The sequence below is a fragment of the Phyllostomus discolor genome, chromosome 2 (genome assembly GCF_004126475.2).
Source record: "Phyllostomus discolor isolate MPI-MPIP mPhyDis1 chromosome 2, mPhyDis1.pri.v3, whole genome shotgun sequence".
Taxonomy (NCBI): domain Eukaryota; kingdom Metazoa; phylum Chordata; class Mammalia; order Chiroptera; family Phyllostomidae; genus Phyllostomus; species Phyllostomus discolor.
In genome coordinates, this window is record NC_040904.2 from 32,943,009 (window position 1) to 33,172,508 (window position 229,500).

Consider the following 229,500-nt stretch of genomic DNA (forward strand, 5'->3'; position numbering starts at 1 on the left):
AACAACTTAGTTTTTTTTCCTACTCACAAAAGAAACGTTTCCACTAAAACCCACTGGAAATATGAAATGTTATTTTTCCATCAAAGAAAAGCTTATTACTAATTTATATAGTATTTTCCCTTTGTGTCGCTGAGTGGCATTAAGCGAACGCCTGCAAAGCATCTTAGAGACTAAAGAAGGATTAAAACTGAAGCTAAACCCCCAGGCAGGTTTATGTGCACTGTTTGCACTTTCCTGGGGCTTAACGTCTTTCCGCCTGTCTGTGGAGGATATCGGAGGGCAGCGTTTCTGTCACGAAACTGGACTAATCAACTTAGTTGAGTTAGTATTTAAGGCAAGGTGAATTAATTAAGAGTGTCTGCACCATTTGTCAGATGTGTTTTCAGCCCATAGTCAGAGGAGCTTCTGCGATGTAAAGACAGACAGTCTTTGGATGGTTTTCCCATGAGCAATGTCAAAACCAAGAGGTCTTCACAGAGGACGTAAGTATACAAATCTGCACTTTGATGAGTCCAGACTGAGGCTAGTCACTTTTACTAAAACATTTGCACATGTAAGATGAAAGGGCGATTTTGTCTTAAAAGGAATATAGTTCTGCAGGAGTCTCAAGTAAAAAATGAAGAACTAAGAAAATAATCTTGTATAAATATCATTAATTGCATTCTTCACATAATCACTGGGTGGGTACAATATAAAAATAAAACACAGTGCACTTTGGAAAAATACATGTATATAAAGATTTATCTGTAAATGTTATTAGCTCTGTTACTAGCAGTAAGTTAGCTAATAAATTCTTATTTGGGTGAAGTTACTAAAGAGTAAAGATAAAATACTGCTTCTACCAAATCAAGAAATAAATACTGCCTTGGTTGTTATTCTTTAAGGAAAAGTAAAAGGAAGTTTTTAAAAGATAAAGTCAGCTTGAAGTTGTAAATAAATGTAAGTATTTTGTCATCTTCAAATATATTAAGTGCCTGCCTCTCTGTCACTGCTATACATTTACTATACATTATTGTTTTAGTGGGCTCCCATTGCTGAAGATAACTGTGGGCCAAAAGTTGTCGTGATGCATGGAACACAAAGTGTCAGGGCAGAAAATTTCAGGAGAAACCATTGAGGAACACATGATCGTAATCATGAATATAAACTCATGTTACTATTTGTTAACTTGTTCTCTAAAACTATCTAAAATACCTAAAGTTCAGTTCAATTACACGAGTACTGCTAGAATTTCACTTTAGTCTATGTACAAATTTATATTCAAGAGGTTTCACCTCACAATGTTTTGAAGAAAGTGAACAGAATTTATGCAAGCTCTAGTAGCACATAAACTATTTTGAATTCAAGTAGGAAAGAAATTGTATCATTCCTACTCGTTTAATGATGTCAAAGATTTATGTCATCGTGTCACAATATCTGCAAATGTGCCTAGAACTTTACATTGCAAGAAAGCGTGGGTGGATCTAATGACAATGAGCTTCCAGAAAGGAAAGAAGTAAGAGGTAAGGGCACCAAACACATGCCATTTGTCTTCAGCATCACTTTCCAAGGTACCCACAGTGATGCGATGTGTTTAAAAAGTACTAAAGCACATGCCTTTAGTAAAAGTGAAATATATTTTATGACCACTGCCAAATGCTTCTGTATTAACTGTTTTTGTTGGCAGTACTACAGTGATAACTCATTTTTGTTTATACTGTTTTAGAATAACAGAAAAAGTGCTTATTGTAATTTAAAACCAAAATTAAGTTTAGCTGCCTTGTAAAAGTAGAATGTTATCGGCATCATTCAAACCAGCAGGAAAGAATTCTCTAAACTTCCTGTACATGGCAAAGATGGGGTAGGGAGGGAGTACACAGTGACCCAGAGTGGAAGGCCTATTGATGAGAGACTCAGAGCAGAGTCTGGGAGAGGGATTAGAGAGATTTCTGCAAAACAAAGTGGGAGGAATTGGTTTGGAGTTGTTGGGGTACCAGCTGAAGGAAGGTCAAGAAAATGAACAAGAAACCAGACCCTGACTTGTCAAAATTACCTGAAGGAATGTTTCATAATGGAAAAGTCACGTTCAATTTTAAGTTGTTTTTGACACACATCCCCCTCCAGTCGGCCAAGACCTCAGTAAAGTCGGCTACACAGTACACACTGTGAATGGCTTTATGTGGATATTGAGAGAAATGCACTACATTCTGAGTCGGTGAGCCATGGAGTAGACTGGGAGCCCCACGAGAGCAAAAACTCATAGACAATGTGCCCACAAGGATGAAATCCCCAAGACTGGGCAGAAGCCTTGTGGAAGAGGTGGGGTGGGGACTGAAGGTGACATTAGTCACTCAGATTTTAAGGAACAATGTCATTTGTCCTGTTATAAATTACTGTGATGCATATTTGGGTTGGAGATATTTTAAAATATTTCTTCCACTTGAAATAAGTACTTGGATAATTTTAGAATTCCCTTGTAATCTTCTCAAGAAATATGGGATTCTACAATTAGAACAGTCAAGTATTTTATGCCAATTTATTCGTCTAGTCTTACCTGGAACTTCATTTCAATTCACAAATGTATTCCGAATACAATAATTTGTATTTTATACAATATTTTATGTAATTATTCTTAAAATGTTTTGTATTAAAGGTAAAAATAATTTTTTCACACTTCTAACTATAGATATGAGAAATTAGCGTGATTTCTCTTTTCACAGCAAATTTTTCTTTTAGAAGTATTCGACAATGAAATGCTTTGAAGCAGCTCTTTCTGCCTTCCTAATTTTAAAAATGATTTCCCATTTATAATTTTTAAAAACTAAAATATACTTCAAGAAGTGTGAACTATGCTTTGGCATTAAAATGCTTTTCAGGACCCACATTAATATAGGACACTTAGAATAGTGAATATTTGAAGATCCTGAGGATGGTTTTATACCTTAACAAAAGACCTCTAAAGATATCTCCTTCTCATTTTAATTTAAGAATTTATATTTATTTTTCTCAGAATTTTAGAAACACTTAATTCTACTGATCTTCCTTTTACCAAATACAGCAGTTATTTAAAAATTAATTTACTGAAAATGAATATACCCTAGAATTCATGCATCATACATGCAATAAATATTCTCTAAATAATTGCTCAAAAGCAGGGTTAGCCAAACTCAAACTGCACCAACTTTATTGAATGGTCATAGTATAGTCAATGAGAAACCGAAATAGATCAAATTTGCTTCTAGCTGCTGTGGACCAGCTTTTGTTCCCGGCTACTGTGGACCAGGCAAGCATTCAGTAAAAATCTGCTGATTTGGCAAGGGCTTTAGTTCATGAAGTTCATGTCTTACTATTACTGCCCTAATCAGTTGAGACAGAATTAGCACTAGCTAAGTCTCCTGTGTGCTGTCTGAAGGGGTTCATTGAGGGTAAGAGTCTGAAGACAAAGATTAAGGAGTCCTCATCCTCCTAAAGTGCTGAGCATCCAGGATTAGAGCTCTGGGTCAGAGAAATCCAGCTGAATGCAAACCTAAGCACCAGCGCTCTCCCGAAGCTCGGGTTACCTCCTGTGTAAGATGGACATTCCAGTCTGCACTTTGACTCAAAAGCATTTCATCTGCCGTAGCAAAGTGACCTTGCTTCACAACGTGTCTACATGTTTTTTTTAATGAAGAGGATACCCAGAAAATGTAAAAGTATTTAGGGACTCATAGGTTGACCCTATGACTCAGTATCTCCAAAATAGTGTGTATACAGGAACAGAGATTTGGAGCCTCAACTATCTACCTGGCTAATGAAGTGAAAGATTGGGTCAATCCCAATATATTTCCTTGGCAGTGTCCTGGTAATATTTGCTTCAAGATATAATTTGGTTCAGGGCAGCCAAACTGGTCTGTATGGATACATATCATTATACATTTGTCAAAACCCACAGAATGTATGACATTTAGCATGAACCCATGGGTGACAGTGATGTGTCAAGGTAGGTTTATCGATTGTAACAAGTGTACCACTCTAGAGAAAACTATAAATTGGTGGGAGAGAGGCATATGGCAATTCTCTGTGCTGTCAACTCAATTTTGCTGTGAACCTGAAAATACAAATATGAAGTTATTCTTTTGAAGATTTGATTTATATATTTTTAGAGAGGGGGGAAGGGAGGGAGAAAGAGAGAGAGAGAAACATGGATGTGAGAGAGAAACATCCATCAGTTGCCTCTTGCACACACTTTGGTCCTACTGGGGACCAAACCCAGGCATGTGCCCCGACAGGGAGTCGAACTGGCAACCCTTTGCTTTGTGGGATGATCCCCAAACAACTGAACCACACTGGTCAGGGAAGTTATTTTATATGTAATTTTGATAAAACAAAAGATTACAGGCATAACATCAAAACAAAAGGCACCTTAGTTTGTTCAGGCTGCTATAACAGAAAACTATAGTCTGAGTGGCTTACAAACACGGGAATTTCCCAGAGGCAGGAAGTCCAAGATGCAGATGCCAGTAGATTCAGCGTCTGTGAGGACTTCTTCCTGGTTCATAGACGGGCATGTTTTTGCTGAGTCCTCATGTGGCAGGAGGGTGAGGGAGATCTCTGTTGTCTCATTTCTAAAGGCATTAACCCCATTCATGAGGGATCCATCGCCTCCAAAATACTCCACCTCCAAACACCGTCACATTGGGGATTAGGTTACGACGTAGGAATTTGGGGGAAAGGGGTACATAGACATTTAGTCTACAACACCAGGCAATGATTTTTTTAAGAAAATTTGGGCAGCAATAGATATGGTAGTGATAAGTAAAGAAGCACTTGCTCACCAAAGACAGTCAAGTGGAGGCCAGAATCATAACACGTAGGTGTGGTAGGTGTCAGTGACTTCTCCCCAGAGACCTCAACGACATCAGGATATTTGCTTAGACATTGGAAATAAGTTACACTTTAAGTAATAACTTGGTGGACTGATTAAAAAATAATAAACTACCATATCAAAAGTATAACAGAATTTTATAGATTACATTGAACTCCCTTGGAATTGCAAAAAGAAAGCCAGACCCAAGAGCCTTAGAATCCAGAACAGATATGGTACCAAGCAGGGTTTTAGATTAGATTTAAAGTAGATGAGACTTGTCTCTGATGACTCATTTCTTCATCTTCATTAGCCTGATAACCTTGTGTTCCCCACTTATTTCACTGAACATGTGACCGACAGTGGAAAAAAACCCGCTGTGTCATTGCAGATAATGGACCCTACAGAGCCTCGTAGAAATACGCCTGTGGCTGGCGAGCCTGGCAGTCCGGAAGAAAGGCATCTGTACCGATTATCCAGTGGAATGACATTAGAAGGTAACTGCTTTGCCTCAACTGCACTAGACACGTTGCTGCCTGATCCCGGATGTTCTCGCCAACTTCTGAGTTCACCTGCAACTGTGGAGGTCATTTTCCACCTCAAGCACCTGCATTGCTCAACCTCGGTTTGTTGGACCAGGCTCAGGCATAACCCAGATGTGAGGGAGAAGTGTGCCAACAAAAATTAATTGGCAAATAGCCAACTCTTTGTCCTTCATTGGGACATTTCTCCCGTGTGTACCACACGGTTTCTTAGAGGATCCCCAGCAGGGCTGAGCACCAGTTGCCCACAGTGGTGACTCACACATACCTCACCCCTTATTGGCTTTTCCTTTCCTGATTTCACTTCCCCACTCTCTCATCATGTGGGCTTCTTAGGGTCACCTCCCCATAAACTCCCTGCACTCAAGCTTTTGTCTCAAGGCCTGCTTAAGGGGAATCCCAAATAAAACAGTCTCATCTACTTTTGATGACTGATTTCCACAGCATTTCCTGAGTGGGTATGTGAGAAGAAGAGGGGTGTCAACGTCTAGGCAATTCTTGCACTGGGGGAATTCTGCACCACTCCCTTTCTTCCTTCTCCTTCCTCCTGGTTCACCTCAGGCACCACATAAAGTGCAAGAGGAGCACTATATTTTATACTTTCAAAGATTCTATCTCATTCATTGATAAATTCAAATTCTGCAAATGATAGTCACTTTGTGACAGAAATCAAAGTTCATAATGTTTCAAAATGAAACACCAGTTTTGTCCCACGTTGTACTGTTGTGGTGGCTGTGCCCCAAATCTCACGTGGTGGACCTGCAATGTGAAGCCACAGAGCAGTGTCCTTGCCAGAATCGCAGGCCCATGGCTGCCGTATCCCCAGCCTGCACTCTGTGTTGGCATTCTCCCCATGACTGGCAGGCACCCAGCAGATATTTTTATTCTAATCCCAATAGAGATTACAGTGAAAATACATCAGCACTTTTACAATGTGACAGATATATATATAGCGAAAGCAAATGTTAAGTGACCCATGGACTTGAATTTCCAATTTGGTCAGTAGGTTTAAGTCTGATAAAGACGCTAAAGAAGTGATGCTTACTTAAATATCACTATATTTTTAGTTATTGAAGCATATGAATGTATTGACCATTTACTATTTAAATCACAAAGAAAGGAAGAAAGAATGAAAGATCATGACTCTGAAAAGCAGAATTTTTCTTCATAATTTCCTTTTTTTTTCAAACATAGTTGCAGGTATATTGTTTTTTGTTTGCTTGTTTGTTTTGATTGACAACTAAGGATGAAGAAGAAGGTAAAATGACCTGTTTGACTAGTACCTATTTAGTATTTAAAATTATTCAAAGGACATTAATAATTAACACAAATATAAGGCAAAATATTATCCCCTTGACAAGTGTCTCTTTTTTCTGATCTGAAGACAAAGCCATGAATCCTTGTGCTTATGCATGTTTGAATTTAACTTGGTCATTTGTTCTCATTAAATACAGTCTCATGCTTTCAGCCTATATCCCTTCTAATTAGACATATTTTTAGCTATTAAGGAGATTGCCCATTCTTTTTTGTTTTAATCTTATCAATTACATAGGAATATTTTTCCAATGACTGAACATAAAGGAGAATACATGCATTTTTACCTCTGGAAACATACAAATCAAAGTACATTGTAAGAAAGGCAGGTGGTATTTCTAGAATCTTGCAAGGCTGGTTTAACTTTATTATTGCTTGTAGTGTGATGATATTACCTGTGGACTCCACAACAAATTTCAAGGGCACATGGATAAAACACTGAGTTCTACGGTTGTATCTGGGTGCTTACATTCGAGGGCTTTTTGTGTAACTTGGGCAGCTAGCCTTCCCAAGTGTTGAGAAAATACAGATGGCGTTCATTGTGTTTAAGAAAAATTCAAATAGTTCTCAAAAAGTAGAGATGTTTATTGATATACTTTTCTGGTTCTTTTTAGAATTCCACCAGTGGCGAGAGGTACTGATGATAAATCCAACGATGGCCATGAACCCTTTACTGACAGCATCAGGGCAGCAAAGGATCCCGCTGGCTCCCTCACCATTTGAACCTCCAACTGTGGACAGGTATTTCTTTCCAACATAATACTGTGGTCAAAGAGAACATGGACACTCAGTCATTAAGGTTTTGAATGATTTTAACCCCAGAGTTGTTTTATGGTCTAATGTAATTTCATTAACATAAGTGAACTGTGGTGCAGTAATTCACATCAAAACACTCTGCTGGCTGTATGTACCTTCAATGCACTTCCCACCATTTCCCTTTTGAAGCCTGCTTGACATACTCTGCAAAGAGCTGATGAGCATTTTCACTACGTGACAGGCATTGTGCAGATGCAAACACCGGTGAAGTCTGTAAGAGCTGCCATAACAAAATGCTACACACTGGGTGGCTTAAACAACAGAAATTTATTTCTCATGGTTCTAGAGGCTCAATGTTCTAGATCAAAGCGCCAGCAGAGTTGGTTTGTGGTGAGACCTCTCTCCTTGGCTTGCAGACAGCTCTTCTTGCTGTGTCCTCACGTGGCCTCTTGCTCTCTACATATGCACACCTGGTACCTCTTTCTCTTCTTATAAGGACACCAGTCCTGTTGGATTAAAACTCCACCCTTTGGTCTTCATTCAACCTTAATTGCCCCTTAAAGGCCTTATCTCTAAGTACAATCACATTGTGGGTTAGGACTTCCACATATAGAATTGAGGGGACACAATTTAGTTCATAATAATTGGGTACCCTGCACTTCCTATAATAGAATAATTCATTCTTTTCAATAAAAGTGACATCATCAGTATCTACATTGCACACGGGCAGTTTTCTACCTTATCTTCTTCAGAATATTTTGGCATTTTGAGGAAAAATTTAAAATCTATTATTTATTCTTGTTCACGGAGTGTGAACAATAAATTTGACTTCTAGAGACCACTGAATTTTGGCAAAATAAATAAACCACCTACCCAGGAGGTCAACCAGATGGCAAAACCAAAGCCAAATATCTCCATTAAATGAGAAAAGAATGTTGTGCTCAGACCAGTATGTTGGGGTGGCTCAAACCTGAGACTTGGCTTCTCCACCAACTACTGGACCCCTGAGCTCTGTGAGGTCACTCAGCCACCAGCCCAGCCAGCCAGCAGCATGGCCAGTGTGTGTGCAGCTGCTGGGACTCGGGTTCCTAGATCTCTGTGTTCCACTCCATGGGTGTGTGAGGTAGCAGGGGGTCTGGGGACCTGGTGGGCATAGGGGGCATCCAGAAAGAGGAGACTATGAATGCCTGAATGACCACCTGGCCTCCTACTGGGAGAAGATAAGGAGCCTGGAAGCTGATAGTTGGAGACCAAAAAGTAAAATCTGGGAACATCTGGAGAAGAAGAAACCCCAGGTCAGAGACTAGAAGCATTACTTCAGGACCATTAAGGACGTGAGAACCCAGATCTTTGCAACTTCTGTGGACAATGTCTGCATTGTTCTGCAGGTTGACAATGCCAGCCTTTCTGCTGAAGACTTCAGAGTCAAGAATGAGATGGAGCTGGCCATGCAACAGTCTGTGGAGAGTGACGTGAATGGGCTCTGAAAGGTCACTGATGACATAAATATCACTCAGCTGCAGCTGGAAACAGAGGTCAAGACTCTGAAGGAGGAGCTGTTCCTTAGGAAGAAGAACCACTAACAGGAAGTAAATGGTCTACAAGGCCAGATTGCCAAGTCTGGGTTGCCCGTAGAGTTGGATGTCTCCACATCTCAGAACCTAATCAAGATAATGGCGGACATGGGGGTCCAATCTGACAAGCTGGCTCAGAAGAACTGAGAGGAACTAGACAAGTACTGGTCTCAGCAGATTGAGGAGAGCACCACAAGGGTCACTTCACAGATCACTGAGCTAGAAACTGCTGAAACGACATTCATGGAGCTAAGACGTGTCGTCCAGCCCTTGGAAATCAACCTGGACTCCATGAGAAATCTGAAGGCCAGCTTAGAGAACAGCCTTGGGGAGGTGGAGACACACTATGCCATGCAGATGGAACAGCTCCACAGGATTCTGCTGCTCCTGGAGTCAGAGCTGGCTCAGCCCCAGGCAGAGGGGCAGCAGCAGCCCCAGGAGTATGAGGCCCTGCTGATCATCAAGGTCAAGCTGGAGGCTAAGATCATTGTCATTGCCACCTACTGAAAGAAGGGGAGGACTTTGATCTTGGTGACACCTCAGACAGTAACAACTCCCTGCAATCCATCCAAAAGATGATCACCCACAGGATTATGGATGGCAAAGTGGTGTTCAAGGTCAATGACACCAAAGTTCTGAGGCATTAAGGCAGCAGAAGTGGAGCACCCTTGCAGGGCAGGGGCAGAAGGCCAATAAAGAGTTCAGAGATCAATGAACTTTTTTTTTAAAGGAACATTATGTTGGTCATGGAAAATCAGATTTTTTTCTTTCAGACATCCCTAAAACTTTCCTTTCCTGATTTCTCTGTTGTTGTCAGTCAGGTCAACCCTTCCTTACTAGAGTTCTTCCTGCCAATCTTTCTCCCCATATTTCTACTTAAACTAATAGAGAGTACAGGAATTTTATATTTACTTTTGGGAAGAGATGATAGGATCCCGTATGGCAATTAAAAAACTCACTGCCTATGCAATGGAAATTTTCTACAATTCCATCCTCATTTTATCTATTTGATATCTTTCTCCCTAGAGATTTATTGCCTTCCACTGTAGCTCCAACTGACCCAAGACAGTTTTGTGTTCCATCCCAATTTGGATCCTCTGTTCTACCAAATGCAAGCATGCCGAACATGATGCCCAATTGTGTTTATTCAGGTATGAGCAGTCGATGGCTGTCCTCTGCGGAGCCACTGTGAACTGGATGGTTGCAGGACGTAGCAGTTGTGCTTGCAGCTTCTGCAGTTAGTACTTAGGTCTAAATTACCACTGTGTGACCAACTGTAAGTTGCTTCACTCCTCCTACCCAATTTACTGATGAATAACATGAAAATCTGCAACATTACTATCTGTCTTATCGTCCATGTAAGGAACTGATGAAGTCATGAGATGAGATCTGAAAGTTAAAGGGGCTTAGGGAAGTTTGTATGTGGCCTGTTAGGTCTTAGTGGGGACTTGCCTTTTATTCTGAGTAAGAATGGAAAGCTTTTGATGAGTTTGAACAAGTAATGACATGGTCGGACTTACTTTTTACCAGGACCACTCTGGCTGCTGTTCTGGGAACAGTCTTGATACAACCAAGTTCTGAGGATAAACTGATGGTAGTAAATAGGCTGTTGGAATAGTCAAAAGATTATGATGGCTTGGCCCTGGGTGGTGACAGTAGGAATAGTAAGAAATGATTGGATTCTGTAACTATTTTGAGGGTAGAAACAACAGGGTTTTCTCATAGTTAAGATATGAGGTGTGAGAAAGAGTGTTAAGAATGACATCAAATCTTTTGGTCTGAGCAATCAAAAAAGTGAAGTGGCTGTTTATGGAGTTGAGGGATACTGTGATAGGAGCAGAGTTCTTGAGGGAAGGAGAGATATTATGAGCTCAGTTTTGCTTGTATTACAATTGAGATACATAACAGACGACCAATGAGAGACATCAGGAAGGCAGCTGAAGTCCAGGCAGGACTTCTGGAGATACTGTCAAGATGATTTTGGAAGTTATCAGCATACATGAGACTAGATGAGATCATCTATATAGTGAGTGTGGATAAAAGTTAAAAGAGTGATCTCTGGGACATATCAACAGCATTGAGAGATGCAGAAGAACAAGGGAGAGAGAAAAGGAGCAACCAGTGAAGCTGGAGAAAATCCAGGAGAGTGTGGAGGCCTAGAAGGCAAGGGAAGAAATTATTTAAGGAGAGATTGGGCAACTGTGTCAAGTATGCCACCCATAGATCAAGTAGATGAGGACTAAAGATACATGATTAGATTTAGCTACGTGGGTGTCATTGGTAATCTTGATAAGAGCCATTTCATTGGAGTGATGACAGTGAAAACATGACTGGTGGGGCCTCCAGAGAGACTAGGAGGCGAGAATTTTCTTACCACATTGAAGATAAAACTGATGCAACTTATCACCCCAAAACTATATTCATGAGTTTCTGTTTGTCCCTGTTTCCCAGCTCCAACAAGTCTTGATAGATAGGAACAGTGTGAGTGAAAAGCCTGCCCCAAAAAGAAATATGGTTGGTACCAGGGCCAGTGAAGACACTGGCCTGCCTGGATTTGAGCTACCCCAGCGCATGGATCCTCTGCATTGAGATTGGGCATTCGAGCAGCTGTGAAACTAAAAACCCACCCTGGAGTGGCCAGAGGAGCAAATAAGACAGCTGCTTCTGGATGGAGGTCCCATTCAGCAGCAAGAACCCAGTAAATCGATTGTCATGGTTACAGATGACAGATGAAGAGACCACTGACTCAGAGTGTCCCTCACAGAGATGGAGAATTCAGAAACTGCCAGTTATTTGGATACAAACAGGCAGGTTGACCATCTGTCCCAGAAACATAGGTCAGGTCTCTCACCTCAAGGCTGATATGCAAGCAAGTAAGCAAAGGCAAGGCAAGGCCTCAGTACTATGGAAACTAAGCTTCTAAGTAAGTTAGCAACATAGAAATTAAGACAACGGCCTATTTCAAAAATTGGGATGTTAGGTAGGGAGTGACTTGTTACGGTTTGACTAATACTAAGTTTGAGGTCAGTTATTTGGGAAAGAGAAAAATACCTGGAACAGGTTTGGTGAGTCTGGATTTCAAAAGGTCCTAAAATCTCGTGATTAGAATTGTGTTCTCCACTCTGGAATTTTCACACGGACTTTCTCTGCATCTGTGGGTAGTACGCCATGAGCTGGCACTTTCATGCATGTCAGCCGGTTAAAGGTGAATCTTGAAGCCACTGAACTATAAAAATATACAGCTTTAGAGTCAGAAGGATTTTTAGAGGTCACCTCACCTAACTCCTGCTTTTTAAAAATGACAACAGATCTCAAAAAAGTATATCGTGGTTTATTTCAAGATAGATTATTATTAATAGTTTAATGAGCTCACAGAGCAAGTACAAGAAAAAGCTCTAGCCTCCATGATACTTACCCTCCTTTTGGGGAGAACAGACATAAACAAGTAAAAATATAGTTGAACAAAACTATGTACAGTTTGTGTGTCTATTACTATTAGAGTGCACTCTGTGGACCTGTACTGGTCTGTGAAGTGTTTGTACAACTGAATGTATAAATGGAGAGAATAAGGGCTTAGGAACTTTTATAGCAATTTGATAGGGTAGTTTTATGTCTATTAATGTCATACTCTAAAAAAATTTTTGCTTGCGTTTGTTCTTGTTTGCATTTCATTTTTCTAAAAAAAATCACTTTATTGTATTTTTTTTTAAGTGTTGGTCCATGATGAGTTGGAAATTTAAAAAGAAAAAAATGTTCTCACCACAGATGGTTTGAGAAACACCAGTAAAGACTTTAAGCACTTTGACAGTGTACATGAAGAAAAAAATCAATATAGCATGAAGTTACTAGGCAAGAGTTGGCCTTAAATTCTGGTTATGCTCCCATTATTTCAAGACATTTTAGAAGGTTGACGCAAGCAAAGAATATGATTGCTACCCAACTCAGTTGAAATTGTTTCAGAAAACATATTTTCCTCAGATACACCAAAATGCTCACACAGAGAACTACATATTTTATCCACTTAAGTCATGCATTTATTTCTAGGGATTTCAGTGCATCAGGAAGTACTTACAATTTTTTTAAAGATCAACTAAATCCTCTTGTACCAAAGAGGAAAAAAGGCTATCAATTTTTACTTCAAAAGCAGGAGATCAAGAGAGCCACAGTTTATTTCATCTTTTTCTTTTTGAGAAATGGCAGGAAATATCACCAGTCATGAGACCCATCCTTAAAGAAAAAAATGATGTGGTGTCATCGTGCCCTCACCAACACGACTCTAAGATGCTGAATAGCAGTGAACTGACACTGCTTCCAACACTGTGCTCAACCGTTATTTGCGAATACTGTTCTAATCTTAAACTTTTTCATTATTTTCAAATGGATATTGTTCATTTGTCTGTGGGGTGGATGGTGATTTTCTTTCTTAAGGTTGGGGCATTTTACCACCTGAATCCTTAAAGGCAATGGCCAGAAGGAATGAAATGATTCAAAGGCAGCATACTGCCAGGTAACGTAACGGTGTTGCTTTATTTGTTTTCTATGCATCCACTTGTTTGTTTATTCATCTGTTTGAGATAGAGAAGTAAATAGATGCAGCTATATATACATTCATTTTTTATTATAGTTGTATATTGTTGCATTTGTGTATGTTGTTAGATTTGTGTGCACATGTACACTGAATGAATGTATATGTATATATCTATGTATACATCCCTTTATATAGATATATACACACATGCACTGATTAGTTGTGATTACTTACAAAAACATTTCAAGAATATTACAAAAAGAAATATATATATGGTAAAAGCAAGACTAGAAAATTACATAGTGAAGCTAAGCTTATAGACCCTAATAGTTTTTCAAAGTCTCATGACTCCAATGCCTAGCTGCAATTCCTCTGAAATTCATACTGGCATTTTTGTCTTCAATGATTTCAATTCTATCCAGAGGTAGAGACCAAGCTTGCCAATCCCACTTCTCATGTCCACCCAGCAGTGGCCTTTAGCTGTAGCTACCAGGAGAAAGAGAAGGGTATGACTAGAGTATGACCTGTGGGGAAAAGAAGGTAACCTAAGAGATCCAGGTGATAACCAATAAGCAAACTAAGCCCTCTTCCCCTCCTCCCAGCCCTTGACCTTTGAAGTAATTTGTAACAGTTGAGACTTGCACTGACTTCCTGCATTTCTTGAGTCCCTCTAAAATTATATGGCAAGGTTGAACAACCTCTTCCAGAGCTTCAGTTTCTTTGAGGATTAATCTCTGGCAAGAAACTGCCCTGTGCGGCATTATTGATTTATATTAAAAATTTATATAAATTTAACAGGCAAATCTGTTGAATTTGTCATATCTAGTAGAGGTAAATCTCTACAGACTGGCCTTGGGCTTCCATTGTGACAGTTAGCCATGCCCCTTACCCTCAGATCTTAGCCTAAAGTTTCCTTCCCAGTGGCTTAATGGGGGATTTGTGTTTTCAACCAACAAACTTCAGATAAGCAGTGTGAAGACTCACAGGAAAAACAGAGATGCTGTATGAGGAAAGGCAGAAGGCTATTAAAATTATATTTCAGTTTTTAAATTTTTATTGAACTTACTGGAGTGACATTTGTTAATAAAATTATACACACTTCAGGTGTGCAGTTCTATAATACATCATATGTATATCGTATTTGTTCACCACCCAAAGTCAAGTCTCCTTCCATCACCAAAAAATTATATGTGTAATGGTTTTCTTAGGTTGTGTAAAATGCATTGTTTTGTTTTTAGGATGGAAATGGAAATGCATGCCATTTACCAGCAAAGAAGAATAGAACAAGTGAATCCCAAGGGATTAGCAAGTCTAGGGATACCATTCCTCTATGGCTCCAGTATCTCAGCCGGCCCAACCACCTGCCACCGAAGGGCCATGCTCCCTGCCAGTGACCTGCATTTACACAGACGCTCCCTGAGAAACCTTCATGGAAACCCCATGCTTGTGGCAACTGGTCCACACTTTCTAGAGGGCTGGGGGCAGAAATGTCCTCATCTCAGGAGAGGTGCAGGGAATCAGAAAGTTCTAGACAGTGATACTGAGAGTTCCAAAAGTCAAGCAGAAGAAAAATCCCTAGGCAAGATTCATGTAATTCCCTATAAAGAGGATGAGTATGCAAAAGGCCCAGAAATCGAAGCTCAAAACGATCAGAAGTCAAAAGAAATCAACAAAAAGTCACCCGCAGTTCTCGCCAATACTTGCGGGGAGTTGGAGCCCACCCACAGAAAACCCTGGGGAACCCATGATGCTCGGATGGAAGCTAAGGCCTGGGATGGTGGGAGACAGAAGGTCTCAGAGCAGTTTTCTGCAGCCTGTGGTGAAAAGAATGGGGTTTACCCTCCACTTCCTCAACAATCTTTGCCAGGCAGGTATCCAGGCACCAACAACCAATGCAGATTCTCATGAACCGCCGGTCGTCAAGTCCTTAAGTATTTACACAATAAACCCAAACCATCTTGCTACTTTTTATCCTTCCTCTGCTTTACTCTATTTAGAATGACCTCTTCTTGAGGTCACTTTATTACTTTAGTTCCAAGAAACCATATCAGTGAAATTCATCTCTGTATACTGCTGCATAGAGAATTTACAGCAAAGGTAAGGAAGGCAAGTATGAGGAAGGATGGGGAAACCTACCAGAATTTTTCATTAAAATTTTAATTTAATTTCTTGTTAATTTTTTCAACACAAAATAGAGGGATTCTTGCCTAAAAGTATGAATTCTATCTGTATTTAAGTGCAGAAAAAAATAGACAAACGTAGCATTAACTTTCAGTGCCCATCACTGTTAATGATACCTTCTGATCTAAAAGTATAAACTCACCACTCTCCCCAAAACACTGAATAGTTTTCTAGAACTTCTTTAGATAAAAATATTTTAAAACACAAGGACTGGGGGAATGGGTCGTGATCTAGCCACCAGACCAACTGCTTCCCTTGTAAAGTGTTAATTTGCCATTTTGATGAAGATATGCAGCTAAACCCTTGGGTCACCCAGAGAGCATGATAAATCAGTACCATCACAGAACATGGTGGTGTTAATCCACAGAATGAAATCCACGGGGCATTTCTATTAAAATCTGGGAGAAGCAGCTCTGGAACTTCTTTGTTTACTTACTGTGGTCATTAAAGATCTTTTAGACAAAGAAAAGAAAGGAGGCAGCTAAGCTTTTTAAAAAACATCTCTCGATAACTCTTAATATTTTTAAGGAGTCTCCATGCAGATCTACATAAAGAGATCACTCTGCAATAATAAAATATGAGGGAATTAATGTAGCTATACATGAAACTCTGCTCTTAGCACCCCCCCTTTCCCATGGAAATTTTATACCACAAAATAATTTTCTTTCCATTTTTAAGGAACACATGTGCTGGTTACAAGTGGGCAAAACCTGTCTTTGGATGAAGATATTCAGAAATGGACCGTGAGTGACGTGCACGACTTCATTAGTGGCCTTCCAGGGTGTTCAGACTATGCTCAGGTGACCTACATTTAAGTATTTTCATAAAAGTATGACACTTTGAAATACACTGCCTTTACAATGAGTTGTATCAAACTTGCATTGTGTCCTCAGACAGGATTCCTAATAATCTCCCCCTTTTTTATCTCAAGGGCTACTCTGGGACAGGACTGTTTGGTGGAGTTGGGCCCCGTGTCTGGCTTAAGTTTTTACTCCATCGAGACTCCTGAGAGGGGGGAATTCTCCCCAGATTAGGAGATGCAGAGACCAAAGATCCAAAAAGGATGGGAAATGTCTACTACCTTCCCTATTCATCCATAAACCAACACTTGGGGGGCACGTACTTCTGCACTAGAAGTTTTTGGCTACTCATAGTAGGTAACGGAAATATATATACTACATTTTAAAAAGGATAAGAAGGCAATAGATCTGAAAAGCTGGAAATCAACTGTTTCAAAATCCTTTATTTATGCTAGGACAATATACAAAACTACATACACACATAATTCAATCTAGTAGATAAATATCATATTCTTTAAAATGACAATAATGTCAGGACAGTTGAAATGAAGACTAATTTCATTCACATGGGCAAACTGGTGACAAAAATCACGGATCAGCAAGTTTTTGATATGTCAATGCTACATTTTCATGCACATAGTTTACTTTTTCAAGTGATTTAATAACACAATTTCAAGCAACAGTGTGCCTGAAACAGTGTGTCTGGTATCATTGTCCTTATTTGTTAAAATATGTGTTTATATATTGAAGGAAAAACACAAGGCAAGGACATTATGATTTAACAACATCATAATTAACTACATTAGAGATGCTGTTTTTCCAGATCTTGGTTAGAGATATTTTTCTTTATGTAATGCTGTTAATTCTTTTATTTTGTCTTCCATTTATGAGACTTATGGAAAAGTTGTGTAGTAATAATTAAGAGTAAGACTTATGAAACTAGAAAGCAGAAGCTCAAATCCTAGCTTTTCCATTTTTTAGACATGTGATCTAAGACAAGTTATCTCCTTCTTCTCTATGGCTCATTTTTTCATCTGTAAAATGGGGATGGCATAATATATTCTCAAAGGATTGTGGTAAGCAACAAAGGATACCTGGCTTTTGTCAGTACTCAGTAATTGCTAATTTCATCATTATATCAGCCATTAACCTCATGCATGATTTACATTTGATTGTAGACTTCTGATGGATCTGCTTGAACTCTCATTATTATTAATCAGTCAGTGATTCAGTCATAAAAGTGCAGTTCATAATAACCACTCTTGTAATAAATAATGTTACATGCATTTCAAACTTTATCACCCCAAATGTCCTCTTGGAGAGACACAGAATCACATAAACATAAACACCCAAGCGTCGCTGACTCATTATCTCTCGCCAGCAGGATGGCAGTGCTCCCTATCTCACCCAAGAGGCAGAAGTAATTAATTCTAGGTGTTTCTCAAATATGTTTAGGATCAAGTCCTGCTCTTATTTCCTCATTAAAGCCTATTCCTTCTCAGAGGCTACTGGAGAGATAAATTGCAAGAACACTACTGCTCTCCTGGGTGCGACCCCACCACAATGAGTGATGGTGATCTGTACAGAAATAGGAAATCCCCCCTGATGTAATGGGGTGCAGACTGGGTGCAGCAAACTCTTAAGCAGCACTGCTTGCGCACAACCCTCACAAGCGCCATTGTCTAAAACATGCCTTTGGCTTTTACTGACAGCCCCGGGGACCAGTTGAGGTTACACCCACTGTCCCCCACCCTCTTCTTCCTTACCTCTGCCTTAGGTGCTTCCTCAGCAATCTCCCTCCACCTGCCTCTGGTAGGTAGAAAAAGAAATTCAGAAAAAAATTAAAAACCACAACTAAAATCCAAGTCCCTATGCAAATGAACCCTTTTACATAGATATAGAGAGAAGGATGTTGGCTCAGCTGTTCAGGGACATCCAGGAGACCTGGCGACACATTTTGTCTAAGTAAACGTCTAGTTCAAAGAATTCAGCAGATAAAATATTCTCTCTAAACATAACTGAAATTACTAAAAGTATGGCCTCATCTGCACTCGTGAGAGGGAGAATGGGACGCCTTCTCAGAGACAGTGGCATGTTCTGTGTCTTTGCCTCAGGCCCAGGGTTCGCCCACCAAGGCTGGACATTCAGCCCTCACGCACTTCCGGCCCTGGCTACCAGGCTCCCTCTGAAAATGGACCCCCGTGGTTTCCCTCCACTGCTCACTGGAGTTCCTGCCACGGAGAGACAAATGAGGCCACATTTCCACCAGTAGTGTACTGAGCTATTTTCATTGGTGCTCCTTTCTCTGAACGGCCCTGGGATTAAGTAGGAAAAACCCTGGACCAGAAGTACAAACTCTGTTATTCATTAGTTCTCTAACTGGCGAGCTGTGCTTCTTGGACAACTCGCCTAACCTTTTCTATGTCGCTCTCGGTATGTACAAAACAATCATAATAACAATGCCTATTCTTGTTGGGTCGACTATATGTGAACCCTAAGCATGTCATTTTTAAATTTTGTCTTTTAAATTTAGTCTATACCATAATTCTGCAAAGAAGACATTAACAATATTTTGCAGCCAAATAAAACTGACATCAAGGAGGGGGCTAAGGAAAGGAGTAGTTGAAAAATGTGTATGTGACCACAAATCTAGCTTTTTCCATTATAATTACTCTACATTAAGGATATTGGGCCATATGGTTTCTAGTCAAGAGCCCCTAGGAGCTCATAAAAGCGGTAAAAGAGATCTTTAAGTAATTCTTTATGTTTCAATGACACCTAAAAGTGATCACACATTTCCCCAAGAGAAGGCTGTAAGACTAACCCACACTGTCCATTTCTTTTGTTTTGGCCCACATTAATTTGTAGTGGGCCAAATAGTTAATTTTATGTTTAAAATTATGTTTAATTTTTCTGTTTAATTAACTTGGAAAAGAAATAATTACTTAATAAATGTATTTTGTAAATAGCTAAAATACATTAGCACGCAAATCCCTGGTACAGAAGCTTCCCGAGGAGATTCTGGTTTTCAGCTGGTCCTGGGGCATGCCTTCCAAGGCCCGGGACACACAGAGGAAACGAGACAAACGTGGCCCCTCTTCTCAGGGAGCTCACAGTCCAGAAGAAGGACACTAGTCAGGGACTCCAAACCCACGGGACCGTGCTGTGAGAGGGCCGCTATGTGCCGGGCAGGAACACACGGGAGGGCCTCATGGCTCCCTACAGGAAGAAGCACCAACAGTGAGACTTGATGGTGAGCGTACCAGCTGAGGAAGGCAGTGAGGCAGGAGTGAGGCAAAGGAGCAATTTCCAGGCAAGGACCAAGAACCAGAGAGAATTCAGAGTAGCAAATAGTTGGGATTTTGGGAGAAGTTTCTAGCAGCCCAGAGAGAGCCAGGGCCAAGTGGAGAGTGGTGAGAATGGCAAGACAGGAGACTGAAGTTGGAGAGGGGTCACGAGAAGCCTCGAAGACCCAACAATGGCCTATGACTTTATCCTAGAGATGGTCGAGGTTTTATGTGGAAGTGGCACAATTAGCTTTATATTTCTGAAGGATCACTCAGGTTACTCTTACGAAAATGGGTTGCAGGTGTCCAGACTAGTGGGAAACCCTCCTCAGATGAGCAACATTGGAATTTGATTGAGGGTGGGAACAACAGGGCTAGCAGATAAATACGCTTCTAAGTTAGACACATGTTAGAGAAGCTGCAGTGTAGAGAGACACTCACTGAAGCCCAGAGGGAGACCGAGGTGGATCAGGAACAACAAAGATGACCTGGGTCAGATGCATAAGGGACTCTAACATGTAAGTATGGACAAAGAAACAGTACCCACAGAGACGACTCTAAAGGAGAGGGCAGAGGGTGCCCAGGAGGGAGAAGCCGCATGAAGGCAAGGGAAGGACATTTTTCATGAAGGAGTCGTCAACAATGTCAAATGCAGCCACGAGCATAAGAAATACGAGAACTGAACAAATCCATGTGTTTGGAAACAACAGACTCATTAGGGACCCAGAAGAGAGCAGGTGTGACAGACAGGTGAGGGTGGAAGTCGGACCCCTTGAGACTGAGGAATAACTAGGAAGTAAGAACATGGAAACAGAGAGCATCACAACTCTTTTGAGAAACTGGGCTCTAAAGGGCATGAGAGACATGGGCAGTATCTGCAGGCAGAGTGAGGAAGCATGCGCATGTTTATTATTCTTATTGCTTGTTTTATGATGGTGGAGACTTGCTCAAATGCTCATGAGAAAGAGCCAAGGAGGAAAGATGGAAGGCCAGAAAAGGGATTATTTACTGAGTGAGACCCCAAGGTGGGAGGGTGGGAACCCACAAGGAGAGACTGGTTGTCTTTCAATGGTGGGGACCCCTCCTCCACATATCAGGGCAGAGGGAGAAAACATAAGGTTTTAGGCTTGTTAGGCAGAATTAGAGGAAGTTCTTATTTACTGGTTTCTTTTTTTTAAATTAGCAAGTTATATGATCTGTTGAAAATAAGGGAGGATTCTGTAACATCTGAAGTTTGAGGATTGTGAAGGAAGCATGAGAGAGAAAGAAGAGAAAGTTCATCAGTAAATATAGAATCAGCAGGCAGATTGAAGTTGAAGATCATGAGATTATGGTACTATCAATCTGCTCAGCTTTTTTCTATCCATCCCTTCATCTGCCTGGAAGCTTGGCCCACCAGCAGCCTTCCTAGTTTCTGGAAGAAAGGAAGGCGTGGTTACACCCATTACACGGTCAGGACAAACAGACCCTGTTGGAAAGGCCCAGTGGGACAGCTCCACCTACAATCTCCTCTCCTCCCGCTACCGCTTAGCTGAGGCAGTGCACGGAAAGCAGGGCACCTGTAAATGTGAGAGATGAGATTTGTCTGTGAAGGTTTTTACTCACATCTCTTTATTCAGACTATTTGTTCACTCATTAATTTGTCCAGCAACATTTATTGCCTGTCGTCTGCTATGTTCCAGTCACTCCATGACAGGTACATTGGTAAATAAGGCATGAGCCTACCCTCAAATATTAGCTATTCTAGGCTGGAATTGAGTTCTATCAACAGAGAATTACCATGTATTCCAGGATTATTAAAGAGCACAAACAATGCACTACTGGGCACAAAAGAGAGGGTAACTGAAATAAGAAATTCCATAATATTTTGTGCCATACCCCAGAAGTCCTAATATTTCCTCCAAAATGAACACATCTGTATATAACATAAGGAGCTTTTTTTAAAAAAAAAAAGACATTGAGATAAAGCTAACATCTTTCATGTTTTCTAAGGTGTTTAAAGATCATGCAATTGATGGAGAAACTTTGCCCTTGCTCACAGAGGAGCATCTTCGAAGCACCATGGGATTAAAGCTAGGGCCGGCACTCAAGATCCAATTGCAGGTATGGGGACTTTTCCTAGCTAAATACGTATTAATGGGATGACACTCAACAGAAACACGTTACTTTTATCCTGTTGTGATGTTCATAGTACCCATTTAATCTCTTTATTAGCTTTTCCTCTCTGTGGGTGGAGACACAATAGAAGTGAGGGAACCTGAAAACATGGGCCGGGGAAGTAGCACACCTTCCTAGGTAAAGCTGGGAAGGCACAAAGCAGTGGTGTGCTGGGAAACGTTTAACACCCAGCTCTCTTCAGAAACAAAGTGAACCCAGAGTTGTAGCACCTGTCAATTTCTGTGGTGTAAGTACTCCCACCATGGCTGACAGACTCTTAATGTAACCTTGCTTGCTGGATACAGAATCGGAAAGAGATGCCATCTGTGGCTAAGCAGAGAACACTGGGTTATTAAAATAATTAGTAGACTTACTAATTGCTTACTAATTAATAATTACTATAATTATTTTGTCTTCAAAGGTGTCTCAACATGTGGAAAGTATGCTCTACAAGAAAAGTTTTTCACTTCCTACCCATACAAAACAAGCATTCGATCAACCAGCAGATACGTCCCCTCCTCTGGATTTTAATCCCTGGGGTGAAACACTGGACAATACCTGTTCCCAGGATATAATAATTCCTAAAGGAAATGAGCGAGACAGTATGAAAAATTAAAGCTCGCAAGAAACAAGAACTGTCTTAGTCAGTTTTCCAAAGAGTCTAGGATATTCTGAAGGGTGCGTGAGGGTTTCCCAGGGCCAGATGGAGGCTGGGAGGGAGAGAAAGCCAGCCTCCTGAAGTTTCTCTGAGGAGGCCTGGCCCCAGAGGCTTCCCCAAGTGGCCTTAGCACAAAGTGGCTGAAGGTGAACCCTTGGAAGCACAAGCTAAATAAAGGAAAGACTGTGCAAATGTTAGAAAAAGTTGCAGGTGGGGGGTTCCATAAGGAAAACTCAGAAGAAGCCAAAACAGCTGATATTGAAAGAAAAAAAAAAGAGCCCTTTAACCTTTCCTCACTCATTTCCCACTCCCGGGAAAGAGACAAAGGCAGCCCAGTGAAGTCAGAAGGAGGCAGAGGAGAAGGTGAAGCACAAAAAAAAAAAAAAAACAGAGAAACAGAGAAGCTCCTCCTCCTCCTCCCTTTCTCAGTGCAGCCTTCCGAGCCTAAAGCATCTGCCTGAAGGTAGGAAGGGGCAGACATTTTAACCTTCAAGTTCAGAGTCTTATTAGTCAGCATTTTCTTTCTGTCTGACATGACAGTCTGTTATGACTAAAAATAACTAGCAGGCTCCTCATTATCTGAGAGGGACATGAAAAGTCATAATACCCACCTCAGATTTCACCCAAGGGGTGGAGTCGAGTTATCTCTACAAAGCAGGTTTGAATTAGCAAGATGAGGGGAGAAGATTAAAGTGGCTTTCCGCGAGAGGAGGTGGTGTTCCCACCCAGCAGCGACCTCCGAAGAGTACACGTGAAACTGATAACAAGTGTGCTGGGGGGCGGGGAGCTGGGGGGTGGCGGGGGCTGGGTGCCACGGGTGTGAGGGAGACTTACTATACACCCTCTTACACGTTTTGAATTTCTAAGCATGGGAATGGGTTATCTATTTTTTTAATTTAAAATTAAAATAAAGAAACTGTAGTAAGCAGCCACTAGGACGGCCCCCAGTGATCTCTGCTTTCTAACATTCCTGCCCTGATGTAAACCCCTCCCCTTTTGACTGGGCTGGACATTTTTTCCTAATGAAGAAAATATGAAAGACATGATGGACGTCACTCTGCGGTTTCTGCCTCGGGGGCTCTCTCCCAGTCTCTTTGGAATCCTTGCCCTTCAAGAAGCCTCTAGGCAGCCCTGTAGAGAGGCCCATGTGATGGACTTGGAAATGGATCTTCTGAGAGCTGCCAGCAGCTGCGTGAGGGAACTTGAAGGGGTCAAGCCTTAAGATGACTGTGTAGCTCCTGCCCACAGCTTGAATGGCAGCCCTGAGCCAGAGGCCTCCAACTAAGATGCTCCTGGATTCCTGGCACATAGAAACTGCGAGACAATATATGTGCTGTTTTCAACCACTCAGTTGTGGGGTATTTGTTTCACAGCAGTAGATAACTAAAACAAACGCATTGCATCGATAAACACACATAGTGTGCTATGCACATTCACTTCTTCATTGGGAAGAAAGTGGACTTCTGTAGAAAGTGGACTTTCTTCTCTAATTTGCAGAGTGGGCTTTTGAAGTCATTGCCTCACAGATTACTTTAATTAGATGAGCTTTTCTTTCTTTTATTTTACATATGAAAACAACAGGGTTGTTGACATTGTACTATCAAATATTCACACGACTTGCTAGTTTACTCTCTTTGGAGACACACATGTGTGCACACACGCAGATAGAATCCCTTCACATTAAAAAATTTTAAGTTTTGTCACATGGCCTTTCAACTGCTATAATTCCCAGCATACAGCAGTTTCACAGGATGCCAAATCTAAGTTAACAGATGCTTTGGGGTGGGTAAAAAGAGAAGCTTAATTAATATTTTTAGAGGCAAGGAAATCACGAGGTTTAATCCATATGATGGTTTTTGAATGTCTTACCTCTGCTAAGTGAGTCAATGGAGCTGGTAACTGATTCACTTGAACAGATGTGTCTCAATGTTGCTCTAAGAAAATATTCTGATATGCCACCCTGGCATGTACTGTGATTAATTTTAGATCCATGCACAAAAAAAGAACCAGAGGACACGTGGAAATGAGGCTCTCCTCAGCTCTCACCACTCTTCTTTAGAAGAAAAGGAGACAAACTGCTTGTTCATACTAAGATTTTCTTTCCAGATAACTCTAGGGTACCTTTTAACAAAAGACCCAATTGTTAACAGAACTGATTTTAGAGGTGAACATTTTACTCCCATAGAAGTAGTTTTTAACTTTTCCGCAAATGCTACTTTAGTGTTGGGCATACTCTGTGCCCTTTGTGAGAATTAAACAGCAGCAACAACAAAAACCTCCCTTATGTTTAAAAACCAATCACAATAAATAAAACTGTGTTTGCTAAATAGGGTCTTCTGACTTAGGATAGATAGAAAAAACATATGTAATGGAATACTGCAACTGTTTCCTCCGTGGAAGTATTAGAGCTGTTAAAAAAGCAATAACAGAATTCAAATATCACCATTTGGCACCTCTAAAAAATAAAGACTTTAGAGACAGATCATAAGTAGTTGCTGACATCACCAAAAGAGAAACAACCAGACATTATCTGCTTCCCGATAGAAGTCCATGAAACAGTTATGAAAATAGCAAAATCCAAACTGTGGGAAACTGTATAGTAGAAATTACCTGATATTTTTCAACAAATAAATCACACGGAATAACAGAGAAAGGGAAAAGGAAAACCAAAGATTAAAAGATGCTAAAGATGCAAACCACCCAATTATAAAAGTTTTGGAAATAGGTAGTAGTGGCAGTTGCACAACATTGTGAATATAATTAATGCCACTGAATTGTACACTTAATAATGGTTAAAATCACAAAATTTATGATATATATGTAAATAGATATTTATTACAATAAAAAATGTTTAAAGATTCAAATCACCCAATATAAAGATTTGAATGCCTATTAAGTATACTGTAATAAAAGGAACAGCTGGAGAAATTTGAACACAATTGGAAATAGTCAATGCTATTAAAGGATTATTGTCTGTTTAAAAATGTGATAATAGTATTTTGGAGGGGGTTTTTTGGTAAGGACTTTAACATGAAATCTTTACGCTTATCAAGTTTTGTTTTGTTTTGTTTTGTTTTTAAGATTTTAATTATTTATTTTTAGAGAGGGAAGGGAAGGAGAAAGAGAGAGAGAGAGAAACATCAATGTGCAGTTGCCGGGGGTCATTGCCTGCAACCCAGGCATGTACTCTGACTGGGAATCAAACCTGCAACACTTTGGTTCGCAGTCTGCGCTCAATCCACTGAGCTACACCAGCCAGGGCACTCTTACCAAGTTTTTAAGTGCACAACAAAGTACCATTAACCATAGGAACAATGTTATACAATAGTAGTTCTTTAGAACTTACTCATCTTATCTCAGTTTTTTTGAAGAGTTCTTATCTCTTAGGGTGTATACTAAAATAGATAAAATAATATATGCTGGATCACAGATTTGATTTTACCTTACCTACAACCAAATAAATTTGCCACTTATTATTTTACGGAGGTTGACAGAATACTCAAGAGTCTTGGGTTAGAGACAAAGGACTTTACTTGTGACACAATACACCATGGACATCAGCATATTTGTGTTGGTTCCCCTTGCCCTCAAGTGTTAAGGGGACAACACAGATGGGCCTAAAGGATGTCTGCACATGCAGTGGGCTACTTCACAGCTTAGGAACAATGAGCTTGGGGAACCCACTTACTTTACAGCAGGCAGTAAACAATCCTGCTCTTTGTCCAGGAGTGGAGGTGGAGTGTGGAAGAGTAAGGAGATATTGCCTCATCTCTGAAGGTTATCAAGTGCATAATTAACAAAACCAGGAAAACTGTTACCCAACACCCTAGGCACCCATCTTTTAAGCTAATTTCTCAACCACCAAAGGGAAAAATGACCCTTAGTTGTGTAGTTCATTCTTGACCAGACCCTCTGCCTTGGCTCATAGGAAAAGAGGGAAGTTTTTTTTTTTTTATTGTGTTCCAGGTAGAGTAGAAGGTATGTCACAAACGGTGCTTTGGACTCACTCTTTCTAGTCACACTGCCAGGGAAGATGAATGCCCCCAGGAGGGCACCTGGTCATCCATCTTTTGTTCATGGCCCTCCTTATTTTCCAACCAGTTCCTCTTGCTGAAATCATCTCACAGACCTCTAAATTAGGGCTCTGAGCTCTTGTCCTGCCTTTCCCAGATATGCAAACCCAAAGAGTTCTACCCACTGTGAGAACCTTTCAATTCCTGGAAGTCTCCCCCATCTCACTCTGTGCAGAGATGCTTCTCCCTGTCTCAGACACCAGCTTAACAGCGGATGTAGCTACACCTTTTGTTCTGACTCTTGACTCTAAATTCCTTAGGCCACCAACCCAGCCATTCTAAATTCATACTACCTCACTTCCTAAGCACTTCCTGTAACAGTAAAATATCCATTCTTTCTTCTAAATTGTTCGATTCTCCTATAGTGGTCATCTCAACCAGTTGCCCACTCACTGCCCCAAGGTCCTGGGAAATTATGCAAATGACCCCTGGGAAATCAGGTGATAACTTCGCCTTTTCTCAAGGGCACAGACCTCCAGATACACACACACACACACACACACACACGGATGCACAGTTGATGAGCTGTATTTACACGTGAAACTGAAATAACATTTCTTCTGTGTCTACAATCCATTCTGCTGCTTCTCTCTAACTTACAATGGAGGACCCCGCAAAAAAACAGAATTACCTTCTGGAGGGCAAACCCTTTGTAGTTGAGGCTTCCTGCACTAGGTGAGTGCTCTAGGAACCCATCTGCATCAGTGTACCAGCTGGTGTTCTTGTGAGAGGCTGCGTTCAGCTTCAGTGAATTTTTTTTGAAGACTCAACGCATTTGCCTATTTCATGATGGGTGATTTACTAGCACACCTACCCACACTGAGCTGCATATTCAGCAGTTTTTCACCCAAATGGCATGACCCTTGTTTCCCACTCTCCTTATTCATGTGATGTCACCCTGAGAGACTTTTTTTGTTTTCCTGGATGAAAAAAGTTCTCAAAGAGAAACGTTTTGCTGATGTGAAAGGAGTGAAACAAAAAATGACAGAAGCACTAAAAGGCATCAAAATTGACGAGTTCAAAACTGAGCAGTGGAAAAAACATCTCGTTAGGTGTATTGCATCAGATGGAGAGTAGTAGGAGAGTACAAATGAAGGTGACATAACTGAAGTTTCAACATGAAAGAATAAATGCATGATTTTTATAAATAAATCCCAGGTGTTTTGGGGTCCGCCCTCATCTCTGGGTCTGTAAATTCTGTTTTAAGCACTTCTACATCTTTATTCCTTCTGTTGTAGAATATTTAATGAATTTAACTAGACACATTATGCAGTATCTGTAAGGCAAAGTTTAGGTGTATGTGATATGTTAGAAACCTGTTGCTTCCTAATGTAGGCTGTGCCCCTAGCAACCTTGAATAAAAGACCAGAAGTGCCATTCAACTGCTCTCTAACACTGCAAACTATTCTTTGGAAACTAGAAATTTCAGTGCTTTCTATATGGACCAGGCAGACAATTTGCTAAACTGTCAACCGGTCATTTTGCACTTGTGTAACTAATCCAACCAGTTATGTGAAGGAAGCACAATATTTGCTACTTATGTCAAATGCAGCCCTGTACTTTGCTTTGACACTAGAACTCTGCTGCAGTTTTCTTTCACTTAAGAAGCAGAAATTTCAAGTATTTACAAAAAACATTGGTAAGATTTGATTATTAATAGTTCAGAACTGTTCTAGAAAAGACTTTCACTATGGGCATGATGTTTGTAATAACACTGTAATGTCAAAGTTAAAGAACAAGACAGTGTGACGTGTGCTTAAAAAGTTTCTCCTTGTGTCAAGTACTTTGTTTTTCCCTGCGAACAATGGACAACTGTCTCCATTTAACTGAAATACTTGTATGAGATTTAAAACAACTGACCTTCTATTTTTAAAAATGTATCTTTTACACTAAGTTAGAAAAAAGATTTATGTTTTTGACTTGCTCATTAATCTCTTCTTTAGGTCACCAGTGAGTGTGTCTCTATTGTTCCAGGCTACACCAATGACTGCAATTTGTCTCTTATTTAGCACAGACAGGTATAACAAGCAAGAGAGCAATGTGACCATAAGAACTGGCACAAAGCACTTGTTGCTCAAGAGGCAGTAGATGGGGAAAGATAGGCCACACAAATACAGGAACAAGCCCCTCCCCCACGCCCTCACGGAGCCAGGGCTTTCTGGAAGCCACAGTGCTGGGGAAAACTAGAGACCACCAAGGACACTTTGGCCTCTGGCTCAAGAACACCTGAGCACAGCCTACTTGGCTCTCTGAAGAGTTTAACATCTGAAGCAACAGAAATCCTAACATCAAAACAGGTTGAGACAGGAAAATGATTAGTAACTCAAGTGTCTGGGTGGAAAGCATTATGAATTGTTACCGCCTACCCATTCTTTCCCATCTAGCTCAGAGCCATTTCAAAACATCATACCAATTCCTTGAGAGCATTGAGGATGTTTCGAGCATGATCTGGGTTATGCTGTGGTCTCCTTCCCACATGTGCCTCTTCATTCTGCCTAAGCAGAGCATAGGTTAAACTTGGTGGAAGGGACCAGTGAGAACCACATTTGGAAAACCTTGGTCCTGGAAGTTGGTCCATTCATGTGCACCGTGGCTTTGGAACTCACCACCTCTAGATTGTCTGCTTTTTCTAAATCATCAATCAGAGCAACTTTGTTCATTCCCAAGATGGGTGAATGCACTCAATGTTTGTACTCATTTCCTCTAGCTTGGGACATTGTGCCCTTATGCTTATAGTGTCATGGCCCCAGGCCTGCCTGGAAGTGTTGCCATTGATTCCCAGGGTCTAGGCCAGGTCTTGCTGACCCAGCTATCATTGCTGTGCTCACCAAATGGGATGTGCTCCTAATAGCCAGGCCCTCCTGCTCCTGCAGTGGTGGGAGCCATGGCTGCTCTCCTTGCTAATAAAGCATTCTTCCTCTGCCTTTAGCCACAGTCGCTCCTACTGCTCCTCCTACTTCTTTTCCTTTTTTAAATCTAAGTTTTACAGTTAAAAAAAATTTAGTACTTATGGTCTTATGGCTCCAGAGGATAAGCAGTGATAAACCTCTATTTCCAACCCTGTCCTCCACCCACTAACTGCCCTCATGTAACAAGTAAAAATGAACACCTGTTCATTTTCTATTCATTTCACATGAACATCACAGCCAGACCACTGCCTCTTAGCAGAAAGTGAACCAGCAGACTAAACAACTTGTCGTCTCCTCCTACCTCCATCTCCTGCTTGTGCTCTTGATGTCACCAGAAACTAGAAGGGGAGAGAAGCCACTGATGTAGTCACTGAGTCACAAAGTAATGGAGAAGGGCAGAGAGGGGAGCTGGACGAGCTAACAGAAGACATCCAACATATGTACAAAATGACAAATCCCAAGTTCCTTTCGAACTCGTTCCCTCAGACTCGTTACTTTGCCTCGTGAATTTTCCAGGCTCCAAGAAGACAAAGGCTAATAGATCTACAGTTTGCAGTAATGACTGTCCATGTTTCCCATTATGTAAGATTTTTCTGGTGGATGGACACTCAGCAGTGCAGTAGCCATATTGCCTCTGGGTTACCTATAAAGCTTTTAAAGCTGATCGTCTGGATCTTTGATTGGCACAGACTCATGAAAGAAAAAGATCTGAATAAAGAAGAGGCAATTATTATTATTCACTTCCAAATGGCAGATGATGTTTTGTGAGGATTTTGTCTTACGGATTGAAAATAGCTAAGTAGGAGACCGAGTAGGCAAAGGAAAATTGCTGTTTTAACTCCAGAATCCTAGTGTCTATTTTCAGACAATGGATACAATTGAAGCTCCATTGATATTAATATCTACACCTCAACAGTCCTCAATTCCACTTGCTCAACTATATTAAGAGGCCTAATTTTTAACAGTGTCCCTATTTCTGGAAATTTGCTAGAATCCTCAGGGATCTTACATGTGCTCATGAGTCAATCATGGTCATTATTTGCTATTCTGGTAAGATGAATTAGGGTTCTACAGCCTCAGGGGCTAACGGTTCCGTAGAAGTACCACACGGAACTGAAACTGTTTATGTATCCATGGTTGTCTCCTGAGTACTAGTGGAGCAGGAACTCAATGATACCTAGAGCTACATCAAGTGTCTCTGAGCTAGCGCCACGCAGCGAGCTGGTCTGGTGGAGCTGGCACTCCAATGTGGCCCAAGAGGTTAGAGGTCAGAACATCGATCTTACGAAGTTAGGAGAATACTCCCTCTGGGCTACATTCAGTTGCAGTAGTACACAGTCCCACAATGTGGCTGCATGGACCCAAAGTGTTAGTAGTTTAGTCTCACAGTTGTTTTCAATAATAATACACTATGCACCTTTGACTAAGGCTCATACCTACTGCCAGAGGTCTGTGTAGAGGTAAATTCCACAGCGGTGATCTAAAATCAACAATCCCTCTGAAGCTTGTGCTCTGTTTCTGGGTCTGACTTGCTGCACCAGACTTCTCTTATAAGGAGCTCCCTTTGCTCTCTTGCCCCACATTGTTCTTTTCAAGATTCTGGCCTTCATGAGGACCACACCAGTTCATCACGCATGTTGTACATGCCTTTAGAGAGTTCAGAGTCTTTTTCTTGGAAAGATGTTGGGCCCTATTATAGATCAGCAGATGCAAACAGATTAGTAGTGAGAGATATGCCCTAGGTTTCTCAAAAAAAAGAAAAACCCACATGAGCTCTTTTCCAGGCACACACCCATCTCAAGAAATTCAGCTGCACAGATATCATAAAAGGAAGCAGTTCTTTTGGGGTGGGATGCAGAGTACAGCACCTGAAGTTTGCTGTGTTAACTCATTCACAAACACTCCTAAGTGATGGCCTCTAGACAGTCAAGCCAATTTGATAATTTAGTATGTAAAAAAATAAATGAATTTTAAAAACCTTCTTCCCTACCATAATATTGCAATTAATAAATGTAGAAGAATGTAGAAGGAATGATGAAAATAGAAGATCATTGTTTGCCAGACACAACAGTAACAATTATTTTAGGCAGAGGTAATTAATGGATACTAATACGAGTGGGCAAAAGTATGATGAAAAGCAGAATATTTACATAGTTTCAAAGGATGCCCTGATTAGGTGCTTACTGACTTTAAAGAGAAGCACAGTCACTTTACAGTGGTGACACCTGGCAGATGCCACTTTAACTAAGGGATCAAAGTAAGCATCACCCGTGATGAGACACATCGACTGCGTTCCTCACTACAGGAGGCACTGAAAAATGCACAATGTCACTTCTATGATATTCTTGCCAAGAATATGTAACCTGAATGTAATCATGAGGAAATAGCAGGCAAACCCAAATTGTGAAACATTCTGCAAAACAACAAAAAAAATCTGTCCAGTACTTCAAAAAGGCAAAGAAAAACTGAGGACTGGTCCCAGGTTAAAGAATAACAAACCATAAACATTAAATACAATGTAGGATCTTGAGTGGATCCTGAGCAGAAAAAGTACAGCAGTAGGACATGATACATTTGAATAAGGTTGCTTAGTATTACTCTGTCAAGTTAATTTCCTGTTTTGAAAAAGGCACTGTGGTTATATAAGATGTTAACATTTGTAGAAGCTGGGCGAAAATATATAGGAACTCTTCATACTGTCTTTTGCTGCAACTTTCTCATAACTGAAAGTGTGTCTAAATAGTTGAAAAATTAAAAATCAGTTTTAAAAATTATGAGCAAAATTTACTTATTATAATATTGGCTTGTGGGCAGAGTAAAAATACATATTAATGAAAAGGAATATCTTCATTCCTGAAATTAGACTAGACAAGCAAACTCTGCCTTTGATTACTCATGTGCAGGATTATTTAAACATTTTTTTAAAAGCACATTCTAAGCTCTCAGCATTTATTTTATTGCCAAAAGCTGAAGATCAGAATACCAATTGTATGTGAAAATATTTAGGTAATTCTGGTCTGTTCCATAATGATATGAATAAACCTCTGCTGGAAACTGTCTTATTATGGCAATCAAACACTAAATACACTGACTGACCTTTCAGATCATCAATGCCTGGGTGGAAGGTGGATGGAAGAGGATAGTTTTTCATTTGGCAAATGAAAAATCAAGACCCCCAAATCGCTTTCCTTAGGAAGTATTGCTTAGGAAATGAATGTAGTACTTTTTGTGTTTGGTCTGAAATATATATCACTTCAAATGCAGTGAGTTCATTTCCAGGGGCAGGGGAGAAATCCTGCATAACTTAGAAGCAACCTGTGAGAAAATAAAACAATAGCTGGAGCCATGGGAAGCAGAATACCTCACCTGTCATACAGGAATATATAATGTTAAATTTTAGTAATTTCTTAAGTAGATAGACAAGAAAAAATAATTGAATAGTAGCTTTAATTCAAGGGTAGAGCCATGATTATCACAGCCTCTACCAAAAGATTTAATTACCTAGAAGTTAAAATATTCACTCCATTAAGATCTACTGGTCTGTTGTTTGTTTCATTTCAGAGAAATAAGCATTATTGAACTAGCACTTACTATTTGAAAATTAGCTTAGATTAATATAAGAAGGAAAAATATAAAGATTTTTCTCCCAATGTCCATGTGAGGTCCGGGTCTAGAAGCCTTGGTTTTGCTTTGGCAAAAGAAACAAAGAGAGACAATACTCCTCTTTCAGGAAAGAAATAAAAGCCAGATGACAGGAGTGAGATTTAAATTCAAAGGGATGAGAGCAAGAAGTGCCTAGGAGAAACTCTCCACTACTATCATCAAAGATAAAAATGTGGTGTTGGAAAGAGTGTTTGAACTATGTTCATATAAATATTAAATGGAAGGAGGATCCAGAAATTTGACATTTGGATGAGAACATTAGCCATTCTTAATGCTGTTGTACACAATTGTACAGTAATGGAGTAATGGTGGGTGGGGGCAGTGATTACACAAGGGAATGGAAGGTAATATAGAGTGCAGAAAGGGTAGAATTGGGGAGAACGATGAGGATGCTCTTGGAACAATAGTTCAGGTAGGTAATGATAGAGACCTGATCAAAGCAATGGCACTAGGAATGACAAGGAAAGGAAGAATGCCAAACATCTTAGTTGTGGAGACAATAGGATTGGTGACTCATTGACCAAGAAGCATGGTTGAGATACCTCCAAGGTTTCTAGTCATGAGTGACTGAGTGAACAATGATGCAGTTACCAAGATTTTAAAATAAAGTAAAAGGGGCAGGTTCTGTGGGGGAAATGGTGATCTCTAGTTGGACATTCAGGAGATATCCAGAATACAGTTGGAAATAAACATTTATGCAGTATTTAGGAGTTAAGTTGTAAACATGAATGAGAATTCCCAGAATGCAGAGAGAAAAGAGAAGGGAAGAAGCTGAGGATGTAAGCACCCTGGCCAGGAACATGTAAGAGCTGTGTAAAGACAGAGGAGCCAAAAAAATCAGAAAACAGAATCTGATGTCATAAATGACGAGAGAAGAAGTCAAGAAGTGAATGGTTAATATTATCAAATGCTTGATAAGATGCTAGCTGCAAAGAAGCTGTTGGATTTGATGGAATTATTAATGGGTGGTGGGGGTAGAAACCAAATTGCTGCAGTCTAAGAAGTGAATGTCAATGAGAGCATGGGGATAGTAAATTAAACCTCTTCCAAAGAAAAAGCGGTAGAGAAATAGCTTGAGAGGGAGTCATTATCCACAAACGATTTTTGTTGCCCATAATAGGCCTAGCCTAGCATTTTTCATCTAGTAGGCTTTCGATATCCATTGAATGCAACATTTTTATTTACAAACCAGCTCTCCTATGAAAAGAATCCAGTGTTCAAAAAACAAAACAGTACAAAACAGATCCATCATTTTGAATGGGAAGAGGGACTGAAGGTAGTTTTGGGTGAAGGGGTGAGAATCATCACTTTTTCTCCTGCTCCATGACCACACACACACACACACACCCTTATCGTAGATGATAGAGGGGAAGGGAACTAAAAGGCCAGCAGATCCAGACCCCAGTGCAGCATTGCACAGTCAAAAAAAGAACTTCAACTACTTTTCCTTATAAAAAGATGCCACTATTTGTCTTAGCCACTCATTTAATTTGTATTAGGTTGCATATTCAGTATGGGAAACTTGAATTTTTTAATGATAATAAATGTTTGCAACATAACATTAAGTGAAAAAAAGCTACTGTATTGCACATACAGTATGATCTCAATTTAGGGAGAAAATGAAAATATATAAATACAAATACACAAAGTAGGAATAAATACTAAAATAAACTAAAATAATATCTCTGAGCAGTAGATGAGGTATTTTTATTTTCTTCATCTCCTGCATTTTCCCAATTTTCTACAATTAAAAATGCCTTAAAATCTTCACAGAATCATGGGAATTTCTAAACACTAGCAATTAAAGGCCATTCTCTTTGGTCTAAGTGTCTCTAAAATAATATTTATAATGGCAATTCACCAGACGTGAAGTTCCCTCTGTCTTCTTCATTCCCAACGTCTTAAAATCTTTTTTCCCTACTCATCCTACTAGTTGCTTGTACTTCCCTAGGTTCTGATTCTTGGATTCTCGAGGTGAGTTTTAAGAAGCAACGTGGAAAATAGAATGGAGAATCCAAAGTCTGCTTTAGATGAGCCCAACAACCCCGTTTACTGTATGGACAAAGATAACTAACTGGCTAGGGTCTGCGCTCCACCATCTACGGAGCATTCGCTACATCGGTTAATATCGCTGCCCCTCAGTTGTCTCTGTTTTCCCATCTTTACAACAGAGGTAGGAGAATTTACGCGTGGGGCACGCGTGGGGCAGGGCTCGCTGGGAAGACGGGGCCGCGCCACAGCTGGAGACGCGTAGTATCCCGTAGGTCTCAGGAGGTCGCTCCGTGCAAGGCTCCACTCCGCACTTCGCGACTCCCAGGGGGCGGGGCCCGGGAATCTGCCAGTCAGGAGCTTCCCAGGTGATTCAGATGCTCAGTCAGGTTTGACAACCAAGGACTCCTTCCAGCCCTCCTGTTGTCTGGTCCACTTCTCAACTTGCTCCAGATCCCGGCGACTTCCAGCTCCCGCAACTAAAGGAGCCGCCGAAGCCCACGGGGCCGCCGGGCTCCCGGCCTTCCCCGCCGAGCCCCTCGCCCGGCGCCAGCCCCCGGGTTACATAACGGGCCCAGCGGAGCGCTCTCGCGAGGCTTCCACCGTCCCCTCCTCGCTCCACGTCAGAGAGATTCGGGCGGAGCGGCCAACATGGCGGAACGCAGGAGACACAAGAAGCGGATTCAGGTAGCAAAGCCGAGTTTTGGGGTAGGGGGCTTCAGGGAGCTCGGAAGTAGAAGAAGCGGGGGAAGCCCCCTGGAAGGGCGAGCGAAACCGACCGCAGGGTGGGGCGGGGTTCTGTCCCTGGGCCGCGGGCGGCGGGCTGCCTGGTGAGGGGCCTGAGTGAAGGCGCTGTTGGCGACGGCGGAGACCGAGGCTGAGGGGCTGGGGCAGCGGCGGAAGGCCGGAGGCGCCGCGCTGGAACGGGCCGCTCGGGGTTCCGGTGACCGCGCTGGCTGGGGCCTGCGCCGGGAAGTCGGCCTCCCACCCGGGCTCCAGCCTTGCCCTCTCGGCCCCATCCTCTCCCTTATCTCGAAATTAAGGCCAAGATAATTAGGGTAGAAGTAGGCGGGGGACTGTCCCAAAGCCGCCCGTTCTTTGTGCGCAAGCTGGAGGACTGTGGAAGGGGGAGTAATGTGGGTTTGGTCAGCCGCCCCGGGGCCCGGGCGGCGAGCTGCCTGCCTATCCAGATGTTCAGTGGCGTCTATCCTCCTTTCTCCTCGGCGGTATTAACGTAGTGGTCCAGTTGTAGTTCCCCGGCTTTCTTTCGGCCGACACAGTGTAAATAAACACAGCCCTGTTGGTACTGCAGCGAGTTGGTCGCGCCCAGAAACCTTTCAGTGTGTCATCCTCGTAACCTACATAACATCCCTCCCTCATCCCACTTGCGAGTCAGCTGGGCATTTCATCCCAGCGATTCCCTCCCCCCACCGTAGTTCTTGCTCTTTACCATATGGAATAAATATATGGACCCTTTAGATTCAGGGTGTCCGTTGTCTCATCAGGCTGTGTGCCCAGAAACCTTCATATATCACCATAAACTGGTAGCATGTTGTAAATTGTTAATATGCCAGCCACAAATTGTTAACATATTCTTTCTGTTCCTTACTGTTTCATTGCTTAGAATGACTTTTTCTGTCCAATGTTTTTATTTCTCCACTAAAAAAAAAAAAACAACTTTTATCACTTCATTGGCCTACACCACAGGTGATTTGAGCTATGCAAGTTAAAATGCTCCTGAAAACTTTGGAATTTTGGAGTTGGGCGGAAATAAGAAAGTAGTTCTTAACAGGGTGCAGAAGGAGATCATAAAGAAACAAATTTCCCCAAGTTCAGACAGGTCATAAAAACCAAGGCTTAAGTTTATTATGGAAGAAATGTCTAATTATACTACTTGTAGTCTTTCAGAATTTAGTGTTATTGGTCAGGTATGAATATATGATTTTTATCAGAAGTTGTATTGAATTGGTCAAGTATATACTTACTAGACTCCTTATATTTACACATATGGTACATTTTATGCCCTTTAATAAACACTTTTTACTATTTCGACTATGATTTAATTTTGTTGTAAATACTAATTCACTTTTTGAATAGCTGCTGTATTTCAATTGTGATTTCTATATTAAATAGAAGGGTAAATTAAGAAGTTGTGGTAGTGCTAGGAGCTAAAACTTGAGCCAGACTGTGCCTGTTTGTACCCCAGTTTCACTCACTGTTAGCTGTGTAACTTTGGGCAAGTTACTTAACTTTTTACCTCAATTTCCAAACCTGTGAAAAGGAGTATTTACCTTATATAAAAAAAAGAAGGAACCTCATAGGGTTGTGAAAAAGTACATTTAAAAAGTGCTTAACACATAACTCCTTCCTTTTCCCCCAGCTCAAAGGATGAAGGATTTATGATGGTTTGTTTTGGGTTTTGTTAAGCAATTAGATATGCTAAAGAAAGATTAACCCCTACCTATTCAGTAAATAAACCATTAGGTTGTGAGTATAAAGTATAGCTATTTACTTAGTATTGTTATTTGAAGATCAGATAAGTATGTGAGGATCTGATTGTTAAGAATCAGCTTGGGGAGCCCTGGCTGGCGTAGCTCAGTGGATTGAGCGCGGGCTGCGAACCAAAGTGTCGCAGGTTTGATTCCCAGTCAGGGCACATACCTGGGTTGCAGGCCACGGCCCCCAGCAACCCACATTGATGTTTCTCTTTCTCCCTCCCTTCCCTCTCTAAAAATAAATAAATAAAATCTTTTTTAAAAAAGTAACAAAAAAAAAGAATCAGTTTCGCATACTGCTAAATCAAACCAAATACTATATATTTTTTCATTTTCAAAGTTTTCTACATAGCTGTGCTAGAATGTGAAAGTCTTGGGAGTACGTCTTGGAGTACTACTATATAGTCTTCACAAACTAATTTAAATATACAATATCTTATAAAATTCCTTGTTTATTTCTCCCACAGACTCAGAAACTATAAAACTGGCATCACTTTAGACAAAAAGATCAAATGTAATGGCCAAGTTTAGAGTTTACATTACAGGAAAGATTCTTTTGTAAGACTTGGGCAAAAAGTTCTGTCATGTCCACCAACTTCCCTGTTTGTTACTTGATGTTTTCTATTTACAAAAGATTTTTATGTTTAGTAGATTTGGTGACCCTGAATTGAAATTTGTACATTCGGAAAACCATATGATACAGACAAGTTCAGGTTTTAAAAAAGTAGGTAATTCATTTGCTTTTTCTAGTGTAACATAATTTAGATTCTGATATCCCATCAAAGTTGGAAGAAATAGGACTATTTTGTCACATTTCCTTCTTGGGCTTACTTTTACTAGTCAGTGAAAACCAGAAGTGAGCTACAAATTCACTGACATGATATTGGAAAATTTTAATGATTGAGATTCTCAAATGAAAGTGATCTCCCTCTAAATTAATGAAACATTTTAAAATCACTTTATTTAAAAATGCAGTTTTGTAAGTTTTTAAGAGCATACAGTAAGTGCATATAGGTTAACAAAGTGTTGCTTACTAGAAAGATTGATTTAAAATTTTAGTATCATGAAGTTTTAGAGTTCAGAAGGATTTTCAGATAGTAAGGTTTGTTTGGAATCTTTTTGCACAGTGTGGTTCTTATGTAAAGGCAAAGTGGTAAGACCCAAAGCTCTTTCACCTCAGTACTCCACTGCCATTACCCTTACACCCCATTGTCCTGTTGGCCACTTTTTGGACCCTGATGGAAAAGTATTTGTGTAAAACTTACTGTTCTAAACCATCACCCTCATTTTACAGTTAAACTGAGGTTCACTGAGGTTATATGACTTGACCCGGGGTCATTCATCAAGATAGTAAAACCAGATTTAGATTAAGTCTTTTAATTCTCAGTTGATTATTCTTTCCACTTCAGTACTGATAAAATAAGAATAAATTGTTCTAAAATACTTTAATCCTGAATTATTTATATTAAGTTGTATAACATATTTAGCATGACTTGTCCTTGCTAAAGAGAGAATCATCCCAATTAGGGCTTTGCTTATGGAAAGCATCTACCAAATTTGGCCATCTATAATGAACACTGTTGCCCAAATTTTTAAGGAAAAAATAAGGATGCACATTATATATAGGTAGTACCTGAAATACCTTGTATCTCTTCTTGTATTTTGTAATTACTTGTTACATAAAATTTCTAGTACCATAATATGTTTAAAAAATGCTAAAATTTCTTTATAATACAAAAAGTATCTAAATATAAATAAATAAAAAGTTGAATTAAAAAATTAAAACGAAAGATTTTTTTCCTGAAAGTTTTGGGCCAAAAATGTGGTACGCATTATACACAACAAAATACAGGTAGTTGAGTTTGGGGACATTAAATGGCTTACTAAGTCTTAGAACTTTTATAACCTGCATCTGTTAATTTTGTTGCACCCACCTGACCCCCTGACAATAAAATTCTGATAGATCATGGGCCAAGATGCTTAATTTAAGAAAAGGGAAGAAAAGAGAAAGTTGAGAACTATACAGTCTGACTCTCTGGGACCTTCTGAAGAAAGAAGACAGGAAGCAGGTCCTAAGTGAAAACTGCCCCCAGCAGTTTAATGCAGGGCTTACAATAGGAGTGAAACAAGGGGATGTTACAGAAGGGCACTGTCAGAGTTAAGATGCAGAGACTTGTAAAACTATATTAGTAATGCTCTATGTGACTTTAAGCACATGATTTATCTAAGGTCCCCTCCAGCTTTCAGATTTTATTCTGTTAACTCTTACTTGCACTTTCACCAATATTTTTATAATGCTTGTATGAGATACAAATTGTGAACTTTTTTCCTCTTTTGCTGTGTTCACTCAACAAATCAATGAAGTTTATTTCTATAGACTATAGCAGTTTTTAAAATTCTTCTAAATCAAAAATTTTGTGAGACTGAATGAAACCTGTGGCTTGCTGACTCGATCTATTTTTTTCCTCAAAAAGATTGTCTTAAGTACTAGCTAAATATATATATATATATATATATATATATATATATATAGTTAGAAACAGTAATTCCTACTTTATTATAGTATTTGAGTGTTGATGTATTCTAAAGTAAAAATATTATTCATTAAATAACTTGAGTGTTCTGACCAAACTTTCAATTTATATAATTTTGTATTGTGAGTTGTGGCAGCTAGCATCTTGGTATTTGGGTGTAAAGATGGGAACCCAGCCTCAGAAGTTTGGTTCTTTACTTCTTCATTCTAAGACTTTTTAAAAAATACTTTATTTATTTATTTGTAGAGAGGGGGGAAGGGAGGGAGAAAGAGGGGAGAGAAACATCAGTGTGTGTTTGCCTCTCGTGTGCCCCCAACCAGGTACCTGGTCTGCAACCCAGGAATGAGCCCTGACCAGGAGTTGAACCAGCGACCCTTTAGTTTGCAGGCCTGCACTCATTCCACTGAGCCACACCAGCCAGGGCTATTCTAAGACATTTGAGCTCATTCATTAAGCTATATAAAGTTCTTTTCATTCCAGGGTTGATGAGCTGGCTTCTCTTCATTAGTGGGTCATGCTATTCCCAAAAGGCCTTCACATTTTGTTAGAAGTTTTCTAGAAAATATTCTGGAAATTTGTTCACATCAAAAGGGAATGAAAGAGAGATCTGTAGCCAATTATATAAACAGGAAGAGGGTAAGACTGTTTATACTCCTCAGGGGAGCAGTGAGAATGAAGATTCCATGGCAGGATCTTCTGTATGACCAGCTTCCCATGGTCAAGTTCTCTTAGTACTTTTCTGTAGCAGCCTTTCTGGCTTCAAAGCCCCAGCAGATGGCACAGACTCAATACTTTTCATTAAAGATGGCCTGTAGTATATATAACTTTGATGTGGTTTAATGAACATTTATTTCATAATATTCCACAAAGGAAAATAGAAACTTTTTTAGGATTTGAACTTCAGGAAGCAAGGAAGGTGTTAGTTCTGTTAAACCAGTATCTTGATAGAATTCACTACTTTTTTAGTTACAATTTCAGAAGAAGATATTGATACTTTTAAAAAGTATCAATGGATAAGTAGCTGTGTCTAGTTGGGGGAGATTATCCAAGCCCATGTTTTCTAGGTATGTTTTGTCCATTGTCACTTAGTAGTGTTTTTAGCAAGGAGGTGAAAGGAATGAAAATAAATTACAGTTGACCCTTGAACAACATGGGTTTGAACTGTGTGGGTGCATTTATATGTGAATTTTTTTCAATAAATATGTTGCTCTTGGTGTCCCTGGGTTTCACATCTGTGGATCGAGCCAGTGAATCTGAAGTTTTAACTGTATGCATTTATTGGTCTATGCCATTTTATAAACAGAACTTGAGTATTCAAGGATTTTGGCATGTGTTGGGTGTTCTGGAACCAGTCCCTCATAGATCCCACAGGACAATTGTAAAGTTTTGGGGTAATCAAAAGTTATATATGGATTTTCAACTGAGCAAGGTCAGCTCTCCTAACTCCAGCATTGTTCAAGGGTCAACTCAAGTCTATTTTGCAGTGTGGAAATGAGTTTGGTGAACTTGAAGTAATTGTTAAAATGAAGTTTAAAAATGTTGTGAATTCATGTACTATCAGGTTCCCTATTGTATAATAATAGAATGGACTTTTCAGGTTCTTGTGTATCTTAATATCAGATTTTACATGTGATGCCTCTGTCAACAATCAGTAGATTAATGCATTATGCTTGTGTTCAGTAAATTGTTTAATTGTTTGCAGGAATGTAGGCTTGTCATGCCTAAAGTTGATGTGATTGTTTTTCCCCCCAGAGTCACCTTCCTTGCAAATATCTGTTATTGAGAAACTATCCTTTCAGTTGATCAAATTAGAGGTTTGACATCTTTTACTCAGCCATTTTATTCATCCTTTATCATGGAGTCCTATCTGTTCTACATTTAAAATGTTTCAAATATCAGCAGTCCTTCCCTTCCTGCTCTAGTATCACATCACATTTTACTTGAATGCTAACTAGTTGGCCTGCTTTGTGCATTTCCTTCCCAATTCATTGTACACAGTGATACCAAAATAATGTGTCTAAGTCATTTTTTCTAATTATGTTCTTCTGTTCAAAAGGTATTAGTGATATTTCTGCTACTTACAGGATAAAGTTGAAATTTCTCAGACTGCCTTGAAGACTGTTTAGCCCTTTCTACTCATACTTACTTGGCCTCACACTATTTCCTAACTTGTCTCTGGTGGAGCCAAATTTTGCACTCACTCTCAGCCACAATGTTTATGCTGTCCATTTACTTTACCACAAACGTACTTTTCTTTCAAAATCCAGCTCTCTCTTCCAAGAGGTCTTTCTTAGCTGTTCTCATTCACATTGATAATAAGCCTATTCCTAAAATGTTTTTTTTCTGCCACTCATTTTGGAAAATATCTGTTGCTATTTTGGATAGTTTTAACAAATATAGGTATCATGCCTTGTAGATTTTTGGTATTAACTGCAGCACCCAAGGATATTATAGGGTAAACACTCAGTAAGTATGTATTTGAATGATTTACATTTATTGAGGCTTCTTACAACAATCAGATTTAATCAAGCATATCCTAGTAACAAGTTATCAGTTAATGAGATGGACCTTTAAATTGACAGCAGATACATCAAATTAGGGAGAAATTAACATACATGGATATGACTATAAAATAGAATTTGTTTCTATAAGCCAATTATAGTACCTCATTATTTTCAACTATTTATAGTATTACCTTTTCAGCTGTATAACAGATATTGATATATAGGATATTATTTACTAATAGATGAGGCCGGGAAATTCAGCATTTTACACAAGCACAATTAAGTACTATTATTTAACATATGAAGCTAACACATTAATATATTTTAGTGCAGTTTCAAAAATTAAAATACAGAATCTTCACCTTTTAGCACATCAGAAGTATTTTATAACTAGGCTCCAAATTAAATCATTATACACCTTATAGATGTTAGTGAGCTTGGAATGTTAGATTTTGAATTTGAAATATTTTAAGATTTTATTTTTCTGTGATATGCATTTTAATATATAAAGCTAAAGACTTTGTATTCGTATAAATATTTGGTTTTTACTGTAGTCTTTATTTGTATTGAATGGTTCAGGCTTTTAGTTTTTATTGACACAAATAATAGCCCACAAATGGGGTAGTACCACAGTATAAGAATCGTATGTTGTCAGTTGAGCTACAACAAGTAGAGGAGTTGAGAAATACAAAGGAAGAAATATGAGAAGTAGCTGCCAGGTGACCCAACAACCAAAGCATAGGCTTTTACTTCATTTAACAAATTACCCCCTTTCGGGATAAAATTAAAGCTGAAACCTTGGTTGTTAATTGTTCCTTAGTTTCATCAAATGTAGCTGAGTTCAGTCATATGTGAAATTTGTGGGAAAACTGACTTAAAAACAGATGGCCTAGATAGTTTGTTTTTTTTCTATTTCATGTTAGTAGAATGTCTTGCCTGAAACATAGCTGTCTTTAGCATTAATTGTTTTCAACATCCTAGATTCTTGGCAAATAATTCCTTATTATTATTTGGCTCTTTCTTCATTTAGAAACAGACTTTCCTGAAATTCATCACTTTTAGATTATATATTATTATAAATATAGTTTGTATAGTCTATGTATCATACTTAAACATGTAATTAAAGACAGTACTTTTGCATCCACAGCTTACAGCAATAAAACAACTTCTAATGTAGATATATATATAAGCTACAAAAGTAGACTGCCTTCATTTTCTTCAGTATATGGATGGGGAGAGTAAGTACAAATGAGGATTATCAAATTAAAGTAGTTCAGAATGTAAGGAAATAAAAGGAAGATAGAGAATGATGGACAATGAAGAAAGTAATAGAAAATTTAGAGAAGAAATAGAAGAAAAAAGGGAAAAATTAAAGCAGTCTTTCTAAAACTCTGTTCACTTTCATAAACAAATCTTTAAAAAGAGTGTAATGTAGCTGTCTATCGCATTTTTATTTTTGCTGTGCCCTTACAAGGGAAGAAAAAGAGAAAGACAAGGTGATAAAGCAGTCCCAAACAGTATCTAGGGTTTGCAACCACAGGGGAAAGGGAAGGAAATACAAATCTTAAGCATCTCAGAACTGAGATAGTTCTTATGGCTACCACACTGGGACAGCTAACTTTGGTTAATCTGCTTCTACTTACTTTGACATTTGGACACTCACTATTAGCAGCTGCTTAATCTTTTGAATTATTGTGTTGTGGCTTGTAAAAAGAGACAGGCAAGAGTGAAGGTAAACCAGTACAATGTAGTTACCATACTGGAAAAACAACTGAAAATAAATGCCTCATAGCTGAGGCCAAGAGACAGACAGGTTTAGGTTCTGTCAACTTGCATTGTATTTGAAAGACATGTAATTTTAAAAATTCTTCATGCTGTCTTTTGCATAGATTACCAGGTCTACTCCAGTGAAAGCATGAAAGAAAGGCCTGTGCTCCACTTAAAAAGATTTTTGAAACAAGTCTGTAAATTATTCTTTAGTATGTGAATTTCTCAACTAAATGATTACTTTTTTTTTTAACTTTCCAGGAAGTTGGTGAACCATCTAAAGAAGAGAAGGCTGTAGCCAAGTACCTTCGATTCAATTGTCCAACAAAGTCCACCAACATGATGGGTCACCGAGTTGATTATTTTATTGGTAGGATGACATCAGTAAAATTATATTAGTGTATATATCTTATGAAGATACCTAAATTTGGGATATGTAGATGTTTTAAAAGTGTTTTCCAGGTATGATTAGTGAAGCTGGGTGATAAGCATATGACAGCTGATCATCCTGTTCTTTTCTTTTATGATTAAAATTGAAAATAAATTCTATTTTAAAAGTTCCTTGATTGAATCTATCAATAATGAAAAGATAAAAGGAATTTAAAATAGATTTATTTCCTGTATTAATACTACCTTTTGTTCAGATAGTATGTATAAAGATAATCCTTTTGTAAAACTCCAGAGTATAATTCAGTGTGAAGCAAGTCTGTTAGAACTAATTTAGAAGACTTGGCTCTTCAGATAATCCAAACACCCTCATTATAAGCTGATATCTATAACATAGCCCCAGAGCTTATAAATAGTGGTTGAATTCACCTCTTTGATCCATTAAGACTGAATTGCCATTATGATTAATGATTTTGATATTCATTAAGAGTTTAGAAAAATAGACATGCTATTCCCTTCAGAATTAATATATTTAGCTTCTTCTAGTGGCAGCGGTGGGCTGTTCAGAGCTTATTCCTTAGTGGATTACAGTAAAGCACAATGGCAATTTATGTTACTGTGGGAGAGGAAGATTTTTGGTTTACTTACCCTATATTTACCATATTTGGCCATGTATAATGCCCACCCACATTTTTGTGTGCAATATGTAATCATTACACCCATGTAAAATGCGCATCCTTATTTTTCCCTCAAAAATTTGGGCAAAAAGTAAACATTATGCATGGCAAAATATGGGTAATTGTGATTATTTGATAAATAATATTTACATTTATTTTGAATTTTTGGTTTAGAACATTTCCCTATTAATTTGTCTTGCCTTAGTTAATATTTTTGAATGTCATTTATTTCCCAGCATTACTTTAAAAAGATGCTTATTGATATGCTTCACAAATTGAATTTTAAAGAACCATGTATTGTGATCATGTCAGACTTAAATTTTCTATAGAACTTGGTTTTATTTTCTGATGCCAGAGTACTGAAATTTGCCTTATAAAATATTTAGATAGAAAAAAATTTCTGTGTATACTAAATTTAAAATAATAAATTTCTTCTTTAGCTTCAAAAGCAGTGGATTGCCTTTTGGATTCAAAGTGGGCAAAGGCCAAGAAAGGAGAGGAAGCTTTATTTACAACAAGGGAGTCTGTGGTTGACTACTGTAACAGGTAGTGTTTATTTCTTGTTATTTTTTTTTAAGATTTTATTTATTTATTTTTAGAGAGGGAAGGGAGGGAGAAAGAGAGAGAGAGAAAAACATCAATGTGCAGTTGCTGGGGGCCGTGGCCTGCAACCCAGGCATGTGCCATGACTGGGAATCGAACCTGCGATGCTTTGGTTCGCAGCTCACACTGAATCCACTGAGCTACGCCAGCCAGGAGGTAGTGTTTATTTCTTAGTGAATAATAACTAAATAGTAATTTAGTAATATTCTCCATGGTTCTGAAGCTTCTTACCCATTTTCACCATTAAACATAGTGATATTACAACATACCTCAAACAGCTCTTACACACAAACTGGCTTTCTTCACTACCTCAGGAAATATGTTTATTTGGTGTTAAGACTATCGTATTTTTGTAATTTTTATTTGTGTTCTACTAACATTTGTACATTAACCAGGCTAAGTACACTAAAGGATCAGCAATAAAAATCATGTACCAGTGGCTACAATGAACAAAAAAGTCTTTGTGTTCTAGAGCAAATGTTTGGGGAGTCTTTTCTAAAACATTGTCAGGAATTCCTAATAGACCTGTTGTTCCTGGGGTTTTGTTTGTTTGTTCTATTAGTGCCTACACACTAAGCTATTAGCCAGCATCTTTCCCTGTTTTGTTTAGTGATTGCTAATGTATTTCTTGTGAAATCAAGGCAGCTGCACCATCTACATTTTCTTGACTCCAAAATGAAGAGTAAACAGTTCAGTAATATATTCATGTTTTTTATAAGTACTTCTCCTTTGGGAAAAAGCTTTTGATGGTGAGCAGTGTGCAAAAATCACTTTCCTCTTGGAAATAAGTATGCTGGTTTTTCTTTACATTTTTTTTCCCTTGGTTTAAATAGGCATATTATGCTCTTGGCTGGGTAGATTAGTTGGTTGGAGCATCGATCCCAAACACCAAGGTTGTAGGTTCAATCCCTGGTCAGCACATGCAAGGATCAGCCAATGAATGCATAGATAGGAGGAACAACAAATTGATATTTCTCTCTCTCTAAAATCAATAAACCAGAAGAAAATTAAGCATATTTATTAAGATGTAGATAAACCAAATTTTGTGTTTGTGACACTATAACAAATTTGACATTTTAGATTATGTTTGGTAGGGAGGAACACAGCAGTTTGCTAATATATTGTTTAATGGCATTTAAAGTATCAGCTGCATGAGACCTCTTAAAAATCACTACTTCACACAGCCTTGTTTCTAGAGCTGTAAAGTTAAAGAATTATGTAAAATTTCTTAAAATTTGTAGTTGTCAAAAAGTGGAGTCAAGGAACATTTATAAAGGACCCATCAACATGGACACCAGGGTGTGGGGATTGACTGATGGAGGGGGTTGGGCAGGGCAGGAGAGAACAAAGAGGGGATGGGACAGGAACAACTAATTGAACAACAATTAAAAAAAAATAGAGTCACTAATGGATCTTTTAGAAACAATGAAAATTTCATTGTTGGAACAGAGATAAGCAAACAGATCTGTGTAGTTGGTATTTTTTCTTTACAGCCATTTGTGTGTTTAGAACCCCAAAGTGCAAATTTCCCCACCTTGCCTCAAAATAGATTTATTTTTTATATATGATATAAAAATTAAATGGAATAAACACAAAAACAGAGAATGTGAAGTAAATTACCCGAAGTCACAGCTAGTTCTAAGTGTCAGAGCCAGAATTCTAAATCTAATAGTCTGCTTCCATAGTGCTCCAGCATGCTCTTAACCACTGTGCGCTGTGCTAACTCTTCCAACAAAATGATGAAGGATTTAATGAAGCAAAAAATTAACATGAAGGATTCACCTGTCAATACTCCACTTTCTAAAAAAGATCATGAAAGATCTCCATTAGTAGATCTGCATTAGCTGTCTACAATAGCTTTATTTGTAAAAGTGAAAATCCTCTTCAGATTTCTTTAGGTTAGCAAAAACAGCACTAATGTAGGTCTTTCGTGGAAGTAAAGCAATGTAATGCAAATTTTTGAAGAGTGGGGGATAGTACTCTTCATTATGCACCCTTTCAGCTTACAAAAGTTTTTATAGGAAAACTATATTTTCAGATAGCAGGGAGACAGTACTGTTTGAATATTAAATCTGTAAGCCCAAATATCTGAGGAGAGCAGCCAGCATTAATCCACATTTCTTGGCTTTTTAGGAGCCTTGACACCTTGTTATATGAAAAGCTCAAAGGACCTGAGTACAAAGAATGTCCTAGAGATACACTCAAGTGTCATCATATGTGTCATTTCCATTCATGTCAGGTTGTGTCCTTTCTGTACTAAAGTAGGGAAGCATAATACCTAGATTCTTGAATGCCCCTTCTAATACAACCATGGAGACCCTCATGGCTTCCTGTTTGGCTATAGCCAAAACTATAAAAGAACACTTCCAAGTCTCATTTTCTGAAGCCACTGAGTGGCTTAAGGGAACCCGAGGAAAAACAAAACAAAGTATAGGATAATACATAAAATAAATGTATCTAATATGCTTTAATGCCTCTTTATGGCCTGTTTGAAGTACAGACTCTTCAGCCTTTAATCTAGCACCATCCTAACTCTCCCAGTGACTTTCCATCACCAGCCCCCTCCCCTGCAGGCCAATAATGTCCTTCTAACGTCTTTTCATATACCATACTCATTCTCTCTTCTGGTCTTTACTTGATCATAATCTGCCACTTTTGCCTCATGGTTCTCCCTCTGTCTTGACTGCTTTTCAATATACGTATCTCTCAAGCTGCATCTGTACCATGTGGTCGTCTCCAGGTCCTCCAGTTCACATTAATCTTTATACCTAAAGTTGTACAGAATTTATAAAGCTGGCTTCATGTAGTTTAGCCCTTAAGTGTTTTAGAATTGTTGCACATGTTTAGATTTCTTAGCAGCTGAATATGAAGGCAGTTGTAGGACTAATTTATACTTTATTGTACTCCATAGCACAATGTGGATATTTAATGAAACCTCACCATTGTCACATAGGTGAACAGTCCTAAACACATATCTGGCATCAGTAAATGTTTATTAAACCTGAAAAAAAAATTAAGAGGTGAGGAAAGCAATTTTAATAACTTGCTGCTTTTAATCCATTTGTTTATTCAACAAATATATATTATATGCCAATCCCCAGAAATACAAAGATGACTGACTTGGTTCTTGCCTCTGAAGCCCCTATTCTAGTCTACTAAAGGAAATTCAAGACTACTACACTGAAGTGTGTTCTGTAAGGAAGAGATAGGGAAACTTAAAGAATCACTTCATAGAAAAAATGTCTTTTCATTTGATTCTGGCAAAGGGCACAGAACATACTAAGATAGGGAAGTATGAACAGTGCTGTGAAAATGTCAGAGAGCTTTGTATGATTTGTACTATATGATGTATTTAAAGCTTAATGGAGGCACTGATAAATATTACAATAGTAAGTGTCATCTCACTTTTGAAGCATAAGTGAGTTGAAGTAGACATCCTCTGAAGACCTGTCAAGAATGTCAATGATTCTACTTATTACTGCTACATCTACTTATTAGACAATGGAATGATGCCATAATTAATGATTTATGAAACCAAATGTGTTTGTGTATGTGTTCCATAGTTGTTAAATGAAATTTAAGGTTTTATTATACCAGTAATGGCTAACATTGAGTGCATATATGTCAGGCACTGTGCTAAACAGTCCGTATGCTTCTCATTTAGTCCTAGATATCCCTATGAGATAGATACTACATTTTATAAGTAAACTAAAGTTAAGTAGCATACCCAACACTACAACAGCTAGGTGAGCGGTAGAGGTGGTATTTTAAACCATCTCCCTGAATGTGAACTTTTCAACACCAATTTGCCTGGTTTATAGTCTGCTTTTCTTTCATGGGAATGGAGCAGCTGTGCAGGAGGGGTGGTAGAAGCTGATTTTCCTACTGGTTCTGTGCCCTTTTCTATCTACTCAACGAGAGAAAGGTGGTTTTTTTCTCTCTTAAAGTTCCATATTTTATTTTTATTTTTATATTTTTTAATTCTCCTATGAGGATAAGTTCACTGATTCTTTTTTTTTTAAAGAGAGGCAAGAAGAGAGAGAGAAACATCATCCTTAGAAACATTGATTGGTTACCTCCTGCATGTGCTCCAACTGAGTATAAAACCCACAACCTTTATATATATATATATTTGTGCTATTACAGTTGTCCCACTTTCTCTCTCTCTCTGTCTCCATCCCTCTCCCTATCCCCACCTCTCTCCACCCTGCCCCCACATTTCTCTAAAATCAATCAATATAGGTGAGGATTTTTTTAAAAACCTTAAAAATAATAAAACTAAATAAAATTCCCCTTCATATACCCACTACTACTCTTAAATCCCGCTTTCTACTCATAAGTTGTTCATTATTAAGGGACTTATTTCAGTTTTTTGTTTGTTTACACACAAATGTACATGTGTGGCAGATATTAATGGGGCCTTTCAGACAATCGGACAATTATTTGCTATATAGATCTTCTGAACAAGTAGAGGACCAGGTGAAGAAACCTAGAAGTTAGCTTTGTGGAGATATTCATGGAGGTACTAATTGAGTGGCAGAAAGAAGCCCAGCCAGGCAGGTAAAAATATAGGTGCTCCAGAGGGCACAACAGGATGACCAGAAATAAGTGGTCATTGGGCAGGAGGGAGGCATCCAGTTAACAAGTGGTATGATGTGCTTGAGCAGGCACCTGCGGGGGTAGAAAGGTGCATAATCACCATTAACGGACAGTTGGCAGTGAGTTCTTCTTTGGTGGTTGTGCTCAGGCAGAAATGAAGGCACAAATCAGGAACTCTGAAACTGGAACAGAAGATTTTTAAACATGGCACTTAGGTGACAAGTATAAGGGCAACTCAGTTTTCTAGTAGGATTCATAAGGTTAGCAACTACCACCAAGATTGACTTAATTTTGGGTCAGCTGAGCTTCTTGCTAAATTCAGTAGATAAAGAAATGAATAAAGCAGGGATCTCGTAAGTAGTTTACAGTCTAGAAAAAGGGGAAAATAGGCATAACAAAATTATACAACAAATTAGAAGATAAATGTTATAGATGGGATAACAGAAAATGAGGAAGGATGCAGGGTAGGTTTACTGTTTTTAATAGGGTAGGCTTAGATGAGAAGGTAACCTTTGAGGGAAGTCTTGAAAAAGTGAGACATGCTTATTTGGGGGAAGAACATTCCAGGTAGGAGGGACAGCCAGTGTAAAAACTCTGAGGTTGAAATGTAAAAAAATAACTGTGAAAATAAGAAAAGAACAATGAATTAGTAAAATAAGGAGTACATAGTGTTGTTTTGCCAAATATATTGTATAGTTTTCAGTTTGATACTGTGAGAGTTGTTTTCATATTCCAGAAATCTTACCTTAACATATTTAATTATTCATTACTTAGTTGAAGATATTTCATTATAGTAGCATGATAAATGGTGAAGTACATGGAGGAAAAAAAACAACAGAGAAAGACGGCAGAAAACATGATCTGAATCGGTCAAATCATGGGCATATTTTTAATCTGTTAACATTTCTTAACCTTGTATTCATTGAACCCTTATGTGTGCTCTTGAATTTGAGACTTAACATTAAAGAAAGCAGAGTCTTGATTACTGTTAATGAACATAAAGAAAACTTTCATAAGGATAATTTCAAACCTACAATCTCATATCTAAATTATATAGTTAAAAATGAAAGTTAGGTTGACACCTTTTATATCAGATTGGGTGTACAGTTCTTTTGATTACAGGTGGGGTTGACTCCCCCCTGCCCACCCATGAGCTTACTAATTGTAATTGCTCTTATGAGTTGCCAGTGTATGTCTTTGCTCATTTTATTCAGATCTTGCTTGGTATTTTTGCTTTCTAGTCTGTATCTTATAATTGTCACACCTTTTTGTTAAAGGCTTTTAAAGAAACAATTTTTTCACCGGGCACTAAAAGTAATGAAAATGAAGTATGATAAAGACATTAAAAAAGAAAAAGAAAAAGGAAAAGCTGAAAGTGTAAAAGAAGAAGATAAAAAGGGCAAGAAAGAAAGTCTAAAGGATGAAAAGACCAAAAAGGAAAAAGAAAAAAAAAAGGATGGTGAAAAAGAAGAATCCAAAAAGGTGATTTCAACTAAGATTAAGTAAAAATTAAAAGTCACTTAAGATAACTACATTAGGGTTTTTATAAATACCACAGTTGAGAATTTTGATTTTTGTGTCTCAAAGAGTAAAACCTTTGACTGTATGAATGTTAAAGTGCTTTTTGCTTGTTTGTATTTTTTCTTCTATTTAACTTGTGTTTTAATAGGAGGAAACTCCAGGAACTCCCAAAAAGAAGGAAACTAAGAAAAAATTTAAACTTGAACCACATGATGATCAAGTTTTTCTGGATGGAAATGAGGTAAGAGTAACTGAAAGGTAGAAATCCAGTTTTTGATAGGAGTTTTCAGAATTATCTTAGATGCCTTCACAAAGAAAATAATTTAGATAAATCTAACCATGTAGATATAACATCTACCCTTTATTTAGATTTTTAAAATTTACGAAAGATTAGTCAGAATTAGGTTCAGCTGTATTTGAGTGATAGGAAACCTGAAATAAAGGTGGCTTAAAACAAAATAGGTGCTTATTTCTCTCTCAGCAATGAAATTTAAAGAGTAAGTACTGCAGATAATGGCAGCTCCATGGTGCATCTGTGCGCTCCCACCTGTGTGAGGGAATTCGTAAAGATTACCTTTATTACTAATGGTCCAGCGTGACAGCCAAGCCGGTTATCTGCATCTAAAGGAAGGGAGGAAAATGAGGGACAAGACTCCTCTTTAAGGACACTTTCCAGGAAGCTGGCAGTTTCACTTCTGCTTAGATTCCATTCTCTAGAACCTAATCACATGGTCGTGCCTATTTGCAGTAAAATCTTAGAAATGTGCTTTTTATACTGGGCAGTTATTTGCCCAGCCAAAATACATTTCTATCAAAGGAAAATGAAAATGAATGGTTAATGGGGACACCTACTGGTTTTTGCCTCTTATAATTAGAGACACTACTTTAAGGGCTAAGATTTTCAACATTAGTTGATGCTTTACTCAAGGAAATAGTCTTGTTTTGTTTTTTTTGTAATGGGAAATATGTGTGGCAATAACCTTCCATAAAGACTGTTTAATTCAGTCATTAAACCAGTACAAAAACATTAATTATATACTGGCCATTGAATTGTTGTGAATTGCAAGATTATTTTTTCTATATCTAATACAACAGTAGTATATGAGTATTTAAAGTAGCGATTCTGGGAGTTATGAGTTTGAAATTCTAGGGAAGCTTTTCAGAAAACATATGCCCTAGGCTCATTCCAGACACACTTGCATGAGACTGTCTGCTGTGTGTGTGTGTGTGTGTGTGTGTGTGTTGTATAACATGTCCCAGGGTTATCCTAATGTGAGCCCATGCTTAAGAACCACATAATTGAAAACTGCACATCTTCTGAACACGAAAGCTCAAATACCTTCAGTTTTAGACATAAAGCATCAGCTATATGCCAAGACATTTTTATAGATTGTAGGAATAACATGATAGATAAAATTCTCTTCTTAGAAGCTCTATAGTCTAGCAAGCATACCAACTTTTAAACATGGTACAGTGTTACAGTGTGAGAACAGCAATTAAGGATAGTTAATTTAATCAAGAAAGGGTGAGGAGGTTCTGGAGACCCTGAACACTTGAGCTGAGCCTCGAAGGATGACTGGCACATTGCCGAGCACTGGGAAGGAATTATAGATCTGTTAGGCAAAGGAAGTAGTCTGAGCAACACCATGGGTACTTGCATTCCTGAAAAGGCTAGATTTTATTCTGTAGAAAGAAGCTTGCTTTCAAACTTGCAAAGGTGAGGAATGTCTTTAATAACTTATTTTTTTAGAATGCTGACTTGCAGAAGTGATCTCTGTGGATCTGATTTCCACGGAAAATATGCAGAGTTTAAAAAAAAGAAGACTGTAACCCCCAGTGTTGGAAGTGGAACCAAGTCAAAAGACAACAAAGAGTTCTGTCCAAAATGGAACCATGAAATTGAAGAATACTGTTTTTTATAGAAATTAAGAGATAAATCTAGAAGTTTTATGGATGATGATTAAGCAGAGTTCTGATTTTCCTGAATGAAGTCAATTTCTGTTTTATAAAATAAATTTAGCTTTAAAGCAGTGGTTCTCAACTTATGTGCTACAGACCCTCCATGGAGAAGTAGGCAATGAAGTTATTGCAAGGAGTCACAGAATCTTTATGTTCACTAAGCATGATCTTTAATAATGGTTTTTTGTATCTCATCAGTGACAGAGAACAGGGTGGAGTTGAGAGCTGCTGGATCTGTAATAGGCCTGGCTGGAATCTATTTAACTGTGCTCTTAGCCCAGACTGGTTCTGCTCATGCCAGTGTACATAAAAGGACAAAAAGGTTATACAACTCTTGGTCCTCGGGTTGAATGAGTAATGGTTTATACACATGAACAAATTGTTAAAAGCATGTAAGTATGTAGAAATTTAAGTGCCAATTTATAGTTGTTTTAAACAATTTTCTAACCGAATGGACACCAAAAGAAACATGACTACTGAAGGAAAGGTCTTTGGAATTTATTTGCCTCAAAAAGAAGTTCTCATGTTAAGAGGTTGGAAGTTATTCCTGTAGAAGATCTAAAATACAGAATTAAGCTTAATTGTCTAATGTGACCTTAAAACCAAAAGCACTGTGGTTTCTTGATTCTTCTAGGTATTTGTGTGGATCTATGACCCAGTTCACTTTAAAACCTTTGTCATGGGATTAATTCTTGGTAAGTATGGCCTCTAAAATTTAGAAAGGAAATTAAAATGCAGAAGCCATAAAGAAAAATATTTAAGTATGCTTTAAAGTCAGAAGATAAATGATAAAATGAGGAAAATATTTGCAACACATTAAAGCAAAGATAATTAAGAAATTAACAACCTGATAGGAAAATAGTAATGATAGCTCACAGATAAAGAACTACACTGACCAGTAATTATGAATGCTACTTAATCACACTCATAAATACAAATTAAAGCAACAGTGATTAAAAGAATTACAGTTTGATAGTACCTCGTCTTAGTGAAGGCCCAACACTTGGGAAAAGCCAACCCTGTCCAATAATCGATGGTATGTCCATTGTTTTCGTTTTCTTGGAGGACGGTTTGGCAATACCTTTTCAGATTTTAAATGTATATACACTGACCCAGCTGTTCTGCTTCTAGGAATTTATCCCTTGGCTGTTCATAATAGAGTTGCACAAAGAATCTATTCAGAAGTGTGCATTGACAGTAATCTATTCTAATCCAAATCCCTCAGATTATATTTAGGAGGGTAATAAGCAAGTATCTTTCCATTTTAAATGCCTGTCTTTTTTGACCTAATAATTATACCTCAAAGAATTTATCTTCTGCTGTATATGCTCAGTTGCACTGATGTACATGTACTTTGGTATTTGGTACACTGTTGTCTCTTAATAGGATGAAAATGGAAATAATTCAAGTCCTCCAATAGGAAAATGATGAAACTCCCCACTAGAATACAATCCAGTTCTTAAAGATTTAGATAGGATGTACTGATAGAAAGATATCTAGAATCAATTAAATGGAAAAAAATTGCAAAAGGATAAGAATATTATAAGTTTATTAATGTAGAAAAAAATCTATGTAACTAGTTTTAATTTTATATATGCAGTCTCTGGGAGTACAAATAAACATAACACTAATTAACCTCTAGAGAATAGACCAAGAATTGGATAAAGACTTAACTTTATAGCTTTTACTTTATTTTTATTTGGTTTGGGTGTTTTTTTTTTAACAATGAGTATGTGTTATTTTTGGGGGGTGGGGGGGAATGGTTTAATGAGTAAAAAAAAAAGACAGCAGTTAAATAAGCTTGATCAATAAGGTATCATAGGATGTTATTCAAAATAATTCTTAAGATTGAAACTCAACAGTTCCAACCCAAATGTCCAATAACTGTTGATCATTTACTATGTACTAATAACTTCACTAAATATTTTATATGCATTGTCCCATTTCATCCTTACAACAGCCTTTAAAAAAATGGGAACAGACACATATTAAATATAAAGTAACCTAGCCTTGAAGGGATTAGATAGCTTGCCCAGGGTTACTTAGCTTATAAAAGATATACTGTATTTTGCCGTGTATAATATGTGCCCACATTTTGACCCAAACTTTCAGGGGAAAAAAACCTTTCATTTTAATTTTTAATTCAGTTATTTATTTATTTATTTATTTATATTTAGATTCTTGTTTTAGAAACTGCTTTCATTTCAAGTTTGCAGTAAGTTCAACAAAACCAATTATCATATTCCAGGGTATTAGTTTGCATACAGATATCGTTATTGCTTTCTAGAGTTACACTTTTAATGCATAAGCATAAATAAAAGAATTACAAACATTTATACATATACGGAATTAGTACTACCCATGTATAATGCACATCCTTATTTTTCCCTCAAAAATTTGGGCAAAAAAGTACTCATTATACACAGCAAAATACATTATCTAGAATTGGAATTCTGATCTCTTTTGCTCTAAAAACCTAATAACCAGAATTCTCATTTCTTATGATTGTTCAATGTTGTTCCACTGTACTTAAAAAAAAAATAACCTGGAGATGCTTGTATACCCTTTCCTGAACTACCAAAAATCATCTGTATCACCACTTAAATGCACCTAAATATAAATTGTGGTGGTTATGAAGGATTTAAATGTTATTTTTTATACTTATCTGTATTTTTTATAATGAACATGTTACTTACCATGAAAAAATCCAACAAATGTTATTTTACTTGAAACCCTAGTCATTGAAGATTTTCCTGTATAGTTGTGGACCGGATCTAATTCAATTTTTTACTTTGGGGAAGAAATAGGAATTTTTCTGAGCCTATCCCAAAAAGGTCACAACCTGGTGACTGACCTTTTTCAGTCAGTAACTGTCCGAGATCCACTCCAGAATCAGAATCTCCAAGGAGGATCTGTGGAGTCTTTTTTTTTTTTTGGTTAAGTTTTATCGTTAGGTTGTTGTTTCTTTAAGTTCCCCTATTCAGTAGACAGATACCTTATAGTCAAAAAATAAAGTAGACATTGCTGGAGACCAGTAGCAGTTCATCTTTTAAGGAGCTAACTATTTCACATTTTTTGACTGCACTTTCCTCTTAACTATATGTAATTCTTACTAGAAAAATCCTAACCTGATTTAAGAACAGTAGTTAAAATGTTAAATTGAATTGTGGGAAATAGCTGATAATTGACCATCTTTTTACCTATAAAAATGACGATTTTTAATATATTTCAATATGTTTATGTTTCAGTGCCCCCCAAGGAATATATTCACTGTTATTTCAACCAAACCATTTAAAATTTTAACCTAAAAGTTATCTGTGTAACTTTGTCATTTCTTGTTGCAGTGATTGCGGTGATAGCAGCCACCCTCTTCCCCCTTTGGCCTGCAGAAATGAGAGTAGGTGTTTATTACCTCAGTGTGGGCGCCGGCTGTTTTGTAGCCAGCATTCTTCTCCTTGCTGTTGGTAAGTATTAGTAGTAGTAAAGACTTCAGTAAGGTAGATACTGAGCATTTAAAACTGTAGTCTGGAGCTTCAGTAAAACTTTATAGCAAAATTAATGTAGGCAAATCAAGCAGTGTGTAGACCTACTTTTTGGGTTTTATCCCAAATCTGACTCAGGCTTTCAGTAGCAGTATATCTGCTTGATTAGATTTGGTCTATTCTGAAGAAAAATGATTTAATAGGACTTAATCTGCACATTGATATGCTTTAAAATTTAGCTACCACAAGGATGTTAATATTTTTACAGTGGTTTATTTATTAGAGATAATATTTTTTATATTTTGGCTTTAGGCAAATGAAACTTGTATTAACTATTTAAATTCTATGTATATGTTTAATAAATGACTTTAAACAATCAATTTGCCATTAGGAAAAATCAATTTGTATCCATGTACCAAAATAAATTCTAGATTCTTTAAGGAGTTCTAAAATGTTTTTTAAAAATCAAACAAGAAAGCATAAGTAATGGATGTCTTTCATAATGAACAATAAGATGTTATAAAAACCCAATTCAAAAGAGATTATAAATACGTGATTAAAAATAGCATGAAAAATGCTCATCACTAGTAATCAAACAATAAAATTAAGATAATGAAATGGATTTTGCCTATTAGGAAGATTTTTTTTAATGGAATAATTCCAAGGAGGGTTTAACTGGAAGGAAATGCACCTAAATATAAATAGTGATAGTAGTTATGAATAATTTTAATGTTATTTTTTACACTTGTTTGTATTTTTTACAGTGAGCATGTTACTTACCATGAAATACTCCAATAAATATAATTTTACTTGAAATCCTAGTCTGTATAAAAATTAAAAACAACACCCACATTAGAGGACATAATTTCACCAAGAGTATCTGAAGTGAGTGCATGTTATTCTGAGGTTCTGTAATAATAAACTCTTACGTTTAGCCCTGGCTGGTGTAGCTCAGTGGATTGAGCACGGGCTACAAACCAAAGGGTTGCTAGCTCAGTCCCATTCAGGGCACATGCCTGGGTTGTGGGCCAGGTCCCCAGTGGGGGCCACATGAGAGGCAACCACACACTGATGTTTCTCTCTCTCTCTTTCTCCCTCCCTTCCCATCTCTAAAAATAAGTAAAATCCTTATAAATAAATAAATAAACTGTTACGTTTATAAAGTATTACTCTTACAGCCCTAAGTGATTTCCCTCTGTACATCCCTTCATCCTGGACATCATGGTTTGTCCTGAGTTGGTGCCACCATCCATGGGCGCAGGAGCTCATCCTCATCTAGTGTTTTTATTCAAGTCATCATGTTTATGGGCCTCTTTTTTTCTCAAATTTCTGACTCTCATCTACCTATCTTCCATTTTTTCCCTTCCTCTAGCTTAGTAATCTTGAGAAAAATCCCCTGAGGCTTCTGTATGTAACAGAGCACAGTTTGTAGGCCAAGAAATAGTATCTGAGACTGTGAAGCTGGTAACTTGTGGTAGAGTATCAAGAGTGAGAAGCCATAAACTTCAGTCTGATATTAGATATAAGTTGGTGTCTTCTGGCACCAATTCCCAAACCCTTGAAAATTTCAGCAAAGGTTTAATTCCACGGAATAAAATTAATCTACATGCTAATCTTTTATTTAAACCACTGTTCACAATAGTTTATGGTTATTTATTATCTTGTTTTGCTCTTTAAAATACTGTTTCTTCAGTTGTGTTTTCTGTAATTTCTTAATTTTAAATATACTGTGGGTTTAAATAGTATTGTGCATTAAATAATCTTAAGAATTAAGCCAGAAGAATAAACCCCACATTTTGTTGTTTTTGTTAGAAAATGCAATTCCAAACATACTTTCCAATAATTTTGATCTATAGCCCAATTGTAAACTGAATATTTCTTTTATATTCTCCTATGAAGTATTACATATATTGGTCAAAATTGTATTTGGTAGTACTTTGAATATGTATTACTAATATTGCCATTTAAAGTAAGTCCTTAGGCAGTTTTCTAAATTTGTCACTTTTAGTATAGAAACTGTATGACAATCAATATATGTCACAGTGGTTTCCCATGATTCTTCCCCTTTTGCCCCTGGTAATTGACATCACATAGGTAATCTAATGTCACATAGAGGAAAACTGTAAAACATGTTAGAATTCTGCTATACCAGTTTAGATATGGTGAGAATTTAGATTTTATTTGTGCCATTTCTATATTATGAGGCACAAATTTGAGGCAGTATTTCATATTATGAATCATCTGTCTTACAACCCTAAAAAGCCTATCATAGCATCATAATTATATTTGGGGAAAAAGTTACACAGCCTCCTAAAAAGACATTCATTACTTTTTTATTAGTGGAATGTATTCTTAAATTACAATTTCAAACATGTTTATACCACAACATACTAATGTATAGTCTTTCAGAATATTTATGTTCTTTTGTGAAAATAGAAATTACTACCTTATAAAAGTCAAAGCAGCTAAAACCATTTCCTTTTATTTATCCAAAGCAAAATAATGGAAGAAGCATACATGAGCTTCTTTTAAGCCTTACATGAAAACAGTGATATAATTGTTTGTAAGGGGGGGGGGGGGCCCTGTCAAAATTGACTAGTTGATAACATTCACATAATTATTATGACTTAAAAAAAAATAGGAAAATCACTGAACTCTGTAATTGGTAAATTAATAGAAAACTATGTGAAATATTGGGTTTTGTGTTTGTGATAAATCATTATGATAAACTTTAAAATTTTCTAGTTCTTGCATTTACTAACCACAGTTTTGTCATATATTGCTCTAAAAGTAACCACAAACCCTTTTTGTTTAAGTGACCTGACTTTCATTACCATTGTATTGTTTCCTAATATTAGGAGAGGGTTGGTACTTTAAAAAGAAGACATTTAATTACTTGATTTAAAAAATTGTAACTTCTAGAAGTCCTGACTGGGTGGCTCAGTTGATCAGAGCATCATCCTGATACAGCAAGGCTGCGGCTTTGAAACCCAGTCAGGGCACATACAAGAATCAACCAGTGAATGCATACATAAGTGAAACAACAAATCTGTCTCTCTCTCTTCAATCCATTCTCTCTCTCACTTCCTCTCTCTAACCCCACCCCCCCCAAAAAATACAATAAAATTAGAGTGTCTAGGAAAATGTTCTTTTATTGTTCAAAAGTTTTTACTTAGAAGACTCATGTTTTAGGCAGAGTAGGCACATGGCCTTTGACCCATGGAAGTTATTTTCGTTCCTTTTAAAATCAGAAGTAATAATAGGTATATGTGCATATAGGAATGAACCCTATGCAGGATTATATTTGTATTTATACCAATAGGATAATAAAAGTATAATTTAAAAAATTTGTGTTGTATTGATTTTAGAGAGAGAGAGACATTGATTTGTTTTTTCCACTCACCCATGCATCCATTCATTGGGTGCTTCTTGTATGTACCCTGATACAGAGATCAAACCTACAGCCTTGGCGTATGGGGATGACACTCTAACCAACTAAGCTACCTAGCCAGGGCCATAAAAGTATAATTTGTAATGTGTTTTTTATGGAGGAATTGCCTTACAATGGCTAAAGTGTTTCGAGTTTAGGCAAATCATCATGGAGCCCTGCTTTTTCCTTTGTAGAGGCTTCTTAAGATACCTTCATTCCTTACTCACATTTATTTCATTTGTCTTATATGATGGTCTTATGCACACTTAAATGTCCATGTGATGGCTATGCTTATTGAACTATAACATAGCAAAATGCATAAATCCTAATGTATATCTCTGAAACAACACCCAGCTGAAAAAATCATAAAAGTAATTTTTTGAGTGGCATTATGCCCTGAAGTTCAGAGCAGAATGCTCTTTGCCTAGAATACTGTGATAGCTGCTAAACTAATCAGGATTTAATTGTATAAAGTGCATATGATAAATAATAACACTGAATGTTTTCCCAGTTTTTTGATCAACAAATATCCCCTCCTATCAGAATCAATTAGTTACTCAATTAGAGAATTTTTTTTTTCCCACAGCTCGTTGCATTCTGTTTCTCATCATTTGGCTCATAACTGGAGGAAGGCACCACTTTTGGTTCTTGCCAAATCTGACTGCTGACGTGGGCTTCATCGACTCCTTCAGACCCCTGTACACACATGAATATAAAGGACCAAAAGCAGACTTAAAGAAAGATGAGAAATCTGAAACCAAAAAGCAGCAGAAGTCCGACAGTGAGGAAAAGTCAGACAGTGAGAAAAAGGAAGATGAGGAGGGGAAAGGAGGACCAGGAAATCATGGAACAGAAGGCTCCGGCGGAGAACGGCATTCTGACACAGACAGTGACAGGAGGGAAGATGACCGATCCCAACACAGTAGTGGGAATGGGAATGATTTTGAAATGATCACAAAAGAGGAACTGGAACAACAAACAGATGGGGATTGTGAAGAGGAGGAAGAAGATGACAATGATGGAGAAACAACTAAATCATCACATGAAAAATCATAATCTGCCTAATTTTGGGACTAAAAAAGTACAAGAAGTTGGATTTTCTATGTTGGCTGATCATAATGTACACATGACATTTGTAGCATTCTTTAAATCCATTTACTGAAATGTATTTGACATCCAAGGACTATTCAGTCCATCATTTCATAGAATACTATTATTGGTACAGTCAAAAGCCATTTATAAGTTTTATCTACTTGATAATTTTACAGTAAGTAGGTCTCATTAATTTTGATAGTTGTCAAAGATGCACTTTCCAGAATGACATTTAGATTAATGGCATTTTTTTATAGTCATATGGCTTTTTACTGTTAGGCTAATCAAAATAACTAAAAGGGATAAAAAAGAAACACCAACATTTCAGATTACATATAGTTATGTAGCCATTTCACAATTTCTTTGAGATGAAATGCTTAAACTCACTGTTTTTGATAGTTAACTTTTATTGATTATAAAATTATCCCGGGAAATTTCTAAGGTTCTAAGTTAACAGGGTACAAAAGCATTTTTGTGGAAACAAGCCAACTAGGAATAACTGCAACAGCACTTTTAGTTTAGCTACAAATCCTCCTGTTCCAACTTAGGAAATCCAAACTGGTGTGTACATCTGATTCAGAGGAAGGTGGCATCTGCAGCAGACACAGCAGGCAGGACTGGTTGGATGGCGACGGCTCTTCTCCCCATTTCCTTGTCATAAAGTAAAATGTATTCTGTATATAATTTACAAATAAACATTCTATTTTAATTGTTACTTATTATTTAGACATTTTCTTAACACTTAAATTTGTAAAATTAAGACCATTTAAGGGTGTGTTTTTAGAGAAATTGAAGTTTCAATAACCCACAGAACATCTGCTGCTGTGATCTTTCTATAGCAGCTTCAAGTTTTGTGCCAACATTCCATGTATTTGAATGAATTAAAACGATCCTTATTAAATAAGAACAGACTTAAAGTAGCTGTTTGTACGCCTTAATGTTCATTTTGATTTATCTTAAATCTCTGCATTCGGAAGTGGGGTACTGTATTATCAGACCAGGAGGCACTGCTATGAAAGATAATTTACTGTTCTAAAATATCAATTTAAAATAAAGAGCATAAAAGAAAACTTAACCATTGGACTCTAATTGCTTTGAGCTAGTTTTGCAGTTTGATTTTATATGTTGCACATCTTAGTGATAAATCTTTGGAAAAATCTTGCATTTTATGAGCATAATCATTCCTTGGAGTTATACTCTTACAAACTGATGGGTATTAAATTATTTTCTTTCAGCCACAGTGAGAGCATTTTGCTTTGTAGTTGAAATAGGTGGCATGTGTGAGTCTTTATTTTTCTTTAAGTTATTTCTTATTTAAGTGCTTGACTAAAGATGTTAAATTTTTCTAATTCTGTACACTGACACATTTTATTATACCTAGCTTTGTTGCTTCCTTATAGTAGTTCTTATAAGTGGACAGAAATGTGGCTATTTGGTATTAATGCAATTCTATCAAGGCTGCAATCATTTTTTAAAAGAGTTTTCTCCTAGCTCCCTGACTGGTATGGCTTAGTTGGTGGGGCATCATCTCACAAAGTGAAAGATCACTGGTTTGATTCCCCATCATGGTTCATGCCTGGGTTGCAGGTTTGATCCCTGGTCAGGGTCTGTATGAGAAGCAACCGATCAATGTTTCTCTCACACATCGATGTCTCTCCCTCTCTTTTTCCCTTCCTTTCTCTAAAAGAAAATAAGTGAAATCTTTAAAAGTTTTCTCCTAATATTTATTGATTTAAACGTGGGCATTTTCCCTTACATTTTCAGAGCTCTCCTGCATTATTTCCACATTAAGGAATGCATAATTACAGCTTCAGAGCGTCTTAACCCCCAGCACCATTAGTACCTGTTTTGGGGTATGGTAATGGTACCAAAAGTGTTTTTCAGAAATAAAAATGACAAACTTTACTGCTATGATAATACCCAGGCACTCAATACTTATCCTAAAGCTCTTTATAACATATGTACTATGTCTCATCCTAAAGACATGTGGTGCTTGACAGGAAAGTCAATTTCTTATTGATGTTTATGCATTACAAAATATTAGTACAGATTTTTATAAATACCTGGTGATCCCTGGAGGAAAATGTCATTCTTACTATGGTTACAAAGTGAATTAGAAACTTCATCTCAGTGTCTTTTACTATTCAAGGTTGTGCACTTTAAACAAATAGAAAAAACCAAAAGGCTGCCTGTATTATATCCCTTAACAGTTGATGGCTGTCTTTGTTGGCTAATATTAAATTTTTTTATGCCAGAGCATGAACTGTTTACACTAGCCAATGAAACAGTGAATTTTTTTAAAGAACTTAAAATTTGCCATGCTACTAAAAATAGGAGCATGAGGTTTTTGGGATCATAAAGAATTTATTGTGGAGTGAGTATAAATAGGTCTAACTAAGCAGTGTTAAATTTACCAACTGAGTGTAGGTAATAAGAATAATGCATTTGTGATTGTTCTTAAAAATCAATGGGTTAAAAAGATTGTTTTTCTTTTCCCCTCCATTGACTTTTTTAGTTTTCATATGGTAGGGCCTTCTAGGCAATTTTAATTGAAATAATTTGGATTTAGGTACCATTCAGAAAGTAATAAATTTGAATATAGCACATTGAAAGTATGCAGTGCTGATGGGTTTTATTGCTTTTCCCCCATTTTGATTTTACATTTTAAGTACCAACTAGTTGCCGACTATAGTAAAATCATCTATCTGTTGTAAATTGAATTTTCTTTTTTTTAATCTTTATGAGGAACTGGAAAACAACAAGTACAGTTGATTGTCATTATTTATGGTAGTTAGGTTCCATAAATTCACCACCAAAATGGAATTAACAAATACCCAGGCTATTCTGTGAGCTTCTAGTCACATTTTCATCAACCGACAATATATAATTTTGTGTGAGGTGTCTTTCTGTTTGGTTGATTTACTAACATTGAACTCATGGTCAACAGAGCTATACATTCTTGCCTGAATGAAGTTTATCTAATTCATGTATTTCCTGCATAAGGCATGTCACAGTCCTCTTTCACTTAGAAGTACTAGACAGCACTTCAGCACTGTGTTTGAGGGTCATTTTAAGCAGCAAAGTTGTCAAAAAAAATGCACAAACACTAATAGGCAAAGGACACTTGTTAATATGAGAACTGAAACAAGTTGATATGTCACCTTGTGAACCTCAACTTGGGAACACATACATTGAGCAAGTCAGATTTTTCACCACTGGACACATGACCATGAAAACAAAACATTTTAAAGAGTGGGCAAATTCACAAACATGGAATCCACAAATAATGAGGATCGATTGTACTTAACTAGAGTGCTGTGACATGTCTACAGAATGGAGTTTATTGCTGAATCATACTCCACTATTTCTGTAACATTTTAAACGTCCACTCTGAAAGTAAATACTTAGTTCCTAGTAGTGTTCAGTAGATAATTTGCTTTCACTGTTTCAGCAATAGTTCAGTTCTTTGCTCATTTATTCAGTAATACTGATCTCTTACCATGTGCCAGAATTTTGCTAGGCACAGCCATGAATAAAAAATAGAGTTCTGCCTTCTTGGACCATTAAATAGTGTGGTAAGTGCTGTGGTAGGGATTTGCTAGACATGCTGGCTATCTCTAGCTCTCCAACTCTATGTTCTGCCTCGTGAGCCTGATGAATGGACCATAGCAGTGGGCTCTGTGCCTTGTGACTTCTGGGTGGGTCTGACCATGGAATGCCCTAGCCGGAGATCTGAGGGTGGTCAGGGTGTCTGTTCTGCCTCTCACCCAGTGGGGCTGTGTCAGCAGTCAGAGGTCACCACCTCCAAACTCCCTTTCACTGCTTTACTTCAAGTTGCCATTCCCTGTTCTCTTCCCTTCTGGCCAGGGATGATGCCAGCTCTGCTACTAGCATGGAGTTGCTAAAGCTACTGTGCTTCCTCCTGTGGGTCCCCTACCCCACACATCTTTGTATAATATCTCCTCAAAGTATCTTAAGAACCATCTGCTTCCCATTGGAACCAAGACCAGTAAACTAAAAAGAACAGAACTTCCAATGAGGAGCTTACCTCTTTGACAGACTTTATCACCAAAATTTATTAGAAAGGATCTCGCAACCTCACTGAGCATGTCCTACGGGTTCCAATAGCTGAAATCCTGCTCTAGTGCATGTCTATGTAGATAACTACACAAAGAAATTCTTCTTCTTTGGTAAGCTCTTAATAAACCAATGTCTGCAGCATCTAGTTGCAAATTTCTGAGTAGGTCCACTTTTCCTACCTAGTCCAGAGACCCTTTGAACTTAAATCGCATGGCTTTTCCATCCAGATAAAATTGTCAAAGAGAACATCTTTTCATAGCTTTGTAGTTTTAAGATTGTCCAAAAGGCCTATAATCTCTAGTCTTAGCATGGCACTGGGGCGGGCAGGTGGGGTGAGTTTCTCCTCAGTCAGACCATTACACTTGGGTTTCATTTCCTTTGAAGTGAATGCCTAGAGCACTTCAATGGTTATGTGCCATGGACCCTTGCTTAGAAAAGTGTTTTTAAGTGCAGAAAATAAAATGCAGGGACTTACAGAGAAAACTAGTTACATTAAAGTATAAGTTATCAAAACTATGTAAGTGTGTGATACAGTAATAGTTCTTTTAATAAGTTCATTTAATAACCAGATCTAAGAGGGAATTTAAAAACTGCAGTGACATTGAAGTAGCGTAAATATATTGAGATCTCCCAAACAGCTGTAATGTGATGAAAATACCTGGTTTCTATTACTGACAAATCCACAGTTACTGCCTAATAAACTCTTGAGTTGTTGCCTGCATTTGTAATGAAAAGAAATACTAAATTTCAGTTATAGCCTAGTGAAAAATAATGTTCACATATCCTCTAAATTCTATCCCTGAGTTCCATGGAGGTCTGTGAAATCCAGGTTAAGAACCTCTGACCTAGCTAGTCAGATCCACCAGTATTTCAAGTGGAACTATAATATCATACTCAAAGGCCAATTATACTTAATTTAGCACACTTTAGTAATTAATATTCACATCTTATGTCTACTTCATAAGCAAGTTACATGTGTCCTATAAGGTTTTATTTTAAAATAGATTATATCTTACTCCTAAATGAAAATTCAGGGTTTTCTGTGTGCACTTTAGAAATGGAGAAAGCAGGTCAAGATCTTATCCATACTGAGGTTTTTTTCAGTAATTCAAGCATTTAAGGGCTATTACTGTGTGCCAAGTTATTATGTAATCACTGAACCCAAGGATCTAGCTTAGTGAGGGAGAGACAGGGACTTAACACAAACAGGTGCAACAGAGTGTAGTGTGATGTCAACAATATTTATGACATGCTTATGAGATCACATAAATGAATAACCCCCACCCAGTAGGGAGGGTCAGGAAAGACATCCCACAGACGTGTCACAAATTAGACCTTGAAGGCTAAGTTGTCCTAGGTAAAGAAGGCTATTTGGGGCCAATGCAGCAAGATATGCAAAATGAGAGACAATGGAGTGAGTCTGGCATGTTCCTGGAACTGAAAATAGTTCAGGTGCAGCTAGAAAAGAGATGAGTCTGGAGAATCATGGAGCGTGGCCGGCTGACTACTCTCCTGCCACTGTGATCATACTTGTGCCCTCCTTCACCTATGGCAAGATCGTCAGCAATAAATGGGACTGCTGCAGGCCCAATCTACCGAGGGGAATACCCTGGACATGCCAGACCTGAAGCGCTACTGCAGCTACTGCTGGCTGCTGGCCCATGTGACCTGATCAAGAAGCTGCTCAAATATGCACTGAGCAACACCTGACCACAGTCGTGTGGGCATGTGCCCTGCTCTGGAAGGGAACAACCAGTACACATCTTTGCAGAACCACAAAACAAAAAAAGAGTGGTAAGGGTGGGGGTGGAGAGAGAGAAAGAGATGAGTCTGGAGAGGGATATGGGTACAGGACATAGTGTGCCTAGAATTTCTTCCTTTAGGGAGTGTCCCTTTCCCTTCTGTAGAAGTCCTCATTCCATATTAGGGCAACTGGCCCTGAGAAAGAGCATATGACCCAATCCACACCGACCCAAGTCGTCTCACTTTCTCAGGATCTTGAATTCTAAGGTCCATGTGGGCCTGGAGATGTTGATATCTATGTTGATTCCACATGGACAGATCCTGTCTGGAAAGAAAACCAACATGAAAAAAAAGCAGAACCAGGAGAGACAAGGCATTAATGCCATCTTTGAACTCCTGTGAGTTAGGATCTGTCCATAAAATATCCAGCATGTACTATGAAAAATAGTCATATATTGAAGAAGATAAAGATACAAGGCACATTGTACGTAAGACAATGACACCTCAATCCCCTTCAACGTAGGCACTTTGGGACCTCACACAGTTCTCCCAATCACCATCAGCTGCCCCATTGTATTTTCCTGAATCTTATAGATGGTCTGAAGTCTCTTCCCTTTCAAAGGTGATTTTAGTTTTGGGAAAAGCCAGAAGTTGCAGGATGCCAAATCTGGGCTGTAATGGAGCTGAGTCATCTGGGTGATTTGGTGTTTCACCAGAAAACCCTGCAGGAGACATGATGAAGCTTCCAATCACTAGTTTCCCACAGCTGCATCCTTCTGAATCGTCTGAATAGTTTCCAAGGAGGAATGTTCAAACTTAATGCAAAATTTGATATAGATCCTTCACTGTACTTGTTCAGTCATTTTGAATGCAACAGCCACACACTACACATGTTCACTCAATGGCCCCACTGACTAGTACAGTGAAGTCATCATTGTTCACACATGCACATTCCAGTCCACTCTCCTGGGGTGCCAGGTTACATCAATGTCACACAGACTGTTCTCATTACATTAACAATGGCTGGACTTTTTCTGGACAGACCTCGTATATAGCCTTCTAAGCCCTTCTGTGTGTGACTATGTCTGTGCATTCACTGAGGTGGGGAAAGGTATTAAATAAATGGGATCATACCATACATACCTTGCACTTCAAATATGCAAAAATTGATGATCTGGAAAAAGAACATGTTTTGTGATACACAGAATTAACGTTTTTCTAAAGAACAAAACATTGACCAGCTTGTAATATTAAATTGTTTTTCTGCTCAACTTCAAACTTTTAAATGTAGATTGATGTTAACTCCAGACTAAGAATATGCTAATGCATGTTACAGAGATTTCACATTACATTGTGTTTGATGATCAATATGAGGGGTTAGAAGAAGATTTTATGATTAACTTTCTGATATCTTTAAATATACATCTTCACCTCTTACAGTTGTGGCCCTTTGCACTGCAAAGAAAAAATAAAGATTACTGACAAGCAAATTAGTCTACAGCTGAGGAAAATAGCTTTAAGTACCATATTTTTCATACCATAAGAGGTTTTAGAGGAGGAAAACAGGAAAAAAATTTTGAAGCAAAAATGTAAAATATTTAATAACATAAATAACATAATATTTCACCAATGTAAATGTAAACAGAACTCAACAGCAGCATTAACAACCATTATTCCTCCCAAACTTGCGGGGGGGGGGGGGGGTGCATCTTATAGTCCAAAAAATACTGTATGTAGAAACTAGTCTGCACTTGCATAGGGAGGCTACACAAAGCCTGTCACACCTCACTACTATAAAGAGCTGTTGGATGCTGCACAAAGGAAGACATCACATCCCCATCTTTACTCTCCAGCTGCATATAGTCTGCAAGATTTACAAAATTGAAACTCATTCTTTGTAACTTTTTCCTCACTGGCCTTTAACTAAAAAAAGCCTCAAAGTTCTCCAATAGACTCCACTATTCCTCTAGACTTTCTCTACCTCACCTTCCGTCCTACTGCCCCCCACTTAGTCTCTTTCCAAAGGATGGATTGCAAATTTTATTTCCTAAAACAGCATATCGCAAGGACTCTGAAGATGTCTAGTGCTTCCCTCTGATTCTAACCAAAGTGACATATTAAATAACAGTATTGGAGGGGAGCATGGAATGTTTGTTTTGAAGTCTCTGTCTATGTCAAGGCACAATTACAAACGTAATTTCCCTATAGCACAGGAACTAACTCCTGGAAAACAAGCTCAAGTTTTCAGGACCATTGCTACCTCACATTCTTTACCCCACCCTATATATATTGAGAGCAACATGGTGATCGGTAAGGGCAGAAAGAAAGCCACTGAGATCCACAAGATAGACCATAAACTGATTGTTCAGAAGGCAGTTATTACAGTTTTCTGCAGCACTCAGGAGGCAGGTCATCTGAAGAATCTTGAAACTGGGCCACTTGGTCCACCATCCCTTCTTTCTTCATTCAGCCAACACTTACTGAGTCCCTACTATGCCTAGTCCCTGCCCCCAAACCGCTCACGCTCACAGCCCGGTGAAGGAGCAAGCAACCAGCTCTGCTGACACAAGAAGAAACATTGTGCAGAAGGAGATCCAGCTTCTTCCCCAAGAGCTCCGGTCTCTGCCACCTGAAAGCTTCCAGCCTGGTGGGAGTAAGGCAGCAACAAAGCAGAATGCTGTGTGCCCCAGAGGCAAAACACTGGTGCTGCAGGGCTCTGAGAGAGATCTTGAAGCAGAGACGGGGGGGGGGCAAAAGAGAAAACTGACAGCGCTTAACCGGCTAGCAGGGGTTTTATAGCTGCCATCACTTGGCCCCTGTGTTTCCTTTTTACCATCAAAAATGATTTCCAAAGTTGGGAATATTGCCCTCTAGGAGTTTATAAATCCAACTGAGTAGAAAGGAAAGGAACAAAAGAATACTTCCTTGCTCAGAGTCTTCACATCTGGGACAATATCAAATAAGCATTCCATTTATCTTTTAAATGTCTCGTGTTTATCACAGTTAAGGTTAACCCTGCTTAAAATAAGATCCATCGGGAGGCTCGTGTTTGTTTACCCCGCCGCCCCCACCTACCACATTACAAAGAGGAAGCAACCCAAAGCATTGTTCTATGCAGCTGAGAACAATTCCATTTCCTTCCTGTTGGCTGTTTTTTTCTTGATACAGCAAGTAATTATAGAAGTTTTTTCAAACAGAATTGTGCTATAAAACTCAGTCTGCCCTGTAGCAACATAAGCTCACCCCTGCAGATCAAGATGGCCAAGAACTGCACTTAGAGAAGGTGGCTTGCTTGTTTTGATGTGTGTGATCCCCTTGCTGCTGCCTTTTCATGTCTTGTTACTAGAACAGGAAAGGAACAAAAGAATACCTCCTTGCTCAGAGCCTTCACATCTGGAACAATATCCAGCTTAACTGGATAATCAATTTTAAACGCACATGTGCACAACAAACATTTTCGAATAAAATGTAACATACTTAAAGAAAAGTGCACAAATCATCAGTCAACGGCTCTGTGAATTATCACAAAGTGAGCCCATGCAGCACCAGCCAAACCATGAAGCAGAACACCAGTACCAAGAAGGCCGGTGCTCCTCTCGGCCACCTGACTTCTTCCCTCCTCACCAAGGTCACTTTTGACACCATGGATTAGTTTTGCCTGTTTTTAACTTTTGTAAATGGAATCATCTTACGTACTCTTTTGTGTTGGACTTTTGAACATATGGTATGTAGCAGCATTTCCTTCATTTTCTTTGCACAGATGAATAATTATATCCTGGTCGGGAAAGAAAACTACATGATGAGCGTGAGGGTCCCTAAGACTGGGACTCCGCGTGCAGCTAGCTCCTTTCCCTTAGCTCCCTAACCTAACATTCAACGAACAGAGCCACCAGTATCCACTGAGAGGACATTTATGGCTAGAAGAGCAATTTCCTGCAAACTTTCTGACCATTGTGCCTCAATCTCCATTAAAAATGTTGCTGTTCTCTTCATTGTGAATTAAACTAGTATTTGCTGAGCACTTCCTATGTGTAAAGCCTTGTACTGGGTGAGTGCTGTAGAGATAACAATCCCAGACATGAAGCTTACAGCAAAAAGAAGGAGTATTGAGACTAGAACCCACATAACTTATTCAAGGGCACAATGTGATTAGAGATGATAAGAGAGATACAAGGTGCTTTGGGAATTTTAAGGTCAAGAAATCAGACTCTTTTGAGAAATCAGAAAAAGACTTCAAGACGATTTTGGAGTCCTGGAGGATCAATAGGATGTGGAATCAATAGGATGATCTATGGAAATATTCCAGGCAAAGGCTATACTGACTAAAAAACATAAGCAAACAAAACCAAAGACAGACAATGGGGCATTATGTGGCAAGTGTAAGTGTTTTGATTGTCCTAATCATAGGAAATATTGAGAATTGAGTCTAGAAAGCCAGGTGAGAATCATAATCTTGGACAACTTAAATATCAAGTAAGAAAGGAATTTATTCCGGTGGCTTCTTCCACTGGTTTCTGTCCTTCAGCCTACAATGTGCTCAGACCCACAAGTAGTAAGGTATGTGGATAAGTATGATCTCTCCCAACTACTAAGCCAAATAGCCTCTTTCTACCCTTCATTCCACTTTATCTCTGCATCATGCATCACCATAAGCCAGCAGTGCCTCACCTCCAAGCCTCTTAAACTTCAGTCTTCCCTTAACAACCACCATACGACTGTCTTCCCAGTTCTCTGCTTCTGGCTACCCCTTCTCCTCTATCTGCCTCTTAAATGTTGGGACCCCCAAAATTCCTTCCTTGGTCCATGATCATTATATACATGCTCTCAAGAGAGTCCACTATTTCTTGGCCCCAAATGTGACCCTAAATCTTTTGCTCTGGACTTGATTGTCGTATCATTCTGGGCCAAAGTCCCATGGGCACTTCAGTATCAATATGGAACTTTACTCTCCATCCCTGCAGGGCTACACCCCTTAGTGACTTCAAGCAACAACTGGCCAAACTACAAAATCAGTCACCCCTGGTCTCCATATATAATCAGTCATCAAGTTTTATTCATTCTATTTCAAAAATGTCCCTTTGCTACTGAATCATTTAAAAGGTCTCTTGACTCTGCCATTCTGCTGCCCACTTAGCTCAAGCCTTTATGACCCCAGGCCTGGATGAGGTCATGGTATGGATGGTCTGAAAGTCTGGATGGTAGGAAGGGGTGAGATGAAGTAGATGGTCGGATGCGGACACTGGCCTGCAGTGTCCACAACTTATGAATGAAATACGAGACAAATTCACATGGACTACTGAGTCCTGTGGAGGAAAAGGAATGGTGCGGCTTCTCTCTCAAGGGAAGAGCAAGCCTTGGAGCACCTCAACCACTCTCTTAAGAGGAGAGTGCCCCGACCCTTGCCTTGAGAAGCTTTTATTGGATTTAATTTGCATAGGAATACAGGGTGTATACTTAAAGCTCATTAATCATTATCAGGCAGTAAGGATCAAACAATACATAACATACAAAGAACTCTGAGGGCCTATTTTGAGTCAGGGTCAGCTAGCTAAATGGCCATAAAACTTTGGGAAACAAACTCACTTCCTGCTTGGACCCTTATCATTTAATTGAGAACATTCTAAAGAAAGCAAGTTTCACAGGATTTTACATATTCTTTCTTAGGCCTGATCGCCCTAGGGAACCCACCCTTTCTAGCACAGGGCTGCACCCACCTCCAGCATTGTTTCAGGCTTAAGTCAGGCAGGGGAAGTAAGGCAGCCAGGAGATTAGGAGACTTCTTGAAGACAGAATGAGGACTCAGGTTATGTCAAAGCCAAGGGGCGAGGGTCCATCACCCCTTTTCTGTAGCCCCCAAGTCCTTCCCTGGGGACCCCCGTGATCATGCCTGTCTTAGGTTGTCCCTTCCTTGAGGAATCTTACCTGCCATTGGCTAACCAATCAAGCATTGGGGGCCAAGCAAGGTGAAGTAAAAGGAGCAGAGGCAGCACCCCGGACAGGGAGATAAGCTTTGTCTCCTTAGTGGCTTATGGTCCGAAGGTCAGTCACTCAGCTTTAGCCATGGGGGTTTACAGCTCCTGAAACCAGGCAGGGCAGTTCCCAACAATGGCCAGTTGTGTCTATGGGTCAGCTGTGGATTGGTTTACCCAGGCCAGGCTTCACTAGGTAGTTTTGCTTCAAGCTGTGAGCCTGGCCAAGCTTGACCTCTTACTGTGGGTTGGACTCAGATCTCTCCAACATATACTCATTCTGCACCCAGGCCAAAGGGGCAGCAGCCATGCAGGGGAAACTCTTCTCATGGTGATGGCAAAAATACAAGAGAATAAGCCCGGGCATTCAAGTACAGGTCTGGCCATGCCCAATAAATCCCATTGGCCAAACAAGTCACAAAGTCAGAGGGTAGGAAATATTCACTATCTCTAGTGGAGGGAATACAGAGTCACATAACAAAAGGCATACATATAAGGAGGCATGAAGAACTAGAACCAATAATTCCAATTCTGACCCACAGAGGCCTTCTGTTTTTAGGTATCCCCTCTGTTAAGTGGGCAATAGATGCATAATCCTTCTGTCTTTACCTTGAATATATATATACACCACCATAGTTCACTAATTTTAAGAATCCATTATTTTTTTAAAGATTTTTAAATTTATTTTTAGAGAGAGAAGCGAGGGAGATAGAGAGAGAGAGAAACATCAATGTGTGGTTGCTGGGGGTTATGGCCTGCAACCCAGGAATGTACCCTGGCTGGGAATAGATCCTGCGACACTTCGGTTCGCAGTCCGCGCTCAATCCACTGAGCTACGCCAGCCGGGGGCAAGAATCCATTATTTATAAAACATACCTTTATTTTGTACATCACTAACAACAACAAGAAAAAGAAAACACTGAAATTAAGCTATGGTGCAGAGCTTTAATAATAGGCGTGTGTTGCCCTGACATTTCTTTTTATCTGTTCTGAAAGAATCGGTGGTTTATCCTGTCTCCAACTGCAATCCTTGACATGTGGTAAACAATCCTGTTGAACGTACTCAGTAACCAGATGAAACCCAGCTGCATTCACTTTCATACTGACAGATATGGCCAAATTTACCTACGCATAGGTAACGATAATCAATTATGACCCTTGACAGTCCTTTGAGACACATCCTCATTTGTGAGTTTTTAAAATGTGAAAATATACACATATTTGAATAGATAAAACACAATTTATACATTTATATATATATGCACATTTGTAATTTGTAAAAAGTATAGAATTTGATTCACCAGCAATGCCCCAAGGGAATTTTTCACACACACACACACACACACACACACACAAACAATCAGTGAACAGCATTCTTCCTAAGGAGTATAGGAGAACTTAGATACTATTAATGAAATGGACAAATTTCTAGAAAAACACAGCTAACCAAAATGAACTTGAGAAAAAAATAGATCTGAATAGTGATATATCTTTTATTTTTTTTAAGATTTACTTATTTATTTAGAGAGGGGGATGGGAGGGAGAAAGAGAGAGAGAGAAACATCAATATGTGGTTGCCTCTTGTATGCCCCCTACTGGGAAACTGGCCTGAAACCCAGGCACATGCCCTGACTGGGAATCAAACTGGTGACCCTTTGGGCTGCAGGCCAGCACTCAATCCACTGAGCCACACCAACCACAGTGAGTACTGATATATCTTCTAAAGAAATTTAATCCAATTAAAAAATTCCCCACAAAGAAAACTCCAGGGTCAGATGACTTCATAGATTTTCTTTCAAATATTTAAGGATGAAATAACACCAATTTTGGGGGGTTTTAAATATTTTTATTTTTAATTTTATTTTAATTGTTGTTCAAGTACAATTGTCTATCTTTTACTCCCACCCCAGCACCCCTACTCAGCCCTCCCCATCTCCCTACCCTAGTTTTTGCCCATGAGTCCTTTATACTTGTTCCTGTAAACCCTTTCCCTTTTCCCCTGAAATTCCCTCCCCTCTCCCCTCTGAACACTGTCAGCCTGTTTTCTATTTCAGTGTCTTTGGTTATATTTTGCTTGTTTCTTTGTTTTGTTGATTAGGTTCCTGTTAAAGGTGAGATCATATGGTATTTGTCTTTCACTGCCTGGCTTATTTCACTTAGCATAATGCTCTCCAGTTCCATCCCTGCTGTCACAAAGGGTAGGAGCTCCTTCTTTCTTTCTGCTGCATAGAATTCCATTGTGTAAATGTACCACAGTTTTTTGATCCGTTCATTTACTGATGGGCACCTAGGTTGCTTCCAACACTTGGCTATTGTAAATTGTGCTGCTATGAACATTGGGGTGCATAGGTTCTTTTGGATTGGTATTTTAGGATTCTTAGGATATAATGCTAGCAGTGGAATTGCTGGGTCAAAAGGCAGATCCATTTTTAGTTTTCTGAGGAAATTCTATACTGTTTTCCATAGTGGTTGTACCAGCCTGCAGTCCCACCAACAGTGCACTAGGGTCCCCTTTTCTCCACAACCTCTCCAACATTTGCTGTTTGTTGCTTTGTTTATGATGACCATTCTGACTGGTGTGAAGTGGTATCTCATTGTGGTTTTAATTTGCATCTCTCTGATAGCTAGCGATATTGAGCATCTTTTCATGCTGTCTTTGGATCCTCTGTATGTCCTCCTTGGAGAAGTGTCTGTACACTGTCACGTCATCTGCAAACAATGACAGTTTTGTTTCCTCCTTTCTGGTTTGGATGCCATTTATTTCCTTTTTTTGTCTGATAACTGTGGCTAAAACTTCCAATACTCTATTGAAAAGAAGTGGTGAAAGTAGACAACCTTGTCTTGTTCCTGATCTTGGTAGAAAAGATTTTAGTTTTTGCCCATTGAGTATGATGTTGGCTGTAGGTCTCTCATATATGGCCTTTATTATGTTGAGGAATGCTCAGTGTTTTTTATCATAAATGGGTGCTGTACCTTATCAAATGCTTTTTCTGCATCTATTGATATTGTCATGTGATTTTTGTGTTTGCTTTTGTTTATATGATGTATTACATTTACTGATTTGTGAATATTGAACCATCCTTCCATCCCTGGGATGAATCCCACTTGGTCACGGTATATGATCTTTTTATGTATTGTTGGATGCGGTTTGCCAAGATTTTGTTGAGGATTTTAGCATCTATGTTCATCAGTGATATTGGCCTGAAGTTTTCTTTCTTTCTTGTGTCTTTATCTGTTTTTGGGATTAGGATGATGCTGGCTTCATAAAAAGAGTTTGGGAGTCTTCCGTCATTCTGGATTTTTTGGAATAGTCTGTGAAGGATAGGGGTTAGTTCTCCCTTAAATGCTTTGTATAATTCTTCTGTGAAACCATCCAGAACCAGACTTTTGTGTGTCGGGAGTTTTTTGATTACTGCTTCAATTTCATCTGCTGTTATTGGTTTGTTCAGGCTTTCTGCTTCTGAATTGAGTTTTGGAAGATTATATTTTTCTAGAAATTTGTCCATTTCACCTAGGTTTTCAAATTTCTTGGCATACAGTTCTTCATAGTAATTTCTTACAATCCTTTGTATTTCTGTAACACCAATTTTTTGTATTAAAACTTTGTTTTGCAAAATTTTCAAACATACGGAAAAGTTGAGTAATGAAACTGTATCCCTTTATCTAGCTTCAATAATTAACAATATCTGTCAATCTTGTTACACTTTCCTCCCTGATTCTCTAGTACTCGAGAAAATGTGTATGTCCCAGTATATCTAGTAAGGCTGTGGCTTGTACATCGTCAGCCTGGCCTGGGCTACCTTCTCATCACTTGGACCAATCAAGATCAAGAGACAATCAGATGATCCAGGGCTGGATTCTGCATCCACTCCTGCTACTGAGGTTGGGTCAGCACCTTTTAAACCAAGGGGAACTTTGCACCAATCTTATGCAAATTCTTCCAGAAAAACAGAAAAAGGAAAACCATTTTCAAAGTGATTGTATAAGGCCCGTTTAACTTGATGTAAAAATCTGACAAGGACATAAAAAGGGCAAGTATACATCAACTTTTACTATGAATATATGTGCAAAAGTCATAAAGAAAATATCAACAAATCAAACCCAGTGATTCATTATATATTTTTTCAAAATGAGCAAACCACCCTTGCATTTCTAGAATAACTATGTATATATTGTTATATATCATTATATAGATATACATAGATATAGACCTATATATATAAATATACACACACAAACAAGGTGAGTTTATTGAGAATTGCAAGGGTGGTTTGTCATTTGAAAATAAATAAATGTGGCTGGAGCCGCCGCTGCCAGCGACATGTTCAAGGTAATTCAGAGGTCCGTGGGGCTGGCCAGCCTGAGTCTGCTCACTTTCAAAGTCTATGCATCACAGAAGAAGGACTCACCGCACAAAACTTCCGTGAAGGTTGATGAGCTTTCACTGTACTCTGTTCCCAAGGGTCAATCTAAATATGTGGAGGAACCAAGGACTCAGCTTGAAGAAAGCATCTCACACCTCCGACACTATTGTGAGCCATATACCAGCCGGTGTCAGGAAATATACTCCCAAACTGAGCCCAAGATGCAAAGTTTGGTTCAGTGGGGGTTAGACAGCTATGAATATCTCCAAAATGCACCTCCTGGATTTTTTCCAAGACTTGGTGTTATTGGGTTTGCTGGTATTGTTGGACTCCTTTTCACCAGAGGTTCAAAAATAAAGAAGCTGGTGTATCCCCCTTGTTTCATGGGAGTAGCTGCCTCTCTTTATTATCCACAACAAGCCATCGTATTTTTCCAGGTCAGCGGGGAGAAATTATATGACTGGGCTTTACAAGGATACATAGTCATAGAAGATTTGTGGAAGGAGAACTTTCAAAAGCCCGGAAATGTGAGGAATTCACCTGGAAATAAGTAGAATACTCCATGTTCTGCCCATTTTAATCAGTTATAGGTAAACGTTGAAAACTCCATACGCTAAACCAGCATTTCTACAGAAAAACGGAATAGAAGTCAGTATTGAATGTAATAAACTGGCTTTCTTCTTCAGGGAAAAAAAAAGAAAGAAAATAAATAAATGTAATTTACTATTTTCACAGAAAAGAAATAAATCACATCATTATACAGAAAAAAACATTTTCTAAAATTCAACTCTTCATAATTAAAAAAATACTCTTACCAACTACAAATAGAAGAAAAATTTCTAAAGCCAATAGCAAGATAACTAGTTAATATTGTATTGCATATTTGAAAGGTGCTAAGTGAATAGATCTTAAAAGTTCTCATCACAAGAAAAAATATTTGATACCATGTGTGGTGATGGATATTAGACTTATCATGCTGATTAATTCACAATATATACAAATACCGAACCAATATGTTGTACATCTAAAGCTATATAATGTTAGATGTGTCAACCCATAGTCATTGGTGCCAATCCAGTGCCAACAGGAATCCCCAATTTGTGGTCCAGTGAAGAAGGAAACTTCATTCAGTGCAAAATAGCAAGGCTGTGAAAACTGCATAGCTGTGAGGCTGCCCTAGGACCAGGCTCCTCTCCAGCTAGACAGCTCTGCTCTGCTCCTCAGTGGTACGCTCTACTTGTCACTGGTCTGCTCCAATGTGCTTTGACCTGTACTGTTCCATGCCAGTCTATTCTGCTCCAGTGAGACATCTTCCATGTTTCAGCTCAGCCAGGGAGATGCAGCCTTCAGTGGAAAGGGAAAGTGCTCTATCAGAGAAGGAGAGGAGCAGGCTTATATGGACAGAAGTCCCTGCACCTGGTCCCTGATTGGTCTATCCTCATGCAGATGAGGACTCCAACCCCTTGTCGCTTTCAGTTGGTCCACAGGGCACTGTCCTGATTGGTCAGAACACAGCCACTCTGGTTGATCAGAACTGCATAGCTCTGATTGGATGAGGAAAGTCTCCATCTTGTTGGTTGAAATAGGATTCTAGAACCTATAATCCTCTTTAAGGGCCGGCTCAGATGGCAGAAACACAGTGCAGGCAGGCCGTTCAGTGCAGGCTTCTTCCTGAAGTGCCATTTGCATGAGATGCCCCTGAGTAGAATTTTTTAAAATTAATTTTAGCCCAATTAACCATGAGGAGGCCCTCTTAGTAGGTGTCTTCTTTCTCCGAATTCACATACGTCCATTATATCTCATTAAATAAAGAAACAATACAAACGAAAAGGCAGTGGAGCCACACCTTTAACATACTGAAATAAAACAGTGTCAACCTAAAATTCTATCACTCTACTGAAGATATCTTTCAAAAACCAATGCAAAATAAAGACTTTTCAAACATAAAAGCTAAAAAAATCCATTGCCAACAGACCCATACTGCAAGAAATGTTAATAGGAAGTTACTCACAGCGGAGGCAGACAATGCCAAATAGAAACACGGATCTACACAAAGGACTGAATTGCACCAGAAATGGCAGCAGTGCCCAATGCATGGCCTGGGAACCCCAGTGTCCCCTTGGGCGGGATCTGCAAGTGCAGATTGTTTTCATAATGACGCCAAGATGCGTGGCCTTTTCTCGCTCATTCTCTCACAGCGCACTGTGGAGCTTTCCAGTGTGATATGGCAACAGAGGAAAGGCAGGGGCAGATCTGAGATCTAGCTTTCTTCTACTAAGCAGTACGTTCAAGAGATTTGTTAAAATAGTGCTACTCTTTTGACAGTTTTTTTTATTTTGAAAATATATTTTTCGTAAAAACATGTTACTTATGGTAACGGGTGATCTCTTTCATTGTTATTTTTAAATAATTAATAGATAACTATTCAATATTCTGTTTTAAAAATTTCAAATGCAGTAAGTATTGATTGAAATAATCCACAGAAACAGAAGCTTTTCGCCATCCTCCGTAATTTTTAAGACTATTTAAGGAGCCCTGAGACCAAAACGTGTAAGCACAGCCTGTTCCAAAGCAGCTTAGCATTTAAAGGTCTGTGACGTGGTTGACTGGAAAGTAAGGAAGGTTTTGTGACACATAGAGCCATGCAGTTAAAAAAAAAAAATGAAGGAGGGCTTTAGAAATAGAAGCAGACAGACTAGGACGAAAATACCTCAATCTGGAGGTTGTACAGAATGGGGGAGGGGCAAAGGCTTGGAGGCTATCATCTCAGGGGTGTAACCGTTTACCTGCTCTCTGTGGACCACTTGTGCTTGGCAAATATAATTGCCCAGCAACTTCAGCGATTAGTTGTTTGAGACACAGACATGATTGCAGAGTATGGCTGCAGTTAATGATACCATTGAAACAGCATCTGGCACACGGGAACACTGGCCAGGTTCCTGGCGGCATCGTCATTCACGATTACCTTTCTGCCATCGTGCATCCATTTTCCTTAGATAGAAGTTACAGACTTGCAGAGGAAAGGGTGTGCACTTCGGATTCGGGTAGCTCTGGACTCAAAATCCTGCCTAATCCTGCCTTCATCTAGAAGTTGCTGCGTGGGACTCAACCCTTTCAAGCTTGCACTGCTGAAGGTGCTTGCCTTGGAAACAAAAGTGTCCTAACTTTGGCTTTGGCTCAGACAGTGTGGCTTCTCTCGTTTACAGCCCATGGTTTGAGCCTGATTTTCCAGCTTTTCCAATAAGTCTTAGAGCCACTCAGACTTTAACAATAAATTCAGTTCTTCACATAGCAATAAGTGAGAATTCCAGTTCGCCACATCCTCTTTAACATTTGTTATTGGGCATCTTTTTTTAATTATTATCCATAATAATAATACTGTGGGTGTGAAGCAGTATCTCATTGTGGTTTTCATTTGCATTTTCCCTAATGATTAATAATGTTGCTACAGACTAAATGTCTGTGATCCCCCAAATTCATATGTTGAAGCCCTAAAGTCAAGGTATTTGCAGGTGAGATTTTGGAAGTTAACTAGGTCACGAGGGTGGAGTCCCATGACGGGGTTAGTTAGCATCCTGTTTAGAAGAGGGCATATCTCTCTTCCCCACCCCCGATGTAAGGATACAATGAGAAGACAGCCGTCAGTAAACCAAGAGGGCCTTCTCCAACGACCTGACCGTGCTGGACCCTAATTTTGAACTTCCTGCTTCCACAGCTATGAAAAGTAATTGTTTGTTGTTTAAGCCACACAGTCTGTGGTATACTGTTATAGCAACTCAAACAGACTAAAGCACATGTTAAACATCTTTTCTTGTACTCACTGGCCGTTTGCATATATTCTTCGCAGAAAAATCTATCCTTGTCCATTTTTAAATTAAGTCCATTTTCCTGCAGAGTTGTACTGGCAGAATACTTGGAGGTGCACTTTCTACACCGCCTGCAGAGTTCTGCACTGGGTATTAAGATCCATTTGGTCACAGTGGTAACTTGCTTGGCAACACATGTTTTATCGGCACCTTCCCGTCTGTATTGGTTGGCCAGAACTGCACTGATGAAGTCCCACAGACTGGGTGGCTTCAGTGACAGAGATTGTGTCATAATTCTGGAGGCTGAAAGTCCAAGGTCAAGACATCAGCAACGCTGGTTCCTTCTGAAGGCTGTGAGGAAAATCTGCTCCATTTCTCTAACCTAGCTTCTGATGGTTTGTTTGAAATCTTTGGTGTTTCTTAGCTTGTGGAAGCACCCACTCAGATCTCTGCCTTCCCATTCACATGGTGTTCTACCTGTGTGCATGTCTGGGTCCCAATTTCCCGTTCTGATAAAGACATGAGTCGTATTGGGTGAGGGCCCACCCTGTTCCATATGACCTTGTTCTAACTTAACAAATTACATATGCAATATCCTTTTTCCAAATAAAGACACCTTATGAAGTACTGGGGGTTAGGAGCTCAACACATGAATTTGCTAGGGAAGGGGTCACCATTCAAACCTATGACATCTTCCTTGTTTTACTTTCCAACTCCCCGGTTAGTGTTACCTAAGATCCCTGCACAGTAACAACATGCACCAAATCTTTATCTCAGGGCCTGCTTCCGGGGAACCAGAGCCCAGAGAGACAAACAGTCGGGGCCTTGCTACGTTGAAAGGCACACGTCACGCTTAGGTGCTCTAATCACTGCTTTCCAACAGGGTGGAACTTCCAGTGACATACACCCTGGCTAAAAGGGCTGAGGGCTTAGACTGGAAATGGTAAGTCCTTGGCTACTTTTCCTAAGAACTCATTGTGACTTGGTAACTCTGGGTGTGGGAGTCTTTATCCATCAAGCTTTTGCCATTTATTTGGTGATATTTTCAACTCATATCAAGGGAGACAGGTAGACTAGAAGGAAAGCTTTTCATCAAAATCGTGCAGATTAGGTATGGATGCTGTCTTAAGACAGTCTGGACTTAATCTAATCAGAGTAAATTCCAGGACCTGCGTGGCATCATCAGTCCAGACAGAGCAGGTGGCCTGGAGCTCCAGGCTGCTCTCTGGCCACGTGGAGCCTGACGGTGAAGTCAACATAGAGAGGAGAAGACACGAGGGATGGAGAGAAGCCAGGTGGTGGGGACATCGTTGAAATCCTGGATCAAACTACGCCAAACCCTGCCAGTCCCTTGACATTTCCAGGTCATGTGCCAAAGCATTTCACGTTCTTGTCTGACTTAATTTGAATTGGTTATTGCTTTTTAAAAGTGAGTCCAGAGATCTCAGACTGAATCATCCATGAGATGCAACACGGGCAGGAAAGCTGTGGGGATTCTCAACCCTCCTCTTCACCACAGCAGGGGTCCTAGAATTACACAAAACCTAACCTCCTATATCAACTCTTTTCTGGGTAGAACGTTTTGTTAATTAAGTCTCATAATTTGCAAGTTCCTTTTATCTTACAACCTCAAAAACAGGATTCCCTAATGTTCCAACCAAGGAATTTGGAGAATCTAACATCTTCACAGTGTCTTGCACTTAGTGGATGTTCCATTAAAAATCTCTAGATATTTTTTTTATACTTCTTAGAATCTAGAATTTTAGAACCGGAGGTGATTTTAAATGTGCATCTCATTTTACAGATGAGGAAACATTTGCACAGACAGGTTCAAGGGCTTTGCAAAGGTCATGGTGGAGCCAGCATCTAGCACACCACTCAGCACAGAGGAATGCCTGGTTAATGAAGAAATGATTGATTGCCCACAGGGCCTGCTGTTCGCCTGAGGTCTGAGAGCATCAGCTATGAGACTAAGCCAAAAGCATAAATGTTTAGAAAGCCTCCCAGCTGCAGGACTCCTGAGTGCAGCTGGCCTGCATTAGCCCCTTTGGGCCTCAGCGGCTCAGATCTCTAGTAAACTACATCCTTGCAAGTTAGAGATAACTCCTGCAGGGTTGCTGCCAGCGAAAGCCAACATCCTGGACACAACTTGGGTGAAATTGGTGTGGCCCCCAAGCCATTTCTTTTATTGCTTCTCTGCAGAGCTAGAAGTGTCAAAGGCCTGGGTTTCTTGCTCTGCAATAGTAACTTCCCTGTCTTTTCAGGGGGAAAAAACACACACAATCACCTTTAAGACCTTGGGTGTTCAGATGGAAAACAAGCTGGCCTAAGACATGTTCCCGTGTTAAAGGATTTGTTGTTTTTAAGTCACCCTCCCTGCTGAGCCATAGGAGATCATAACCCTCCTGATAAAAAGTCTCGACTCTCAAAATTACAGCAGCCACCTCAGACACCAGAAGCTCAGAACCAGACCAGACTTCTGTCAGGACAATTAGCGCCACTTCGAAAGGCTTCCTGCTTGACTTTTGGACCCTTTCTTTTATCCCATTCTTCATTCTAGGGCTAAAATGACAATAACAGTGCAGGTGGGGAGGGACAAAGTGGTCTGATGCATACTCAATCACCAAAATTACCTGGAGCCCAACCCCCAAGTCCCTCCTTTTCCTTCAAGGAGTCCCAGTGATAGGTCAAAATCCTCCACAGTGGCCACAATGGCCCTTCTGTGACCCTAGCATGCTCCCAGACCCCTCACGCATGCTCAAGCACCATCCACGCTCTATACCCACCCTTCCTTGCTATGCTGCTGTCTCCCTTCCTGCCATAGTTGCTGTGCCTGTCATCGCCTGCTTGCTGTCACATTGTCTTGTCCTAGCCACCCTTCTGCCTGGCTCCAGCAGTCCCTGTTCTGCCCCCTTGAAGCCTCCTGCTATTATTGGTTCCATCAGTTGTCACTGACATACCCTTTCATGAAGCATCTCCCTGTGTTCCAGGAAGGTGACACTGGGCACCTGCTGGGTCGGATTGGAAAGTGAGCAGCACCGCCAGGGATGCTCACAACACTATTCCTGCACACATGTCCATCCAGGTATCATGTGGGCAGATTCCTTGATCAACAGGTACCCCCAGAAGGCTAAGGAGTCATCATAATGAGCCAGTTATGTGAAGATCTTAGTCTCTGGCCCAGCTTCAGCACTGCTGGTTAATAATTCATCCATCCACCCATCCATTCATGGTTCAGTAAATATAAATCACTGATCAATATAAAAAAATGAGGCCGTTCTAAAAACCAATGATATAGCTGGCATAAGACAGACCAGGGCTCCAGATCTTTAGAAGCCTATTTTCCAATGAGGTGAAATAGGCAATAAACAAATGTACAAACAAGATGATTTCAGAGACTGATAAGTGTTCTTGAATAAATTAAAATGGCCCAGAGAGCAAGGGGAGGGTAAGCCAGGACTTTCAATGAGGCTTAGGGAAGGCTTCTCAGAGGAGGTGACATTTAAACAGATGCCTGGCTGAGAAGAAGTCACGCAAAGACACGGGAAGTGGCTCCTGGCAGGGGGCAGGCAGTGCCACAGCCCACAGGCAGTGGGGAGCTTTGCCTGCAGAATGAGGCCTCCTGAGTTAGGGGGAGCATGGTGTGGGTGATGGGGAGAGGCTGACAGGGGCAGTAGGAAGGGCTATCTGTGCTGGGGGTGGGGGGCGTGGAAGTGAGGAGTCAGGTGCTCTGACGGAAAGGTCCCGCTGGCTCCTCTGGGGAGTGGAATGCCCCGGGAGGCTGTGACAGGAGAGGACAGTGTGGTTTGCATTCGATGACAATGTGGGGACGGGAAAGGAAGCAGTCTCAGAATACGCTTTAATGTAAACACAACAGGATTGCCTTGGGTGCATATTCTAAACACTTCCCATGCAATGTCTTCTATGCCTTGTTTTGTAAGGGCTTCCTCCCATGCCTTGCAAAGAAAGGAATGAGGCGGAGAGTTTCCAAATGTATTTTTCTAAGGCTGCTGTAACAAATTACCTCCAATTTAGTGGCTTAAAACAACATAAATGTACCCTCTACAGTTCCAGAGGTGCATGTTTGAAATGGATCTGGGTGGGGAGGGAGCTCAGATCAGGTCAGCAGGGTTTGTTTCTGGAAGCTCTGGGGAAGAATGTTTGCTTGCTTTGTCCAGCTATTTCTAGAGGCTGCCATTATTCCTCCATCGTCAGAGCCAGTCAGTGCCCACATCCCTCCAACGTCTGCTTGCTGTCACATCTTCTCTACATCTCCCACCTCCCTCCTGCATTTATACAGACCTTGGGGATTATACTGGGCCCACTCCGATAATCCAAGATAACCTCCCCACCTTCAGAGCCTTAACTTTTCCACATCTGCACCTTCCCTTCTGCCACATACAGCAACATAGTCACGGGTTGAGGGGACCAGAACGTTGGCATCTTTGAGGGGCCATTAGTCTGCCTACCACACTCTCCATAGGTTTTGATGTCCTTGCTGCTTCTTTATGGTCACGTGCAATCATTTCTAAAGCTCTGGCTTTTTTTCCCATTTGTTGTCCATTCCTTCCTTCTTCCCTTCCTTTGTTCAACAACCATTTTCTGCACATCTGCTGTGAGCCAAGTACTCCATCAGGCACTGTGGAGAGACAACTGTGTGTCCAGACTCCATTCTCAGGGATTTGCGGTCCCTTTTCTTGGATGGCTTTGTTACTGGTCCAGTTAGAGTGGACTGGCTGTGGTGCGAGGACACTGCAAACGAGGCAGGTGCTCCCCACGGCAGTCACCACAGTGCCAGCTACTGACTTTCTACTGCTGGGGTCAGCCAAACACACTCTAAGCCTCACTAGGCTCACCAAAAAAGGAGAGAGCTAACAACAAAGAGCAGGGGCCAAGACTTGAAGTCATGGTTTTCCCGGGACTGACGTTCTGAGTAGGTGCGGGTCCCGGCGGGGGTGTGGGTGGGGGACCACTCACACGTGCACGGACAGCTCGACAGCTCGCTGAGGCCCAGAGCCACCCTCTCCGACCTCTCTCCCTGCCACTCCAAGTGCAGCTTTCTGGAAAACATCCAAGCCATTTCTTGGCAAACGTTCACACAAACCAGTCTCAGGAAATGTTTGACAAAACACTCGGCCCCCAAAGAGTCCTTCCCTCTGAGGGACAAGTACTGTGATATTTATGGATGAAATGATACAAAGTCTGGGATTTCCTTCTGAACAAAGCACGTGGGAGGAAGTGGGTGGGCACGGATGAAAGAAGCCTGTCCCTGAGTTAATAATTGTTGGAGCGCAGGGGTTTGTTATATGCTGTTCTGTTCTTCTGTTGCATATTTAAATTTTGTTAAAGATTATATGGGAAAAAGGGTCCCACATTTCACCTTATGTCATTGAGACAAATTTAACATTTGGATATATTTTACTGTTTAATAATTGGTTAGGCTGTACAAATAAATAAATGCAGGCACACAAATATTTGACAAAACAGCCATTTCCACAGCTGCTGGAGTCACCGTGGGGGAGAGATAGGCTCAATGTCTTGCCTGATGCTCCTGTTGACACAATAATGGCACTGTCGTCAGGAAAGAAACGCATGAAACTCTGGAATGCCATTCTAGTAATTGGATTCGAAGGGCTCAGGACTTCATCTGGAAGAAGACAGTTTAACTTAATTAAGAGATAATCGCAGTTCTTTACGATGGAGGTGATGAACTGGCTTGACCTGTCTACAAAATTTCATACATGAATCATATTAGCGTTAGAATCCCTCTGGTTGGGAAAATGTGGTTTTTCAACCTCAGTAAAAACCTGAGAAAACAATTGTGAAATGGACAGAATATTTTTTTTAGATCATCTTCATCTGCTTTTCCAGCACTCCTGTGAGGCAGTATTATGTAACGGAAAGACTACAGACTTGGAAACCAAAAAATTGACTTGACTTCCATCTCAGACACCTGTTGTGTGACTTTGGGCAAGTTATATAAACTCTCTGAATCTCAGTTTCCTCATCTATGAAATGGGCCTACTAATGTGTACTTTGTAGGCATGTGGTGAGGATTATGGGTAAGGTAGGTAAAATGCCTCTTTCATCACAGACACTCGATTAATGGTAGCTTATTGTATTTATAATTGCACATTCCTCTTTACTCCATTCCATATCTCCCAATATGGAACCTAGCACATAGTAAGAATGCAATAAATGTTTGTTGACTGACATTAAACCTTGAGATAGTAGAGTTAGTGGGAAGAAGTATTAAGATCATACCAAAATCCTCCCCTATGTGGGTCACTCATTCTCGTGAGAGCTTCTCTAGTTAGTTACTCAAGCCCCCCAAAATAAGACCCATTTGTGACATCACCTTCCTCTTCCTCCTCACATCGAATCAATCACCATATTCTGAGTTCTCAATTTTTACTAGAATCTATTCACTTCCCTCACATCCTACTGCTAGCCCTTAGTCCAAGACTACCCACTGCTCTGTAGCAAAGTTGGGTCTCCTCACATCTGTTGTTACTCCTCTACAATCCTTTCTCTTCGCTGTAGCCAGAGGGATTTTTTTCTTTTTCCTTTTTTTTAATCTATGGAAAAAATTAAATAGTCACAAAAATAAAGAGTATAATAAGCTTCCATGTACCATCGTGCAGATTCAACAATGATCAATGATTGGCCAGTTTTGTTTTATATGTACCCCACCCACTTTTCCTATATTCTCAGATTATTTGAAGCAAATTCCAGAAGTCACATATTTTGGGGAGCTAGTTTCATGAATTCAGAATAAAATTCTAAGATTTTTTATTTTTTGTTTAGAGAAAGGGGAAGGAAGAAAGAAAGAGAGGGAGAGAAACATCAATCAGTTGCCTCTCCTATGCACCCCTAACCTGGGGACTGAACCTGCAACCCAAGCATGGACTCAGACCAGTGACCCTGGGGTAAGTAGGACAGCGCCCAACCCACTGGGCTACACCAGTCAGGGCCAGAATAACCTTCTAATCTTTCACGTGGCTTGCCATGATCTAATCCCTGTTGACTTCCCCAACTACAGATCACAACTGGCTCTTCTCCCACTGCAAACCCAGTCAAACCAGCCGTCTCTCAGTTCCTCCAGCATTTTATGGCATTTCCTGGTCCTCAGGCCTTCAGGCTGAGCTATCTTTCAGTGCCAGAAGGCTGACCTTTATCCTCTTGCCCTCTTTGCTCAGCTTCAGCTACTCCTGCTTCCACTATCAGCCTGCACATCACTGCTGAAGAGTCCCCTGAACACTGGGTGCAGACAGGTCTCTCAGCACTCAGTGTTTCTCCTCCAACTCTAAGTATGTGATTTTGTAAGAAGTTGTGCAAGTCATCTCCCCAGTTAAAAATAAACTCTGTGGGCATAAGAACTGTGTCTGTCTTATTCCCTGTTGAGACACCAGCACACAGTTCCATACCTTCCTTGGAGGAGGCACTTAATAAATATCTGTTGAATGAAGTCCCCAAGAAAGGTAAACACAAAAGGCACATCCATTTCATGTTATAAACTGCTGATAGGCCAGTGTCCTAAATATATTATAACCACCAGTACAATGCTCAGACCTTTAAATTAAGTGTATATTGTTACATTCAATATGACTTTTAAAAAAGGGTATGAGATGTGTTATGCCAGACGCTGAGGATTCAGATAAATAATTATACATAGATCCTTCTCCATAGAGCTGAATTTAATGGAAAGCACACTTAATTATTTGAAAATTGGTCATTCTCATGTTTTATGTAGAGAGGAAGCCAGAATAGTTAGTGAGCCAGAGAATCTGTCAAGTGTCAGTGAATCTGTGAAGAAACAGGAGTTTGCTGTAAAAACAACAGTTCACGGTTACATGGTCCTTCCTTTGGGCCAGGAATAGTAAAAAGCATATTTCATATATGATTTCATTAGATTCTCACAATGTCTTTTCAGATATGCCTTATTATTCCAATTTTGCAGATTTTTTTTTAAAGATTTTATTTATTTATTTTTAAGGAGGGAAGGGAGGGGGAGGGAGAGAGAGTGAGAGAGAGAGAGAAACATCAATGTGCGGTTGCTGGGGGTTATGGCCTGCAACCCAGGAATGTACCCTGGCTGGGAATCGAACCTGGGACACTTTGGTTCCCAGCCTGCGCTCCATCCACTGAGCTACGCCAGCCAGGTCAGTTTTTTGTTTTTTGTTTTTTGTTTTTTAAAAGGCATTACAAACTTAGATAACTCTAAATCATCCTGGGTTTGAAATGAGGACTCCGACTCCAGAGGGCGCACTCCTAGTCTATACGCTGGAGTTGCCCAGTAACCTTCGAGTAAGCGCCGCCTCCAGACAAAGGAAAGGAAGGACACGTTCCCATTCAACGGTGCTTTCCACGTGGTGCTCTGGTTTCAGAGTGACGCAGGTACGCTTTCACAGGAAAACAGCAGCTGCTGAACCCCTGTTACTGATAAGGCAAGGCTACTGGGGGCCCAAGGCACTAACCATTAATTTGGAGTTTGCACCAAATTTTTCCTATAGAGAGAAATAAGCTAGAAACTCTCAAATTGTGAAGCTATTGCCTGCCATGAACTTAGCCCAACTTCTCAGCCGATCTGGAAACTCTGCATTATTTTCTTCACTGAACAGTGTATCTTGCTGGCTTACCTTCTACAGATGGGTATTGACAAAGAGGAAATTTATTCTATTTTAAAAGGGAGAAATTGTAACAGTAAATTATATGGATGGACCTTGAACCATGAAAACAGATTTTGTATTAATTATACATATCTGGGGATTTAAGTTTTTAGTAAGGAAAGTTTCAATCACACAAAAGTAGACTGAGTAGTACAGTAACACCCCAAATGCCCATCACCCCGCTTCAGCAGCCATCAGCTCATAGCCAGTCCGTTTCATTGATATTGCCTTCAACTTTTTCTCCTTGTGTTTTCTTTTGAAGCACATATAATTGGGATATTTTGAATGCTATCTTCTGTATGGAATCAATAGAATAAATAACACGACTAGGTCAGCAAGATACTTGGGAAAACAGAAATGAGAAAAAGGAATAGGCTGTGCGGTTCTGACCTCAGAAAAGGCGGTGGCCTGGATGGGTTATTGGCCGTATTTGCACAGGCAGATAATAACACACCAGGAGTGGACAGTTTTGGCTGTAGACAAGGGTGTGTAGTGGGTCTACCTGTCAAGTGTCTTGAGCATACACTCTCCACCTTCTGTTCCCCAATATTCCCCTCACCACCGATGTGTTTAAATTAATTGTTTGAGGATCCTCGCTGTCCCCACCAACAGCCCCTGCCCCCACCCCTGTTTTGCCTAAGCCATTGCTTCCTGAAAAAAATCCTGGAAGAGCACTCTGCAATCAAAATATAATGTGAGCCCTGGCCAGGTAGCTCAATTGCTTGGAGCGTTGTCTGGATACACTAAGGTGGTGGGTTTGATCTCTGGTCAGGGCACAGACAAGAAGCAACCAGTGAATGCATAAATAAGTGGAACAATAAATCAACGCCTGTTTCTCTCTCTTTCCCTCCCTCCCTCCTTCCTTTCCTCACTCTCCTTCTTCTCTCTCTAAAAATCAATAAAAATTAATAAATAAATCTTTATCCTTTTGGAGTTCACATTCTGGGGAGGAAAGGCGGAGGTGCCACGGTCCGGCCGCAGCTGGGTCCAGGGGTTCCTGAAAGGTGGGTAGGGTGTCGGCTATGGGAGACAGATGACAACAAGCCTCAGAGGACGGTGATGCTCTGTTCTGTTTATTGCAAGTATAAGCAGGTTTTTATACTTTCATTTTTAGCAGTGATTGACATTGCAGTTAGGTAAAGCAGAAAAAAATTAATACAAAGGTAACCAGGAATTTGTATGAAAGTTTCCATGGATTTAGTTATATTAAACAAAGATTGTTTTGACCAGGAGAGCCATAGATCAGACAATTAGAAATAGCTATATGTACAGAGTTTGACTATCTTATTGTTTATTAAAGTTCTCAGAATTTGTCATCTGATTCCCTGGTAACTGTTTCTACGTGCTTAGTTTGTAATAGTTAACTAGCTTTTCTTATTTCTTTGCCTGTCTAATTTTATTTGATATATATTCCTATTCAAGGTAAAGGAGGGGCTGTTACTCCAACAACTTTTAGACATTCGGGGGCCATTTCATTAGAGGGGATTTTGTTTTCTGGTCAAGAAATTATTTTGTACAACTTCATTGGAATTATGTGAATCAATAAATCTGAAATAAAGGTGTCTAACAATCCCACCACCTTTTGATCACCAAAACAAACATGTAAGGAGAGACAGTCAGGAAATCCAGCCACAGTAAACCTTTTTTGTTCCTTAGCTAATAAACACCAGGGAGGTCTGCTTCGAGCTAGCCTTTCCATGAGATTTAGACTATTATAAGGCACTTGGACTCCATCCTTATTGGCCATTCGAATGCCATCCTCATTATATGCTCCTGTATAAGGCAATGGGGGATCTGGAACCCTCTGGAGGCTATTAGTTCCTCTTGGGGGATACCATAATTTGCCATTAATCCAATATGCTCCCCAGGGGTATCCCTGGGCTGTGGGTAGGGGTCTATATGTTTTTTTCTTGTTTTCTTGAAAGACTCTTTGTATCTATGGGTAAGGAACAGGCGTGGGAAAGTCTGCCAATAATTCAGCCTGTTGTAACTGATTCATGAATTCTTTTATGGGAACAATCGGGGTTAATTTCTTATTCAGGTTTATAAACACTTTGTTTTTAAACAATTTGGGCAGGATTCATTGTCTGGGGAGAACTAGTTGTCCCTTCAGAATTTCCCTCAAAGTTGACTCACTTTGAGCCTTTTTCTCCTCATGGCCTGTTCTTATGGGAATCAGGGTACAAAGTAAGACCATGATCAATATTAGCAAGGAAATTATTAAGAGCAATCCCCAGGAAAATTACCGCCCCCCTTTGTATGCCACGCTCTCTTCCAGGAAGATGGATTCCTTGAATTCCCTCTTTCCATGTTCGGACCTTGTCAGACAACATGGTTGGAACAGGGTGTGGCGTGGAGGGAAAACATACAGTAGCAAAGGTAAACACTTAAGAGATAACAATATGCTGGGAGATGAAACGTGCTAAGGGGAAAGGAGAAGGCATGGAAGGGGACCAGGAGGTATCAGGCCCTCTGTAATTGGAGATCAGTGGTCAGGGAAAAATCTTCTGTGAGTAAAGACCGGAAGGAAGTGAAGGAGTAAGTTCTGTGATATTTGGAATAAGAGAGTCCAAAAACAAGGAGACAGTAAGTGCAAGCTCCCAAGGTAGACACCAACAGGCACATTAGGACAGCAAGGAAGCTAGTGTGGCTGGAGCAGGGAGAGGATGGAGTGTGGAAAGAAATGGTTCTGAGAGGCAGTGGCAATGGGGGCAGATATTGTAGCTTTCTAAGTTGGGTTTTTACTCTGAACAAGAGGGAAGTCAGAAAGTTTTGAAGAGAGAGATATTTGTCCTACATTTTAACATGACTCTTCCAGCTGTTGTGTTGCAGATGGGTCGAAGGAGAGCAAGGGCAATACAGGGATCCAACCAGAAGTTCATTCCAATAACCCAGGCAAAAGATGGATGATGGCTTGGATCCGGGGCAGGAAGCAGTGGACCAGGGACAAGTGGCCTGCTTAAGCAAATGGACAAAACTGTGGGAACAAAGATGTTCAAAGCAATATTGTTTGTAATTGAGAGAAACTAGAAATAACCTAAATGTCCATTTAGAGAAGGAAGGTTAAATAAATTATGGTACTTCTTTTTTTAACTTCTGTAGTGATTGAAAACATGTATTATTTTTTATATTAAAAATCTTAAAGAACCCCAAAGAGTCCATCAAGAAATTACTAGACCTGATAAATGAATTCAGCAAAAGAGGAGGATACAAAATTAATATCTAGAAATCAGTTGTATTTTTATATGCCTATAATGAGCTAACAGATAGGGAAGTTAAGACAATGATCCCATTCACAATTGTTTCAAAAAGAAGAAAACATCTAGGAATAAACCTAACTAAGGATGTAAAAGACCCGTACACAGAAAATTATAAGACACTGAAGAAAGAAATTGAAGAAGATACATGTAAGTGGAAGCACATACTGTGTTCATGGATAGGAAAAACTAACATCATTAAAATGTCCATAGTACCCAAGGCAATCTATAGCTTCATTGCAATTCCTATCAAGATTTCAATGACATATTTCACAGAACCAGAAAAAATACTTCAAAAATTTATATGGAACCACAAAAGGATTTGCATAGCAACAGTGATCCTGAGAAAGAACAAAGTTCATGCTACCTAATATCAAACTGTACTATACGGCCATAGTAACCAAAACAGCCTGGTATTGGCATAAAAACAGACACATAGATCAATGGAACAGAACAGAGAGCCCAGAAATAAACCCACACCTTTATAGACAATTAATATTCAACAGAGGAAGCAAGCACACAATAGGCTAAAGATAGTTTATTCAATAAATGGTGTTAGGAAAACTGGACAGATACATGCAGACAAATGAAACCATCTTCTTACACCACATACAAGAATAAATTAAAAATGGGTCAAAGACTTAAATGTTAGACCCCAAACCATAAAAATCCCAGAATAAAACATAGGCAGCAAGATCTTGGACATTGCCTGTAGCAATTTTTTATTGGATATTTCCCCAAACAAGGGAAACAAATGAAAAAATAAGTGGAACTACATCAAACTAAAAAGTGTTTGCACAGCAAAGGAAATCATCAACAAAATAAAAGTAAAACCCACAGAATGGGAGAACATATTCACTGATTCATCTGATAAGGGTTTAATATTCAAAATTAATAAAGAAATTACAAAACACAACACCAAAAATACAAACAACCCAATTTAAAAATGGGCAAAGGACCTGAATAGACACTGCACCAAAAAGGACATACAGATGGCCAATAGACATATGAAAAGATACTCAGCATCACTAATCATCAGAGACATGCAAATTAAAACCACAATGAGATACCATTTCACACATGTCAGAATGACTATCATCAATTAATCAACAAACAACAAGTACTGGCAAGGGTGTGGAGAAAGTGGAACCCTTTTGCACTGTTGGTGGGAATGCAGACTGGTGCAGCCACTGTGGAAAGCAGAATGGAAATACCTCAAAAAATCAAAAATGGATCTGCCTTTTGACTCCGCAATCCTTCTTCTGAGAATATATCCAAAGGAACTCAAACCACTAATTTGAAAAAACATAAGCACCCCTATGTTCATTGTGGCATTATTTACAATCACCAAGATATGGAAGCAGCCCAGGTGTCCATTAGTAGATGAATGGATAAAACAACCATGGGGCATTTACGCAATGGAATACTACTCAGCCATAAAAAAGAATTTCCTCTTTGCAACAGAATGGATGAACCTGGAGAATATCTTTACTAAGTGAAATAAGCCAGTTAGAGAAAGACAGGTACCATATGATTTCACTCATATGTGGAATCTAATGAACAAAATGAACTAACAAGGAAAATGGGGACAGACTCATAAATGGAGAACAGGATGATGTCTGGGGGGAGGTAAGGGGGTGGAGGGATCTAGCAAAAAGGAAAAGGGAGTCAAGGGCATGGACAACAGTGTGGTTGTCCTGAGGCTTATACTGCCTGAGGAAGGGGCAGTATAAGAGGACTAAGTGGTAATGGAAAAAATACACTAAAGATTCAATTTTTAAAATCTAAGTAAATAACATTAAATTTTAATGCCATGCAATTTCAGCATAGAGGGATATGTTTTAGTTTAAACAGAAGCATGTTTATGGACCATGAAGACATCTCATTTGGTTAGCAATACAAACCTAGAAGCATTGAAATTAGAGTTTCTTATTTAAATAGAGTCGAACAGAAATATGACCCTGTACCTGTTAAACTGGTTTGTCAGTAATTCATGACTGGTCACCCCAAAGCATTTTTTGGTAGAGCAGATATAATCTAGGAATGAGGAAACAAGACGGTAGGCGAGTGGTGGTTTTTAGTGAAACTTTAAGAGGGACTTAGATGCTGTTACAAAGCATCTAAGATCTGAAGAGGGGGAAAGATTTATCTAAGGGGTGGAACTGGGAAGTGGATGTGTGGTTCTGAATCCGCATATTGGCCAGGTATCCATTTGGTGGAGGCCATAAATGGTTAGGTGAGAATTATCTCCATGATCATTTATCCATCACTCCCCATACGGCAGGCACTGTGTCTTGTGTTTTTATGACAACGTTTAAATTTTACAATACAGCATCTAATTTCACAAATTTCCCTAAGGTCATTACCTTAAAAATTGTGTGAGCCTGCATTTAATAAAAGCTAAGATTGAGCAACACCTCTCGCCTCATTCCTGACCACTGCCCAGTACAGACTGGGCCGGGCGACCTACTTCCTCCCAGCCGGAGACACGAGCCTCCTCCAGAGGTCGGGCCCACAGGGCTCCTAGTGAGGGTGCTTCCCGACACTGCTGCCAGCTCCGATGCCCGTTCCTCTCCCGCGGTCTGCGGTGATGCTCTCGTGGGTTCTCGCCGCCCCGCCGGCAGGCGGCGCCCTCCGGCAGCTCTCCCTCCGGGGTCCCGACGGGGAGTGCGCGCTCTCACGCTCGCAGAGCCCCTGCCCGCACTTCCTGGTCGGAGGGGGCAGAGCTGCGGCCAGGGTCGCCTCTGCCAGCCCGACTCCCGCCCCTCCCTCGGCGGTCACCTGGGGCGGAGCGCTGCAGGTGCCGGGGCGGGGCGGTGGACACCTCTCGTGTCTAGCCCGGCACCCCGCGCCAGGGACGCGGAAGCCTCGGGTGAGTGTGGAGAGCCGGTACGGTCTGCTTCCCGGACAGGGGTGGGGGTGGTCGCTGGCACCCGCGGGCTTGCTGCTCGCAGATGGGCGCTGGCAGGCCGGGAGACACGTTTCCCTTCCAGGGATTCAGAGGCTGGGTTTCTCTGCGGCTCGAGAGGTCTTGGTGTGGGGCGGGGCCCGCGGTAGAAAGCTACCGGTGTCCGAGCCTGACCGAGTCGGCTTGGGATTTTCGCTAGCCTGGGCGCCCGGCGCTGTAGTGCGTTTGGGGGACCCGGGAAACCGCTAATGAACTTGGTGGCCTGGGTTAGACGTATATTCGCATCCTGTTCCCCAGGGAGATAGCTTTGAAACATTATACAAACAGGTGAGGTTATAGAAGTAGGTTTATGTAATTTTTACTCTCCTTCCTGGCACACAGATGGGTGGGGTGTCGTCGTCAGTTCCGTACACACGCCCACGTGTGTGTTTTGGAGCGAACTTTGTACCTTTCTCCTGGCCTTTGGGAATTGGGGGCGGAGCTTCCGCGCGCTCCGGGCTACGAGATTAAATCCCCAGGGCTTTGCAGTGCTGTTAATCTTTGGAGATCTTGGCGCCGCCGTTTGTTCTTCTTCGAACAACCTGGACAGGTTCAAAATTCTGTTTGGGTAACCTGGATCTCCCTCCGGAAGTTGTTGGCTGATGCTCCTTTTCTCACCTGGCCAGGTGGCCTTGGTAGGTAGCGGCAGGACCCATCCCCCCGGCATTCCGGAGGCGACCCTGAGGACCCGGACTGCACAGGAAAGGTCCATTTGGGAGGAAATGCACTCTCTTCGCCCTACCCTGTGCAAATTACTCGGGTACCGGGCAAAGGCTGTTGCTGAAATCCCAGAAAAAAACCCACACAGGTCAGAATCGCAAAGGACGGTGAATGAGTGTTTGACCCTCAGTTGCTAATTGCTTCAGATCAAACCATTTCGCTCGTGCTTTTCCAGATTTTTTTTAAAAACGTCTTTAATTATAAAAATGGCTGATACAGAGGTTATTAAGAGTTGCCAGTGGGGATGAGCCTGGGTCTGTGAAAATCAAAGGGATGAGGAAACCTGTAGTTTAAAAACTAAAATATAGCAGCGCAATGCAATGCCATGTGTGAGCCTTGCTTGGATTTTGATTTGATATCCCCCCAAAAAGTTTGTAAAGAAATTGAGCCAATAAAGGAAATTTATACTGGTTATTCTGTAGCATTAAGAGATTAGTTTTGTTTAGTTTAGGTAATGATATAATTACATGCTTTATAAAAAATATCCTTGTCTTTTGGAAATAAATATTGAAATTGAAGTATAAGTTGAGGATTTGTTTAAAAATAATCGAGTTTTTGAGAAGCACTGTCAGTGGGGAAGTGAGGGGGAATGAGATGAGAGACTGGATGAAGGTATGGGGTATGGAACTTCTTAAAATGCTGTCTCTGCTTTTGTATGGTGGGTGTTTTTCTTTAAGGGTATCACCACCACCACCAGCTGTGAAGCTTTTATTTATTTATTTATCCCAGAAAGTAGGTTTGGAAGTTAACTGCTAGTGTTCCACAGACCTTCACTCATAAATTGGGTGTAAAATCTGCCTTTCTAGACTCATAGAAAGCCTTTTTCTCTCTCCTGGGTGCTGCTTTATTTGGCTCAGAAGGGACAGGGCGTTTGCTGATGTGACAGAGCCAAGTGGATCACGTTGATGCAGGTGGATGCTGGGTCAGCTTTTTTATACAAAGGGTATTAGTGAGCCTTGGGGTGAGTTGTCCGCAAAGGGAGGGGTTGGGAAAATGTGTTAGCAGTTTTTCTGAACTGCCCAAAGCCTTTCCAAGTTATGCACATCAGAAAACAGAGCTCAGAGTAGTGAACACGTCATATACATTTAGAATTTCTGTACACTTCTGGAAGCACAGTATACATCAATTAAAAGTACATTATAAAACAAATCACAAGGCAAGTGGATCTTATTACCGGAAAGAGATCTTATCTGTGTGTGTTATCTCTTTCACGTCCTTACCTTGTTTGCTTCAGGTATCATGACCGTAAATACTTCACAAAGAACTAACTCCTAAAATATTCTGCATTATTCTTTTCCTTTGCAAGAAACATGCTTGGAAGGAGGGGGATGTGGGGAGTATTCATCCAACTTTGCTTTCCCCCCTCTGGATTTATCATACAATTCCTCCTCATTCTGTTATTAGTAATTTGGAAAAGTAATTATTGTTTGAGGAAGATATTAGAGTTCAGCAGAGGGAGGAAGGGGCGACCGACATACTTCTCAAAGATAGACCTGAATTTCTTAGAACTGACTTTAATGCCTCTTTGCTTTTAAGGGAAAACAAGGCAAGTAATTGCTGTCTCTGATAGTTGGAAGTTGAAATTAGATGACCCTCCTCAGCCTAGGCCTTGCCTAGTGCAGCCTTACTAGTGTACAATGAAAGAAGCTGTGAGGATGCTTCAAGGATTCAGTTGAGGAAATGCCAAAGCATGTCCCAGTCTCCTCGCAGTGTGTGGAAAAATGAAAGAACTAACAGAGGTCTCCTTGCAGTTGGAAAATATCGTTGAGTTCATGATGAAAGTGAAATTGGCTTGTGGTTTAGTTTTCTTTGTGTGACAGAAAGATGCAGCTGTTATATGACTTTGTTTTCTGCCTCAGTTCTGAAAAACAAGACCATGGAGAGAGAAAAACTTTCCTGGCAGTGACCTGGTAACATTTACCATCCTCTGTATGGTGGACTTGGACTCTGGAGAGTACATTGCTAATAACCATTTTAAGGAATCACCTCAATGTGGCACTGTCTTCTCTCTCCATCATGTTTCTTACAGGTATACACACATTGGAAAAGCAAATTACTGCTTAGTTGGTATAATGGGAAGAAATGGGACGAAGGGGCGTGGCAATCAAGTCAATAACTCTTCTAATACAGAAACCCTCTGCTTTCATCTTCACCTCTTTGTCCCATCCTGTGAGGTGGAGCAGCAGTGCTGGAGGATTGTTTTAGTTTTTAACAGACGAGAACATTGAAATGTAAAGATGCTAAGTAAGACTTGCCAAGTCGTTTCTTTAGAGATATGGGGGAAGGAAATTTATCATTCGTTGAGAGTTCATGGTAGTCTTCACATACACACGTTTTTAATTCTCACAAATGTCTCATGGTTGGTTATTATCAGCCCGTTTTGCAGATGGAATTGCAGCTAAGAGAGGCTAATAGTTGGCTTGAAGTCTTGTAGCTAGTGAAAGTGGAGCCCAGATTTAAATTCAAATCTGTGGGGTCTTCGAGTTTTCGGGCACACTACCCTTAGCAGACAGTGGACCTACACACCTGAGAGTTGGTTAGTTAATCTAGGCAAGCTGTCTTTTTACCACATTCGACTGCCCTGGTTACAAATTGTGTTCGTGGGCCACAGCTACCTAACAGAGATGTTATATCAGGTCAGCACAGCATTAAAAAGGAAAGTGAACCAACACTGAAAATCAGGAGATTTCAAATAGTCAAGAACTCCTGAAGGTCTGCCCGGTCTCCACCACTCCTTGAGGCAGGGGACAATCACATTTAAACTGTTGCTACTCTTAGAGTAAGAGGGCTTCCTACAGGTGTGTCCATCCAAAATGGAATAACAAAAGGTAGATTGAGAGGCTCTCATCTCAAGAAAAATGGGAAAGAGCATATTTCTTTGAGGGAATGAGGCACCCTTTGTTTACTCTGCATAGCTTCCATGTCAGAAAAATACAAGGCATGTCATCGTTTTTCTCACATGCTGTTGGCTTTACTCCTCACTTCCTTTACTCTAGACTTTAGAGTTTACTTCCTCTGCAGCACAACAAAGATGGAGTACGTGTAGAGGTGAGCCGCAGTCCAGCAAAGGAATGCCTCGCAAATCCCAGACCTCGGACTTTTTGTGAGGGAAGACGGTCTCCGGGGTGTCCTGCGGGGATGGGGCACCAAGAAGCCCTTCTCTTTCATCAAGCAGCCTGATGGCATCCAGCCTGCCATCCAGATGGCTCCTGAGCTTGTGCGTTGCCTCTCTGTAGCTGCTCCGAGGGCTCCCAGGACGTGGGAAGGTCCTCCTCTCTCTCCCTTCTCTTCCCACCCCTCTCCAGGGAATGACAGGTCTGCAGGAGCGAGTGCACTGCTTAGGCAGAGCCCTGTCTGAGAACTCTGCAGGGAGGAGGAGCTGATGGGCCCCTAGTCAAGCCTTTGAAAAGCTTCTGTGGTATAAGTCCAAGGGTGGCCTAATTTCCTTATCTTGAAACTTGCAGTTAACGAGTCATGGGACAGATTTTCTCATAACGGTCTGCATCTGGAATTTCATGACAGTTGGAGCTTCTTTTTATGTATCTTTGCTTCCTTTCCCTGAGTCTGAGTGCTCAGAGCTGGGGGATGGGGCAGAGAAAGGGAAGAGGAAATACCACAGATGGAACCTCGTTGTGAAGAAATGTTATGTGCTGCTGTGAGGAACTCGTCCCCAGATCTGCCCGTCTAGGCATGCACAGGACATTGTGGGGAAGGAAGACCTTTCCTCTGCTCTTCTTTCAGCTGTTCTAATAATCAAGTCTACATGAGACAGATTATCAGGGGAAAATAACCACATTTAACTACATACATACATATAGAACCTTACATACACAAGCAATTCAGACAGAAAGGGGAAACAAGGCATGTATGGCATCCTTATGCAAGAAGGATGTCAGGCACTTCGGGGCTTGAGAGGGGAAAGAAGGGTTATTCACTGGCAGGATGACCAGAACAGGTGTTCAGTAATTGGAAGTTCGCCCTGCCCTGTAGATAGGTTATTTCTGGTAGTAACTTTTATTATGGTCAAGGTCCCCAGTGTAAAATCTTGAAGGGGGCAGTAAAAGGATCTCAATGACCTTCAGCTCAAAAGAATTCACATGCCAAAGTGGCACATCTTGGGACGGCTGGTACTGAATCCTTTCCTGTACACCAGTGTGGTAAGAAAATTAGAACAGAGGAGAGCTGCCAGCCCAGTGCCTTGTTTGGCTGAAGGAAGGGCATCTAGAGACAGGTGTTTTGTAAATGCCTGGTCATTGGTTGGTCGGGTCCTTTTGAGGAGAACTCAGGGATTCAGATGCATGGCTGCAGGCTCCCTCAGGTAGGTGGCCGGTAACTCCTTCGTCAGAGAGGCAGGTGGTGAGGAAAAGTGGGCCAACTGATTACCTGCCAGAGCAAGCGTAGTTGAGGAAGCAGTCTGAGTGTGGACTCCAACCAGGTCACCGGATTTACCTCTGGTTCTTTCACCTGTGTGACCTTGACTGTTTTTTAACCTCTCTGTGCCTGAGTTTTCTCTTGTGTGAAATGGAAGTACTAATAAATAATACCTACCACACACAGCTGTGAGGATTAAATGGCACATCAGTGCCTGGCATGGAAGGATTTGCTGTCAGTTAGCTATTTCTGTTGCTGTTAGAGCCCTCCCTCCTTTACTTTTGCCTTTATTTGGGGGACCTCCCCCGCACTGTAACTACAGGTTAGAAATACTGTCCAGCTCCGAGAGTAAGCCGTGGGCCGCCCTTCTGAGCTGCCTTGTGACCTTAGGAAAATGTTCTTCCTGACAAATGCTCCCAGGGAGTTTGGAGCAGCAGCAGCTTGGTTGACAAAGAGAATGGGGCTGGAGCCCTTGGCTTCGAACCAGGGCTTTGGCTCTGTTATTCAGGGATTAAACTCTGCACCGACTGTGGGAAAGGGACGAAATCCCCTGGTGGGTGCAGACTCCACACTATTGTGGAAAAGCAGGCTGGTGTCAGCGTGGAATGGAGGCACACACCGTAGTCCTGCCCCCCGCCCCTGGCTGTCACAAGAAGCAGAGGCTCACCGCTGACTGAGTCCTCTCTGCACCCTGGGCCTCCTCCGTCAGCTGGGGATAAGTGCACCTCATAGGAATGTTGTGAAGGGCCATCAAATTTTTATGAAATCCTGGCACAGGCACAGGGAAGTACCGTGGTTGACATTCCCTTTAGTGGAGCCATCATATAACAGGTGCGCCAGGTTTAAAGGTGCTGGTAACTGACACTCATGGCATTTTTTTATAGTTTGAGCAAGGGCTGTCTAACTTGATCTTCAGCCAGGGGTACAGGTTGATTTGTTTGCATTTGTTTCTGCTTCCTTTTCTGCCTGTCAGGAGAAGTACAAAAGTGAACTGAGGTTCAGGCCAGAAGTGAGCCCAGAAATGGGAACAGAGGAATGGGTTATTCCGTTTACTTGATCAGAGAAGGCAACATGAGTTAGTATTCCTTATGCTCTGAATGACGCACAGGGAGTGGCGGCATCCTGGGAGAAACTGAAAGCTGAGGTGTCCCCCAGGAAGCCGGAAGCATCCGTGGTGTCCAGGGAGGCAGAATGGAGGGGCAGCCAGTTCCCTCTAAGGGCCAAGGCAGGGGTCATCCCTGTTAACAGCTTCTGCCTAAACACATTCAGAAGTGCCAGCTGGGGGTCAGGAGGGAAGAGAGGCCCTGGCCAGATCCAGACTTTCACTAACTCCTTGCCTTTCTCCTCCCCCACTCCCAGCCTAGTATACACGTGAGAAATCAAAGAGCCCCTGCCCCGCTCCGTCCCCCAGCCCGGAGGTGCCCAAGCCAGCTCCCATCTAACCAGCCTGTGAACAGAGTTCTCTCCGTGGCCTCTGCCATTGTCTGTTGGTATCTTTGCCTCCCGCTGCTTAGGCTCCTTCTTCCCCTCTTTCCGTTTATTTTATTCTGGGAACTCGAAGGGGAAAGAAGACCTCTGATCCCACCATCCATGGGTCCAAAGACATTAACTTCGTTTTTTTAAAAAAGGTTTTATTTAATTTTAGAGAGAGGGTAAGGGAGGGAGAAAGAGAGAGCAACATCTCACTTTCCCTGTGTGGTTGCCTCTTGTGCATCCCTACTGGGAACCTGGCCCACAACCCCAGGCCTGTGACCTGACTGGGAATAGAACCAGCAACTCAATCCATTGAGCCACACCAGCCAGGGCACACATTAACATTTTGACATATTTCCTTTCACTTTTGTTTTGCTTTTCTTTTGTTTTTCTATAATTTAAAATTTTTACCATTTTATAGCCCTGGCTGGCATAGCTTGGTGGATTGAGCTCGGGCTGTGAAGCAAAGTGTCACAGGTTCCATTCCTAGTCAGGGCACATTCCTGGGTTGCAGGCCAGGTCCCCAGTGGAGGCCACATGAGAAGCAACCACACATTGATGTTTCTCTCTCTCTCTTTCTCCCTCCCTTCCCCTTTCTAATAAATAAATAAATAAATAAATAAATAAATAAAATATTTTTTAAAAAAAGAAACTTGACTTCCAGCAAGATGGAGGCATAGGTGGACGCACCGTATCTCCACGCACAACCAAGATTAGAACAACAACAATTTAGAGGCAGAATAACACCCAGAACTGACAGAGAATTTATCTGAATGGAAGTCGGACAGCCAGGAAGTTGAAGTAGACCCATTCATCCAGACCAGTAGGAGGGGCAGAGACAAGCAGCCGGGCGTGGGTCACCGTGTGTGGAGAACTGGGTGCATAAGGTAACCGGGAGCTCGTGAGGCATCTGGGACGCACAAGATCGTAGCGGGTGGACCCTGAGTAAGCCAGCGGCAGCTGGTGGACCCAGAGAGGCGGCGATTGTGGACCAGGGCAGAGCGCACAACCCAGGATCCCAGAGAAGGGACTGAGGTCCCAGGAGAACAGAGCTACTGCCATTGTTTCCCTCCCCCCCACCCTGGTCCCCACCCCCACATACAATGTCACAATCTAGCGACTGGGGTGCCCAGCCCCAGAGAACACCTAAGGATTCGCCCCTCACCCAACTGGAGCGACCAGACCGAAAAAAAAAGAGAGAGAGAGAGAGAGAGAGATCTCAAACAGAAAAACAGATCAATGCCCCAGGACTCATCCTTCTGAGCGACCAAGAGATAGCCAACCTATCAGATGCACAGTTCAAAACACTGGTGATCAGGAAGCTCACAGAATTGGTTGATTTTGGACGCAAATTAGATGAACAAATGCAGGTTACCGTAAAAGAGATGAAGGAAGATACACGGAGAACCAATAGTGATGGGAAGGAAACTGGGACTCAAAACAATAGAGTGGACCAGAAGGAAGAAAAAAACAACCAAACAGGAAAGAATGGAGAAATAAGAATTTTTAAAAATGAGGAGAAGCTTAGGAACCTCCAGGACATCTTTAAACGTTCCAACATCCAAATTATATGGGTATCAGAAGGGGAAGAGGAAAAGCAACAGATGGAACACGTATTTGAACAAATAATAAAGGAGAACTTCCCCATTCTGGCAAAGGAAATAGACTTCCAGGAAATCCAGGAAGCTCAGAGAGCCCCAAAGAAGTTGGACCCAAGAAGAAACACACCAAGGCACATCATAATTACATTAGCCAAGGTAAAAATGAAGGAGAGAATCCTAGAAGCAGCAAGAGATAAGGGGACAGTCACCTACAAAGGAGTTCCCATTAGGCTGTCAGCTGATTTCTCAAAAGAGACCTTACAGGCAAGAAGGGGCTGGAAAGAAGTATTCCAAGTCATGAAAGACAAGGACCTATATCCCAGATTACTCTATCCAGCAAAGCTTTCATTTAGCATAGAAGGGCAGATAAAGTGCTTCTCAGATAAGGTCAAGTTAAAGGAGTTCATCATCACCAAGCCCTTATTTTATGAAATATTAAAGGGACTTATCTAAGAAAAGAAGATAAAGAAAAAACATGTATAGTAAAAGGACAGCAAACTCACAATTATTAACAACCACACCTAAAGCAAAACCAAAAGAAACTAAGCAAGCAACTAGAACAGGAACAGAATCACAGAAATGGAGATCACATGGAGGGTTAGCAACAGGGGAGTGGGAGGAGGAGAGAGGGGGAAAAGGTACAGAGAATACGTAGCATAGATTGTAGGTTGAAAATAGGGGGAGGGTAAGAATAGTGTGGGAAATGTAAAAGCTAAAGAACTTATAAGTATGACACATGGACATGACTAAAGGGGGGATATGGGTGGGAGAGGGTGTGCAGGGTGGAGGGGAGTGAAGGGGGAAAATGGGACAACTGTAATAGCATAATCAATAAAATATATTAAAAAACAGAAACTTGACTATCTTAAAAATTTTTACTGTTTTATAAAAATTTAATTCATATTAATATTTTAACAGAGTTGTCATACTGTGATTAAAATTTATCATAGCATTTTTCCAGTCTTTACAAATATCATTTGTAATAATTGCATGATCTTTCAGCCTTTTTTTAGCATGTCTCTTAATATTAGGGAAGTAAGTAGTTGCTCTTTTTTGATATTATAAATCATTCTAAGTTGAATGTACGTACACTTTTGAATCTGGGATATACTGTATTTGGTCTGAAGACCTGGTTCCTAGTACAGAGCTCCTGGTCAGAAGAGCATCTTGTTATTCATAAGACCCTTTCAAACCTACCTGAGTTTATGCTAATGGGTACTTCTTAGTGGATGAGGGCTGGTTGCCAGGGGACCAGCCTCTGATTAGTGACTTGGAACTTCTAGCCTTACCCTCTGACCTCCAGGGAAAGGAAAAGAGCTGGAGATTGAATTCAGTCGTCAGTGACCAATGATTTAATCTATCATGCCTGTATAATGAACCTCTATAGAAACCCTAAACAATGGGGTTTGAAGAACTTCTGAAAGGGTGGTGCACTGAGGTGTTGGGAGGGTGGGGTGCCCAGGGAGCGCAGGGAAGCTCTGCACCTTTCCACATACCTTGCCCTGTGCGTCTCTCCCATTTTGGCTCTTCCCGAGTGGTGTCCTTTGTAATAAATCAGTAAGAGCAAGTGTCAACAAAGATTCCCAAAAAGAATGTCAGAAAATGTCGAGACGTTATTGATGTGAATAGATTGCAAACCAGGGAGATGTTGCCTCTGGCAGAAGCTGAATATGTGCTCTGAGGAGACAAAGGGAAGGCCACTTTTTAAAAAGATTTTATTTATTTATTTTTACAGAGGGTTAGGGAGGGAGAAAGGGCGGAGGAGAAACTTCGATGCGAGGGAAAAACATGTATTGGTTGCCTCTGGCCTGCTCCCAACCTGGGACCAAACGTGCAACCCAGGCACATGCGCTGACGTGGAGTCAAACTGGCAACCTTTCACTTTGCTGGACACCACCCAACCAACTGAGCCACATTGGCCAGGGCCACTTTCTGTTTTATGTAAATGAGATATCCAAATTCATATGGTTCTGACTGATGTGAATCTGGTGTGAATCAAGAATGCAGTCCTGATTAGTCAGTATTATCTAGCCTGGTTATTATGGAACAGCTCAGATTGATTACTTTAAATGCAAATAAGGATATAATTGTGCAGTTCTGATTAGAGGGGTCAGATCTCAGGGGAAACCACAAGCTCCCTTATCATAGCTGATTCAGACAGCGTAAAGGAGCAGGATGTAGTGCAGGAAGCCGATAGTGCAGTGTGAGGTTCTTTCCAGTACACAGGGTACACGAGAAACCCCTATCAGCTGATGGCAGCTAGACTCTCAGTATCTATACAATTTGGGCCTCACTTCACCCTGGGGAATCCATCTCAGCAGATACATTTCTTCTCTGGGTTCACATCAAATGAATCTTTCTTCTCAGGGTCCACATAAGTCAAGTGTTTCTTCTGGGAGTTCTGGGAGCCATTAAAGCAAATTATTGAATCTGAGGAGGGAGTCAGGGGAATTCCTGATTTATGGCCACTTGGCAGAAGTACAGGTGACAACCTGGGACTTGTGACTGGCACGTGAAGTGGGTAGCAGTCTTGTGGGACTGAGTCCTCCTGGGGTCTGCACTAATTCTGCATAGTTAGATTTAGAATTGCTTGGTGTAGGAAAACCAATGTATTTGGTGTCAGAAGTATTTTTAGTAGAGATAGTGTTTTTACTTTTTGATTCTATTTCACATTATTTGGGATGGATTCTTATAAGAATAATGACTAAATCAAAGGTTTTGAATAGTAAAGTTTTCTTTCTGATTACACAAGCAATACGTTTTTATTGTGGAAAATCTGGTAAGCATAGGAGAGTGTGCAAAGTAAATTCACACCCTGGCTCTCACCAGTCAGACAGTCACTGTGAACGCAGCCTGGCTGTCTCCCTCCCGGACGTGTGCCATCTACAGTAGGGACACAGTTCCATGTGTGACCTGTGGACCAGCAGCCTGGGCATCACCTGGGAGCTTGTTAGAAATGCAGAATCTCAGGCCCATCCCAGACACAGCGAAGCAGAATCACCTTTTAACGCTATCTGCTTTCTAGTTGGAGAACTATTGGTCTATAAGGTTATGACCTTACCAATCACCTGACCCGTCAGGTGGCCTGGTCTTAATTACCTCTGACCTGTGTAAGTACACACATTCTCTTCCTGTTTGTCTAACGCTGGGATAATACTCTGTGGGGGGTGAGGAAATCTCTCTTCTTTTCCCTTGCTGTTCTTCTGACCAAATTATTCAAATGACATATAGCAGATTAACGGGAGAAAATCAAGTTTTAATGCATTGGCATGGGGAATTCACTTACGTTTGAAAATTCCAAAGATGGTAAGGCAAAATGAGATATGTCTTTCGGAACTAAGGAGGGAGAAGTAAAGAATTCACAGGAAGATGAAAAGAGGTTTCTTTTTTATCCTTACCTGGGGACATAATTTTTTAAAATTTCGTTTAAAGAGGGAGGAAGGGAGAGAGAAAAAACAAACAAACAAATAGCTATCGGTTGTCTTTTCGTATACACTCTGATTGGGGATTGAACCCTCAACCTGGGTATGTGGCCCTGACTCTAAATCAGCCTGCAACTTTTTGGTCTGCTGGACTACACCCCAATCAGCTGAGCGACACCAGCCAGGGCAAGAGTTACCGTTTGGTAAATAAATGTATATCGTGTCACCTTGAAATAATGGCACAGAGAGAAGACTTTGATCAAATGGGCCTTGCTCGCTTTTTCCCTGTTGGTCACATCTAGGTCAAATTAAAATACTGTCACTTTATAATGGTAGCTTCAGGTCGTTTGTTGAAATTCTTTTAGGCAGTAAGGCATGAAGTCAAAGGTTCTTCCTGAGCCTTCTGGGCCTTGATGGTCTTCAGCTGAAATAATCTGCATGCCATGCCAGCGCGGCACTCCTTGGGGCAACTCCTGCTGGGCTGGTCGCAGCCTCTCACCTCCTGTTCCGTGGGACGGCCTGAGGACTGAAGCCCAGCCCCTCCCGAACACTGACTGGGGGCGGGGGCACAGAACCTCTGGGAGGCCCGGGCGGCAGTGGGAGTGGATTCCGTCACAACCGTCTGTGAGAAGCCCCAATGCGTACAGCTCTTATCTTGCTTCTATCATTTCATGTTATATGTCAGCATTTTCCAGTTCTTAATTTTTCTGAAATGGTTGATTTTCAGGGCTGCAGACAAGTAGTCCATCTTATGACTATCGTAATTCATTGGACTTCTTCCCTGTTAGGTATTTAAGTTGTTTTGGTTCTTTTGGGGCAAGAGAGTGTTCTGTAGGCTAATATAAGTATGATAAAGTGAGCTCCTCATGTAGTAATGTACTAATTATTTTCTTTAACTCTGATTATTTCCTTATGATAAATTCCTGGAGTTAAAAGGCGTGAACATTTTAAACAGGAAGTGCCCTGGCAGTACCTTTCCGGGTGCAGGCAGTGTGGCCTGTAGACAGTCTCTGGGGAGCAGTGTCGTCTGTCAGTCTTCACACCTCCAGTCCCACTGGGGCAGGCTCCACGCTGAGCCTGGGGTGGTGGAGGGAAAGTTACCAGAGGGTGGGTGGCTGGCTGCCGGTGGTGGTGGTGTTTCCTGTCCCCTGTCTGAGTCTCAGTCGCAGTAAATGCCACTGACCAGGCAGCAGCTTCCTTCAGGGTGTGTTCACGCTGTGCATTCCAGTGGCCGGAGGGGCAGAGGGTGGAGAGGATGGACGGACTGTTTTTGTTTCTCAAGTTTGGGTCTCTTTGGTTATCTGACACTTTCTCCCTTGAACAGACCAGGAAGCTCGTGTTAAGTAAACTTGATTCTGTAAGGTACACTCAGATTCTGAAATACGGAAAAAGTGAAAGACAGCATTGTATTTGTGACTAAGTCACAGTTTGAACTTGAGTGGCTTCCATAAATATTTTTGGAGTAAATGAGTGACTGACTATACAAAGAATAAATGAGTTGACTGTGTTTTCTAATTTACATGTAGTAAATATATGTGTGTATCACATGACATAATTAAAACATTTTAAGATGAGAATTAAATCATTACCTACTCATTTTTGTTAACTATATGACATGTTATGATTTCCAAAAGCTACACACACTACAAGTGTAAATAATTGATTCATAAGTTTGGCTACTAGTAAGTCTTTTGTGGGGACATTTTAAATCACTTAAAAACTTATGGAGGTACATACAGTAAAATACACAGATCTTGTGTGTTGATAAATATATGCACTCATGTAAACAACATCCCTGTCAAGACGCAGAACGTTTCATGCTCCAGAAAGCTCCCCCGTGCGCCCCGTGCCGTCAGTCACCTCCTCCGACTGGGAAACAGCGCAGTCACACAAAAGAGCAGCCTCTTTATAAATGGAGTGTAGTATACAATGGAGCAAGAGTGGCTTCTTTCATCACATGATGTTTTTGAGATTCAGGCATGTTGTGTGTTCAGTAGTGTGTTCTTTATTGATAGCTAATATTCCATTCTTTGATCCATACCATGATTTATTCATTCCATTCCCCTCGTGTTAATGGCGAGCATCACCAGAGGTTGGACTTCAGTTCAGCAGCCTCAGCTCTTGGGTTGGGCTAGGAAAGAATTCAGAGCCAAGGAATTCAAATACAAGCAAAAGTTTATTTAGAAAGTCACAGGGGTGGAAAAAGTGAGCCAGCCAGGCTGTGTGGACTTGGGAAACAAGTTGGGAGGCAGAAGCTTAGGAGAAAGAAGGGCAGAGAAAATGCGCCTGGGGGAAGGGAAGGGGAAGACGGGGCAGGCGTGCTCCAGGGAGTACAAAGGAGGGGCTGAGGAGGGGCTGGGGAAGGGCTGGTGTGCGGGAGAGGGAGCTGCACTGGGTCTTCCATCTTCAGGGCTTTTACCTGGAGGTCTCAGGGGGGAACTCAAGAGAATGTTCCATCAGCTTTCCAGGTGTGCCTCCTCAGGGTCCAGGTCTCCGTGGTTTCATGGTACCAGGGCAGGGGACCACCAGTCACTGCAGCTGGTCCAGGTGCCTGCTGGAGGCGTCCCTTAAAGCCTAGAGCTGAAGCACCACTCAGGCCTAGATGTTATCTCTAGTTTGGCCAAAACTCAAGGCTTTGTTCCTGATTATTTCTTGTGAGGTCAGAACCTCATTGTCTTGAGGGCCGAATGCTTGAGGGAGTGGCGGTGCAAGGGTTTGTAGGGCAGTCTCACAAGGCTGTTCCCTGGCCTTCTCATTCCTGCTCCAGGTGGCTCTGCCACATGGACTCGTGACCTGCCAGGGGAGGAAAGGTCTAGGGATCTATAAACCCCGGACTAGGATCTGCTAGGGGAGGGAGGGTCACCCCGAGGGCACGGCCCCTCCCTGCAGTACTTGTCCTTCCAGTTCTGCCTGTTGCTACGTTTCCTGAGCTTTCCACCCTGGTGACCTTCTGTACCTGGCCTGTATTGCCCCTACTCTGATTACGTGTGTCCAAACTGCCTACTGTATCACTTGGAAGACCATTTGGATTGTTTCTAGTTTGGGGCTTATGAATATATCTGCTATGAACATTCTTTTTTTTTAAAGATTTTATTTATTTATTTTTAGAGAGGGAAGGGAGGGAGGGAGGGGGGGAGAGAGAGAGAGAGAGAGAGAGAGAGGGAGAGAGAGAGAAACATCAATGTGCGGTTGCTGGGGGTTATGGCCTGCAACCCAGGAATGTACCCTGGCTGGGAATCGAACCTGGGACACTTTGGTTCCCAGCCCACACTCAATCCATTGAGCTATGCCAGCCAGGGCTGCTATGAACATTCTTGTACAAGTTCTTTATAAAAAGTTTTATTGCAGTATAATGTACATGCCGTAAAATCCTCTCATTGTAAGTATACAATTCTGTGATTTTTGTAGAACTGTACAATTATCACCACAATCAAATTTTAGAACATTTCTGTCACCCCCCAAAGTTCCTTCATGCCCATTCCTAGTCATTCCCCACCCCTAAGCCCAGACATCCTGCTGATGGAATTCTAGAATACATGGTGTTTGGTGTCTGGCTTCCTTCGTTTACTGTGGTATTTTTGCGGGTCGCCCATGTGGCAGCACAGGTCAGTAACTTGTCCCTTTGTACGGCCGAATGGCACTCACAGACATCCCACACTCTGTCTATCCGTTCACCTGCTGATGGACATGCGAATGATTTCCGGGCTTTGTCTGTTAGAAATAATGTTTCTGCGACAGTTCGAGTACATGTGTTTGTGCAGACCTCTGGTTTTGTTTCTCTTAGGTAGAGTCTTAGGACCGTAATTACTGGACCATAAAGTACCTTTATATTTCACTTTTTAAGAAACTGCTGAACTGTTTCCCAAAAGTGTCTGTACAAAGTCCGAAGGTTTTGATTTCTCTACAGTCTGGCAACACTCAGTATTTCTGGTTGTTTCATTACCAGTGTTCTGATGGCTGTGTGGCAGTTTCAACGGACTTTTCCCTAATGATTAATGATGCTGGGAGGTGCTTATTAGTCATTCATATATCTTCTTTGGTGAAAAGTCTAAATCTTAGCCCCATTTTTAAAATTGGGTTATTTCTCAACGTCATCTTAGTGAGTTTCAAAAATTTTTAAATATTCAAGTAAAAATATTTGAATAAACACATTCAAGTATGTTGCCCTGGCCAGTGTGGCTCAGTTGGTTGGCTGTTGTTCCTCAAAGTGAAATGTCGCTGGTCCAGTTCCCAGTCAGAGCACGAGAGTAGGTTGTGGGTTGGCTGCCCGGTGGGGGCACATACTAGAGGCAACCGACTAATGTTTCTCTCCCTCTTTTTCCCTCCCTCCCCCTCTCTCTAAAAATAAATAAATAAAATCTTTTAAAAAACATTCAATTTTTTTTTCAAATTCTAGAGGCAAATTTTTTATCTGGTATATGATTTACAGATATTGCCTCTGAATCTGTGATTTATATATTTATTTTTTAATGGTTCCTTCTAATGAAAAAAAATCTAAAATTTTAAAGTCTAAGTTACCAATTTTTTCTTTTATGGTTTGTGCTTTTAATTACATACCTGAGCAATACTTGCCTAACTTCGTACAAGTCCTTTTTAAATAGATTTTGTATTTTAGAGCAATTTTAGATTCACAGCAAAATTGAACAGAAGGTATGATTTCCCCAGGAGACTTCCATATATACCCTACCCCCATGCCTGCATGTCCTCCCTTATTGTCAACGTCCAGCGTCGGAATGGTACATCTGTTACAGTTGGCAAGCCTGCATGGACACATCATCATCACCCAGAGTCCATGGTTTACATTGGAGTGCACTCTTCGTGTTTATATTCTGCGGATTTGGACAAATGTATAATGACATGTATCCATCATTATGGTATTGCACAGAATACAGGGTCTGGCCCAAATAATGCCCCTTTTTATTACAAAATCTTTTATTACAAAATCAGAAGCATGTAATTACCTAGTAACAATATCATACTCGAGCACACCATATGATCGGCCTTTTTACTGTCTTCTTCGCTTTGCCTTTTCCAGAGTGTCACATGGCTGGAATCAGACAGTAGATAGTTTTTTCAGATTGATTTCTTTCACTTAGCAATATGCATGTAGGTTTCTCCATGTCTTTTCATGTCTTGATAATTTTTTTAGATTATTTATACTTTTTTTTTAGAGAAAGGAGAAGGAAGGGAGAAAGAGAGGGAGAGAAACATCAATTGGTTATATCTCACACACCCTAGACCAGGAGCTTGGCCTGCAACCCAGGCATGTGTCTTGACCGGGAATCCAACTGGTGACCTGTCAGTCCACGGGATGACACCCAACCCACTGACCCACAACAGTCAGGGCCCTTTTTTTTAAAGTGCTGAATAATCACAGTTTAGTCACTTCCTGAAGGACATTTGGTTGCTCCCAGCTTTTGGCAATTAATAATAATGCTTCTGTAAACATTTACAGATTTCTGTGAGGCCATAGTTTTCAACTCTACCAGGGAGCATAGTTGCTGGATTGTATGGTAAGAATATGTTTAATTTTGCAAGAATCTGCCATACTGTCTTGCAAAGTGACTATACTATTTTGTATCCCAACTAGCAGTGAGTGTTCCTGTTACTCTCCATGCTTGCCAGCATTTGGTGTTGTCATACAAGTCTCTTTAGGGACACGTATTTTAATTTCTCATAGGTAAAACACCTAGAAGTGGAAATACTGGATCATAGGGTAGGTATATGTTTAAGTGACGAACTGTCTTCCAAAGGTTGTACCATTCTACGTTCTTACACCTTTTCTAGTAGTTGGTATTGGTCTTTTTAATTATAGCCATTCAACGGATGTGAAATTGTATGTCATTGTAGTTTTAATTAGTTTTTTCCTGATGACTGATAACATTAAGCACATTTTCATGTGTTAGCAACCATTGGTACATTATCTTTTCAAATATTTTGCCCTTTTTTATTTTGAGTCGTCTTATATTTGGCCTGGCAGTATGAGCACAAGTCCTTTGTTCACTTGAGGTCTGTCTGGAGAAAGTCCAGCCTTGTTGATATAAGGAGAACAGTTTGCGTGACATCAACGTAACCTGGCAGCCAAGGAGAGTGGACTGGAATGCATATGTGTGATCAGTGACCACTTCACTGTACTAGTCAGTGGGGGCATTTTAAACCATTGAGTGAGCATACATACTGTGTGGCTGTCGCATTCAAAATAATTGAGTGAGTAGAGCAATGAATCTGCATCAAATTTTGTGTTAAGCTTGAACATACCTCTGCAGAAGCTGTTCGGATGATTCAAAAAGCTGCAGCTATGGGCAACTGGTGATTGGCAGCTTCATCACAACAACACACTTGTTCATGCATCAGTGCCTCATGCAGTTTTTTTTTTTTGGTGAAACATCAAATCACCCAAGTGACTCAGCCCCTCTACAGCCCAGATTTGGCCCCCTGCGACTTCTGGCTTTTCCCAAAACTAACATCACCTTTGAAAAGGAAGAGATTTCAGACCATCCGAGAGATTCAGGAAAATACGACAGCGTAGCTGATAGTGAATGGGAGAACTATGTGAGGTCCCAAGGTGCCTACATTGAAGGGGACTGAGGCATCATTGTCCTAGGTACAGTGTTTCTTGTATCTTCTTCAATAACTGTTTCTCTTTAGTACATAGCTGGATACCTACCTTCTGGTCAGACCTTGTGTGTGTTGTGAATATTTGTCCCAGTGTGCTTCTTGCCTTTTCATTTTCTTATGAGCACAAGAGTTTAAGAAGTCCACTTTATTCATTTTTTCTTTTGTGGTTGGTGCTTTTGTGTTTTGCTTAAGAATTCTTTACCTACCCCAAGGTTGCAAAAATATTCTCCATTGTTTTCCTTCTAGAAACTTTAGATTCTTAACTTTTATGTTTAGGCCTGTGATTGATCCTGAATTAATTTGTGTGTATGGTGTGAAGTGGGATTGAGGTCCTTCTTTTTTACTTTTAATGTCATTTTTTAAAAGATTTTATTTATTTATTTTTAGAGAGAAGGGAAGGGAGGGAGAGAAACATGATGTGCAAGAGATACATTGATATTCTGCCTCTCGCATGCCCCCGCATGCAGGTCTGGCCCACAACCCATGCTGTTCCCTGACTGGGTGTCGAACCAGTGATTTTTTGGTGCACAGGCCACAGTGCTCAATACACTGAGCCACACCAGCCAGGGCCTGAGGTCCTTCTTTTTTGTACGGCTATCCAGTTGATCCAACGCCATTTAGTGAAAAGACTAGACTGAATTGTATTGGTACTCTTGTAAATGAAGTGGACCATTGGAACGCTCTCCTCGGTTCTCTTTGGTCTTAAGCCAGTACCACACTCTTTTCAATTCCGTAGTTTATTAATCTCAAAATCAGGTAATGTAAGCCCTCCAACTTTGTTCTCTTTCAGAATCATCTGACTGTCATAGCGCTTTGCATTTCCATATACATTTTAGAATCAACATGTCAATTTCTACAAAAAAAGCCAGGTTGGATTTTGATCCAGACTACACTGAACCTGTCCGTCTGGGGAGTATTGACATCTTAGCAATATTAATCTTCTTTAGGTCTTCTTTAGTTTTTCTAAGAAGTGTTTATGGTAGCAGGGTCCGTTGGCATAGGTCTGGAATGATCTTGTCAGAGACAGACGGGAGACCTAGGTCCAGGTTGACTGGGTAGGCTCTTCCGGATTGTGTGGTGGTAAGAAAAGGATTTCTTTCGGGCGATTGGCCTAGGTCACTTTCTCAGAATGACACACAGAGCCATGGTTTTGGAAATGACCAGCAACTGAACTTGAGCAGTGCTAGCCTCTGGTTGTTGGGTCATTCCGGTAGCCGTGTGCAGCAGCTTGGGACAGCAAGCGAGGTCTTGGGAACTTTGGGCAGATTTCTGATTGGTACTTTCTAGGTCACTGGATGCTTAGACCCCTTCTTTTGCTTAAATGCAAGACTGAAGTTGATGGTAATCACCGAGAACTAGGCAGCAATCTCTAGTTCAAAGGCCCTTTGATTAAACCTCCTTTATAAGCACGTTCACCAATCATGTATTTGGACGTTTCTGATGGTACAAACACTAACTCCCAAACTAACACATCCTACTTTTGAACAATCCCCATTCCTCTAACCCTTTGACTGTTTTTCTTATGAAGCCCTTTCACATATTTATTGACTTCTTTAGGTATATGAGGTCTGTCTAGAATGTATCCAGCCATGTACTGTCAAAAGAGAGACATTGTACTGAAGAAGATACAAGAAACATTGCATGTAGGACAAGAAACATTTCACCTAGGACAATGATGCCTCCATCTCCCTCAAAGTAGGCACCGTGGGACCTCACACAGTTCTCCCAGCATCTCTTCCGCTGTTCAAAAAAACACTCTGCAAAATCCTTTGTTGGAATTGCCATCAGCTGCCCTGTCATAGTTTCCTGAATCTCACTGATGGTCTGAAGTCTCTTCCCTTTCAAAGGTGATGTTAGTTTTGGGAAACCCAGGAGTCGCAGGATGTCAAATCTGGGCTGTAGGGGGGCTGAGTAACCTGGGCGATTTGATGTTTTGCCAAAAACTCTGCGTAAGACATGATGCATAAGCAGCGATGAACCTGCCAATCACTAGTTGCCTATAGCTGTGGCTGTTTTCATTGTATTGCATCTCTCAACCAATGAAGAATGTGGTAGTGTTCCTTATTAATTGTTTGGCCTAGAGCAGCATATACCTTCCCAATCAAAAAACACAGTTCACATGGTCTTGATCTTGTGGCTTTGCCATGCCTTCTTCAGGTTTGAAGAACCAGGTGACTTCCTGTAGGTTGACTGGGCCTTCATGTCCAGATCATAGCTGTAGACCCACCATTCACCCCTGGTTATGACAGCAAATCTGGTCATTGAGGAAATCTGGTTCATTGGTGGCGGTTTGAATCAAGTCATTAGTACCTTTTGCTCTGGGAGCAGAAGCTGTGTAATGAATTTTGCCACAACACGTTTCATGCCAAGATCCTATGTCAAAATCTCAGACACAGTAGTTTTTGGAATTGCCAGATCAGCTTCTAGTTCTCCCACTATCGCTGATCATTGTTAATTGCAGCCTGTACACATTCAACATTCTCAGGTGTTCTGCTTGTTGCAGGTCTTCAGAACATGGATCACTTTCAACAGATTCTCAACCATCTTTGAAGTGTTTGTGCCACACTTTTATTTATGCTGCACTCATTGCATCATCCCTGAAAGCCTTCTGAATCATTAGTGTCCATGGAGGAATGTTAAGCTTAACACAAGACTTGATGCAGATTTGTTGCTCTACTCACTCAGTCATTTTGAATATGATGGCCACACAGTACACATGCTCACTCAATGGCATCTGCCACCCTCACTGACTAGTACAGTGAAGTCGTCATTGTTCATGCGTGCACATTCCAGTCCACTGTCCTTAGCCGCCAGGTTACATTTATATCATACAAACCATTCTCGTTATATAACAATGGTTGGATTTTTTCCAGACAGACATTGTATTCCTACTTATTGGTATCTTTCTTAAAATTTGGTAACAAAACTGAATGATTAGCCCTGGCTGGTGTAGCTCAGTGGATTGAGCGCAGGCTGTGAACCAAAGTGTCGCAGGGTCGATCCTCAGTCAGGGTACATGCCTGGGTTGCAGGCCATGACCCCTAGCAACCGCACATTGATGTTTCTCTCTCTCTCTCTTTCTCCCTCCCTTCCCTCTCTAAAAATAAATAAATAAAATTAAAACAAACAAACAAAAAAACTGAATGATTAGCACAAGGCATGTGATGCCTTTCCTCTTAGTTCAGAACATGGTACTTGTGTTGTGTTAAGTATCTGCTCCTACCAAAATTATGAAGTGACTCTATGTGCAAAGTTTTCAGTAAATAAGAAGATACAGTTGCATTGTGAGGGAGGGCTATATGAAAATATACATCACCAGAATATTGATTTGCAAGCAAACATAGGGCACTGGGTAAAAAATTAATGATAGCTATATGGAAAATGGAGTCATATCAGTGGAATTTGATTTTTTTCAAGAACGTTGTAACGGTCTGGGGGAAGCAGGGCACATATATCTTGACTTTCTCATGCCATTGATTTAATTAAGATAATATGATCACTAGCGGCCCAGAGAAACATAGTGCAGCCCGGACCATCCGTAGTCAGAGGATGGAAGGTCACACGGGGGCATTATTGAGGGTGAGAGGTAGGTGTGGGGCAGCACTGTCCGTCAGCCGTCGAGGTCAGCCTGGGACCCAGTTCTGTTCAATCAGTTTCATCCCACCACCAGTGGTGTACTGTGTATATGTTTGTCTGTGTGCCACAGACACTAGAACAGGAGTCAAAATAACTGGGTAAATTGGGCACTTAGAAATTGGACCAAGTCAAGTGGAGGCTAATTGGTATTGTAAGGAGGAAGTTCAGGATGGAGAACGACTGCTGCGCGCCTGTCCCCGGTGGCGGGAAGAGCCCCTGTGCCCCCGTGAACCACGAGGGGTGGAGCCGTGGGCAGCTGTAACATGAGCACGTGAACCACATTCCCAAAGTCAGCGGTCTGGTTAAGAATGCCTCCATGAGGCTGAAAGCAGGCAAAAGATACAGTGAAGGCTTACAGTGGATAAGAATTTTGTGATAGCATCAGGGACAGATGCAGCAAGAGGGAAGATCTGTGAAAAAAAGACCAATTAGAAATACTGTATTAAGTAGGATGAGCTAAAACGCGGTGAAAATAGACTGCAAGTGTAATGCCTCAAATCTAGTACAAGGCTCCTTCTCTCCTGTAACAGCCTGGGATGGGTGTGTCAGGGCCCAGGTGGCTCTGCAAACAAGTGTGCGAAGACGGGAATGTGTCGGGAGGACCCAGGAACCAGCCTGAAGGAACTCCTAAGGAAGAGCTTGGAAAAACTTAGGCATTCGAAAGAAGAAGGGTGTCAGTGATCATAAACACACTGAATAAAAATAGGTCCTTGAATCCATAAGACATTTCTAGGGGGGGAAAGGCGCCAGCTTGTAAAAGCAGAAGGAACCATAGAATTAGAAAACCACTGTTGTAATTTCCGAGATGGTAACCGATTCAGGCAAGGAGGAAGATAAGTGGGTGCTCAAACTACTCAGTGTAACTGGATTGTGGCCCAGCAGTCTAACAGTCTGAAGGTACTATCCTGGAGGTTACCGGTACCCATCAATGACTAAAGGGAAAAGGTGCCCATGCAATAGAGATAGAGGGCAGATCGCTCCTTAATTAGGTGACCTAACACCACCTGACCGGTAATGAGACAAACTGACATAACAGAACACATAATTCAGTTCATGTTCTTGGGGAAAGTGTTTACCTAATACTGAGGCAACAGTTGCACAGACAGATCCAGATTGTGCAATAAGACAAGAAGACTGACCTCGAGTCTTTAAAAATGTCAGTGTGTCACTCTCGCTACTTGTCCTCGTGAGAGGGACATCGTCTTTAAACCCTGCGTGGCAATCCCTGACGCCCCATCCCGATGCCCACGGGAGACAGGGAGACCTGGAAGCCCAGCTGCTTCCTCAGGATCACCCAGCTTCTGGGTGATTATCCAAAACGCTTCACTGTGGGAGCAGACAGTGTGGGCCCCGGGCAGATGCGGCAGACCTGCGTGTCCCTCCTGGGAAGGCTGTAGTGCGAATGGGCGAGATCTCTGTGCTATGCAGCCCAGCTCTGGGGAAACCGTTTCCTCATTTCCTGGGGAATGTGGGTTCTGTGTTCACCAGGCAGGACTGCCCTGAGATCAGGGACCTGCTCTCGGCCAATTGGGTGTCAGCTGCTGCCTGTGCTGTGCCACTGCCCCACAGGAAGTCACCAGAACACCGGTCTGGGCCCCAAGACAACCTCCTTCTTCCAGGCTTTCTCCATCGCCTCTAAAGTCCCCAGGGGCAGCATTGAAATCCTGAGCGAGGAACCGCTGGCAAAGACTGGAGACAAAGGGGGAGCTGGGGAGGCTGCACTGCTGACTGCCCCTGGGGACCCACCATCCTGCAGGTGCTGGGCAGTGGCAGCACCCCACCGCCCTGTCTCTTAAGAGGCAAGCATTACAGTTTAAATTTCTGGGTTTAAATTTTTTTTTCCTTGTTTGTGAATTATCTCTTCATATGCTTTGCTTATCTTACTATTTCACTATCTTTTTCCTGTTTGATATCCAAGAGTTCTTTATTCATTAGGGAGATTAATATTTTGTCATTTTTTCCAGTTTGTTTTCTATTGATTTTGCTCATGGTTTTTATGCCAGGAAGTGGTGTTATTTGTTTGAATTTACCAATCCAAATGTATTTATGGTTAAAAATATCTTTGGTTGCATGTTGCTGAGGGACCTGATCTGATTCTGAATCTTTTTTATATCTTTTTATTGAGAAATAAAACACAGAAAGCCATGCACAAAAATGGACATAACTTAATGACTTATCGTAAGTGAACACCTCTGGGACCACCTCTCAGTTAAAGAGCTACGACTCTGCTCTGTAATCCCTTCCACGGGGCCTCTCCCAACCGACCCCGTGTCCCCATTGTAACGGGATTGGTGATCACTTTCTTGCATTTCTAAAAATAGGCCGTGCATCACTGGAGACTTCAGTTTAGTCTTACCCTTTAAAAACTTATTTTTTAAGACGTCTTTTAAGTCTCTTTTCCTCTACAGACCACTTTAGAGCTTCCTGTGGTCTGACTGATGCCAATTCACACTCATGACACAGTTCAGTGTGCCCCTGTGGCCTCTGTCTTCCTTTCCTCTTTAAAAATTAACTTTATTGCCATCTGATTGACCCAGAATAAACTGCACATGTTCAACATCTACACTGTGACCCTTTCTGCCACTTATCTGCACCTGTGGAAGCACCACCCCCGCCAGGACCGTGCCTGCACCTCTTGCCCCCTGAAGCTCCTCTATCACTGAGGAGTACTCCATTGCAGGGGTATATCGCTGTTTTGTTGTCCGTTCACTTGTTCTAGAAATCTGGGTTGTTTTCAGTTTTGTATCCTGTGTATTTCTTGCAAATTGGCAGCTGGCTCCACGGATTTGATCAGACTCGGTTTGGTCTCTAGGACCGACAAAGTGTCTGGCTTCTCTTCTGTTGTGATGATTTATAGCAGTAGGTGCTTAATGTCTGCATCTGCTCCTTCATGGGTGGGCGGTTGGAGGAGAGGAGCTGGTTGCAGAGTGGTGGAATTCTGTCTGAGTCTGCAGTCTATTTTTCACCTCTAAGTCGGAACACTTGTTGAAGAGGTACTTCCCCTCCTCTGCGACTGGGTTCCCCAGTGGGACGTTTCACACAAGGTGGGGTAAATGCTTTATTCTTTCCCTTAATTTACCCATTTTCAATGTATCCATTCCATCTCTTAATTCTTTGTATGAAATGTTTTATATTTTATTTGTTTGTTTCCCTTGGGAAACTAGTCATCCTTATCACTGTTTTTGAAATTTCTGGGTCTGTTTTCTTCCATGAAGGTGGCCCCTGATGGACTCTCTCACTCCTGAAAACCTTCAGTTCTAGAGAAGGTTACATCTTTTTCTTCTTTGGTTTCTTCCCCTTCAGTTCTCGCTCTCGCTCTCGCTTTTGCTCTCGCTCTCTCACCACCCCCCTCCCTTTTACTCAGATTTTGCACCTGCTGGACTGGTTTTCTAATTTCTTATCCTTTATCTTGTTCTGTGTTTTCTGGGGAATATCCTGAACTTTATCTCCTCACTCTTCTATTCATTTTACCATTTTTACCATCCTGTTTTTATCCCCCAAGAGTACTTTCTTGTTTTCTGTTGTTATTTTAAATCGCCTCCTTTTCCTGCTTTATGGGGATAATATTCTCTCCCTAAAAACGGTAAGTTTCTAAATAAAGTTTTCTCCTAGCATTGTGTCTCTTTCCTCCAAGTTATTTTTCTGCTTGTGGGTTTGCCTTTTCATAGTAGAAACTTCCTTTCAATGTCAGGGCATCTTTGCATGTCTAGTCCTATTTGTGGGCAGGATATTATCTAGGATGTCTTCTTAGGGAAGAGTCAATGTCAGTATCTTTAGATATTTATACCTGGGCTGATCACTAGACAAGGATTTTTGGACCTTGATGTTTTGTGATAACGGTATTCCTGAAATCCAAGTGGGGAAAAGAAGGCTGGAGAAGTCCAGCTTTTGTGTATTGTACTCAGACTCCCTGTTCTCAGCACGGTCCCCCTCCACCCTCAAATCTTCCCGCAGCCTGCAGACCCCATTTCCCTCTGGCCAGAAGAGAAAACCTCCACTCTTAGGCCATAGCTGGGGAGAGGCAGTCACCTTTTGCACTGCGTCTGGGATCTGTTGACTTCATTTGCAGCGACTCCTGCTTTTAGCTCCATCTTTGCATCCCTTTTCTGAGTTACCTGGGCCAGCAATTCCTCTTAGGTTGGTTCTGTGCTTTCTCCACTTCGGGCTTTTGTTTCTATTATCAGCATATGTTATTCACCTGAGGATTTGATTAAAAATGCAAATTTGTTTAAAAGATTTTATTTTTCCATCTCTAGAGAAAGGGGAAGGGAGGGAGAAAGAGAGAAACATCAGTGTGTAGTGGCCTGCACACTCCCCACTGGGGGCCTGGCCCACAACCCAGGCATGTGCCTTGACGAGGAATCAAACCAGCAAACCCTCTTGGTTCACAGGCCAGCACTCAGTCCACTGAGCCACACCAGCTGGCTTAAAAATGCAAACTGATCCAGTAGATCCATGTTGGAACCTGAGTTCTGTAACTATAGTTATACCAAGCTCCTAGGTGGCACTAATGTTCCTGTTCCATGGATCACACTTTGTGTAGCAACATGCTAAGTCATTTACCATTCCTCTACTCGTTTTTCCAGCCCCTGGGTTTTGGTTTGTTTTGCAAATACAATAGCCATTAACCCACGGTCCGTCCTGCCCGCCTCAGCCCCGACCAGGTGCACATACTGAATTACCGTGAAGCAACGTTCTGAGAACATGGTCTCATCTGTAAATATTGCACAATGTATTTTTAAATAATTTTTTAACTGTATTACTTTGTTAGGGCTGCCATAATAAAATACTACAGACTGGCTTAAAGAACAGAAATCTATTTCTCATGATTCTGGAGGCTAGAAGTCCAAATCTAGGCCTCGACAGGTTTGGCTTCTCCTGGTTTGCAAGACGGCTGCCTCCTTGCTGTGCCCTCACAGGGCCTCTCGGCTGCACCCGTCCCTGCTGTCTCTTGTGTGTGTCCAAATTTCCCCTTACAAGGATACCAATCAGAGTGAATTAGGGCCCACACGGGCGACCTCTTTTAAAGTCCCCATAATTCATATGTTGCATCTTAGGGCTTCAACATATGGATTATGGGGACACACAGTTCATCCATCACAACCAAACACCATTATCGTGCCCCAAATTAGTAATTCCTTAATATCCTCAAATTTTCAGTATTCAAATTTCCAGTTGTCATTTATAAATGTAATTCTTTGTTCCATTGAATTCAAAGTAAGTTCTACCCATTGCATTTAGTTGATATATCTTAAGTCTCATTTAATCTTATGTGTTGTTGATACAATTTACGGAAGAACTGTTGTTTGTCGTGTACAGGTTACCACCCTCTGGATTTTGCTTCCTGCATCCTGTAGGACTATTTAACATTTTCTTTCATGCTGTTTGTTTGTTTGTGGATAATAGTTGAATGCACAGTCTGATCAGGTCCGTAGGTAGTGATTTGTCCTTCCATCTCTCCCTTGGATATTAGTAGCTGTTGATGGTCATTGTCTGCCTCCATTAATTAGTACATCAGGGTTGCAAAATGGCAATTTTACAATATTATTCATCATTCACTCAGAGTACTTCTATAAAAGTAAACACCCCCCCTACTGTTTTGTCACCAAGGGTACAGTTTGTGTAGAAAAGGCAGGAAAAATGCTTGATCCTTTCCATGTATTTACCAGTTTAAAAACATGGTGACTTGGTTCTCTAACTGTCCCCAAATGTGACAAACTAGGTTTGCTTGTTCATTTTAGAGTCGGTTACAAACTAAGTTTACTGCTATTTCAGTGGTGTTATGAGAGGGAGTAGAATTTCATTTATTCAAAAAGCCATCTTTCATTGGAATTTTGTCATAATTTATGTAGCCAATTTCTTATTGTTGGATATTTAAATTAATTCCACGTTTTAAATTTTATATCCAATACTGTGAGATGTACATCCTCTAAAATTTTAATGAAATACTGTCATTTTCAGTGTATAGTTTGGATTTTTAAGAAGCCGTACACTTACTGAACCACCACCCCAGTCCACACAGAGAGCACCTTCCTCTCGACAAAAGTCCCCTGGTGCCCTGTGCCGCCGCGTGGGCCCCGGTTTCTGCTGATGGTCTGTCTGCCCCATGCATTTGTTCCGCCCTCCCAGAATTCCGTGTGACTCACACAGTCTGTGTCCATTTGTGTCAGGTTCTGTTCGGCCAGCATGCTTTTGGGATTTATCCCTGTGCAGCACATATCAGTGTTCTGTTCCCTTACTGCTGAGAGGGTTCCATTGTATGGACACACTCCCATTTGTTTCTCCATCCCCTCTTGCTGGACGCGTGGACCCTTCCCCTTGGGGGCCATGGTGAGTCGGGCTGCCGCACACGTCTGCGGACAAGTCTTCCCGTGGGCATGTTTTCATTTCTCTTGGGTAAAAACCTAGGAGGAGGATTACTGGAGGACACGGTAATTAGGACGTTCAACATTGTAAGAAACCTCCAAACGGTTTAAACAGTGTGAGAGGTCTCCTTCTGTTCTTTGTCAACACCCGCACCGTCAGTCTTAAATTCTGGCTGTTTTGGCAGAAGTGCAGCGGTGTCTAACTGCAGCTTGCATGTGCGTCTCCCCAGTGTGCCTGTTCAGGTCATCTGCCCATTTTCTAACTGGCTAATTGTCTGAGGTGTAAGATTCTGGATTCAAGTCATTGGTCGGATATTTATTGTAAGTATTTTCGCCCCACGTGCAGCTTGCCTTTTTTTAAAACTATGCTTTCAAAGAGGAGTGTTTGTTTTTAAGAGTTCATTTTACCAACTATGCCTACTCGGTTGACTAGTGTTCCCTTAAAATTCATGTCCACCCAGGATGCCACCTCACTTGGAAATAGGTATGTGCGGATGGGACTGAAGTAAGGTCACACCAGATTGGAGTAGGCCCCAAGTCCCATGACTAGTGCCCTGACAAAGAGAGGAGAGGATGCCTGGTGCCACACAGGGGGGAGAAGGTTCAGTAAAGATGGAGGCAGAGGCCGGGCCGGGCCGCTGCAAGCCAAGGATGCCAGAGCCACCTGGCGCTGCAGAGGGTGTGGGAGGGCCCTCCTGGAGCCCCCAAGGCCTCACGGCTCTGCTGACACTTTGAGTTCAGGCTTCTGGTCTCTAGACCGAGAGGGAAAATTTGTTTTGAGCCACCCAGTGGTAATTTATGGCAGCCCTTGGAACTAATACACCTACACAGGATCACAAAGATTTTTTTCTTTTTTTTTCCCCCCTAGAAATGTCAGTTTCACTTTTACATTTAGTCTTATGCTCCATTTTGAGTTTATTTTTGTGCATGATATGAGGAAAGGGTTAAGGTTAATTTTTTTCCGATGTGTATATCACTTTCCAGCACCATTTTTAGAAAAGACTGTGCTTTCCCCCACTGAATTATCTTGCACTTTTGTTGAAAATCAGTTGACCATAAATATGTAAGTTTGTTTCTGAATTTTCTTCTGTTCCACTGATTTATACAATAAGGCTTAATACCACACTCCTTTATTTCCATACCTTTATAGCAAGTTTTAAAGTCAGGTAATGTAAGTCCCCCAACTTCGTTTTTCTTAAAAATTATTTTGGCTCTATACGTCCTTTATATTTTCATATAAATTGTAGAATCAGCTTGCCAGTTTCTGCAAAACAAACAAACAAACAAAAAAACTTGCCAAATATTCCAGGCCATGGTATATGCCTTACTGAGTTAGATCCTCTTCAGTTTTTTCCTACAGTGTTAGTACTGTGCTCACATGTGCTTGGTCCAGTTTATCCTTAAGTGTTTCATATTTTTGATGCTATTGTAAATGTTTCATTTTTCAATTGTTTGTTTCTCGCATATAGAAATAGTGGTTTTTAAAAATTAACTGCAACTGTGCTAAATTAAATCACTTGTTATTGTTAGTGGCTTGTTTGTAGATTCCTTAGTTTAAGTACATAATCATGTTACCCAGGATTAGACAGTTTTACTTCTTTCTTTCCAGTCTACATGCCTTTTATTTCTTGTTAACGCCTTCTTACACTGGCCCTCACGGAAATTTGAGAAGGAGTGGGAGGTGGACACCCTTGCGTAGTTCCTCATCTTATGGGGAGAATGGCCAGTTTATCACTAAGCTTGAGGTTAGTTGTAGCTTTTCCATAGATACTTTTTATCTGGTTGGGAAAGTTCCTTCTATTGTTTGTGAGTTTTCATCCTGTGGGATTCTATTAAATTCTTTTTCCATGCCTACTCAGATGATCATGTGGTTTTTCTCCTTTATTCTGTTTCCATGGTGAATCACATTGATTGATTACATCAAGCTTGCATTGGCTATGATATAGTAGGGTGTATTTTTTTGCTGATAGATTTAATGATACCTTGTTAAGAATTTTGCCTTTTTTTTGAGGGTTGATGTATAATTTAGTTTTCTTGAAACATTTTTGATTTTGGTATCAGGGTAATTCTGCTCTTATAAAATGAGTTGGGAGGTGTTTTTTGTTCATTTGTTTTTAAAGATTTTATTCTTGTGAGAGGGAGGGGGAGGGAGAGAGAAGAGGAACATCTGTTGGTTGCCTCCCGCATGCATGCCGCCATCAGGGGGTCTGGAATGGGAATGATGCCCTGACTGGGAGACAACCCTTCAGTCTGTGATTCGATGCCCCACCCGCTGGCCACGCCAGTCAGGGCTGGGAGGTGTTTTTGTCCTTGTCTGCTCTCTTTAAGTTTGGTATTTCTTTATTAAATGTTTGGTAGAATTCATCAATGAAGACATCTGAACCTAGAGGTTGTTTTTTTTGTGGGAAGGTTTTTAAGGTCAAAATCAGTTTCTGTAATAGGGATTTTTAGGGATCTTTTTAAATGAGTTTTAGTGTCTTTCCAGAAATTTCTTTCATCACAGTTACCTAATTTATTGGAAAAAATTATTCATAGTAGTCCCTTATTATCCTTTTAGGTTTGTAAAATCTGAGATGAGGTCCTGTCTTTCCTAGTATTGCTAAGTTCTTTCTTAGTTTGGCTGGAGATTTATCATATTTTTTGTTTTTTGTTTTGTTTTTTAAGAACTAGCTTTTGGTTCATTGGTTTGTTTTTTTTAATTTCATTGTTTTCTACTCTTTATTATAGCCTTCCTTTAGCTTAATTTGGGGTTTAATTCATTCTTCTTTTTCTTAAGGTGTAAACTTAGTTAATTGAGTTGAAACCTTTTTTCATTTATGCAAATATGACAAAATCACAATAAAAGAATGCAAAAATAATTAATATATGCAAATTAAAATTGAATTTTGATTTTTACCTATTTTCTTTTTTTATAAAGATTTTTATTTATTTATTTTTAGAGAGGGAAGGGAGGGAGATAGAGAAAGAGAGAGAAACATCAATGTGTGGTTGCTGGGGGTCATGGCCTGCAACCCAGGCATGTGCCCTGACTGGGAATCGAACCTGCGACACTTTGGTTCGCAGCCCACACTCAATCCACTGAGCTACGCCAGCTGGAAATGTCTTTTTACCTGTTTTCTTATACATTATTGCTTTTCAAAGTTTGTTTCTACTACAGCTTTATAAAAATTCTGATAAGTAATACGTGCTAGCTGTTAAAAAATTTAAAGGGCACAGAGAATTATAAATGTATTAGTCAGGTTGGGATATAAAAAAATAATCACAAAATCCTTTCTACTTAATACAACAGACTGTTATTTCATCCACTGCACATGGGCTGTGAACCATCAGGGGCTCTGCCCCCCACACACAGTGAGGGGAGGACTCTGGCTGACAGAGGCCCCGCCCACTGTCTGGAGCTGCACCCTCTGGAGCACATGCCCTTTACTCCCTGTGGCAGGGGAAGAGAACACTGAAGGTGCTGTCTTCTGAAACTTAAAGCTTTGGCCTTACAGCTCATTGGCGAGAAATAGCCACATGGGCCCACTTAATTGTAAGGGTCAAGGAACTAAAGGTTTACCATGGCCTTATCAGAAGCAGAGAAGCAGTAGACATAGGTGAACACCATAATTCTGTACCCCAGCGTGTAAAAACCCCCTGTTGACCTACCTACTCGGAGATAACCCTTGTTTCCCGCCACCCTGCCTAGGCCCCCTGACCTTCCTCTCGGCCAGCCTGGTTTGGGTTGGGGAGAGCACTCCTGTGATCTAACAGACCACTGATTCACATTTGGTTGTGACAGCCCTTTGCAACTCACCTGGTTTCATCAGTATGTAAATGGAGCTGGGAAGGGCAGATTGAGAATCCCTTGCTAGTTGCTTTAATAACACGGGGATTTCAAATTTCTTTTGAGACCGCCCTTTAGAATATCTCTGGAAGCTGCACAAGTAACTTGGAGCAGCGGTTTATCTGGGGAGGGACTGGGCGGTGGTGAGTGTGGGTGAGGGGCATTCAGAGAGTGGGTAGGATGAGTTATTTCCACCGTATACCCTTCTGTAACTTGAGTTTCAGACTATTACCTAAAATAGGTAATTAGTATTACCTATTTTAAAAAACAGGTAATTTAAAATTTAAAGAACTTTTCCTATATTTTCTTGATCATCTATATTGAATCTAAATATACTATGTAAATGAATGAAAACAAGACACCTATTCCTTTAAAAGCTGTCAGACAGTTGAATGCCATTTTACTTTTCCCACTGAATTTTGACATATCATCAAATAAAGTCCACATTTCTAAAATTAAAAAAATTATATTTACCCTTTGGAGGAATACAATTACATTATCCAAATAAATCAGTTGTGGTCCTTTGAGGACCGGTAAACAACGTAGTCACTCTCAGCTGCCCGTCACCTTTTCAGAAAGCTCTTTCGCCTACATAAAGGGGTCTCTCTCTACATTTCCAGTTGTGAGTGGAGCCATAATTGAGGCAGAATGAACAGCACGGTCTTTGAAATCAGACCTGAGACTGCATGAAAGCTCCAACACGTATCAGTCGTGCAACCTCAGGAAATGTGCTTATTAACCCCAAAGCCTTTTTCCTTTTGGGGAAAAATAATACATGCCTTTCAGGATTGCTGTAAGGATTAGGTGAAAGGTATGTACAAACCTCTGGACAAGGCGCAGTACATTATTTTTCCCTCAGGCTTTCTCCACACAGAATCAGCAAGCCCAGCTGCCGTGCTCATTCCATTTTCTGCGCAGTCATTGACCAGGATGTCCGCTGTGGTCACCTTCCCATCCTACTGTTTCATGCACCTGGTTTTTGTTCAACTTTCCTGAGTCCTCATAACACAACTATTTGATTATGATACTACTATGTATGAAATTTAATCTATCATGTATTTCTTAAAAGGTACTGTTTTTACCCTCAAACTCATGAATGTACAGGGACTTTCCAAAGGCTACATGAAGGGTGATATTGCAGCTGATTAAGTGCAGGTGAAAATTCAGCTGTCTGCTCTTGAACCAGAGACCAAAGCAGTCTGAGATGCCAAACAACACCACTTTGCTCATTACATTTTTTGTTTGGGAAAACATAGTAATTTTTCATTCAAAGAAAAACAATCTGTTACTTACATTAACATGCAACAAGTGTCAAAAGGTCCTGCAGCTAAACTGAGAACTGCCAGGTTAGACTCCAAAGCCTGTGGGTGAAAACGGCAATATAAGCAAGACTTCTAAATAGACACCATGTTCTATGTGCCCATATCTCATGGCCTTTGGTGGGCTTTTAATCTAAGTATCCCCTGTCTTCCTTTTCTGAGAAAAGATTATAAGCAAGTGATTACTTGTACTAATCCCACAGCCAGTTATAGTTTTTCTAAGCAGAGCTCTGGAGCCAGTTATGCAGAAGTCCAGTTACTAAGGTAGCAGCTGGCTACTAACGGGGGTTATTTTTGTTTTCTGTCTTTTACACAGAGCTTATTCCTGTGGCATTTTTGTGTGCCGGGAACCAAAAGTAAGGTAATTCAAGGCACTAGACTCAAGTAAAATAGGAAGATCATCAGCGGAAAGACCTGCTGGAGGAAACAGAGTAAGTATGGCGTGTCGTTAAGACCTGGGTTGTTAATAAACGGAAAAGCAGAGACTGGGTCAGTGAGAGAAATCGTGGTTTGTTTCCTTCAGGGCCCGCTAGGACTTCTGAGCTGGTCGGATCGCAAAGCGAACCCCAAGATGCCCTGGAAAGGACTTCCACGTTAGCTTTGTAAGTTGTACCTGGAGCAGTATGAGTGGATGCATAAGTAGTTAAAAATATGCAGGAAAAGAACCATACTTCATAAATCTCTGAATCCCTGGAGTTAATGTGAATATTTTTCAGGGGAAAATTCAGGACAGGTAGCTTATCAAAAGATTTTTGTCTTGTCCTGGGGCAGGGGAGTTGTTTAAAGAACAAAATGTTGGAGTTTTGAATACGCTTTTAGTGGTTTATCAAGGACCTGGGGTATAAAATTGGTGTCACCTCAGAAAGTTTTAGTTTCCATGATGGTGATGTTCAAGAACTGTTGTGAAACGACCACAACATCTTTCGGTTGCCTTGTATTGCCTCAAGTTGCGTATCTTCCGCAGGCCTTTTCATCTCTCATCTCTAAAATGTCTTCCAGCTTTATGGTTCTTTATATATTCCTTCTCAGACTTGTTTTGTCTTCTTTCCTCACGTTCTCTTCTAAGGAGCTCCCTGGCCACTGCCTTGGTGGCTGGAGCTGCTGCTCCTCCTCCCCTGCCTTCTGCACTTGGCTGGGGGAAGCCTGTCCTCCTGGCCTTCCAGTGGCGCCCCTGAGTCAGCAATGGGACGGAAACCCGGGAACCATCCTGTGCATGTTGCTTAATTAAACATGGATTTCTTAGCTTTGTTTATTTAATTTTGCCTAGGAGTTATTAAGGATAAAATCATTTTATACAGGTAATTCTTAATTTTATCCTAATTTTACTTTTTAAAAAGGGGGGTCTTCGTAAATATGAACTCACACTATTTCCCTTCCTCACCTTCATTCCAAACCAGCATTTGCTATTTAAAACTAAGCCTGTTTTTTTCTTGGCCACGTGGGTTTCATGGGGTCTGTCCGTTCCATTCACGCCTCCTTATCCCAGCACCACCACTCACAGAGCTGGTGTCAGGTGACCGTGGTTCCATGCCCTTGTGAATCTGGAATGAGGATTTTTTGGGAGGGGGTCAAACTAAACTAAATGGAAAAAAAATTTTTTTGGAAGATTTTATTTGTTTTTAGACAGAGGGGAAGGGAGGGACAGAAACATGAATGTGTGGTTGCTTCTTGTGTGCCCCCTACTGGGGACCTGGCTGCAACCCAGGCATGTGCCCTGATTGGGAATCAAACTGGCGACTCTTTGGTTCACAGGCCGGCACTCAGTCCACTGAGCCACACCAGCCCAGGCTAAATGGAAAAAACTTGAATGTAGAAGATAACTTCTCATTGGTTCTTTTATATCTATGGTTATGAATATGAGTATTGAACAATTTTTATGGCTGTTTTTACATACATACTTATGTGTGTATACACATATACACATACAGGTACCTTATTTGTGTACCTTAGTAAGGGAATTTATGAGATTGGTGGATTTACAGCCATGAGAGTATGTTAAAGAAAAATTATTCATGGCCCTTGTTGAAGAATGGTAAGGCACACCGTATTCAGAACCTCTGCAATAGAAGTAGAGAGCAAGATGATGTGGTTTTACAGCGACAAGAAGAGATTGGGTTCAACTCCAAATATAAGTGGGAATTTGTAGCCAAGGAGCAAGGTGGAGGTCAGTGGTCGCATACACTAAGGAAACATCAGGGTAAGAAGGAATTCTGGCTAAACCCTAACAGGATTCACACAGAAGGCCGGTCAGGGTGGCTGGACATCACCTGGGGTGTGGTGAGGGATGCGGAACTTGAGCGGATATCGAGGGAGGTCAGATGTTGAGGATGAGAGATGCTGGCTAACCCGACTTAGCAAGATTCTTGCTGAAACTGGACAATGAGAAGATGAACACAGAAGCTCCAAAGTCGGGCCTGACTCTCTCCTCAATTAGGACGCTGTCTTGTCAAGTTACGGTGTGTTCTACTGTCAGCAGAGCAACAGCCTTCTCCCACACGGAATTCTTCGCCCTCAGACAGTACCTCAATTGGCCCCTGAAATTATTTTATCAGTTCTGCTCTTGGGCACATTTAGTTTTTCATTTTTCGGGCTTGATACTTCCCAACTTATTCTTCCCTTTAAGTTTGAGAAACTTGGGAAGACCTATAATACTGCCGTGTTAATATGTTAGTGTGTACCTTTTTTTTCTATATGTGTCTAACATTAATGACCTAATTTTGTAACCTGCAATTCACTTAAACATTGTAGAAATTTATATTTTTTAAAACACATAACAAGCCCTGGCTGGCATAGCTCAGTGGATTGAGTGTGGGCTGGGAACCAAACTGTCCCAGGTTCGATTCCCAGCCAGGGTACATACCTGGGTTGCAGGCCATGACCCCCAGCAACCGCACATTGATATTTCTCTCTCTCTCTCTCTCTCTCTCTCTCTCTCTCTCTCTCTCTCTCCCCGCCTCCCTGCCTCCCTTCCCTCTCTAAAAATAAATAAATAAAATCTTAAAAAAAAAACATAACAAATTCAGAAGGCTTACCATGTAAGTATTAAAGAGGTGGGGTGAAAACCAAGTCTTTCTCCTAACTCCAGAAACACTGGTAATGGCTGCATGACACATAAGGATGGATTGTGAATCATTTTTAACCCCCTGTAGTTGTTGACATTTGTGGATGGATCTGTTATAATTTGGGTTTTATTTTGCTCCTTAGAAATACTGTGGTTGAACAGCTTTGCAGAAACATCTTTGGGTCAACTGTGATTTTTGTTTGTAGGATAAATTTCTCACATTTCCTTCCTTTTCTTCCATCCTTTCCTGATTTCTTCCTCTCTGACCATTCTCTTTCATCCTCTTCCCTTTTTTCCTGCCTCCAAGTGCATTTACCTCTCCAGCTTCAACCCCTGTCCCTTTACCTAGCACTTCTGAATGTTCTCAGTATTCACACGCAGTCCCTGTTCCTTCCCTGTATTCCCTCCTCTCTCCAGGCACCACACCTGAAGCAGCACGTCCAGAAGGTAAAGCTTTCTTTCCTTTACCAATGGTCCCATTATTTTCAGCTGATCTATCTGTTCCGTATCTTTGACCTTTGGAGATCTAATAGGAATGATGATCCTGCCGCTAAAATGTTTTAAATACTGCTACACTAGGGCCCCATCTGCATTACCTGAACCTCACTGACAAACTGACAGAAGGTGGGGATGGAAGGGTGAGGTAACATTATCTTGAGACAGAGTGTAACACGTGTTACAGCTCATCAGTGATTGTTCAGAGTATTACCTGTAGGCTGCTATTTTAAGCCTGTGTATTCGCTGAGATGGGAGTAAAAGGCAGAAAACTGTATTTGAACAACAATTAAAATAAAAAAAATGATTTGGAAGAAAACAAAGCCTGTGTATTAGCTCCAATAAGTCAGTCTTTTATTTTTTTCAAGTTATTAAAACTTAAAGAAGTTTTAGTAATTTATATGTAACATTTTGGTTATAGATCTGAGAGTTTTGAATGATACGGGTCTCAAAAAATGACCAAAGTATACATATTAATTCTTCTTTATATTCTATAACTTGTATGTGAAATATAGATTTTTATCTATACATTTACTTGTGGAAATGTTTAGATTAATTTTGAGAATTGAAGCAGTTGTTTTGTAAAGCTTTAAAATGGAAATAGAATCAAGATAACATCAAAATTTTTTTCTCTTTTCTTGCAGGGATGGGAAATGAAGTGAAGCAGTGTTACATGTATTTCAGTGGGCCCTGTGAGATTTGACTAAATATGACTGCTCTTTCTTCAGAGAACTGCTCTTCTCAATACCAGCTACATCCGACAAATCAGCTCCTAGACAGTAACTGTCTGCTAGTCTTGATTATACTTGGAAAAATATTATTAAATGTCCTCACACTGGGAATGAGAAGAAAAAACACCTATCAAAATTTTATGGAGTATTTTTGCATTTCACTAGCATTCATTGATCTTTTACTTTTGGTAAATATTTCCATTATATTCTATTTCAAGGATTTTGTGCTTTTAGGCATTAGGGTTACCAAGTACCACATCTGCTTATTTACTCAAATTGTTTCTTTTACTTACGGCTTTCTTCATTATCCAGTTTTCCTGATAGCGTGTATAGATTATTATCTCAATTTTTCTAAAACCAACCTTCCATTTAAGTGTCAGAAATTATTTTATTTCTTTATGGTAGTTTTAATTTGGATTTCAGCATTTGCTTATGTTTTGGGAGATGCAGCTATCTACCAAAAGCTGAAGACACAGAATGTTTATTCTTATCACTGTCCTTTCTACATCAGCATTCAGAGTTACTGGCTGTCATTTTCCATGGTGATGATTTTACTGATGGCTTTCATAGCCTCTTGGTCAGAAGTCATTACGTTGGTACAGGCTATTAGGATAACTTCCTACATGAATGAGACTGTCCTCTATTTTCCCTTTTCATCCCACTCTGGTTATACCGGGACCTCTAAAAAAGCACTCTTGCCCAAGTTCATTGTCTGTTTTCTTGGTACCTGGCTACCATTTGTACTACTTCAGATAACCATCCTTTTATTTAAAGTAGAGATTCCAGCATATATTGAGATGAACATTCCGTGGTTGTACTTTGTCAACAGTTTTCTCATTGCTACGGCATGCTGGTTGAATTGCCACAAGCTTCATTTAAGAGACACTGCATTACCTGTGGATCCGTTTGTCAATTGGAAATGCTGCTTCATTCCACTTGCAATTCATAACCTTGAGCAAATGGAAAAGCCTATATCAATAATAATTTGTTAGTATGTTGCCACGTTAAGACTTACAACTACGATAAGAATTGTAACTTTATAAACAGGGAAGAATGACTCAGGACCTACAGAGATGGAACTGAACCAAAGCCTCCCTCTACCACCACCTGCCAACTGTGTCCATAGTTTTTCAGAATGTGTATTTTGGGGCTATGACATTGGGTTTTTTTGTTGTTATTGTTTCTTTTTTAACAAAATAATTGCAAGAAAAAAATTTATGCCTGTTCAGGAAAACTACATGTTACAGATGTTAACACGAAACTGAACTGAGTTCACATTCGGCCATACTGATGTTTCTGTTATCCAAAAAGATACCGGATCACCAAAGACTCGCTGCCAATTTTGTTACAAACTTAAACATTTTTATTAAATTCAAAGTGAGAAGATGAAGGTCATTTTCTTAAAGAATTTGTATACCAGTTCATTTTAACATAAGGGGAAGATGCTCATTTTAAAAAATATATCTCTGTATTTAATGTAAATATTCCTGGAAGCATAGTTTCACCTACTTACCTTACAGAACTGGGATTAGAGACTAGGCTTCCTTCCATGACACACCAGATTCATTTTCGGTTATAACTTAATGTCACTTGAATGTCAAATCATAATTATTCAATACTTCAGCAGTGTATCACACTGTGAAAGTAAAGTTGTGTTCCTTAGCCTCGGCGCTATCGCTATTTTGGGTTGGGTCATTCTGGTCGGGGAGACACCCTGTGCACTGTGGAATGTTCAGCAGCATCCCTGCCCTCTGCCCACAGATACCAGTAGCCCCTTGCTCCCTAGTCACGGCAATCACAGCATCTCCAGACACTGCCTCACCGCCCATGGTGGGCAAGACCACCCCTGGCTGAGGACTGATGGAATAAAGGAATCCGAGTGGCAAATAATCTGAAGTCGCTTTGTGAATTAATTGAACTACCTAGACACCGTCTAATCTGTCCATGTCTAAACCTGGCCTTCACTACACCGTTCCTCTGAATGTACTGCTTTCTAATTGACCATGACACGGGATTACAATATTTAAAAATATATTGTACTTAATAGAGAATTAAACTCAATAGATTTTAAATCAGGAAAATTTATAACTGTTTCAAACTCCTTATTAAGCTTTTTAATTGTTATTCATTCAGTGTATTCCCCATGCCTCATAAACTTAAAGAAAAAAAAAGAAATTATTCAATAGACCAGCCAAATGGAAGAGGCTTTTATTTTTAAAGAAATGAACTTAACAGCTGGTCTACAATATATTATTGAATTATAAACAACATAAATAAATGATCCTGCAGGCCCACTAACCTTCCATCCAGACCCACATGAAGCAATGTTACAACAATATTCTATGTGAAAATGTGCAGGTAACAAAGGTGCAATTACAAGCAAGTTTAAGCAGCAGAGTATAAGGTGCTTTAATTTAACAGTTAATGTTGCCATCAATAAACATTTGAATGCTTAATTTTAACTTTACTGAATACAGACACAACAAATATGGAAATCTAAAATTAATACACATGCTACTTGTTAATATGAAAGTGCCTTCTCTTTTTTAAAAAAATACACCAAATGGACAATCTTTTTACATAGATCATGGTGTGCTCTTATAATGGAAAATTAACTTCATTTTCAGGTTATACATTTGAAAACTGTAGCTATAGACACCAATCTAAGAATGCTAATGCTAGGAGTGCTAAAACTATTCAATTTCCTGTAAGGAGGACTCTAATACAATATCCAATGTAAAGAATACATTTATATATAATCTTAACATTTGTTTTCTGTAAGGATAAAAAATGTTTTCCCCCCTTGGTGATGCTTCATCCTGGGTGGATCAGCTTTTGAGGCTTTAATAACATGAAAGTCCTATTTAAGAACAATGTGAGGAACCAAAAGGAGGAATAAAAATCAGTTAATATGTGCTTGAAGCATCAAAAATTAGTATGTTTTATAAAACCAGTTTATCACAATTTGCCTTTGTTAAACCAACAACCAAAAAAAAATTACCCACCAAGACAAAAAGCACTGACCCAGCAGAGGCCCTACATGCCCGCCGCCAGTGTTGGCAGCCGCCCCGCACACAGCCTTCGGCCGCTGCTGCCCTCACCACCGGCGTGCTCCTCACTCTCAGGGTAATGTTGGAACCTACTTTGACTTTTTCCCCCTATGGCAAAAAAGCAAAATGACCAAGATTTTGAATAAGGTGATTGGGAACGTGGTTAAACGTCCTGGAAACATCCACAATCATACCATCCTTGCAAACTCCAATGACTTTTTAAACTTAAATAATATATATATACAAAAAGTATTTATGCAATATATATTTTAACAGCATAAAATATTTTTTAAATTGGGTAAATTAAGACAGACTGTGCCATGGCAAAAATTTTAAATCCAGACTATCAAATTACTTGGATGTCAGTATTCCTGTTTTTAAGAAGCTGTGACTTTGATGCATAAAAGGATTTTTTAATATTAGATTGTTTAAAAATCTTTATAGAATGTTAGAATCAAGCAGTGTTAATATATATAAAGCTGTATTAATAGGATGATTACAGTGTGATTCACAGAATCCTCGTGTGGCAAGGAGTCCTCTACCCAGTTAAGAATTGATCCCATTCAATGCTCACTCCCCAGACAGCTGTCAGTTTAAACACTGAACTCTTGCCCTGACTGGGGGGCTCCGTTGGTTGGAGATAGCCCCACACTGAAAGGCTGCAGTTTCGGTCCCTGTCAGGGGACAAGCCAGGGCTGCAGATCCTCAGTTGGGGAAGTGTACGAGAAGCAACCAATCAGTGTTTCTCCCCACCCCCTCTAAAAAGCTAATTTTTCATTGACCTCAGGTGAGGATAAAAAAACGACAACAAAAAAGAACTCTTTTATGACTAGTTCTACATTTCAAAGGAGACCCCTTTTACTATGTAATGTGTGCTTTCTAAAGATTAGGTATTTATAATAAAAGTTATTTTATGTACTCTTTCTTGTTTTAAAAATAAACCAAAACCAAATAAAAAACAAAACCTGTTCAGCTACGTCCTTTGAGATTTTTCAGTTTTAGATCATTACTTCACTGTCAATACTGGGTGTAAAGCTTTTACAGTTAAACTGTATGGCAAGTCGGGTGGGCGGGGCAGGGGAGAGCAATGGGCAAACACTGGGACAACTATAATAGAACAATAAAAAAATAATTTAAAAAATTTATAGTAAGTCAGCACCAGTGTCTTTGTATGGTTGTCACACGCCCTGCATAGTAACACTTCTGGAATAGATTCAAGTGTCAAAATGATTCTTAGAAATATGGGCTGTCACAACAGTCTCAAAATATAAATTCTTAGTATTAGTACCTTTAATTTTATAACCTAATCAGGTATATGACTGACTGATGTTTAGTGATTCACTCAGACTCTTACATATCTAGCCTAATCCCTCCCAATGCATACAAAAATTCCCTCAGTCCCAACTGTACAGTCAGTGCATTAAGTAATAATAATTGTGTATATCTGTTTAAAATGCAATCAGAATTTTGTTTGGAGAGATTCTGTTTACTTATTACCAGTCCCTTAGGTCATGTGCAACACACACTGCACATAGTAAGTGTTCAAATGGTTTGCTAAGTGAATGGATGAATATATGATGCTGTTCATGTGTGTTCACAGAGTCCATGGTTAACTAGCAGGAGGAATTTAGAAAAATGTCCGCATTTGCTTGTCTGTCTGAATTTTCTGCCTCATTCCTTAGGACAACAAAAACAAGGTGACCAAGGAAATAATGCTTAATAATGATCTTTTAGCAATAGCTCAGAAGTATGAAATGAACTGTTAAAAGGGAGTGAGAATTAAGTAGGAGCAACTTAAAAATATCCCATTATGCGGCCCCAAATCATAGTTTTAGAGCTGGGAGGAAACTCATAGATGATTTAACCCAAACCAACATTTTGAGTAGGACAGGCCCCGTGCTGTATATTCAGAGAAGGAAACGGGTTAAAAAGAAAGTAACTTACGTTGTCATAGCTAATTCATCAAATGCATGTAAAGCCCGTTCATCACAGTAACAGAATGATTATGTTCATCTATTGCTTAATTATTGAAGCAGATTATTTAGTATTACCTAAAACAAAAAGGATGAAATGTTTCTAACATTCTAAAAGATTTAAACAATGGATACTTCTGGAGTTTTGAGGCAAGACTGAAAACTTGAATAGATTCATGTTTATTTCACTCCCAGCCCCACCACCCTCATAAAAACCAACTTCTTCACCTCCATCAATTAAAGCTCGCAAAACACAGATTTAGCACTGATAATACTTCCAAAAGTGTAACTTTTGGGCCAATAATGATGGCTACTATCAATCTTTAAGAAGATTACTACAGTCAATTTAAATAGGTCATCTAAAAGGACTTATTATATTACTCTCAAATTTTAAACTATGCCACATCAGTGTAACTTTTAATTTACATTGATTTCTTTCTCCAAATTAAGCTTCATTAATTACTATGCTTTTAAACAATAGATTTAAACAGCTTTGCACAGGTTTTCTTTCTGTGGATGCATATTTACACCCCTGGTATCACTGACAGCAACTGTATTTTTCAAAGACAATAGAAAAAAATACCTTTCTAGAGTACCTCTTTAACATCCGAGGTTAAAATGTCATCTTAAATAAAATTAAATGTTCATAAGCTATAAAAAGGAAAGAGATGAAACATTCGTGGAAAACATTTCCCAAAGGGTTCCACAGACATGGCACTTTGTTGAAAGGTCGTCCGTCCGAGCAGAAGGGGACCGTTTCCCCTGGAGGTGCCGGGTGTCAGACCTGGAAAGGGGGGGTCACCCCTCTGTGCACACTAACCAGAGTGCGCGTGCGGAAAACAGTGTTTTGCTGTGGAATATGATGGTAATAATTACATTTGTATTAGTGCTTTACAACTTTCAAAAAGAGCTTTCTTATATTATTATTTTAAGCTAGATTAAATCAGCTCTAAAAATAACGTGTAAAACTAGAATGCTTAAAAATTTAGGAAACTTTTTCTAAAGACAACATAATTTTTAACATTTTTTAATTGAAGAAATGGCTAGTATTGCCGCTCTGAAGGAAATTATATGATGACGTATTTTTTGAGCTTCTAACCAAAGAGGATTAGCTTCCCAAAGAATTCTTTTAAAGATATATAGCTTTTAATAGGTTGAAATGAAATTTTAGTAAAATTGCATATTTACTTTCCCTAATACTGTATTTGTGCTTATCTAAATTGAATCAACCTTTAAGATGAAATCAAATGTTCCGAACAGATTTGAGCGAGAATGGAAGCACGTGTGATCAGCACTCCTGCGCATCAAAGAAACAGAGGCAGGCTCGCGTTGACAGAAACCCACACTGATCAAGAAAAACTTACAGCCGGCTCTTAGCCATCCAATTCTTGGACTGAGACACAAACTAGCAACTAAAATATGATCTTAAAACTGCTTTTCTTTATAAAAATTCATAAGGTTGACTCAACTGTGGCATCTGAAAGCGAATACTCAATAACTGATTACAATTATAATGATTAACCTTTGAGGTTTTGACAAATACTTTCCAACAACAATAGCTGTCGCCTCTTTCAAAGTCAAAAGTAACTCATGTATCACTGGAACTCTTAGTGTGCTCCTAAGGGCAGGGCCACCTGACACAGAGTGAAAGAATGGAGGCTGAATACAGACAGGTAAATCCCAATGCACTAAACACCCTGTTATTGTGTAACAGGGGTCCAGCCATTACAATTTATTATTTTGAACTACCGGAGGCCTATCTGTACTGCATGACCTCACTCAGTCAACCGTGCTGTCCCCTTGGGTCTGGAGCGCTCTTCCTCCTGTCTGTGGTCTCCTCCCCACTTCCCAACCCCCCACCCTGGAAAACGCAGAGGGAGCAGCTGGAGCGAACACTGTGCACAGATAGGTGCGCCGGTTCCGCTGCCCAGAGGTTTCACTGAAACCCGATGGTTAGAAACTAGAAAGCCCTTTCCAGTTACCTTCCTAAAAGTAACCCCACTGCAAGACCCTCTTCGAGGGTTTTCAGGCAGAGGTCTCTTTGAGAAGAGCGTCTTCACGCTGAGTTTAGGGCTAGAGGAGGCTTAGGCAGGTAAGTTGTGAGGACGGCCCTTTCGTGCCATTAGGTAATGCTCTATGCTAGCTGCACAATCGCTGCGTGTGTTCCTGCCATTCACTAAGAGCGAGGATCTTCTAACCGCAAAATATAACCAGGCTGTTTTGGTTGACAGTAATCTTTAAAATGTTTGAACAGTGTGTTCAGTCAGGGATTTCGTCCTTTTGACACAGCTGTGCGGAAACATCACTCACACACACCTACAATAGTTTATTCTTTCTGAAACTATTTCCACACTCGTAAACACAACCTAAGACTACACAATCTATATATATTGCCTCCCTAGCACACTTGTGCCAACACCCTTCAAATACAGACAATGGGACTTAATAACACTGAGCTGAACACATCAGTGACAGGGGCTCCAGGGCAGATCTCAGTCTACGGCCAGCGTTGGAATACATGCCCAACTGTCACTTCACACTGGTTATATGAAAATCAGCTATGTCAAAAGTTATTCAAAGGCATGGACATAAAAATATTTCATACAGTTCTAAGTGTTTCAACACACCAGGAAACAAAAATAAAAAACAGTGGGCCACTTAAAGTCATTTCCATTTGAAACTAGGTAAAACGTGAGCATCAGCTCCAAAGTGCAGACTCCTGCTCGGTGCTGAGGCGGGATGAGCTAGCGAGCGCAGCAGCCGCCTCTCCCACTCCCGAGTCTCTTCACGGGCATCTCTCCCCTCCCACTTCCCCTTCTCTCCTTCTAGGTGACAGTCCTGAAAGTGGGACTAAAAACACCCTGTTTACAGGAAGCCACTGCAAATTAGAAATACCATCTTGGAAATACTTAAATGCCACTTTAAAAAGTGACAGGTTTGGGGACAGCAGTCTGTCTCATACCACATCAGTGTTATCAAAGCTGCGTGGCTGTGTCAGACGCCCGGGTACGAGGGTTTCTGATGAAAACCCGTGTCACTTGAAAAATAACTTTTACAAACCAGCTCTCTCTGCTTGTTTACTTTCTTAGGAATGCATGGCTTAAAGCTTTTCCCTCAATGGAAAGAGATTGCATCTGTTTAAAGAAGTCAGAAAATGTGAACTTAAGTGGCAAAAATAGGAAGAGCGTCCCATATCCCCTTTCTGCTTGTCATTCCCTCTCATCAATCAAAATTCTGAAACAATAATATGAAGGAAAAATGAAAACAATAGTACTCTTCCCATCTATATCATAAGAAAACTGCTTAAAGCTCAGGAGAGAGGTGGACACCCAGTGTGATCACCCATGTCCATTATACATAACTGAAACTAAGACGGTTTAATTATCTTGAAAGAAACAGCTGCATCGAAGGTGAGACTGACCAGCTGAAAGCACAGGAGCCATTTCTAAATGAAAAGACTCAGCTGAAAAAAGCAAGTATACTCTCTGCTATTTTCTGAGTGGAGACAACAGAAGATCTAGAGTATTCTTAAGATTATTATTATTATTATTATGAGATAGAAGATTATAAGGTGCTCTCACACGGAAACCCCTCTGGCAAGCTTTCTTGGACACTTAACACAGTGCCAGGCACAGGACTGCTATTAGAAGGGGTGTAAAGAAAAGGGGAACCTGTAACAGTCCAAAGCTAACACCTTGAAGGCTATAGATAATACAGTCATGGGAGGTAATCATTATTGCAAGGGGAATCTCTCCCGAATAATCAATTTTACATAAGCTGTGGTTTATCTATAATCAAGTTTTAATTCCTTTGTGTCCCCACCCCCATACAGTGGACCATCTCATACTAGTGCTCAGTCTGTAATTGTTCTGAAATTGCAACATGAAGGAAAAAGTCAAGCCTGTGACAACTCTTGTCACAATGATTAAATGCTAATAAGTGAAAGTTGCCTACAGAGTACCTACCTTACCTTGAAACTTGAATGTGATCATTAAAAATGGGATACAAGGAAATATGTAACACGGACTACAAGCTATTGCAGGTCTGGAACAGGAGCCTTACACTGTATTACACACACTCTAATCCTACATGTAACTATCAGTAAACATCGTTTTTTAAATGATACTACACAAAAGAATCCCACAAAGCATACATTCAAACAAGAGGCATCTAAAGATTAAAAAAATTACCCGCTGTATTTTTGTATAAAAATAATCAACATTCTCTAATGTACACAAAGCCGAAAGATAAATATCTGTGATGTCCTCAGTGACATCTTTAGTCTTCTACTAGCTCAACACAATCTTTCTGAAAAGAGCAGTGACCGTGCCTGAAACCCATGGACTCTTTCCCACTGACGCCAAATATCTCTGCACTTTCCTTCAATTATAAAACATCCCCATTGTGTGGTAAAGATACGATGAAAAAGATTCAAACAAATTCTTGATGTCCAGGACTAGAAAGCGCTTAGGACTCATATAACTTTTAGTGTCATAATTCTAACAGATCACTAATTGTTCAGTGAAAGGTTCTGCTTTAAAAATTTTTCCCCTGAAACATGTACATACAAAATTACATTTCACCATCCAAGAGATATCACTTGGTAAGTGCTCTGAAGCAGTATGCAGGGCTTGAGTCAAGGAAAAAGGAATATGCTTTCTAGCTAGACCCAGCATGTTCAACATTAGAAAAACCCCAAAGACCACACATACAAGCCTACCACAAACGAACAACTGCTTTGTTAGCAAAGGCTGTGCGTGCACTGATTCATAAGGTAGAATCAGACTATGCCTGCTGTATAGGAACATCAGAGCAGGGAGATGTTAAAGATAATATAAAACATCTTCTAAGAGTCAAATTCCTTGTATGCTAGTCCTCACTTAATCAGTCAATTTAATGGTCCCCCCCCCCACCACTTTTCTAGTATGCAAACACTGGGAAAAATACTTCAGCAGAACACTGATAATATCTGAAATATTTCCATTGGATAAAGTATGCCTTTGGATGAAAAAGAGAAACGTTGTAATTCTTACCCCAGAGTTTCTCAACCCTGGCACTACTGACATTTTGGACCGCGTAACTCTGCTGCAGAGGGCTGTCCTGTGTGCTGTGGGAGAGACAGCAGTCCCCCTGTCCTCCATGTGTCAGGCACAAAAGCCACCCACCCTCGTCCACACAAGCTGTGACAACCAAAACGTCCCCTGGGCAGCAAAACTGATCTCCCTTGGGAACCATAGCTCTAAATATACAAAATCTAAGAGGAAAACTTTCCAGCTACAACAAATTCTTGGTCAAGTTTGGAACAGAAACCAACTCTTCGGACTTCCAGATCAGTATTATTCATGCTAGAATGCAATTCTTTTTTACAGACAAAGCAGCTTTCTAACAGACATGTTCTTTTAAAATGCTCTGGTAGCTCACTGCATATGATCCTAGTCACTGGACTCCTAAATTACCTCTCATGACAACCTATGGAAAACTTATAGAATAGGAAAGCGTATAACAAAATTGGTTCAAAAGAGGAAAAACATAAATCATTAAATTACTTTTAAAAGAATTCTTTATATTAATGATAAACATTACTTCTTAAAAAATTATGTACTATAACATATTTCTTTGAAAAATATCATGGCCCTCTGTAACAAGTCTTTATGTTGTGTGTAATCTGTAAAATGAATTTCACCAATGTTGGCTGATTATGAAAATTTATGATGAATTATTGTATCTGTAGAAGAAATATCAGCTTCTGATGTGGAAATCCCAATGTACTTGGCTATCCACCACAATAAGTGATAATATTCCAGACCAACAGGCCGACCTTACGAGTTTGTTTAAGAAGAGTAAAACTCCTGTTATCTCAAAGGCTCATGATCCTGTTAAGACTCCTTCAGAGAGTTGATGCGTGCACAGATCTTCAGGGCTGGGCCCAGCTTGATATTCATTGCACTCATAAGATGGTCTTCTTTTAGCAAGAGAAGGGCCTGTCCATCGATCTCCTGTGCTCTGAACTCATCTGCGATATCCTGGCAGCCTGGAATTTGATGGGAGGAAGGAAGTTAGAATTAACACACAATAAGGATGCGTTACTCCTAACAGTCACAGCTATGCTCTCCCTGGGCCTGAGTCTCTGAAATACAGGCTGAGAAATGAATCAGATTTATTTATGGTAGTCTTAGGTTCACTCCCGAAGAAGAGAGTATCCCTTGGCATTCTGTAAATAAAAGTTAATACAAAATCCAAATAAAGCAATTTACTTGGAATTCTAGTTCTAAACATAATATAGAAATAATTAGTAAGAGTCAGGTGAAATGCTCAGAGTGATCAGTCTAGATATAGCGTATCTTCACAAAAAGGACGACGGTGTCACCTCAAAGCATGCCACACACACAACAAATTTAGATTAAATACTTATTAAACCTCACGAACCTAACTTTGTATCATATATCCTCCATGTACAGATGCACAGGAATAAAATATAATGTTCTGTCATTTAAATAACAATTTAGAAATATTTTCTTACGTACCAAAGTACCACTTTCATTATCACTTGTACCTTATTTTAATTTACAACATTCAGTGGCAAGCATACCTAAAACATTTTTTATTGTTCACTCAGGACAGAATCAATCCATCCAGACTGTAGTACTGTTCCACTGGAATGCTATGGAAACCTACTGTCCTGCTCAACTTGTAATTTCGACTCCAAATCTTAGTATCATAGATTCATCTCCACTTTTCAAACATAAGTTCTCTTTGAAATTAGACCTTACTGGCAAATCTCTTGCCAAATAACCAACATTTTAGGTCTCAGTCAAAACCAGGTGCTTTTTAAGGTGATAAACACAATGCTAGCATCTGTTTGAACTCCAAATGTTTTTATTATCCACCAAATTTTACAGTCAAGTTACTCAATAAACTTTCCCAGGAAGGAAAAAGAAACTATCAGGTAAGGTAATACATTAAAGAATCAAGAAGAGAGAGCCAAATGTAGAAGCTTCCTTAGACAGTAACATTATAAAAATATATTTAAGAATAAATACTAATAGCTTAGTCTCTATTTCATTCAAATCAGCATTTTAAGGGAAAACACAAAGAAAAAGATAAAAAATGGAAATAGTTACATCAGACTTTTGGATACCACAACTTTGAAGAAATAAGTATCTTTCTATTGCAAACGTATAATCCTCTTGTTTATACAGATAATGAATTCATTCCCTATAACTCCGACACCAAGTACAAAGCACTGTGGGTGCTAAATAAACATATTTTTGGTAAGTGAATTACTGAGACGCTGCCGAGACGCTACAAGTAAGAGTAACCTGAACACCTCTTTTATATTTCGCTGTACGGTCATCTTTTCCCTTACATCTTTTGCCTTCTTTGTTGGTTGAATCTTTCCTATTTCCCCCCCCCTTTTCCAGTATGTATACACTGAGAAGAATACTTCAGCAGAACATTTGTCATGTTCTCTACTTCAATAATTTGTCAGACTCTTAAACATTGACAATTCAGAAGTATCCTATGCAAAATTTTTATGGTTTTGCCCATTTACCATATAAAAGAAACTATTCCATTAAAATGGAATTACTCACCATAGAAAAGCCTCTTTTCTTTTCCCAGAGGTAGCTCTCAAAACTGGGCAGATAAAACTGACTAATCTTGCATCTAGCTGTGACTTCATTGTTCTTTATATGAAAGAACTAATGTTCTTCTCTCTTCAGTCTTACTTACAAGAACACAGGAAAGAAAAGAAGAGAGAGAAAGACAGGGTAGGACTTACTTAGATTCAGAAAACAAGAGCAATGAGAAGTAATGAGGACCGTAAGAGCTACATTTGGGAATAGAAACAAGGAGTTCTCCATGAGGAAAATATACAGCATGTGCTGGTTCCTCTGTATTACGAGATTCCTCTTCAAATGTCTTCTTGTAGGTGCGCAATAAACGTAGCAGCAAAATAATAAAGAACAAAAGTGTTTAGGAAATAGCATGATCAAATATGGAAGCATTATCTTCAGAATTTTGGATCACAATTTTCTCAAGCCAACCAAAAAAAAGGGGGTGGTGTTGGTTATACTATACATTAGTACAGAAATGAAAAAAATACAGTAACTTAAAAGAGAAAAAGGGACAAAAATAGATAAATATGCTTCCAGAAAAATCATTAGAGAAAAATGAATTTTTAAAAAATTCTACATGCTTAAGGTATGCTGAGGTCAAGTTCCACTAGTTTCTGACATTAGAATCTGCCTCTGTAAAATGACTGACATCCCGGGGACTCGTACAGACCACACCCCAGCTGCTGAAACCAGCTGGCTGGCTGCACCTCACCAGAAACAGCTGTCGGGGTGCGCACAGACCTTAGCCCACGGGCATGGGTCACAACTGAACTTGGCGGGCATCCAGTCACTTTTCTAGACAAACCCAAAATAAACTCACCCTGCACAAAAAATGACCTCAGTATGGTTGGTGAAAAGATACCCCCTTCCACACAATATACAGAATAACCAAGTCCCAACGTTAGTCTTGTGAAAACCAGTGAAGAGTCATGTTTTATACGAGTCCTACACTTTCTATGCCAACAGAGGAACCAAATCAACTGCAGATCCGCGGATCAGATCGATAAATACAGGATAAAGTGATTTGCAAAAGGCAGTTCACTGTTTCAATAAAAAGTTAAAGAAGATAACTGCAATTAACTGAAAAGAAATAGAATCATCTCTGTAGCAAACTTTTTAATGCACAAAAATTTAGAAGAAAATTCTTCCTTCTGGTAACAGCTCTGAGATGGGGTATACTGCACACTGGCTTTAGTACGGTCCCACCAGGATGGTTCACAAGACGACATTACACAAAGAGAAGAGGAAACTCCAGGAGTAAATTTAGGTGCCCTAATAAAAGAGGAAAGCCTAACCTCACCCGGAAAGCAACAAAACACCAAAGAGTACAAAATTTACAAGCTTGTTCATTCAATGAAAAAAAAACTGGGGAGTAGACTACCTGGGGAGGAGGCGGCAGGGAACAAACAAACAGCCCCGAATGAGCTGCGAGGGGCTCAAAAGGAAGTTTACAAAGGCCAGAGAAGCCTAGGAAAATGAAGATAAAGGCTTATTCTGGTATGAGGTTTACCTTAAGCTTATAGGCATTATATAGAGAAAAACTTTGAGAAAGAAAATATATTGATCACACAAAAAAGCTTGTTATTTAACCTATCAAAGCAGTGTGAAAACATTCCCACTTAATCAGTAAAAGAAAAGCAGTTATATTAAGCAGACTCTTAAACAGTACCAGGCAATTCTCAATTATAAAGCAGTCTTCTTTTAATGACATGTAATGTTCACTAAACACTAGGAACAAAATTAAGTGTCTTGACGAACTGAGTAAGACAAAGGAGTCTTTGTTCTAATAAAAGCAGCCAGGGTATCCTCATGTCAAACGGATGCTAGGGAAAATTAGAAAATTAGCCCTAAAGAAAGTACATGAAGTGACAAGACTCAGCACACTCCGTTACTTGTTCACTAGCCAACTACTGTCTTCAGGATATGAACGCCACCCCCAGCCCGGAAGAAAGAGAAGTACATGCCACCACAGGAGAAATCCCACTAACACACAGCTCGCGTGCCCCAGCTGGAGTACTGGGACGACTTCTGAAGATGACACAGTCAAAGTCTAGCCCAGGAGATCAGTACAGATTTTAGGTTTTAATCTCAAGATTAATCTAAACTGTTCTAAAATCTAAACCTTATTTCATTAAGTATTAAAACCACAAACAGCAAAGACTCACCATCCTCTAATACATCAGTTTTAAAGCAGATTATAAACCCACATGGCCAGCACTTAACTCACACCTAAGTTTTCTTAGGTGTATGCTTAAAACTCTTCCCTGAAAAATGTATCCCTCTTTAAACAATTTCTTTTCTTTAAAAATGACCATATGTTGTTCTTCTTTTTTAAAAAAAACTTATTTAGCATGTCTAAAACAAGCTTTCAAAAAACCATTTAATAAAATCCCAGAGTTCTGTATATAAGGTAAAATGGCTGACAGGTTTTTAAGGAGCAGTAACACTGAATACACTCCCTTTACTCTCATAGCGCATTAGCTGTAAGTTTCCTTCTGAGACAGTGGTCACCTGCACAGAAAATAGCTGGATTAATTCTAACAAGCCTACAGACAACCTCAAAGGGGACACATTTCCCTGGAAAGCTGTGTCAGGAGAAATGGTATGATTCACAATAAAACCAAAACTGAACAAATTTTTAAATCTTTTTGTGTTCCACATTCATAAGGCCAAAGTGAATGATAAGATTCATTGATTTAAAAGAATATATTGTCTTAGCATACATAACCAGTGTGGATCTCATCATAAGTAGATGTCTTTAGTAGCCAGCCAGTGGACATAAAGGATTACTGTTGCACTAAGGAAAAAAGATAAAGAACTTAAAGATTAAGCTGATGGAAAGAATACCAAAATGAGAGCAGAAAAACATAAGAAAGTTATCCTTAATATTGGGACAGACTATCATAACTGGATGCTAGTTGTCTACTTAAAAAATCAAATTTGGGAACTGTTCATGATACCTACTTATTGCAAAGAATTGAAGAATGCAGCTTCCTTTTAAAGAACAAGCCTGATTTTTTAAAAGAAACCAAAATCGTATCATATTCTAAAAGGTCTTCATTAATTTTCAAAAATGTAAAAAAAAATTACAGTCTCTCTTATTTCTTTTTAAAAAAGGTTAATTTAGGAAATAAGGAGAAAACAGAATAGAAAAATAGAAGAGCAGAAGGGAAGAAGTCTGATTCAATCTCTCTACTGACCTCTCGAGAGAAATCAGACTGAAGAGAAGAGAGCACCTTTAATATCTTCACCGGCTGGGGTGTCACAGCAGAAGCAGGACTAGTCAGTTTTTATCGACTTGGGGGTATGAGAAAATACCCAGTTGTGCTGAGGGAATAAGCAAGAGGAAACAGATCACATTTCAATAGCAAGTGGCATTTAATTGATATATACACATAAGTACTTCTTTAACCCTTTCGCGCAATAGGTGTGGGTGGAGCTAACGTCATACCTGTGTGTGAATGCACAAGAAAATTATGAAGGCCGAAGTGCCGAATTACATACCAGGCAAAGAATGGATGAAGGCCCAGACATCATCAACTGTCCATATAGAGGGCTCTGTTTGTGCAACTGGTAGCAAGTCATTGTTCTCAGGCATTTTCCTAATTCTCACATCCCGAAGCTCACGCTCTCTTTCCCGCTCACTCTGCCTTCGCAGGCGTGTTGTCATAGCAGATGGCACAGGATCTTCATGAGAAGCCAAGTCTTCTTCTGCAGATGGATAAGTAATTGGAAGCTGGAAAATGTAGTACAAGTAAAATACAGCATTGCACTTTCCTTGCATTACTGAAAAGGGTATTGTACATTGAAGCAAGGTTTCTACAGACCTGCCTAAGGATATGTTCTCTTGCTGCCCCATCAGGGCCACTTGGACGACGGCCACGATGCCCAAGACTCTGATTATCAGGCTTACGATTCCAACGACTAAGTGCAAATTTTTTAGAACAGCTAACATTGTACCTAAGAAATTCAAGTAAGAAAAAATATTAAATGATATATGGGACACTCTATTTAGTAGTTAATTATGACTTTAAAGTGAATTTGTGAATCAGTAAGTGTCATATACTTCATTAAGAACTGTAACACCTCAGAGAGTACCATAGTGTTCAGTGGATTTACTTATGCCAACAGTCAAAAACTGGCTTCTTATATATCTGAATAATACATCTCTCAATCTAATACTGGACAAGTATTGATATTTCCTCCTAATAACAGCATGATAGTGGGAAACTTTCTGCAAAATAGAGAACTGATTTTTACAGCAGCATAATACTTCAAAGTTCCAGGAGAAAAAGAAGTTATGAATTAACTATTTAGATGTTCATCCAAACTGCTATTTTCCCAAGTAATAATTTCTAAAGAGGGATTAATAAAAATAAGTTAACACAGTAGAGAAAGAGAAAATCTCAAATGGCTAAAAGACTTTTTTTAAAATATTACTTGAAATCAAAGAGTGAAAATGTAAAGTTGAGATTTCAAAGTTATACAAGAAATTCACAGCTTTCACTCTTCAGGGAATTTGAAAATACGTAATTTTTAAAAACTGACTGAAAGATTTTTATTTTATCAAAATAGACTATCTAGTATATTTGAATAACCTTAATAAGGCATAATAACAGCTTAGAAGAGTCCTGTGCCATTTATTGGGTTGCAAGGCCCTTGAACAGGGGCCAGGGAGCTTTCTCTATAAAGAGCCAGAGAGTAAAATTGTTAGGTTATGTGGGCCATTATATCTCTGCCACAACTGGTCAACTTTACGATTTTACCATGAAAGCAGTCATAGGCCATAATGAATGAGCATAAATGTGTTTCAATAAAGCTTCATTTAGTAACACTAAAATTTGAATTTCCCATAATTTTCATGAGTCACAAAACATTTATTCTGTTGATTTTTTTCAACCACTCCCAAATTTAAAAACCATCCTTGGCTCAGGGGCCACACAAACATAGGTTACAGGAATGACTCGCCTGGGCAGTTTGCCAACCCTGCCCCCAGATAGAAGAGTGAAAACAAATCAAGAAACAAATTTCTAAAAAGCTATAGAAAGGCTAAGAAAAATACATGCAATTCCTTTTAAAAAAAAAACTCCTCAGCTGAGGACTTTAGGGAGGGGATGGAGAAAAAGAGAGAGACAGACAGATAGATACTGGGTTGCCTCCTGTGCACACCCTGACAGGGGATCAAACCTGTAACCTAAGTATGTGCCCTGACAGGGATCAAACCCACAACCTTTGGGTGTACAGGATGATGCTCTAATCAATTGAGTCACCTGACGGCTGCAGTTCCTCTTTTTTAAATACATATAAAATTGCCACTGTAATTTCTTATTTTCAAAACTCTTTTGCTCTAAGATTTTTCAGAAAAATGACAAGAATTAATCTCAATTAACTTTGCTATTGATAACTGTCTAGGGCCAATATACAAGATACCAAAATAAATTTTCCTCATGTACATTTTATGGTGGAAGTAAGTAGCACTGCAAGAATGAATAGGCTTTCCCCCAAAGGCCACCTCATTTTACCCTCAAACAATTTAACAAGCTCCTGCTATGTTCATTACTCTCATCAATAGGCTCAGCTCTGTCAGTTTCTGATTTCCATTCTTATCAATTGACAGAACTTCTTTCCTCACTGACTAAAGATCAGAAAACAGACACTAAGTTTACATTTGCTATTCAGTCCCTAAAGACTTACATCTCCATGACAGTCACGTAAACAGCAGCAGTTCCCCTTGACATAACTTACCCTCCTCTCTTTGCTGTCTCTATTTCCCTACGTTAGGATCCCTAACCTTCTAAAGAGGTTCACCTGAAGGTATAAAAATGTGGCAACTCAGCAATTATCTCTGGGAGAAGAGTGATGATAGTATTAAATAGAACTTACGAAATATTTCTAAAAAAGGAAAACGTTTAAAATATTCAGAAAGGTAGTTCTTTCCCCTTAGAGTTTTTGATCATTTAGAATCATAAGGCCACTGTTCTTTCTTGTGGTACACACAAATGGGAAAACTCGCAAGTTGAACAGGAGTTACATGATCTTATTAGGGTTATCAATAACATAAAAGAATGTCTGGGGACTTCTGGTCAAGGCGGCAGCATAGGCAGACATGGGCCACCTCTTCACACAACCACATCAAAATTACAACTAAAATACAGAACAACTATCACTCAGAACTGTCAGAAACTGAGTTGAATGAAAGTCTGACAACACAGAATTAAAGGAACCAGATCCATCCAGTCTGGTAGGAGGAGCACAGACGTGGAATGGGCTGGTCCCCACCCCCCCGCCCCCACACACACACGGTGGATAAAAATTCCAGAGGGATACCTTGGGAGTGAGAAGTCCCAGCCCCACACCAGGCCCCCCTGCCCAGGGTTCCTGTGCTAGGAAGAGTCTACAACTTCTGGCTGTAAAAACCAGCAGGGATTGAGTCAGTGGAAGAAACTGCTGCAGCACCAGCAGTTCCTCTTAAAGAACCCACGCATGGACTCACCTACTCAGACTCACTGCCTCTGAGCTCCAGCACTGGAGTAGCAGCTTGAAAGGCACCAGTGGTATACAGGAGTATACAGTGGTATACAGGGAGAAAGTACAGGCATCAAGGGGAGCAGAGGCCAATGTCCCTTTTCTGAATGCTCAGCCCACAGAGCCAGTAGGTTGGTGTCATATCTGATACTCCATCAACCTGGCTAACAACTATTTGACCCACCTAGGAGATTCTCCCCAAGATCCCCGGAGACCTCACCCCACCAAACTGACAGACCCACCCAAGTTGCTTTTCCATATGAATGGCTTGTCTTGGCTTATGCTTCACAACTTCCTAAATCCTCTCAAACAAATAAGTAGCTTCAGTGAGCCCCAGGCCTGGCCCTAGCAGCAGAGAGCCTAGATTCACAGCTTGGCTTTGCCTGGGAATCTCCAAGCCTAGCAAAGTAGCAGCCTTCTGAGACTACTTTATAGCTCAGGAAGGGTAAACCCATGCAAAACACAGGTGGGGGTTAACCTTGGCCTGCACCACCTGGGAAACCCCAGGGCCAGAGCATGCAGTGGAGAGCTATAGATCATGTCGGACCACCACCACCCTGCCCCTGCACAGCTCCTCCACGGGTGGAGGTTGGTGACCAGTGGTTGCAGCCAGTCCTTGCAGCTGACTGGCCTGGGTAAACCCCTCCCACTGACCTGCGAACAGCAACCAAGCTCAACTACAAGAGGAAGGTGTACTCAGCCCACACAAAGGGCACACCCTGAGTACCCAGCTTGAGTGCTAGGGGAAGCTGTGCACTGCATCCTACAGGACACCTACTATATTAAGGCACACTACCAAGACACAGAACCAAAGTAGCTCTACCCAATACATAGAAACAAACACAGGGAGGCTGCCAAAATGAGGTGACAAAGAAACATGTCCCAGATGAACAGATCAAAACACCAGAAAAAGAGCTAAATGAAATGGAGATAAGCAATCTATCAGATGCAGAGTTCAACACACAGGTTATAAGGATGTTCAAGGAACTTAGTGAGCACCTCAACAGTATAAAAGATCCAGTCAGAAACAAAGGATATATTCACTGAAATAAGGAAGAATTTACATGGAAACAACAGTAGACTGGATGGAGCTAAGAATCAAATCAATGATTTGGAACATAAGGAAGCAATAAACAACCAATCAGAACAATAAGAAGAAATAACAATCCAAAAAATGAGGATAGTATAATCAGCCTCTGGGACAACTTCAAGAGGTCCCACATTCGCATCTTATGGGTGCCAGAAGGAGAAGGGGAAGAGCAAGAAATTGGCAATTTATTTGAAAAAATAATGAAAGAAAATTTCCCTAATTTGGTGAAGGAAATAGACATACGAGTCCAGGAAGCAGAGAGTCCCAAATAAGATGGATGCAGAGAGGCACACTCCAAGACACATCATAATTAAAATGCCAAAAGTTAAAGATACAGAGAATCTTAAAAGCAGCAAGAGAAAAGCAGTTAGTTACCTACAGGGGAGTTCCCATAAGATTGTCAGCTGATTTCTCAAAAGAAATTTTGCAGGCTAGAAGGGATTGGCAAGAAATATCCAAAGTCATGAAAAGGAGAAACCAACAGCTAAGACTGTCCTACCCAGCAAAGCTATCATTTTGAATCAAAGGACAGATAAAAGAGCTTCCCAGACAAGAAAAAACTAAAGGAGTTCATTATCACCAAACCATTATTGTATAAAATGTTAAAAGGACTTATTTAAGAAGAAAATAAAAACTATTAACAATAAAATGGCAAAAAATACAAATCTACCAACAATTGAATCTGAATAACAAACTAGGCAAACAGGAAGAACAGAGACAGAATCATGGATACAGAGAGCATTTTGATGGTTGCCAGATGGGAGGGGAGTGTGGGGGAATGGGTAAAGAGGTGACAGGATTAAGAAGCACAAACAGGTAGTCTTGGAATAGCCATGGAGATGTAAAGTGCAATATAGGAAATGGAGTAGCCAAAGAACATATACACATGACCCATGGACATGAACAATGGTGGGGGGATTGTCTGTGGGAGTGGGGGGTGCTGGGTGGAAGGGGGGCAAACAGGGAAAAATCAGGACAACTCTAATAGCATAAACAATAAAATGTAATTTAAAAAAAAGAATGTCTGAATAACAGATTGAAGAATTGCGAAACCAATGAACCTATATTGGGAGGAAAATATTTCTATTACTTATTTAATTGTATAATACTTATACTAAGTTTTACTAAGTATATTTTGGTGGCACCATACTAAATAGTATGTTCAAGCAAGAAATTCCCTAGATAGGTAAAATTAAGGTCTTAAACTCTTTTTGGAACAGAGAACAAACTTCAAAATAATCAATGTGTGCATACACTTCACCTTTAGTGGTAAATACCAATATTTGGGTTTATTATATTGATGTAAACAAGAAGTCAGCCAGATATTTCTCCAGCAAAATGGGTTTATTCTAGAACAAGTAGTTGTAACCCAGTACATGCAACCATGATGAGCCATGAAGAGTCAGACACTCCTTTCCTTCTGCTCTTCTATTTCCTATTCTATTTCCTCAATGAAGGAAACGAAATTGTTATATGTAGGGGAAAAGTAAGCTGGGAAGCTTATTACAGTTTCCCTAGTGTGCCTTGTGATCAACATAGGGTGTGAGAGCTCCCTCTTCTGGCCTCTCTACTTCATTTTAAACAAGATTCCATTTAATGAATTTTTACCATTATCAGAATCAGAGGGATTTTTAAAATGTAAACTAAAGGTGAGATTAGATCAATGAAGATATTAAACATTCTTTTTTGTTATCAATACCATTTACCTGCAATAGTATTAGTGAAAATATAGATTTAGAAAAGACAAGTATTTCCTGATAATATAACAATGTGAAGAACATGCTATAGCAGTCCTATTTAGAAACCTAAAATTAATAGAATACGATTAAAGCAGAAAAAAAAATGTTAAACAAAGTAAATCCAGATATTTCAATATTAACAAAAAATCAGGTGATAAGACAAAAACTGTTTTTGATACCTTGAGGACTAGTAGTCTATCCATGAAAAGGATTTTTCTACACATATGCTTAGCACCAGGAGATTGCTACTTCAGTATTAGATTATGTTGTAAAACTAACTGTGTTATGCAAATGTAATTTTCAAAGAGCAAAATGTAATAACTAAATGCCAAAGCAGCTCCACATAATGTCTATTTGATATTATTTCTCTATATTGTAATCTCTAGTTTTGACTACTGGTACACTCTAAAAGTTTTTTGGTTTTGTTACAGCGGTTGTTGGTTTGTGCTTTAGGAAATTCAAAACAACAGAATTACCTTTTGGCACATGACATAGTGCAGAATCGCTTTGACCGCAGAAATTCATTAGCATATCCCATCTTCCCACAGAATTCACACTTGAGCAACTCACTGTCCATTTCTTCCAATGTCTCTAAAAAAGAAGGAAACAAAGGGAAAAACTTCCAAAAACTTAATTGTGGCAGATTTTTTTTATCCTCTATTTTGATTGAATGCTGCTTGTTCAGACCCTCCAGGTAACTTAAAGGAATGAGCTTTGAACTTTTCAATCCACAGCCACTTTGGCAGGGCAAAGCCTCTGAAAACAATAACCTTCATCAATTCGTTCTTTCTCCTGAATAAAAATTTTGTGGAGTTTTCTCTATATACATAAGCAATATACTTTCAAGGTTCATTATGCTAAGAATCCAACATATCTAAAATGTACAAATAACTTTATTTGCACTACAAGAGAAACGAGGACGAATAAGACAAAGTCACGACCCTGCAGGAGGAACAGTTTCAAAAGGCACCTTGTGGGATATGAACTCCGGTACACTGTGCTGTGGAGCAATGTAGCAGATAATACTTAGTCCTCACTGGAGAGAATAAGGATGACTTCAAAATGAAGGTAAAATTTTGATACGTCTGATTTTAGAGGAGCATGTAAAATGATGAACATTCTCAAAGATCCGTAGTGTATAATATATAAAGATGTATACACCTAATTATAAAACACTCCCTATACTACACTCCCTTTTAGTTATATTAAAACAAAAATAACTTAGATTAATCTCTAAAATCACAAATAGTTTTATAATTTCTAACCTCTGCTTCTTTTTGTCAGGAATGCTCTCTATTAAGTTAGAATGTCCTTCCTCCACCTCAATATCCATAATTTCCTTCGAGTCACACTATCTAAATCCTCAAGTATTCAGCAGCAGTCACCTGTAAGCAAGCAACTTAATCTTCACGACCCACAGTTTTTTCATCTGTAAAATGGAGTTAATAATGCCTTTTCCAAAGAATTGCAATGAAGACTACATGAGTGCCCAACTGGTGGTAGGCACAGAAAAGTGAGAATTCCATTTCCTATTTTCCACAAAAGAACTAACAGTACCAAGAATTATAAGTGCTTAGGAAATACTTCACTGAAAACTTAAATTCTTAGACCCACTGTAGTTTCCCATTTTCTTGCACCCTTAAAATTCCTATGCAAAAAAGCACTCCACTGACTAAAACTTCTAGCTGTGAGCTCCACAGGCACTTTTTTCCTATGTTATTCATTAACCATGACCTACTAGCTGAAGAAAGGGACTCTGAAATGTAGCCCTGGATAACATGTACTCAATAAGCTTAAGCACTCAGATTATCTCAGTATTATTGGAGAAGCAAATGGCAAAGTGCTAAATCCCGTGAAGACAGCAAGAACTACTAAAAACAAAATACTGTGAAATATTTGAAATTCCAAGGGACATCCAAATAGGAGGTCTGTCCAGAAAAAGTCTATCCATTGTTAATACAATAAGAATGGTTTGCACAACTTCGATGTAACATGGCAGACAAGGAGCATGCACTGGAATACGCATGTGTGAGTAATGACAACTTCACTGTACTATCAGTGGGGGTGGTAGATGCCACTGAGTGAGCATGTGTACTGTGTGGCCATCACATTCAAAGTGACTGGGCGAGCAGAGCAGCAAATCTGCATCAAAGTTTGTGTTAAGCTTAAACATTAGTCCACAGAAACTATTCAGATGATTCAGAAGCCTGCAGCTATGGGCAACTGGTAACTGGTAACTGGCAGCTTCATCATGAGAACGTGCCCACTCATACATCACATCTCATTCAGAGTTTTTTTGTGAACCATCAAATCACCCAGGTGAGTCAGCCTCCCTACAACCCAGATTTGGTGCCCTGTGACCTCTGGGTTTTCCCAAAACTAAAGTCACCTTTGAAAGGGACGAGGTTTCAGACCATCCATAAGATTCAGGAAAATACGACAGGACAGCTAATGGAGACTGGGAGAACTGTGTGAGGTCCCAAGAAGCCCATGTTGAAGGGGACTGAGGCGTCATTGTCCTATGTTTCTTGTATCTTGTTTCTTTTCCTACAATGTTTCATGTATCTTATACCTTCTTCAATAAATGTCTTTATTTTTTCATATGCATGGATGGATACCTTCTGGACCTCATATACTGTCAACGCCTGATCAAATCATAAACTGGCAAGTGATCATTTTATGGAAATTTTCAAGACTGCTTTCATAAGAAAAAGTCATTATTTAGTAGCAATGAGGAAGAAATAGTTTGAAAACAAGTAAAATAAAAATTGCTCCTTTCAGTGACCTAGAGAGGGCTTTTACACAACTATGGCAAAACATCATGTTCCCAGGACCTTATGTCCTAACTTCCAGGAGTGTTGTTTTTACTCTAATGCTTGTAACTTGATCTAACCTTGAAGAGCCTGTACTAGAGAGAGAATCTTTTACTCAACTACAACTGCCACCAATCCAGCCCCAAAAGGTACATTCCTCAAGCTGTTCTATTTCCAGACTATACTGAAAGATTTGTTTTAACAGTTTTTATTAGTTAATGGACAATATGCAACAGTTGATAACAGAATACCATATTCTGCTATGTATAATGTGCCCTCATGTATAATGTGCTGCCACATTTCTGTGTGCATTATACACGGGATTACCACACCCATTATTATACCCATGGTATGTACTCATTATACCCATGTATAAGGCACATCCTTATTTTTTTCTCAAAAATTTGGGCAAAAAAGTACACATTATACATGGTGGTACCTTAGAAAGGAGAAGGAAATGTTTTTGCTGGTGATAGAGGAGAGATCCCAAACAGGTATGATTTAAGGGTTAATATCCTAACAAAAAGAAAGCATCAGTTTTGTTTCTCATAAAGGAGAGAAGAACAATAACAGATCCCCAAATCCCTGTTCTAATGTTTGATCAGAATTTAACAAATTTTGTAGTTTACCAAGGCTACTTCTTCACGTATGTGAACAAAAACTACAGCACCAAATGAGTAAAAAAACTGCTGCTTTAGCTAATAAAGATTGGACTCTATGGCAGAAAAAGCTGTAATTCTTCAATATTCATTCTTCACTTTTCTCTCACGCTGACAAAATCCTCATTTTTAGCTAGGAAAATAAACTACAGTTTATGCCCCAGGTGTGGTCAATTTCTGACCAACAACATCTGAATGGAAATGCTTGCAAGTACCTTTTCCTGCATCTCACTGATTAGAATATGACCGTGAAGATTAGCTATCTTGGAAATAAGAACAACGTTCTAGGGATGGCAGGGCCTTTAGACACTGGCTGCTTAGCGGCCCAACATCAGGGAGCCCTATCTAGACTACTTCCCTTTGGGCTACATCACAGAAAACTACACTTCCACCTTATTTAATCGAATATTATTCTGGGTCCCTAATGAAGAGGTCAAACAAATATCTTAACTAATAGAGGTCTCCAATTTTGTAAGAGAAGGTGTTACTTTACTTTTCCTGAAGATGTGAGATCACTTGAGGATCAGCAGCAAAAAAGAAGGCAATGGGATAGAAACCATTAGTGTGATGATTTACCAGAAAAGACCTAAGATATTTTGGTAGCCATAGGTTACTGGTTGGAGATTCTGGCTATAAAATCAGTCCAAACAGAAACAGTTTACTCTTCAAAAGGAGAATAACCCTCACATTAGGTTTTTTTTGAATACTGAATGAAACTGTATACACTACTAAAACCAAAGCTACTAAATAAGCGACCTCACCATTTAACCCTGTAGCACTTCCCATAAAGAGTAATGGACACAGTAACAGAAACACTTTATAAAATTACATTGATAAATTAAATTATGAAGTATTTACATTTTGGCACATTTTATGTAAAAATATGTACAGTATTACATGGATTAATCACCTTTTTATTGCATATATTTAACACGTAACACTGTGTAAATTTAAGGTGTACGTGTTAATTTGATACACTTATATATTATGATTGCTGTTGTAGCAGTATTTACCACCTCTATCACATTACCTAATTATTGGTTTTAGTTGTTGGGATGATTACATTTTACTTTCTTAGCAAGTTTGATGATTGTAGCACAATATTGTCTATATTCATTATATCTCCATGGCTTATTTACTATTCGTTGGTTAATCATCTTTAAATCTTCCTTTTCCTTACTCTGGAATGTTACCCTGTTAAACTACCTTTTGCCATGTCTTCCATCAATTCTTTCCTTCCTCTTTCTCACTGTGACTACAAGTATCAACTGCATGCCAAACCTCTACATTCATCCTATAAATGACAAGCACAGTTTCCAAAATCACTCTTGTTCATATCACCTGCCTAAAAATCTTCAGTAACCATCCTCTTTTTAAAAAAAAAAAAGATTTATTTTAGACAGAGGGAAAGGGAGGGAGAAAGAGAGGGAGAGAAATATCAATGTGTGATTGCCTCTCATACGCCCCCTACTGGGGACCTGGCCCACAACCTAGGCATGTGTCCTCACTGGGAATACAACAGGCAACCCTTTGATTTACAGGCCGGGGCTCAATCCACTGAGCCACACCAGCCAGGAAAGTAACCATCCTCTTAACAAGATAACTCTCACGGCTTTAGTCAAATATCCAAGAAACTCTAGAATCTGACTCTATCAGTCTTACTTCCTACCACACTTCTCTAACCCCACCATTGCTCTTCACTGCCTCCTCCCCAAATTACCCATCACTTAAGCATCCTTTGTGCATTTATTCATGGTGTTCTAACCTGAAGGGGTCTTCCTGTTTGTTACACTAAATCTGTCCTTTATCACCGAAGACCCAGGTCAGATTCCATCTCTATAGAAAATTCACCAAGCTAGCAATAACCTCAACCAGTTTTAAAGTCTCAAATTCTTACTGTCTACATAACTAGTTTAAAAGCTACCATATGTTGTTCTGTAGTTATCTTTCTGTTATGGAGATATGCTAGCTTCTGCCAGATCAAAAGATTCTCTTAGGTTCTAGCACAGAAGCATATGCTCTACGTTTATTATGTACGAACCATGGGTATCAGGAAATATGCTGTGAAGCTTCCTAAGCAGTTTCCTATTTTCTCCAATGTGTACATACAGAGGAACAATATGTACACTTTATAGACTGGAACTTTCATTTATATACTTCCTGTAGATATAGACAAGGAAAAAATCCCTGCCCATTCATCTTTACTTCTCTTCACCTCAAATGAAAGATTTTTTCAGATAAAATACTATGTACTGCAATATAACTAAAAGTAAGTATTCGGGAAATTAGACTCATAATAGCAAAAGGTAAAACGCAGGCATTGTTTGGATCCTGATTTGAACAAAATAACTACAAAAGAACATTATACAACTGATACAATTATAAAACTGGGGAAATCTGAATATGGACCAAGTACTAGACAACACCAAAGAATTATTATTGACGTTATTTTGTGTGATACAGTGTTACAGTTATATAAGAAAAAGTATAGTTTTTAGACATGCATACTAAAGTATGCATCAGTAAAATAAAATGAGGACTGTAAGTTTTTTAAAACAGAAATAAATGAAGACAAAAGGAAAGAGAAACGCAACAGAGAGAAAGAGAGAATGGGAGATGGAGGAAGAAGCCCAAAGAGATGGATGAAGCAAGTGTGCAAAACTGTTTTCGAAACCGGTGATAACACTGAATCTGAGTGAGTGGGGATACAATTCTAATTGTATGTATTTTAAATTTTTTTAGTTGACATTCCTTTTCTTAAAAAAGCATCAAATTGAACCCAACTTTTATATTATTACCATACTCTTTGGTGTTTAAATAAAAAGTAAAGGGTATGAATATACTGCAACAGTTCATAAATTACAAACAATGACAGAGGTCCCTTCCTTGTATGAATTAGGAAAACTATGAGCAAAGACAGCATCCATTTTGCTTATTGGCATGCTCAGTAAATATTTGGGAAATCAATAAACTAGTTTTATGTGAAATATGCTAATATATTGAGGATAATAACTCACACTGAGATGTTAATTAATTCACTACTGTAGAGCCCTGACTATATTAAATGTTGCATAATTAAACCGAAGTACATGAATTGCAGGACCATGCTCAGAATCAATAAAAGATAAAATACACAATTTTGCGTGTATTTGTATTTGCTCTCCTGCAGTCATTTTGTATACCACTCTGACTTTTATGGAATATTCACTATGAGAATTAAGTCTATAAAAAGATTCTTTGACATTAAGGAGATTCAGTGACATTTTCCTTTGAACAAATTCAATTGCCTCTTGAGTGAGAGTACACCCTTAACACAGCTGTAATACCCAACTGTTACCAGACATCAGAACATGGAAAGTCTAAAACCAAACAATCCAGAAGCTCTAAATTTTTAAGCAAACTCAATAAAATAGTTATCTATTGAAACTGGCTTAGAAAAAAATAAAGACAAAAAATTGGTTGTTTTGATGCTAAAATGTTGAATTACTGTCATGTAAAATAGAGTTTTTCCCACCCACACTTTTTCATAAGTGAAACTGACATTATGCAAATTAACACCTAGCTTGTTTATCTTTATTATTTGGCCATTAAGAGTCTGGTTTGCTTTCCTATTATTTTAGTCAAATAATGGATTACATGAGAATAAAAATAAATACTCCCAAGTAAAAAATCTGTGTGGAATAAAAATTTACATCCTGTTTCAAGCAATAAAAGTCAAAATTAATTTAAAAGGAATCTTAAGTAAAACCCACAAACCTTCTGCAATCATGTCTTCCATCTCTGTGTCAGATGAATTATCTGCATGCTTTGTGTTGTTCTGTAGCTCTGGCTGAACACACACAGAATTTATCACCTGATTATCCAAAAGAGGCCTTTTTTTCACAGGCTGTTCTATTAGCAAAGATGAACGACTCACCTTTGAAAGAGAGAAAATAAAATCAAATAATTTTTTTAAAGACTTTCAGAAATAAGTTGGTTAAAAACCTCTTAAAAAGAACAGTATCTATGATAATTTGCTTGTTCAATTGATCAGATACAGTCAATAAGTGCTTTATTATTTGAAAAAGGTTAGGCTATTTGAACATAAACACTTCATAGTTCAGGTAGTCAGCAATATGGATACGTCAAAGTCTGTTGAACAGAACCTAGCATCCTAGTTTTAGGCAAGTAGTTAAAAAAAAGTCTTTAAAAATCAGTAATAAATTTTTATTTGCCATTTTCTTTAATTTTTTTTCCTGCAATAACTTTTAAGACTTATTTCTTACATGCAAAGCTTTTTATTTGTAGGGTTATCTCTTCAGAATAGATCACTATTATGTGGATTATATAGATAAGGGGAAAAATGGGCAGAGAACATGAGGAGATAATTCTCCAAATAAGACATACAGATGGCCAAAAGACAAATGAAGATGGTCAATATCACTAGTCATCAGGCAAATACAAATCAAAACCACCATGAGATACCACCTCACACCAGTCAGAATGGCTACCTTCAAAAAGTCAACAAATAACAAGTGTTGGTGAGGATGTGGAGAAAAGAGCACTTTCATGCACTGTTGGTGGGAGTGTAAACTGATGCAACCACTATGAAAAAATAGTATGGAGATTTCTCAAAAATACTACAAACAGAACTACTATCTGACCCAGGAATTCCACTACTGGGTGTATAGCCAAAGAAATCCAAAACACTAACTCAAAACAAAAAATGCAGCCCTATGTTCACTGCAGCATCAATAGCCAAGGTTTGGAAGCAACCAAATGTCCATCCACAGACGAATAAAGTGGTACATACACAATGGAATATTTACTCAGCCATGAAAAGGAATAAAATCTTGCCATTTGTGACAACATGGATGGACCTAGAGGGTATTATGCTAAGTGAACTAAGTCCTACAGAGGGAGACAAAGTCAATATGAGTTCACTTACAAGGAATCTAAATAAACAGAACAAACAAAACAAAAAGACTCATAGAAACATCAAACTGACAGCTGTCAGAGGGGAGGGATGGGGGATGAGGGAAAAGGTAAAGGTGACTATAGCCAATAATACTGTGATAACTTTGAACAGTGACAGATAATTACTAGATAGACTTAGTGTAGCGATTATACTGTAAGGTATATAAATGTCAAGTCACTATATTGTACATCAACTATACTTAAATTTAAATAAGTCAATAAATAAATAAGATGAGACAACTATGTAATATTCAAACTGATTTGAAGTTTAGCTGATTTCTTTACAAAAGCGAAAACAGGGCTAGAACTCAAGTCTACTGATTCTTAGTTCAGCAACCAAATCCACTGTAATCAAGATAAGAAATGGAAAAATCTGCAAACATTAACATTAAAATTAACAATAAAAATTCGCTGATGTTTAGTGTATTGGAAATCTGTACATTTAACTTTAGAGAATAATTATCCGTAAATTTTTAAACTGTGTCCATTGCAGTTAGCATATTTAGTATGTCTCAAGTAAAATTTATAAAAGTTATTTCTATAAAAAAACTATAATATTCATTGCTCCTAAGGGTATACACTTCTGGTACATTAATTAATTTAAATAATCTTTCTAATAAATAAGTTAGTAATATATATTTAATTTTATGAAGACACATATAATATGATTCAATACCTGTACTTCAAAGAAATTTATGCTAAAGAAAATTTTTAAAATGTGGATAATTTAAATACATAGATACTTCTTTCAGGACTATTTCAATAGCGAAAAAAATGGAAACCTAACTGTCCAATAATAATGGAAGGATTACATATATTATGGTTGTAGATAAAGTAGAATATCATGTAACCTTTCAAAATGTTTCCAAAGTACTATTAATCATATGAGAAAATAAATGCTCAACATAGTATATCTTGAAAGTGAAAGGAGCAAAACTATATGTATAATAACAATCTTGATCATATAAAAAAATATATATATAAACATACACATTATGGTATTAGTGGGGATTTTTCTGTATGTTTCCCAAATTTTTCTTTTTTTTGTAATCTTAAAAAATATTGTAACTGTCACTAGTAATAATTGATAATAATAACAACTATGCCTACTAAGTGCCAGGTACTACACAGAACAATTTATGTATATTTAATCCTTACAACAACCTTAACCCTAAAAGTCAAGTCTCATCTCCACTTGCCGGAAGAGCAAATGAAGATCAAAAAGACTGAGCGACTTCATAAAGGTAAGAGTCAGGATCGAAACACTGAGGAGTACGGAGAAATGACTGGGCCTCCACTCACTACACTGGGTTTCTTATAAGAGATCCAAGTTTAACACAAACATGGTAAACTGAAAACAAAGCAACTGATTAGGCAACCAACTATCACAACACATATCTTCCCTACCCATGAATTTCAAAAATCAGATGATTCAAAGACCCTGAAAATAAACTATTGTTGTTGTTGTTGTTGTTTTATTTTCGCCACTCCTATTTATTTTCTAAGGAAACTGTTCACCTATAGATAGTATCATATAAAATACACAGCTAGTCTCAAATTATAAGACTTTTAGTGATAGATACTTCCAGGTGAACATTTTAAAGCACTTTTAAAAATCTGACTGAAGGCTGAGATTTAAGAATAATGAGAATATTTCAGGGTGCGTACACAGGAGGCAACCAATTGATATTTCTCTCACATCGATGTACTCCCTCCCTCCCCCTCACTTTCTCTCTCTAAAATAAACAAACATATCCTTGGGTGAGAACTTTTTAAAAACAGAATAATTAGAGTATCTATTTGCTAATTAAAAACCATCAACTTGGTAACTTGAGAAGGATTAGGTCATCGGGAAGTTATTTTCTATACCCAAGTTAAAGTTTACAAAGTATTACATGATACAAGAAATACAATTTAAAAAATACTTTGTCATTTCAGTTCCCTTAAAAAGAAAAAATAAGAAAGTTTATTTCATTGAAATAACCTTCCAATTACCTTTCTCTAAAAATTACAAACTGGGATCTTTACATACTCAAGTTTTCCTCCTTAGTTTATACATCTAAATATATAGTATAAAATTCTAGAAGTATATTTGGAATATATACTGATATATATATATAAAGAGATAAATTCTAGATAAAAGAGTGACAACTTTTTTGAAATAAAATTACAAGCTTTTTATTAGAGAATTACAGACTAAATTTAAAAAATGTTACATGAATTTTAAAAAATAAATAAATTTCCTTGTTACTTACAGGAAATGGCTCCAATCCCTCCTGAATCACAAAGCCTTCGATGACATGTGTCAAGATCTGTGGTTTAACAATGGCCTGTGGAGGTTTGTTTTCTATACTGGGAATGCTACTGGGCACAGATGCACTATTACTCCTTGTGGTAGCAGCTGGAAGTAAAAGTGGAGGAGGAGGAACAGAAACATGTGAAGGATCTGAAGGCGATTTAATTACTGAAGCGCTGACTGATGCCACAGCAGGTAATTCCACTTGCTCTGAAAAAAAAATCATTTCTTAAATTTTAGCCCAGGCAAAACATAAAAGAAAATTTTAAAATAATCATTAATAACCATAATAATAGTTACTCTCTGGTGCTCAAAAAATCATTCTAAAAACTATATTTATTATCTCATTTAACTTGCAAAATAACCTTTTGAGATAAAAACTACTATTATCCCCACTTTACAGAAGAAGGGGGCGTAATTTATTTAGTTATCATTCTAGTCATGGTTAAAAAGAACTGCCCCATAAACCATGAGTATGTTTTAGAATGTCAACCTAAGAATAATTACTGCCTTGGCCCATGTGGCTCAGTTGGTTGGGTGTCATCCTGCAAAGCGAAATGTCGCTGATTCAATTCCCAGACAGGGTACACGCCTGGATTGCATGTTCAGTCCCCTGTCCGGGTGCATGCAAGAGGCAACCCATTAATGCTTTTCTTTCACAATGACACTTCTCTCTCCCACTGATGTTTCTTTCTTCTCTCACTTTTCTCCCTCCCTTCCTCTCTCTCTAAAAATAAATAAATAAATAATCTTTTTTTAAAAAGAATACAAAAATGGCTGCTTTTTCAAAAATGTTAAGCTACACAGATATAAAATTCCCTATGTTACTGTTTATATATTCCAAATGGTATGGTGGAATAAAAGTACTTCGAAAGTATGCTTAAATAAAAAGGACCATAAACTACATAGAATAAATAATGTTTTAATGAACTACACAGGTCTAATCAAGCAGTAAGGCTAATCCAAATCCAAAGAGAGCACAAATGTTCTCTTTTTTTAAGCTCTTCAGCAGCCCTGTATGTGTCAGTTTGGGGAACACTGCACTACTAGGCAACTGCAGAATGTTGGGCTGGATCACTGCGTTTCCTCCCTTGCGAACTCTGGAAGACCACAGTAAGATAGCCCTGACAGCCTGTGATCACAGAGACTTTCCCTATTGATCCATTTGGTGGCACCAAACCTTTACTGCCTGTGTTAAGGTGGAAAGATGAAACCAGCTGACAGCTAAGAATACCAATGAGTATGGATAGCTGAGGAAAATTTTAATAGAACAGATATTTATGAAAACTGAATCCTAGATGGAAACAAATGCCTCTATTTTGCAGGTCAGTTTATTCCATGATTTGATGAGAGTTATTCTAAATATCAACCCTGCCTGCTTTCCCCTTCATATACAAAAACGAATAATAAGCATGAAATAAATTATAGGAAGATCCAAAGTCTACATTGTCCTTAGACAATTTTAGCCAGAGGGATAAGCTTGACAGGATCGCAAACTACATTCCCTGCCTCATGTGTGAAGATATCCCTGTGTTCCAATACTTCAAATATTTTACAATTTCCTTTGAGTACCATTAGTAATACTCATTAGTAATTAAATTAGTCATGATGCAAGGTTATTACCCAATTACTGTAAACTTCTATTTCTGCCTTTAAGCCAAAATTCCAGAAAATCTACAGCAACATAAATCCACTTTTAGTGTACCAAATATAAAAAGATTTCATACTATAGTTAAGATTTTCTTAAATCTGTCTTTTGAAGTATTGCTTTGAATATACAAAGACAATAACATTAAACCGTCTTAAATATTTTATATAATTTTATTGACTAAGCATTTTCTATTTTGCAGGAGGGGGAAAAATTGGAAGAAAACTGGTTTCCCTATTCTATGCTTTCCAGAGGCACATCTGCAGCATGGAATGAAAGTTGGAGATAATGGAAGGGTTAGAGATGTGGCATGTTGAAGTAAAGAAAGGGCAAAAGTCAGTGGCCCATTAAGGTTCACTTTCACACCTGTTAGAGTGGTTCTTCTTCCCTGCACTGACCACAAGGACCAAGATATAGTCAATAGGACAGAATACTTACAGCAAAGCCTGAACCAACATTGATATTACCAGGGTCAGGGGTAAACAAACCTTCTATAAAGGACAATATGAGCTTTGCAACTACTCATCTTTGCTGCGATAGCACAAAAACAGCCACAGATAATATTTGAACAAATGAACGAAACTGCATTGCAGAGAACTTTATTAAAGGACGATGGAATTTATATTTCATATAATCTTCACATGGCATGAAATATTATTCTGCTTTTGATTTGTTTAAACCATTCAAAAACTTCAAAACTATCCTTAGCTTATGGACCACACAAAAACAGGAGGCAGAAAAGATTTAAAGCATAAGCATTTGCCAGCCCCTAACCTAAATATAATGTTCATAATTTTTTTTTAAAAAAAAACCTAACACAATGTATCTCTTTTAGGTCTAAGACATTGGGCTTACAGATCATACTGATGTTTTAGTAAAATATCTAGAGTTCATAGTCACTTTGATATTGTGAGGAGAATACAAAAGATTTAGTTCAACTTAAAAGTAGCTCGCAAGTAGTGAATAAGAATTTCAATGCTTAAGCTCAAAAATTTTTTAATCCATCTCTAGTAAGAATCAGTGAGACTTAATTTAAGTACTATATGGGAGAAAACACTTTTAAAAGCATTTATTGGGTCTAGATTACAAGCAATTATAAGGAATGCCAGATATGACTTAGAATGCTTTGTGATTTGGGGAGAGTATAATTGAAATCTTTTGACAGAACTTTCGCTTATTCCAATTTTTAAACTAGAAATAGCTTGACACATGAATCTGATCATATGAGACATATCTATAGCAAACCAATAAAAATTAGGAAGCTACAATATGTTTTTCATTTGGGTGGTTCCTCACGAATTGTTCTAATTGTTCCTCTTCAAAAAAGATCTTTAATTCTAACATATGTTTTACTACAATCAGTTACATACACAAAATAGTCTAATACCATCTATAGTGAAGGTGGGGGACACTTTGCCATTACCAACATTTACTTAATAAAAAATTCCCCCCAACTGAGCTATTTCCTTACCTAACAAAGGATGTTCAGAAGTCAGATCTTCTCTCCCCACGGTGATAGCTGCCGGGGACAGTGTGGGTGGCGGTGGGGTCCTGTCCATCCGGACACATTCGTCTGACTCCTCTGGCATTTCTTCTTCACACACATCTTCTACTTGATACACCTGCAATGACAAACCACACCGCCTTAAAAGGTTGCTAAAAAATATATTTAATAAGCTGTTCTTAACTTCATTAAAAAAATAAATTCCAAGTGTTTCGAAATTTGAAACAAGGCAAAATGATTATTTTATAGTTTGAAAAGAAAACTTTGAAAATGAACTTTTACAAGTAATTGACAACATTTCACCATAAGCAAGTTGTAGATCAGTATCTTTCTTACAAATGACTAAAGCTTCCAAAAAGGTGACAGCCAAGTTAAGACATATTTTTAATTTTGAGAATTAAAAGAAATGTTTTGATTTTATATACTCTATTTTGGGAATTTGCTATTACTTGTTAACTTCTAATTGTGGTAAGTCAAAAAAGATACTATTTTTCACAAGCATACTAAGTCTCTAAAATGACACGTACTACATCAGGAAATGTACTGCCTAAAGGACTATACCCTAGGCTCTTTATTATATTTATGTGAAAGATTAAGTTATAAAAAGTTATCTGAGTACCTACAAAAAAGGTATGCATATAATTACATCTTTCTTTAATCTTCTGATCTACTCAATAATCTAATGGGTTTTTTTATAAGCAAATATCAGGTAAACAGAAAATATCTGTCCTTGAAATAACACACACACACACACACACACACACACACACACACACCATCCTAACCCATTTGATACATTAATTTTAGTTCTTTAATACTGGTCTATAATAAAGTTTTAAGTCTTTACCTTATCTTATTATTCAATAGTAAAGATTATACTTAAACACTGATTCAAAAGCACCCAGAGAAGGAATCATACAACAAAATATAACTTGTTATTAATTTTTCAATAACATTAAAACTGATTTTATTTTTTTTTAATTTTATTTATCTATTTTTAGAGAGGAGAAGGGAGAGAGAAAGAGGGAGAGAAACATCAGTGTGTGGTTGCCTCTCACGCTCCCCCTACTGGGGACCTGGCCTGCAACCCAGACATGTGCCCGGAATGGGAATCGAACCAGTAACCCTTTGGTTCTCAGGCCAGCACTCAATCCACTAAGCCACACCAGCCAGAACTAAGACTGAATTTTCAAAATCTGCTTCTAAGGACTGACACAGGTATTTTAATTCATCATCATTATTTATTTAACCATTGTTTTTTAAATATAGGTTTTTTAAAAAGCCACAAAGCAGTTCATCTCCCTTCTTTTTTGTACAAAGCTTTTACTTAAATGTACATAGCTTGTGAGTTTTTAAGATTATTTACCTAAACTGATGAATATTTCTAATAAATGTTAAAACAAAAATCTTTCAACAAAAAACTTTGTTATTTGTAATATTGTATATATTTTTAATCAAATTATTGATAGAGTTTGATTTGAAGTACATAAAATTAGATACAAAAATGATCAAGATTTCTGGAAACAGAATAACCAGACTGTATCTAACCATGGTGATAGTTAAAAACAAACAAACAAACAAACAAACTTTCCAAGCCTCTATTAAGAAATCTTTTGCCTTGAACTTTTTAAAAAATCTTATTGTTACTGATAATTTTCTATCAAATATCCAGAAATGTGACCTAAATCAGCTAGTAAGTAGACAACATTTTAAAATATTTCCTCATAACTCTGCATCTGGAAACCTGTTTCACCAACAGATTTCTTGACTCGTGTCTGGACCCTCAGAAGTGAAAGCAGTTGTTTGTTACTGTACAATAATGTGCAATAATATAACCCCTAGTATCTGTACATAATTTTTTAAAAAATGAAGATAATATCCAATATAGGAGAAGTCATCCCCCCAAAAGTCCTGAGGTTAAAGGGGGGAACCCTTCTAGTGAGGGGCATTTGCTGTAGTGCTGATGTCTTGGGTTTGGTGGAGTGGGGGGAATACTGATTCAGAGGTCATTAGACAAGTATGGATCTACCCACCAGTCCGATTGTGTCTATGTGTAGCATTCCTTTCTTAGACTTTACCTTTTCTCCAAAGATCACCATCTTTTCTTAAAATGCTAAACTCTCTTTAATAGTAATGCTGTCACAAATTTCTCCAGCACCTACTACAGTACCTTTTAAGGAATCTAAGTTTGATCATGTATAGAACTCTGATTTTTTAAAAATGAGAGTTGTAAAAGATAAAGAGGCATACACAAACAGCATACTCTGAAATAATCCATCAAAGAGTATTGTAAAATACTATTCATTCATTACTGCATTCTTCTAAATTGTCCATGTAAATGCAAGATAAGTTCATGAATAAAAGAAGCAGACAAAAGCAGATCTGTCACAGACATCTGGCAGCATCAGCATAAAAAAATCTAAAGGCAACAACTAAAATATTGAAAAAAAGCAAAGAAGTGGAGGTTTTGCGGACAATTAGGAAACTGCACATCACAATTTCTGTTTAGCTCGTAACAACTACTCTAAAACTAGCAATGCCTGCCAAACTTACCTCAATAAAGTACATTAGTCCCATCTGTCTCCCTTTCTTAAATAAACCATGGAATATTGATTAGTCCTAAATTATCTACTCTCACCACATCTTATCATACCCAAACATCAATGAATAACCTCAATTTTACATCTTTTACATACATTATCTCTTTAAAAATATACTGATTTTACTTTGATAATTCCCACTTATCTTTCAAAATTCAAATTTCTTAAGAAATATATCCTTCTACCTTTAAATATTTAAAACAACCAGGAAATTGTGAAGAAAGGGGTAATTTGTGAAGAAATGTTATTTAATAAAAAACATTTTGTCAAAGATAATAAAAGAAAAATAAAACAGTTTAATAAATAGGCTATGGTACTCAAAGAAAGGTATAAGAAAGATAACATGGAAATATTGACAGCAAGTATGACCAACCATACCAGTGACAGCAGAGAAAGTTATCATTTTCACACACACACGAAGTCCAAAAATGAAGTAACAAATAAAAAAAAACTTCTTTGAGAGAATAGAAAATAACAAATTAAGACCATAAATATTTTAGCTTTAATTTAAGTGCTTTGTTTTTGATATTTGTATCCCAAATTTGTTCCTGCAAAGTCTACCCTAATGAAAACAATTAGAAAAATATAAGGAATACAGAGAAATTTTATTTTTTTACTTGTTAAAAACCAATAGACTGAACTAGAAAGAAATAATTTAAATTTGATTTCTTTGAACGGACTGCACACTTCAAAGCCTGTGTTTTTGTTACACTATCTATTGTAAATTCTTCAAAACTCCATTGAAAGAACATAATTAAACGACAAACTTACTTCCAGATGCTTGTTGTTTTTGTTAAGTTCTGTCTTTAATAAAAGTGAATAGGAAATGGAATTCAATCTCTCTATGCCTATTACTGTCAGTTTTAACGACAAGAATAAAGAACCTATAAATTTGCATCCTAAGGACCAAAATGTTTCCCATTAAAAAGAGACTCTGAAACTTCTTTCCTCTGTGAGCAAATGGTTACTGGTCTTTAAGTGATAAAATCCCTTCACTGAGGTCTTTATATAAAGATATAAACCTCCTTTTGAGAAGACTGTTTTCTTCAGTTATAAATTATGAATTTGATTATTCTGCCTAAAAGTTTTGAGATCTTATTCAATTTTTACTGTAAATTATTAAATAAATTTTAAAAGCCCTTTAGAGAATGTTTAAGGAAAAACATTTTTCAAGACAATTTCCCTTTCTAGGCAACATGTACTATCTTTAGAGATTTATTGTGATAAATTTCACCATAATCTAATTTATTCAAAACTTTTACTCTTCCCACTGGATTTTTTATCCTCAGTATTCAGTTCATCAACTGAGATGTTTTAAACTTTTTAAGTGATAAATATTCTAAGTTTATATTTTCCCTTAGTAGAAATTTAAAATTCAGAAGTTTAATAATTCTAAAAGATGGTCTACAATTAGTTTTTTGCAAAGTTGAATTCCTTCCTACAATAAATGTTTTTACAATTTTAATTATAGAAGATAATTTTACCAAAAAATGTAACATACAAGCATACTCTTGAAACAAAAGCTCCTAGAGGCCCAGGACTTCAGAATGCATACGACCAAAAAGGTTAGCTAGATAAACGATACGTTTAAGAACATACAAGCCAACAGAAGGGATCTATGAAGGATAATCACCTTAAGAGAAAAAACTTTGTGCAGATGACACTGGTTCAAATGCATTCCCTTGGGGAAAAAAAATCAACTCTGTAAAGATAGCAGATGGATTTGTTTAAATAGTAATAAAATTAACGAGGGACTTTAATAACCATCACAAATTACCAAGCATGCAACCGTACTACAACAAATGGCAATTTTTTTTGCCCATACAGCATGTTTGTCAGACACCGAGAGATGGAAATTTCAGGCTTTTTAAATTCACAGGCATGTAGCTCTAGTGATATAACATAATGTAGGAGAAAAGTTTTTACTTTCATTTCAGCAAGAAAGTCAAAGAGCTTCCAAGGGCTTACCACTGGTGGATCAACAGGTGCTGGTGGTTGTACTTGTAGGTTTACCGCTACAGTCTGTGGAGGAGGAAGAGTCTGAAACGGCAACTGGACCAAAGCTTCTGCAGCTGGAAGCTCCTCTTCTGACACCAAAGCATTCTGTACCAAAACCTGGCCCTGGGATAGAATTTCAGGCTGCACTTGTAAAGATTGCATAGACTGCAAGGGCAGTGGTGGAATCTGAGCTGGAGGAGATGTCGACATTTGCGGAGGGGTTGCAATTGGGATTGGAGAGGACTGCAGGGTTGAATATTGCTGGTGTGATGCTGGAGACACAATCTGCTGACCTGGGGACACCAAGGCCGACTGCTGAACTGGGCCAATGTGTACAACAGGGGAAGCTGAAAGTGGAAGATGGGATGGAAGATTCAGCGGGGCTGTCGGCTGCACCTGATTAGCAGTGGACTGCTGCAAGTTTGGCCCTGGCTGGAGAGCTGATGACACAAGAGGGTGTGGCTGAATAAGTGCTTGTGGATGAATAATTATAGTAGGAGACTGACTTGGTGAATGAGGTGGTGGAGGAGATACCACCACAGACTGCTGTGCTGACTGTGACTGGCTAGGAGACATTGTTAAGGGAGGGGGATGACTCTGAATTGGTGAGCAATGCTGTGACTGGGCATTGCTGGGAGCTGGAGGAAGGCCATGGTTTTGGAGTGGTATACAGTGCTGGGATGGGGGCGGATCTTGAGTTGGATTTTGGAGTGTGATTGGCTGAATTTGCTGTTGCTGCTGTTGTAATATCAGCTGATGATGGGAAACCTTGGGAGGTGATGAATGAAGAGGAATCTGCTGATGTTTTATTAGAGGATGAGGCTGAATTGGAGGATATGAAGCTGTGAGAGAAAAAAAATAAGAATTAGTATTTATTTCAAAAATATCAGAGAAATTTTAAAATAAATTTAAAGGAGGAAAGTTTTTATATCAGGAGGTCATAATCATCAGAAATTTATTAAAAAGTCTTCCAGACAAGAGTGACTTAAAAATGCAATAGCTAACATCCCTTTCTTAGAAAACTAGAAATTTCATAAAATAAGCTGTACTGTGATAAATTCCAAAAGAAAACTGCCTAAAGCAATTAATTTATAAATCTGAATCTACACATGATTTATTCTTAATAAATTTTATAGGTCCCCAGAATATCTGTATTAACTTTCAAGAAAGTTTATCCACTTGAATTCCTTCTTTGGGGAAAAGAGGACTATTACTGAACAAGTATAATACAGTATATATAAAGAAAACTTTAAAACCATAACAATGCAATGTTAGAATCCATAAAATAACAGTCTCATCCTTTCTAATTTATGTCTAAATATTTTTCCAACTAATCATCAATGTAAGTACTTATAAAGCTTCCCAAATAAGTTACCAAATTGAGCTAAGATGAAGAGTTGGTATTATTTAACCCAGGAGGAGAAAACGTATTTGTATAAAAAGTTAATTCAATTAAGCAAAAGAGATGTGTGTAACTCCTAGAGCATGGTCAAACAGCCTCTGTAACTAAGAAATGAAATTTCAGCAGCCCTTCCAAATCTAGGAGAGCACTAATTCTGCTTAAAGAGAGTAAGGCAATCAGAAATTCATGTATCTAAATAAAGGATCTTGTTTTACTTCCTTCCCCCTTAAAAAAAAAAGCAAATAAACAAAAAAAATCTACAGTAATCTGTAAGTGATAGTACCTGTTTTCTCCAGAGGAGCCACTCACGACAGGGATAACACAGATAAAGAACTAACAAAATCAAGGATCCCCATCAGTACACCTCTTTTGCATACTGGTGTTTATGTTTACCCAGAGGGAGATGCTGGTGAAATCCTATCTAAATAAGAATGGAAACTGGGTTCACTATATATAAATGTATAATCAGTATGTTGTATACCTGAAACTAATATAATATTGTATGTTAGCTGTAATTAAAAATAAATGTAAAAAAGAAACAGGGTTTACTAGAAGGTAAAGTGAAAAGATTTCTTACTATTAATATCATGTAGAAATTATATACATTTAAAACAGACTTAAAGACAGGGCAAAAAAAATTTTTTTAATTTCAGAATTTTAGGATAAAGACCATAAACTTGTCTTGCATCTATTTTTATATTCAACCACATTTGTGACAAAGGCCTTATAAAAAACTTCTAACAACTTTTTAAACACTTTGTTGGTTGGTATTTAATATTTGGGAGGTACTTTAAGGAAATTAACTCTGATTAACATCTCATAAAAGAGGTGTTTAGAAAGTTCAACAAACTTTTTTTCATGGACTAGGTCTAAAATTTCATCTAACAAAATAATTTTCACATAATGAGACTAGCACTTCAAACTAAAACTGAAAATTTATGTCAGCACTTTATAAATGTGTTGACAAAGACTCTACACAGAGTATTTAATAAAATCTAGGATTTCTACAGAGTGCCTTTCCTCCAAGGGGCTCAAGGTACTTTCACATGGCCCATTGTACTAAAAGAATGTCTATAAAGTAGACAGGTATTATTATTCTACTTTTACAGATAAAGAAATAGACTGTTCACAAGCAAAGGCCCATTTTAATTCAACTTTTAAGTTATAATTAGAATTCAGCATATTCTTTAAGTACAATGAATATTATATTTACAGGAATAAAAATTCTGTGCTCTAGAAGTAAGCAATCTTTTTTTAATATTCTGGAGTTGATAATTCAACAGATTAATAGTCTATCCTTTCACCTAGATTAAATTCTAGATCAGAAATCAAAGTGAGTGTATTACTCCATAAGTCCAACCAATAAGCACATCTACTGCAGAATAATTATGAGGCTATCTAAAACAGTACTTCTGTATGAGAAAAGCTCTAGTGTTCCTGAAACATATGCTTTTTGTCTGATCTTAATAAATACTTTATTACTGTCAGGGTGGCATTATATCTGGAGAATTAATGATTGGCATCATCTTACTTAATGCAGTAGAACTCTTTAATTACTATAAATAATATATTACTATAAATTACTAAATATATTACCTCATTCAATAGTTACAACAACCCCATGAGGTAGATAGACAAGGTACCACACTAACCCAATACATTACAGGTGAAGAAACTTTCAGCATTAAGTGACTTGCCTGAAATCACAAGAACCCAAAGTCCTAACTGAGTCTTAGTTCCGATTATGGACTGAATGTGTCCAACAAATTTCGTATGTTGAAGCCCTAAGCCCTAGTGTGACGATTTGGTGACAGGGCCTCTAAGGAAGTAATTAAGGTTAAATGAGGTCAGAAAAGTGGAACCCTGACCTAAGAGAATTAATGCCCTTGTAAGAAGAGACCCCAGAGAGCTCGCTATCCTCTCTCCTAGCCCTCAGGTGAAAGGCCATGTGAGGACACAGCTAAGGAGGCAGCCATCTGCAAGCCAGGAAGAGCTCTCACCAAAAACTAAACACTGCTAGATCTTGATCTTGGGCTTTCCAGCCTCCAGAACTGTTGTTTAAACCACCCAGTCTATGGTATTTTTTTATGGCTGTCAGAGCAGACTAATACAGGCTTTTCATTACATACTGAATTAATGTCTGCCAAAAAAGTCCAAATGCAATTCAACTCCTTATCAGTTAAGGAGTAGTTACATGTATACAGTCTTAAAATTATTTCGGCCCTTTGAAGGTAACCTCGAGGCTAATGTGGCCCCCAATGAAAATGAGTTTGACACTCCTGTCTTAGGATGTTCCATTTGACCTTGTTTCTCATAGACAACACTGCAGAATGCTAGAGTTTGGTGCTTCACACAGCATCTGAATTTTGAATTGCAATTTTCCTGCAACTCTGATAGTTTTAGCCTACAAAATATACTGGCCATAAGAGGAAGACAACTAAAGACATTATCACACTATCAATGCAAGGGGGAAGAATAAGTGTCAACTTAGAACAAGGTACTGGGAGTCTGGGGAGACTGAAAATCTGAAAGTCGATCTCCTTGCTTGAACTAACCCTGAAAGAGGTCCTAGGTTTCTCTGAAGGTAGCATTCTCTTTGGAAGAAAATTAACTTACCCTTTACTATAATCTATCAAAACTATGAGAATCACTAAAAATTATCCCAAGCAGTCATTCCAAGCACAATAGGTCGCTGCTGCTTCTCACTGACTCCTATCAACACTGGCCAGAGGCTAGTTTGAGGCTCAGAATACTATGGACAATTCAGCATAAAAATCCTGTTATCAAGCCGTACAGACAGCAGAACCTGGCACATATTTATAAAAAAGAATTCACATCTAACTATACTAAAAATAAATTTATTAATTATGCATTATAACAAAGACTATACTTATCTAGGATCCAGATTTAAGAATTATAAGCAGTAATGCCCAATTAATGCAAATAGAAAAAACTGTGCTATAAGTTCCAGAATTCAATTAGGAAAAAAAAATCAACTGTTAATCCAACAAATATTCCTGTGCCCCTACTGCAGATAAGTACAATAAGGCATAACTTAGTACTGTCAAGATCAAAGGATGAAAAGGGAACCTGAAAAAAGGATTAAAAGAGTTAATGAATGTAAAGTGCATGACACACAAGTGCTCCATATTATCCTACCCTCAAAAAGCTCACCCTCCAGTAGAAAAGTTAAGATCAGTAATATATAAATAACTATAAATGAAAAATTGCCATAAAGGAACACAAAAATGCTATACAAGTTCAGAGTAATGACAGCTTTCTAACTAGGGAAATCAAACAATTCCAACATTTTGAGATTGGGTGATTTAGAGAATATCGGCAATATTAGCACAGAGGAAATATAAAAAGAGAAATAGGCTTAGGTGGAGAAATGCAGACTTCAGTAGTATAAAATGATTCTTTAAAAAGTAATGCAGAGTTATAAAAGATTAGAAAGAAGGCGCCTGCCTGATAAGGTCGGATGAAAGGTTTTGGTGTTTTTTTTTTAATGACATATGTGAGGTGTCTAGACATACACACACTTGGAATAAACAGCAGTTATACTGGTATAAAAACATGTGCATATAGGTTAAGATTAGGGGAGATCTAGGTATGCTGGAGAAGCAAAGGAAAAAATCCAGCATGAAGGAGACAAAAGATACAGTAACTATGAAGGAAGATCAGGAGCCAGTAAAAATGATGTGATCAATGACACAAGCTAATAATGCTAACTTTAAAGACAGCAGGTAATTCCTTATTTTATGAAGAAGTAAAGAAAGCTCAAGAATGACAAATTCTGAGATGAAGAGGAGAGATGGGAAGGAAACTCACTCCAGGCGGCTCCAACAGTTTCAGCATGAGAACCGTGACTCAAGGTTATCTGTGGACAGCAGAAGTGCAGGTGGGATTCAAAGGCTGATGAGGATGAAAATGACTTAGTTGATTCCCTGACACCTTCCTCTTGGAGATGAAATCCGAGACCAAAAAAAGCAACATGGTACAGTAAATAATTGTGCATAATCCTTATTTTTGGAAAGTGATAAATCCCTCCCATTAATGACAATCTTAAACAACAAAAAAAACCTTGCTCTCTAAAAGGCTTTTGATTTTGTTCCATTAAAGCACACCAAATGAACTGAAGACAAATCTTGCTTCTAAACTAAAAGGTCTTACTGCTATAATGAGAGAGCAGCACATAATGAAGATGTTAGTTAAAAGTCAACTGAGAAAATAAACCTGTTTTATTATTATAAATTGTTTTAGCTGTTGGGCTCTTTTGATTTCTCTTTTTTCAAGCTACAATATTGAGATATTCTTTTTCAACTGATGAAACCCACATTTTAAAATGCTTTAAAAGTGTCATTCTTATTCAAGTAATGGACATCTTTTGTTTTGCTCTGCCTGCTAAGAAGATGAAAACTGTAATTACTTTCAACAAAAGTCTTATCCCACCTGGTGCTATTAACTGGTGAATACTTGATGTCCGGGTGACAGCGGTGCTTCTCGACTCCAGACTTGGGCTTTCTCCTTTCCTATTATTTTCTGGAGAGGGATCTCGCTGGCTGATTTTAGAACTGGTCACTGTTGTTTTGTTATGACAAATTGTCAATGACTGAGTTTGACTAGTGCTTTTTGGAGGACCATTCTGTGAGCTAGACAGCACACCCAACTTCTGGCTGCGTAATGTTAAATTCTGAACCTAAAAACCACATAACAAAAAAGATGGAGGAAATAGATGGTATTAATTGACACAGTAATCATCAACCTTATAACAACAATGACACCGCATTTCTATTATGCTTTTCATACATAAAGTTCCAAGGTCTTGAAGCAACTGATACATCTTGAAAGGGAGTTATTACTCTAAGCAATCGAATCTTAAATATTAAGTGACATTTTAAGAAAAAACATTAAGAAAAAGAATCATTAAAAACTAAATGAAAATGTAATACATATATGAACAGTGAACTATGAGTAAATTACTCTGCAATGAACTGCATTTTAAAATTATTACCAGCTTGGAGACAGCCAAAGAGAAGGAGAAAGAGGAAGGTCGTTCCAGGTAAAGGGGAAAATTTGAGGAAAGTTGCAGAGATCGGGGAGCCCAAGGTGTGTGAGGACGAAAGAGCAATTCCTTCAACCTCAGTCTGACTGCTCCATGCCAGGATTGCGAAACATTTTAAGGTTACAAGTATCTCATAAACTTACATAATTAGGAGAATGTGGATATAATATTGCTGTCTTAATAAAGATAAGAGATAACAAAAAAGTTACCAGCTCTATAGAGATAAGAGAACACTAATCTAATAAGAAAACTAATTCATCAAGCCACCTATCCCACCATGATAATTATGAAAATCATTCCCCATGAACTCCTTTTAAAAGATGACTTGGATTTTTGTTGTTGTTCTATGGAACACTCACCTGCTTTTGAGAACCTGACCTCACGATCTGAAAAGACTGTGCATGGCCTTGCAATGGTTTCTGTGTGGCTCCTGTCTATACCTAGCACTATTCTAAACATACTGCCAGTCTGGACGGTGGCAAGGATCATCCCAGTTACAATCACAGGAGGTTTGTAACATTCCCAAACAGCCAGGCAGAACACACCTCTCCAATAGCTGCCAAAGTTTTTGACCATCTGGCATGAATGCACCAAATCCACTTACACCAGCACTAGCCCTGGGAGGGACACTGAAATGAAAGAGATTCTAAGCTGACAAAGCAAAGGATATACTGCTGCTTTATGAATGTTCTTTGGTTTTGTGTGTTCTGTCTCTACAACTATATCACTAATTGATGCCCAAAGACTACACTCTCTTTTACCAGGTGCCAAATGCGGTGTTCAGCCAATAGCAGGTGCTAAACAAATGTTTACCTCAGGAAGTGGACGTTTTCCTCAGTTCTATTCTAAGCTATTGAAAGAATCTTCTAAGTCAGACCATAGGAAGCATCTTCTCTGATTTTTGTCAAATATTTCATAGCAATGTAAGTGGAGTAAAAACTACTGTATTATTGAAATTAATGCAAAAATAAAATATGCTAAAATCCAGACTTCTCAGCTTGCCACTCAAAGCCCTTCAAAGTCAAGGCCCAAACCACTTCAAGCCCCACGTTTCCACCAGTGTAGTCCACAATACTCATAATTCTAGCCAAACTGTTTTACTCACCCGTTTCCAAACTACCTTATGCTTCCCTTCAATAGAACCCTTGCTCAAGCTCCTCTTGCTCAAATGCCATTCTTCCTGAATGCTCCTTCAAGCCCCAGTAAAAATCCCACTCACTCTCCCAAAGACCCTGGTTAGAAATAATTTCCCCTCCCCTGTGTAATGCTTTCCCATAGAATATGGATCGTACTGGCCTTAGCACTGACTAATGTCTAGCTTATTTTATGATTACTCATGTCTGTGTGAAATACTGGGACTCTGGCTGGCAGGCTCTCATCTCTGACATTCACTTTTGTGCTCCGCACAGCTCTGTGCTGCAGACATAACAGAAACTCCACAGTGTGAGGTATTCTCTTGTATCTGATTCTCAAATATGTATTACCTGGCTATGTTTCTGCATTTAGTTCTATTTATGGTTTTCTTAGGCTAACACTAAAACCTATTCATAGTCTACCAAAAAATCTCAACAAATATGTAGTGGGGACATATTAAAATCTTAAAAACTTGAAAATCTGAAAACTTTCCTTCATATGAAAAGCATATATATTCAAATATGTTTTTGAATATATATTCAAAAGTGTAAATGAAGATTTGACACAATGAATCCTAAAACGTGTAGCAGTCCATTTCTATAGAATCATATACTCCTTTAATTTTCCTTCTGCTTTCTGGAATTCTGGAAGAAACTATGTGTGTGTACATATATTCATATATTATTTATATGAGTAGATAAATTTTAGACTATGGCTATAATATCTTTGGTCATCTTCATTTAAATATTTACAATAAATTTCAAACATGTAAGCTATACTTCTAAAGTATATTACAAAGTTAATTTAGCTATTAATAGGAAGATTACATTTTCAGCTTTCCTAGATAGAGCTTCACTTTTGAAGAGAACACACCCTTTCTCAAAAGAATATTAGGGCACAGTGATATCCAACTTTCATTTCATCTAAACCTTTCCTATGATCAAATTATGAAAACTTTCTGACTTTTGAAAAAGTCTAAATGTCACCTGAAGCCTTTAGCTAATTTCACACTTTACAGTGGATTACCCAAATATTCTCATACCAATTTCTCAATTTGAATTTAAGAAATACTGTGTGAATCTCTTTGTTGCATATGAGGAAAGTAGGAGATGAAGTCACATGGCTGGCAGTAGAGCTGAGTTTCTAGGTTTTAAATCCCAAGGGCTGTTTTCCTCTCGGTTCCCACAGCATTCTCTGGTAAGTAAGTAAATAAGAAAGATTTCTTCCTTTTCCATAAATATACTCTTAGTCCTATCATATCTTTCTGAAAACGAGATTTTTCTAAATTAAAAAAATATATTTTACATAGTATAGGGAAGGGATGGAGCATTTTAAATAGTATATAAGGGTAAAATATTTCAAATTTCTCATTTTTTTCAGTGTGCTATAAATTTTAATGCTAAAAAAATTATTGTTATACTGACTTCCATCACTCAAAGAGTATTAAACTTGAAATTTGGTATTTCTCAATTACACTATTTTAAAAACTAAAAATATAAGTTTTAAAATTAACAGTAGAGCATAAATTTTTCAAAAGTTATCACTGGTATATTCAAAGTATTAGCATCACTTCCCATTGTCAGCTTGATAAACTGCATTTCAAAAGCATAGCAGAGAAAAACATTTGTAGAGAAATTCCTGAAGGTTCCTGAAGATCTATCCTTGAATTAAGTCATATTATCACTGAACCATGTGCCTGCATCACATTAAACTGAAGCCACTTTCATAAACTACTTTACTGTGCTCATTATACTATTAAATGGACTGTAAGATGTTTTCTCCGTAAAAACCCACAAGACAAACTGTGCTCAAAAAAGCATGTTCGTTGTATTTTCCTAACTCATTTACTTTACCCTGGAAACTGTAAACCCTTTAAATGATTGTTTCTCTCTTCACTATTAGCACCTTCAAAGCTAAGAACCAAATTTGTGACTCATCTTTAGAAAATATACAGGGTCCAGCACAAACACTGCCCTTTTCCATTACAAAATCTTTTATTACACAGTCTTAAGTATGTAATTCTGTAATCCATCCCACATAAACACAATATCATACTCAAGCACACCATATGACATTTTAGGTGGAATGTTCACATTGCTGTCCATCTCGTGCAAGGCATGCACATACCCTACCGACCACACACAAGCAGGCATTACTTCTGTCGGACCCAGTATAACAAAAGTAGTAATTAGTAATCTGATACTAATGATAATTAGTAATCTGATACTAAGTATGCTAGGCAGTATGCTAAATACTTTATGATCATTGTTTCCTTTATTCCTTGTAACAACTCTGAGCTATCACTTCTGGTTTACAGAGAAGAAACTGAGGTTTAACAAAGGTAATAATAAAAGCTAACATTTAATATGAGTGCTAACTATGTATCAGACATTGTTCTGTTTTTCACTTAACATATTTAATCCTCACTACAATTCTATGAAATCAACGTTATAATTATTTTATAAATATTTATTTTATTTTATATTGTTGAAATGGAGGCAAGAGATTAAGGGTATCCAATGAGAAGGTGGTAGGATATGTACTTGAACCCAGAGAGTTTGGATTCAGAGTCCAAACTCATAAACATTATGTTATACTATGACCTTATTCAAAATCAATCAACTGGCAAATAACAAGGCTGGCAACTGTTGCTTAAGTCAGAATGTGGACCCAAGTCTTTCCATCCCCTCTTGCAAAAAAAGTACTAATGAGTGCCTATAATGTTCTAGACACTAAACATACACATTACTCAGTCTTCAACACACCCTGAAAGTATGTATGACTATTAGAGAGTTTTGGTAACTTGCCTGAAGCCATAAAACTAGTAAATAATGGAAGTGGGAGTTGAACTGAAGTCCATGCAGGATTTCAAGCACATAACCTGAATAGCAATGTCACTCTTAGCTCCATGCCACTTTCCTTTATTTGTGCTTTTTAAACCTTAAAGTTAACAAAGACAAAGGTCTCATTTTATAAATATGAAAACTAAAGTTCAACAGAGCTCAGGAATTGTGCAGGGTCACAGAGCACACGAGGAAAAACTTAACTTTAATTGATCAACATATTTATATGCTAATATATTAAATTGTTCTTTATTATTAAACAAAATATGTAAAGAGGGTCAAATATTATTATCATCAAATTTTTTGCTTTTTACCAGAAGACTAAGACTATTAAATTAAAAATAAGAAGCCAAGGATGATCCTATGATATACCAATTTCTATGGAAAAATATCTAAATGATATCATACAATTAAGTAGTAAATTAAGAAATTTACTAATTCATTTTTACCAACCTTACTGAGGTATAACTTACATAGAGTAAAATGAATGAACCAGTTCAATGAGTCTTGACACCTGTATACAACATGTTACCACCACTCCAGTCAAGATACAGAACACCACCATCACCCAGAAAGCTCACTCATGCCCCTTCCCAGTCACTCTGCTCCACCTTCTGCCCCAGGTACCACCAATCTGATTTTCTTCACAATAGACTAGTTTTACCTGTTCAGGACTTTCATTTCATACAAATGGAATCAGAGTATGTACTCTCTGGTGTCTGGCTTCTTTTGCTAATTACAATGTTCCTGAGATGCATCAGTAGTTTTTTTTTTCCTGAGTAATATCTCACAATTTATTTATCCATTCACTAGTTAAAGAACACTGAGTTTCCAGTTTGGGGCTATTCTGAATAAACTTGCTATAAATATTAATTTACATATCTTTATGTGGATACATATTTTCAGATCTCTCACAGTAAACATCTAGAAGTGGAACTGCTGGGTTACATGTTAAACATATGTTTAACTTTGTAAGGAACCGACAAGCTGTTTTGCAAAGTGGTCCTACCAATTTCACTCTCACCAGCAATGTATGAGAATATGGCTGCTTCCCATTCTCACCAGTCTCCTTCATTTCAGCCATTCTACTGGGTGTGTAGTGATATCCACTGTGGTTTGATCTGCATTTCTATAATGATTAATGGTGTTGAGCACTTTTTCATGTGCTTGTTGGCCTTTTGCATATTTTCTTTTATGAAGTGTTCACATCTTTTCCCCATGATACTATTATTTATTGAGTTGTAAGCATACTTTGCATATTCTGAGTAAAAGTCCTTTGTCAGATATTCATATTGTGAACACTTTCCCTTAGTCTGTGGCTTCCCTCTTCATTTTTCTAACAATGTCTTTTGAAAAACAGTTTTCAATTTTCATGAAGTCCAATTCAATTTCTTTTATAATTAATGCTTTTCGTGACCTAAGAAAGTTTTGTCACCCTAGAGTTGTAAGGATATTCCCTAAGTTTTCTTCTGTGCATTTTGTAGTTTTAGCTGTTAAGTCAAAATTCTATTTTATTTTTGTGAATAATGTAAGGAGAAAGTTACAGTTCACTCTTCCATAATACCAAAAAAAGTAATATCCTACTCAATTTTTTAAATTTAAAATTCACCCAATTTATTTTTAATCTTAAAATCCTTCTTGATTTAGTTATTACATAACTGCTTGCAAGGGAATCTATACAAAAGAATATATCTCACAAATAAGAAATCTGCTTTACAATAAAACACAGTCGTAGTAAAAACTCATTTTCACTATTGTCAAATAACCTAAATATCCGTGTTTAATGGTATTATAATTTCTGTAGAAGAAAAGTTTCTTGAAGTTCTTATCACATTTTATTAAATTTCAATCTGAAATGTATGACAAAGAGCACTGAAACCATCAGTAATTTAAACACAAATGCATGTCTATCTTTAAGCTGAAGATCTGGACCTCGTTCCACATTACAAAGCTAGACAAGCTCACCTGAGTAGCTGCAGACTGACAGGAAGATGATGACGACGAGACAACAGGAATGTCAGACTGTACAGCAGCCACAGTGGTAGCGGGTGTGAAAATCAGCTGTACAGACAGAAAAACCAAAAAAAAATACCCTAAGACAAAAGAACATGTCTCACACACAATGTATAGCAGGCAAGGGAGACCGAAATTTGTGACAGAAAGACAATGCAGTTTAGGACTGCCTCCTAAGCAAAAGGGTTTTACACGACACAGAAATTTCTGGTAATAGAGAACTTAAAAAAATCATAAACATTTTTGAAACAGTGCATGATTCTGATGAGTAGAAAAATAAATCAGTGCACAAAAAAGAATATGTATTTAGGTAATATGCAATCCTCATACCAAATTTTGCTCCAAATAAGCTATTATACTTAAAATTTTCCCAATTCAAAACTCCTGAGGCAGGATTCCTAAAATGTAAGTTTCAAGAGACAACCATAGTCCCTACTCCTGAACACAAATTAAAGTGAAAAACACAACAAGAAACCCCCAAAAGCCTTTCCATTCTTCTTCACCACAGAAGGTAACTATGCGATATACTACACGATTTCTTTCACTCAGCTACGTAGGATCTACAGAGCAAACCTAGGTTGCTCTTGATTTTAAAACCATCTGCAAAGAAAAGTTCATTCTAAATATAAATGCCAAAACATGTCAAAATTCAACAACAAAACAGTCTGCAGAAAAAGGTTCACATCAAACATTAATAATAATAAAGGAAGGAAAGACATACTTGATTTATTTACTATTAACCACCATTTCTTTTCAGCTGCTTTTCTCAATATTGAAAGATAATGCCATTAACTTAAAAAGGTAATACAATCCACTCAGAAATTATCCGATCCAACTTAGTAAATTATGACAGTTGTTTCCAAGAATGTGTAAATAGTCTACTTCAAAATTGCATTGAGTTATTTAGTTCCTCAAAACCATTCCTGGTTAAATTAAAATTACTGATTAAGGGGATCTTTTAAACTTCAGTTCTTTATAGTATATTAAATTTAAGTAAGTTACACAACAAACTATAACTTCATGAGAAGTTAATTTCCAGTACAAACAGCTGAAAGTACTAAACCTATAAAGAAGATACTCTATTTAGCTTGAACCATATGAAACTTCTAAGGAGTCAAAAATAGTCAAATTAGAACCATTTCAAGTGAGTCAACCTAATTTTGAAGCATGTTATTAATTAAATACGAGCTCATGGTGGGGAAAAAAACAAATATAGCAATGTCTACTGAATAATCTGTAATAAAAAAGTGGGTCATGTCATTGCTTCCTGTTAGAAATGGGAAACTTTCTTTGCAATTTTAGCGGGGACCTGGGGATCCATATATATATTCAATTCTTTGAACAAAGAAAGCAACTAAATAAATACATGATAGGGCCAAATTTTTTGTCTAACTCCCTGTAAGGATATCGAATAAAGGAAATATCAATCAATTTCTACATTCCTTAAAGAAGCTCAAAGTTAAATTAGGAAATCAGTAGGTACTCAAATACAGAATAGCCAAATTAACATTCCTATATTAATAAAAGGTCAAAGTGAGCTTAAGTACACAAATCACTTTGCAAAATTTGAGATGAGAATAACCAAAGCTAAGAATCATCTGGTAAATTAGCAGAAACTCCAACCCAGGTTTCAGAAGATCTCAAAATATAAATTCTAACTTAGAGTTAACAACCAAGTTTTTAACATTTCTAACTACTTCATCAAATCTAAGATGTCAAATATACAGTGATTTTATGTATCACTATAAGTACCAATTATAACTGTAAGATGCCATCAGTTACAAAATGCATCTCAGTTTCAGATGTTAAAATGTGAAAAAAGATCTGAAATCACTGAAATTTGATATTAAAAAATAATCACTCCTATGTTCAATATGAAAAAAAATAATAATAATCATTCCTATGTTACACATCTGTCAGCTTCCCAATGTTGCTGATTATTTTATGATACACCAAGAGGGCCTACCAATTAAAAGAATTTTTCAAGACATAAATGTACAAGAGCTAAGCACATGCACATAAAAAAATTGTTAAACATCTCTTAAATATAAAAATGTCTCTTATTGCATCAAATCAAGAAACATTTTGATCTCTCTCAAGTCCTTAATCACTAAAGAAATTTGGTAGCTCACATCTTACCATTTGAGCTCGGAGATACATTTGAGCTTGGCTTGCAGTTAGGGTAGGGGAGGTACTCCCTAGCAACATAGTCTGTTGGGTAATACTGCCGCTGGTAGAACTGGAAGCCTGGGAACGGCTTATTAACTGTGCAGGTGTAGGAGAAGTGGAGAGGTTGATCTAAGGAAGAAAACATATTAGGTCATAGCCTTCCATGTCACTGATTTTCACCAAGCTGTAGTCAGGCAAACAACAGTATATACAGTGGCTAAGGAACCTAAAAAAGAGGACTTCAACTTTGACAGACGCCCCTCACTTCTTTGGACAGTTATTTGCATACATGCAAACAACAGCCTTTACTGGTTAGTAATCAGAACAATTTTAAAGGATATCCTCACTGTGTTTCAATAAGATTCCAGCATCTTAAAATATCATTTTCACTACCTTCCAAAAAGTAGGGCCAATGTTCCATTATTTTAATATTCCACATAATAACTTAAAACATTCAAATCAACAGTTTACACTATTTTGTCAGATACTGTCACATTCTGGGGGATTTTTGAAGTGAATAAAATTAAAACACAGGTAATCCATTTGTATATACAAAAACATACATGTAACATATAATTAGTATAACATTCTCCACAAAAACTCTCAGAGAAGAAGAAACTACAATTGGTACTTGTCAAGCAGATGGAAAAATCCTGAACACTGGTTACAAAATTAAATTATAACACGATTTCAAAGTTTAAAACGACTGTTAAAGAATAAGCTAGTGCATAGTTTATTTCTAGGAAACATAGGAAACTAGCATCTATGCAGGCAAACCCGGTGGGGTAAGTAGGGAACAGGGCAAAGGGAGACCTGTATACCCTTTTTTATCTTCTAATTTCATAACACATTCATGTATCACCCATTTTAAAAAATAATAATATTTTTATGAGTTATATAATCTGACCTCAAATCCTTTTTGCGTACAAAGCAGAGAATAAAATTAAGAAATAAGAAATAAACAAATTACTTATTAGACTTTTGAGTCAAGCACCAAGGCAGACTGGACTCATACATCCATGTGCCCAAATATACTCACTGAAATGCTAAATCAACATGAAAAATGAGCATAAATGAATTTTAACAAGTGATGGGGAGACAGAAATTTCTAGGTGCCAGAAGAGAAGAAACTCAAACATGTAAAGTTCCAGCTGACACCATGGCAGTCTAGGGGGATACTGGCCTACAGATATAAAACACCTGATTTTGAGCCTATTTCAGGGAGAGCTGGAAATAAACAAACAAACAAACAAAACCCTATTTTGAGCCAAGATCCTCAAAAGTGCTGCTTAATATGTGAAAAGGAGGCTGGAGAAGCTCCACCAATATGCCCTTAGAAACAGCAAGGCAGCCAGCCATGCCCAGTTGCGGGAGAGAGGCTCCTGTGAAAATCAAAACCCCAGGCTTGCACTATGTTGGGGTACAGAATACAAATTCATACTACCTGTACAGTTCCATAATCCACCTCAAGCATCAGCAGTTGCACTGGCCCAGACATTTGTTAAACTGAACAAGTAAATGGAGGAAGCTGAGTGAAGGTCAAAAAGAACAACTTCCCTGTGCTATTTTTGTAACCTCCTATGAGTCTATAATTATTTTAAAATAAAAAGTTTTTAAAAACTGTACAGAGGGTATACAGGAGTTGGTTAATTAATTCCCTAATTTTAGCTGTATCTTTTAAGTATTTCTTGGTTTTAATAAAATACTTAAACCTATAATTTAGTACATAAACACAACATAACATACAGAATTAAGTCTGCAATCTAGCTTTTACTCCTAGCATGCTGCTAATCCCCACTAGCAATAATCAGTGCCCTCTGACAAACTCAGTGACCTCTTTTCAGACCATTCATCTCAACCTTCTCTCTGGCCTATCTCCAAAATGTTCATGTTTTGTCCTCAACACTTTTCTTCTTAAATTCCTAAATTATCACATCTACTCCTGTAGTTTCAAAGAGTTCAATCGTGATTACTCTCTATCCTTAATGACAAACTCTTATTCTGAGGTCCAGATCCAAATACCTGGTGATCACATCTTACTGGATGTCTCTTACCAACTCAAAATCAACATGTTCAAACACCAAACTATTAGTTTTTCTAAAACCAGCTTCTCAAAATGGCCACCGTCATCTTTTAAAATCCTCCAAAACAGATTATCTGAGAGTCATCCTAATTCTTCCCTCTGCTTTACCACACATGTACTATATCTTATTGATTCTATACCTTTGTTCTCCTCATTTTCACTTTGATTTTTAATCACTTATTTTGGGAGTGTGTGGCCATGGCTCTGGACCTAGTTTTCTTTAGCAGATGCAAACTGATCACCTTACCTGGAATCTGGCCTCTTCCTCCTTGCCAGATAATCTTTCCCTGAGTTTATTAATATTAATTAACCATTTAAAAACCTTCTGAATAACATTCAGCCTCCCCTGACTCTCTAGCATCATGTCCTCCCACTCCTCTGTACAATACCCTTCACATAAACCACGTGAAGCTATTTGCAGTATCGTGATGCTCAGGCCTCTATGGCCCTGAGAGCAATGCTCGGGACTGAACTGATCATCCCCCTACCCCCAAGCCCCACCCTCTCTACACCTATGTATCAAACAATTCCCTCTCAAAAATCTTCAGCTCTAATAACTTTTGGGGGCATCCCTACATCCAACAGTAAAACTATTTACACTCCTTTTTGTCTAACTGTTATCTTCCATATACTCTACCCTTCTAAGCAATAATTGATTTCTTTAAGGGTAGGGACCATGTGTTATTCATCTTCATTATTCAGTATCTGTAAAAGAGTCTCCAATCAACATTTTATTAAGTTAATAAATGCCATGTTATTTTAAGTCATACTTCAGAGTTTTAATATAATACATAAGCCCATCACAAAAAACAAGAGTGTGTGTGTGTGTGTGTGTGTGTGTGCGCGAGTGCGCGTGTGAGTGAGGGAAAGAAACAATTCTGGTATAGTCCCTAACAAAGCAGAGTAAAAATGCAGTGTGGTGATATTAGTTTAACTTCATTTTTGATGTGCTATATAATAAATTATTGTCCTGATTGGTGTAGCTCAGTGCATTGGGCATCAAGCCACAGACCAAAACATTGCCAGTTTGATTCCTGGCCAGGGCACATGCCTGGGTTGCAGGCCAGGTCCCAGTTGGGGGGTGTGAGAGGCAACTGATTGGTGTTTCACACATCATTGTTTCTCTCACACATCAATGTTTCTGTCCTTTTCTTTCTGCTTCTGTTCCCCTTTCTCTAAAAATAAATACCTTCTTTGAAAAAATTACTAATAAAACCTCCAAAACATAATCTTTTTCTGCATCTACAAATAGGCATGTTGGATAAAGCCTTGCTCCAAAGAAAATTTGTTTAGCAGTGTAAACTAACCCAGGTTTTCTGACATGCATTTTGGCATTCAAGGAGCTTTCTGGTACCTTGAAAGCTCGTTAATTCAGGTCACTCTGCAGTAGTAATGCCCTGGCACTGTTTTCAGTCAGTTGTGGGGGAGGGTGGAAAGGAGGAAGAGAGAGGCTAACTGCCTCTAGAAAGCACAGACCACATACTCTTTAAACAAAAACATAATAAAAGTCTTTTAAATGACCAAGGGTACTCTTTAAGGAAGCAGAACACAAAGTACAGACAGAATGCTTTTCTTTTTCTTAAAAAAGAAAAAAGGAAGTAAGAAAACCAAATAGTTACTTCCTAAACACCTGCACTGTATTCTACATTGTCCAAGTTGTGAGATCCAAGAACAAATATCGTACTTATTTTTAAGTTCCATATAGCAAATAATATGTTAGGCAGTGTATACTATTGAATGCCCAACCCATGAGAATAAGCAGACCATTATCCACCTCTGCAAGAAGTCCATCTTCACAGCTCGCCTGACTTAAAGAAACTTCCCTTCCTCTCCACAACTGATGAGGTCCTCAATTTTCTGCTTTGTTCGGCTGACCTTAACATTTTCCATTATTATCTCTGTCAATTACATCCCCATACTCCTAAATCCCTTTCACTTTAAAGCCTTGGCCAATCTTGGCACTTCATACCTCTAGCCCCACACTTCATAAAGGAACGGTACTGCTTAAGCCCTATTACTGCAGGCTCGCTTCCCACTGGCACTAATTCTAAGAGTCACCAGAGAAAACCAAGTCTGCTTAAGAAAAGCCATTTAATTCCCAACCATTTCTTGGTGTCCCTGAGAGGAGATTACACAGGGCCTCTGGCCCAGAGTACTCTCTAGAGCCAAAGCCCATTAGAGAGCCACTGCTGCCATTTGACTGATCAGAAGCAATTGAGAGTATTTAGAGAGAGACACACAGTACATAATAGACATGAAAAGAATAATATATGCCTATGGAATGAAAATATCTTAATGAGCCACTGTTAAATGAAAAAGCTGCAGAATAACATAGAGTATAATCTTAAACAATTACATATATATGTCTGTGTGTGTATATATGTATCACACATGAGAAGAACAAGTTGAGAGAAAAGTGACTGTACTCTGTACATACACAATGATGCATAGCGTGGTCCCCATTTATCTGTGGTTTCACTTTCCACAAAGTAGTCCAAATACATTAAGCAGAAAATTCCAGAAATAAACAACTTGTAAGTTTTAAATTACATGCCATTCTGAGTAGCATAATGAAATCTTCTACCACCCCACACCATTCTGCTCTGTCCCACCTGGAAAGTGAAATTACCTGTTCGTCCAGCATATATACTCTATATACTACCTACTCGTTTGTCCCTTAGTGGCACTCTCAGCTATCAGATGGACTATCACAGTACTGGAGTGTTTGTGTTCAAGTAACCTTTATTTTACTTAATAATGGTCCCAAAGCCATTCACATGACTTTGAATACACCTATAGTGTATTCTTATAATTGTTCTATTTTATTAGCAGTTATTGTTGTGAACCTCTTACTGTACCTAATTTATAAATTAAACTTTATCATACATATGTATGTATAGAAAAAACATAATATATCTATACAAGGTTCTGCACCATCCTTTTAGGCTTCCACTGGATATATCTTGGAACATATTCCTTGCAGAAAAGCAGGTACTACTGTACTCATAAAACTATGTATCATTAATTTGAGATAGATACAAATATAGAAATATATGGTCTGCCCAGAAGGTATCCAGCCATATAATTTGAAAATTAGAGACATTTATTGAAAAAGATACAAGAAGCACTGTACACAGGACAATGATACCTCAGTCCCCTTCAAAGGAGGCACCTTGGGACCTCACACCCAATCACCATCAGCTGCTTGGTCGTATTTTCCTGAATCTCAATGACAGTCTGAAATCTCTTCCCTTTCGAAGGTGATTTTAGTTTTGGGAAAAGCATACCTTCAATTATAAACCTGCCAAAGACACATCCTTTCCCACTGTCACCACCACTGCTATTCCTAAATGCAAATACAGAAATTCTAATCAGCCTTTCCACTAAGCAAAGAGATCTACTGTGGGCAGACCTATTATCTTCAGAGCAGTGGAAGAGATGCACCTTGATTAATCTACACAATCATTCACCCTTCTATATGAGCAGGAAGCTTATGTAAGCATTTTAGGAAAAAAACTGCTTTCTCTCGTAAGAGAAAAAAACAGCAGTATGAAAGAAAAAGACCAAGGCAGTTTCTAAGGGAAATAAATTCAGAAAACAGGAAAAATGTATTTTAAAACCTGGTAAGTATTATAACAGAAATCTAAAATATTTTATCCTCACAAAAAAGCAAAGGGATTAGGAAGTATGAATTGGTAATTACAGCATAGAGAATATAGTCACTACTATTGTGATAACTATTTATGGTGCCACATGGGTACTAGAAATGTTGGGGGAAACACTTTGTAAAGTGTATGACTATCTAACCAGTATGCTGCAAACCTGAAACTAATGCAAAATAATACTGAATGTAAACTGTAATTAGAAATAAAATAAAGTATTTTATCCATCATAGAGAAACAAGATACTATGAAAAAAGAATAAGTGCTCTTAGAAATTGGAAATATAATGGTTAAACTAAAATGTTTTAAATATAAAAGGAAAAGGTATTTTTAAAAAGGCAAGGAAATGACCCACAAGAGTGAAAAGATAAAAACAGAAAATGAGTAAAAAGCTAAAAAAAATCAAAGGTCAATCCAGAAAGATCCACATCCAACTAAAGAACTCCAAAAAGAGAGAACAGAGAAAATAGAAGGAAATAAAATTTTTAAAAACTTTTTTGGTTTCATACACACAGACACTAAACACCTAGTTTTCACACTAAGAGGGCTCAACAAGTGCCCTGACATCTAGACATATCCTCACAAAAGTCCATAAAAAATAAAGAAAAAAGGCAAACCCAAAAGACTGAAGAGAGAAGGAACCAATTGTCCCAGAGGAATAATAATGACTTAACATCAGCCTTTTCTTCAGCAATGATAAAATTCTGAAAACAATGGAACTTGCTTTCAAATTTCCTAAGAAAAATTACTTTCAATGTTGAACTTATGTAAACACACTTATTTAAAAAGGTGTGGGGAGGGAATTTTCAGGCCTATAAGGATTCCAAGTTTATCTTCCATGTACCCTTTTCAGGGAATTATAAGATACTCCAGTAAAACAAAACTCTTATCACAGTGCTTTGGACTATTTACATTTCTGTATCCTGTAGTCCACTGTACTGTAAAAACTTTGTTCACTTTGAACACTTGGCACTGAACACCATGATTGACACCAAGTTGGCATTCAGTAAGGAAATACTGGCACAGACGATCCCCATGAGGAAGGGAAATCACAGAATCCCACTCAGGAATGAATTCCTGAAACTCAGCACTGCTATTTTGGGATCATGAGCTCATTAACGGTCCTCCTTTCTGCAAACTCTACATTTTCTTTTAAAGATTTTATTTATTTTTTTAGAGAGAGGGCAAGAGAGGGAGAAAGGAGAAAGGAGAGAAAGATCGATGTGAGAGAGAACAATTGATCAGTTGCCTCTTGTGTACACTGTGACCGGGGGGACTGAACTCACAACCCAGGCATGTGCCCTGACCAGGAATCAAACCCACAATCTTTGGCTTTGCAGTACAATGCCCAACCAAATGCACCATATCGGCCAAAGCTAAAACATTGATTTGTAATTCTACTCATGTATGCATTCATTGGTTGATTCTTGTATGTGCCCTGACCAGGGATCAAATCCACAACTTTCCCTTATTGGGATAATGCTCTAACCAATTGAGCTCTGGCCAAGCCTGGCCAAGGCTCTACATATTTTTTTAAAGCTCAACTTAAGTCTCATAGAAGCAGCTTTCCCCAACTACTCCAATTCTCAAAGATCTCTTTTCTGTTAACTCCCATAGCATTTATCACTTAATTATATACTGCTATATTGTTTAGTATTTGATATGTCTAGGCATAGTTCTTCATATGTCCATTACTGTCCCTGAGGGAAGGGACTCTGACTCATCTGTACCCCAGGACAACTAGCACAATATTAGACAACAGGTACACAGTACTTGCTAATTGGGTGTCTGCCTATAACTGGCAACAAAAGGATCTTATCACTGAGATAAGGGTATGGACCTTCTTCTTTTTTTTTAAGATTTTATTTATTTATTTTTAGAGAGGGATGGGGGAGAGAGAGAGAGACAGAGACAGAGAGAGAGAGAGAGACAGAGAGAGGAACATTAATGTGCCTGCTGGGGACCATGGCCTGCAACCCAGGCATGTGCCCTAACTGGGAATCGAACCTACAATGCCTGGTTCACAGCCCATGCTCAATCCACTGAGCTACACCAGCCAGGGCATAGACGTTCTTTTATAATGCAGTATCAGGCAATCAGAACGTGTCCTAAAATGATTCTCTGCATTGCAGACAATCCACTTTCAATAATCAAGCATTAAAATTAGTAGTATGCATTACATATCCTCGTAACTTCATCTTTCAACAAACATTACACACCTACAATGTGAAAGGCACTGTTTTTGTAATACATATAAACAAATATTTAAGAGACCCAGACAGAATCTTAGATTAATACCTAAACCAGTGGTTCTCAAACTTTTTTAATAGAAACCTTTCTTTAAATGTAATCGTATCCAGAACTCCCAGACTCAAACAGATCACAGAACTGTTTTATCTATTGCTTAGCACAAGGCCCAGAGCCCCATCGATCTGACTCTGCTCAGGCTGCCATTAAAAGGTACCTTAAACAATAAAAATTTATTTCTCACAGTCCTAGAGGCTGGGAAGTCCAAAATCAAGGTATCAGCCAATTTAAGTTTCTGGTGAGAGCACTCTTGCTGGCTTACAGATGGCTTCTCACTGTGTCTACCCGTAGCAGATACACACACACACACACACACACACACACGAACACACACACACAGAGGGGGTGGGGAGACAGAGAGGTATCTCTCCTGTGTCTCTTCCTCTTTTATGGAACATGGGGTCTATTGGATCAGGGATCCACCATTATGACCTGATTGAACTTAACTCCTTAAAGGCCCTATTTCCAATAGAGTCACATGGTGGTTTAGAACTTCAACAAATGAATTTTGGGGAGATGCAATTTAGTGCATAGCACCATCTTCTGCACTTTCTCCTTGATCTAGATCTAGGGATATCTGCATGAAAGACTGAAAACCATCTAGATGCCATAAGTTTACATAAAAGAAAACCAGTCATCAGAGAATTAAAAGGCATCACCAGTCAGAGAATTAAGACTAGAACCCAGGCCCCTCATCTCTGTTCTACCAAACTTCTTCTCATAATATTCCATAATTTGTAGTAAAGTCATCATGTACTCTTGTGACTTCAATTTTCAGTGAGATGCACAAGACATCAATAATTACCAGACCTCCCACATGAACTTCAAACTCATATATCCAGTATCTACTCAACATCTGCAGGTGGTTGTCTAATATACAATTACAAACTTAAAAAAATGTCCAAACCAAACTCCTGGTTTGATTCTCTAACATCTGCTTTGGCAGATCCTTCCAGATGCTCAAGCCAAAATACTAACAGAGTAATACTCAACTCTTCACCTTTCCTCACATCTTTTATTCGATCATTAGCATATCTGGTTAGCTCTACTTTCAACACATACACAAATTTCTATAATAAAATATTAAAGAAAAACATTCAGAATCTGGCTAATCACTTCTCATCATTCCCACTGTCACCATCATGGTCCATGCCACCAGTAACTCACTCTTGCATTATTACAAGAACTACTTACTTAACTTGACTCCCTGCTTCTTTCTACCTTTGCACATTAGAACCTACTCTCGACATTACAATTAAAACCTGTGTGCGATCATGTCACTTCCCTACTGAAATAACTCTCCAACAGTTTCAGAACTCATCCCGGGGAAAACTCCAGGGTTTTATAATCTCCTCATGATTGGATTATGATGGTATGTCAAACATCTCAAAATCCCACTCCCACTCTCTCAGTCCACCCAGCCTCGCTGCCCTCTGTTCTGTTCCATTAGCATGCTTGCCTCTCTCACCCTCCTTCAAATACCATATTTATACATATGTAATATAGTATTACATAATATTAATTTAACTAATTAAAAATAGTAAATTCACTCATCCCATTCTTTTTCCTTGTTTTATTTTTCTCTATAGCACTTACCACCATCAGACATTTTATATACTAGTTTACTATCTGTCTATCCTTAGCTCCATAAAGACAGAGATTTTGTCAGTTGTATTGCTGCATTCCCAGTGCCTAGAAGAGCATCTGGCACATATGAAATGCTCAGTAAATGTTTGCTGAATGAATTCTCATGTAACAATGTATGAACTAAGTCATAAAACTAACTGGGCTTCAAAAGCTCATGTTGTCTGGCACCATAACTAGAAAGCTATCAAAAATAAGGTTTATCCCTTTTGACATAAAAGTACAGTAAATTAAAATCAAAACATCTGGGATTAATGCAGACTTCAGGACCAAAACAATAATGAAAGAGAAAGGGAATGAGACCCAAACAGCCCTTGAGTCACCTAGAGACTTATGATGGCAATTTCCAGCCACATAATCCTTTCCAGCTGAAAATGCCCAAAGACACAGAAGAGACAGTATATACAGAATAATGGCACTTCATTACATGAAAATAGGCCACAGGCCTATCTATTTACATTTATGTATAGAAATAGACAGGAAGATGGGAAAGCTTCATATAAAACTTTACCAGGGCAAAGGGACTACTGAAGAGAGAGTGTCACTTTTACTCTACACATTTGAATTGTCTGACTCTTAGACAATGAAAGTATATTTGTATTTTACTTAGGCAATATAAACATTAGTAAAATAAATCTACATCCTCAGAGATACCCACTGATTAACAGTTTGTTGTGTATTACAAATTTTCTTCCTGCATAATCAGATATATAGATACAACTTAAAAAAAAATAAGACAGGAATTCTGTTTCCAGAAATATGGAATAGACATACTTTTCCCTATTCCTCCCCCTAAGTATTACTAAAAACCCTACGTATTACATATAAAATAAACATGAGACGATCCCAAAAAGTGGAGAAAAGCAGACTGGCTAGAGACCTCCAGGCCCAGTTGTTGTGAACTCCCTGGATTTTCTTTTTGTCTCATATAACCCAAACTTGGAGCTAAAGAGGTTGGTCACACAGAAACACCAATGGATGCAGACAAAAAGAACGTCCAATGGAAGCCTGCTGTCAGCCAAAGGACTGGGAAAGGGACAGCCTAGCAACATAGAAAACTGAAAAAAGTTGCTCTACTTCAGCTAAACACCACAGAAAACATCATAGCCTCACCCACATCCACACCAGCAAAGATCTAGACTGCCACCTTCACCAGGCTGTAATGAGGCAACCCAAAACTCTTAAGTTCCTCCAAAGGGTTAGTGTCAGAGAAGGCCAGGTAGGGAGCCAGGACTTTCACCCCATCCAGGCAGTAACAGACCACCCATCTGATCCCTGCAGAATCACTGGGGACCATGTGAGCAGGAGTAAAGGGCAATCTCATCCCTGCCAGCCAGGAAGGCATCAGTGGAGGCCTGTGAGGAGCCAGAATTCTCACCGCCACTCAGCAACTACGAGGGGCCCTGCCTTGGGTGTCAATGGAGACTAATTGGGGAACCAGACTTCTACCCCCACATGGCAGTAAGAAGGTGGCACATGTTCCCTTTCAGAAGCCAGCCAAAACAGAAAGCTTAAATAAAATCCATAGTCATATAATACTGAAAATGTGCAGGTTTCAATCAAAAATCACTCACCATACTAAGAACCAGAAAGACCTCTCAAGCTGAATGAAAAACAATAAATAAATGCCAACACCAAGATAAAAAGGGATTATAATTATCTGACAAAGATTTTAAAGATCTTTGAACAGTTCTGAGCCTGCCTGAAACAATGAAAAATATATACTCTCAGCAAAGAAACAGAAGATATGAAGAACCAAATGGAAAGCTTAGAACTGAAAGAAAAATAGAATAATCTAAATAGTAAGTTAAATGAGATCATACTATACAATCTTGCTTTCTTTCAACTTAATACTTAATGAAAATCTAAGTCTCTTTGTAAATACACATAGAGCATTTTAGTAGCTATATTCCACTGTATAAATTAACTATCATTTATTTAATTCATCCTCAATAGACATTTATAGTTTATAATTTCTATTATAAACCAAGATATTTATATAATTATCTCTATCATTTCTGCATAATTATGTCATTTTTAATGTGATACAACTAAAAATGAGAGTATCATGTAAAAGGGCATGCACAGTTTAAATTTTCATACACATTGGCAATAACCATCAAGAAAACTATACCAATTACATTCCCACTAATAGTGAATCAGTCTACCTACTTACTTGCTCACATCCTTGCCAACAATGGGTACTGTCTCAATGTGTCTTTTTGTTTTCTAATTTCAGAAGTGAAAATAGTCCCTCGTTGTTTTTACATACATTTCTTTATTACTAATATGATAAATACATTTTCGTGTGTTTAAAAGCCAAAAATAGTCTTTCTTTTGAAAATTACCAATGCAGATCTTTTGTGAATTCTCACTATTTATCCTACTGATATAAAAGAGCCCTTGGCATTTCACAAACATAAGCTGGTTGATAAATATGGTTTAAATATATTTTCAACCATTTTGTTTTTTTAACTTTGTTGATGTCTTTCTTTTTGGCAGAAGAGTTTTTAACTGGTTTAGATTTCATTTTAGCAAATCAAATTTAACTAAACTTTAGTCCCAATTCAGTTAAAGTACAAAGACATCTAAAGGCTCAGTCCCAACTAGTTTTAGAGCCCATCAATCATGAAATCAACATTCACTACTGGTAAGAGTCTAGAATTAGTCTTTCCATTTTAATAAGGGTAAAGAAGAGAATACTGACACTCTCTAATTACCTATACATTCAACTAACAATAGACTTTCCACATACATAGTTTCCCCAAGTGGTATCATTGGATTTTGACTCCAGTTTTTAATTTTTTTATCTTCATCTGAGAACGTATTTTTCATTCCTTTTTTAAAGAGAGAAAGAGAGAAAAAAACATTGATGCGAGAAACACTGATTGGTTGTCTTCTCGTATGCATCCTGACTGGGGATCTAACCAGCAACCCGGGTATGTGCCCTGACTGGGAATTGAACCTACAACTTTTTGGACTACATAACAATGCTCCAACCACCTGAGCCACACTGGCCAGGGTGACTCCATTTTTAAAAAATACATATAATGCTCCATTTTCCCATTGGGATCTCACTCCTACTCTAATCCCAACCCATCTGGCTGGTAATTTGGCAACTTACCTTGTAACACTTTTTTTCTACCAGAGGCTGGACCATTTCCCATGGCTTTCACTTTTATCTGGAAACCTACATCAAAATAACCAAAACTCTGAAAACTACTAGACTGCTACCTGATGGATCATTATGATGACTATCTAAGATTTGCTACCATGCGCTGCCTCTCTTTTAGAGCTTTACCTAAATTTTCTAAGCAACCTTGGGTATTATAATTTGAACTGCTAGTCCTCACTTGAGCTATTGCTCAGCTGGGATAGAAAAGAAAATAAATGTGACCCTGACCAATGTGGCTCAGCTGATTGGAGCATCATCTCATACACCAAAAGGTTACAAGTTCAATTCCTAGTCAGGGCACATCTAGCCCTCATGTTCGATCCCTGGTTGGGGAGTGTACAGAAGGCAACCAATCATCGTTTCTTACACTGATGTCTCTCTCCTCACTACCCCCTCCAAAAGCAATGAAAAAATGTCCTTAGGTGAGAATTAAAAAAGAAAGAAAGAAAAACAAATGTGGTATATTATTCCTCCTTTTATCCATTTTCCCTACTTACTTCTTTTTTCCCACCATCCACTCACAGGTTCTGGCATACTTTATCACACAAAGCTGCCTGATTTACAGTAAGTAGCACTAACAATGACTAACAGAGTCACTGAAGTTGTAATTTCTGTGAAAGATGCATAACTAAAACCATAATGAGAGAAAAATAGTTTTAAAAGGATGTCTTTTAATAATGTGAGGGAAAAAAATTAAAAAACACTTATCTCTACATCATCTGATGTTATTCTACAATTTCATGGAATAAAGAATTTATCTACAATGTTTTTAACCAGCCCACAAAATATTTGCTAGTCCTTTCTTTAACTACCAATGTATTAATTAAAGACATATCTAACATCAATAATCATAATCATAGCATTACTGCCTAGGGCCAGATTACATAGATTTTTCATCTTCTTCAGTCTAACATTTTTAAGTCATAAGTAATTTTTTTAATTAGTTTTATTTATGTTCCAGGATACTTCCCTTAGCTAAAGAAGTACAGTACAAGTTCATCTTCAATTCCTTAGCAATCAACTCTATACTCTGCTGGAGTTAATTTTACAAAGCATCAAAGTATTAACCACACTGGATCAGGAAAATATAGCTAAAAAGGATATTATAAAGTTAACCCAATGGATCTCAACCAGGGACTATTTTGCCCCCCAAAAACATTAGACAGTACCTAGAGACATTTTTGGCTGTCACAATGGAGGAAGGAGGAGGGCCACCATCTATTGGTATCTAAGTGAAGAAAAGCCAGAAAGCTGCTAAACATTCTATAATGCACAAGACAGCCCCGAAAACAAAGAATTATCTGGTCCAGCCAAGACCTGGTAGTTCAGTTGGTTAGAGCACCATCCCATACTCCAAGGTTGCAAGTTCGATCCCCAGTCAGGACACATACAAGAATCAACCAATGAATGCATAAATAAGTGGAACAACAAACTGATCTCTCTCTCTCCCCTCCCTCCCTCCTTTCCTCTCTCCCCCTCTAAAATCAATAAATAAAAAAGGTAAAAAAAAAAAAAAAGAAGAAGAAGAGTGATCTGGTCCAAAACATCTATAATGACACTGAGAAAACTATGAAATTTTAACATATACTACATTGTATCAATGTTAAGTTTCCTGAATTTGATTATTTTCATGTGGCTTTGTAAAAGAATGACTTTGTTTTTAGTATTGTAAATACATATCAAAATACTTAGGAGTAAAGGAACATGTCTCAACTTACCCACAAACGGTTCAGAAAAAGATTATATGTAAATATGTAGACAGAAAAATGAATGATAACGCAATAAGCTGAAGTGCTAACAATTGGTGAATCTGAATATTTTTTTATTCTTACAATTTAAAATTATATCAAAATAAAAAGTTAAACAAGTATTACCATGCTCGTAAACTTCTTTTAACTAGGAACCTTTGCACAACTTCCTAGTTTATTATATGTGCAATAGAGCAAACCAGCTTTCTTTTAATCCTTTCTCAAAATAAATTACACTTAGTGGATGAGTGGATACTTTTAAATTTGACCCAGATAACTCAAGTAAGTGTAAGCTGGAAAGGACAGTTTCTAAAATATGAATTTCACAGAAAAGGATAGAAACATTTGGATGTCTACCGGGGATATGATGCTCTCCAGTATAATACACCCCTGCATTGTACATTTCAGGTTTTTGATACATACTGAAAAATGCAATCATTTAGAACCACAACAGATCTGAATACAATCAGTTGGAAAACATGAATAAGTAGTAATACAAAAATATTTTTAAGCTCAGATTTTCAGAAGTTTAACATTAGTTCTGAATTCTTAAACCTTATCATTCCATTTCTACGTACTTATTACTTAAATAGCATTTCAAAAAACATACAATTAACAGCTTCGCAAATATTAGTGGTTTACTTTTGGAAAGCGATAATTAAAATTTTTGAATCCAGGGAAAAAATTGGAGGCACTTACAGATGTCTGGGACATACTTGACTGTTGTGTGACACTTCCTGTGGGGGACGTAGATGGTCTTCCACTGGACAGACTTGCCTAAAATAATAAGATCTTTATAATATGTCTATAAAAACCTGAAGTTAAAAACATTCTGGTGCCAGGATACCGCAAAACCACAATAAGAGTCAAAGTGTCTATGTATGAACCAAATCATTTCACAGTCAACATGGATTAAGCTTTGGCCAAACAGATTATGAAAAAAACAAAAAAGATGAATGGTGGAAACAGAGGACCCAAAGGCTAATCTTATTTTAATAGCTGCAGTCATTGTCGGTTTTACTCTACAGGCCTCTGTCTTCTCTGAAGTGGAATCACCACTCCAATGTTACAAAAAAGAAACTGAAGGGACACCAAATGCCAGTGGGTTTCAGTTTCCTAACTCAAATCATGAACGGGATGTTATTCAAAATCACACTACCAAAAAAGCACCAGCTGGGGATGTGTTTACAATAAAAATAAACCTTTTTCAGGTTCAGTCAACTGAGATCCTCCTCTAGTAAGATTTAAGATTAAACCTCACATATAATTTTATTTAAATAAATAGAATAATGAAAATATTTTTTAAAACACAAGCATTTAATCATTAAAATCATCCTGTTATCAGTATGACTAGATTTTAGAAAGGTGCATATGCATATCTTTATACAGAAAATTTCTGGAGGGATACATATGAAACTGGTCTGTTGGCCACCTCTGAAGAGTGGAAAATAGCAGTGAGCATAGGAAAGGAATACTTCTTCTGCTTTACCTCTTACAATTTTATACTGTTTTATTTTTAAGTAAGTGTAAATTATATGCACACTGAAAAAAAGGCCTCTTTTTGTTAAAATGTAAATACAATTCATGTAACCCTAAGTATTCACTCTTCTACCTGGAATTTCACACACAAAATCATGACAATAGCATAGCATTTCTGCAGTGCAGATAAAAAGCAGTGAGATGAAAAGTTAGCAACACAGTAACAAAAAACATACCTACTATTTTTTAAATTAACTTCCACTTGGCAGCCTATTATATTTCTTTAAGAAAAAATTACCATGACATCTTTGGACTCTGAAATAACACTCAATTTATTTATTTTCTGTAACTATCTGCAAACAATGTCAACTTTGGCCTCATAAGTCTTCATTTCTTTCAGTCTCACCTGAACGGCAGCAAGGCTCTGAAGCTGGGAGCTGCTTAAGTGCTGCTGCTGAAGAGCTGCAGTGTGCAGCATTAGGTGCTGCTGCTGAGCTGCATACATCTGCTGAAGGTACTGAGCCGCTGAGCTGGGGGGGCGATGCAATGCCTGTTGAATTACCTGCGGTAAGTCAAGTGAACCAATATCAAACCATAATATTAACCATAAAATAAAGTATTAAAAAAGAAAGTTCAAAATTTCACTAATTTAATATTCAATGTCATCAAGTTTATTAACATAGTTCTAAATTATATAACTCTAGGATCGTACAAATTAAATCTATACAAATTAAAATTACCTGGTATATAAACAATTCACAAAAGAAAACGGGGCCAAACAAGCATTTGAAAAGATCTTCAATCTCATTAGTAGACTCATTTAATTTACAAATTAAAACAGGATCACTATTTTCCAATTTTCAGATGTATAAAGATTTAAAAAGATACTACTACTAACTGAGAGAAGAGATACTCTCATAAATGTTTGTAAGAATGTAAACTGGTAAAAGCGTTTTGAATAAGGGTGGAATTCAGAGCTTGGCTGCAGAGGAGAATGTGTGTGACCCTGCAGCCTCTGCAAACAGTAATGTACATCAGTGCCGTCCAATATAGCAGCCACTGGCCACGTGTGTCTCCTGAGCACTTACAATGTGGCTGGTGCAACTAAGGAATTGAGTTTTAACTTTACTTAATTTTAATTTAAATATAAATAGCCACATACAGCTGGTAGCTTCTGCATTGAACAGCACACATATATCTATATTTATTAACAAAAAAAATTCCCAAATATATCATAAGGTGAAAAAAAAGTCAGGTTACTAAATAGTGTAGAGAGTAAATATCTTGTTTATTTTAAAAATTTTGAATAGTCAGTAAAACATTAAAAGACTACTGGTGGGTAACTGGATTAGGGGTGATTTTTACCCTCTCGTTTATACTTTCATTTAAATGTCCGAAAAAAAACTTAAAATGAGTAGGTATTATATTAATAATCACATAAATTACACAAAGCAATTTACCTTTTAGGAAATTACTAATTACTACCTCAAATATAATATTTCAAATATTTAAAAATGTTTTTAAGTGTCAGATTCCTTGTTTCAATTGTTTCAATATATTATAAAATAAAACTGTTCTTACTAAAAAAAAAATTTCTGAAAAAGTGTTACTGTGACTATTTATTAGGAAAATATAAAATCTGAGCCTGAAATTTCCTAAACAGATAAATGTAGAAAAGTCAAATATTGTAATCATGGAGAAAAATCCTTTACCTGTCCAAACCATAGTCAGACTATGGTTTACCAATCCTTTACCTGTCCATAGTCAGACTATGCCAGTCCTCTACAACCACATCCCGAAGTCACACCATGCCCACGGTGGTTCTGAAACAGCACAGAACCCTCACACCAGCACCAAGCCGACAAGTTGAAAAAAGCTAAAGGAGTAATAAAGCTATAACCTACAGCTTTAGGGTCTGAGTCAGAACACCGTGAACCAAAAAGCCATGCATGTCTTTATCCAAATTCCAATGAAGCACATATCCTAGTGGTGTTTGTTTTCACATGTTCATATCTCATCTCTCCAACCGCAGGCTTCTACACCTGCTACAGACTCCTGTGCAAAGTCAGTGGGGGCTTCTGAGCCCTAGTTGCAGGGGATTATACACCAACATTAAGTAGTTCAGAATTATAACAGGATGTCTTTCGGTCAGATAAGTCTATATACGTTCTAATTCCATAACAAATGAATAATCTATTTGACAGACACTTTTGTTAGAGCGTAGTGATTTTTCTATTGTCAGCATAGTGTTTCATTAGCATTCAATGCTACACTCATGGGAGAGAGACTTTTTAAATACAAGTTAAAGAAATAGCACATTGTTCTTATTTGTTCCTCTAAAGGAACCAGAAAAATAAAGAACATTCACAGGACTGAAACAGAAAGCTGGAAGGTATTAAAGAACTACTTACGTAGTTCAATAAATACTGACTTGACTGTACTGTAGGGGAAGCAATTCTATGATATCATACAAACTAGTGTTAGTGCTATTTGTGAGATATATCTGTATCTATGCATTTCCAGTAACAATTCACAATTATAGTTGACGTACAGTAATATATTACTTTCAGGTGTACAACATAGTAATTCAACATCTATATACCTTACAAAGTGATCACCACTACAAGTCTAGTAATCTTCTATCACCATACAAAGTTATCATTGTTGATAATAATCAACAATTTTCCCTCTGCTGTATATAACACTATTTTTTATTAACACATCCAGCTCAGGAACAAACTAGAGAACAAAATGGCATATTAAAATATCATGTCATCTGTATATTAAAAGATCTAGATACTGTTCTTTATACCCCTTGCCTCAGAGAAAGATTAAGATCATTAAAAACACATTCTGCATCGCAGTTTGAACTTTTGAACTGACTGGGTCTCCAACAATTCTGACCCATGTTAACTTCAGAATCCTAAACCATACAACAGTTAAATAACCGCTATCCCGGAATATCCACTCTAGAAAAATGAAAAGGGAGAGGACTATACTGCCAAGTTATTTTCAGGGTACAATACAATTATGGGGAATGTAATGAGAATAAGCTGATATAATGGAAAAAATAAGAACGCACAAAGTGGATAAGGGCACAACTCTAAAATGAGAGAACCTACTAGCTTTGTGAGGTTAGGAAAGTTATTTAACCTACTTAAAACATCAGTTTTCCCATTTGTAAAATGGAGATAATAATAGTATCTAATAATCCATGCATAACATTTATCAAATGCTTGACCCATAATAATTGTTCAGTAAATGTTAGTGATTATTACTTACTACATTTAATGTGTCCACATAGTCCTAGATACTTCCTTTAATCCTCATAGTAACTAATGAAGCAGATGGTCTCATCCTCATTTTACAGTTTCCTTAGGCTACTGCGCTTCCCACCCAAGACCACATAGCTACTGATGATAAAGAAAGTGGAACTCAAAGAGCACAGCAGACTGCAATGCCCATGCTCTTTTCCTGCAATACCAGATTGCCTCAACTTCCATCATTATAAAGGTTAACCAAGTAAACTTCATTTTATCAACTAACTGAAAAGCCTAATATTTTTCCTAGTTAAATATTCCTTTCTACCTCTGCCTCTAAGAACTTCAGAATAAATCTTTCCAGTTAGGGTTCTTAGATCACTTAGGTTTAAAAACAAACCTCTTAACACATCTACAGACCTGAATAGATCTCCCTAAATCTGTATTATGGGTTCAAACATAAAATAACCCCCCAAACTTAGAGTTATTCTGCATGTTGGGACTCCACATTGTAGTGGCTGCCAGAGACCTTCCAATTATAAGCCACACTCTGACAAGTATAAGCCCTCTCAATCGAATGATTATTAAACACATTAAACACTGTATTTTGCCATGTATATTGCACTCTTGTGTATAATGCACACCCATGTTTTGGTGTGCATTGTACACTGGATTATTATGTCCATGACATGTATTCATTATACCCATGGATAATGCACATCTTATTTTTCCCTCAAAAATTTGAGCAAAAAAGTGCACATTCTACACAGTAAAACAAAGTAACTTTTTGACTATTACAAACATTAACAATTCTAACTGTACTTATTTAGAGGATACCATTTAATTCATTGGATACAAAACAGGAGATTCACCGGACATAAGCAAAAGTAATGACATCCTAAGTCCAGCCTACCCACCATTATAACTGAAATACCTGTACAGCATGTCGGTCTGATCCGCTGTAGACAGAGATCTGTGGTTGCTGCATTCGAGAGGATGAAGTGGTGATGGTGGTAGTGGTGGTGCTACTGGTTGTTGTTGACGCAGATGATGTTCCAGGGTTTGGTTCACTATCCATAGCTGTACTGTGGTCCTTAAGTCTGGCAGACAACAGAGAGGGTTTGTATTAGCAAAAGCACTATCTGATGTGTCTTAAAGAATATTTAATAATTCCAAAGAAATAACAGTCTATAAGTATCTAAGAAGACCCTCAAAACACAGATAGCACACAGTCACCATAAACACTTTGAAAGAAAAAGTACTTCACAAATATATACCACATTTAATACCTAATGCCAACTAAATTTGAATTCAAATGGTTCAGGATATATGAGTCAGATAAAAGTATGGCCTCGAGTTTAACTTTTCATTATCAAAAGAAGACGAGTGTCTTGAAACCAAAACAGGTGATGAGTCAATACTAAACCACCTAGGCAAATAAATACTCAAACAGTATCAGAGTACTTTAAAATATGCACTTGTATGTTTATATTATTTTGACTATACTAATTATAAGTTAAAGTCATTCTTATCTATATATTAAAATACGGTGCCTAAGGGCTCATGGGAATTAGCGTGGTTTTTGGTTACCATATATACTTGCTTTAAAAATAAGTTCTCTTACAAAATAAGGTAATAAAAATGTTAAAAATCACACTGGCTTTTTCCTGAACAATTTTATAACACTGTCTTTACTAAGTCTAATAAGGAGAATGAGTTACACTTTCCAGCAGACTACTCTGACTGCATAGAGAATCTGACAACTATTTCCCCACTTCCTTACCAAAAAAATATTTTTCACAAATTGTCCCAAATCTTGAAAACAGCATAATTATATCACTTTCCTCAGGTATGGACAGTAAAGCACATTTTTGTGCAAGACTCTGATATTTTCCCCTCTAATATATATAAACTCACTTCACTGTTGTATAAAATTCCATTCCATATGGAATTTGTATCTGAATAAATTCTAACATTTTAAGTCAATTCTGAGGGCCTCAATGTTGTTAGAAACTAGAACTACAAGCAGTGTTTGTGTAGGGTGAGAAATGTACCACAATGGTGAAAAGCGCACAAGAACATACTGGTTTTATCTACCCTTCTTACCCGTCTTTCTTCAGAGGAGCAAAATCTGGCCCACCTCACATTAGCAGCATTGACAAGAATATAACAAGAACACTTTCTACTTCTAGAAAAGACAAAGGAATTTGGTACTAATTGTGCACGCATACACCATTCCCTTTTATGTAAAAGTTCTCTTTGTTCTTTACATCACTCATGTAAATAGTATTTATATGCTCTTCAGAGAATCAAGTGTTTTTTAAAAATCTCGATTTAATAAGTGGTGAAAGGAAAAAAGTGGAGGACAAAAGCTGACTACACTTATTTCTTTGATTAGTAAATGACTCATACATCGTTAGGCTTTTCTGTTGGTTTTTTAAATAGTTTTTCAAACTGCCTTCCAGTCATCAAATCACAGCATCTTACGATCACTGTTCGACATCATAGAGATTTAGTGGTAGATACGGTAAACTTTTTCCAAACTACCGGCTGTCAAGACACTTCTGAACCTCGTACCAGTGATACCAAAAAGCCAGCTTAAATTCTGGTCCCTTTAAAGTGCTAATCCGCTCAGCCATACCCTCAAACCCAAACCCTACGATAAGCAGTTCAGTAACTAACCAAAAATGGTCACAGACAATCCAAACTATAGGCACAATTCTAAACATCGGTGAGCGGAACCGGCCAAACCATTGAAAAGCGTTTGGAGACCTGGCACAAAAGAACAATTTTTGTAACTCCACCGTCTGCACAGTAACGCCTGCAAAACACAGTCGGCAGCCCCGGTGCACAAGAGGCCTACCAGTCAATACTAAGTTTGCGTCCCTAACTATGCATACCATCACACAGCCACACAAGAATGTGGCCCTCTAGGGACGCATGAACACTGCAGCCAGAGACCCGAGGGAAAGATCTTCCCTTCCCAGGGTCTTTTCAGCCTGGCCAGACCCACGGAAGCCCCCGCCACTGTAAGGCCCACGCCGGGACAGCTACTCCACGCTTCCCGGGGGAGGGGTGAGCCGCCCCACGTCTAGGGCTCTCCCGCAGAGAAGGAGTGGGGTGGCATTGGAGCAGGAAAGAGGGAGCGAGAAGGAGGCCTGGCAGTGCCCGCCCAGCCCTGAGCAGCCTCCGCAGGCCCCCGGCTGACAAGGCTGCCCGCGGGGCCCACTTGCAGGGATGACAGCACCTGAGAGGCCCACAGGGGTTGTCCCTCGGAAGACCCCAACTGCCGGGGCCCAGCGGTGACCCTGGGCACAGTGCCCCGCTGATCCGGGACCAGTCCGCGGAGGAGGCGCTCCTGCCTGGAGGTAACAGGACCCTTACAGGTCGCCTCCCCCCAACCCCCCACGGGGCCAAGCGGGCTCCTCCACGATAAGGGAGCTCTCGGGTCTCCCCTTCCCTGCACCGCCTGCAAAAGATCCCTGAGCATTCCCCTTGGGGAACATGTCGCTGCCCCCACTCGCCCCCCGGCTACGACATCAGTCACCAGCAAGCCACTCACTCCGCTTCCGCCATCTTCTCTCCTCCATCACTAACACAGGCTGCGCATGCGTCCCGCCCCCCACCTTCCCCCGGCGGGACAGGGCGGAGGGGCAGGGTCGGCCCAGCCCTGGGCCCCCGGGGTCACGTGGGGTCATCGTCTCTCAAGACCCGGCTTCAAACTGAGGCTCTGCTCCCTCTGGAATTGACCCGGTCTCCCCAGTTTTGATCCAAAGTGCCTTACCTCCAACTCCTCTCTTTCTCTTGCCAAGGGTCTTCTTTCCCGGGGGGGGGGGGGGGGGGGTGGTCTGTAACCAAAATAAGAAAAGTTCCGCGTCAACTACTAAATTAAAAATTTGAGTATAGAAAGCATACCAAAGCCTAGGAAAACTGCAAAGAATGAGGTGAAAGAAAGTTATCTGAAGGACTGGATGCTAAGGTCTCACAGGGAAAGGAAGATGCCTTCATGGTTGCAAGGCTTGTTACCTAGGGAGCATTGGAGTTTGGGGTTCCGAACCAGCACTTTCTCTATCTCAAAGATAGTGTTCAGGGTGCTGGTGTTGTGGGTGGTTAAGAAATCATCCTGAACCCTGGTTGGTGTGGCTCAGTGGATTGAAAGCGTGCCTGTAAACCAAAGGGTCTCCAGTCGGATTCCCAGTCAGGGCAGGTGCCTGGGTTGAGGGCCAGATCCCCAGTAGGGGGCATGCAAGAGGCAACCACACGTGAATGTTTCTCTCCCTCTCTGCTTCCCTTCCCCCTCACCAAAAGTAAGTAAAATCTTTTTAAAAAAATCTTCCTGGTTATCCTATGTCTTTGACATGAATGTACTGAGCATTTAGTAGGGGTTGCAAACTAGAATAATACCACAGGGAACAAGCAGAAATGGCCACAGTTTTGTTAATGTAGTTTATTAATAGATACAGATAGATACTGACATAGATACAGATATATAGCAACTACTGTGAGGCAGGAAGAGACAGAAAGGTGAGTATAAAAAGTCCCTTTCTCCCAAGAACAGCCTGATGGAAGAGCAAAATATGTGGGAAGGGGTGCAGAGCTTCCACGCCCTCTCCAGGTACCTCACTCCCCCAGCACCTTCATATGCATTTGGGTTCACCGACCCAAAAACTCTCCAAATCCTGTCCTTTTGGGGTTTCTTTTAAGGTTTCATTATATAATTATGTTTGACTAAATCATTGGTTATTGGTGGTAACTGATTCAACTTCCAATCCCTCTCCCCTCCCTTGAGAAGGGGGAATTACAAGGGTTTTAGGAACTCTGTGCCATGAATGGGGTAGAAGACCTAATGCATATTTCTTATTATAAATCACAATATCACAAGCCCAAAATGACCACCACAAACCCACAGGCCAAATACAGTCTGCTTTTTGTTTTTGTACAGCAATCAAACTAAGAATGGTTTTTACATTTTCTAATGATTGAGGGGGAACATCAAAAGAACAATATTTTGCGACAAGTGAAAATTACATGAAACTTACCTTTCAATGTCCATAAATAATATCTATTAGAACACATTCATGCTTGTTCATTTATATACTGTCAATGACTGCTTTTGGGCTATAAGGGCAGAACTGAGTAGTGGCCACAGACAGTATGATGCTCTACTTACTATCTGGCCCTTTACAGAAAAAGTTTGCTGACCTCTATTCTATGTCACTGATCACCCAGTGCCAGACTCTTTCAGGTTGATTAATACAGCACACACACTGTCCTATGCTTCAGCTAGCCCATGATTGCTCTCATAGAATCCTATGTGGTAAGACAAAAAGTCCACAGGTCCAGATTTGAATAGTGTGCTCACTACTTTACCAAGTGAGCCACCTTGGCCAAGTGATTGAACTGCTCCTAGTTCTATAATGTGCATAAAAGAGGAGACAACAACACCTTACAAGATTATTGTAAAGTCTTAAAAATCAACATGTAGTCTAAAAAGTCCTCTTTTTCTTTTTTAACTTTCTTTCAAGATCTTTTTTCACCAAGATCTGCTCAATAAATGTTACTGAGCATGCCTAATACTCAATAAGTTTTAAATGCTTGTTAAGGAAATGACTGACTGCTTGAATATTTGGATGAATGAGGCATAAAATTCTAGTACACCCTGTAAATTGGAATGACACTATGCATAGACTTGCTTTGTCTTTTACTTGAAAGTAATATACTGAAACAAAGTACTTTTATTAAACCAAATAGTATTGAAGCCAAAAAGACAGTCTCTGGTCTTGCCACCTTTTCAGTATGTTAATCACAGGCTTATCAGTCTTATCTTCCCATGTATACCTGTGGGCGGCATGGTACACAGTCAGCTGTATCTCCCCAGGTGCTGAATAGTAGGAACACTGAACATTAAAACTGGAGGGACATTAGACATCATGTGACCCACACTGAGGAAGAATCCATGGCAAAAGAAATTGAACTCTGATCTATCCACCCAGTCCAGAGTTTTTTGCCTTGTGGCCACAAGGCCTTACTTCAAGCGTGCAGGTGCTCAACAAACGCTTGATGATGTTATATACTTTCACTTTCATTTTGTCTTTTCGTGTTTAGTGTTTGCTTAGCATTGTGGCAGCCTGAAAGAGTTGTTATAAGCAGGGCTTTAGAATCAGACAAACTTAGATAGGAATCTTGGCTCTTCTACTCACTAGCTGTAGGAACTTTTGCAATCCTGTATGTTCCATCTTCAAAATATAACCTCATCTCTAACATGAACACATGAAATCATCAAAATACAGGTCGAATGGTACACCCTTACTATCTCCACTGTTATCAGCCTAGGCCCAGCATCTGCCTCCTGGACCACTGCAGTCAGCTGCTAACAGATCACCCTGCTTCTACTCTTGTTCCTCTATAGCCTATTCCCCAGCCAGCAGCCTAAGTAATCTCTTAAAACTAATAATCAACTCTGGCTGGATGCTCAGTTGGTTAGGGTATTGTCTCCATATGCCAAAGTTGTGGGTTCAGTTCCTGGTCAAGGCACATACAAGAAGCAGCCAATGAATGTGTAAGTGGAACAAATGTTTCTTCCATTCCTCTCTCTCTCTAAAGTCAATTTTTTAAAAAATGTAAATCAGATTATGTCACTGTTCAGATCCTCCAATGGCTTCCTATCCCACTTAGCAAAGAGCCTAGAGTTTTGTCTTATTCACTCTGCCTCAGCCACATTGGCCTCCTTGCTTTTTCTCCTTTGCTCTCGCTCTTCTGCAGTGGGAGTGCCTTTCACACAAATCTCACTTCCTTACCTCTTTCAGGGCTCTGCCCACTTATCTTCTCAGAGAGCACTTCATACCACCTACCCTAATACAGCCTTCTCATCCCTGTGCCACTTTACTTTTCTTCATTACACTGCAATGCACCACACGTTACGTTATGTACATATTGGTTTACTTATTCACCACTCCCACCAACCTCCAGGTTGTAAGCTCCACGTTTTGTTTGTTGTTTTCCCAGTTGTTAAACATTAAGTGCTCAATAAACGTGCATTGAATCAATGACATTACTTAGCCTCTTTAATCCCCAGTTTCCTAACCTGAAAACTAGGGATAATATTTGCTACAAAGTTATTGTTGAAGTTAAATAAAAATTAAAATAATGTACATATACAGTAGTGCATAATAAATGCTCACTTTTTGTTGTTATTTTGCCCCATATTATGCTAAAAGTAAAGGAAAATAATCCTCTTCCTCTATTTCCAAAGGTTATGATTTTTAAAAGTTACAGTGCAGTTTTTCCTTTTTAAAGTTAGCAGTATATATTTTTTTAAACTTGCATCTGCTGTATTGTAAAGTATTTAGTATCAGTATGAAGGAATAGATATTTGCCTGTATGCTCCTAAAGTATTAAAATAAACCGTCATATGACCCAAAAACCCCTCTTCTGGATATCTACACAAAAAACACTAAAGCATTTATTCAGAAAGATATGCGCACCCCTATGTTCATTTCAGCGTTATTCACAGTGGTCAAGACATGGAAATAGCCAAAGTGTCCTTCAATGGAAGACTAGATAAAGAAGGTGTGGTACACATATACAATAGAATACTACTCGGCCATAAGAAACAAATGAAACACTGCCATTTGCGGCAACATGGATGGACCTAGAGAATATCACACTAAGCTAACTAAGACAATCAGAAAGAGCCAAGAACCACACGATACCACTCATACGTGGGATAGAAAACTGAAGACACAGACAACTGAATGTAGACAACTCTACCTGAAGGCAGGTAGAGTGGTAGTATAGGGTAAATGGGGCCAAAAATAGGATGACAGAAGATGATTTGACTTTGGGTGGTGGGCACACTATGCAATATACAGATCATGTATCATAGAAATGTAGACTTGAAACCCATATGATCTTATTAACCAACGTTACCCCAATAAATTTAATTTAAAAAAGAGGACACCTGGGTTCTTGGCACTCTGAGGGCCAGGTTGGCTGGACCTCGCTCACACCCTTGGGTGCTACTGGCAGTTCGAGCAACCCTTCCCTGGCAGTTTCTGTCATAGTACTTGGGAGAGCAAAATAGAGTAAAGGCCAACGTGATCTTAAATGTTCCATTTGGGGGGCTGGATCAAGGCAAAGCACTTCCATAGCGGCGTACAGTGGAGGCGTGCTTTAGACGCCTCCATTGTAAGATTAAAAAAAAAAAAGCCCTGGCTGGCATAGCTCAGTGGATTGAGCACGGGCTGGGAACCAAAGTGTCCCAGGTTCGATTCCCAGCCAGGGTACATTCCTGGGTTGCAGGCCATAACCCCCAGCAACCGCACATTGATGTTTCTCTCTCTCTCTCTCCCTCCCCCTCCCTCCCTTCTCTCTCTAAAAATAAATAAATAAAATCTTAAAAAAAAAAAAAAGATTAAAAAAAAAAAAAGCACTGTGCATTTCCAGCCAGTGCTCTTCAGCAGTTCATTTAACCTAAATGAACTCATCACTAAATGATCATCACTAAATCAGAGATAACAGTAATCCTTACCAGATGAGCTTTAGGGAGAAATCAATTAATCTAAATGTGATTGTGTTTGGCAAAGTGTTTTTATGATTGCAATGCACTACGTACATGTGTTTAAAGTTTATCTTACTGCAATATACTGGAGAGACATTTTTTAAAGATTTTATTTATTTATTTTTAGAGAGGAAAGGGAGGGAGATAGAGAGAGAGAGAGAGAGAGAGAGAGAGAGAGAGAGAAACATCAATGTGTGGTTGCTGGGGGCCATGGCCTGCAACACAGGTATGTGGCCTGACTGGGAATCGAACCTGCGACACCTTGGTTCGCAGCCCACGCTCAATCCACTGAGCTACGCCAGCCAGGGAGAGACATTTTTTCAGAATAAGAATTCAGAAGGTTTTTTGTTGTTGTTGTAATTGTAGAAATGTTCAAGGGCAAGACCAGCAGGGTAGGAGTTGGGGGGGGCACTAAAAATTGATTCAGGAAAAGAATAATAATTCACTGTCTATTTATATAGTGAAATTTTGGATTTAAAGGGTATTTTCCATCAATAAACTTCAATGGGCTTTGAAATGTTTATTTATTTTCATAACATTTTGAAGTCAGTTAGGTTAAAGTTGTCATTTGCTTCCTGAAAGGGAAATAAATACAGAGCAAGTTACACAACCAGCTTGAGTCAAAATTAGAACAAAGTCTTTCAACTTTGCCGTGGAGTGCTCAGACTCGAGATTACACTCCACTCCCACAATAAGTACCTTCTTTTGCTGGAATCATCAAAGGTTTGGTTTTTACCAAAATACCTGCTGGTCAAGCAATTAAAATATAGAAAATCTGTCATCAAATAATCATTAGGAACTCATTATCAGGAACTCGTTGGCCACATCGAGTCCTCCAAAATGCAGGCCTTGCTTCACACTTAATGAAGTTAAGAGTCTGCATCCGCTTCTGAGGTCCCAGTGCTACCATTCTCGTCTATTCTGGGCCACCCTGTCCTCTGTTCTCATCTGAAGAACAAATATCTTTCATCCTTCTTTTCCCTAAAACTTCAGTTGATTTAGGACTAAATCATAGGACTAAATTCAAAGCCCCTTCCTTGGCTTACAGAGTCTTATTTTCTGACTCTGAACACCTTCTTCTGCTTCCAACTGCCTTTATATCGAAGCCTCATTGAATTATTCACCATTCAGACATAAGCTAGGCCTTTTCACCACTATGGTTTTACACTCAACATTAACTCCACCTAAAACAGCAATAAGAAGAAGTTGAGGGGAGACAGAGAAGGCTATACTTGTTGAATACTTACTGAGTGTTCTACACACAGTATGTCTAATTTGCACAGCAAGCCCATGAAGTAGGTATTACTATCCTCCATTTTGCTGATGAGCATACTCATTTCAGTAGGATTAAATAACCTGTCCAAGATCACACAACTAGTAAGTGGCAGGACTAGCTTTGGAACCAAAGCCCAACTCCAAAATACTTGCTCTGGCCTGTTCCATAAGCTGGCTCTGTCCATCCACTGTCATCACCTGGCATTGTTCTTCAGATTCTGCTCCATGTTTTCTTCCTCCAACCATCACAGCCTCTCCCAGTTGGAGTTAGCTGCTCTCACTGAACTTTGTAATTCTGTAATAGTACTTACCAGGTGTCTGTTTTTAATTGAGATATAATTCACATAATATAAAATTCATCTGTTTGAAGTGTACAACTCAATGTATATTCACAACATTGTAAAATCATGACCATTATCTAATTCCAGAACATCTCATCACCCCAAAAGAAACTTTGTTTCTTTTGCAGTCCTTCCCCTTTCCCCCTTCCTTGCAATCCCTGGCAACCATTAACCTGCTTCCTGTGTCTATGGACTTTCCAGTTGTGGATGTTTCATATAGGTAGAATCATACAACATGTGGCCTTTTGTGTCTGGCTTCTTTCACCTAGCTTAATGTTTTCAAGGTTCATCCACATTTTAATATGTTTCCCTACTTCATTCTTTTTATAGATGAATACCATTCCGTTTTATGAAAATACCACACTTTGTTTATCCATTCTTCAGTTAATGGATGTTTGGTTTGATTTTACTTTTTAGCTATTATAAATAATGCTTCTATGAGCATCCATGCACTAGTTTGTGTGCAGACATATAATGTTAATTCTCTTGGTTACATAACCAGGAGTGACGTTGTTGGGTCATGTGGGTACTGTATTCAACATCTTGAGGAACTGTCGAACTGTTTTCCAACACAGCCACCCCACTTTACATTCCCACCAGAATGTATGAGGGTTCCAATTTCTGCACATCTTCACCAGCATTTGTTGTTATCTTTTGACTATAGTCAACATGGTGGTAGGAAGTGGTATCTCACTGTGATTTTGAGTTGCATTTTTCTAATGAATGATGATGAATATTTTTTCATGTTTTTATTGGTCATTTGTGTATCCCCCTTGGAGAAATGTCTACTCAAATCCTTTGCCTACCAAAAAAATGGAGTTATTTGTCTTATTGTTTAGTGATAAGAGTTACCCATACATCTGAATCTGGTTCCCTTACCAGAAATATGATTTGCAAATGCATTCTCCCATTCTGTGGGATGTCTTTTCACTTTTTAAATGATGTCCTTTGAAACATCAGCGTTTTAAATTTTGATGAAGTTCAATTTGTCTTTTTCTTTTGTTATATGTGCTTTTAGTGTCACTCTAAGAAATCATTGCCTAATGTAAGTTCTCAAAGATTTACTACTAGGTTTTCTTCTAAGAGTTTTATAATTTTAGCTCTTACATTTAGATCTTTGATCTATATTAAGTTAATTTTTGTAAAATGGTTTAGGTAGGGGCCCAATCTCTCTTCTTTTATGTATGGCTATCCAATCATTCCAGCATTATTTGTTAAAACCAAAACCAAAACAAAACTATTATTTCCCTTATTGAATTATCTTGCCTTTACCACATTTTTATTTCTCTATTTTTTCATAGATTTTGATTGATTTCTTTTTTAATTTTTATTTATTGATTTTAGAGGGAGAGAGAGAGAGTGAGCAATATAGATTTGTTGTCCTACTTATTTATGCATTCATTGGTTGCTTCTTGTATGTGCCCTGACTGGGGATTGAATTACATGTTTTTACATAAATGTTGGCACATGTCCGCTACTGTGTGCTCCTTGAGGGCAAGTGTTTTGCATTCCTACCTCCATGTCTACCGTGGGACCCTCAACAAACATGGTCAATAAATAAAAAGCTGATTGAAGATTTGTATTGTTAATCAGCAACTACCAAGTGCTATAGACTTCGCTAGGTGTTGGGGAAGTTTTATGTGTAGCGTTCACAATCTAGTGAATTTTTCAACCAGTTTCCAAGGGATCCCAGAATCTTACATTTTTAGACTGAAACGGATCTTTGAGATCATAGACCCCCCTCATTGGCCAGTAAGGAGACACAGACCTTGCAAGGCTAAACAACAGCCTGTGGCCTATCTCATGTCATTTACCAGAGTGTTTCAGGTCTCTTTGAACTTACATTCTGACTATCACGAATTAACAAAGGATTTTTTCAGTTAGTCCTTGATAAAGCATTTGTTCTTGGTAAAGTTAGTCCTTGATAAAGGCCTTTCCAGATGAAAGACAATAGTTCTGTTTCATAGCACACTTATCTCCTGAGATAACTGCTATCAGAGATTTAAAAAAAAATTCTCCATCCTACCTGTACATAATTACTCCTTTCTCTGAATTTTTAGATCTTACTAGCTCTTCCACAAAATTAGCAATCTGTTTCACATTGCTCTATCACTTTGGAATGTCATATAATCTTGAATTATTATTTATCAAAGGCTTATATGCAGTCTCCCTAAAGAGACTACCACAACTACACTGAGAGAAAAAATTTGGATTTTACACTTTATTGTATGAAATGTAGAGCCTTGTACCTAGTGAACATGGAGCAGATGTTTCTGATATTATTTGTGTGTTTAGATAATTCATGTCTAAAATAAGAGCTACTAGGCCTAAGTCTCATTCGTTTCCCCACTTCCAGAGATGATAAGGCAGCTTACTCTAGATGCTCAAGGGGAGTGACCCTAAAGAAGAAGCACCTTCTCTCACTTTCTAGTGATGATCTACTCCTTTCCTAGAAGAACAGAGAGACTAGAGACCTGATAATTAGTGTATGTATATATATTTTAAAAATATTTCTTAATATTACCATCAAAAGTTTAAACATTCTATTAAAAGCATAAAAAGCATGGCAGAATTCCCCCAAGAACTCAGTAAATGAAACTAACTCTCAAGGGAACTCCGAGTCGCAGTTTTAAATTACTGAGTCAGAAAGTAGAGAAGACATTCTGCTTCTGTTCTTATCTCAAGCTTGCCTTCTAGTTATGAGGTGGAAGAAGGAAATGGAACAACCTAGCCTCATATTGAACAGTGCCTTGCAGAACATAACCAGTATCTTTGGAACTGTTTAACTGAGTTAAAATATAAAACTAAGGCCAAATAAAAGGTTGCTGAATAAGAAAGAATAAGCCATGACATGATACTCAGTACACTGTTAGGTCTCTTTGGGAGTACAGTGAGCCTGCTAATGGGCTGTGATAACAACAAATTATGGGTGGGCTACAGTGATGCTCCAATAACAGTGAATACAGACAGCATTTCGGCATGTGGTTAGATCGTGGAAGACAAACAAATGGAAAACAAAACTCAGAATTTTGTGAAGTTAATTTTTTTTCACCTGCCAGAAATCACTCAGTCTGTTTCATATTCATGGTATTTCAAATTTATGCTAAAGAATGAAAACAGTGGATCAATGATAGAATCATTCCCATTTTACATTCTCTGGACTTCATTGGTAAAGGGAGGTCTAGACTTTCTGCTCCTCAAATTGGAATCAGTGTACCAGCAGCATCAGCATCATAGGAAAGTTGGTTTGAAATGCAGATGCTGAGCGTGGGCTGGGAACCAAAGTGTCCCAGGTTCGATTCCCAGCCAGGGTACATTCCTGGGTTGCAGGCCATAACCCCCGGCAACCACACATTGATGTTTCTCTCTCTCTCTCTCTCTCTCTCTCTCTCCTTCCCTGCCTTCCCTCCCTAAAAATAAATAAATAAAATCTTTAAAAATAATAAAAAAATAAAAAAAATCAAAAAAGAAATGCAGATTCTGTGTCCCATCCTAGATCTCCTAAATTGGAATCTTCATTTTCACAAAACCCCGACCTAATTTGTATGCATGTTTGAGAAGACTGGCCTCGATGATATAAAGTAACTTGCAGCTAGTAAATTCTGCCATCCCATGATTCTAGCTGGCAAATTCTAAGTTAGAAAACATGGCAGTGACTTTCTCAGGAGCTATGTTGGACTTGTGGAAATGGACTGCTCAGCAAGTTGAACTGATCTTTCAGGTGACAGCTTCAACGAGGCAAAGAGAAAACAAAGACGCTCTGCTTGTTTGGTGTCATTGGTTTCTGTCCTACCACCCTAGGGTTAATTTTAGTATTTAAGTGGACATAAACCAATATAAAACTATTTCAATATGAAATTAAATAATTCAGTATTTGTTGAATTCCTACACCTTTCTGATTGCCAAAAAGAAATCACAAGGTAAGATTCCTACTGTTAAGGCACCTAATGAAGATGGAGGCCTTGCTTTAAAAGTCTTAGTTTCTAGAGTGCTTTGCTGATTTAATTACAGGATGATTCCTGATTTGTTACTATCCAGAACAGAAAGCTGTACCAAGTCAGTAAAATACCTCAGCCCTAAGGAGCAGTGATAAGCGCAATACGCAGGTGAACTAACAGGCAGCTTTATCTCTGGAGGGCTATTCCTGTTGACATTGTGCATGTAATGAAGGAGCCAGCAACCATTATAGACTCTGCGCTCTGCTTCTTTTTCTCTTTCTTTCTCTGTGACCCCAAATAGCATATGGTTTAATTCAAGGTCAGCAGAAATTCCGTGTAAAAATATTTGAGTCCAGCTGGAAGTATGTGGAGGTGGTAGAGAAATGAGCTAGTGCTCTGTGAGAGGAAAAAGGCTGGTGACCTCATGGGGAGTCATAGAAGTTCACTCCAGAGGCTGTGAGGGAGAGCCAGGTTACAGAAAGGAGCCAACGCTGGGGTGGCGGAGCTGCTGAAGCAGGGAAAATTTATTAGATTAGGTTTACACTTTCTATTGAACATGCCCATCCTCATGGGCAGGTTTGCCATTTCAAAATAGAGGGCAGCTTATATTTGATGGCTGACTGCTATTGGCTACAGCATAGTCGGTGTAAAAACATCATTAAACAATGATACTTCTAAATGAAGTTTCTATGTTTTGATGGAGGCTCTTTCAACATCATTTTACTAGTCAACTTTGTGCCTTTCAGCTTAGTCAGATATAAGCGGGTTCTTCTGGTTCCCAAAGCAGACAAGTAGTACTCAGGAGCTATTGCAATTATTGCCTGTTATTAACTGGATCATAGTTTGCTATTTAGCACATTTTTTCCTCTTTATTGATGTATGTTCTCACATTCTATGTAGATTGTATTTTTCCTAAAAAGACGGAGAGAGCATAGTGCTTAGCACCAATTAACCCCATTGGAGTTAATTATGTTGAGGTTTCTTAGACCTCTTTAATATTCAATGACTTTCATTAAGTAAATGTTTTATAATTTTATTGCTGACTCTCATGCTTAATGGAACTCTCTATTGATGGCTTATTAAAACACACTTCTTTTTCCACATGTTGTTTTGTATTAATAGTGTGCTACTTTAGGTTCTGGTCAAGATGACAGTGTAGGCGGACATGACTCACCTCGTTGCATAACCACATCAAAATCACAACTAAAATATAGAACAACCATCCCTCAGAACCATGAGAAAACTAGCTGAATGGAAGTTGGACAACTACAGAATTAAACCACATCTATCGAGACTGCTAGGAGGGGCACAGTTGCAGAATGGGCTGGTTTCTCACCCACATGTGGAGGACAAAAATTCAGGAGGGATATCTCAGGACCAAGGAGTCCCAGCTCCATACCAGGCCACCCAGCCCCCAGGGTTCCAGGGCCAGGAAGATAAATCCCCACAACTTCTGGCTGCAAAAACCAGAGGGGACTGAGTCAGTGGAAGGAACTGCTGGAGCTCCAAGCAGTTCCTCTTAAAGAGCCCACACACAGACTCACCTACTCAGATTTAATCCTTCTGAGCTGCAGCGCTGGGGTGGCAGTGTGAAGGGCACCAGTGGCATACTGGGAGAGGCTAAAGGACTTATGAATGTGCCAGCAAGAAAACAAAGTATGGTACTCTGCGATATGTGCTGTGATTGGTATATAAGCAGAGTAGAGGAGGAGCACAGAGGAAGAGGAAACATGAGAATGAGTAGCTAACAGCCTGGGAAGCAGAGCGAGGAGAGTGGAATTTGGCCAGGAGTGGCAGGGCCTGAGTTAGGGAGGGCATTGCAGATTAAGTAGAGGGTATTATATGTATGAGAGAGAGAGGGATATGTGTTATTGGCATCCATGAACAAGCTTCCTTTTCTGAGATTATCAGGGAATTTATGACATGAATTTTATTTTAAATTCAAAATGAAGGTATTTTATTTTAAAAGCATATGAAGGCACAAACTACTATGTCATTAAGTATAGCGTGGAAGTGAGATTTGGGACTATGCTGGAATAAGCTTCTACAGCTGGAGTGCAGGGAATACCCAGATGACTTGGAGATAAGGTTGGCCAGGTGTCAATGGGACAGTGTGAGGGCGTAGGAGAAAGGAGGGCAAAGGGGAAGTCTCCAGGGTTCTGTTTGCCATCTATGTTACCGTATTTTTCAGATTATAAGACACAATTTTCCCCCCCAAATTTGGGAGTAATAATGGTTGTTAATGCTGCTGTTGAGTTCTGTTTACATTTACATTGGTGAAATATTATGTTATTTATGGTATTAAATATTTTACCACATTTTTTGTGTCAAAATTTTTTTTCCTATTTTCCTCCTCTAAAACCTAGGTGCATCTTATGGTCTGAAAAATATGGTAATTAACAGAATAACAACTAAATTTTCTCATATAACCTCAGCTATCAGGACTTCAATCAGGAGCTTTGGTCATGGCTTCTGCTCTTGAAGGTTAAGTAAAACAATTAATGTGATATCAGGGCATGATCACACAGTACCTGCATCTACTATTTATCTCGTTCACCATTCTCCAAGCAGGTTCTTTGCTCCACCTTGGGACAAGCGGTCTGATGGTGGCAAAATGAGAGAATGGTGGCCTATACTGTTTTAAATCCCCTAAGCCTGTGGATTTGAACAGTAATTAACTTTTTCCTATTAAAGTTATTGCAGGAAACCAAGGGCAAGCATAATTCAGTCCAGGGAACAATGTTTATCTCCATAGGTCAAAAAGTCCCTGCAAATGATTAGTGCTTGCAATTTAAACATTTTTCTCTCCTTTAAATGACATGGTCACATGCTTAGTGTAACCACTGAAGAATGTTAGGTGAAGGGCAGCAGGCTTACCCCAAATTGAGGGTATTATTAAGCACCATTTTAGGGACAATAGAAAGAAAATGGGCTATGGGAGGCTTGTTCACAATGTCCACCACTGACTTCCCATTTTAATAATTTGATTTTCAGTTGAGAAAGAGGCATGAAAGATCTAGTAGCAGGATATATTGGATGACTTCAAGAACATAGCAAACAAATGTTCATATCTGATCCTGGCTGCAGGTCTTACTAGGAAGGCTAATTAAAACAGAATATAAAGGTTTACTTGTTCTGATCAGTCATTTTCTTGCTAGAGCAGATAAATTTCTAGAAAGGAAGCCGAGTTTTCCTAAATATGTGATTAATGTGATGCCACATTCCTTTTAAACCTTTTTACACCATCTGGTTTTCTTTAAACCAAAGAGATGATTCAATAGTTTCTAATATTTTGTTACTAAAAAATAACATCATTTCTGTGCCCTGCTCATCTTATATGCATAAATATTTGTGCCTTATTGACTTTAAAAATTAATATCAGAGCACATCCAGAATGGAGACATGAGGAGCTCCCTATATACTCTCCTTAATGAAACAACCATAACTGATGAAAATCACAAGTAAAAAACAACAACAACAACAACAACAACAACAACAAACCATTGGCTCAGACTATGAGGCAATTTATGCCTCAGGGCATTATCAAAAACACGGGAGCAGTAAGTTCCCAATTAGTGGAGGCTAACAGAGGGGAGTGATCTCAATAAAGGCAAACCAGCTAAAAGCTTGATAAAAAGATGAGGGAAAGAGACAAAGAGAACCTGATGGAAACCACTGTCATCCCCCAGGGGAGGGAGAAGTCAGGGTGACACTGTGCATGCCAAAGCTTCAGTCTCTGAGGAGAGATATCAGAGGTTGCACAGTAGTGGGGGAAATAGACTTAACTGAATTGGTCTGGCCAAGTCACCAAACAAGTCAAGAAACAAACAACTATGACAACAAGCTCTGGAGCCAGTCAGGATCAGTCTCCAGAGCTGCTACAATGGAAATGTACAGTTTGCAACCAAAAAATTATAAGACATACAAAGAAAAAAGCAAGTGGTAACCATACATACAGAAACAGCCATTGAGAAGACACAGACGTTGGACTTGGCAGTCAACGACTTCAAAGATGCTATTATAAATATGTCCAAAAACTAAAGGAAACCATGCTTATGAGTATGGATTCAAATTTCCTCAAAAAAATATTAGCACACTGAATCAGCAACATATAAAAAGGAGATTATATATCATAACCAAATAGGATTGGTCTCAGGAATGCAAGGTTGGCTTACATCCAAAAATCCATTTGTGTAGCATATCAATAGCATAAAGGAGAACACCACATGATCATCTCAATGGACACAGAGACAAAGCACTAAACAAAGCCCAACACTCTTTCATAATAAAAGTAGTCAACAAACTAGAAACAGAATGGAACTTCCTCGGTCTGATAAAGGGCATCTACAAAAAAAATCTAGAGTAATTACATTTAATGGTAAAAGTCTAGGAACTATTTATGTAAAATTGAAAATAAGTTAAGGATGCTCACCTTCTTTATTCAACATTGACTACAGTTTCTAGCTAAGGCAATCAGGCAAGAAAAAGAAATAAAAGGCATCCAGATTGAAAAGAAAGATGGAAATCAACCTGCATTCTAAAATGGCATACTCTGGTATAAAGGATAGTCTAAGAAATCACAAAGACACTATCACAACTAATAAACGAGTTCGTCTAGGTCCCCATTGGGAGAGCAGACTAGAGGCAATCAGTAGATGGTTCTCTCTCACATCCAAGTTTCTCTTCCTTTTTCTCCCTTCCTTCCCTTCTCTCTGAAAATAAATGAATAAAAGCTTTTAAAAAATAGCCAAAGGATTTACATAGACATTTTTCCAAAGGAAGTATACAAATTCAAAATAAAAACATGAAAACATGATGCACAACATCATTAGTCATTAGGGAAATGCAAATCAAAATCACAATGAGATACCACTTTCACAACCACTAGGATGAGTATAATGAAGAATACAGGCAATAACAGGGTGTTGATGAGGATGTAAAGAAATAGGAACCTTCATACATGGCTGGTACAAATGTTAAATGGTGCAGCCACTTTGGAAAACAGTTTGGTGTTCCCTTAAGATGTTAAACATAGAGTCATAATATGACTTAGTAATTCTATTCTTAGTTATACATCCAAGAGAATTAAAAACATATTCCAACCAAAAATTTACACATGAGTGTTTATAGCATCATTAATGTGGAATACTCATGCAATGGAATATTATTCAGTGATATACAGGGATGTAGAACTGATTATGTGATACAACTTGGATGAACCTAGAAAACATTAAGCTAAGTTAAAGAAGCCATACACAAAAGGCCAACATTGTGTGATTCCACTTATATAAAATGTTCAGAATATGTAAATGCATAGTGACAGAAAATACACTAGTGGCTGTTAGCGGCTAAGGAGAATGGGGAGTTACAGCTAATGCATGTGTGGTTTCTTTGGGGGGAATGAAAATGTTCTGGTATAAGTGGTGATGATTGCATAACTTTGTGACTGTACCTAAAACTATTGTACACTTTAAATGAATGAATTATATGGTGTCACAATGATGCTGTTAAAAAACTAAGGTCATGCTTTCCCTGATAATCATAATTAAAAGTTTCATCATTCAGAAAATTTATAAGGTGGTAGATTGATACAAATTATCAATATTTCTAGGTTCTTGTTGATGACAAAGTAAGCAATAAGCCTTTTCTGAAAAAAAAAAATCACCTTCGGAGTATGCGATGAGGCCAATGATGAAGCATTTTTTCAAACTGCTAAGAAATAAAAAAGGTTTTCATGTCTTAACTTACTAAAAGTCTCACTACCCATATGACATAAATTTCCTTTTCTAGAACATTATATAATCTTTTAAAATTGTCACAAGCATACTAAATTTCCCATTAATCCAATTAAAATTTCACAATCTCACTTCAGAAATAGTTTATGTTCCATAGCTAATTCATTCATATTTAATATGCTGATGCAGGTCCCCAATTGCCAAAAACCTTGATACCGAGTCTTCCAATAGGGATTTCTGTTGAGTATACAATACAGGTATACAGGTTTGTAACAGTTCAAGAACATACCAGGCTAAGTGTCACAAATGAGTCTGCTGAGTCAATCCCCCAACCCTATTTTATCATAGTAAAGAAAGTTACTTCTTTGATTATTCCAATCCTTTTAGCATGGGTTAGTGCAGGGACTGATGCAGGCGCTGGATT

At 38.9% G+C, this 229,500-nt stretch overlaps 5 protein-coding genes, 1 long non-coding RNA gene and 1 pseudogene across 24 annotated transcripts; 6 read left to right on the forward strand and 1 right to left on the reverse strand.

The window, feature by feature from the left end:
• The first annotated feature begins 244 nt into the window (after window positions 1-244).
• Window positions 245-22,931, forward strand: SAMD7 (sterile alpha motif domain containing 7). Of its 4 annotated transcripts, none has more exons than XM_036017666.1 (9): window positions 245-482; window positions 5,186-5,319; window positions 7,293-7,419; window positions 10,035-10,159; window positions 13,437-13,515; window positions 14,775-15,403; window positions 16,396-16,517; window positions 21,797-21,907; window positions 22,383-22,931. In XM_036017666.1, the coding sequence occupies exons 1-9, from the start codon at window positions 445-447 to the stop codon at window positions 22,575-22,577; spliced, it is 1,560 nt and encodes a 519-aa protein (XP_035873559.1). In that variant the 5' UTR covers window positions 245-444; the 3' UTR covers window positions 22,578-22,931. The 4 variants fall into 4 exon arrangements, with proteins under 4 accessions (XP_035873559.1, XP_028359110.1, XP_035873561.1 ...); XM_028503309.2 differs by having other exon boundaries at window positions 5,214-5,319; XM_036017667.1 differs by lacking the exon at window positions 245-482 and adding an exon at window positions 1,405-1,502 and having other exon boundaries at window positions 5,214-5,319.
• A 12,749-nt stretch (window positions 22,932-35,680) lies between these two features.
• On the forward strand, window positions 35,681-63,374 carry SEC62 (SEC62 homolog, preprotein translocation factor). Its single transcript, XM_028503099.2, has 8 exons — window positions 35,681-35,940; window positions 44,815-44,923; window positions 46,058-46,163; window positions 52,097-52,301; window positions 52,489-52,581; window positions 54,934-54,994; window positions 57,644-57,763; window positions 61,798-63,374. Exons 1-8 carry the CDS (start codon window positions 35,905-35,907, stop codon window positions 62,265-62,267), a joined length of 1,200 nt encoding a protein of 399 aa, XP_028358900.1. The 5' UTR covers window positions 35,681-35,904; the 3' UTR covers window positions 62,268-63,374.
• A 3,771-nt stretch (window positions 63,375-67,145) lies between these two features.
• On the forward strand, window positions 67,146-91,752 carry LOC118498807. The gene is made up of 3 exons (XR_004901273.1): window positions 67,146-67,156; window positions 73,661-73,665; window positions 91,634-91,752. It is a non-coding gene; the product is annotated as an uncharacterized LOC118498807 (long non-coding RNA).
• LOC114490767 (MICOS complex subunit MIC26-like) lies at window positions 78,399-79,146 on the forward strand. Its single transcript, XM_036017669.1, has one exon. It carries the CDS (start codon window positions 78,417-78,419, stop codon window positions 79,011-79,013), a length of 597 nt encoding a protein of 198 aa, XP_035873562.1. The 5' UTR covers window positions 78,399-78,416; the 3' UTR covers window positions 79,014-79,146.
• A 5,167-nt stretch (window positions 91,753-96,919) lies between the features above and the next one.
• On the forward strand, window positions 96,920-137,673 carry GPR160 (G protein-coupled receptor 160). Of its 6 annotated transcripts, XM_036017679.1 has the most exons (5): window positions 96,920-97,063; window positions 97,765-97,898; window positions 130,806-130,920; window positions 131,013-131,091; window positions 134,690-137,673. In XM_036017679.1, exon 5 carries the CDS (start codon window positions 134,755-134,757, stop codon window positions 135,766-135,768), a length of 1,014 nt encoding a protein of 337 aa, XP_035873572.1. In that variant the 5' UTR covers window positions 96,920-97,063; window positions 97,765-97,898; window positions 130,806-130,920; window positions 131,013-131,091; window positions 134,690-134,754; the 3' UTR covers window positions 135,769-137,673. The 6 variants fall into 6 exon arrangements, with proteins under 6 accessions (XP_035873572.1, XP_035873575.1, XP_035873576.1 ...); XM_036017682.1 differs by lacking the exon at window positions 97,765-97,898 and having other exon boundaries at window positions 96,989-97,063; XM_036017680.1 differs by lacking the exon at window positions 96,920-97,063 and having other exon boundaries at window positions 97,656-97,773.
• On the forward strand, window positions 118,485-120,775 carry LOC114490791 (annotated as a pseudogene).
• A 2,565-nt stretch (window positions 137,674-140,238) lies between the features above and the next one.
• On the reverse strand, window positions 140,239-212,860 carry PHC3 (polyhomeotic homolog 3). 11 transcript variants are annotated; one of them, XM_036017671.1, is made up of 18 exons: window positions 212,790-212,831; window positions 211,910-211,999; window positions 210,162-210,327; window positions 206,374-206,529; window positions 205,188-205,265; window positions 189,840-189,998; window positions 187,653-187,748; window positions 181,098-181,344; window positions 180,477-180,605; window positions 175,214-176,085; window positions 174,879-174,926; window positions 170,613-170,763; window positions 167,453-167,703; window positions 163,998-164,157; window positions 157,246-157,360; window positions 151,243-151,375; window positions 150,920-151,151; window positions 140,239-145,830 (listed from the first exon to the last, which is right to left on the reverse strand). In XM_036017671.1, exons 3-18 carry the CDS (start codon window positions 210,303-210,305, stop codon window positions 145,676-145,678), a joined length of 3,126 nt encoding a protein of 1,041 aa, XP_035873564.1. In that variant the 5' UTR covers window positions 210,306-210,327; window positions 211,910-211,999; window positions 212,790-212,831; the 3' UTR covers window positions 140,239-145,675. The 11 variants fall into 11 exon arrangements, 10 of the variants coding, with proteins under 10 accessions (XP_035873564.1, XP_035873565.1, XP_035873563.1 ...); XM_036017672.1 differs by lacking the exon at window positions 212,790-212,831 and adding an exon at window positions 211,334-211,412 and having other exon boundaries at window positions 211,910-212,708; XR_004901274.1 differs by lacking the exon at window positions 211,910-211,999 and adding an exon at window positions 150,616-150,742 and having other exon boundaries at window positions 145,707-145,830; window positions 212,790-212,859.
• Between the last annotated feature and the right edge of the window lie 16,640 nt (window positions 212,861-229,500).

Excerpts from the sequence above, each read along its gene's own strand:
- GPR160 (XM_036017679.1), top strand. The coding sequence starts at position 134,755 with ATGACTGCTCTTTCTTCAGAGAACTGCTCTTCTCAATACCAGCTACAT.
- SEC62 (XM_028503099.2), top strand. The coding sequence starts at position 35,905 with ATGGCGGAACGCAGGAGACACAAGAAGCGGATTCAG. Across the intron at positions 46,164-52,096 it reads GTGGTTGACTACTGTAACAG|GCTTTTAAAGAAACAATTTT; the intron begins GTAGTGTTTATT and ends TTTTTGTTAAAG. Across the intron at positions 57,764-61,797 it reads CATTCTTCTCCTTGCTGTTG|CTCGTTGCATTCTGTTTCTC; the intron begins GTAAGTATTAGT and ends TTTTTCCCACAG.
- SAMD7 (XM_036017666.1), top strand. The coding sequence starts at position 445 with ATGAGCAATGTCAAAACCAAGAGGTCTTCACAGAGGAC. Across the intron at positions 5,320-7,292 it reads CAGTGGAATGACATTAGAAG|AATTCCACCAGTGGCGAGAG; the intron begins GTAACTGCTTTG and ends GGTTCTTTTTAG. Across the intron at positions 13,516-14,774 it reads CAAAGGCAGCATACTGCCAG|GATGGAAATGGAAATGCATG; the intron begins GTAACGTAACGG and ends TTTTGTTTTTAG.
- LOC114490767 (XM_036017669.1), top strand. The coding sequence starts at position 78,417 with ATGTTCAAGGTAATTCAGAGGTCCGTGGGGCTGGCCAGCCTGAGTCTG.
- PHC3 (XM_036017670.1), bottom strand. Across the intron at positions 170,764-174,878 it reads ACAAAGTTTTTTCTCTTAAG|GTGTATCAAGTAGAAGATGT; the intron begins GTGATTATCCTT and ends TTGTCATTGCAG. Across the intron at positions 157,361-163,997 it reads GGAAGACATGATTGCAGAAG|AGACATTGGAAGAAATGGAC; the intron begins GTTTGTGGGTTT and ends CTTCTTTTTTAG.